This window comes from Anabrus simplex, chromosome 2, assembly GCF_040414725.1.
Source record: "Anabrus simplex isolate iqAnaSimp1 chromosome 2, ASM4041472v1, whole genome shotgun sequence".
Taxonomy (NCBI): Eukaryota; Metazoa; Arthropoda; class Insecta; order Orthoptera; family Tettigoniidae; genus Anabrus; species Anabrus simplex.
Genome location: NC_090266.1, coordinates 1,218,758,617 through 1,219,046,974, shown reverse-complemented (window position 1 = coordinate 1,219,046,974; position 288,358 = coordinate 1,218,758,617). Strand labels below are relative to the sequence as shown.

Genomic DNA, 288,358 nt, shown 5'->3' with positions numbered 1-288,358 from the left:
TACCCACATGAGGCTGACGTATTTGAACACCTTCAAATACCAATATAACTGGTCTGTTATTGGACATTATCAATTTTCCAGCTAACTCATTCCTGGTTGCCAGCATTTCGCCCCCGTTGCTAGGCTGGTCTTATCAGTTGGTACCTAGCACACCTACCAAGATGCTGGCTAGTGCATACCGTGGAGGCCACTGTGTAGGCTAATTGGAGCCACCGGCAGTGCCAATGCATTATGAGAGACTTTGTCTCATTACCAAAAATTGATGCCTGCTTGGCTATCAGATGATATAGATATTGATTCCCATAGGGAATCTGAAATATTTGTTCCAAATGAGTAAATTTATAATACCAATATAAATGGTCCGTTATTGGACATTATAAATTTTCCAGCTAACTCATTCCTGGTTGCCAGCATTTCGCCACCGTGAGCTAGGCTGGGCTCATCAGTTGGTACCTAGCATACCTACCAAGACACTGGCTAGTGCATACCGTGGAGGCCACTGCGTAGGCTAATTGTAGCCACACGGGGACGAAACGCTGGCAACCAGGAATGAGTTAGCTGGAAAATTTATAATGTCCAATAACAGACCATTTATATTGGTATTATAAATTTACTCATTCGGAACAAATATTTCAGATTCCCTATGGGAATCAACATCTATATCATCTGATAGCCAAGCAGGCATCAATTTTTGGTAATGAGACAAAGTCTCTCATAGTACATTGGCACTGCCGGTGGCTACAATTAGCCTACGCAGTGGCCTCCACGGCATTCTCGCATCGACTTCGCTATTGGGCATATCCAATCGCAGTTTCTCCTACTATTTTTGCTCGGCCGGGTTGCTCGTCAACTGTAATCAGCTCCCCCGCTGACCTCAAGAAGCAAGTGGCCGAACTCCTTACTGGATGTGTGTCATGTCCACCACAACCAATACAACGACTACCACGACCTCTGCCTTCACCCTTCAATGTCTCCCTCTCACAACTTTAACTTACTCCCATCCCTCCCCAGTAATGTCTTCATCTGTTCCCATTCTACCCACCTCTGAACGCCCCAGCCTTCTACGTATCCCACCTCGCTATTTTCAGGACCAGCGCATCACCGAAGCACCAGCCTCAACTGTCGCAACTGCCGCACAGCCAGCTTCATCACCGCCACCATCGCCTCAACCTACAATGTTTAGCTGCATCATTTGCGGCGTTGCCGCTACCATCACCGAAGGAGAAGTCTTACGTGAACTTCAAGCAACAGGCGTCCCAGCCCGGCGGGCGTTCCGCATCCTGAACTCGTCTGGTCCGACCACCGTAGTACACCTCCATATACCATCAGAAGACGCAGTCCACTGCCTCATCTCCAGTGGTGCACGCATCTACCGACGTCTTCATCCAGTGGAATTCTCTCGCTCCCCTCCTCACCCTTTCCCCAGACGTCTTTCCGTCGCTACACGCCCTCGCACCCGGCTAGCTCATCCTCCCTATCAACCTTGTCTCTACATACGCCCACCACTCCCCGCAACTCGTCCCTTCTTCCACCCTGCTCCACGTACAGATCTCCATCGACTCCTCACAACTTCCCTAAGTCACATCGCTGCAGCCCTCCAACTCCTCAACCCATTCTACCACCCTGGCACTCCCGTATAACACTACACACCCACTCTATCTCACATCTCCCTAGCCAAGAGACCCCACTATTCCTCCTCCATGACTTTGTAACATCGTTTTCCCATCATTCTCCTTCATCACACCTCACTCTCACTGCACATCTCCCAGCCCGAGAGAGCGTGTAACGCTTTGAGAGGCCTCCCCCGTCCTTCAGGCGGGGAATGTAAACTTATTTGACGATGCCTCCGTGGTATGCACTAGCCAGCATCTTGGTAGGTGTGCTAGGTACCAACTGATGAGCCCAGCCTAGCACATGGGGGCAAAACGCTGGCAACCAGGAATGAGTTAGCTGGATTATTTATGATGTCCAATACATCCAGTACCGCTGGACTGAGCAGTATGTGAAGTAAATCTACCGACAGGAGGCTGACATATTTGAACACCTTCAAATACAGCCGGACTGAGCAGTATGTGAAGTAAATCTACCGACAGGAGGCTAAAGTATTTGAACACCTTCAAATACTGCCGGACTGAGCAGTATGTGAAGTAAATCTACCGACAGGAGGCTGACATATTTGAACACCTTCAAATACCATCGGACTGAGCAGTATGTGAAGTAAATCTATCAACAGGAGGCTGACGTATTTGAACACCTTCAAATACCACCGGACTTAGCAGTATGTGAAGTACGTAGGTGGTTTGAAAAGTTCTCGGAATGTACTAGAATTAAGTATCTTACCTCAGTGGAACTGTAGACTAATGCATTTGGTCCAGCGATGTTCCAATGCCTTGATCCCATCTCGAAAATGAGATTCCTCCAGGCCTGCAAAATACCTCTCCAATTCGGCTGTCAGTTCTTCCCTTGTAGAAAATCTCCGTCCACCAAGGAAAATTTTCAGCTTGGGGAATAGATGATAGTCTGATGGTGCCAAATTAGGTGAATAAGGTGGATGTGGCAACAATTCGTACCCCAGTTCATGAAGTTTTGCCATGGCAATAACACTTGTGTGCGGCGGAGCGTTGTCCTGAAGAAAGATGACCTTTTTCCTTGCCAAACCAGGCCTTGTTTCGCGTATCTTTTCCTGTAGTTGGTCTAGGAGGTTTGCATAGTATTGCCTGTAATTGTTTGGCCAGTAGGAAGATAATCTGCCTTTTGCATCCCAGAAAACTGAGGCCATGATCTTTCCGGCCGAATGCACTGCCTTTGCTTTCTTTGGTAGTGGTGAATCAGCATGTTTCCACTGCTTTGACTGCTGTTTTGTCTCTGGGGTATAGTAGTGGACCCAAGTTTCATCTGTAGTCACAAACCACCACAAAAAATCTTGTTGGTTGCACTGAAAATGCGGCAGAATTTGTTCGGACATTTCCAATCTGGTGCGTTTATTGTCCAATGTCAAGAGCCGCGGCACCCATCTTGGGGATAATTTTTTCATACCCAATTCTTCGGTTAAAATATAATATACCCGTTCAGAAGACATCCCTACAGCTTCAGCAATCTCCCGCACTTTCAGTCGACGATCCTCCATGACCATTTTATGCACTTTTGAGATAAATTCTGGGGTCATAACACTTTTTGGCCGTCCACTACGCGGATCATCATCCAAGTTCTCGCGACCAAATTTAAACTCGCTGGTCCACTTGGCAACAGTTGAAAATGAAGGAGCAGAGTCCTCCAGTGTGTTCTGAAAGTCGGCATGAATTTCCTTTGCTTTCATACCTTTCTTTACAAAGTATTTAATCACTGCTCGAATCTCAGTTTTTTCCATTGTCACAAATCACTACGCGGGAATAACAACAAAGAGTCGTCACTACCACACTCCTGCAGCTAGAGCACTAACGCGCCACGTGTTCACTCAAAAAAAAGTATGTGTGATTATTGCGCAGGAACCTCATTGCTCTAGCACTGACATCTAGTGGTGATTCTGAGAACTTTTCAAACTGTCCTCGTAAATCTACCGACAGGAGGCTGACGTATTTGAACACCTTCAAATACTGCCGGACTGAGCAGTATGTGAAGTAAATCTACCGACAGGTGGTTGACGTATTTGAACATGTTCAAATACCATCGGACTGAGCAGTATGTGAAGTAAATCTACGGACTGGAGCCTAACGTATTTGAACACCTTCAAATACCGTCGGACTGAGCAGTATGCCAAGATGTGGAGATTGAATTCCAACTCAGCCAGGAGCACTCAATGAAAATTCACACTATTTAAAAACACAAATCGCCAACAAAGTATATCTCTTCATGGCAACCAGGTGAGTCTGGAAGAGAACCAAGTGCTAGGACCTCTCCCATTTTAATTCTTGTCATTGAATAGCTTGAGTAATAAGAAACTGTAATTATCACGTCTATACAGATGATAGACAAATCTAGACAACATGCTCATCCAAAAGACTGACGTACCGTAATAAATGCCACGAACAAAGACTTGAGATACCTACATTGTCCTGAACATTTTTTTGATTCTACGTAGATCACATATGGACCTAGGTGATTTTCATTGTACCTATTCCCTGCTGATATTGACTTTGAAGCTGCCTATTTGTTCTTGACTTTACTTGGGTGACAACCCAATATGTTTTCAAGGTTGGATAGATAATATCACTTCTCTTAAGCTTTTGTCGTCAGAATTGAAAGAGCAATTTGATTTTCAATTTCTCTTCACTAGAAAGCTGACACTGGGTCGTCTGGAAAATGTATTTGCCATTGTGATGGGCAAAGGTGGCAATAATGTCAATCCAGATGCATCCTGAGTCCACCCAACTGTCACTCCCATACAGCAAAATTGGTTGAAAACAGACTGGTGTAAAAATAGTTTACAGAATACTGTTGATTTCACTTGTTATCTATATATATAAAGTAGCTTGTCCTGACTGACTGACTGACTGACTGACTGATTCATCATCGCCGAGCCAAAACTACTGGACATAAAGAAATCAAATTTTGGGCATAGATTCATATTAAGATGTAGGTGCTCGCTAAGAGAGGATTTTTGGATATTCCGTCGCTAAGGGGGGTGAAAAGGGGGGTGAAATTTTAAAATGAGTGTGTCTATATCTCAAAACTTTAAAAGTTTACAGATGTGAAAATAGGTATTTAGAATCTCCTTTAAAAATAAGGAAACACGTATTTTTTTGTTTTCAGACAATCCCAATAGGAGGGGTGAAAAAGGGTGAAAAAGGGGTTGAATGCCTTAAATCCGGATACGCTACTTATATCTCAGAAACTGAAGATATTACAGACCTCAAAATTGGTACTTTTGATCGCTGTGAAAAATAAAGAAACACATATTTTTTTGTTTTTGGAAAATCCAATTAATGCGAGGGTGAAAGGGGGGGGTGAATTTTTAAAATGAGTGCATCTATATCTCAAAAGTTTTAAAGTTTAGAGATGTAAAAATTAGTATTTAGAATCTTCATTAAAAATAAAGGAACACGTATTTTTTTGTTTTCGGAAAATCCCAATAGGAGGGGTGAAGAGGGGTGAAAAATGGGTTGAATGCCTTTAAAGAGAATACATATATCTCTGAAACTGAAGATATTACAGACCTCAAAATTGGTACTTTTGATCGCTTTCAAAAATAAAGAAACACATATTTTTTTGTTTTTGGAAAATCCAATTAATGCGAGGGTGAAAAGGGGGGTGAATTTTTAAAATGAGTGCATCTATATCTCAAAAGTTTTAAAGTTTAGAGATGTAAAAATTGGTATTTAGAATCTTCATTAAAAATAAAGGAACACGTATTTTTTGTTTTCGGAAAATCCCAATAGGAGGGGTGAAAAGGGGTGAAAAATGGGTTGAATGCCTTTAAAGAGAATACATATATCTCAGAAACTGAAGATATTACAGAACTGAAAATTGGTACCTTTTGATCTCTTTTAAAAATAAAGAAACACGTATTTTTTTGTTTTTGGAAAATCCAAATAATGGGGGTGAAAAGGGGGGTGAATTTTTAAAATTAGTGTATCTATATCTCAAAAGGTTTAAAGTTTATAGATGTAAAATATGGTATTTAGAATCTCCTTTAAAAATAAAGAAACACTTTTTTTTGTTTTCGGAAAATCCCCGATAGGAAGGGTGGAAAAGGGTGAAAAAGAGGTTGAATGCCTTTAACGAGGCTACTTATATTTCAGCACCTGAAGATAATACAGACATGAAAATTGGTATTTGGGATCCACTTTAAAAATAAGGAAACACGTATATTTTCGTTTTTGAAAAATCCGGATAATGGGGGGTGAAAAGGGGGGTGAATTTTTAAAATGAATGTGTCTATATCTTAAAACTTTAAAAGTTTACAGATGTAAAAATTGGTATTTTGAATCTCCTTTAAAAGTAAAGGAATAAGTATTTTTTCGTTTTCTGTAAATCCCAATAGGAGGGGTGTAAAAGGGTGAATAATGGGTTGAATGCCTTTAATGAGGATACATATATCTCAGAAACTGAATATATTACAGAACTAAAAATTTGTGTATGGGATCTCCTTTAAATATAAAGAAACGCGTATTCTCGGAAAATCCAATGAAAGGGGGTGGGGAGAAAGAATTCTAAAATTAATTGACTTAATTGTATGAGAATACATACATCTAATAAAAACTAAAGTTGTTACGGACGTGAAAATTGGTATTTTGATCTCCTTTAAAAACAAAGCCCGTGGTGTAGGGGTAGCGTGCCTGCTTCTCACCCGGGGGCCCCGGGTTCGATTCCCGGCCAGGTCAGGGATTTTTACCTGGACCTGAGGGCTGTTTCGAGGTCCACTCAGCCTACGTGATTAGAATTGAGGAGCTATCTGACGGTGAGATAGCGGCCCCGGTCTAGAAAACCAAGAATAACGGCCGAGAGGATTCGTCGTGCTGACCCCACGACACCTCGTAATCTGCAGGCTTTCGGGCTGGGCAGCGGTCGCTTGGTAGGCCATGGCCCTTCAAGGGCTGTAGTGCCATGGGGTTTGGTTTGGTTTGGTTTAAAAACAAAGAAATACGCGGTTTTATGGGGGAAACCATCTTGGGGGGCGGGAGTGGAAAGGAGTTGTATTCCTTTCATGAGGACACATAAATAAAAAACTGAAGAAGTTAGAGTCGTGATAATTGCTATTTAAAAGATCCTTTACTATTAAAGAAACAAGTATTTTTTGCCGGAAAATTCACTTAAGGGGGGGGGGGAGAAGTGTGAATGGAAGTAAAAAAAGCGAATTATTTTTATGGGGATACTTATATCTCAAAACTCAAGGTAATAGACGTGAACATTGGGGTTTGGAATCTCCTTTAAACATAAAGAAACACTCCTTCTTTTAATTTTTTTTGGGGTGGGGGGTAAATAAACTTAACGGCGGTGGGGTGTAAAAGGAGGTGAGACCAATTGATTTTGCTGTTCATAATGTACTTATCAGGAGTCTCCGTTGCTCAGGCGGCAGCGCGCCGGCCTCTCACAGCTGGGTTCCGTGGTTCAAATCCCGGTCACTCCATGTGACATTTGTGCTGGACAAAACGGAGGCGGGACAGGTTTTTCTCGGGATACTTCGCTTTTCCCTGTCATCATTCATTCCAGCAACACTGTCCAATATTTCATTTCATTTGTCATTCATCGATCATTGCCCCAGAGGAGTGCTTCGGCAGCCGGCACAATTCCTACTGTCGCTGCTAGATCGTGCTTTATTCATTCCATTCCTGACCCTGTCGAATGACTGGAAACAGGCTGTATATTTTCGATGTACTTATTCTGATCATAAACCGATCTTTTTAATCTTTCCTGGGTTCGTTTTCAACAGCCAACTTTTCCTTCGGAGAACGTTCTTATATTACAGTAAATTCTCCTGGCATATGAATAAAAATTTTAACACATTTGAAATAAACGATAGGAATGAGATTGACCGTCCAATTGTTCACCTCTATAATAAGGTCAATAATGCACGGAAGTATGTCATTCGTATTGCCAGAAATCCCGCACACTTGCCTACGCGCGACATTGGTGCTGGTCACATTCTCAACAATAACAATGGCAGCAGATGTAATTTACCGCCAAGTAGCGGTCTTGCATCTTGCTGTGGGGTCCAGAACATCTATAATAATAATAATAATAATAATGTTCTGGACCGTCGTCAAATGTGCGGACCGCGGTGGAAACGGGTCCTGGACGGGTAATGACTAAGAATGCAGTCGGGCCGCGGGTTCAGTACCGCCAAGGCACCCAAGACGACACCACGCCGGATCTCCTGAAGGATTTGTTCCATACTAAAAATGCTTATAGGAAAAGATGGCAAAGATTTAGGGACCCAACTGATAGGGTGGAATACCTGGACCTGGCCTGGGAAGTGCGAAATCGATTGCTGGAAATAAAGATTGAAAAATGGGAGGAAACTTGCCATAATCTATTAGAAAACGAGTCAGATCGCGAATTTTGGCGGATTCTCGCAGAAAACGATTCAGATTGCGAATTTCGGCTGATTATATATCTAAAGCAACATTCAATTATAAATTTCAGTATAATACCGTAGCGAAGCACGGGTATCTTGCTAGTAATTATATAAAATAAGAGTTTTGTCTGTACATTGCTCAGATTTTGAAAAGAATGATATTTCTGTATCGGCCATATCCATAGTAACAAGGAAATGTACTTTTCACTTTTCCGTAATTTCTGTCTGTCTGTATGTATGTATTGTATGTATGTATGTATGTATGTATGTATGTATGTATGTATGTATGTATGTATGTACACGCATCACGAGGAAATGGCTGAAGAGAATTTAATGAAAATCGGTATGTGAAGTCGGGGGATGAGCCACTACAATCTAGGTTTTAAATCATTTTACTCACGCTGAGTGAAATGGTAGTTCAGGGGAAGGCCTAAAATTTAATTCTCAAATATTTATACTATTAGTGGTCCTATCGATAAATACTATATAACTAAAGTTATATAAAATTAAAACTAAAGTTATATAGAATTAAATTTCCGATCATTATGTCATACATTGTTACCGTACCGGCTATGGTAACACAGATATTAATTAATTTGTATTTTTATTGGCAAGTCCATATGAACGCCGAGCTACGAGAAAATGGGTTAACAGAATTTAATGAAAGTTGTTATATAGAGTCGGGGAATAAGAAACTACAGTCTATATAAACAATTTCAATCGCCCTGTATGAAATTGTAGTTTAGGGGAAGGCGCCTAAAATTTAATTTTTAAATACCTATGTTATTGGTCCTATCGAAAAGTACTACATAACAAAAGTTATAGAGAATACAGTTTCCGACCATTTATGTTCTATTCAGTTTTACCGTACCGACTATGATAAGAGTGGTATTTCAGAGTCGGAAGGAAACTAAATGTGAAGGCCTACAATATCGAAAGCGCATAACATTGATCAACAATAACATTACATTGACCATTGTGTGTGGTGATGTTCTTTGGCTCTTATGCTGCCTCTTAACTCCGATCGATGGGATTACTCCTGCGTACCGAGTATAACAGTCTGACTGAATATTGGCGGGAAATAGCCGGGGAGTTACAAAACTTTCTTCTTTAGCATTTCATTCCTCTGGTTCATACATTTTCTGATACTGCTGGTACGTAACTCACTGGTTCATCATAGTATTCCAGCTATTCGATCGCTACTCTGACGCACTGTTTTGAATGAGCAGTGTGCACTCTTAAGGCAGGCGCTTACGTAGTAGTAGTAGTAGTAGTAGTAGTAGTAGTACCTGTACCTGGTCTAGAATTACAATTGAGGCATATTTCAAATTATAGCACCACAATTCACTAAATAACACAAAATTCATCATGTAAAAGAGCTGTTTCTTAAAAAGAGCTTCTTCCTCTTCAGTTTTATTAAATTCTACATTCATTTTATATTTAAAAAATGGCTGTGAAGAGGGGGTTTCTCCTCTAGCTTGGAGGAAAAATTGCCTCCCAAGTCAGATAGATTTTTCCGCCGCCAGTGTAGTGAATTGAAATTTTCCGACTCATCGGGTACTCCTAGGAAACGGATAGTTTTTGCCCTGGGACTCTCCACTATTCGACCCCCCCCACCCGGTCGAAAAAAGACTAAGAGTGTTCACGGATCACGGCTGTCTGCGGCTTGGTCAGTCCAGTTCTGGAACTTTGGACTGTTAGATCGGCTGTGTAGTCCTGTTCGTTAAACGTGAGAAAAAGTGTGGTTTTTCATTTGATCGAATATTTCATGTGAAATCATTGGTTCTACTCGCACCATTCCTACTGACGTCATTGTAATGACCTATGTTCATTTCAGGTGGGAGAACCACTAAGACAGTCTTTCTGAGGATATAAAAAGGCGGGTGGAGAGCGAGTGTCTGCCATTATAATGCGATTCCCCAACCTGATTGTGAATGATGGTAGGCAAGCGGGCCCACCATTACAATGAAAAATCCCTAACCCAGTCTTCATAGGAGAGACGTTTGGTGATTTCTCCATCGCGTTTCTAGGGCAACGTTAAGAGCTATGCAATTTAATACAATCTTGCTCACATCGTGTACACTACCTAACCTATAATTCTGTATACAGTGTAGAATTCCGTAGCAAAGCACGGGTACATCAGCTAGTATTGTTATATTTGAGGACCATAGCTGGCTCCCTTACATCAACTTTTGTCTGGTTTACTTCTAATTTAAAAAATATTACATGTCAAGTAAAAATTTGCACATTTCCTGCTGGTTTATTTTTAACACTTATGGCGATGATGGGCTAGGAGTGAGAAGGAAGCGACCGTGGCCTTAACCCTTCAGTACAAGTTGCTTACAGGTGGTATAAGTGAAGAATATCAGGCTTATTTTTAAGAAATAGCAATGTTTCAGTAAAATGATATTTTTCTTATTGTTGAAGACATGCTTCCGAAATTTGTATTTATCATAGAAAAGGAGTTGCTTTACACATTCATAAATTCACACACTACGTTACATTAAAACTACAACATATTAAAAGAATATTAATTTCATGTATATCAAAATAAAAACTGAAAAGTCAAAATTGAGGTGAAGGAACACAATTGTCTGCAGCTACATGCTCTTAGTTTACTGTATCTTAGGCACCAGAGTTTCTAACTTAAATTTTGTATTTCAAAGTACAAATTTGCACATTTCATGCTGGTTTACTTTTAACACTTTTGATACCCTACACAGATACCATGAAGATCCTTCATACGCTCAGAACAGGCAGTTAGTGATCTTTTTACTGGGCCCTCATCCTTTTTTGATTTTTTTCAATAACCTGCCATCTAATTTCACCAAACGTTCCCCTTCCCTTGGTGGATGAAGCTTGGATAAGACATGCTTTATTAGTTTCTTCTCCTGAATCCATTCCTCAAAGTATTTTCTTTATAAACCAAGTAGGAATTCAGCACCATTTGTGCAAAGATTCATCCACTCCCCCCATTGAATTGTTATATTCGAGGACTATAGCTGGTTCCCTTACATCAACTTGCTGTTCTCGACGCCTCTTGACTGTTGTTGTAGCGTGTTCTGTGCAGGATGTAGAAAAATGTAGCACAGGATTTTTCCGCGATTTCTTTCTCGCGGTACCCAGCAATGTGAACCTCATTGCTCTTGCCCTACACCAAATTTCCCTTTCAGCCACTGCGGAATATATTTTCCGTTGCGTCTGAGGGTGCCTGTCGGGTGAGTGCCATTTTCAGATAGGTACTGGGCCAAAGGAATGCTAGTTAAAAATTAAAATGGTCAGTAAAAATGTGGTAACCTTTCTCGATATAGTTTCCCATAGTCAGTAATGGATGAACAACTGCACGTCCCAAGCCAAACTTCTTTGCCTACATCACTCTTTGCCCCTATGTAGCAAAAAAACCCCAGACAGTAATTGATAACAGAATCATAAATCATCCAAAACCTAATGCCCTACCTATGATGCTTATTAATGAGGTACACATCAGAGATGAGTGGCATTTCGTGCCCACTAACAATTCATGTACACTTACATGCTGATGAAGTCCAGAACAGTCTGCTAGCATGGTCATCTATTGGCTGAAATATTGCACATCGATCATATTTAGGGTGGCTATTGTCAGTAAGGTGGAAAAACGTCAGAATTAACTAAATCTATTGTGGGAAAACAAGGTACCGACCCAAGGAATCTGTCTTGAATTAGTCGACCAGTATGAAAGAATAGTTGGCCTCCTTGTAATATTTTTATTTCTGTGACTAAACAGGTGCAACAATTTCGACAATTGTTAGATCTGACAAATTTTTAAATATGTCGTTACAATTTTCTGTTTTTTAAATGTTTCCCTCACTTGACAGGCAAAGCATAGTAACTTGCAACAATTGTATGTCAGAGCTAGTAAGCTTCCTGTATTAAGCTCTAGATGGCTCATGATTGGATGCGATGCAGAGTCAATTACGTAAAAGTAAGCTGTAAAATTGAAGACTGTACTCTTACTAACTCGAGCAAAATGACAAGTAATTTTGGTAAAATTACAATATTAAACTTGATAAGAGAGAATAAGAATGTGCTTATTGGTAGATTTTCTACCGACATCAGCCGTGAGCAGAAAGTTAAAGCACAAAACCTTCTCAAGAGACTGGAAGTGTTTAAAGGATACAACTTGGACTATTGTAAGTCCAGCTAAATGGTTAGCATGCTGGCCTTTGGTGCAAGGGGGCCCGGGTTCGATTTCCGGCCAGGGTCGGGGATTTTAAACTTCGTTGGTTAATTCCGATGGTTCGGGTCTGGGTGTGTGTGCCGTCTTCATCATCAGAATTCATCATAGGTAGGGCATCATTCTCATAGATGCGCAGGTCACCTCTCAGACCTACACCAGGCCTCTCCACAGGCCACAAACTATGTTGGGTTCAATATATGCATCATCATAATAATAATAATTATTATTGTTCTTATTAATCCTGTAGTAAAACCATGAATATTATCAATAATAATAACAACCTAAAAAATAAAATTTGATTACAGGAACAAAGAGACAACAGAGCAAAAACTTGGAGTGCAGGAGGAAAGAAATGGGTTTACGATGAGGGTGATAACATTACTTTGGACATTATTGAAAAAGAATCACCTGCTCTGATTGGGTTATGAGTTCCTGCACCTTCTGGGTCAGATAATGTTTCAGTTTCATTCTGAGGATTAAAATGTATCTCATGAAAACATTCAAGAGTATGGAGACACTTCTGTTATTGAACCAACGTGTTAATTATCTGTGGATGTAACTGGTAGGCCTCCCTAAAAACCTTCAACGGGCATGGGTGTTAATATTGAGGAACAGGAAAGCAGCAACTACACAGAAGGAATTTCAGACAGTAAAAATGGAAAAAAATTACAATGAAAACCCTATTACTGCTAAAAGAGAAACGTATAAAATGGATTTAGAGTTACTCAGACTGGAGAAAGAATTTGCAGCTGATTTAGTGAATGTATATTCATCTACTGTTATTGACATTTCAACGTCTGTAAATATTCCAAATAACCCAGTGAGCAACGACATCCTTAATTTTGGTATGTACTTGAAAACATTGTTATTTTAAATAGTACAGAAAATGGAAACTGAGGTCCATATATTTAAACAAGTTGTAGGCCTATATTATAATTTGTATGATACTACTGTAGCCCTATATTGTGTTAAAAGTAAAAAATACTTCTAACAGGCGCCAGGAAATGCACTGTGCCATGCCTACCTGCTGCTACGTGAGGGAGCATCAGCAGTTTAGTTGGCAGCAGGGTGTCATATCTGTCACCCTCGCTCGCCGAGAAGCCAAGGTCAACAGGATAGCAGTACACGTGTGAGCTGTGGGCTGTCGAAATTGTCAGTGTGTATTACATTAAGCGAGCATTCAGATAGATTCACAGAAAATGTAAAACTAAGATTTCAGGCATGGTTTCCTAATTCAAAGTGTCCAAACCGGGATATCATTTGGGATTTCATTCATTCATTCATTCATTCATTCATTCATTCATTTATTTCAATTAATTCCAACGAGCCTGCAGGTTCATACATAGGAATTGTACAGGACATTACATACTGGCGGGCACTTACACATCAAAATATAGTTTGTGTATATAAGATAATTAGTAAATGGTTGAACATATAAACACATACAATATATAAAATATGTACATCATCAATATGAGGATTACAGAGAATTATTCTGACTGTTTTTACATTTACGTAACATGAAAGTTGCAAAAGTACAAGAATGGATTATGGAATATTTTCATTTACATAAGAGTTGCTGAAGTACAAGAATAGATTTCAGATTATTTACAATTACATAACACAAAAGTTGCAGACGTACAGGAATTGATTACAGAATATTTATAGTATATATACATAACATCAGCCTTACGGTCATCATACGTTGCAGATGTTTGAGAAGACGTGTCTATCCGGTATTTTCTTTGCGTTCCGAGGCTCGTTTTGTAGTTGAAAGCAATCGATATAACCCTTCAGTTGACTTGCTAAGCCTAACACTGCTGGGGATTTTCTGTCAGGGGTATTCTCCCTTAGCCTTTGGCAGTCCCCTACCTCACTGCAAGGCAGCAGCTGATGAATTTATGTGTCATTTCCTACACAAGGGTCTCATCAAACCTTCTAGGGGAAAACTCCTCCACCCGTAGCTGTTGGTCTTCCCCTAGTTTGTCGGGTTTGGTGTCGGCCGCCCAACCCTCGGCCAGACAGTCGCAGGTAGTACCGTCTACTGTCGGATACGGTATCAGGATCACTCCTGACCTGACATGTGGCTTCATAGAGTAATTAATGCAATATGGAAGGATAGGAAAGTCCCAGATGATTGGAAAAAGGGAATAATAATACCTCTCTTCAAAAAAGGAAGCCGGAAGAAATGTAGCAATTATAGAGGGATCACTTTATTGTCTCATGGTTTGAAAATATTTGAGAAAATACTTGAAAAAAGGCTAAGGAAAATAATAGAACCACAACTACAGGAAGAACAATATGGATTCAGAGAACACCGATCAACTACCGATCTCATATTTGCACTTAGAATACTGTTAGAAAAGCATTGGGAGAAGGGCAAAGACTTAACACTAGTGTTTTTGGATCTCGAAAAAGCATTTGATAGTGTTCCAAGGAAGACTATATGGGAATGTTTAAGAAAGAAGAATGTACCCAAAGGGCTTATCCAGAAAGTTAAAATGCTTTACGAAGACTGCTGCAGTTGCGTACAGATAGGAAACGGTAATTCTGATTGGTTCCAAACCACTAAAGGAGTGCAACAAGGCAGTACCCTTTCACCATTACTTTTTATCACTGTCATGGATGAAATCATGAAAGAAATTAAGCAGAAGAACAATATGGACATCAATGCATTTGCATTTGCAGATGATGTAGTAATTTGGGGAAATACAGAGAAGGAAGTCCAAGAGAGGCTGAACACCTGGAATGAACATTTGAAAGCACACGGATTAACAATAAATAAATCGAAAACTGTTACTATGTCTGTCAACAGGCAGAAGAAGAAAGGAAAAATAATGCTGGAAGGTACTCAGCTGGAAACAGTAGACCAATATAAATATCTTGGGTGCATCATTTCAAGTGATAACAGAATACAGCATGAGATTAACAACCGCATTCAAAAATCAGCTCAGTTTTACCATCAAGTTCGGAACCTCCTCTGGAACGAACAAGTTCCCTTAAGATCAAAGCAGATTCTATTCCAATCATACTTCACCCCCATAATAACATATGGCCTAGAAACCTGCACAACAACCCAACAAGTGGACAGCAAACTACAAGCTGCAGAAATGAAGTTCCTACGAACTATGGTACAGAAGACAAAAAGGGACAGGGTAAGGAATGAAAGAATAAGGGAGCAAGCTGGTGTGTACCCATCCCTGAATGAAAAAGTGACAAGGGCCCGTTTGAAATGGTTTGGCCATGTCAAACGAATGGACGATGGAAGGACAGCAAAACAATGGCTACACACAGTCGTGGCCGGAAAACGACCGGTAGGAAGACCTAGGAAGAGGTGGCTGGACCAAGTGAAAGAGGACATAGGAACAAGAGGAATCAGCTGGGATGTCGTCTTGAGAGAAGAGTGGTACATGGACAGACAGAAGTGGAGAGTCCTCGTAAACCACACCCGGGCAACTGGAGTGGAAAACTGATGATGATGATGATGACGATGATATACATAACACAGAGTTGCAGAGGTACAAGAACAGATTACAGAGTATTTACATTTACATAACATAAAAGTTGTAGAGGTACAAGAATAGTTCCGGACAGTTTGCAAGATTGTTTGGGAGAATGCCTTAAATGACATCTGATATTTTGATTTAAACAGCACTGTACCTTTCCCAAAAATAATGCTTGACTCTTTGTTTGAATTTTGCCAAAGTTGGTGCTGTTTTTATCTCCACAGGGATGTTATTAAATAACTGGATTGCAGAGAACTTCAAGCTGTTTATACCATATTTATAAGAGCAAACATTGTATAAGGCAAAGTCATTTGCATGCCTAGTACTATATGGATGGTAGTCAGAATTCAGAGTATATGTAGTGTTGTGTTGTATAAATTTATGTTTTATTTTATACATGAGTACAGCTGTATTGAATTCTGCACTCATGCTTAGGGGTGGTATTTTAGCACTTAGGTATAGATATTTTATTGGTGTTAAGTAGGGAAGATAAAGTATATTTCTAACAGCTCTATTTTGTACTACCATTAGCTCATTCAAGTCGGACTTCTTACAGCGCATCCAGATTACATTCAAATATTGTAGGTGACTATGAATTAAAGAGTAGTAGATGTGTTTTAGAAGATGTTGTGGGACAAAATAACTAAGTTTCTTTAAAATTCCTGCAACAGGTGTGATCTTTTTAGTAATGTATTCAACATGGTCTGTCCAGTTCAAGTTCCTATCAATCACCAACCCAAGATATTTGATAGTTCTAACTAGTTTTATTTCAGTATTCTGCATATATATTTTACTGTGTGGGATTTCATTCTGACCTTGTTTTGTCATTATCATATAATTAGTCTTTTGCACATTAATAGTTAATTTATTTGCTTGAGACCAAAAGCACAGAGTATTGAGGTCTTCCTGCATATCCTTAACAATGGAGTCTATATTACTACCAGTATAGAACAAGTTTGTGTCGTCGGCATACAGTGTGATACGTCCTTTCAAGCGGCAAGTTGCAATATCATTGATGTAGACTAGGAAGAGAATCGGCCCTAATACTGACCCCTGTGGAACGCCATGGGTTACCCTAATTGCTGAGCTCCTACAGTTATTCAGCACTACATACTGTTTTCTATCGGACAGATAATTATCAAACCACTTCAATGCAACACCACGAACTCCTGCTCTCTCTAATTTAGTTAACAGTCTTTCATGGTCTACTGTATCAAAGGCCTTCTTTAGATCTATAAACAACCCACCAGCAAAACTATTAAAATCTATTGACTCTTGCAGCATATTTATGAGATCTACGGTTGCTATTTCAGTGTTAGAGTTCTCACGAAAGCCATATTGTGCATTGTAAAAGAAATTATTTTTGTTTAAAAAAGTGAGAAGTCTCTTTTTAACAATAGTTTCTAATATTTTGGAGATTATGGAAAGAATACAGATAGGCCTGTAGTTACTAGGATTCCTCCCGTCCCCACCCTTGAAGACAGGAACTACTTTAGCTACTTTTAGCTCACTAGGTAATGTACCAGATGCCAAGGATTCGTTAATGATATCTGTTAGCATCCCACTTAAAGAATCCTGGAATTCTTTTAGAAAGTTGGCAGTTATACCATCCTGCCCACAGCTACTCTTGCTTTTTAGATTTGATATTATAGATCTTACTTCTGTTTCATCAGTTGGATATAGGTAAAATGAGTTCAAGTAAGTAGGAACTGCAAGTGTTTCAGTGCTCTGGGGAGGGATTGCTGTAGCCAGGGTTTTAGCAATATTTGTAAAATATAAATTTAATGATTCACATATTTCCTGACTGTCTGTAATTATCTTGTTATCTATTTCTAGAGATGTACAATTATCGCCTTTTGTTGTTTTTCTGTTATGTATGATTTCATTGATTATTTTCCACGTTTCCTTTGGGTTCTTGTTATGAATTCTAAATTTTTCAGAGTAATATTTGTTTTTTAAGCTCCTTTTTAGATTTGTCACATTATTTCGACACCTGCGATATTTGCATGTAAAATGTCACGTCGCTTAATAAGGCTGAGAAGTTCAGAAGATATCCATGGCAAGCTACCAGTTCTTTGTGTTTGATGACTTTGTGCTTTCTGTTTTTGTGTACCAAGCGGTAGCTGGTCAATAAAGGAATTATACATTATGTCAATTCTACTAGTAGTGTTGTTTATGACTTTTGTGTTATATTCAGTGATATTACTACTTTCAGGTCTATCATTATTTTGGTCTACATTAGTTGCTTTCAGCCTTTTCAGTTCAAGCGATTGTGATGGAGATTTAGAATTTGGCAAAAGAATATCAAATATTAATATATTATGGTCACTTATATAGCTACCAACATTTGATAAATAATAATATATTCCAGAATTATTTATAGACACATGATCTATTAAAGTGCTTGTGGTATCACATATTCGTGTTGGATATACATTATTGCATTGCTTGAAATCATAGCAAGAAAGCAGGTTCATGTATTTTCTTTTTAGTTGGTCACTAGTTAAGATATCAATATTCGTGTCACCCAAAAATAGCCATAAATTGTTAGTTGTTTTACTTAGAAAATTTTCGAGGGATGCTAGAATTGGTATGGCATTATTCCTATTTGGGTTATATCCTGCAATTAAATCAATACTTTTATATTTACTACTACTAAATTTATCCCTATAAATTTCAACCCATATCAAGCTATGATCAAGTTCACAATTCATTTTCACATTTGCTTTCCAACAGTGCGAAATGTAAATACCTAAGCCACCTCCAGCTTTGCCGTCTCTGTGTGAAAAGATGCTTCTATAATTTGGTATATTATAGTATTTCGCCTCCTCACTTTTTACCCAAGTTTCTGTCACAACCAATATATCTACCTGGCCTAAAATGTGCAACAGAATTTCTATTTCCTCAAGTTTGTTTCGGATACTCCTGCTGTTTAGGTACAAGAACCTAACCGCACTGTAAGATTTTGACGGGCCAGTAGAGCTGTTTCCGTCCAGGTGAGAAGCAACTGTATATGAACTGATGTTCTGTAAAACAAAATTATTTATGGAATCGTACTGTATTTCATAACAGCCTAATGGAAAAATGGAATATTTATTGTAACACTTAGGTACTGCCATTAACGAGTGTTGGTATGATATCTTGGCTGTGCCGTTACACTTGTGTCTTCGCTCTGCAACTTTTTAATATCATCAATGCTCCTAATTCGCACTGATCGATGGTTTTCAGTCCTTCTTACGTAGATTTTGCAGTCCCTTGTCCAAATATATTTATATCCATGTTGGCGTAGATCCCTGGCCATCTTGTGGAGATATTTATTCCCCGATGTCAGATGTTCGTTGATGTATACAGCTCGGTTAGCTGCTTGGATACCTAAATCTTTTGAGCTTAGTGTTGATTTATTCTTCCTTGCTGCGAGCAGCTGATCCTTTTTTAACCGGCTGCAAAATTTTACAAGGAGAGGAGGAGGGAGTTCCTGCTTCTTTTGGGGTATACGATGACACGCATCATTCTTCTTCTTCTTCTTTGTTTGTTCTTGGACTCTGCGCAGCGCACTACGTCCAGTCACTGGGTTGTTTTAAACTTCAACAATCAAAGTGTCTGTTACAAAAAGGGATAGATTTGAGGGTAGTGGGAAACGGAAGTACACACTAGTGTATTGGGAGAGGTTGTGTAGGAAAGAGACATGAGGAATAGTCGAGGCGTCTAATACTACAGATATGTACAACAGAACAAGTTGACATGTGTTAGGTTGCAGGGATTTAGCACGGGGACACAGGGTTCTACATCTTCACGCCAGTGTGATCTATCACGGCGATTTACTACTATAGACATACATGACCAGATCACAAATAAGGGAGGCAGGATCGTACAGATTAAATTAGGATATTACATGCGTGAAAAAAGTTAGTCAGTAACTCAGCTAAGCGAACTGTCGGATGGTATACTAAACAAGAAATAGTGAGAGGAAGTTGAAATCCGAGTGATAGTAAAGTGGAAATGAGATGTTGTTGCTGTCGGGGATATTTCTCACATTGAAACAAAATATGATTTATAGTGCCGACATAGTGACCACAATTACACAAGTTGTTTTCCTTAATCTTTAAACGATACAGATGTTCCGGTGTACAGGCATGATTCAAGCGAAGTCTGACTAGAGTAGTGATATGACGTCGAGTGTACTTGCCTTTTGCGAATCATGGTTTAATAGCAATGTTATTTTGAATATTGTAGAAATGTGTACCTTTAAATTGTGCAGATTGACGCCAATGTTCGTTCCACTTTTCTCGGAGAAATTTCTGACAAATTTTCCATACATCATTGTGTGGGAGTGCAATATGGTAGCGTAGTCCTTGTCCATCAGCTGCCTCATTGGCCAGTTTATCGGCCATGACATTGCCTGTTATGCCAGAATGTCCTGGCACCCATGTAAATAATACGGAACGATTGAGTATAGTTAGATCATACAATAGTTGTCGTAGATTTTCTATATACCAATTGTCCGCCTTTGTAGGATTTTCTAATGCTTGAAGAACACTGAGAGAATCTGTACAGATGAGGGCCTTTTGGATCGTAGAATGTTTAATATATATTAACACTTGACGAACTGCAAATATTTCAGCTGTGTAGATGGATGCGTATTGGGGTAAGATGAATTGTTTAGATAATTGCAGCATAGGGGAATAAAAAGCAGCTCCTACGTCGGATGTGTCTTGATGTTTTGATCCATCAGTATAAAATGGAATGTATTGATTATATTGATCTATAATAATTTTGAATGACTTAGTTGCTATCAGTCTGTTTAAATTCTCGGAGATACTGGAATCATCGAATTTTGTACGGATGATAGTAGGTAACTGTATAGTCGCAGGAAACATGATAGAGTACTTAGGGTGCGTTCTTGTTTGAACAACGTGAGGTCGTAGATATATAAACTGAACATAAGCCCACAGGAGTGCCGGATATTTGTGTTGTACTACAGGTCCATTTCCAAAATATTCAGATAATAACTGCAGCTTGGGAAGAATCGGATGATTATATCGGGCCATTTTCTTGAGAATATATTTAGTAGCTACATGTTTGCGTCGTAAATGTAACGGTGGTTCGGTAATTTCAGCTAGTAAAGCATTTGTAGGAGTCGAATTCATTGAACCTGTAATCAGTCGAGCAGCTTTGTACTGTACTTTGTCTAATCGGTGTTTTTGATCCAACGAAGCCATATCTATAAACTGACTACCATAGTCAAAAACAGACCTGATAATGTTTTTATATACAGTTAAAAGGGTAGCTGGGTCAGCTCCCCAGGTTCTGTTCGTTAAGGATCTTAATACATGGAGCTTTTGTTCCGTTTTGCGACAGATCTCTGCAATATGATTTTTCCACGATAGTTTATTATCAATCGTTACCCCTAGATACTTAACGGTTTCTTTGACGGAGATTTCCTGTTCACCGCATCTAATGGGAGACTTATCATATATACGTTTGTGGGTAAATATGAGAATTGAACTTTTTGCCGGTGCTATCTCTAAACCATTTTGTATCATCCACGTCTGCAGGAATTCTAAAGTCTTCTCTAGAGTAAGACGACATTCTTCTATGGTATTTTGAGTGCAGTAGATTACTATATCATCGGCATATTGCAGTATCCGAGCCGTTTTTACAATTTCCTTTTCAAGATCCGCAGTATACAACATATACATAATCGGACTTAAAATGTCCCCTTGTGGAAGCCCAACGGATACAGAGCGGCAATTGCTTTGATGAGCGATTTGAGGGAGACTTACACGTCGATACGTATATAATTGTCCTAAGATATTAAGCAACGTGGAAGGAAAATCCATAGTACTTAGTTTCTGGAGTAGGATGGGAATATGAACATTGTCATAAGCACCTTTAATATCTAAAAAGGCAGCCATAACGTGTTGTTTTCTGGATTTTGCTAACAATATATCGACTAATAAGATATTCAAAACATCTGTCGTGCTGCGGTCTTTGAGGAATGCAAACTGGTACTTCGGTAGTAAGTCATAATATTCTAGAGCCCACATTATTCTGTTGAGTAAGATCTTTTGAAACAGTTTCCGAATACAAGAACTTAGACAAATTCCTCTGTAACTAGTTGGATCATATTTCGGTTTACCAGGTTTCTTGATAGGTACTAATACGAAATAGTTCCACTCCATAGGTATAGTACCAAATTCCAAGATATAGTCAAATTTGTGAAGGAGGATATTCTTAGCTTGTGGCGGTAAACTTTTAAGCATATGATAGGATATATAATCCATTCCTGGGGAAGTGGTTTTCGTATGATATAAAGCAACATCGAATTCCGATGGGATTATTGGTCGCAGCAAGGTTTGAAATTTATGCGTAATACCAGTTATCGGATATTGGAGCTGAGGTACGACATAATCAGGAGTTAGAGTTTGATAAAATTGAAGGAGAGTCGTACTATCCCAGTCGTTATGGGGTGGATTATTGCGGTTGGAGTTGCATAAATTTCGAATTGCAGCCCAGACGTCTTGAAGAGGAGTTTGCCTATTTAATGAAGTTGTGAACATTTTCCAAGCCAATCGTCGTTTCTCATTGAATAATTTTTGGATCTGGGCGGCTATTTTCTTGTATTGAAGATAAGACGCCATTGTCCCGTCATGCCGGAATTTCCTTAAAGCATTTTTTCGACGCTGTACACATGCCGAACATTCTTCATCCCACCAACGAACGTGTGGGGAATATTGAGACGGGTATTTAATTTCAGGTGGATGGTACGTGTCTAAATACAGCGTGATAATATTTAGTAATGTCTGGTATTGATCATTATTTCCTGCGTTATCGACAATGGACAAGTTATCCTGAATATACCTTTGAAATAAGGAAGTATCCATATGTTTCATTTGTCGTACACTCTTCGGAAATTTATTTGGCTTTCGGAGCTCGGTCGATGTGATAGTAATAAAAATAGGAAAATGATCACTTTGGTGGGTATCATTCCCTGTTTGCCACAAAAGCTTATGAGCCAAATCAATAGTTGCAATAGTCAGATCGACAGCACTGGGATTAGTATTAGGCGCAGTGATCCGTGTAGGTGATCCATCATTCAAAATTGTAAGAGGGGATGTATTTATGATGTTCTCGATATCCCGGCCTTTTTTGCAGCAAGAAACACTTCCCCAAATTGGATTATGGGCATTGTAATCGCCCCCAATAATAGTGGACGTGTGGAATTGTGCGAAGAAATTCTTCCATTGGTCATATGTCGGTCTAATTTTAGGAGGGCAATATAAGGAAACGACGGTTAAATTATTGATAGTAATTGCGATTGTTTGAACATTGGGAATTTCATATTTGATCTCTCTGACTTGGAAATCGATACTATTTTTAATAAGGATACACACACCATTCGCAACATAACCATCTAAACGTATGACATTGAAACCAGTGACTCGGAAGTGATAGTTTCGTTTGAGCCATGTTTCACAAAGGATAACGATTTGTGGATCAAAAACTTGTATAATTTGAATTAACTCGTGTTTCTTGTTTAGAATACTCCGACAGTTCCACTGCAAAATTCTCATTTTTTGTGATGTGTTAATAGAGTAATAACTTCATCGTGTAAAACTTTAAGTAAATGACGCCACTGAACATCTTGTCCCATTTGATTCATAATGAAGTCAAATTTTTTCGATAATTCTTGAAATTTCCCCTCAGACTGAATGCGTACGTTAGAAGATTCACCCTTCTTAGAGACAGAAGCCTCAGGAACACCGTTCCCAAAACGGACTTGGTCTATACTAGTAGAACTATGAATTTGGGGTACATTCCCAGAGTTAGAAAGTAACTGAGATCTGATTGCCGGAATAGATTGTTGTTCCCGTGGAGGGTCCCTTAACAAATTCATGTAGTTACTTCTATCGAAACCTGGTCTACATGGTTTTCGGGGTGGGCTAGTTACAATAGCAGAAAACTTCCTTTTACGTGGGGTTAATGGTTCAGATGTACTAGAAGAAGGTACCAACGAGGGGAAATGTTGCGGTAATGTTAAAGGATTAAAATCCTGTTCCAAAGGAGCAAAATAATTTTTTACCTCCAAGAAGGACTTATTCTCAACACTCATGATCCGTTTAATTTCCTTCTGTCTCTGATGTTCGGTACACCTTTCATCCCCTGCCGGATGATTTCCGTCACAATGGATGCATTTCACCAATGTCTGTGTACACTCCTGGGTGTTATGAGATAATGCACATTTCCCGCAGCGAGGTTCCCTAGCTCTGCAATTTGTCGATGGATGGCCATATCTTTGGCATTTACGATAAATGAGAGGTGCAAAAATGAACGCTTGGACTTCCAGAATGACATTAAAGATAGAAACGGTCTTTGGTAGTTGTTGAGATTGAAAGATGACCTTTACCGTACCGGTAGGTATGTATTCGGTCTTACCCTCTTTGGACGATCTGCGATTCATTCTTTGAACCTTGATCACTGGGTATGGTGAATCAATGTACTGTAATAGTTCAGTCTCGGATATAGTTGTATCTACCCCCCGCACCAGACCAACTCTGTGGATATTGGAGGAAGGTACAAATGCCTTCAAGCGTTTCTCTTCAAGAATAGGGTTGGAAAGAAAATTATTGGCATCCTTTCGAGTGCTAAAAGTAATTTGAATTCGATTTCGGCCCTTTTTATGAATGGCTTTGATGTTGGGAATCTGCCGTTCATAAAAAAGTCTGCCTAAAGCCATAGGGTGTAGGTATCCTATTTTTTGTCAGGATCATCCGATTCGACATAGACAATATACGGCCCTATGTGCATGTCTGAATAAGTGTTGGGTTTATCATTGTGAGACACTGTATTATTATTAGTGTTAGGAGTTGTAACTCTGCCTCTATCCATAACGTCTTGATGAGGTAGATCTTTATCCACAATCATCCCTTCTAAAGAAACTTGTTCCAGGATTAGGTTTTCTTTCGATACCGGAATCGAATCTGGAGGTCTACCCAAACCACCACCTCCACTATCTAGAGACATCCCTTAAAACTATGCACTCTATTACTTATCTACAGGTAGCCAGTGACAGGACGTAGTCGCGTCACACACTCCGAACAGTTCAGCACCAGTCAAGAACAGCGAACACTATCAACGATCTGCTTCAGTTGAATGCTCGCACGACACTGCTGACACGCATCAATATCACTGTCGGTCACTTCGACACCGAGCGCATTGCCAAGTGCTTTCACAACTGCGACTGGATTCTCGTCACCAAGCTGAGGCAGTCCATGAATTTCTACGTTGTTCCTCCGGACGTACTGTTGGAGGTCTTGATTTTCCTCTCTAAGCTTAGAGACTTCTTCGTCTGCTATTGTCTTTTCCCTTTCGAGGACAGCAACCTTAGACTTCAATGCCGCTACTTCTGCCATAGCGTTTTTAAAGTCATCAGTTGATAAGTAAATTTCGTGTGACCGGCTCAGTTCACAATGTACCGGGAACAGGCAGGCCTACACTTTTAACAGACAAAAAACGATTGAACTTAATTATGTGCAATCCATCATGCAAGAAACTTTAGTGAAAGTCTTCAACAATATGTGTAGACGTGTTGAAGTCTGTCTTCGAACACAAGGACAACACTTCCAGCATCTGTTATGAATTGCTATGGTGAGGACAAAGTTTAATGTTTAATGTTTGTTGTTTGTTTTGTTTTGTTTTGGTACAAGCGGCAGCAGCCGTGTTGCCAACTTAACTGCTGCTGCCACCTCGCACAGCAGCACGTAGGCGCTGCGGAGAACATTTCCTGGCGCTGTGTATTTTCAGTTTGGTCATTTTATAGCATCGATAGAAACCAGTCATGGATAATTTAATTATAGGTACTACTGACTCGGGTCTCTATTACAAAGAGCACAAAAGGTCCTGGACCGGTTTCCATCAGTACTAAGAAATTACCTTCATTTCAACTCAACGTAAAAAATAAAACTCACGATATTGAACAGAATATTTTCTCTAACAATGGTACTCATATTAGTACTTGTGTATTCAAATTTAACCTATTACTACTCAAGAATTATTATGTATTTAATAATATTTATTTTAATATTTAGATAGAGCCTCCGTGGCTCAGGCAGCAGGACGCCAGCCTCTCACCACTGGATACCGTGGTTCAAATCCCAGTCACTCGATGTGAGATTTGTGCTGGACAAAGCGGAGGTGGGACAGGCTTTTCTGTGGATATTATGTTTTTCCCTGTCATCTTTCATTCCAGTAACACTCCCCTTTAACAGCTCATCTGTCAGACAGTATTCAGGAGAGTGGGTTCGAACCCCGCTGTCGGCAGCCCAGAAGATGGTTTTCCGTAGTTTCCCATTTTCACACCACGCAAATGCTGGGGCTGTATCTTAATTAAGGCCACGGCTGCTTCCTTCCCAGTCCTAGCCCTTTCCTGTCCCACCATCGCCATAAGACATATGTGTCGGTGCGACGTAAAGCCAATAGCAAAAAAAAGAAGCATCTGTCAGTCATTTATCATTGCCCCAGAGGAGTGCGACAAGCTTCAGCAGCCGGCATATTTCCTATCCTCGCTACTAGATGGAGGCTTCATTCATTGCATTCAGACCTGCTCAAATGACTGGAAATAGGCTGTGGATTTTAATTTCGTATTTTAATATTTAGTTATTTCTATAAAAGACCTAATATTACACTGTTATTCAGCAGATGAGACGCCCCTAAAAAAGCACTGCCCGGTTGTGGCCAATTTTTCCATTCCAAATGCAATGAGCAAAATTAAAACCACAGAAACAAAGTCTCACGACAGCTAAGAGACTGTATTAAGCCAGAAGAAAGAAGAATGGAAAGAATTTGATAATTGTGTAATATGTGATGAGACGGAGAACTACTACTATGGGAAATATAATTTTAAAGTTTTTATTTAACGCGTCTGAAGGATTTCATTTTTGTTTGTAACTTCAAGATGTATTGAACTGAAAATGAACATTGCAAGATACGAGAATTGCTTTGAGGTGATTTTTTTTGTATGAAATTTTTATGTAATTGATAATTTAATGTCAGCAAGTATGAGGAAAAGACACTTGGGACGTTTTAACTTGAAGAATTATTTGAAAATTAATTTTTGTAATTCTGTATGTCAAAATTGTAATCTGATGAAAATGTAAAGGTGCTTTATTTGTGAAACATCCTATACCGTATGTGCGGTTATTGCTGTCGAAATAGGTGTCGCAATAGGAAATCTCGAGAAGTTGCTATCTTAATATGACCATATATGGTCATGCAATTTCATTCGCTAGAATAACAAGATTTCCTATTGGCGAAAAGATAGGGAAGCTAGTGGAAATTGTTTCTTATTGGTTAATTGTGATCGGGCTATTTCCGGTCTTCTGCCGGCTTCGGAAAAATGATGCGTGTGCTCGGCGTCATTTAACATCCGACCGCCCTAGCGAGCGCGTGCGCTCGGGGCCTCCCCTCGGGGCCTCCCCTCGGGAACTCCAGTTTTTATTGGTAAGTGTTATTTCAATGTTATTCTTAATGTTTTCTGGTTTCGTTTGATTTGATTTAATTTAATTACTTTGGTATTTCGGTATTTCCTTGCTTAATGTCATTTTCAAAGTTTTAAATTTAACGTGTCCGAGTTTGCCCTAGGTTCCCGTTGTCGTAATTTCAGTTCTATCACTACTTGCGTTTTAAACTATACGTTATAATTTTACTTTCCGCAGCCCAGCACTCGCAACATTCAGCTGCGCGCTGTACGACTGTCGTTTGTTTGCACGCTCGGGTAGAATGTTGTCGAGAGGCGATCAGGGCTGTTCAACCTCTATACTTAGGAACTAATGAGTGGTACTTACTGTTGCTGGTGGTGATTATTGTTTAGGATTCTTGCCGTGGACAAGACCATTGGTCTAGACGGTTAGGATTCTTGCTGTGGACAAGACCATTGGTCTGGACAATTAGGATTCTTGCCGTGGACAAGACCATTGGTCTAGACGGTTAGGATTCTTGCCGTGGACAAGACCATTGGTCTGGACGGTTAGAAGCCGCGAAGCAGCGTTAGGCACCTAGTTTCGTGAGGAAACACGATTGGTGTGGACGTGCGGACGGGAAAAAGGGTATCCGCCTCTGCATTAACGCAAGTATTAAATTAAATTACTGCTGTAGTGTATTTCACATTGTTTTTTCTTTGTGCTTTTATTCAGCCGGGGTTGGTAACACAATGTACTTATCAGCATTGATGGCAATAACGTCACATTCCGTTCACGTTCACCATTGAGAATGCGAGTATTTACGCTAGCCATGGCCGATGGCGGCTGCTGCTCTTATTAGGTTATAAAAGTATAGTACCGCACGCGCACTTTTTAGTGTTAGATTTTTGTACTCGTTTGAGGAGTAAGAAGGGACCGGTAGTATTGCCAACTGAATGAAAATGAAATGTGAATTGAATCAAATACAGTAGAGACAATACGCGACACTTACGGATTTCGCCTTGCTAAAATGGGAGACAATTCGACGGTGGCGCTCCTAGTGACTTGACCTGAACAAATCGCACTAAATTCAAATATCAATGGAAATGTATATAAGGAAATGGATAAATAAATTACGTCTAGAAAGAAAGTGGTATTGAGATATCAACTTCGAAGTTGCTAAAGCAATTCTGGATAAATGAATGAAGAATTATTTAAAAGGTTATTATTCAAAGACTGAAATTAGACACATACACAAGATATGAAATGGGCTGCTGTGAAATGGCTTGATCTTTCATTTATGCGTTACTTTTTTAGTTTTAGCATTCCTGCCTGAACTTTTACGGTTGGATTTGTCTTTTTTCTCATTTATAAAACATTGTATGATCACATTAAGATACTTGTCAATAAAAATATCGCCACATTCTCTGCACACATGATGCAATGAATTAACATTTAAAAGCTGGACAATTTTCCTCTTAACATGAAGCCTACTAACAGAAAGAAAATGTATAAAATTCCTTCTTTCATCTGAGAAGAGGGATTAAAGAAAGAAAAGTATGAAAATGCTGTCGATAGTGATGCTTTGAGGAATATTTACGTACAATTAGAGTAAAAATGTAATATACCCTTGCCTGTATAGTCGAGGATTTTTAAAGTCGCTGGCCTGGAAATGATCTGAACAGATCTTATAATTCTTATATAAGCGTAACGTCCCTTCTTTCTTGTACACCTTATCCAAATCACTTCTGTGACATTTCAAAATCCACAGATCACACCTACAACAACATATCGGTATTGAAGGTTAACTGCTGCACTATACAATAAAATATGCGTATTACATTTTATGCTAGTTAAAATATGGGTCGAGCAGGTCAGAAGATTATGAAGTACTATAAACATCTCTGTCACTGGATGAATATGTATGCAAACACAATATTACTTACATGTTCTTGTCACGAAGGAACCTGAAGAACGACCGCGCATTTTTCTCTACTTCGTAATTACTGCAGCCAGACACAGCTCATACCTTTCCCCTCATGTTGAGAGGAGATATCAAGGATTGACACACGCTACTATTTAATTATGTCAACTCACTGAAAACGCATAAAAAACACCAAAAAATTCACACAAAAATACACGTGCTCTTATGAGAGAATCAGTACTGTTCAGGTCTATCCGCTAGAGTGAGTTCCAATAGCTGTCCCTCGATATCTCGCTTAGTGTCGCGTATTGTCTCTACTGTATTTGATTGAATCGATGATATGATCGATCGATATGAATTTTCTAAACCTTTATTATCTTACGGCAACAACTGTGTCACACACACAATATATAATACTATATAACATTTCCCGATGCGAATTCTATAGTTTGGCTTTGCTGTGTAAACAACAACAGTACGAGTTATTAAAGTGTACGCCAGATATCGCACAGCGATGATAAGCGATTCTTAGTTTGTGTTTCAAAGGTTGCCAATACGAATCTCGAAGATAACTGAAGTCGGCCGATTCAGCACTACGGTTCCTAGACATCGCAATGAACACATCTCTCCTCTACAAGGTATTCCAAGTAAGATTTGCATTACTTTAGCTTCCTTATAATGTTATAAACTCTGGTCTGCGGAAGGAAAAATTATACCAACTATACTTTGTAATGTAGCATCACCCTTCTATAGTTAAATCAAATTTTCTCTAAGTTACTTAAGTACGTCTTAATTCCGTGTCGTGGAACTGTATTTTGTTAAAGTCTTTTAAACACCCTTCTTTGGTGCATAAGTATCAGTTGCTATGTCATGATCTTATTTCTTGTAATATTGGTTTTGATTATGTTAATATGATGAGTTTCGAGGTGATGATTGTAAGTCTTTTCTCCCCCATAACGTCATACGTTTCCATGGACCTCATAGGGCTTCCAGCACCTTCCACTCTCCTCTCTTAGTTGTCATTTTTAGGCCTTTAAGTGTTCCCTTGTATTTAATTTAATATTGCGTATTGAAAGATACTCGCCACGTTTCCGTGTTCTGATGTGAATTCTCCGCCACTGCATCATTTTACTATTTCCTTATTCATATTATTAACTGTCTATGTTAGTTACTACTTATTTACTCACATTGAGTGTCAGTGTTACTATTTCTTTATTTACATTTTATGTCAACAGTATTATTATTATGATTATTATTATTATTATTATTATTATTATTATTATTATTATTATTATTATTATTATTATTATTATTATTATTATTGTGTACGCGGAGTCTTAAAACAACGCTACATTTTGTACCAAGACCGTAGGTTATGGAAGGATAAAAGGCTTACAATGATAATTCTCGGCTAACTTTTCTAAAACTTAATTTTAAATCTTAAGTTGAATATAGCTTGTTAGTGTTACGTGTGTATTCTTAATCCCTATTTCCTTTTTCATGATTCTTGCGCGAGTTCATCTCACCACGTGCTTTTCGTTCCGCGAGGGGCAGTTTTGTGTTGTTGTGTTTCACCTTGTAATTAACGGTTGGAGGAAATGGTGCGACACTATTTGTAACAAGTTTCTTTTGGGTTCCGTTAATTTTAATAAATTTTCTTTTGTGGCAAGATTTCGCTTGACCACGTGTTTTGTAGTAAAGTGATATCTTCACATTTCGTTTGCTGTGTTCGCGTTCCGAATGTCTTCTGTGATAAATCAACATGTTTGAATATTTCAAGTTTTCTTGGATACGTGTGTTTTGATCTTAACATTTGTGGGATTACTTGTTGCTTTAGGCTGTGTCATTAAATTGTGCTAAGTATTGTACTTCCTTGTCACACCGCATGCTTTAGGCTGTGTCATTAAATTGTGCTAAGTATTGTACTTCCTTGTCACACCGCATGTTATCTATTGAACAGCTGATGTGAGTATCTGTTAGAGATACCTGATTACTGACCTATACCTCGAGTCTGCGCGCGCATTTTCCATCTTATAAATTTACTCGTGTCGTAATCTTGTGTTTCTTCCAGACTACGTAAATTGTAGTGTGAATCAGGTGTGAATTGTCAGTAATCATTGTGTCCTGGTTAAATTTTAGCACGGAGTTTCCTTAGTTTTTCTATAATTTCTGTTTTGGTAAATTTTCGGCAACAATTTTGAGGTTAAGGTTCGTAATTTATCGTCTATTTCTTCGAGTATTTTCTGTTCATAAATCTCGTGTTTTGGCAAGGTATTTTCAAAATTTTGTTTCTTATCGCCTGGTGTATTTTATTTGGCAGTATTCCACGTGTGTGGTCTTTTGAACTTATTTTGGTGTGGTGTTTTAGCTCGGTATGTACTTAAGATTCCGGTCATGTTGTGTTGTTTTTGGTCTATTGCTGTGTCTGGGTTCGTTTCTGAGTAGGTATGGGACTATTTTGGGGACAGTTCCAGCCAGCTGCTAAATTTCGACGGTGTCCTAGTTTGTCTTGTGCTTCTCCATCGCGTGTCTGTTTCCTTGTCACGTATATTTATTTACCCGTGTGTTCCTATACTTCCTAGGAGGGTCTACGTTGACTGCGATAGTCTCGTAGGATGAATCGTGCTCACCATATTATTAGACCAGCCAGGCTGAGGCCCATTTTGGGCAAATTTGACGGGTTACGGATCTACACTTATGCTCGTGACATGTTTGAAACCTAGTGTGTCTGATATGAGATTCTTCTGTGATCTTTTGGCCCAGTATTAGGTGCCTAGATGGAAAATAAGACCCTTGTTATTGTATGAATGCTAGGAAGAATTTCTGCAAATGTTCATTTTGGTGTCCTAAAGGCCGGTCTCCACTGATTAACATTTAACACCAACATGTTAAATTTAACATGTTACCATTGACATGTATATTGTGTTTGTGTCGTCCAACTGACTTTGCATGTTAACTGAGAATGTTGAGGTTAACACTTTTAACATGTTGGCGTGTTTTCCGCTCCAAGTGGAAAACATGTCAAGTCAATTCGTTCTTCGTGAGATGTTGGCACAGCTTCGGCAACTTCCTTGCCGTTTCCATGTCAACAGATAGCCAAACGGCGCAAACGACGTGCTTCTCGTGAAGTAGGATTATAGTTACAACACTCCGCAACACCCATTCTCTTTGTTATAAGCTACAAATACAGTACCAGTACCGGTACGCGTACGCGTGTCGTTCGGTCTGCACTAGCCTATACTAAAATTTATAGTCAGAAATGGAGTGGAGCAAGATTCCTTTGGACTTAATTAATGATATAATAGAAAGGCCTTGTTTGCGTGATGTCTCATCAAAGGAATACAGAGATAAAGCGAAGAAAGCCGACAATTTCCAGGAACTCTATATTATAATTATTCCCGCGAGTGCATCGAAAAAAACCTAGCGTACCTCCGCTCCCAGTACAGTCGAGTATTGCAAAAAATCAGAAAAAGTCTGAAGTCGGGGGCGGGGGGCGGGAACGGACGAAGTTTATACCTACTTCATAGTGTCTTGCTTTTGAAGCAATGAGCAGGATGAGGGGAGGAAATGTGTCTAATAAAACTGCATTTGTAAATCATAACAAGAAGCAACAGTGGCAACAACAAAGGCCACATCTTTTTCATCTGAGTCCTTTGTCCTTGTTTGAAAATACTAGACACCACCAAAAATTTATTACCGCAAACTGATATGATGAACTACCTACATATAAACAAAGAAAGTTAAGTTTAACATGTTTATTAAGTGTGGACACAATGTTAAATGAAACAGTATTCAACATTTAACATGTTGATGGTGTCACCAGTTAACATTTAACAGTTTTAACATTTAACATGTTGTTGTTAAATGTTAATCAGTGGAGACCGGCCTTTACGCTGAGGTATAAATTGTTGTTAAATTCACAGTAGGTCTGCAGGTTGTCAAGATTTTCCTTTCTATTAATTTAAATTTGTCACTGGTGAAATTTTGAAGGTATCGCGATTTAGCTACGCCAGTCAGTTAATTTTCCTGCTTGTTTGTCTTGTTCGATTTTATCGATGTTAAAGATTTCTTGCATTACGGGTTCGTGTCTTCAAAATTTATGTACTCAATTTGCAGAAGTATGGGATTCTCTAGACTGGGTACGGTTCTAAATTTTTAGCTGTGTTGTATCTGTCCTACCATTTTTGTAAATAATTGTGTGTTTGTCTTGGGCGCCTTGGGAAGGCACATATGTGTGTGTATTGAGACTTAGGGCTTAAGGTGCTGAGAGGCCATTCCTCTCCTGAGAGTACGATATTGGCCCTAAGAGTCTCATTGTCGTGTGATAAGTTCAAGTGTACTTGAGGTCATGTATTGCCCTTTTCTATTGCGGGTACTACTTGATGTGTCATCGCTCGGGTGTTTTGTGTGTGTATGTGTACTGTGTTCTTGTGATGTGAGATGGAGTCAGTATTGAGGTCGTCCGTGCCTTTTACCATTGGTTGGTTATGCTGACTCAGGGATCGTTCCACTTGTTTTGGTGGTTTGATGTTCTCTGTGTGTATTTCGAAGGATAGATACGCTTGGTAGTCTTGTGTGTCGTGCGGTTATCTGGTAATCTCTGGTATGAAGGTTGTACTTGTGCCTTTATATTGATTATATCAGTGAGTTGGATTTCTGTATGCGCACTCTTTCATCGCTCTCGTTTTTCATTTTTGAGTTCCTGTTGGTAAAATAATTGATTTTGATTTGGTATTCCTGGCTTTATTGCGCCTTAATTTGACCGGTGTGACACATAATACGTAATGTGAGTTATTTGTGTTAAAATTTTATGAATATGACATGGTAAACGAATAGTGACTACTAACCTCAATTCATAAAAAATGGTTGCAAGCTAACGTAATGAAGTATTTCCCCCTGTTTTGAGTTCCCTTGCAACATTCTAAATTTTTCCTTTTATTTGTTTCGTTCTTTTTTCTTAATGTTGGGTGATTAAGAATTCACACGGTAACTTAATTTAGTAGTTATAAGGGATTTAGTTATAAATAAAATTTTTGTTTTTGGGGTAAACATCCGGCCGGATACATTGTCATTTTTATAGGTTATTTAAGAATATTAGTATTAGTTGTAATAAGCATGGTCGCTGTAACCATGTTAGGTATAATTTAATGTAATGTATTTTGGGCTAAGATTAGAATTTGATTCATATCCATAGTTAGGGATTTTGTAATGTTTTTGGTGGTAGGGTAAACTCTGGCAGATTTCCTTTTAGTTTTATTAAATTGTCCTAAATTCTGAAATTGCACTTGCCAAGGGGCTGGGGTATCCCAGAACTATGAGAGGAACCTCCCTAAGGAGGCTTGTTATTGTTACAAAAAACCCACCCGTGAAACTCAACTTTAAGTCGTCGATAGTTCAGGCCAGTGACCTTATTTCTTCAGTTCCAAGTTTCTGCTGCGTTTGTTTATGTTCCAGTAACTGCAATATCACGGACTCTGTTCAACCTGGGGTATCTGTTTGGAGCCTGCAACGCACCTATTGGCCACTAATATCTGATGGTGGAATGGGAAGGTGGTTCTGATGGCGGCAGTCTGCTGTGCTGCGCCAATAACATTCGCCTGTTTTGGGCCAGTTCACTAAGCTGGTGGGCTGCACTGAGGCTGTAGGAGAGCTATGGTTGGACTGCAATATGGATGGAGACGTTGGCAACGGCCGCAGTCAGCACCTTCGTTTGACAACGATACCAACGTTCTACTTGGTTTTGCCTGTATAGACGTTCCTGAAGAGAACGAAGATAAAAGTGTGTGGTGTGGTGCAATTGTGGCGTTGCGAAAATCTCCATTTAAGCCTCTCTTTTAATTTCATTTAAATTTGTTATTTAAAAAAAATTATTTTGTGTCGAGCGGAGCTCGACGTTGGGAGGGGGAGAATGTAATATGTGATGAGACGGAGAACTACTACTATGGGAAATATAATTTTAAATTTTTTATTTAACGCGTCTGAAGGATTTCATTTTTGTTTGTAACTTCAAGATGTATTGAACTAGAAATGAACATTGCAAGATACGAGAATTGCTTTGAACTGATTTTTTTTGTATAAAATTTTTATGTAATTGATAATTTGTCAGCAAGCATGAGGAAAAGACACTTGGGACGTTTTAACTTGAAGAATTATTTGAAAATTATTTTTCGTACTTCTGTATGTCAAAATTGTAATCTGATGAAAATGTAAAGGTGCTTTAGTTGTGAAACATCCTATACCGCATGTGCGGTTATTGCTGTCGAAATAGGTGTCGCAATAGGAAATCTCGAGAAGTTGCTATCTTAATATGACCATATATGGTCATGCAATTTCATTCGCTAGAATAACAAGATTTCCTATTGGCGAAAAGATAGGGAAGCTAGTGGAAATTGTTTCTTATTGGTTAATTGTGATCGGGCTATTTCCGGTCTTCTGCCGGCTTCGGAAAAATGATGCGTGTGCTCGGCGTCATTTAACATCCGACCGCCCTAGCGAGCGCGTGCGCTCGGGGCCTCCCCTCGGGGCCTCCCCTCGGGAACTCCAGTTTTTATTGGTAAGTGTTATTTCAATGTTATTCTTAATGTTTTCTGGTTTCGTTTGATTTTTTGGCTAGTTGTTTTACGTCGCACCGATACAGATAGGTCTTACTGTGACGATGGGAATCTATTGAAAACCATTTTCAGGGCTGCCGACAGTGGGGTTCGAACCTACTATCTCCCGAATACTGGATACTGGCCACACTTAAGCGACTGCAGCTATCGAGCTTGGTTTCGTTTGATTTAATTTAATTACTTTGGTATTTCGGTATTTCCTTGCTTAATTTCATTTTTAATGTTTTAAATTTAATGTGTCCAAGTTTGCCCTAGGTTCCCGTTGTCGTAATTTCAGTTCTATCACTACTTGCGTTTGAAACTAAACTTATACTTTGTAATGTAGCATCACCCTTCTATAGTTAAATCAAATTTTCTCGAAGTTACTTAAGTACGTCTTAATTCCGTGTCGTGGAACTGTATTTTGTTAAAGTCTTTTAAACACCCTTCATTGGTGCATAAGTATCAGTTGCTATGTCATGATCTTGTTTCTTGTGATATTGGTTTTGATTATGTTAATATGATGAGTTTCGAGGTGATGATTGTAAGTCTTTTCTCCCCCATAATGTCATACGTTCCCATGGACCTCATAGGGCTTCCAGCACTTTCCACTCTCCTCTCTTAGTTTTCATTTTTAGGCCTTTAAGTGTTCCCTAGTATTTAATTTAATATTGCATATTGAAAGATACTCGCCACGTTTCCGTGTTCTGATGTGAATTCTCTGCCACTGCGTCATTTTACTACCGTAAAATGGGGTGAATGGGAACGGTTTTATAGTATTTTCTGTCGCTGTTTTCTTGATTTAGATAATTTAATACATTTCTGCGTGTAGCGGTGTTGATAAGGTCAGATAGCTAGTTATGGTACATGAAATGAACAGATTGGTACTACAAGTTACGTGATATTGACTGAAAAATTAGTGTTCCCATTCACCCCAAATATGGGGTTAATAGGAACAGATACTTAAGTGTCCCGTCTAAACCTATTCTCCTCATACTGGGGTGAAAAGGAACACTGAAAACCTTTAAAAAATGTTATCTAAGATCTGAAAATGCATAAACAGTAAGAAATAATACAATAAGGTAATTGTCAACCTAAAACATGCTCCAAAAGGTTGCCATACGTGGAAATTTACATCGGATTTCAGGAGTCCCCTTCTAAAAAGATTAGGGTGGTTTACCACACCAACAACACCTGATTTATCAATTTCACAGACATTTTCATGTTCGGACCACTTAAAAATGTGTCTGCTCTTAACTTTAGTTGGCACATACAGTAGGCCTACTTCAGAAACGTTACTGTGAAGCATTCATAGTCAACACTGATGACTGTTTCAATGAAATAGGATTGCTTTGAAGAATTTGGGTGATTTGATTAATGATGTGGATGGAGAAGGAAAATCTACCATAACCCAGTCACCTTCCTCAATTCGTGCTTTCTTGTACACACGTCTCATCATTTTTTTTAACCGGATGTAGTTCTCAGTTGCAGTCCTGCCTTAGGTGCGATTTAGGGTTCTGATTCTGGCGTCCTTTGGTTGGGTTTGGCAACTTTCTTTTACTGACATGTTTATAAGTAGGAACTTCATTTTATTTTGAGATCTCCTTCTGCTGTTGCTAATAATCTGACAGATGTCCTTCTTGGCTATCATTTTCTAAGTCGTCAGCTTTCACACTCTGACCAGGAGTAATGTTTAGCTTTCTTTTTCTACTTTTTACTGTCGCACGACTGTTCCTCATATCACTGAGTACAGAAACAATGCAGTCATCAGTGATACCATTGTTTCCTTTATAATCGTCCACCTTTTCTTCTGCTGATGAACGGGGCAAGCGACTTAGAATACGGTCTCTGTTCTGTTTTGACACATTCACTGAGATAAAACATTTCGGTGACGATGAAGGAAACTGAGGGCAATGTCATGACCTGACATATTGCTTCTGAACCTCTTCACAGTGACTCCCACTCTATCAAGGTAAGTCTTAACAATACATCGGAGGTCGTTATGCATCAAATGGGTAACCAGAGGAGAACACGTCACCAGCTGATCAACCAAATGCTTTTCAGTATCTAAACAATGTCTGTCCAACTTTTGGCTTCATTTCTATTCTTCCTTCACTTTTATTATATTTCATACGTCTGTATAACACTGTTGTAGGAATGGCATACTTCTCTGAACATTTTCTGTATGATAATCCTCTTTTAATATCCTCTAATACAGCAGAAAGTGGTTCTGGTGGGACTTTCCTGTGGATTTTGCCCCTCTGATCGGGTTTATATTGCCTTGGCATCTTTCTTCATCAACTGGAATACAGATAAAATAAGGGATAGAATTACCGAACAGTACTTATATGAAGACTGCATTCACATTTAACCTCATTTTACACATCATCTATGTGTTCCCATTCACCCCATTTTTCAATGATTTTGTTCACTAATTGTGCATAGTGTTAACGTAGAAAAGTGTGGTTGTATGTCGTGGTAAAATTACATTTAATTGTATCAAAATATGGCATAGTTACTTATTCTAGACATTAAAAGCACTTACCTCCACGTGATTTTCTAATCCAGAAGAAGATTTTATGGCCTTTGATAGCTATAAAAAATTCAAGGTTTGCTTATTGCGCACTATTGTTGCTACAAGTTATTGTTATCATTTCAGAGCACATAGAAATAGTGGAAAATAAGGATAGGAAATATTTTGGGTGAAAAAATTCCACTGAACTGCTCTACATACGATGCAAACCTTCCATAAAATAAATTCCCTACTGTGTGTTCCCTTTCATCCCCATGTTCCTATTCACCCCATTTACGGTATTTCCTTATTCATATTATTAACTGTCTATGTTAGTTACTACTTATTTACTCACATTGAGTGTCAGTGTTACTATTTCTTTATTTACATTTTATGTCAACATTATTATTATTATGATTATTATTATTTCTTCATCTTCTTCTTCTTGCGTTAGGGCCTACTAGGGACCACGTTCCAATTTCAATTCTTCATCCTTTGTTGTTGTTCCTTCTTTTACTTCCAATATTCCTTCATTGTTTCACTATATTTCTTTTTTCTTTCGTCAGACCACTCTGTGCTGGTTTTCTTTGCCTCCCTCCCTTGGAATCCTTCCATCTTTAAAACTTTCTTCCTGAAAATTTATCTTTCTATTACTTCTTCTTCTCTGATGTTGTTTCTTTCCAAGTCTTTTTTGATCTCTTGAATCCAGGTGGTTGTTGACTTTTTCTTCCAAAGATATGTGATATTGGTTAGTCTATTATTGTCCATTCTGTAAATATGTCCAAAAAATAGCAGTCTCCTCTTCCATACTGATATAGATATGTTTCTATGTTCTGATAAATTTAGTTATTACTTCTTAATTTCCAAAATTCTGTAGTTTTTAGGGGGCCTAATATTTTTCTTATAATTCTTCTTTCTAGTACTTCCAATCTTTCAAGTTTATAATTGAGTCTAAGCATTCACTGGTATATAAGCATTCTGGTTTCACAACTGTGTTGTAATGCTTTTTAAAGATTTTTGGATAAACATCTTTTTGTTGCATGTATTTTTTGTTATACCACATGCTCTTTCTATTTTGGGTATCCTTGCCTCTGTAGCAGATTTTTCCAAACCATTTTCTTGGATTGTTTCCCCCAAATATTTGAATTGCTTTACCCTTTCGATTGAACCAACATCTGTTCCTAGCGATTTTGGAGCAATTTTTATATTCGTCATGAATTTTGTTTTCACTGCCGAAATTCTTAAGCCTGCCATGTTGGCTCTCTTTTCCAGAATATTTACTTGTATTGCTGCATTAGTCAGGCTTTCAGAGAATAAGGAAAAATCATCTGCAAATGCTAGGCAGTTTATTGCAACACCTTTGTTCTTTCTCCCCAGCATAAGTGATAATATATTATGGTGCTTCAGTTTTTCGTTCCAAATTCTCACAACTTTTTCCAAGATACAGTTGAAAAGGAGTGGAGATAAGCCATCACTTTGTCTGACACCTGTTTTTATTTTAAATGGTCACGATATCTCATCCAAAAATTAACTTTTGAGACTGTGTCTGTAAGGGTTTCACGGATTAGGTCTGCCAAACTCATGTATGGTTTTATCTAAGATTTCTCTATCAACAGAGTCAAAAGCTTTTTAAAACCAATGAATGTAATGACTATATTTTTCGAGTTCATTTGTCTGTTACGAATTACTGACTTCAAGTGAATATCTGTTCAGAGCAGGACCTGCCCTTTCTAAATCCAGCTTGATATTCACCCAGTTAACTGTCAAGTGTAGATTGTACTCTGTTGAGTAATATTGTTGTGAATATAAGCAACTGGTAGAAGAGAAATACCTCTATAGTTGTCGACATCTTGCTTGTTACCCTTGTTATGTAATGGGTGTATTAGAGCCACTTTCCATTCGTCTGGTATCTTTTCTGTTTTACAAATTTCTTCAAAAATTATTTGTAAATCTTGAATGATTTTTGGTTCTGACCATTTCAAAAGTTCAGCTGTTATAGAATCTTCCCCACTAGCTTTATTATATTCTAGAGATTTAATTGCATCTTTAATTTCTTCGACAGTTGGGGGCAAATCAGATTTTAGGTTCTCGTGAATCTCTGGAAATTTTAATTTGTGGCTTGGTTCTGGACAGTTCAGAATGTTTTCAAAGTGTTTTGCCAGTATTTCACAGTTTTCTGCTTTGTTAAGGCCAGTTTTACCATTTTCATCTTTGAAACAAATACTCGGAGCTTGATAGCCCTTCAAGTTATTCTTGAAAGTTTGATAGAAGTTTCATGAATTACTTCGTACGAAATTATCCTGTATTTCCAGTAGCTGTAATTTTTCATAGGATCTTTTGACACTCCTTATAATTCTTGCTGTTTCCTTCCTTTGTAGTTTAAATAACTCACAATGTTCATTCTTTCTAGAACATTTCCATATTCTCACTGTTTTCGTTCTTTCCGTTAGCGCTTCTTCGCAAATGCCATTCCACCAGACCTCCTTTTTTTGTTTTAGCTTACCCAAATATCTTTCTGGCTGCATAGTTAATTTGTTTTGACACTTGCCATTTACCACATTGAGTTATTTTATTTTCTTCCTGAAAATTCTTAATTGCTTCTTGGGAAATGTTGAGTTTATCTGTGTTTCTATTATATCCCTCAGTCTTTTGTCTGACTTTCTCCATTATTTTTAGCCCATGTGATAATAGGGTGATACCTCTATAATTTTCACATTTCTTCCTATTTCCTTTTTTGAACAATGGTACAATGCTTCCCTGTTGCCAATCTTCAGGTATCCTTTCATCCTTCGATATGGCATTGAGGGCTCGGTATAGCCACTATAGTCCACTGCTTCCTCCTGCCTTAATCATATCGGCATTGAATTAGTCTTTTCCACTTTCTTTACCTTGGGTCATTGCTTTCACTGCCCTTTCAAGTTCCAACCATGTTATCGTGTTCTCTTCTTTTTCTCGATCTATTATTTCCGTTTTCTTACCTTCTTCTTCCTCCGAGCAGGCATCCTCATTATAAAGTTTTTAAAAATATTTTTCCTATCACCTTCTGAAGACCCTTTTCGTCATGTACTATGGATCCATCTTCTCTCTCTAATGCCTTGATTTTTTCTTTTCAATTATATTACTCTGTATAATAGTTTCGGATTTCCCTCATCCATCTTGCTTAATTTTATTCATAAACTCTCCCCAACATTTCTCCTTTTCTTCCTTGATACTCATCTTTACTTGTAGTTTCAATCTTTTGTATTCCACATGCAACCATCTATCTTATTCTCATTCCTCTGATATGATTTTTGCTTTTCCTTATCCGTTTCTTTCTTCACCTTGTTCCTTTCTTTTATTTCTTTTTTTATTTTGTCTGTCCACCAAAGTGTCACCTTTCCCTTAACCTTTGCTTTTGTTTTCCCACATACCTTAATTGCTGCTTCAACAAATGTCTGTCTTAAATTGTCCCACTCTTCTTCTCCACTTCGTATTTCCATGTTTGGCAACTTCCTTTTTATACAATCTTGGAATGCCATTCTTTTTACTTCCTCCAATTCCCAAATCCTGATCTTTGGTTTCTTCTTCAGTACAATTTTAGGGAATTTTACTTGTTTTTATTTCACAATTAATAATCTATGATCACGTTCCATTCTTTTACTGGGGATTATCTTCGTATTCATGACGGATCTTCCCCATTCTCGGTCTGTTATTATAAAATCGATAAATGTTCCATACTGTCCATCCCAACTAAATCGGCTGATCTTATGGCTGTTCCTCTTCACAAACCATGTGTTCTTTATTATCAGGTTATTTCTGATAAAAACCAACAGTTTCTCTCCATCTTCATTTCTATCGCCATACCCATGTGGGCCCAGAACATTATCATATCCAATTCTATCAGTTCCCACATGAGCATTCAGATCTCTCATTATCATGATCCTATCTCCAACAACATGTGTTTCCAGTTCATTGAAGAACTCTTCTTTTTCTTCCACACTACATCCTGTCTGTGGAGCACACACCTGTACTATCTTCAGTAGTTCCTTGCTTACATGTATGTGCATTATTATAATTCTTTCATTTACATACTCACTTCAGCTATTGGTTCAACATTCTGATTCACTACAAATCCCACTCCATTTCTTTTCTCTTTACTGTTACCCATCCAGTACAAGGTGTGCCCCTTTCTTAGTTTCTTCATTCCTTTTCCTTTCCATTTTACTTCACTTAATCCCAGGATGTCGAGTTTTTGTCTTTCCATCAGGTCAATCAATTCATTTTCCTTCCCATTCATTGTTAAAATATTTATTGTTCTAAATCAGGTTTTGTTCTCTGATCTAATACTTGTCGTACTGTGCAATTGTAGCCAGAGACTTGTCGATTCCATTTCAGTTTTTAAACTTCCATCCGAGGCTTGTATTATAGTTGAAAGCAAGTACACTGACCTGCTAAGCCTAATGCATCTGAGGATTTCCTTTCGAGGTTTACTGCCTTAGCCTTTGAAGATCCCTCTTCTCCACAAGGCAGTGGTTTCCTCTTCAAATTTTCCTCAGAGAGGATGGGTTGCCTCATCTTCGCCATTCCGAAGGTCTCCTTCTCTGCCTAAAATGCTGTTAAGGTCTTAACCCGTAACCCTGGGCATGGGTTCCACGTTATAGCCCATGAGACTGGGTCCCTGCCTGAACTTAGCTCTCCTTCACACCGGCCTACTGATGTGGAGGATACTCACCCCCGCAACATGGATGCGCCAGACAAGAATTACTCGAGTGAAGGCTACAGGAGGTGACCCTATCTCCCTTAAGCCGGGTTAATGGTTGTGTAAGATGCCACACCAATGGCAGACAGTGGTCTGTATCATAAAAAAATCCCCTGAATCCTCTCACGTTCCTAACAGATTTCCTGAATTCAAAGTCAGTTAGGATATAGTGCATTATGGATCTGGTGCCCCTACCCTCCCATGTGTAATGGTGAATAGCCTTATGCTTGGAGAATGTGTTTGTAACTGCCAATCCCATACTAGCACAGAATTCGGGACTTACCTTAAATCACAATTCAGTTGTTGGATAAGTGAAGGAAATAATGTGGATACACTTTGGGCTAAATTTAAAGGAATAATTTGGGAAGGAGAGAAGAGATTTGTACCTGTTAAGAAGGTAAAATGACCTCAGACCCTGTTTATTACACAAGGGAAATAAGAAAATTAAAAAGAAAATGTAGAATAGTAAACAGGAGAATCAAAGAAGGTAGGGAGAATAGAGAAACTAGAAAACAACTAATGAGGGAACTGAATAGAGTGAAAAAGGAAGCAAAAGAGAATTATATGAATGGCATTCTTCAAGAGGGTAATGACCACAAAGGGAAATGGAAAAAGCTGTATTCATATATTAGGAATCAAAAAGGAAATGGAATCCAAATTCCTACAATGGTGGGAGAAGGGGGTGAACACTATTTAACAGATACTGAGAACTTTACAATGGCGAAAAATGAAAGTATCCTCCTATTCAATACATCATATTGAACCCTTTAGGTCCATATTGAGGGATACCTACCTTCCTTACCTATCAGCAAAGTTCATGAGATCTGTCTCTTGGGTCGTTTCGGGTTCTTCGTCACTTGCTGAGGTAAAGGTAGGGTTCATTAATTCTAATCTATCTACTGGAATGAAAGGTCTATTTAAAAGATCCCTATTTATTCAGGAAATTTCTGAAGTAATTTACTAGGTCAACGGTGTCATAGTCAATTGTGTCCACTGGACACCACAATCATTTTTACATAAATGTCAGAACACTGGTGTGAGACTTTAACGTAATTGCCTGATGGGCATTCTTACTAGAAACCATTGTCTCAATTATTAATCATTTAAGAAAGGAAAGTCTGGAAATCCTTAAATTCGGCTTCCATGTGAGACCACATGTACCATCGCAGTGATTCGTTATGGTCCAGCCCTCGTAACACGAACTCTGGACTCTGAGTATAATTAAGGCCGTCCAATCGGTGTGTGCCACACAGTGGTTCTACGGCATGGACCCTTAATTGAATCGATGTGACCTGCGTCTATGTCATGGACCGACATCTAATCTTTTAAGTTACTTTAAAGTCATTGTGGATGATGACCGCAAGGAAATGATGCTACGATGGCATATGGCCCTAATCTAAGTCACTGAGGTTGATGACCCCCTGACCATCCAAGTTTCTAGGCTGAAGGCTAAACACAATTAAGTTACATCGGTTTATGACCAAAGTTCCACTTTACTATCCCCAGCACATTCACTGCTCAATCAATCAAAGTTCAATAATTACAACAATAGCAATGCTCACAAACTTAGTGGCAGAAAAATCCATTTCCTTCGGATATGTCCCCTTAATCGTTACTTTATTTTATATTTCCCAGAAACAAACTAAAATTTCCAGAATGCATCTCCAAGTTATTCGCTTGATTAAAGTTATTTCAAAATGCGGTTTCACTGAATTTAATAATTAAATAAATTTAAATGATTAAACGAAATGTTAAAGATCAGTAAATTTTATCTCCGCGGACTCTGGTTTCTTCACAAATTTCTACGCAGCTGTGATGTGAGTTCAATATTGCGATGTTTATCTGGCTGGAAAAGAATTTTTACATAATTCATGTCCAGCTACATATATCCGATCTCGTGATATCATGCTTAAAAATCTAATCTAGTCCTAACCGTTATTAACACTTGGATATCATAATAATCTACGTACAAACCAAACAACTCGCCATATAATTACGATGTCATATCTCGTCATCACTGAATTTTGCACACCCCTCGCAGACAAACCGATCGTCACGACCATCGCTCTATATTTTGGACAACCCTGAAATTGGGTTACTCTGTTCCTTATACTCAAAGTTCGTGATTTCAAATGTTCACTACGTCCCCATTTATAGTATTTCACAATACTTATATCATTACCGGCTATGAATTTCAACTAAATCCAGCATTTTAACGTTTCCCCTGGCCGAGAATTACAGTACAATCTCAACTCCACTTCTTTCCCGCTATCATAGCCGAGGTCTCTCACCCCATGCTCGCTTGGCAGTTACATAAACCACCCGGTTCGTTCTACCTGACTGACTTCTCAAAATGCTCCCTTTAAACTCTGCCGACATGATTAAATAAATACGATATTCTAACCAACAAAATGCACAGATATGCTTCAAGATGCCCACACTAATTATACGCGTCGCCAATTATACCGCTATGGATTTCTATGAATTTCTTTCCATTCTCAACATTATAAAATATTCCTCGGATTATCATGTCCCGGCTTCAAATGACAGGACTCTAACCTGATTCGCACATCTCATCTCAACTCATATAAAACATTCCTCGGGCTTCCGTGTCCCGGCTTCAATGACAGGTCCAACCTGAATCACAAAACTAACCTCTGTTTCCCAGCTCCACAATTATCATCGACCAAGAACTGGAATAAAATCCCCACTAGAAATCCCAACGTCTAATATCGCACAATGCATTAATCATGAATAACTTCGCATAAATGATATCGTATTTAATAACTTGATTTTTACGAGAAATGACTGAAACATTCTACTAGATCTTTTATTGTCAGTCAGACACAGTTTAAAAATGGGCATTAAATAAAAACGTTTCTCTCCGTGACCAAATTCATCACCCTAGGTTCTCATCCAACAGCGCGCTTCCACTCGATTGAAAATGAGTGACCACGGATTATTATTATTAACGTCAAATTGCAGACAGAAGAATTTTACGTCGAATGAACATCTTAATTTGACATCACAAAATATAGGCAGTACACTCACACGGATGACGATCTACATTGGACGTGATATCACTTCGGAACCCTATTCAATAACTTTTTACAACATTTTACGGCACTCGCAAGACTTCAAAAATTTTTTTGCTTTTTGCTAGAGGCTTTACGTCGCACCGACACAGATAGGTCTTATGGCGACGATGGGATAGGAAAGGCCTAGGAGTTGGAAGGAAGCGGCCGTGGCCTTAATTAAGGTACAGCCCCAGCATTTGCCTGGTGTGAAAATGGGAAACCACGGAAAACCATCTTCAGGGCTGCCGATACTTCAAAAATTTATCCAAGTGGAAAATAAAACACATGACTCTTTTAGTCGTACTCTCACATTTACAAAACTTAGTAGGGTGACCACTGCGTCGTAAATCCCCATTCAAATACACTTTAAGAAATCACGAGACAGGATATAAGAGGTAGTAAGATGGAAAATCACCTACCTCATGTCTTCATGCCAGTATTCGTCTTAGGGCTCACCTGCGACCCTGGCATTTTATTTAGCCATTTTTACATTCATGGCTGTACATATCATTGTGTTTCTTCAGGTTTCCTGGAATAAAGCATAAAAAAAAAGAAAATACCCTTCACTCGTTTGCTTGAACGCACACGATGGACTACAATTATTTCCGCACACGAATTACTCAATCACATTAGAATTTATTCAGTACTTTGACCGTCCTATCTGTTACAATTATTTCACTCAAGAAAACTATCTCGTCATGGAGTCAAGACTTAGCCGCAATGGCTAAAATCTGCAGTTGAACTCAGTCTACTTTCGTTGGTTTGATTTCGCAGAGCAGCTCAACAATTTTTCGTCCGCTTTGTATCACAAATGCCGGAGAAGGAAACTTCGTCATGGCGTCCCTTCATATGTATAGCAGTTACCCCCTCTCTTCGGATCTCTCCCTTTGTCGCCAAGAAAATTTCTCTAAATATTCTGACTTACCTAAACTGTAATTTCAAGAGTTTTGAAAGTGACTACATGCTTGCTACATTTCTGGCGGTAGTGTTCATGGACATTTAAAAATTTTACGGGTTCGATTTGTGAGATGATTGACCTCCTTTGATAGGCACTATATTTTTTTTGACTTGGCGTGGTCACGCCATGTACACGCGCTTTGAAATAGTTCATAAAAATGACTTGAGATTCTTCCGCCGTCGACACGTGTGGTTGACGTCACGTACCCCAGAGTGTGGGACCGAAGGTAATCACCCCCTCGTCACGTGTCAAATCCATGCTATCAAGAATCCAACTTTTAGTTTAATTGTTACATTATGCATAATGTTCTTAGGGCACAAAGGTCATGGGTTCAATATATTCCGTCATTAGACGGAGTAAACAAGTTCAGACATGTTTCGGCTCGTTTGAGCCATATTCAGTGAAAAAATTAGGGGGGTTGGAATAATTTACATAATATGAGTTGAAAAAATGCTAAAAAACATAATGAAAGCGCAAATGAAAAAACAAACAAAAGAGAGCCTAGACGGAAACAAAATAGCACAAATATACAATATTTACATCAATATGCAGAGCAAAAAACAACTTATTGCAACAAAATTCAGTGAAACAGGAGTTAATTTGAAATAATAATTGATACTAAAAAACTGCGTTAACCTAAGAAACAAGGGAATGAGAAAACAAATGATGCAGATGGAAATGAATAATAGTAGCACATGGTGAGGTTGTGGACATCATAGTTTACAAATTATTAGTTTATAAAAACGACAAAACAGTTTTGAAATCACTGTCAAAATCCTAGTGGAAACCCATCACATCAAAATGGTCAGGAGGAGAGCGGGAGCAAACATTTTGAGAGAAACCAAGCCTGAATTAACCTGCAGGCGAAAAGCCTGTGATAAGGAGAAAAAACACCTTAAATTTAAGGCTTCAGAAATAGCAGCATTCTTAATATCTTCTCAATCTAGCGGTCCCTTTCTTCATTATTGTTTCATAATGTTGGCTGGTGTTTTGCCTTATTATAGAGGGGTCGGAAGGGCCGCATATAAAAAAATATGAGAAGCTGTGTTAGGTAGAAGACAGATGCATAGTAAATTGTAGTAATCTAGTGGAAACCGTCAATGAAGTTCTAATCTGTAATGGAAAAAATGAGGTTGTATGAGAAACATGGGTTGATAAGTAAAAAGTGTGGAATGGTTGTGAAGAAAGCTTAAACTTACGGTGTGCAGTAGGTGGTTGTCCTCTCTAGTGGCCTGGCTTTCTCAAAGTAATGGTCTCGTTCGCGTGATCGAGTCTATTGTTGGTTCGGCTGTGTCTGCTAGGATGGAAGGAGCGGAGGGGGAAGGGGAGGTACAGGGCTGGTTTGAGGGAGGGAGGGGTGTTGAGTTGGAGAGATGGAGGTGGGTTTGTTTCCTCAAACCAGCCCTGTACCTCCCCTTCCCCCTCCGCTCCTTCCATCCGAGCAGACACAGCCGAACCAACAATAGACTCGATCACGCGAACGAGACCGTTACTTTGAGAAAGCCAGGCCACTAGAGAGGACAACCACCTACTGCACACCGTAAGTTTAAGCTTTCTTCACAACCATTCCACACTTTTTACTTATCAACCCATGTTTCTCATACAACCTCATTTTTTCCATTACAGATTAGAACTTCATTGACGGTTTCCACTAGATTACTACAATTTACTATGCATCTGTCTTCTACCTAACACAGCTTCTCATATTTTTTTATATGCGGCCCTTCCGACCCCTCTATAATAAGGCAAAACACCAGCCAACATTATGAAACAATAATGAAGAAAGGGACCGCTAGATTGAGAAGATATTAAGAATGCTGCTATTTCTGAAGCCTTAAATTTAAGGTGTTTTTTCTCCTTATCACAGGCTTTTCGCCTGCAGGTTAATTCAGGCTTGGTTTCTCTCAAAATGTTTGCTCCCGCTCTCCTCCTGACCATTTTGATGTGATGGGTTTCCACTAGGATTTTGACAGTGATTTCAAAACTGTTTTGTCGTTTTTATAAACTAATAATTTGTAAACTATGAGGTCCACAACCTCACCATGTGCTACTATTATTCATTTCCATCTGCATCATTTGTTTTCTCATTCCCTTGTTTCTTAGGTTAACGCAGTTTTTTAGTATCAATTATTATTTCAAATTAACTCCTGTTTCACTGAATTTTGTTGCAATAAGTTGTTTTTTGCTCTGCATATTGATGTAAATATTGTATATTTGTGCTATTTTGTTTCCGTCTAGGCTCTCTTTTGTTTGTTTTTTCATTTGCGCTTTCATTATGTTTTTTAGCATTTTTTCAACTCATATTATGTAAATTATTCCAACCCCCCTAATTTTTTCACTGAAGATGGCTCAAACGAGCCGAAACATGTCTGAACTTGTTTACTCCGTCTAATGACGGAATATATGATGTATTGAATAGGAGGATACTTTCATTTTTCGCCATTGTAAAGTGAAAACCGTCAATACGGAATGATTCTAATATCTTGTAAAAGATACTGAGAAAGCAAACCTCTTTAGTAAGGAATTCCGAGATTCAGTAGAAGATTGTCAGGACTTGGACACCGTAACAGAAGATAGAGAGGGAGAGACACAGAGGGAAACAAGAAGCTTCTCATTCACAAATGAAGATATTTTCAGAGAAATCCAACTGCTTCAGCAAGGAAAAGCAGCAGGAAGTGATCAAATTAATGGGGAGGTATTAAAGACAATGGGGTGGTATATAGTGCCTTATTTAAAATTTCTCTTTGACTATGTCATAAATAATAGTGTGATACCAAAGGAATGGAAGGAATCTATAATAATACCAATTTATAAAGGAAAGGGTGATAAAAGGAAACCAGAGAACTACAGACCAATCAGCCTGACCAGTATAGTTTGTAAAATACTGGAGAGTTTAATATCAAAGTACATCAGAGGGATATGTGATGATAAAAATTGGTTCATGAGGAGCCAGTATGGATTTAGAAAGAAATTTTCTTGCGAGGCACAACTGGTGGGATTTCAGCAGGACATATCAGATCAGTTAGATTCAGGAGGCCAGTTAGATTGCATAGCCATAGATCTTTCCAAAGCCTTTGATAGAGTGGAACATGGAATATTATTAAAGAAATTGGAGGGAATAGGATTGGACGTAAGGGTTATACGTTGGATAAGAACATTTCTAAATTCAAGGGTTCAGAAAGTCAAAGTAGGAAATAATATATCACAGGAAGAGAAAGTCTGGAAGGGAATTGCACAGGGTAGTATAATCGGTCCGTTACTTTTCCTAATATACGCAAATGACTTAGGGAACAATATAACATCGAAAATAAGATTGTATGCAGATGACATAATTGTTTATAGGGAAATAAATAACATTGAGGATTGTTCAGAATTACAAAGGGACCTTGACAGTATCCAGGAATGGGTTGAAGAAAATAATATGAAGATTAATGGAGGCAAATCAACTGTTACAACATTTACAAACAGGAGCTTTAAAACTGAATTTGAATATACTTTGGATAAGGTAGTTATCCCAAAAGATGGCAAGTGCAAATACTTAGGTGTGAGATTTGAAAGTAATTTGCACTGGAAGGGTCATGTTGATGACGTTGTTGGGAAAGCATACAGATCGTTACATGTCATAATGAGGCTACTTAAAGGATGCAACAAAGAATTAAAAGAAAAATGTTACTTAAGTATGGTTCGTCCATTATTGGAATATGCAAACAGTGTTTGGGATCCTCACCAAGAATACCTAATAAAAGAACTAGATGGTGTGCAGAGGAAAGCAGCAAGGTTTGCAACAGGGGATTTCAGGAGAAAGGTTAGTGTATCAGAAATGTTAAAGGAACTTGGGTGGGAAACTTTAAGTAAGAGAAGGGAGAAAAGTAGACTTATAGGATTATATAGAGCCTATACAGGAGAAGCAGCATGGGGAGATATCCGTGAGAGGCTTCGGTTGGAAAATAATTATATTGGTAGAACTGACCACAAGTACAAAATTAGAAGGAATTTTAGCAGAAGCAATTGGGGTAAATTTTCTTTCATTGGGAAGGGCGTGAAGGAGTGGAACAGTTTACCAGGGGTAGTGTTTGATCCTTTTCCAAAATCTGTACAGATATTCAAGAAGAGAATAAACAACAACAGAGATAATAAATTAAATGTTAGAGGGCATTCGACCAGTGCAGGATATTGTAAATAATAAATGTGTGTGATTAAATTAATTCCATCCCCTGGTCTAAGGTGTTTGGACAGCCCAAGTAGGGGACTGCCTGTAGGGGTGAAGTACAGTGGGGACTTCGAGGGCCCTGGGACCGCTACGGTAGCTGTGAAGGCCCTTCAGGAACTCTGAAAAGTGGTGGCAAAAGGGGCTCTGGTTAAGACGCAGCAGGTCGTTATGCTACTTAGGTTCCAAAATGGGTAAAATATAAATATGTAAATAAATTCAATGTTAATTTTAATCTTATACCAGTTGTATAGTATTATTAGAAGTAATTTCACATACCGTACTGTATATGAGTTGAATATGTTTGTAAGATATTATAAGTAGAATTTTGTAAACAATATAAATTTATTAAGGATGATGTGTGTGTTTAATAGAAAAAACTATTAGCGTAAATTGTATAATATTGTATTCTAGGAAAATTTTCTTCGTCTCCTGTTAATTTAAAATTTAGTGCTTGACAATAATGTATTTTAGTGTACCATTTGCCACCGAGGTAGACACCTCATTTGCAAATAAAGAGATTTTGATTTGAAGTTGATCCTGACTATGGTGTCACTCAGTGCTTCATAATACTTGTCAACCTCCTCATCTTCACCCTCACATGGTAAATACACTGAGACTATTCTCCTCCTAATTCCTCCATCTGGCAAATCTACCCAATCATTCGCTTATTTGTGTACCTAACAGAAACTACGTTGCGTGCAGTATTATTCCTGATGAACAGTCCTACCCCAGACTCTGCCCTTCCATTTTATTTATTTTATTTTATTTTTTTTGCAAGTAGCTTTACGTCGCACCGACACAGATAGGTCTTATAGCGATGATGGGACAGGAAAGGGCTAGGAATGGGAAGGAAGCGGCCGTGGCCTTAATTAAGGTACAGCCTGGTGTGAAAATGGGAAACCACGGAAAACCATATTCAGGGCTGCCGACAGAGGGGTTCGAACCCGCTATCTCCCGAATACCCTTCCATTTTTAACACCTGTCGAGAATTTATAATCTCCTATCTCTTTCTAGTTATCTTCTCTTACCCAAATGTCCTTATGTTACATGACTTTGTAAAAAAGATATTTTGCAAATATTGTGTGCATAATATGAAAATGCTTTTTAGGTCTGTGAATTATATTTCCAGTCCACTGATACTGGGAGAATTATTTCAATATATGACCCTAAGAATGGAAGGTTATTAAAAGCACCCGTTGACAAACATCGTCTCAAGAAAGGTCGGTTACAAGTTCTACAGTATATGTGATTATAGTTGAATATCTACGTTAATAGCAGAATTTGAACTATCATAGGCCTAAGTGCTGTATATACAACAATATTATGTAATGTTCCATATCCTGAGATTATGAGTTATTTTGTTATCAATACTAACCAATTACATATAACTTTTTAAACTCAATAAGTGAGAAAATTCACATTATGCAGGGCATGTTGAGTAGTTTACTTCCTTGTATGCCTGATAATGGATGAAATTCCCCAAAAATCATAATTTGATTAAAGGCAGAAATCAACCAGTACCGTAGTTTTACTGTTCTGTATTGAACACCAAAAGCATCAATTTTTAATCCGCTTTTTAGATGCTAATCCACAAGTATTTTATAAGATTTTCTATACTGTCCATGTGTTTAACTTAACTGTCTTTGTACTTTGTTTATTTTGCTTTAAAAATGTATCCGTGTGTTTTATTTTTGATTTGAATGTCTCTGTACTCTTGTTTTAGCTTCTAGTTTTGAAGATGTTCCACACACTGAAACTACAAGTTGATTTATAGAATTAAGAAAGCAGGTTTTTATTCCACCTAGTTCAATACACTACTATTCAAAATGTATCTAATTAGTGTAACTTACATGTTTCAACCCTTTAGTGCAATAACATTTTAAAAATTTAAAAACTTAGTTGAGAAAAAACTCCTAGAGAACCACAGTTTTTCACTATAATCTTCTTTTGTGAAAGTTCTTGTTTTTCTCTTATTAAAATACATTGGACTGAGCTCGATAACTGCAGTCGCTTAAGTGCGGCCAGTATCCAGTATTAGGGAGATAGTGGGTTCAAACCCCACTGTCGGCAGCTCTGAAAATGGTTTTGCGTGGTTTCCCATTTTTACACCAGACAAATGCTAGGGCTGTACCTTAATTAAGGCCACGGCCTCTTCCTTCCCGTTCCTAGCTCTTTCCTGTCCCATTGTTGCCATAAGACCTATCTGTGTCAGTGTGACATAAAGCCAATTGTAAAAAAATTTTTTTTGAGTCATCAGTCCATAGACTGGTTTGTTGCAGCGCACCATGCCACCCTATCCTGTGCTAACCTTTTCATTTCTACGTAACTATTGCATCCTACATCTGTTCTAATCTGCTTGTCATATTCATACTTTGGTCTACCCCTACCGTTCTTACCACCTACACTTCCTTCAAAAACCAACTGAACAAGTCCTGGGTGTCTTAAGATGTGTCCTATCATTCTATCTCTTCTTCTCGTCAAATTTAGCCAAATCGATCTCCTCTCACCAATTCGATTCAGTATCTCTTCATTCGTGATCCGATCTATCCATCTCACCTTCAGCATCCTTCTGTAACACCACATTTCAAAAGCTTCTATACTCTTTCTTTCTGAGCTAGTTATCGTCCATGTTTCACTTCCATATAATGCCACGCTCCACAAGAAAGTCTTCAAAAACATCTTTCTAATTCCTATATCAATGTTTGAAGTGAGCAAATTTCTTTTCTTAAGAAAGCTCTTCCTTGCTTGTGCTAGTCTACATTTTATGTCCTCCTTACTTCTGCCATCATTAGTTATTTTACTACCCAAGTAACAATATTCATCTACTTCCTTTAAGACTTCACTTCCTAATCTAATATTTCCTGCATCACCTGCATTTGTTCAACTGCACTCCATTACTTTTGTTTTGGACTTATTTATTTTCATCTTGTACTTCTTACCCAAGACTTCGTCCATACCATGCAGCAGCTTCTCAAGATCTTCTGCAGTCTCAGATAAAATAACACTATCATCGGCAAATCTCAAGGTTTGGATTTCCTCTCCTTGGATAATGATCCCCTTTCCAAATTCCTCTTTGATTTCCTTTACTGCCTGTTCTATGTAAACACTGAAAAGGAGGGGGGACAAATTGCAGCCTTGCCTCACTCCTTTCTGGATTGCTGCTTCTTTTTCAAAGCCCTCGATTCTTATTACTGCAGATTGACTTTTATACAGATTGTAGATAATTATTCGTTCTCGGTATCTGATCCCTTTCACCTTCAGAATCATAAATAGCTTGGTCCAATCAACATTATCGAATGCCTTTTCTAGATCTACTAATGCCATGTACTTGGGCTTGTCCTTCTTGATTCCATCCTCTAAGATCAGACGTAAAGTCAGGATTGCTTCACGTGTTCCTACATTTCTTCTGAAGCCAAACTGATCTTCTCCCAACTCAGCTTCAACTTGTTTTTCCATTCTTATGTAAATAATACATGTTAAAATTTTGCAGGCATGTGATACTAAACTAATGGTGCAGTAGTTTTCACACCTGTCAGCACCGGCTTTCTTGGGAATAGGTATAACAACATTCTTCCGAAAATCGGATGGGACTTCTCCTGTCTCATACATCTTACACACTAAATGGAATAACCTTGCCATGCTGGTTTCTCCTAAGGCAGTCAGTAATTCAGAGCGAATGTCATCAATTCCAGGTGCCTTGTTCCTATTTAGGTCGCTCACAGCTTTGTCAAACTCTGACCTCAAAATTGGGTCTCCCATTTCATCAGCATTAACAGCCTCTTCTTGTTCCAGAACCAAATTATCTACATCTTTACCTTGATACAACTGTTGGATATGTTCCTGCCATCTTTCTGCTTTGTCTTCTTTGCCTAGAAGTGGCTTTCCATCTGAGCTCTTAATATTCATACACCTAGATTTCCTTTCTCCAAAGGTTTCCTTGATTTTCCTGTATGCAGCATCTACCTTTCCCAGGAACATACAACCTTCGACATCCTTGCACTTCTCCTTCACTAAAAGCCATACGCCATTTCATTTTTTTAAATTTCGAGACATAATGCCTATTCCCAAATGTGGATCCTCTGACCAGTAGTGCCTCTCACAAGGAAGTCTGTTGTACGCTGAATGTAGCAATATGTCAAAGAAAACTCAGAGATCATCAAGATCAAATGAGAAGTCAAAAGTATTCTTATATGAGGATTGATATGATAGTTTCTTTAACAATAAATTCAAACATATCACTACAATTTAAATCTTCTCCCCGATCTCAAATGGCGTGCAATTCTTCAATCTTTGTGTACTTGGGTGCACATTTTATGTATCTTGCAGTTTGGTTACATAGTTTTTGTTTTTTATTTTACTTTCAGGACTAGAGCAGGTCATTTCTGGTAAGTCAGTCTTTTCAGAAATAGTGAAATGTACTTCAACTGGTCCAGGAACATTGGTCACACTATATCTGTTGCATCACTAGGTGCTTCATCTTCATCAGTCAAGACTACAGCATCAAGAACTTCTTCTGGAATAATTTCTTTCAATACTACATCATAATTACTATACACCATATCTCTGAATGTAATCTGAAAAGAAAGAACTAACTAATGGACTTCACGTATTATCATTCTGATTTTCAGTTCGTTTAGTATTGCAAAACTATCTCCGTGAAATATTATGAAATTCAGTACTATATGACACATATTTTACGAGCTACTTACATGTTATCCTCTCCTCAAACAACACATGGTATACAGTTAACTTTCATTTCAAACAAGAAATCCTGTAGAAAGCAAATAATATATGCAGCAGATGCTTGCCTACAAGCAACATCATAAGCTATTATGCCACACGAAGATTTCCCTATGCTGATGTGAGGATAAATACAGTATATCGCTTATCTGTTAGCTCATATTGTCAGTATTAGAATTGTTTACAGCTGTGGTTTCTTTGTGTGACGTAATAATAAGAAACTTAAACGATATATTTACTGTATCACAGAAACTTGAGAGGGAAATGTAATAAATACATACACACATCATCATTAAGCAGTAGACCGTCATGCCTTTCAGCGTTCAGTCTGCAAGCCTCTGTGAATTTACTAAATGCTGTCAAAATCCTCTATTTGCAACTAGTGCTGTGGCCTCGTTTAGTCCTATACCTCTTAAACCGTTAGAAACCGAGTCTACCATCATCGTCTTGGTCTCCCTCTACTTCTCTTACTCTCCATAATAGAGTCCATTATTCTCCCAGGAAACCTATCCTCCTCCATTCGCCTCACATGACCCCACCACCGAAAACTTTATCTCCTCATTCCGAGTACCCTTCTGCCATTGTTCCCACCTGTTTGTACCAGCAATTATTCTCGCTTTCTTAACGCCTGTTACTCCTAACTTATAAATATGATATCCTGAGTTCACCCAGCTTTCACTCCCATAAAGCAAAGTTGGTCTGAAAACAGACCGATGTTAAGATGCTTTCGTTCGGGAGCTCACCTCCTCCTTACAGAACTGTCGATCGCAACTGCGAGCTCACTGCATTAGCTTTACTGCACCTTGATTCAATCTCACTATACTACCATCCTGGGAGAACACACAACCTAAATACTTGAAATTATCTACATGTTCAAGCTTGTATCATCAATGTGACATTCAATTTTCTTGGAATTCTTACCTACTGATATCAATTTAGTCTTCGAAAAGCTAATTTTCATATCATACACATTGCACCTAGTGACGACCCCATTGTAATAATAGCCTATATATGGTTCATTCATTACATCCCTGATCCGGCCAAAGATTGGAAAACAGGTTGTAGGTTTTCATTTTCACATACTGCACCTATTTTCTAGTTCCAAGATATCAGACTGCAGGCTTTCGGCACAATCTGCCATTAAAACCAAGTCATCAGCATAGGCCAGACTGCTTACTACATTTCCACCTAACCGAATCCCTCCCTGCCACTTTATACCTTTCGGCAAATGATCCATGTAAACTACGAACAACAAAGGTCTAAACCCTGTAAGTACCCTGAACCCAAGAACTCATTCTACCATCAACTCTCACTGCAGCCCAATTGTCAACATAAATGCCTGTGACTGATTTTAATAATCTAGCCTTAATTCCACATTATATTTGGGGACAAAACATGACGACCTCGCCTCGCACCACTACCCTCCAGTGGCAACCCGGTGTCTATTAGGGGCTAATAGGATTTAGTACGTCTGCCGTAGTCAGAGTTGCCAAAACGTCTACCTCATTAGCACCAAACGAGATAGAGCAGGAATAAAACCTGTTTATAGAATCTATTCGTCATTTCGATGTAAACTGAATTATTACTATTATCATTATTATAGGTCGGAAATTTAGACATCAAAAAGAAATGTTAATATTGTAATATCCAAACCCAAACCCCATGGCACTACAGCCCTTGAAGGGCCTTGGCCTACAAAGCGACTGCTGCTCATCCCGAAGGCCTGCAGATTACGAGGTGTCGTGTGGTCAGCACGACTAATCCTCTCGGCCGTTATTCTTGGCTTTCTAGACCGGGGCCGCTATCTCACTGTCAGATAGCTCCTCAATTCTAATCACGTAGGCTGAGTGAATCTCGAACCAGTCCTTAGGTCCAGGTAAAAATCCCTGACCTGGCCGGGAATCGAACCCAGGGCCTCTGGGTGATAGGCAGGCACGCTACCCCTACACCACGGGGCCGGCTAATATTGTAATATGGCGATCTAAATTAGGTTATGCGGTAACGAATGGTGATGCCTAAATACTAAAACGCGAACTTGAACGACCCATAAACTAGACTAGCTCAGTGATAGTGCGATGAGCTAGTAATCCGAAGTTGGCAGCTGCTGTGGGTTCAAATCCCACCAGCTGTTCTTGAAATTATTTCTGTAGTTTTCCATTTCACGTAAATACCGGAACATTATTAAGCTGAAATAGCCACATGAATAATAATAATAATAATAATAATAATGAAAAAATGAAATGTCGTTAGGCTTTTAGTGCCGGGATATCCTAGGACGGGTTGGCGTCGCCAGGTGCAGGTCTTTCTATTTGACTCCCGCAGGCGACCTGCGCGTCGTGATGAGGATGAAATGATGATGAAGACAACCAATTAAGGTTAAAATCCCCGACCCGGCCAGGAATCGAACCTGGGACCCTCTGAACCGAAGGCCAGCACGCTGACCGTTCAGCCAACGAGTCGGAAATAATAATAATAATAATAATAATAATAATAATAATAATAATAATAATAATAATAATGTAATTTCCTGCTGTTGTTACCATTATCATATAATTGTTTACAAAATGAATGTTCAAATTACCTACCTAATTTTATCCCACCAATAGGCTGCACGGTTTGTAATGTAAACAATTTTTAAAATGAAAATAATATTGTATTCATACTGAATGAAGAGAGAAATGAATTATTATTAACTATTCATAATTAGTATAATTAATGGCTCCTCCGTGGCCCAGACAGTCAAGGGAAATCAATACCATTTAAGGCGTTAATTCCCACTTTACGGTGTTTTGCAAACCATAAAAAGTTTCAAATAGGTTGGATTATTGTTATTTATTTACTTTATTATCTGTAAATATTTGCCGACCCCGTGGTGTAGGGATAGCGTGCTTGCCTCTCACCCGGAGGCCCCGGATTCGATTCCCGGCCAGGTCAGGGAATTTTAACTGGACCCGAGGGCTGGTTCGAGGTCCACTTGGCCTACGTGATTAGAACTGAGGAGATATCTGATGGTGAGATAGCGGCCCCGGTCTAGAAAGCCAAGAATAACGGCCGAGAGGATTCATTGTGCTGACCACACGACACCTCGTAATCTGCAGGCCTTCGGGTTGAGCACTGGTCGCTGGTAGGCCAAGGCCCTTCAAGGGCTGTAGTGCCATGGGGGGGGGGGGATTCCATAAATATTTGTAAAAGGAAAAAAAAATACATTAAATTTGACGTATAGGTCCCCAGAAAAGCTAGTTATTATTATTATTATTATTATTATTATTATTAACAAATACATCACAATTGGGAACAGGTGGCAATGGGCACTTACATTAGTGTGATGATAAAGTAAAGTTAAAATATAATTACGCTGCTACTACAAGAGTACAACAAGCAATTCTGTGGAAAGAAAATACTACTAGTTTAACATTTTAAATCCAGTATCATATATCGGTACATAAAGATTAACCATTAATCAATTAAATTTCTTCTTATTAAAATTTTACGTTAATCCTTGTAGTCGTCGTCTTCATCCCCAGAACCAGGAGAATCTGTTAGTTGTATACAAATCTTCTCATTGTCAAAAATGGACTGAATGTTCTCGTAGCTATTTTCTATTTTCTCCACGTGGCTGATGTAATTTCTCCACTTTTCAGGTTTCACGAGCATACAGGCTTCCTTTAGTGATTGAATAATTTCTTCCAATGGTTTCTTTCTTAGATTCTGTGATGTGGTCCTCCTTTTTATCTCCGCCTCAATGGGATCAAAATGCAGTGGTATGGCGGTATGCGCAGGACTGTGTTCATAACTGGCTGCCAATTGGTCTACAATATACTTCTTTTTTTCTTTCTCCAATAGGCGTGTTCTCCATAATAATTTCGAGGAGTACTTGTATTATACGAAAAGGAAGAGGGACAGGATTATTTTTAACGATAGTATATTGAAGGATTCTATCTTTTTTTCAGGATTGATTGGGTTTAGGGTTAAATACACGGCTGTGGTAGGAGGCATTATTCATAACTATTACAGATGGTCCTTCTAAGCGTCGTAGTATCTTCTCTTTACCGTAGTAACACAGATTCCTGTCGCTTCTGATGCTAAATTATTTAAATTTTTACCAGCTATAACACCGCCATTTCCTAAAACACGTCGTAAGAAATTTTTAATGTTCCTCACCAAATCACGATTTGTTTTCGTAATTTAACACCTCTGCCAATCACATTTTTGTCACTTTTAGTTGGAGTTCTTGGTGAAGGAGAATAATAATAATAATAATAATAATAATAATAATAATAATAATAATAATAATAATAAGGTCCAGACAGCTGATTTTATTCCGCTTCGTTACACCGTGATTCTTGATTTACCCACGGCCGGAAGAATACTGACATATTACTGCTCTTGCACTAGACTGATAAGTTATAAATATTACAAATATCTGTTATTTCTAATCTTACTATTAATAATCCTCACTAGGTCACTGCACTGCACTTGGCATGAATAAGGAGAGTGGTTTGGCAACCTCTCCATACCAAGCAAGGATCACATGGAGCTCATTAACTCAGCAGGGTGCAGGGAATCAACATCTACATCATTTACAGCTGGCTTCCACGTCGCTTCCAAGAACTGAGGTCGTCATGTTTTGTCCCCAACTATACCCCAGTATGGTGAAGATCTTTTCCATCGGTACCCTGTCATATGCTTTCTCTAGACCTACGAAACATCAACATAACTGTCCATTCCTATCATAGCATTTTCAATTACCTGACGCATACCAAAAATCTGATCCTGACAGCCTCTCTGTGGTCTGAAACCACACTGGTTTTCATCCAACTTCCTCTCAACCACTGATCGCACCCTCCCTTCCAAGATGCTAGTGAATACTTTGCCTGGTATACTAATCAGCGAGATACCTCGATAGTTGTTGCAATGCTTCCTGTTCCCTTGCTTATAGATAGGTGCAATTACTGCTTTTGTCCAATCTGAAGGTGCCTTACCAACACTCCATGCTAATCTTATTACTCTGTGAAGCCATTTCATCCCTGCCTTCCCAATAAACTTCACCATTTCAGGTCCAATTTCAGCTAATCCTGGTGATTTATGACTATGGAGTTTATTTACCACCTTTTCCACTTCCTCAAGCATAATTTCATCAACACCATTTTCCTCTTCCCCATGAGCTTGGCTGTTCGCGACACCACCAGGAAGATTCCCTTTTACGTTGAGAAGATTTTCAAAATATTCCCTCCACCTGTCCAGTGATTCCCTGGGATCTATTATGAGTTCACCTGAATTACCCAAAACACTGTTCATTTCCTTTTTCCCTCCCTTCCTAAGATTCTTTATTACTGTCCAGAAAGGTTTCTCTGCTGCTTCCAGGTTATTACCAAAATCTTCCCAAGACCTCTTTTTGGATTCATCAACCATATTTCTCACATAATTAATGCACTTTTTTTGTCGAAAAATACAGGCGAAAACTTCGGATGTGTAAATTATTCAAATAATTCAGATATTAAAAAAATTATTTACAATTCATTTACATTTAACAGATACATCAAATATAATACACAGACAATTATTTCAACTCATTTGCGGTTATCATTTGGCATAAAATACTGGCGTGAGATTTTTTCTGAAAAGTCAAATAGGTACATCAGGTAAATTGGTGGGTTTGAAGTACCGACACTGGAAAATATTCTTCCCGTTACGAGCTGACAATACAACCTGAAGTGAAATAAACATGAAGTAATAAACGTACAATTCATGTAAGTACATAATAATGACATACCAGAAAAAAAAAAGAAAACTGTCCAACACGAGAAGGGCCCAGCAACAAAGGAGGGACCATGCTAGATTTCCCTAAACTCTTTGTATCCAAGCTTGTATGAGTGACGTGTCCATCCGCCCTTTATCTTGGATATGAACGTGGAACCCTTGTAGAAATTTTACTATAGGCATTGTTTTTCTTTTTAGAACAACGCAAGGTGGAAGCTTTCTGCTATCACCTGTTACAGCAAGCATTGCAGTACATCATTTTTCGCTTCTGATAGTGCGTACAATAACACTCTATGTCCCTTTCTTATCGACTGTTCAATTTTGTGGCATATGGAAACGACTGGCGTCTGACCTGTGGTTCCTTTCTGGGAAAGCAAATATCCCTTCACTTTACGCTTCTCAATCACAAAGCGATGAAAACCAATTACTTTTCGGTTGAAATCATTCAGCATTTTTTTTGGCATGATGTTCTTTGTCAAAGAGAAAGTCCATTTCTCTTCAAAAAATTAATCATACAGTTGCTGCTAACCTTCAAACTGAGACACTGATTCCATGCGCAGCATATATTTCTCGTCCTTTAAAATACAGTATTTAGCGAGAAACGGCATATTCAACGTTGCGTATCGAAATAATATATTTCTGCAGATCCTCCTCTACCTGCGGAAACTTGCCGCTGTTTGGTCTGGGAAATGATTTGCGAGACTTGTTGATCGTTTGAAGTGCACTTGTCTGTTACTGCGGTAGTGCACGTTGCATTCGGACACTGAATACTAGTGGCCCGCTGCCCTAATCTCGTAGGTTTCGGCATTCGGCCCTATTCTCGTAGGATCACCGCAAGTTTATATGATGCAGTATTATTCGAATACTTACTCACTGTGGACTAACAAACAATTTTGAGATCACAGAAAACGCACATCCTGTATCCGAAACACTCGCAAAATATGTTTGTACCAGACTGGAATAGAGCATCACTAGTCACTTCAGTGCTGATTTTCTCACTGAACTAGAGTAGTGATATTCCCTACCAGCTGATAACAGCACGTTGCCCAGTATTTGGAATGCCTGGTTTCGCAGTAGTAGTTGATATCTTTATTTTGAAATGCATTCGGAGCTGCGTGATGGATGTTTGAAAAAGTGGGTGCGTCAAATACATGAACATTCTTTTTTCTCAAATTTGGACTCAAAAAATATTGGGATGCGTAAATTATGCGAGAAAATACAGTATTTGTTTCGCTCTGTTTCTTTCATCTCTGTGCAATTCCCTGCCCGCATCAGCCCTTGTTTGGAGCCATTTCTAATAAGCTTTCTTTTTACATTTACAAGCTGCTCTCACTTCATCATTCCACCAAGATGTTCGCTTTTTTCCATCTTTACACACAGTTGTTCCTAAGCATTCCTTTGCTGTTTCCACTAAAGCATCCCTGTATGCCACCCATTCTCTTTCTATATCCTGAACCTGCTTACTGTCCACTGTTCAGAACTTCTCACTAATCATATCCATGTACTTCTAATTTCTTGTCCTGGAGATTTTCTACAGATTTCACTTTCTCTATCCTAGGCCTAGAGATACTTAGTTCACTACAGATCAGATAGTGGTCTGTATCATCGAAAAATCCTGGAAAACCCGTGCATACCTAAGAGATTTCCTGAATTCGAAGTTGGTTAAAAAATAGTCTATTATGGATCTGGTACCCCTACCCTCCCATATGTATCGGTGAACCGCCTTATGCTTGAAGAATGCATTCGTAACTGCAAAATCCATACTAGCACAGAGATCCAGCAAACGTTTCCCATTCCTATTAGCTTCGATATCTTCCCCACATTTACCAAAAACACTCTTTCGTATCCTTCACTTCCATTTCCAACACTCGCATTGAAATCGCCCATTAGCACTATCCTATCCTTGCTGTTGATCCTCACTACAGTGTCACTCAATGCTTCATAAAACCTGTCAACTTCATCCTCATCTGCACCCTCACATGGTGAATACATTGAGACAATTCTCGTCCTAATTGCTCCAACTGCCAAATCTACCCACATCATTTGCTCATTTACGTGCCTAACAGAAACTATACTGCGTGTAGTATTCTTGATGAACAGCCCTACCCCACACTCTGCCCTTCCCTTTTTAACTTTTTTTTTTTCTATTTGCTTAACGTCGCACTGACACAGATAGGTCTTACGGCGACGATGGGATAGGAAAGGCCTAGAAATGGGAAGGAAGTGGCCATGGCCTTCACTAAGGTAACAGCCCCAGCATTTACCTTGTGTAAAAATGGGAAACCACGGAAAACCATCTTGAGGGCTGCTGACACTGGGGTTCGAACTCACTATCTCCCGGATGCAAGTTCACAGCTGCGCGCCGCTAACCGCACGGCCAACTCGCCTGGTCCCTTTTTAACAACCGTCAAGTACATTTTATAATCTCCTATCTCTTCTTTATTATCATTTACTCCTAGCACATCCAGATGCATCCTCTTAGCTGACTTAGCCAGTTCTACTTTCTTTCTTCCATAAGCCCCATTGATATTGATTGATAGCTCCCCATGTAATTCCATTTCGGTCGCCAAGTTGTTTCCAAGGAGTCCCTCGCCTGTCAAATGGGAGTGGGACTCCGTTACTCCCATAGGTCTGAGGCTTGTTTAAAATATTCTGAGCTCGGTAAATTTGTGAAGCAGGATGCTACCCTACTTACACATAGTCCAAGTGAGGATCTCTCTTGTAACGGCTCTAGCCGCCTGAGCACAAAGAGGGCCATGACTCAGAATACGTCCAAGATGCCTACTCCCATTCCGTAACAACTAGTATCCCGACTCTCAAGACCACTTATTAGGCCACTCAGCTGTTGCCCATGGTTCACGAACTAGGAGGTGACTACAGTAACCCACACCATGAACTATGGAAATGTAATTAGGAAAAATAATCATGTTCTATCTTACATGCTGCAGTCACTTGCACCGTACAACTGTGAATTAATAAAATATAAATTGCAGAAACCTTGTTAGTACGTTCCTCATTAACAAGTTTTCCCACTTAGCACGTCGTAAATTTGAAGTCCCGATTCTCATTGTATTATACCTATATAAAAATACCTCACTTATCGCGTCACAAATTTTCAGTATTACCGCTTAAAACGATCACATTTTTCCTAGTCCTGAAAATGTTAAATGTCATTCCTTGTGAAAGAAATGTGATTTCCAATTTGGGTAAGAGCCGTCGACACAGTTACGTGATTACGGGGAAAGGCCTACAATTCCTGAACTTCACACGATAAGTTGCACCTTCGGGGAGCAAGCCGTTAGCATCAGGAATGTTCAGTTTTGCTTGCCGATTAGCAACCAGATTGTTGAATAACACAGTGAGCCTATTTGTGCTTTTATTTCGCATTCCATTCACAAGTTAGAACTTTATTTTGCGTTGATTGGTACAGTGAAGTGTAGGGAATATTTGTCCCGTGATACGGTAGCCTATAGCTAGATTAGGATCATAATCATGTGAAATTGACTAGCGTGGTGCATATTTGTCTTGAGATAGCCTAGTTACAGATATGAAAAAAGTTGTGAAATTCCTTACTAATGAAGACAAAATTAAAACCTGTCAGAAAGTGGACTGGCGTCGGTATCTTAACCCGTTAACGCCGTGCGTGTCCATATGATCACGGCCTGCATTCCTTCATTTAGATTGCTCTCAGTGCTTTGTATAGCGCTGGAATTGATTGCCGACTGTGTAGATCAATTCAAGAAGCATGTGGCAACTGTGTGCGAGCATATTATTACGTGATACACATCGACTCATTGTTTCGGCGCACTTTCGTTTCGTGCCATTGTCACAGCAGCTGAATCATGATGGCACGCTTCAAGTAAGTTTGATATTTCACATATATTTATGTTTAGATTACATAACTAATATGCTTAACAAGTTTGGGAGTGATCTATGTTCACATTATGATGCAGTTAATTTACATATAACAGTAAATATTACTCCCGTAGGCACTTAAAACATTGTGTGATCGTATGATCACGCTAGGCGCTTGTGTTAACTATTCACCCTGTGCATGTATTTGATGGTGGACGTTATGCTACCCGTTACTAATACTGTTATACATCAATTTTCATTGAACAACTTTATTCAATTTACGTTCATCTATTCTACATTTAAATAAATTGCGACTTGTTAACATATATGCAGCTACAAAACCTTCTTTCCCTTTTTACAGGGACATTACGCTCCAAGAAGTATTAGATATTCTTGAATCGGACGAACCAACTGGAGAGGTTAACAGCATTTTTATTGAACCTCCGGAAGCTAATATTCACTCTGACGAAGATTCAGGAGATGAAGATCTTGGTGGTTTGGTTGATAACCTCACAGGTCGCCAGCTCTCAAGTAAGGCAGAAATTGTACTCGCTGGCAACGATCGTATAGGAGCCGCAGATGATGACCCCGTTTCAGCAGGAACAGATAGGATGGACCAGAATGTGTCGTACTACCGAGTAGGCATACGTGGAAAGAAATGGTGATGGTCGCTATTCACATGGCTCCTGGACGTATCCATTCACAATTCATGGTTTCTGCTAAGGAGGTCTGGATGTGATTTGTCACATCTAGAATTTCGTCGCCACATTGTGCAAACATATCTACATAAGTTCAAAATAACGCCAGTAGGAAGAGGCCGCTCTATCACCTCGAGATACAGTATCCAGCAGAGTAGCGTCACTGACGATGTACGACTTGACGCGATTGGGAACCTCGTAGCGCCCTGCAATCGACGGCACTGTGCTGGAAGGGAATGCTCCAGTAATGTTCGCACCGAGTGCACAAAATGTAATGTTGGACTCTGTGTTCCATGCTTTGTCCTATTTCATACAGTGTGAAGCATACAGTTCTTATATTTGTTCCTATTCGGTAATTTCTGTGAATTAGATAACTTGAATGTAATATATTACGAATATCTTGAGACTTTTATTGATCTATTTATGTATGTACATATTGTAATTAATGTATATTCTTCATAAATTATCATCTTTAGTTTATTTTAGTGTATTTTGTACATAATTTATCAATATCAATACATAAAATCTAAAATTACTAAAGAAATGCTATACAGAATGAAATGCTAACACATCCGCCTAGCGTGATTATGTGAACACGCCACCTAACGACGAAACCGTGAGAAGTATGAGCTTAATATTTTGTAGTTATGTTATACTATGGACCTGAAGTGATTTAGACGAATTTCAAAGAAAACGGACAAAAAAAATAATTTTGGCGTTAAAGGGTTAAAGCGCGCAGAGATAGCACATGTTGAACTCGCATCTTCGGGTTTCGACTTGATTGATGGAGTTGCTCGAGTTCAAAATGGCAGCTAAACACATTCCTCCCGATCGCACAGGGTCGAGTGTAACCTCCAATTCATTGTGTGTGACCAGAAAATAATGTTTAATATCCCACTGTTCCAAAATAAAAGGCTTCTACTAACATTTGGTTTAGAAAGAGTGTGATCTGCAATAATACTTTGATATTTTTTATCGGACCCATGTACATGTTGTTGTTTGTGGTTTTTCATACCTTTCAGTGCACTTGTTATTTTATAAGCCTCAGCAGAAAAGGTTTTCATATTTGTTCTCTTGTGTTTTTTCCACACCTTTTAATACTTTTCTCTCATCGTTAGAAATGGAAGATATAGTTTTCACTGTACCCGTGGATACACGACGTAAAATGCCCTCATGCATTTCCATATCCCTGTTAGAAAGTTTTTATTTGTATATTCAGTAGTACGTTTAACATGTTTTGTTTTGTTGTCCCCTGCAGAGACGTCTTAATGAAGTTTTACTGAAATATTAGGCAACATTGTCTGCAGATGATGATGATGATGATGATGATTGTTGATGACAAATACATTAATATAGTCTTCTGAGAATTCATGTGACTTGAGTGAAAAAAAGCAATACACCACAGGGCGTTAATGGGTTAAGGAAGGCATGAAATAAACTGGCTGCAGTTTTAACAAAGTAGGTTACAAATGGAAAGCTCAACATATTCCACGGGATATTTGAACAAAAAGATCTGACTGCCAGTTTTTTTATTAAACTGAATCTAACCTTAGAAATAATAGTGTATCTGGATTAAAAGTATTAACAGATGACACAACACTTTTAATATAAGTCATCAAAATAAATCACAACAGGGTAGTTTACATCTATTAAAAGAAAGGGTGTGCCTGTATCAAGGCTGTAACAAATTCCTTCTTCTAAAAGGGCACCAAAATTCATAACAGAGAGTGAAAATTAATTAATATGCATGTAGTAAGAGAAGCCTTTCCGTATAAGTCCAGACACTCCACAAATAGAATTTAATACAATTTAGAAACAAACATTCATTCTCATAGACGTAATCAAATTCCAATGGCGAGATTTTAATTTGCAATAAATACTCCTATCATGTATTATCCAAAACAAGCCTTGCAGAAACAAGCTTCACTTCGCTGCTCTCTTTGTGTACTGTTAGTACACCATCTCTGTTTCTATCACAATTTAACATTTAAAGGCAGGTATACTGACACAAACGTTGAACACTGTCTTTTGTAAAATAAACTGGAAGAATCAGGAGAACAGTGAAGGATCCCCAGAGGTCACTGATCCAAGTCTAAGTCATTTAGGCTGTCTTCCAAGTCGTCCAGGTCTTCTTCCGTAAACAGGTTTTCATTGATAGGAACAGCTGCCGCACTATCGTTCCCAACAACATTAACATGGGGCCCATCTTCTTCAACTCCATTTGCTAAAACAATAAAATACTATTGTTAAACAGGGAATTTTAGAGATTTATCAAAGAATAGCTCTAACTGATGTCAAATATGTTTTAAACTACTGAATATTAATGAATGAACTGTTACATAAATCAATCCTCTCCAGATACATTCCAGAATCATTCTTTCAAATATTTTGCTGCCTTGAGCCACAAGGAAATATAACTGATTATTCGGGGGCGAATTTCTACGACAAGTCATTTCTTCCTTAACAATGTATCATGTAGTCTTGTATTTTCAAGAAGTTTCCAAGCGTGATAATCAAAATTAAACAGGTTTTATTGGGCATATAAATGCATATTTAAGCTTTTTAAAGTTTTCTGGCATATTTTGAATAAAAGCTCATTATAGTGACATATTTTTGGTGATTTTCATTTGAATTTCATTTTTTGAAAAAAGATCTAGAAATTATTTTTCAGGATGGGCTGGAATGTACTTCTACCAAAGGACCATTGAAAAGTAGTGGACGCAATGTTTCTAGTAGGTAAGAGCTATTGTTTGCTGGTTGGGATAATTCCTGGAAACTGGGCTATTGTTTTCAAAGCAAAGGTCATCTGCACTTATTTGTCCAGGTTTCCAGGAATTTTCTCCAAGTTATTTAACTCTATTCAGGTACATTCCCGTCAGTGGCGAAGCTATTAGTTAATGAATGGGTAGGCAGGAAATCTTAAAGTTTCTTGTAGAGTAGTTCCAAAAGTCGAGTTTCCTTGGTTGTAAAATGGTGAATCACATGGTCCTTCAATAGCTCATCATTCATCAATTCCTTCACAGGCTCTTTCTTGATACAAATGGTTCTAAGACGGCTGAGTCTTTCATTGTTCATTGTATTACAAAATAATTTCTTTATCCTCTTCAGAGTATTCACACTTCTTTTAGAGGAAGCCGTGAACACAAGAAATGTTAATATTAAGCAAATCAATTTTGACACTTCAACATACACTGGTTCGAAATCCTTGAAAACCATATAATGTAAAAGCTTTTAAGGGGACAAATGTTTTTCTATAGGCTATCGGAAAAAATGTTTATCAATTCATTTTCCAGCATTTCTCTATTAAAAAAGGGTTATATGTTTATAAGAGTGTTCAATTTAATAGCAGGGAAGCTCTTTGTAAACTATGAAGTGAGTTGGATCCAACAATTTAACAAACTGAATGCTTTCAAAATTGTCAAACCGTATTTCCATTTGCATAAGTGTCAAGGACTTCACTGTTAAAATTTTGAGCATTTGGAATGTCCTGTCATCTAAACCTCACTATTTATTTTACGACATTTTTCAACGCAAGAGGATACCGTGTTTTCTGATCGCATGTCCTTGAGGATACCAGTGGTTTTCCTAATTTTAGTATTGCACAGAATTACATCAAATGTGGTTGTATGTTGCAGTAGAACAAGGAGATGGTCTGTATAAATAAATTCTCTATGGAGACAGTGCAAATAAATGAATTGGGCCTTCCTGAGTACGTTAAGCAACCCAATAGCAGAATTGTACGACTCAGTGTCCCAACCTTCATCATTCTGTGCAATTATCTTCAGAAACCTGTCTTAAATCATCATAGTGTGAAAATATTGTGTTGACTGCTCTAGAATGAAAGCTGTAACGAGTAGTGCATGCTTGTGGAAGTCTGAATCCTTTGGATTCCAGAAGATGAGCTCTCTCTGAGGATCTACTAAAAATGAATGAAACGCTGTCAGCTTATGAATGAAGAGCCTGACTGATTATATTGTTTTGGAGCAAAGGAGAAGAACGAAGTTTAATAATGGCGGGCATAACAGTGTAGAAATATTGCCCGTCGGCAAACTTGCTTAACGTAATGCTGAACACACCCCATGCTTTCCAGCAATTGTGGAGCACCCGTCATATGTTTGACATACGATTTTTTCAATTACTCCTCACTTTCACAGAATATTGACAATAAATTCCGATAAACCCCATGGAGTCTTATCAATCGAAACATCATGAAAGCCTATGAATCTTTCTATGGGATCCTGTTTTGAGCAGAACTGGAATATTACACCAACTTGAGATCTATTTGATACATCCAAGGTCTCATCCGCCTGAATACCAATGAAATCACAAGAATATAATACTGCTTTGATAGTCTCCTGGATTATGGTAGTTACAGAAACCATTCATTCTGCATTTCGCTTGATGTGCCTTTAAAGCCGACGTGCCGGGCTGAGGGGCTGAGTGGCTCAGATGGTTGAGGCACTGGTCTTCTGACAGCAACTTGACAGGTTCAATCCTGGCCAAGTCCGATGGTATTTGAAGGTGCTCAAATACGTCAGCGTCGTGTTGGTAGATTTACTGGAACCTGAATGTACTCCTGAGGGACTAAATTCTGGCACCCCGGCATCTCCGAACTATTATTGTTATTAAAAGCCTGATGTGGATTGGAGATGATCTTGAATGTACTGTTCCTGTTCCGAAAGAAGATCTAACAACTCTAGGTAACTGCTCCTGTTGATCGAGTCTTCGCCTTCAAAATGACCTTGATATCCAAGTTCCTGTTTCCCAAGAAAAAAACACAATATCAAGTTTCACAACAACAAGCTGATTTGGTTTTACAACTTCGTTATGTTTAACGGGTTGAATCCTTGCACCTTCAGATAAAGAACGTTCTATCCCCCGGCACCTCAGTAAACAGAATTTCTCTTCATTCTGAATATGTTTATTTCAATTTTGATGCTCCTCCGCTTTTCTAAGAACGTTTTTGTAACAATAATCCCATTTAAAGTCCATTCCTTTTTACCACCAAACAAAACACATGTAGACCCTATAACAAAACCATGAATATCGTGTTTACCAAGAAAATTGAAATTTTCTAGTTACTTTACTGTCAAAATAATATCTAAATTAGGCATACATGTTTCGACTTTGGCTTCACACTTCTCTTCGTAACAGTTTACATTTTAAAGAGTTCAAAAGACTTGTGAAGTTTCCGAAAGGGCCTGCTTCACTCATTATTTAAACGTGAGTTTCAACCAGAAGATGTCAGTCTTATTTTACACAACAGAAACCCAGAAAATGAACTGCTTGTTTCCATGTCTGAATTGTCACTAATATTGCCAATAATGCACTGATTGCCTAATAACTGGAAAGAATAGCATGCACACTTACACAATTAACAATACGTACAGTACTTCATTGTCGCCTTCGTGCTAGGAATTTCTACACACTCGAATAGCAGAAGAGGCATGCCTCAAAGGGCCATAGACTTAGTGGAGAGAGGGGCGCGGGTGGTAACCTAACTTTACTCCACCACCCCGCTCCAATCACCAAGCCGGCGAAACGCAAACAAAACAAAAAGTCCCGGGTGAATCAAGTTATTTGCTGCCTCCCTGTCAGAACAAGTAGTCCCGCTGTTACCATCTAGTGGGTGATCAGCAAAGCACATAGTCTGCTGTTAACCATGTAATACATATTAAATAGAGATTATTGTAGTTTTAGCACAACAACAACAGCAGATAAATCATGGCCAACGGATAAATTTGTTACGATATTTATGTAATTTAATCGTATTTCTTAGGGTAAGCATTGTCTCAAATGACTCCAAGTAGTTTCGCCACTGGTTCCCGTTGCGTAACGCGACGTTGAAGGAAGTTTTCCTCGCTACAACACGATACTCAGCGACAACAGGAGAGGATTCTCATTCAACAACCTTATGATGCATGTAGCCACAAATTGCAACAATCCTGATAATAGAGACTACATCAGGTATGAAAGCTTCATATTTTGCGTATAAACTGACTGAATATTAAACAATGAAATTAGCTTCCACAGTATAACCTTAATGAGTATAGTTGATTTTTAGGTTAAGGATTTTGAAGAATTAAAACTATTTTAACTCTACATTGCCTCTAGCAATCATAATATAAGTGTTTCTGTATGTAATGCAGATGCTGTTCATTAAGTCATATATTGAATTTTTAGGTCATATTTTTATGGTTTTTAGGGCATAAATGTATACATATTTCATACAATTTTAGGTCACAGAAATCTGCCTGCTACTGATTAGCATGCTAGATAAACATTTTACACAGACATATAACACTAGACTTGTTGTTGGTTGTTATGATTTCTGTAACCTACAAGTACAGTACCTGTACAAGAGCTGCTCGTATACGCTGAATGCTCTTATACTTGCCAGCTTCAAGTCTCACGGCTACTAATACTGCGATTTCAGTCACAGGACCTCCAACTTTTTGTGGAATTCGAACCATATATGCATGTAGTAAATTTGGATTGAATCAGTTAAAAATCACAAAATGATGCCCGCCATTTTGAAATATGGCGATGAAGAGGTTTGAAATTTTTTGGAAAATTCCATTCAGGATTAGCTGGTTTAAACCAGAATGGTTTAATCTGAGTTCTTTTAAATGAACTATCTTGATCTTTAACAACATGTAATTGTAAATAGTGCTAGAACTTGACTTATTTATGTTACAGTAAAATTAGCCCAATTAAATAATTCAATAATAATCATGATACATATCCTGGGAAATTCCTTTTGCAAATTGAAATTTCCACTCCAAATGCCGGAGCTGGCCGTGAAGCAAGGAGTTGGAGCAGTTAATGAAGTTTAGAGGCAGAGAGTACACATGTTACTTGTTGGGCTTAGGCTTTTCAGTGTTTTAAGCTCAACAATCCAAAAAAATGTAATACTGCCTGCCCTTTATTTGATAAAGTTCAAAAGGAATCAAGAAAATGTGTGAAGGTCAAATGCAAAAATGTGAAGTAAGGGACCAAGTCATCAGAATGAAAAATCATTTAGCAAACTAAGCATATGTGGAAACTGAAGACAGTGAAGGTGATGCAAGTAAGGTATTTAATGAATTTTCAATTATTGTTTTAGAATATACAAAAATAGTTTAAACAATCAAAATTCTTTTTTTTTGACTTCTTAGGTAATTTCCAGTAATGTTCTCTATAAATTTATACAAATATATTCAATAATAATGTTATCTCTTATATAATTTATAAACTAGAAAACTGAATAAATTGTTCATAAAAAAAAAAAAAAAAAAAGATTTAAACACAGAACACCACTACTATGCTTTATTGATGTCCACTCATCCCAGTGCCACGTTACCCTGGGGAATTTCTAGGGAGTTCGGTGACTTCAGTTGACATACTCAATTTAGTGATATGAATTAGGCAGTTTTGGGTCAAGCTCAGGAGTGTGTTAATTTTAAGAGTGGGGATATAATGCACAACATGCGTTAAGGCACATTTTGCACGTGTCCTCTGGTTCAGTTATAAGAATAAATAATAAATACATCACCACAAAGCCATCTGGGAAATATGGAATTAACGTGAACTTTATTTTAAAATTCAGATACCATTCCAACCACAACTTTGAGAGGCACACCTAGCCCTAGTACATCCACCAATACCGCTGCTAGTCCCACTACTGGTATTGCAGCATCATCTTCTAATGAGAGAAATTAAAATAAATCAGAACACTTTCAGGATAAGAAGAAAAAGACTCCAACATAATTGGATTCATATGTGGTTAGATCTACACCAATGCGGTAGCATGTAGTAGTCTTTGGATGAGTAAGTAGCTCGTTTCATATTCGTAATGAATACTGCTATTTGTAGGTGAACATCCTCAAATTTATGCAACTTATGGTAAGGTTACACCCCTCCAAATACAGTAAAACCTCGTTAATTTGAAGTCGCTGGGGCGCAAAAATCGGACTTCGAATGACGTGATTTCGAATTAACCGCCAACTCATAATTCAGAAATGCCAACCCTTGCGGCGTCACAAAATATTGTAAGACCCGTTACCGCATGCATTTAACCTTGATTCACAGTTTAAACCTTTCAAATGTCATGGTACAAAACAATTTCCAAAATGTATCCATCCAACAAGGTGCACTTACAGTATTCAAATAATGCACTTGGATAACCCAGTGGCAAACATAACCTCACACAATGAAAATTAAAAAGAAAAAAATGATTCAAAGATGAGGAGAAATTGGATTACTGTACTGTATGCATTTTAGATGCCTTGTACTTGCACGGAAAGTACCCGATGCCCTTAAAACATCGTGGTTTATCGAACTTTCCTATGACGAGGGGAGAAAGTCTCTCGTTTTCGTCTGCACAACAACACAGTACAGTGATTATCCTTGTACAATTTCTCACCATGGCACTTCTCCCGTAATTCAGAAATGCCAATTCTTGCCGTGTCACAATATATTCTAAGACCCATTAATACATGCAATCACCTTGACTCTTAGTTTAAATCTTTCAAATGCCATGGAAAACACTATTTCCAAAATGTATTCAACAAGGTGCATTTACATTATTCAAATAATGCACTTGGATAAAACACTGGCAAACATAACCTCACGCAATGAAAGAAAAAACGCAATTCAAAGATGAGGACAAATTATGCTGGCTCTCCTGTGCAAATGCTTTCTCTCTTGGATTACTGTACTGTTTGCATTTTTAGATGCGTTGTACTTGCACGGAAAATGTCCGACGCCTTTAAAACTTTGTGGCTTATAGAACATTCATATGACAAAGGAAGGAAGTCTATCGCTTCCATGTGTATTGCAGCAGTACAGTGACCCCTACCCTTGTACGATTTCCCGCCTGGCACTTCTCTCTCTTAAAAGCTTAAGTCTGTTTTGGCTCGGCATTAAAAAAAATGCAGTTCCATCAGCACTGATAATATTGTTCAGTGCGTACGAACACGCTTTTTCGCCAACTGTCGGCATCGCCAGTGTTCGCGGAATTATATTTCTCTGCACGCTGCCTGCTAAGTGATATTGTGGCGTTCCTTATAACTCTGAATACAAAAGAATTAAGATTTCTCTCGAACTTACCAAATATGAAGCACAGTGTAGACACACCAAAGTGAGTGAAAGTGCGGAAAGCTACCCCTGCACTTTCCGGAAGACATGTTCATTCACGATGCGGAGACATTTTGAATTTAAATTACTCTGTAAAATACTATTTTATTTAAATATAACGGCAGTTTCGAATTAAAAGCCTGAATTTCGGTAATGGGACCGACACTGTTCTTCGAATTACGAATTATCCGTATTTTGAATTAGACAATCTAAATAACATGCAAACCGTACCTCATGTTTCCAGGAACAAGAGCTTCTTCGAATTAGGCGAGATTTTGCATTATCGAGGTTCTACTGTAGACAGAAAATTAGTGGGCCTTTATTCAAAATTACACTGCAGTACAAGAAAAGTGGAATGCTAGAGGAAAAGTAATTGTGTGATTAAATACTAAGCTTAAGGTCTTTTCTATTAAAATATAAGAGTAATATAAGATGCTGCTGGGACATTCTGAAAGAGTACGTTGGTCTGATAACCACCCTAATGAAAATTTACAGATTTACAGGGGATTATTGCCATTATCACTTGCACATTTGTGTGCATCAGTGCTGTTCTTTGCATCATCTGTTAGGGAAACTGATTATGATTTTGAAGTTTGGAAACAATGAGACTTGTTTTGTTCATTATCTGACTCAGTTGTGAAGTAGTTTTGATGCCATTAATCTCAGCAGCCTCTGCAAAAGCTGTTGCATAGATCAAAGTTGCGGATGGTCTTGTTGCTTCGTGGAGAGACTTGGGGCATCAATTGGAAGCATTCACAGAGCTGTGAGACGCTTTAGAGAGACAAATTCCTACACGAGGATACCAGGATAAGGTCGTAGCAGAGCTACAACCAAGAGGGATGACCACTTTATAAGGCCACAACTATAGCGGGATGAGCATATGACCGCCGGCCAGGTTCAGAACCGACTCCCATCAATTGGAGGTGTGTGTGTGTGTGTATGTATGTGTGGACAGTTAGGCGACAATCAAGATGACCTGCCACAGAACCTTTGTTGACTCAGCAGCACCATGCTGCAAGACTTTACTTCACCCATTAACATGCCAAGCAAAATAATGTCTTGTTTACAGACGAGTCTAGGTTTACCCTATATTTTCCAGATAGATGGGAGAGAGTCAATATGCAAGAAAAAACTGAACCTGGTGTTCAATGAGCACGGCACCCTCAATGCTAACCGCTATGTGGAGGAAATTCTTAACGACAACATTGTGCCTATCAACGGGCAGAGAAAGGCCCACCTATTCAATAACATTAGCTTAATATAGTATCCTATATAATTGGTACTAGTTTCAATCCTACATACATTGGGCCATGTTCAGCCATGATCTATTTGGAAAACGCATATGTTTACATACAACCAATAATAAAGAAAATAATTTGGTATGTCTTAATTTAAAATCTAAAACATTGATGAAGTCTGACTACACATTTAAAATTGAAACCAAATGACACATCAAAACTGCTGCGGCTGGTGTTGAACCATGTCGTTGTTCTTATACCAACCAAATGTTCTTGAGTCCATCTGGGAGTTGGTATTCCAACATTTGATTTATAAATAATGTCTTGTTGAATAGCAACATGAGTAAATGGTTGAACACCAACCGCAGCAGTTTTGATGTGTCATGTTGTTGTTTGTCATGTTGTTGTTGTTTGAGTTATCAGTCCATAGACTGGTCTGATGCAGCTCTTCATGCCATCCTATCCTGTGCTAACACTTTCATTTCTGCATAAATGCTGCATCCTATATCTGCATATCATATTCATACCTTGGCCCCGTGGTGTAGGGGTAGCGTGCCTGCCTCTTACCCGGAGGCCCCGGGTTTGATTCCTGGCCAGGACATGGATTTTTACCTGGACCTGAGGGCTGGTTCGAGGTCCACTCAGCCTATGTGATTAGAATTGAGGAGCTATCTGACGGTGAGATAGCGGCCCTGGTCTCGCAAGCCAAGAATAACGGCCGAGAGGAATCGTCGTGCTGACCACACGACACCTCACAATCTGCAGGCCTTCGGGTTGAGCAGCGGTCGCTTCGCAGGCCAAGGCCCTTTAAGGGCTGTAGTGCCAAGGGGTTTGGTTTGGTTTGGTCTACCCCTACCGTTCTTACCCCCTACACTTCCCTCAAAAACCCACTACATAAGTCCTGGGTGTCTTAAGATTTGTCCTATCATTCTAACTCTTAATTTGTGATTCGATCTATCTATCTCACCTTCAGCATTCTTCTGTAACACCACATTTCAGAAGCTTCTATTCTCTTTCTTTCTGAGCGAGTTGTCATCCATGTTTCACTTCCATACAATGCCATGCCCCAAACTAAAGTCACCAAAAACATTTTTCTAATTCCTATATCAATGTTCGAGGTGAGCAAATTTATTTTCTTAAGAAGGGCCTTCCTTGCTCGTGCTAGTCTGCATTTTATGTCCTCCTTACTTCTGCCATCATTAGTTATTTTACTACCCAAGTAACAATATTCATCTACTTCCTTTAAGACTTCATTTCCTAATATAATATTTCCTGCATCACCTGCCTTCGTTCGACTGCACTCCATTACTTTTGTTTTGGACTTATTTTCATCTTGTACTCCTTCTCCAAGACTCCGTCCATACCAATCAGCTACTTCTCCAGATCTTCTGCACTCAGATAAAAGAACAATATCATTGGCAAATCTCAGGGTTTTGATTTCCTCTCTTTGGATTGTGATACCCTTTCCAAATTCTTCTTTGAATTCCTTTACTGAATGTTCTATATAAACGCTGAAAAGGAGGGGGGAACAAACTGCAGCCTTGCCTCACCCCTTTCTGTATTGCTACTTCTTTTTCATAGCCCTCGTTTCTTATCACTGCAGACTGATTTTTATATAGATTGTAGATAATTCCCTTTTCTTTGTATCTGATCCCAATCACCTTCAGAATCTCAAATAGCTTGGTCCAATCAACATTATTAAATGCCTTTTCTAGATCTACGAATGCCATGTATGTGGGCTTGCCCTTCTTAATTCGATCCTGTAAGAGCAGTCAGGGTTGCTACACATGTTCCTACATTTCCTCTGAAACCAATTTTTTCTTCTCCCAACTCATTTTCAACTTGTCTTGCCATTCTTCCGTAAATAATACGTGTTAGAATTCTGCAGGCATGAGATACTAAACTAATGGTGCGGTACTTTTCACACTTGTTAGCACCGGCTTTCTTGGGAATAGGTATAAAAACATTCTGCCGAAAATCGAATGATACTTCTCCTGTCTCATACATCTTGCACACTAAATGGAATAACCTCACCATGCTAATTTCTCCTAAAGCAGTCAGTAATACAGAGAGAACGTCATCAATTCCAGGTGCTTTGTTCCTATTTAGCTCTCTCAAAGCTCTGTCGAATTTTGACCTCAAAATTGGGTCACCCACTTCATCAGCATCAACAGCCACTTCCTGTTCCAGAACCATATCATCTACGTCCTTACCTTGATACAACTGTTGGATATGTTCCTGCCATCTTCCTGGCTCGTCTTCTTTCCCTAGAAGTGGTTTTCCATTAGAGCTCTTAATATTCATAGACCTAGTTTTCCTTTCTCCAAAGGTTTCCATGGTTTTCCTGTATGCAGCATCTACCTTTCCTAGGACCATACAACTTGCAACTTCCTTGTAGTTTTCCTTCAGCCATTCTTCCTTAACTGCCCTGCACTTCCTATTCACTTCATTCTTTAATCGCCCCATTTTTTCTGCCTTCTTCGTTTTTTGCATTCTTGTATTTTCGTTGTTTATCGATCAGGTCTACAGTTGAGCTTAACTGATATTTCAGAATATCGGTGACAGGTGTATCTGTGACACAAAAATATCTGAGACTTTTATCTGTGATTCAGTTACAGGAAGCACAAGCATATGATTATCGTCACGGGTCACGGTTAGAGATGAGCTTAAATGATATTTCAGAATATCTGTGACCGTTGTATCTGTGATACAAAAATATCTGTCTTTTATCTGTGATTCAGTCACAGGAAGCACGAGCATATGAATATCATCACAGTCACTCTTTGGTCGCAGGCGGCCAGTATAGAAATACTTCTAGTTGAAATGACGACAAAGTCGGGTATTTTTCAGTAGATTCGGGACATTAGAAGTAAGATTCTATTGGAATAAAATTTATTGTAGTCACCTATTCAATACAATTCACCGTTTGTGGTGATTAAATTCTAAGTGATTTGTTTACACTACATAGGTATATGTTTCGCCCTGCTTTTGGGCATCTTCAGCCTATTGTCAATCCAGACATGCCAACTTTCAAAAGTGAAAAATCAGGAGAAATTAGGCAGCGAATCGCGACGTATTACGACACATCACTGATGGCAGAATATGTACAAATTCATTATAATTCAATACATTAACAATTCTATTTGGCCTACATATATATTTTCCATCATTTACATGTGAATATTAAATACTGGACATACCTGAACTGTAGGAACATGTGACTTCTCATCCTTAAACATAGTGATCACATTACGACTAATTGTTGTTCTACACACCAGTAGCTGACTTAGCCCTCTTCAGAAACTCGGAACTAAATTTTTGCTCAAATCACTTGCTTTGCTGAAGTGATTTCAAGGTTAAAAGTTTCTCCAAAGTTTGTTCAGACAGCAAGGATCTGAACTGTGTTTTTGTCTTTGTGACTCTGCTAACACTCCTTTCACATTCTGCATTGCTATGTGGAATTGAGAAAATAGCAAGCATCACCTTAGAGAGTCTGTCATATTTAAGTACACCATCAGCTTCTTCCAATGCCCATTGAACATCAATTTTTCCTTTTGCCAGGTCTGTTTCATCGAGCTGAAAGTTACAGAACTGGGGGTGCAGAATATCAGTTTCTTTATCCAAATGTTCCGTTTCACTAGTCAAAATGTTCGGACACTTGTTAATGAAAAATCTAAGGCTAGAAAATGATGCCTTACTTATAGCAGAAATATTTGTAACTTCTGCATTAATTAAAACTTCATCTTTGAATGGAAATTTGTGTACCATGTAGTCACACGATGAAGAGAAACACTTTCTAACAGACTTAAAGAATATGCACTTTTCCTCAGACTTCAAGGTGTTCACTAAAACAAATGCAGAGTTCCCTATCATCAGATCACAATCATCCTTTTGATTTGCTGGAGTATAATAACCTACATCAAGGAGAGAGGAGCTTTTAATAACGTCTGGTTTCACAAACCTTGGCATCACATTCTTCAATAATTCCTCCAAAACTGACCTCAATAAGTGGATGTGCGGCATACTTGGCTGAAGAGCTACGTTTGGATTCTCAAAGATATCCATAGAACTTGAGAGAAATAGATTTATGTAAATTTGATGAGAGGAACATGAAAAGTCCTTCTTCACATGACAATGCATGGCTCTTAGTGTCATCAGTAGTTTCATTTTTTTTTAGTGAAACTGATGACTGGGTTTTCCTTTTAACTGAGGAGTGAGGTGAAATGTCATGACATACTTTCATATACATTTACGGGCAAGCACGCCGCACCCTTCTCGGCAGTAAGATTGATTAGGCGACAAGAGCAGCCTACGATGATTATGTTACCCCCCCTTCAAACATCCTGCCACACCATTTTTAATCCTACCATTACTGGAGCATTATCAGCACCAAGAGCTAGGCAGTTTTTTAATGGAATGCAGAATTCCCAAAAAGTTGAGAGCAAAAGATTGGCAATGTTAGTTCCCGTAGCACCCCCTTCTAAATTAGGCGCAGAGAGTAGACAACTCTGAATTTCATTGAGTTCAGGCCTAAAAAATGGTTACAGCCATGGAATATATTTTCAAGTCGCTTTTATTGCTACCATCAGTAGCAACAGAAAATGCATTCACCTGTAAATGTGATACAATATTCGCCCGCGTGATCGGCACAATTTACGGAACAAACATGAGTTTAGTTACTTGTAACATTAGAGGTGGGAAAAATAATATTCACAATTATAATTTGAAGTTTCAATAAAGCATACGGAAAAGGTTGTTGTTAACATAATGCGCAATAAATTAAGAAGTGGAATGTGATTACCTGTGTTGTGTCTCCGGGATACCAATTATTTACAGTACTTAATGTAGGTTTCAAAATAAAAAGACTAAAAATAATAAATTTATGAGCTTAATACAAAGATTCCTCCTGTATACAGGGCTATTCAGCAAAGCTGTCCACCTCAACTCGTGAATGGTTAAAGGTATTGACATTTTGTTTCCACTTTCAGTATTGGTACCAAAGGGCTAATAATCGGATTTAAAGTAAGTACTGTGTCACGACGTTAATATTTTCTGGGATCATGGTACTAACTTCACTTTTTTTTAACAGAACCACACTATTTTTTTACACATAATCTTAAATCTACAAACATTACAAATTCAGCATCATGATTGTTTTGAAATCGGACAAGTACTTCTCGAAAAAATATTATGTATTCTAACTTGCCTCAATTGCCTGATGACGACTAACCTGTTCGATTCATTCTGCGTATGCAACATGAGCTAGCTACTGATGAATAGAGATGCTAGACAGGTATTCTCTGTACTGTGCTCATAAATACACTATGACAAAACGTATGATTTAACACTTTTTTTTTGCTATTTTGCTTTACGTTGCACCAACACAGATATGTCTCATGGCGACGATGGTATGGGAAAGGCCTAGGAAGTGGAAGGAAGCGGCCGTGGCCTTAATTAAGGTACAGCCCCGGCATTTGCCAGGTATGAAAATGGGTAACCACGGAAAACCATCTTCAAGGCTGCCGACAGTGGGGCTTGAACCCACGATCTCCCGATTACTGGATTTAACACCTTTAATATCGCCGTAGGTAACTGATAAATGAAAAACGGATATAGATCTTGAGCTACAGCGGATAACATAGCCCAGTGAGCGTGATCCAAGTACACAAACGATATTTTATCACAGATACTTTCGTGACAGCATATCTGATATATGGGTGACAAAGTAACACGCTGTGATTTATCGACCATCTCTAATCAGGCCTAGTATCTCTTGAGTTATCCATTGATTTTTAGTTGATCTTTCCTTTCTTCCTAACATCTCTTCCGCAGTCCTGCTGACCTCATTCTTCATGAGTGTCCATTCTTCTTCTGTGTTTCCTTCAGTCTTTCCATTTAGTCCTTGAGCAACATGTTCCTTGAAACAATCCTTCAAACTCTTTTCTTTCAACTTGTCTAGATCCCACCTCACTGGATTCCTTCCCTTTTTCAATTTCTTCAACTTCAGACAGCATTTCATGACCAACAAGTTGTGATCAGAGTCCTCATCTGCTCCTGGGAAAGTTTTGCAAACCAACACCTGGTTTCTGAATCTCTGCCCAATCATAATGAAGTCTATTTGATACCTTCCAGCACCTCCAGGTCTCGTCCATGTGTATAGCCGTCATTTGTGGTGTTTGAATCAAGTATTAGCAAGGACTAAATTGTGATTGGTGCAGAATTCAACCAGCCTACTTCCTCTTTCGTTCCTTTGTCCCAATCCGAATTCTCCTACTGCATTACCTTCTCTTCCTTGGCCTACCACTGCATTCCAGTCATTTGATGATGATAATGCTTGTTGTTTAGATGGGCCTAACATCTAGGTCATAGGCCCCTAATGGTACAAAATGTAATGACAATTTAAAAGTTCAAAATCATCCACTGACCAGAATAAAAAATGTGATTAAGAATGAATGGATGGATATGAATTTAAAACAATGAGTGGATCCAACCCAGAAACTATCATGAACCAATAGTATTACTGACCAAGGGACTACTTCTAAAGCACAATCTTGAATCGAGGATGCTTGTTGTCTAAAGGGGTCCAAAATGCAGGTCAATGGCCCCTCATAATGGTACTTATCGCTAGTAAAGTAGAGCTATGGTATTTCTCAGTTGCGGTACTAATTAAAAGTAGCGTAGACTCACTGTGTTCCACACATTAGGGTACTACTCACGAGTATTGTACATCGCACAGGTAACTGAGACCTGTGGTGTTTCTCACATAATGGTGCCACACATACGCGACGCAAACCCATGGTGTTCTTCACCTAGGTGTACTAATCACAGGTGCCAGTATTCCCGTGGTGTTCCTCATATAGTGGGTACTAATCACAGGCAACATCCAGACCCGTGGTGTTTCTCACACTGGTACTAATCACGGGTACTGGAAACCCACTGTGAACCATACTCTGCTGCTACTAATCACAAACCTATTGTGTACCTAACACAGTGGTACTACTCGCAAGTAAAGGCGACCCATGGTGTTCCTCGCGTGATGGTACTAATCATAAGTAGTTTCATGGTTCTAACACAATCATCCCTTGGTTGCCCCTTTTAGTCGCCTCTTAAGACGGGCAGGGGATACCGTGGGTGTATTCTTCGTCTGCGTCCCCCACCCACAGGGAGTAGACAGAGAGGGAAAAAAAGAAGAAAAAAAGGGATCCGTCACTTCGAAAAATGAAGTAACGGACAAAGAAAGGCAAGGGCCACGAAATGCGTAAAAACTAGAATCCCCAAGCATCGAATGCTCTAAAACCGTTGGGGTCAGAAAAGAACAAGAGTTGACCAAGGGAGGTCGGACAGTATAGATGAAAGTGAGGTGCTTGGCACAAGTAAGTGGAAGCAATGTCAGGACTCACCTAAGGGCCCCGTGGTCGCCAAACCACGCTCCCATGTTAAGAGTCCCTGGGGCACCTTTCAGACGCATTTTTAGTTATTTGTGATCAGGCCCACTGTATCATAATTTTTTTTCCTCAATTGTGGAAGATAATAAAAAGATTTTCATGTCGTGAAATCCTGACAAACCGAGGTCTTTTCCTGGAAATCAGTACAGATAACCTTCTAATTATTCTGCTGACTGTTGCCTTTCTTACACATTGTAAGTTAGCAGAACTAGTTGAAAATTGCCTACAACTAGAACATTCTGCTTATTCATTTAACATAACCTCTCATAATAAATTCATACGACTAGCAGCTGCCTCTGTGGATCAGTTGTAGAGTGTTGGCCTCCAGATCCCAAGATAGCAGGTTCAAACTCGGCAGAGGCAGTCCGATTTTTGAAGGGTGGAAAAAAGTCCATTTGACACTCCAAACGTACAATGTCAGCATGTGACGCATTTGGTGTTCACCCGACAAAATTATTTAAATCTCAGCCATGGATGCCCAAGAGAGATTTGGTTTACTCAGTCTGCCATCTAGTGGACCTAGAGTAAAACGGAACATCAAAATTGACGAGCAGACATCCAGATGGTGTCAAACTGAAATGTCTGCACACGCTAGCTGAGGCCATACGATTATTATTACTAATAACACAACTAATTCGCATTTACCCATGGCATAATATCTTAAGCCATCAGCAATTGGATAAGAGGAATAGTTAGTCCTCTCTGATTTTCCATCATTAGTGCACCTTCGAACACCAGGAAGACGTCTAATACAGCTCGTTCATTGAATCTGTACCTAATTTTGAATTCAATATCCTTGTAGAACGTAATAAGGTTTTGCATGTCTCGTATTACTCGACGAGGAGTATGTGCGGCTTAGATAATCTCCTGGTTGTTTTCAGAAACTTCCACAAACTGGATTATGTTTAGAGTGTCCGCCATTGTATTATCCTCAACAGTCGACTTTGTGAAGTCAAAGTATGGGCCATTGGCGACGAACAAAAAGTCTATGCAGAGTCTCGACTATAAATGGGAAAATGGTGACTTTGATGGATACAAAGTCTACTTAGCCTCAAAGTCTTCTTCTTGAATACGACCCTAAGACTTTCCTTATTTCCGAACTATTGCTCCTGGATTGACTTAGCGGTACCATACAGTACCAGCCTAAAAATAGTACTTCCAGTTGTGGTATGGTGATGTAGTAGAATCATTTGGCAGTTGGGCAGTTGATCTAGAAGGGTTCAGTATATGGTACTTTCATCCAAATATCGTAAACTTTTAATTCTAGGTTAACCGGGGTTAATTAAGGCCAATGTCGCTTCCTCCACAACCCCCCTATTTTTCTTTTTATGCTAATGGCTTTACATCGCACTGACACAGATAGGTCTTATGGCGAAGATGGGAGAGGAAAGACCTAGTTGGAAGGAAGCGGCCGTGGCCTTAATTAAGGCACAGCCCCAGAATTTGCCTGGTGTGAAAATGGGAAACCACGGAAAACCATCTTCAGGGCTGCCGACAGTGAGATTCGAACCCACTATCTCCCGGATGCAAGCTCACAGCCATGCGCCGCTAACCGCACGGTCAACTCACCCAGTCCTCCACAGTCCTAGCCCTCTCTTATCCTGTATGGCGTGTCTGTGTCAATGCGGCATAAAATAAACAGCAAATAAAAAAGGAACATTTAAAAATTCTGGCTTCTGGGTTTTTCCAAAAGAAATCTGGTTTCTTGCTGACCCTGTTTAAATGGAACTATTTAAGTAAAAAGTTTAGTTTAAATGGATTAAAAATTCTAAATTTAGATGTATGTAAATAATCTAAAATGAGTTCTTTCTTACATGTCCACCATTTTGTATTGACACACTGAAGAGATGTCAAATGTTGTATACTTAATGCTCCCATCACTGACTAAAAAAGAACTGAATTAGGTTTGAATGGGTTAAAAATTTCAAAACATGGGTGTCTTAACCATTTCTGAAATACAGCATTAGAGAAAATGAGAAAGTATAAAATTTTAAAGTTCTTGGTATGTAACGGAATAATCCTTGGCTTTGACAATATGAAAGTGACTGAGGTATGAGTGATGTTAGTAATGCCATTCCTTCTGCAGCCAGTCCCTGCTATGAATGGTGTGAAAATATTGCACATAGGGTCAGTTGGTGCATGCCTTTCAGTGGGTCTGGCAGACTGATACGTAAAAGCAACTTCTGGCTCGGTGAGGAAAGCAATGGGAAACTACCTCACTCCTCATTCCCCTAGTACGTCTCTTCAGTGATGCATAGGCCATCTATGACAGCTGATGGCAGAGCTGTTGAGGATCCAACCAGCCTTAGGGCTGAAGACTGAACATACAACGGAATACTGTACAAAAGAAATACTTTTTCATACAATGTAAGAGAATTGGTATTGAAGACCCCAACTCAAAATACAATACTGTTCTCAATCCACAAAACACTAAAGCTGCCATGACGTCATTGTATGATAAGAGTGCCAGCAGTTCAGCGTTATTGATTGTTTCGGTTAAGACAGATTCAGGCAGGAGTCTAATTATTATTCATGAGCGACTGGTGTTTATTTATTTTTGCTAATTGCTTTACGTCGCACCGACACAGATAGGTCTTATGGCGACGATGGGACAGGGAAGGGCTAGGAGTGGGAAGGAAGTGGCTGTGGCCTTAATTAAGGTACAGCCCCAGCATTTGCCTGGTGTGAAAATGGGAAACCACGGAAAACCATTTTTAGGGCTGCCGACAGTGGGGTTCGAACCTACTATCTCCCGACTACTGGATACTGGCCGCACTTAAGCGACTGCAGCTATCGAGCTCAGTGACTGGTGTTTATTTGCCGCAACAGTGCCTTCTTGCAGTATTCACACCTGTACTAATACTAGTGGGAAAAATATTGGTTATTCTTCTATTCCAAACAAGGACATATTCTCAAATATATACAGGAAGTGGGCTTTGAGTGCAAAGTTAAAAAATGTATTTCCCTTCTCACATTCAGTAATCAGTGGCATACATTTCTAAAATGATTTTAATTAGTGAGATATGATGAAAAAAAGGCTTTTGGCAAATTGTTAAACATCCACGAGTGAAGGCTGATCCTATTCCATCAGAGTTTCTAGGTCTTCAGCCAAAAACTCTCAAAATTATCATCTTTCATACAGAAGAAATCTGTTTCACAACTATTAGATAAAATAGAAGATATGAAAATGAGCAGGCACGCTACCCATACACCATGGGGCCGGCTCCTGCGTTATTGCGCACGAAGTAAAATCCAAGACGACAACGCAGATTTTCACAGAATTATTCAGCTCACGGTCAGCCGAATTATTTACGATGTCTCAGTTGTCATCGCTAGACTGTTATCTTACTACTACGTCATAAGTGTCCGGGCACGGGATGAAAACTTTCACCCAAGCAGTCAAGATAATTAATGGTATTAAAGTCTTATTTTATAAACTCGTCAGTAATGTAATGTAAAATCATCAATAACTGGGAAGAAATATTCATCTAATTTCCGTATGTTTAAAAGAAATTGAAAAATGAATGTTTGTTACTGACGTCTCAGAACACGGTCAACTACAGTAGATCTACACCGCGCTAACTAGGGCGATGTATGAAGATGTCCGTGTTCCGGTTTGCAAGCTTTGCGCAAGCGCACTAGTGTGTCACAACCAACGAGCTCAGCTGATAACAAATTGCTGCATGCTTCCTTGCTGCCCAACAGTATTGGCTGCTCTGGAATGGACAGATCACAGATGCATTTATTTGTTTGTGACTGACGTGATTACTGTAGACATGTGTGCGTGAGAATTTAAGTTTTTAATTTGTGTTTGGGGTGTTTGTACAAATAATTTGTTGTAATAGTGAACAATTACGGAAAGTCATTTATATTGCAAAACATTAACGTGTGAAGCATTTATAAGCGATTATGGGTAAATATAGAAACTATTCTGCGGGCTTCAAGCTAAGCGTAATTGCCTTCGCTGAATAGCACAGGAACAGAGCTGCAGAAAGAAAATTTTCAGTGAGTGAAAAGTTGGTGCGTGACTGGCAGAAATTAAAAAAACAAGCTAAAAAGCACAAACCCTTCCAGACGCACATTTAGAGGTGGAAGTTTCCTATAATTGACGAAGAAGTGTTTACGTAGATCAATGAAAAATGTAGCAATGGCTGCAGTGTATCGTATGAAATATTACAAATTAAGGGACGGGAGGTAGTGCGCAAACACAACATAACAGTAACTCAGTTTAAGACAAGTCGTGGGTGGATTAAGGGGTTCATGCGACGACACAATCTGTCAGTGTGACGGAGAACAACACTAAGCCAAAAGTTGCCTCACCGGGCGAGTTGGCCGTGCGCGTAGAGGCGCGCGGCTGTGAGCTTGCATCCGGGAGATAGTAGGTTCGAATCCCACTATCGGCAGCCCTCAATATGGTTTTCCGTGGTTTCCCATTTTCACACCAGGCAAATGCTGGGGCTGTACCTTAATTAAGGCCATGGCCGCTTCCTTCCAACTCCTAGGCCTTTCCTATCCCATCGTCGCCATAAGACCTATCTGTGTCGGTGCGACGTAAAGCCCCTAGCAAAAAAAAAAAAAAAAAAAAAAAAAAAGTTGCCTGCTGATTACACGGACAAGATTGTAAATTTTCACCAATTTGTCATACGTTTGCGCAAGGAAACTTCGTACTTGCTTTCTCAAATCGGTAATGCTGATCAGACTCCAATCTTTCTTGATATGCCTCGCAACAGCACTATTGCGCTAAAAGGATCACGGAGTGTATTAATGAAAACCAGCGTAGTGAGAAGTTGTGATGCACGGCAATGTTAGCCATTACAGCTGACGGAAGAAAGTTGCCGCCTTACATCATTTTCAAGAGGAAAATGATGCCTAAGAATATACAGTTTCCCCGTGGAATTCATGTACGAGTGCAACCGAAGGGTTGGATGGACGTAGAACTCACGCTAGACTGGGTTAAAACTGTGTGGGATAGAAGACCCGGTGCACTACTAAAATAACCAGCTCTGCTTGTTTTAGATAGTTTCCGAGGTCACCTTGTGAACGAAGTGAAGCAACTTCTCAGTAAAAATAAGACACGACAGATAGTCATTCCTGGTGGCCTAACATCTGCTTTGCAGCCACTAGACGTATATATTAATAAACCCTTTAAAGACCACTTACGTCGATTTTACGAGTGGATGATGAGCGGCGATCAGCAATTGACGTCCGCTGGAAATGTCAGGCGTCCACCTTTGGACTTTTTATGCTCGTGGGTGATGAAGAGTTGGGATCTTATACCACCTGAAAAGGTGGAACTTATCGTCCTTTCTTTAATGTGAACCTGAACTAGTCTCCAAGAGCTTCAAAAGGACTGGGATTTCGAATACACTAGATGGATCCGAAGATGACGCCGCTTGGCAGAGAGACGAAGAATCTGATACTGGTATTAACAGTGGCGAAGATGGTGCATCAGATAGCGAAACCTGCGATAGCGACACAGAAGATTTGGAATAAATTGTGTACTGGTAAGTCCGTATTTTACAACAAAGCGATAATTTTTTGCAAGTGTAATATTTTAACTTTAATACTCAAATTAATTATAATTAACTTAATACGTTCATTTTTATTTTCAGGTTGGAAAAACGTTTGCTGAATTGTTGCAAATGATTATGAATTTTGTTTTAGACTATTAAAAACAGCACGATTTCAGAGATAATCGCAATCATAGCCACTAGAATGCTACCAACAGGGTTAGTAATATCGACTTTCAAGAAAGCCCGTACAATTCTGGTTCATAAAGGGGGTGACGTAAATGTTCCCAGTAACTGGTGTCCAATTACTATAGGCTCAGTTATTAGACGAGTCATAGAGAAAGTTCTTGATAAACAGTTTCGGCATTGTGTTTCATGACAATCAAAGGGGTTTCACCAATACACCTGGTACTTACATAAATACCTCAATTTTGGAAGCCGCTTTACAGCATTTCTCGACATTCGCAAAGCTTTTGATAACGTCGGACATGCACACCTCCAGAGTACACTGGAGTCGGTCGGAGTGCCCGAAAAACTGACGAGACTGATAATTGCTCTACAAGAGGGAAACATAACACAGATACAGACCGAAAACAGGGAACAACACCTATCGAAATTAATTGCGGTGTGCTTCAAGGCTCCCCTTTGTCACCGGCATTATTTAACATCGCTACCAATCATATTGTAGAAGAACTATCTGAAGATTCTTTAGCAAGGAATTACGGTTACTCGATTGCAAATGAGGAGCCTAACCTCACTATAATGCGTTTCGCCGACGATACGGTAATATTTGGGAAAAACACTGAATCTGCTGCCGAACTAGCCACGATCACCATAGAAAGATTTAAGTTAACTCGGCCTGGACATCAGCGCTTCAAAATCAGCTTGTCTTTCTATCAAGAAAGGTCAACTAACGGAAGAGAATATCATCATTAATGACGACTGTGAAAATAAATCACAGTGCAATGGAAGTGCGATTCGTTACTTAGGTGTGAATTTCATCAATGAACTTAAACTGGATCCACAAGCCGTACTTGACAAGACGCGAAACAAGATTGACACCCTTGTTAGCTCACCATTTCTGCAATCTGACCAGAAATTTTCAATTTTAAATAGTTCAATACCACCTACCCTTATTTACCCACTCCAAGTCACTCCCCTAAACAAGATACCTCAAACTTTTCTATCAGATGCAGATAAAATATTAAAGAGTGGAACTAAAGAATTACTACAACTACCAGCAAACGTTCCGGATCACATGGTGTACACCGAAAGGAAGTATAAAGGCCTCGGTTTATTTCGCGCCACTTGGGAAGCCAAACTGCAGCCTATTAACATCTGTAATAAATTATCGCTTGCAAATAACGGCTACATTAATGCAACTAGGAACTTGGAACAAGAACGTACAATTTGTTTGCAAGATCTAGGCATAGAAATGAATGATCGAGTTATGTCCAAAAATAGCCATCTTCCCAATGTAAGGAAGGTCCAACAGATACGAGACAGAGAAGTTCAGTCATGGACGAAGTTGCCGCACAAAGGAAAGGGTGTTGGACTCTTCCAGGAATACACGTCAGGGAACAAATGGATAAGAGATCACCGAGGCTTATCCTGTGCGGAATGGAGAGAGGCCATCAAGATGACAGCGAATGAGTGTGCCGTTTGCTCCGTGCCAGGAAGGTCCCAGGACAACACCCTCTGTCAGCATTGCCACAGAGAGCACGAAACTCTTGCCCATGTCCTGGGAGCCTGCCCTCACGGGGAGGCATTGAGAAATTCCCGCCATCATACAATACGACACATGATTGCGACCTCGCTGAGGGATCACGGTTTCACGGTGCACGAAGAGATCTCTGACCTAGCTACCAACGGGAGTAACAGGCGTATTGACATGATAGCCTTTCAACCAGCTAGCAAGCAAGGACTAATCTTAGATCCCACAATACGCTTCGAGTCACACGTTGGCCAGGCCAAAGAGGTGGACGCTGAAAAGAAGTCAATTTACCAGCCAACTGTAAACTACTATAAAGATAAATATCACCTAGACAATATTTCCGTCCATGGACTCATGATTGGAGCTCAAGGCACAATTCCTAAATTTCTTGTACAGCTATGGGATTCTCTTGGTCTCAGCCGGACAAGACTTCACGACATCGCTATCGCCGCAATACGAGGTTCAGTGACCATACTCCGCAATGATCTATATAACATCTGAAGAACAGTATTGCAAATTTATTCCTGAGCCTTGTGGTGATTTTTCTACCTGGCACACTAGCAAAGTCAACAGTAACTTAGAAGACAAAATACTGTGTAGTCGACATACTTTGTCCTTGTGGCAGCCTCTGCATGGGGGAAGTTGTAATAATAATAATAATAATAATAATAATAAAAATTATTTTGATGTATAAACGCGAGTATTACGTGCATCTTAAATTTGTATCAAATACAATTTAGTTATTAATAAATTTTTTGAGTAATACAAATACTGGTATTAAAAATTCTTCGTATAATTGTCGCACCCTATTATTTTGGAAATTCTAAGTTCCCATGGAGGGAATTAGATTCTTTTCCACCAATAGAGCATATCAAAAATCAGATCAAAAATTAGATGGATGGCTTTTCCGGCGTTTGCTCTATTAACCAGCGTTTCGTCTTAGGTCTGACACTAGACTCTTCAGAGTGGGATGTGTCAGACCCTACCCACTGACGCTGGGGTGTATGCAGGTGAACTTATCAGAAGCTTATTTATGAAGCACAGTCTGATAACTGCGCAAACGCCGGAAAAGCCATCCATCTAATTTTTGATCTGATTTTTGATATGCTCTATTGGTGGAAAAGAATCTAATTCCCTCCATGGGAACTTAGAATTTCCATTTGGAATTGCTAGGCGGGCATTAATTCCATTGTGGAGTTTTATCTCCCGTATGCAGTTATCAGACTGTGCTTCATAAATAAGCTTCTGATAAGTTCACCTGCATACACCCCAGCGTCAGTGGGTAGGGTCTGACACATCCCACTCTGAAGAGTCTAGTGTCAGACCTAAGACGAAACGCTGGTTAATAGAGCAAACGCCGGAAAAGCCATCCATCTAATTTTTGACCCTATTATTTTTTCGAAAATTTTGGTATAAAAAGTGTGACGATTATGCCGGGAAATACGGTATACCCTCATGAACCTCAGTAGACCTAAAACTTCATTGTCGTTCAGAGGTGTGTGATGCAAGCCGGCATGGAAAAACATGTTTGTGAAACACGACTCCAGGAGATATGCCAAAAACTACCGGTGAAAATTTTCCTGTCTGATGGACACACAGATGAATACGATGAATAAGAAGTTTCCAACGTGAGTTTGACATGTGGCACTTCACAAAATTGTTGATGAAAACCTTAACAGGTATAGCAAAGATTCAACGATACATGAATGGAAAAGTCCATTCATCTGGTGGTCCTCAGTGTCATGTGATGTAAGGTTATGGTACAAGTTGGGTTAGTCTGAAGTAACGAGGATGGGTACATGTGACAGACGATACCAAATCATCTGCCAAGCAGTAACCAATGGTAGAAATACCACTAAATGAAGCCACATTAAATTACAGCAGTAAACTAGACAGTAGCTTAGGCAGTACAAGCTATACTATCGCCAATATTTAGTAAGTATACTGGGCTTTCCCATGAGGGATCCGAGGATGGTAGGGGGAAAAAAAAGTTAATATGAATTAGCAAATTAATCTGGCAGAAAAGTGTACTTTAAGGAAATATTACCATAAAATATAAATTCTTTGATATAAAGGTTAGAGAACAATATTGACTATAATATAGTATTTTAAAAAGATGAAAATTACAGTCATTACAAAGACCAGAGAACACAAACAGAGCCAATACAGAAGGGAACAATGATTAACTTAGATATCCTTACAATATAAAGGTTAATACTCTATGCAAGTTAAATTTAAAAAATAAACAGGATAACAATAATTAAAAAATTGTTCACACAGAAAAAGAAATTACCCTCATAATATTGCCAATAGATTTTCCTTTAACTCCTAGATTTACAATCATCAATAGGAATGAATAAATAAATTACCACAAAGCCAATAAAAAAGAAAATTACACCCCTAATGAAAAATCGCTGTTGACATTGAAGCCATGACACTATGTATTCTAATGCAGCCAACTTACAAATAATAAATGAAGTTTCAAGTTGACGAAATATATAAGAATTACTTATTCATTGAAACACTGATTGCGCAGTGAGCATGACGGGTACACAGTTAAAAAAAAAAGGTAATGCATCTAAGAGAGTCCACAATGAAATCCCGAGGAAAACAGTGGAAGATCAGGAAACTACCCCATTAGAAAATATTGGCAAACCTAAGGTAGTGAAGCAACTGAATAAAATAAGATTAGACTGAGATTAGACTGAAGAATCAGCTTCAAAAGGTAGATTAAAAGAGGCCTTTCCCCCTACCAACACCAATCGCCACATAGATAGATTTCTCTCGGACTAGGACGGTATCGCAGACACCAGACCGAATAACCTCACAGAATTTGTGACGTATATGTAGGGGTAAGAACATTCAAGGGAGAACAAGTACAGAAGATAGAATGGAGATAGAGTAGCAGATACGTAAATGTATAACCAAATGGTGGCGGAACTACTTCTAAACCATGCATGGAATATCCATACTGTGCACATGGAGCTAAAGGCCAATTTAGGATTGAACTTGATGGATGAAGCTCTACGCATAAACCGGCTTCGGTGGTGGGGTCATGTGAGGCGAATGGAGGAGGATAGGTTACCTAGGAGAATAAAGGACTCTGTTATGGAGGGTAAGAGAAGTAGAGGGAGACCAAGACGACTATGGCTAGACTCATTTTCTAACGATTTAAAGATAAAAGATATAAAACTAAATGAGGCCACAGCACCTGTTGCAAATAGAGGATTGTGGCGATGTTTAGTAAATGTTCAGAGGCTTGCAGACAGAACGCTGAAAGGCATAACAGTCTATAATGATAATGTATGTATGTACACTGTAAGTGAATTTAAAAAAAAAAAAAACATTTTAAAAGATTATTATGCTCTACAAGAGATAATTTAGTGATTAAAGATTTCTGAAAGATCTGGGTGTTACGAATAATTTTCTACAGACTGCCAGTCTGGAATGTTTTCATAATGAGTAGGGATTGGAAGTTCTTGCCCTAAAAGATGTATAAATATGTATTCATTTATGACCTAAAAAGTACCTAAATATACAACACAATATGCATCATCAATTTGAACTTACTTCTATAAAATCAAATTATCTGTAACTTATATAGTTATTCTATGAATTTTGAAGTGCCAGCCTCACTATTGCAGTTAACAACTAGGGAGTGACGGATGCTTTCCATCTGTTGTCCCTCAACAAGTCATCGCATGAAGTGACAAAAGCTGCCAACTGTTCCGTTGGTGTTGCCTTCCAGAACATCTACAATATCAAGCAGTACATTATACCTAGGATTTCTGGAGAGAATAACAGAGCGCAGCCTCAAGCCATGATCCCCAGTGCGTTAAAATAGGTTGTGGTGGTAAGGCAGTATCACGTGCTTTGTTCTGAATATCTGAACCTTTGATGGAGCTTTAAAAATATTTTCTTAACAGACGACACTAACTTGTCCACTAATGGATAGCCTCTGCTATGCAACGAAGACATGTTAAGGGGATTACCGTGAGGAGTACATCAGGCCAGTTACTGTTGTGTTGTTTGTGACCTCTAGCTGTCCTACATTTAAGAAGATATGGGGTGTTTGGCTTTTCTTTACTACAGGCTCCAACTACTAGATTTGTTATGAAACGACCTTCAAAGCCCGTTGTTTCGTCAACGTATTGATTTCTTAAAGAACTCTGAATACTGGACATTACTTTCTAGTAACACTGGCTGACATAAGTTTTGCATAAAGTGGTTTCATCTGGTATGTTCATTGGTGTATTTGTGAAGGAAATTTCTGAGTGTTTGATTGTTGAGTTGCTGTTAGAAAGGCCTGACAGAGGTCTGAAGAAAACTGTGTTAGCCTACTTCCGAAACACTACAAAGTTGTTTTTGCATAGCAGAATTTGTATTACATTTCCTAGCAACTGAGTCCTTATATTTGGATGTGTTGGTATGGTGCAATACTACCTACTTTCTTCTCGCATGCCTTATAACATAGTATTTTAGAATCTGTAGAAATAAACTGAGAAGAAAACTGATCTTGGTAGTCTTTAAGCCTACCTGCACTACTTCATTTAGTTTTCGGCATGATGTACACTATGTGAATATTAAACAACAATGTAAAAACACTTAACACTGAGTTGCATTCCACAGCTCAGCACTGTTGAGATGACTGGGCTAAAGAATATATCCAACCAGCTGATACTGATTTGATATGTGAAGCCCTCACACTGTGATTCCCAACAGTGTTGTTGTGAACTCTCATAAAAGGAAGCCGCTGCTCAGCCATGGAAAAATAGCTAAATTCCTACACCAACAATGATAAATCAATTTTTTTGCAGCTAATTTCCTACACAAGCAGTATTGAATTTTCAATTTCTTGTAGCTAAACAATAAATCAAAACAGCTTAGTTTAGTGTAAAATAGCAAGATTGGCAACACTGATTCCAAAGCGTGTGCGAGGAAACGCAGGGAATGCTTCGCGTATCAAGCATCGTTGGTGAGTCGTGCTTCCCTGCTTGCTATCCTGCTGTTCCTTTTTTTTTTTTTACTGGTTGTTTTTACGGCGCACCGACACAGATAGGTCTTACGGCGACGATACCCGCTGTTCCTTGCTGAAGCATATTTCCCAGTCCTTCATACTGTGCAACTAAATGAACAACATGCAAAAAAGATTCCACATATTACGGAAAAGAAGTGAAAGAACAACAACACACTACAACTACTCCTTACCCATGTAAAACTGAAGCCGGAACTTAACTGATAAATGCGGCCAGTACATAGTGAATTTCACAGTTGGTAAGCTACTTCCAGATGAACCCTGCAAACCTCATCTTCTTGCATGCAAAGTGCTGGAGAAAACTAACAATAGCACAATAACCAGGCGAGTTGGCCCTGCAGTTAGGGGCATGTAGCTGTGAGCTTGCATCCGGGAGATAGTGGGTTCGAATCCCACTGTTGGCAGTCCTAAAGAAGGTTTTCCGTGGTTTCTCATTTTCATACCAGGCAAATGCTGGGGCTGCCACAGCCACTTCCTTTCCACTCCTAGGCCTTTCCTATCTGTGTCAGTGCAACATAAAGCAAATTGTAAAAATTGTAAAAATTGTTAAAATTGTTAAAATAGTACAATAACAAGATTTGTAAATGATTCTCTGCGACTACTGTGGCCAAATAAAATTGAAAATAATTGTTGCAAGGTGCTTGTAATGGTCACAGATGCAGCTCCTGATATGTTGAAGGCAGCAAAAGCCCTACAAGTATTTCATCCCAACCTAATACACTTCTGTGCCAGTGAATAAATTTTGTCCCATCACTTCAGCTGCTTAGTACACAGATTGCACTGTATTGCGGAAGAAATACAATGCAATTTCCAGCTGTGAACATAATTGCAAGTGGAAAAAAGGTGTTTCTAAAATCAGCAGCCCTGTTATGCCACCGGAACCAGTCCTAACTGGTGGGGAACACGGTTATCTGCAGTTTCATTTTATCAGGAGAATTTCAATCAAGTAAAATAAGTTGTTATAAAACTTGAAGATGACAGTTTATATGTCTGTGAAGTAAAAGTGGTATTTGAAAGTAATTCTGCCTATCAAGATGTGAATTTCATCCATGCAGATTTTTCTTCACTTCTGGAAACCACTCAGAGCTTAGAATCTACTGGTGCACTCCTCCATGCCTCACTTAAGCTCATTCAGAAAGCAACTTCTATGAATTCTGTTCCAGGTGAAATTGGACAGGAAATTAAATGCAGGTTAGAGGAGGTGATAAATTTGAACCCAGGACTACAGAAGCTTCAAACAATTAGTCACTACTTGAGTGGAATTAGTATTTCCTTGCTAGATGGATGTTCGAAAACTTTGGTGCCAGTGTATAAATTTTGTCCCATCACTTCAGTTGATGTAGAAAGGCCATTCTTGGCCTATAAACTTATTTTGACAGACAATAGATATAATTTGTCTCCAGAAAACATTGAAAAACTTGCAGTTATGCTTCTTTTGGCAGTGAATGATACATGTATGAAGTGAGTGAATAAAACTGGCTTATTCTTAAGTGCATATTTTTCAACATTTAATGCATTTCCCCCCTACTTTTTAGTGTATAATTGCATGCATATTTTAATTGTTTTTAGTGCATAAAGATCCGGTTCTTACTCATAACAAATGCACCAGCTATGTACATCACTCAAGGCTTAACAGAAAGAGAAGATGCACAAAATCTCGGGTAAAATCCAAGGTAAAACTCAGTAAAGGGGAAGATGAAGAAAGATATTCCTCATGCTTCAAACTGGAAGTCTAGTGTGGCAGTTACATGATCTCTTATCACCAAGTGACATCACCACCACACAACTCCAAACATTCATGGGTACGTAAGACGAGAACTATTTCTGTTGGACTTTCACCACTGTATTTGTAGAATTACTTCAATTCTAAAGCACGCATGCAACATCCATTTATGGGGAACTGGAAAGAAATTCACATCCTATGCGCATGGCAACCAGATTGGAGACCATAAATGGATTAAGAGAGAAACTGAGTTGAGTGCTAGTATAAGTATAGGAAGTTTGGTGGAATTCAGGTAAATGGTTCCTAAGTTATTTGGGGAAACAGACACACACAAACAAAGAAAAAGATCTCACATATCGACTTTTTCATTTGTTCGGGATGGGAAAGTAAACCAAAACAGATTCTCATACACTGACTGACAGAGCAAATGCAACACCAAGAAGGAGTGGTTCGAAAGGGATGAAAGTTGGGGAAAAAACAGAGACGGCACGGATGAATAATTTATGTTTATTTCAAACCGATATGCAGGTTACACAATGCGCACGGCATCGACTCAGTAGGATGTAGGACCACCGCGAGCGGCGATGCACGCAGAAACACGTCGAGGTACAGAGTCAATAAGAGTGCGGATGGTGTCCTGAGGGATGGTTCTCCATTCTCTGTCAACCATTTGCCACAGTTGGTCGTCCGTACGAAGCTGGGGCAGAGTTTGCAAACGGCGTCCAATGAGATCCCACACATGTTCGATTGGTGAGAGATCCGGAGAGTACGCTGGCCACGGAAGCATCTGTACACCTCGTAGAGCCTGTTGGGAGATGCGAGCAGTGTGTGGGCGGGCATTATCCTGCTGAAACAGAGCATTGGGCAGCCCCTGAAGGTACGGGAGTGCCACCGGCCGCAGCACCTGCTGCACGTAGCGGTGGGCATTTAACGTGCCTTGAATACGCACTAGAGGTGACGTGGAATCATACACAATAGCGCCCCAAACCATGATGCCGCGTTGTCTAGCTGTAGGGCGCTCCACAGTTACTGCCGGATTTGACCTTTCTCCACGCCGACGCCACACTCGTCTGCGGTGACTATCACTGACAGAACAGAAGCGTGACTCATCGGAGAACACGACGTTTCGCCATTCCCTCATCCAAGTCGCTCTAGCCCGGCACCATGCCAGGCGTGCACGTCTATGCTGTGGAGTCAATGGTAGTCTTCTGAGCGGACGCCGGGAGTGCAGGCCTCCTTCAACCAATCGACGGGAAATTGTACTGGTCGATATTGGAACAGCCAGGGTGTCTTGCACATGCTGAAGAATGGCGGTTGACGTGGCGTGCGGGGCTGCCACCGCTTGGCGGGGATGCGCCGATCCTCGCGTGCTGACGTCACTCGGGCTGCGCCTGGACCCCTCGCACGTGCCACATGTCCCTGCGCCAACCATCTTCGCCACAGGCGCTGCACCGTGGACACATCCCTATGGGTATCGGCTGCGATTTGACGAAGCGACCAACCTGCCCTTCTCAGCCCGATCACCATACCCCTCGTGAAGTCGTCTGTCTGCTGGAAATGCCTCCGTTGACAGCGGCCTGGCATTCTTAGCTATACACGTGTCCTGTGGCACACGACAACACGTTCTACAATGACTGTCGGCTGAGAAATCACGGTACGAAGTGGGCCATTCGCCAACGCCGTGTCCCATTTATCGTTCGCTACGTGCGCAGCACAGCGGCGCATTTCACATCATGAGCATACCTCAGTGACGTCAGTCTACCCTGCAATTGGCATAAAGTTCTGACCACTCCTTCTTGGTGTTGCATTTGCTCTGTCAGTCAGTGTATTTACCAATAAAAGTTCTTACCTATTTGATCTTTTCCCTTCGTGCTTATACCCTTAACATTTTCTGAAAATTTCTTTCAATTTTTTCTTTCAATTAATTTACTGGATGACTCACTTTTATACCAATGATATGGATGTTTCAGAATTTCAGCAATAAATGGCACATTTGATTCTATGTCCATTTGCACAAGAAAAACAAATACAATACCTTTGGTCGGTTGCTGCTAGTATAGTTCAGTTCAAAGTTGGAAACATGGTGGGGAGCTGTCCCTTTCAAATTTAAAAGTTCTTAGTGTAGCGTGCTCAATTCAGTTACATGATCTGTTAAGACATGACAGCAAACAAACTACACGTGCAGTCCGTTTTGTATTCCAGGCCTTGCCCGACAAATTTATGACTGTCAATAAATGTTTAAGGAAACTGTTACTCGTATTGATCATCATCCATTGTAACACCATTAATCCTCAAGTATGATCAACATCTCTTGTATGCCTTTTCAAGAAACTACTAACATAATTTCGATATGGCATGAGGTCTATATCAAATTTAGCAGCGCAGCATAAAACTTCTCACACAGTTCACATGCTTTTAAATCTTCCTCATCTTAGGTCTGACTAAACCTACTTCTGCTTTCCGACCGAATCCGAAATATCCAAACTCACTCAAAGGGCATTCTTGAGAGATTCCCAGGCTTGATGGAAGTGCAGTGCAAGATAAAGTCAGATAAACTATAACCCTACTTTCTACAATAATTTAGAAAATTTCCAGTTTTTATTTAGGATATATGAAGTCCACTTTACCAATGTCCCTCCCGAACAATTAAACAAAAACCAAGCCCAATGGTGCAACAGTCAAGGGACATGGCCTACCAAGTGACCACTGCTCAGACCGAAGGGCTGCAGATTACAAGGCGTAGCGTGCTCGGCAAAATTAATCCTCTCGGCCGTTATTCTTGGCTTTCTAGAGTGGGCCTAGCAACTCAAACTTACCATGAATACCCACTTCTCCATTGACATTCTTGAGCCTGTCGTTAGCAGCCTGAGTACCTGTGCCATCTACTTCTTGAGCTTCTTCATCCAGGGTATCTAACTGGATTTCCCTGTACTGAAAAAATACCACTAACATTATCCATTTATTTATTACACTTTCATAAAAATAAGAAATGCATAACAACTGATTTATGCTCTGCAAACGCTAATAACACCTGATCAACAGACAGACTTGTTCATGATTATTCATAACAGTAACTATAAATTTCTTTTTCAACATAAATGTTTTCAAATCAGCCATCATTATGTCCTCCTTCATCTATAACAAACTAACATACTGTTATTTACTACTTCACCCAATTGCCTACTGCCAGAAAAGATTTATGACGGTTGATCCACACAAAAATGAAGATTTCTTACCAATAAATTTGTACAGAAATAATAATAAAAATAATAATAATAATTAATTGCACAGAAGAGGCACATGAAATTTTATGGACACAGCAAGAATGGATGACTCTCGACTGACCAAAAAAAAAAAATCTTTTTCATCATTAACGGAAGCCGACAAACCAAATTACGCTGGTTGGTAGACACCCAAAGCGACCTTGCAGAAATTAATATCATACCTGCCAACTTTCAGAAATCAAAAATAGGAAGATTTTTGATTCTTGGATTTTATTGCATATAATGTGCCACGATCCCGATGAAAAAAAGGCCTACAGTTACAAGGCAAATTGATAATTAAATTTAAAATCCCAAACTAAGAAAACATAAAAAATGGTTACAAGAAAATGTAACAAACATGAAACAAAATGCATAATAGTTTCTTTTATTAGACTGTAACAGGAACGGATATTCGAGTTTATAGGTATCTCTCAACACTTGGAAATAACTTTTGTTATGTTTTGTGGCCATAATGTGAAAGAGAAAATACCAGGAACTCTCACGACACAGCTCTCTGAAATACATTCAACTCATTCAAATTATTAACTAAGAATGAATACAAATGCACCGAAATACGTGAAACTACCACAAACAAAACAGATCATACATTATTACCATACAATTTCAACAGGGGGAAAAGCACAGAACTGCAAGAAAAATCACTTGGCCTACAACTCCAACGAAACTACCCACAGGAACGATGTTAACAGCGTGCGTACAAGGAACGCAATCTTTCGTCTCGATTAACGGAGTTGCTAGCGCACGCTAGCCTCTCTCGCTTGTAGGATGATTGCCGTCCCAAATTCCCAGCTTTAAAACACACATGACGCTGTAGTGAGTGACACGATACACGAAAACGACAGATGATACACTTGCCAAATAAACACACTTGAAAATGAGGTTGCGTAAATTACACAAGCACACAATAATTTATCCTAAGGGAAGAGTATTGACCGTAGCGAGGTTATATTGGTCAAAAATAGGAAGAACTGAAAATAAATCTGAAAATCGGAAGACGAGTTAGAAAACCGGAAAGTTTCCGAGTAAATCGGAAGGGTTGGCAGGTATGTAATATTGACCCCACTGGCATCTACACGGACCACATTCAGACAGAAAATCAATTCATGTAAGTTCACATCCAAGAACCCAACAGCCAGGAACTTGAAACTGGGAACTCAGAGAGAACACAAGCCCACAGTGAAAGGATGAGAAGTTTTGGGAAGAAAAGAAGAACAAGAAGTCCAGTGCTAAATAATGGGTCTACATGCTCCTTAGAGGGCAAAACGCATTATATAATAATAATAATAATAATAATAATAATAATAATAATAATAATAATAATAATAATAATAATAATAATAATAATAATAATAATAATAATCCTGCTGCTGAGGGGAACCTAACTCTGGTAGGGCTGGTCTCAGTACCCAATGTGGCCTGTGGACCAATAGGTAGCCCTACTCGAGGGGACAGCCTCTCTCCAGGGGACATATGTATTTAGGGTAAATAGCGAATTTGCATTCTGGTGATTATTTTCTCAGTTAATTTTGTAGCCTGTGTTTATGATTAGTGATGGGTAGAATTGAATATAATGCATTCGAGGACTCTGGAGAATGGACACTTGCATTCAAAATCATATTCTGGAATACAAAATAACCTTTCAATTCGGGAAGGCCTAATGATAACACTGGCCTGCAATGATTTCCCGGTTTTGCTGAAAATAGGTGATTCGTCTTCCTGCTGCCCTATTACCATGTAATTTTGCACATTCCATAACTTTTAATTTGAATGCTAAGTTGTAAAGAACTGACAATGTGTACAGAAAATTATCACTACCGTAACTTTCCGCTACTGGAACTTGCTATTGATTTTCAAAATGAAAGATTTTCTTTCTACCGTTCCTTGAAAGTTACCTGTAATGATAGTCAAGGTCGCAGCTCTTTGTGTTTGCCCGATATGATAAGCACATTCCTGTCAGACAAATGCAGGCATACCATAGCCGCTGCTCTTTCGTAACTACAGTAATAAAAGGGGTCAACTGCTCAGAGAATTGTAAGAAATGTATACTCAGTGTCTAAGTATGATAGACCTACGCACCGTAAGATGCAGTCTTACTTTAGGCAGCATTTTTTTTTTTTTTTGGTAACAAATACCTAATCTTATGGTCAAAAAATATGGCACGTAGTCTGTTTTATGTTGTACAAGGTTTTCCTTCTATTTTACAGTGCTGTTTATAAAGTAAAAAGTTACTTTTATGACATTAGTTTTGTATACTCTGGCACCGAATTCAGTGTGTTGAAATTATTTGTTATCACCTATAACATCTCAGACCTCAATGAAAAGTTTATTTTGCTGGCAACTCATTTACATCACCTATCAAATAATTTTGTACAGATTTTTAGTGAAATGTGATCAAAATCATATCAAAGGAAATGATGAGGGTACAGTGAAAAATCCTTACCTGATATGGAAAAGTGCAAAGCAGATTTGAACTTGGCACACCTAAGTTAGGTAAGATCATTTACTGAACCTTTTACCAGAGGAAAAAAAGTATTATTTTGTGGGCTAGTGATAATTTATGCAGTACAAAAACTTACAACATAGTCCGACTAGTTGACTGAACGGTCAGCATAGTATTGGCCTTCGGTTCAGAGGGTCCTGGGACCGATACCCGGCTGGGTCGGGGATTTTATTCGCTTCTGATTAATTCTTCTGGCTCGGGGACTGGGTGTATGTGTCCGTCCTAACACTCTCCTCATCATATTCAGACAACATATCACACTACAAACTACCATAGAAATACGAGGACGGTTTGAAAAGTTCTCGGAATCACCGCTAGATGTCAGTGCTAGAGCAACGAGGTTTCCGCGCAATAATCACACATCCTTTGTGAGTGAACACGTGGCGCGTCAGTGCTCTAGCTGCAGGAGTGTGGTAGTGACGACTCCTTGATGTTGTTCCCGCGTAGTGATTTGAGACAATGGAAAAAAACTGAGATTCGAGCAGTGATTAAATACTTTGTAAAGAAAGGTATGAAAGCAAAGGAAATTCATGACGACTTTCAGAACACACTGGAGGACTCTGCTCCTTCATTTTCAACAGTTGCCAAGTGGACCAGCGAGTTTAAATTTGGTCTGGAGAGCTTGGATGATGATCCACGTAGTGGACGGCCAAAAAGTGTTACGACCCCAGAATTTATCGCAAAAGTGCACAAAATGGTCATGGAGGATCGTCGACTGAAAGTGCGGGAGATTGCTGAAGCTGTAGGGATGTCTTCTGAATGGATATATTATATTTTAACCAAAGAATTGGGTACGAAAAAATTATCCGCAAGAGGGGTGCCGCGGCTCTTGACATTGGACAATAAACGCATCAAATTGGAAATGTCCGAACAAAGTCTGGCCCGTTTTCAGTGCAACCAACAAGATTTTTTGCGCCGGTTTGTGACTACAGATGAAACTTGGGTCCACTACTGTACCCCACAGACAAAACAGCAGTCAAAGCAGTGGAAACATGTTGATTCACCACCACCAAAGAAAGCAAAGGCAGTGCGTTCGGCCGGAAAGGTCATGGCCTCAGTTTTCTGGGATGCAAAAGGCATTCTGCTGATAGATTATCTTCCTACTGGCCAAACAATTACGGGGAAATACTCTGCAAACCTCCTAGACCAACTACAGGAAAAGATACGCGAAACAAGGCCTGGTTTGGTAAGGAAAATGGTCATCTTTCATCAGGACAACGCTCCGCCACACACAAGTGTTATTGCCATGGCAAAACTTCATGAACTGGGGTTCAAATTGTTGCCACATCCACCTTATTAATCTGATTTGGCACCATCAGACTTTCATCTATTCCCCAAGCTGAAAATTTTCCTCGGTGGACGGAGATTTTCTACAAGGGAAGAACTGACAGCCGAATTGGAGAGGTATTTTGCGGGCCTGGAGGAATCTCATTTACGAGATGGGATCAAGGCATTGGAACATCGCTGGACCAAATGTATTAGTCTACAGGGAGACTATGTTGAAAAATAAAAGCAGTTCCACCGAGGTAAGATACTTAATTCTAGTACATTCCAAGAACATTTCAAACCACTTACGTACGCAATAGTGATTACACCCTTTCATATATGATTGGCGTCAGGAAGGGCATCCGGCCGTAAAACAGGGCCAAATCCACATGTGCGATGCAGTTTGCACCCGCGACCCCACAGGTGTGGGAAAAAGCGGTAGCAAAGAAGATGAAGAACTTACAACATACACCAGTGACCAATAACATGGGTTGATTTAGAAAGGAGAGGTGTGTGGGGTGGGTGGGAATTTCACCATCATATTGTGTGCTTTTGTATCAGATGTCCTTTATTTTCTTCTTTCTCTCTTCCTACTGACCGCAGGTTCGTCTTTCTTCTCCTCCCAGAATTTTTTCATCCTTGAATTTTGTTTTATTTAATTAGATTAGAGAACTGTAAAACTAGTTGTGGTTGATTGTTGCTTGGTTTAGTGTTATTTAGTAGCATATTTTTCAACTAACTTGGCTCGTCAAAATAACTGGTCCGGAAGAAGTTTTCACAGGAGAGTGACATTGTTTCCATGGTAAACCTGAATTTAAAGTATCAAGATTTTTAATTTGTGTATTGTATGCACAGGTGGGAACAAAGGCAGGAGGGTACTCGGCATGAGGAGATAGGCTAATTTAGGAATGAATTCGATAGATGAAAGGTTACCTAGGAGAATAATGGACTCTGTTATGAAGTGTAAGAGAAGTAGAGGGAGACCAAGATGATGATGGTTACACTCAGTTTCTAATGATTTAAAGATAAGAGGTATAGAACTAAATGAGGCGACAGCACTTGTTGCAAATAGCGGATTGTGGCGACGTTTAGTAAATTCACAGAGGCTTGCGACTGAACGATGAAAGGCATAACGGTCTATAATGATAATGTATGTATGTATGTATGTATGTATGTATGTATGTATGTATGTATGCAAGAGTTTTTGTAAGATTATGATTAATGTATACATATTTCACTATTTTATTTAGCGAAATTATGGTTTTGATACATTACTGGATTTTCCAATTTCCCGTAGCATACACTTTTCTTTTCGTGGTCCCTCCAAAAATGGTGAATTGAGGTTCCACTATATTTAATGAAGAGTATGTGAAGATAGTTGGAAATAAAAATAATGTCCAGGTGGAGGAACTGACTAATACTAGGAAATTATTGAAATTTACATATGATAACAAAGACAAAAGATACAAATGATGAAGGCTAGAAAAGCAGCTTCGGGTTGATAAGATTTCTAAGGCTATATTAAAAGTAATGGGTTTGGGTATTGTGCCATATCTGAAATACTTATTTGATTACTATTTGCATGAAGGAACAATACTAAATGAATGGAGAATTGCAATAGTAGCCCCAATATACATGAGAAAGGGTGATAAACATGAATTAGATAATTATAAATCAGTCAGCTTGACATGTGCTGCATGTAAGCTCTGGGAAAGCATTCTTTCTGATTATATTACAAACGTTATGTTCTGAGACGTCAGTAGAGAGATGGCGTGGAATGACATTAGAAAACTAATAAGCTTGAGTGGGGCTTTTAAAAATGGGAAAGATCAGGTCAAATTGGGGCAAATATTCATTTATACGATGAGGAGTATGGGATTGGAATAATTTGCAAAGGGAAATATTTGATAAATTTCCAAGTTCTTTGAAAAGATTTAAGAAAAGACTAGATACAGAATACAGAATCTACCACCTGGGTGAGTCTTAAATGCAGACCACCGAACTGATTTTCCAAGGCAGGCAGCATGAAAGCATTCAAACTGTGTTCATATTCTTCTGCATTTACAGTGCCATGCCACTTCACTGTTGGCATTTTCCATACCCACATGCCCCCATCAGACTGCCACAATTTATAATGCAATTCATCACTCCAGTTATTGTTTCCACTGTTCCGGTGTCCAATGACATCGCTCTTTACACCACGCCAGGCAATGCTTTTTAATAAAAGAGGAAATATTTTGTTTGTGGGCAGTTGCTCAACCAATTCCAAATGCCCAGTCATGGGACTGGCTGAACTTTGCATAGAACTCTCATATTACCGGTGATTCTTTGTTCAGACAACCAACAAATTTCTTTCACGATCCTCTTTAATGTTCGCTGGTTCCTGGATGTTCCCGACCAAATCGTGGTAGTGCTATGGTTGAATCTTCATGTTTCTACTTCACATTTACATCACTGACAGTCAATTTAGGTACATTCGTAAGGTTAGAAATGTCCCTTACAAATTATATTCTGTGATGTTTGCAGCAAAGATGTGATTTTTTTTAATTTCCCCTGAGGAGTTACCATTAGTTTAGCAAAAAAACAACATTATTTCAATTGATAAATCTTTGTTCAAATATGTTAAATAGAAACTGCCTAAGATGTATTTATAGGACTTCTTTTCCTTTTGGGAGCCTATGTTTAGGGCCTATCTTTTCCATACTTCAGAACCTACTTAGGCACCTAAAATAAACATTTTAGCACCTAAAAATCTGAGGTCTAATTATCAGACTTATTTGTCCCCCTTCTTAAGAACTGGCATTATTCCCTTTGCCCAGTCTTCTGGCACATGTTTCTGCTTCCATATTCACTTTAACAATCTGTATACTCAATGTAATCCAACACGTCCAGGAGCCTTATCATTTCCACACTTATTTCATCCATCCCTGGTGCCCTCCCCATTTTCATTTTATGGACTGCTAATTCCACCTCTGACCTGGTTAATTCATCCTCTACTGTTGAGTCATCAAAACACCAGGCATCACAACATCAGGTCATCCATAGCACAGATGCTCTGTGAGAGAGGATTTCAAGTGCATGAGGAAGTCCATGGCATTGGAGTAAATGGCAGCACATGATCGCAATTAAAGGGAAGAAAGGATATATATTAGACCCCAAAGTAAGATCTGAAACACACTCCGACTAACCAGATGAAGTGGACCAAGAAAAGAAGTCGATCTACCTGCCTAAGTGCCGAGCTGGACGACATAGAAGTGAGGGGTCTAGAGAGGAACAATCCCTAGGAAGATAGAGCTGATGAAGACCTTCAACATCAGTACCAAGGAGTTCATCGACTGGGGTCTGAACGGTCTCTTTTGATACTCAGACACCACTTATATTCGCCAGACTGAGACATAATTTACTTATTTTTTTACTTTTCAATGAAATTGTTTTTGAGTATTCTTTGTCTCGGGCAGCCTCCGAGTGCAGAAAGAGTTTGGAAAAAAAAAAATACAGTCACCTCTGCACAATTTCTCGCATTCAGCAGTTTATTAAATTGCTCCTTTCATCTTCTCTTTATTTCTTCTGGATGTGTTATCAACTTTCCTCTTTCATCAGCTTTGTATAAACTCTTTCTTTCCTATTACTCTGTATTATTCCATACATCATTCTTTTACTGCCAGCTCCATCTGTTTGTCTTTTGTGTAAATTCTTCCCAACATTTTTTCTCTTACCAATTTCTCACATGTCCTTTTATTGTCAAGATATATCCTTTTGCTTTCTTCTTTCTATTTCTATTCCATTCTAGTCATGCTTTCTTCTTTTCTTTCACTGCTTCTCTCATCTTTTTATTCCACCAAGGTGTCCTTTTCTTCCTTTCACTCTCATCGATGTTCTACCACTAGCATTCTCTGCCCCACTTACAAATGCCCTTTTGAAGTTGGACCATTCATCTTCCGCATCTCCTACTTCAGTCACTGGAATTTGTTGTTTCAGTCTCTCCAGAAATTTTTCCAGTACATTCTTATCTTTTAATTTTCACACTTTTATTTTACTATCTGTTATCTCCTTTAATTTTTCCATTTTCCCCACTTTCATTTTTTCTATCACAAATCGAATACTTCTCCCGGTAAAGCTGTTACATCCATCAACTGTCTGCAATTTATCCTTTCCTGCTGTTTTTCTTCCAAAACCATGTGTTACCCACAATCATTCTATTCCTCCCACTCGTTTCTCTCCTTCTTTATTCCTTTTCCCATATCCATACGGTCAGATTATTTCTTCCTTTCCTTGTCTTTCGTTTCCCACCTGTGTATTTAAGTCTCCCATTATAATCACTTCCACATCAGTTATCTACTTTTCTAGTTTTTCCAGGAATTCCTCCATATTCTCCTCTTTGTTCCCTGCCTGTGGTGGATACACTTGTATGAAGTAATTCACTTCGTTCCTCATTAGTCTAATTTTCATTATCCTGTCGCTGATGTTCTATACTCCTAGAGCTGTTTTGAAATTATCAGGTCCACTCCATTTCTCGCCTCACCACTCCAGTAAAGTGTATATCCTTTCCTCATTCTCTTCTTTCCTTTCCTCATCCATTTAACTTTATTCAACCCCATCATTTCTGTACCCTCTTTCTCCAGCAAATACACCACTACTTCTGCTTTTCCTGTCAGGGTCATATTTTTCTTAACATATGGAAATCATTTATTTATTTTTACATGTATTTTATAGAAAATACTAATATTTTGTCAGTCCTCCCTTGTTTTTAAAAAAAATCACACCTTGTACCCTGCATGGCATACTTTCGATACATTTCAGTGATTTTTCCTTCAGTATCAAATTTTGATACCACTGCCATAAAGGATTTCCCTGTAACCCCAGCAAGGGGTTTGCACAAGGTACTATCAGCTGGACCATGGTTTCTTACAGAGGTTTTGCTGCCTTTTGACAGGCGAGCCTAGGTTTCCAAAACACTGCATCCAAACACATATTTCAATACCTACAACAAATAAACCGAAAATGTCACCACATTTAACACAAATTTCCCAAGGTTATATTAAAAGATTCCTCTAGGCCAAATCATGTATACAGAAATCAGCAGATCTAACTCTCTGATTTCAAATGGCTGCCTTTGGAGCATGTTTCCACTTTGTGATATTCCAGTGAGGCTTGCCAGTCTCTGACAGAAGCTCACTGAACTTCTGACATCTTAGAACCAGAATTAGAAGATAGCTACTATTAAAACTTGAAAATGTGGTCACCCTCAATGCCCAAACCCAAATCCCGTACTATATTGAGTGTGTACAGTAACTAATTTGATTTGTTACTAGCCCAAGTCAAGGCTTGGAAATAGAGGCCTCACCCACACATGCTAGAGAGGCACGCATGATTCCTCCACATGAGTGATACGGTGGTTCATGTGAAGTGGGGCTGGTAATTGAGGTGAAGGCTCACTGCGGGGTGCTGGAACCAACGCATCACTTTGCTCTACGTAGCCTGGATGAGCCGCGGGTTGGGAAAGGGGCGATCCCAACCTAGGGGGAAAGTCGTAGCTGTGAACTCAGTCATGATAATGCCAGGTGGAGACCACGTGCGTAGGCCTACTGAAGGGGGAACAAAACTGGCTAGGTTCGGGCCGGGGCGGACCGCTGGATGGACGACTGAGGGGCGTGGTCTCTGCTATGGAGAGCCTGTATTGCGAGATGTCTGGCTGTATGCTTCACCATGGATGGTGAGAACGAAGCTCAGGACCCCAGAATGGGCAAAAACTCTATGATTGATTGAAATATGGATGTTTATAAAGAACAAATTTCAAAAACTTCGACATCAAGGGAAGCCAAGGAAGTTCCAGTAGAGCAGATCTGGGAGCAAGCCCAAGATGAAAAAATAGAGACAGAAGTCCCAATTGGACAGGCTGTCACAGACTCAAAACAAGAAATGGCAACATAAGCTCCAGTAGAGCAGACTGCTGTCAGAATCACACAGCACGATACCAAACTTCTAACACAAGACTGGAGAGTGCCGAATGTCACGTCAATCAACAAAACAGGAAGGACAGTCGTTTTAGGCCTTGGTGAAAGAGACTTTGAAGAGCTCAAAAAGAGAAGCCTTAAGGCTAAGCTCAGACTTGGGCAGATCAAATTTCAAGTTATCAGGGGAAAAACGAAACCCAATGTTGATAAAGTTGGAGCTGAAGGTCCTTCAGGCCAATCTTCAGCACAAAAAAGCAGCTGTGGCCAATTTCGCCAGGAAGTTCAAGTCCGAGGCTATTGACGTGACCCTTGTTCAAGAGCCATGGGTAGTCAAGGGCAGAGTAGCAGGACTGGCAGAATCTGGAGGTAAGCTGATGTATGATACAACATCGGAAATACCCAGAACATATCTTCTTGTGAACAGGAAATTAAAATGTCTTATGTTGCAGGAACACTGTTCACGGGACTTAACCGTGGCCAACATTAAACTTGGAAATTGGGAGGGACCCAGAAAAATAACAATAGGCTCTGCATACCTCCATCTGACTCAACTAATCTGCCCCCCCCCCATCAGAAGAAGTTGAGAACCTAATTTGCAACGCAAAGAGGAAAGGTGAACACATAGTCCTTGGAGTAGATGCAAATTCACACCACACGGCATGGGGCAAAACGAACTACAATGCAAGAGGTGAGTCTTTACTAGAGTTTATTATTGGAACTGAGTTGACGATACTAAACCTAGGAAACAAGCCTATATTTATAAATATAAATTGTAGGGAGGTAATAGACATTACACTAAGCACTACACATAATGCAAACTTTATTAAAGACCGGAATGTGCTGGAGGAACCATCGTTGGCAGCACATCCAATTTACAATAGATGAGAGGCCATGAGGGACTGAGAGGTACAGGGACCCAAAATGAACTAATTGGGACAGATACAGAGAAGTTCAAGGGAAGGCTGTACAAAAAATTCCAACTAACGGGAGAGGACAGAAAGAATTGGATGAGGCAGTGGAACTATTAGAAGAGGCCATTATAGACCCATTCCATGAAAACTGTCTTCTCAAAGAAAAGAAAAACACCAAAAAGTAAGGTGCTGGAACAACAAATGAAAAAAAAGTTTAGGATGTTGTATAGAATATCATCTAGAAATGGTATGTGGGACGTATATCATAGGTAGAGCCCGGATTTCCATGCACTATCAAATCTCAAAAAATGCATGCATTCATGCACTATCATATGGCAAAACATGCACAATAAACTGGAAAATATGCACCATCAAAATTCAGTTCATTTTGAAACATTGTACAGAAACTACCCTAATTTCTCCAAATTGTCTTGATTTAAGCCCACCCGTTTATCTGTCAGCACATTCTTAAACACAGAAAATGATCTTTTCACATCACAGGAAGTGATAGATGCATACTTCAATGAAGACATTTGGACAAAATGAGGTCAAATTGTACATCTTTTGCATTTTCACCACAATACGTCTTCTATAAGCTTGACGAATTCAAAATCAGGATTTGAACTAATTAATTTGTTCAACTTATCTCTAGCTGTGGCAGCTACTTCTCCATGCGATGATTGCAGACACATTTGAATGTCCTCAATAACTGGTAACGACTGTCTGCTGCGATAACAAAGATGTGTGACGAGTCAGAGTTCCGGGTAGGATATTCCAGGATAACAACGGTAGAGGGTTCAATGAAACCCAGAGTTTGTAAGCTGTTATCCCAGTAACGCGGCGCCACAGAAGTGCGATACAAGTTTTCTTTTGTTCGTCTAACAGACGAAAAATGAGCCGTCAATGAGAAATGCACAATTTACGGTTAACAATGTACAACTGTAAAACTGGGACACCTTATTCCTAAGAATTAGATATCGACGTGGGGACTGCCCAAATACGTCATTATTTACTCAAGCAACAGATAAGAAAGTGTTTGGTTAATTGGATTACAGGACTTGTACCGTATGTAGGCTACTAACTTTGATTGTCACATAGGATGCCAGGAATACATTCTCTCCATCTCTCAGTAATAGACATACTATAGCCTATAACATGGAAAAATTATCCCAAATTCTGCACACTAACATTCAGAAATGGCACTATCATGCATGTTAACAATTTATAAGCGTCAAAGTGAGAATAAAAGTAATATTATACAATATTAAACATCCAAATATTCGTTATTAAATCCAAAATCTTCCAAATATGCATTATGCATGAATTTTCTCCTAACATGGCCAAAACATGCAAACATGCACGGAAAAAGGACGGATATTTGGAATTGTTAAGCCGTAAAACGAATATTTGCAAAGTTTGAGAAGTGTAGCTAGCTTATTGAAAAACATGCATTTGCATGGAAATCCGGGCTCTAATCATAGGAAACTCACTGAGTATAACCTAGAGATACGGAAAGCAAAAAGAAAATCTTGGAGACTGTTCTGTGAGAAAGTGGAATCACACACTGAAACAGCAAGGCTTCAGAAAGTTCTGAAAGCAACCCATATAAAACAAGTGGAGACACTGGGGAAAAGAGATGGGTCATTTACTCAGGCGGGGAGGGACACGCTGGAGATACTAATAGCGTGTCACTTTCCTGAGGCTGAGGAGATGACAGAAGAAGAAACGGTTGGAAGAGAGACCGGAGCTCAAAGAGCAGACTGGAAATATGCCAACAGAATAATAAAACATAACCATGTGAAATGGGCAATCGACACGTTTCATCCGGGGCCAGATGAGATACTTCCGATACTCCTACAGGAAGGACGGGATATACTCGTCAATGCCCTGAAGGACCTTTTCAGAGCTAGTCTAGCTTAAGGTACGTGCCAAAATCATGGTCTGAAGCTAAAGCAGTATTCATACCTAAGCCTGGAAGGGCAAACTATGCCCAAGCCAAAGCATACAGACCATTATGTGTAACCTCCTTCATGCTAAAAGCAACGGAGAAAATTCTGGATAAACATATCAGAAGAACGGTACAACTGAACTCAATGTTACATGAAAATCAGTTTGCATACAGACCTGGCAGATCCATAGAGCGAGCACTCCACCAGTTGGTTTGTAAACTAAAGGAAAGCCTAGAATATAAAGAAATTGCACTGGCGGCATTTCTAGATATAAAAGGAGCCTTCAGCAATACAACCTATGACTCTATGATCAAATCATTGGAAAAGAGCAAGGTGAGTAAAATCGTCGTCAAATGGATTAAATCCATGTTCGACGGAAGGAAGATAAAAGCAACCCTCTTTGAAGAAACGCTGATGGTTAGCGCCACCCAAGGCTGTGCTCAGGGAGGAGTTCTTTCTCCTCTGCTATGGAACCTCGTGGTGAACAAAATCATAGCTATGCTCAATGAACAAGGTTTTTATACACAAGGATACGCAGATGACCTAGTGATTGTGGTATGAGGTAAGGTGATGAGTGTTATCCAGGACCTCATGCAAAGATCACTTAACCTTGTGGAGAAGTGGTGTCGGGAAGAACAACTATCAGTCAACCTGAACAAGATAACTCTGGTCCCTTTTACAAGGAGGAGGAAATTAGAGAGACACAGATAACAGAAGCTCTTTGGGCAAGATATATGGAAGAACAGGCACTGCACCTAGGTGTAGTGTTAGATAAAAATCTAACCTGGAATCCACATACAGAAAGGAATATAATCCGGGCCAAGAACTTGCTGTATGCATGTAAAAGAGCTGTTGCGAAGACATGGGGCCTAAGACCATCAATGGTAATGTGGATATATACAATGATCATTAGACCATTGATGGCCTATGCTGCAATCATCTGGTGGCAGAAAGTAAGCAAAGGAAAAGTCACTAGTAGATTGGATAGCCTACAGAGAATGGCACGCATAGCCATATCTGAGGCCATGAGAACTACACCGACGGAAGCCTTGTATACTTTTTTTTTTTTTTTTTTTTGCTAGTTGCTTTACGTTGCACCGACACAGATAGGTCTTATGGCGACGATGGGACAGGAAAGGGCTAGGAGTGGGAAGGAAGCGGCCGTGGCCTTAATTAAGGTACAGCCCCAGCATTTGCCTGGTGTGAAAATGGGAAACCACGGAAAACCATCTTCAGGGCTGCCGACAGTGGGGTTCGAACCTACTATCTCCCGAATACTGGATACTGGCCACACTTAAGCGACTGCAGCTATCGAGCTCGGTCTTAAATACTTTACTAGACCTCCCATCACTATGCAATTCCATAAAGGTAAGGTAAGGTAAGGTAAGGTAAGGGTGTATTCTGCCCGAAGGCAAGACCGAACCTCTGCACAGGTGTGCCTGAGCCGGAGTATACGTACGGTAGGGTGGCCAGTTCCTTTCCGCTCCTCCATTCCCTTACCCCCCCACCAACAGTGCATGGCAGCCCATCCAAATCTTGACCACGCCCAATGGTGCTTAACTTCAGAGATCTCACAGGATCCGGTGTTTCAACACGGCTACAGCCGTTGATAATTTCATAAAAGGACAGGCTAGAATGAGTTTATATAGATTGGCACAATCAGAGTGCTGGAATGTACAAAGACTTAATCTAGGACACTGTAAAATTAACAGAGTAATAACAGACGAAGTTCTACACATGCCTTCCGATTATACGATACCAAAGTACAACTTTGAAAATCCGTTTCAGACCCAGATAAAAAAAAGACTGGGATATCAACAAATGGAGTACTGAAAAAGAAGATATAGTGTGGTGGACTGATGGCTCAAAGACTGGGGAGGGCACAGGAGGAGGGATCAACCTGAGACATCAATCCAGATGACCCTGGGCAAACATACTACAGTCTTTCAAGCGGAAGTGATAGCTATCACAACATGTATTGAAGAAAATCTGAAAATGACTATAGGAATAAGAACATTTTCATTTTTATGGAGAGCCAAGCAACCATTAAGGCACTAGAAGCAGTCCAGATAACATCCAGAATTGTCTGGTATTGCCATTCACTTCTCCTGAAACTCTCAAAGTACAACATTGTCAAAATAATATGGGCACCAGGGCATGCAGGTATAGGAGGAAATGAAAAGGCAGATAAACTGGCCAGGAAAGGGGCAGAAACACATTTTGTAGGCCCAGAACCTGTATGCAGGATTTTCTATGGACAAGCCCAACATTACATAGGAAAATGGGTACAAAAGATATAAATGGAGAACTGGAAAAATACTCCAGGATACAGGCTTGCAAAGGAACTGATAAAAGGACCAAACAAGAAGCATATTAAAGAACTGTTGAAACTCAGCAGAGAAAATATAAGATGGGTAGTAGGACTGTTGACAGGACACTGCCATCTGAAAAAACACCTACATAGAATTGGAGTAATAAGAGACAATATATGTAAGAAATTCAAAGAAGCAGAAGAATCAGCTGAACACACAATGTTAGGCACTGGGTAGAATCAAACTCTCCACTCTAGGACTACCAGCTGAAGAGAGAGGAAAAATTCAAGAAGACCCAATAAGAACAACCTGCAGCTTTGTGAAGGGAGCAGGTATATCTGGGTGGGAATGAAGGAAAACATGGTAGCAAATGATCTTAGAGGTCGACGCTAAATAAGAACTAATATTTAGAGGCCCCATGAAGAAAAGGAGAAGAAGAACAACTAATTTGATGTTCAATAGTTGTCTGTGAAGCTTTACTATCAAGACAATTCTATAAATTTAGTCACGTTCTGCTGGAGGATAGTTAAGTAGAAAATTCACCATGGAGTTGGTTAACACGCTCTATAAGAGAGCAAGTGTTCAAGCACAGTTTTACTTTAAGAGAATCTATCCATGGTCATTGTGTGTGACTGTTGTTACCACAGCAGATAGGTATTGCAATATTTGTTTTTGTCTTAAGTTGTACTTCCTTGAATTCACGATTTGTTAGTCGCTGGATGTATCGCATATTAACAACTGCAAAAACTAGAACTACATTCAGTAGTTGTGGGATGCTAAATTACAATCTCACATATTACCTAACATTATAAAAAAAGGAACAAAAAAGAAGCAAATCAAGTCATATCTTTCCATTCCATTACTTATTTTAACCCTCTGGGGTCCTTTTCTTCTCCTGTGCTCCTGCACTTTTACCACCTGTATTCGTATTTGTCTTCTCTTTTGCTATATTTTTTCAAGGTTTCTTTTCACATCAAGAGGATGAAGCTGTTGGATTGATGAGGAGAGATCCCGTCTCCCTCCTATCATCTATACTATTCAACTAAGCAAGCCACAGTTAATAAAAACACATTCTATTCTTACCTCCACAGTATTGTAATCCTCATCATCTTGCAATTTGTAAGAATCAAAGGCTTCATCTCCATCTTCAAACTGATCTTCAGCAGCCAAATTGGGATTGAAGTAGAACATATCTCGTCCAGACAACTGTTAAAAAGAGAACAATAATCTCAATTACTTCACAAAAACAAATAATGATAATTTTATACATACATACATACATTATCATTATAGACTGTTATGCCTTTCAGCGTTCAGTCTGCAAGCCTCTGCGAATTTACTAAACGTCGCCACAATCCTCGATTAGCAACTAGCGTTGTGGCCTCATTTAGTTCTATACCTCTTATCTTTAAATCGTTAGAAACCGAGTCTAACCATCGTCGTCTTGGTCTGCCTCTACTTTTCTCACCCTCCATACCAGAGTCCATTATTCTCCTAGGTAACCTATCCTCCTCCATTCACCTCACATGACCCCACCACCGAAGCCGGTTTATGCGTACAGCTTCATCCATCGAGTTCATCCATAAATTAGCCTTTATCTCCTCATTCCGAGTACCCTTCTGCCATTGTTCCCACCTGTTTGTACCAGCAATCATTCTTGCTACTTTCATGTCTGTTACTTCTAACTTATTCATAAGTCCACCCAGCTTTCGCTCCCATAAAGCAAAGTTGGTCTGAAAACAGATCGATGTTAAGATGCTTTCGTTCGGGAGCTGACCTCCTTCTTACAGAATACTGTCGATCGCAACTGCGAGCTCACTGCATTAGCTTTACTGCACCTTGATTCAATCTCACTTACTATATTACCATCCTGGGAGAACAAACAACCTAAATACTTGAAATTATCGACCTGTTCTAGCTTTGTATCACCAATCTGACATTCAATTCTGTTGAATTTCTTACCTACTGACATCAATTTAGTCTTCGAGAGGCTAATTTTCATACCATACTCATTGCACCTATTTTCAAGTTCCAAGATATTAGACTGTAGGCTTTCGGCACAATCTGCCATTATGACCAAGTCGTCAGCATAGGCCAGACTCCTTATTACATTTCCACCTAACTGAATCCCTCCCTGCCATTTTATACTTTTCAGCAGATGATCCATGTAAACTATGAACAGCAAAGGTGAACGATTACAGCCTTGTCTAACCCCTGTAAGTACCCTGAACCAAGAACTCATTCTACCATCAATTCTCACTGAAGCCCAATTGTCAACATAAATACCTTTGATTGATTTTAATAATCTACCTTTAATTCCATAGACCCCAGTATGGCGAACATCTTACAAAAAAAAGGTATCAAGAGAAAGAGTACGACAAAATATCACAAGAAAAAGGTGCCCAAGTTGAGAGGTTAATTGCCCAAGGCTGCAGTGAGGGTTGTGTGGTTCAGTGTGGTTACAGGGGTCAAACCCGTTCATTATTTACTGACACTGGAAACATTGTCAACCTCTGCAGTGTAACGGTTGATATAGATGTTGATTGCCATAGGGAACCTGAAATATTTGTCCCGAATGAGTAAATTTATGTATGTTAGGTCATCGGCCCAGAGGCTGGTTGGATCCTCGAATAGCACCACCAAAGGTTATCCGGTCATAAGGAAACCGCAAAAACCAATGGCAGCACCAAAATTAGGCGTACTAGGCAAGACGAGGAGTGAGGTAGTTTGCCATTGCTTTCCTCACTGGGTCAGAAACTGCTATTGCAGCACGACTGACCCTATGAGCAACACCTTTCGTAACACTCAGATGCACTAGTCGTGCTCTGAATGTCATTACTCAGCACCACCCATACTCCAGCAGCTTCCATATTGTCACAGCCATGGATGAGACTGGGACTTCGGTGGAAGCTACACTTTACTCTGGCCTGTGCCAAGAGATGGATACAAAAGTACTATAACTATCATGAAATGGCAGCAGGCAAGAGTAAATTTATAATACCAATATAAATGGTCCGTTATTGGACATTATATTTTCCAGCTAATCCCATTCTTGGTTGCCAGCGTTTTGCCCCAGTGGGCCCATGTAAACCTGTACGGTTTGAGGCTCTGTGTACAGAAACACCTACTACTTGTGCTAATTTTGTGAGTGATTTTTTCAGTGACTGTTCAATTTTACAACTTAAAAACATTATCCTTTGTTCCGTATTGACTCTGAATTTTAAAATTGTAACTGTTGGGGAGATCCACCAAATCATACACCATTACAATCAGTCTTACTGATCAATTATACTCACAAAAAAATACAGTACATATTTCAGGTCCTAAGAGCCATCTTCAGCTGTTAAACAGCCTAAATTAAAATAGCCATAGATAAGACATTGTCTACATGATGGTGTGCACAAACATAATAAACATTTATAACAAGGTTTAACACAGGAAAACACTGTAGAAAGGACACTAGGAAAGTTTTGCAATACACAAAAATGGTTGTCAGGACACCCGTTATGGTGAGGGATGAAAAGAGGGGTGAAAACCGGTCTAGAAGACAGCAAGGCGCGACCTTCACACCAGTTGTTACCAAGCAGTGGGATATTTTTTTTTTGCTAGGGGCTTTACGTTGCACCGACACAGATAGGTCTTATGGCGATGATGGGATAGGAAAGGCCTAGGAGTTGGAAGGAAGCGGCCGTGGCCTTAATTATTAAAGTACAGCCCCAGCATTTGCCTGGTGTGAAAATGGAAAACCATTTTCAGGGCTGCAGATAGTGGGATTCGAACCTACTATCTCCCGGATGCAAGCTCACAGCCGCGCGCCTCTACACGCACGGCCAACTCGAGCAGTGGGATTGAAAGCAAGTTAAGATGTCAGTGTGGTCTAAAGGTGAATATCGCGCAATTATCCGCTACAATTTTGCTCGTGGATTAACTGTTCACCAGTGCCTGGAGGAAATGACTCCTGAGCAGGGGAAAGACTGTCCACATCGGAAAACAATTTTCCGCTGGTACAAAGAGTTCCAGAGGGGAAATTTTAGGGTTGAAGATGATCCTCGTTCTTTGCGACCATCTGAATCAGTGATTGAGGAAAATATTGAAGCTGTGAGGAAAATGTTGCAGCAAGAGAGGCAGTTGACATATCGGCAGGTAGAAGAGACCCTCCACATCCCTGCACCAACTATTCATTTAATTCTACACGACCAACTCCATGGTAGAAAGGTTTGTTCCCTTTGGGTTTTGGGTGCCCAATTCACTTTCAGAGGAACAAAGGGCACATCGAGTGAAATGGTGCCGAAAAATGCTAAAACAGTTTGAAAATGGGACTTCGCATAACGTCAATAGCATCGTTACAGGTGACGTAACTTGGCTTTATTATTACGATGTCCCAACAAAATCCCAGAACAAGGTGTGGCTGTTTGAAGATGAGGGTATTCCTGTGACTGTGCGAAAGTCAAGGTCAGTGAAGAAAAGGACGATTAGAGTATTCTTCACTAAATGGGGCATCCTGACTTGGGTTGTGCTAGAAACAGAAAGGACAGTTACTGCGAAGTGGTACAGCGAGACTTGTCTGCCTCAGGTCATCCATGCTCTCAAGCAGCTCCGTCCACAGTCACGGCTCAACACTTGGCTCTTGATTCACAACAATGCTCCAGCACATCTTGCTAATGTAACAATGGATTTTCTTGCCAGATCAGGGTTGACTGTGCTTGATGACCCTCCACACAGGCCTGATCCTGCCCTATGTGACTTCGCACTCTTCCCAGAAGTGAAGATGAAGCTGAAAGGGCGGCGTTTTTCATCCGAGGAGCTTCTGGCGGCATGGGATCAAGAGTGTGAAAATGTAATTGAAGAAAAGTGGCAGAGTTGGTTCAGTGACTGATTTCAACATGTGGAGAAGTGTATTGAGTGTGGTGAAAATTATTTTGAGAAAGTCTAAAGCGTTCACTCACATTGCAAAACTTTCCTAGTGTCCTTTGTATGTATCAAGTACATTCAACTTGAATCTTAAAATAAGTCCACAGTCCAAATTCAAATCGAAATTACAACAGTCCCATTTTAAAAATCCTTCTTAAAGATAAAACACGTGTCTCTCCTGCAATGTTCTGCTGTCGGGACACGCTAATGGAAGAGGGAAAGACTCCTCAAGGTTGAATCCTATAGTTGTATTGAATTGTACAGAACTTTTTCATTTGTAATAAACTTTTTTTTTTGCTAGTTGTTTTACGTCGCACCGACACAGATAGGTCTTACGGCGACGATGGGACAGGAAAGGGCTAGGAGTGGGATGGAAGCGGCCGTGACCTTAATTAAGGTACAGCCCCAGCATTTGCCTGGTGTGAAAATGGGAAATCACGGAAAACCATTTTCAGGGCTGCCGACAGTGGGGTTCGAACCTACTATCTCCCGAATACTGGATACTGGCCGCACTTAAGCGACTGCAGCTATTGAGCTCGGTTTGTAATAAACTAGTACAAACATGTTGCTTTAGAGCTGACTCCCTTTCTAAGTAACCACTTATTTTCACAAGGTTAGTGTAATCTGTCTCAGGAATGAACTCATCTTTGATTTTTGACAATAAATCATGGACAGGGGCCAATATATTTATCATGTTTTTGAGCTCTGAATATTTTTATTTATTTCAAATCATGTTTGTAATTTTTTCTTTTCATATTTTTCATATTGTAACAAATTTACATTAAATATGGTTACATTAGTGTTGTAACGCCTAGATCATTACAGACCATTCAACTATTGTACCAAGTATAACTGAATTTGTGTTATTCTTGCTATTTAATATAATTTATATGTATGTAAATATTTATAGGGTTTTTCTTTCATATAGGTTTCTCATAATTAGGGCTCGGATGTTTAAGACCTAAAAATAACCCAAATAAGCAAGCAAATATTACCTAAAAATTGACAAAATATGACTTAAAAATTACAAAGTATGAACCGAAAATGATTAATCCAAATATGACCATTTTGAAATAAATTATAAATCAAAACGGCATTTCCTTTGATACATATTGTTAACTAAATTCTTTATTCTTTCATATTAATTTTCTGAATATAATGTACATGTTTGGCAGTTATTCACAGTCTATTGCCCTTGATTCACTTATCAATCATTTGTGAATACAAACCTATAACTTACTAAGTAGGTTAAGATAATCAGATCACACAACATATTAGAAGTAAAAACATGTTTGCACCCTACACTGGTGGTTTGAAACTGGAGAAAAATAGAAATCAATGTACTTTTTTAAAAATATTTTGGAACGTTTAAACCCAGATTTCATTAATATTATTCAAATGCGTTAAAATGTAAATTGAGCACCACGAAACGAATTAAATAGATGTCTTTCAATACATTATGGTAGAAAAACGTGTATTGCAATCTGGGCCTAAGGCTAAAATGTTAAACAAAGCAAAAGTGCAGGATTTCACAAACGCTGCAAGTTCAGTAGTCAGTGAAAGGAGGTTGAGGTTCTATTATCTGAACAAAGAAAGTGAGCGATTACCTGAAGTAATTAGCTCACTGCTGGGATGGGTTTTTCTCGATTATTTCTCTCTACCTGGGAGACAGGTTTGTTGCGTTCAGCGGGTGGAGTAAAAGGTGGAGCGAGGTCTATGACCTTCATTCTATACAAAGGGTATTCCACTTGTATTAACTGCAGATGTGATACCAAGAAGCAGTTTTGTGAACACTAGTTCGCATTCAGTGAGTTGAAGGTGATTTTGCACAGCTACAGCTGTCGTCAAACCGCCGAAATATGACGTTTCTACGAAAATAACTCAAGTTATGACCTTATGACAAAAAATACCCAAAATATGCATTTATATGACAAATAAAAATGACTTAATTGTTATTATAATCACCTGATATGCACCAAAATCCAACCAGGCAAGAAAATACAAAGAAAAAATATGACTTTTCCTAAACATCCAAGCCCTACTCATAATCATTACATTATGTTGTATTATAGTAGTTGATAACAAGAGCTGAACTATCTTTCTTAGGGTAGAGTCTTATGACACGAAGTGTATACTTGACTTGCAACTATTTCCTCAAACGGTTATTTCAATTGGTTGAAGGACACAGGCCCAAACAAAGGAAAAATTCTCTGAAATCTACGTCAGGTGACCTGGTATCTCAATGACAATTTCCAAAATTGAGCTTGGTTATTTGAAGATGTCACCAACCATGAACTGTAGGTAGTGGTGGGAGATTTCACCCTATCTGAGATTATTCCATGAGGCACTGAAGAAAGAAGAGGGGTCAGAACTACGATGTATTTGGAACACGTGACAGACGACCAAGTGGGAGTGATTTTCACCCAAATATACAAATTCAAGCACTCGCTTGTCAATCATTCAAGCATTCACTCTCAATCACTTAGCACTTGTCATATGGATTCACTTTCTGCGACTGCAGTCAGTATTTCTAGTCCAGAATGGACAGACAGACTTTTAAATTGAGCCTTGCTAAGTCTTGTTCCATGTATAGTTAGATTTTGATATGTACTTGGATCAATGCCCACCACAATAGTGCAGGTCTGTATGCCCACCAGCTCAGCAGATGAGGAAATCGAAAGAATATCTGAAGAGATAGAAGATTTAATACAATATGTAAAAGGTGACGAGAATCTCATTGCGATGGGAGACTGGAATGCAGTGGTAGGCCAAGGAAGAGAAACTAATACAGTAGGAGAATTCAAATGGGCCAAAGGAACGAAAGAGGAAGTCGGCTGGTTGAATTCTGCACTGATCATAATTTGGTTCTTGCCAATACTTGGTTCAAAAACCACAAACGACGGCTGCATGCGTGGACGAGACCTGGAGACACTGGAAGGTATTAAATAGACTTCATTATGATTAGGCAGATATTAGGAAACCAGGTGTTGGATTGTAAAACTTTCCCAGGAGCAGAGGTGGATTCTGACCACAACTTGTTGGTCATGAAATGCCATCTGAAGTTGAAGAAATTGAAGAAAGGAAAGAATGCAAAAAGATGGGATCTAGACAAGTTAAAAGAAGAGAGTGTGAGGGATTGTTTCAAGGAACATGTTGCACAAGGACTAAATGAAGAGGCTGAAGGAAACACAATAGAGGACGAGTGAATAGTCATGAAAAATGAAGTCGGTAGTGCTGCTAAAGAAATGTTAGGAAGGAAGAAAAGATCAACTAAGAATCAGTGGATAACTCAGGAGATACTAGACCAGATTGATGAACGAAGAAAATACAAGAATGCTAGAAAAGATGAGGGCAGAAAAGAATACAGGCGATTAAAGAATAAAGTGGATAGAAAGTGCAAGGTAGCTAAGGAGGAATGGCTGAAGGAGAAGTGCAAGGATGTTGAAGGTTGTATGGTGCTAGGAAAGGTAGTTGCTGCATACAGGAAAATCAGGGAAACCTTTGGAGAAAGGAAATCTAGGTGTATGAATATTAAGAGCTCAGATGGAAAGCCACTTCTAGGGAAAGAAGACAAAGCACAAAGATGGCAGGAACATGTCCAATAGTTGTATCAAGGTAAACATGTAGATAATTTGGTTCTGGAACAAGAAGTGGCTGTTGATGCTGATGAAATGGGAGACCCAATTTTGAGGTCAGAGTTTGACAGAGCTGTGAGAGACCTAAATAGGAACAAAGCACCTGGAATTGATGACATTCCCTCTGAATTACTGACTGTCTTAGGAGAAACCAGCATGGCAATGTTCTTCCATTTAGTGTGTAGATGTACAAGACAGGAAAAGTGCCATCCGATTTTCGGCAGAATGTTGCTATACCTATTCCGAAGAAAGCCGGTGCTGACAAGTGTGAAAACTACCGCACCATTAGTTTAGTATCTCATGCCTGCAAAATTTTAACGCGTATTATTTACAGAAGACTGGAAAGACAAACTGATGCTGAGTTGGGAGATCAATAATTTGGCTTCAGAAGAAATGTAGGAACGTGTGAAGCAATCCTGACTTAATGTTTGATCTTAGAGGATCGAATTAAGAAGTGTAGCCCACGTACATGGCGTTTGTAGATCAAGAAAAGGGATTTGATAATGTTGAATGGACCAAGCTATTTGAGATTCTGAACGTGATTGGGATCAGATACCGAGAACGAAGAATTATCTACAATCTGTATAAAAATCAGTCTGCAGTGATAAGAATTGGGGGCTTTGAAAAAGAAGCAGCTATCCAGAAAGGAGTGAGGCAAGGCTGCAGTTTGTCCCCCCCCCCCATTTCAATGTTTACATAGAACAGGCAGTAACAGAAATCAAAGAGGAATTTGGAAAGGGAATCACAATGCCAGGAGAGGAAATCAAAACCTTGAGATTAGCCGATGATATTGTTATTTTATCTGAGGCTGCAGAAGATCTCGAGAAGTTGCTGAATGGTATGGATGAAGTCTTGGGTAAGGAGTACAAGATGAAAATAAATAAGTTCAAAACAAAAGTAACGGAGTGCAGTCAAACAAAGGCAGGTGATGCAGGTAATATTAGATAGGAATTGAAGTCTTAAAGGAAGTAGATGAATATTGTTACTTGGGTAGTAAAATAACTAACGATGGCAGAAGTAAGGAGGACATAAAATGCAGACTAGCACAAGCAACGAAGAGCTTTCTTAAGAAAAGAAATTTACTCAATTCAAACACTGATATAGGAATTAGAACGATGTTTCTGAAGACTTTCATCTGGAGCGTGGCATTGTATGGAAGTGAAACGTGGATGATAACTAGCTCAGAAAGAAAGAGAATAGAAGCTTTTGAAATGTGGTGTTACAGAAGAATGCTGAAGGTGAGATGGATAGATCAAATCTCAAATTAAGAGATACTGAATCGAATTGGAGAGAGGTGATTGATTTGGCTAAATTTGACGAGAAGAAGAGATAGAATGATAGGACACATCTTAAGACACCCAGGACTTGATCAGTTGATTTTTAAAGGAAATGTAGGCACTAAGAAGGGTAAGGGTAGACCAAGGTATGAATATGACAAGCAGATTAGAGCAGACTTAGGGTGCAATAGTTACGTAGAAATGAAAAGGGTGGCACAGAGGACTGATGACTCAAACAACAACTTGGATGAGTTCCATAACTTAGAAAAATTTCTATCTGGTGTTCTCTCCTTAAAAAAGAACCCACGGTGTTTTATATGAGATCAGGGCTGATATTCTAGCTATAAACATTGGCATAATAGGAAGTGATAAGGTTAGCCAAGACATCATTCAATTTGTGATTGATGCACGCATGAGGCAGGGTTGGTACCAAGCTGGCCTAATGACCCACGCTACTACAGATGACCACGAGGGATCCACAACCACAGAAGAAGTCCAGATGAGAGAAGCTACATCTGGTGAGCCATTGAGTAACCTGATGCAAGTCTGTGTATGATTGAATTTCTTAATCATGTTTTATTTTCAAACTTAAACATTTTTTTGTTCTTTTTAAATTAATTCAGATCATATTAATTCTCCTGGTTTCCTCTCAAGAAAGTAGTTAACGATTAGTGTCCCATCACCCCAACCCTCGGAAATTAAAGAGCCGGTCTTTCTAATTATACATTTTGTCTCTGAGCCTTCTGCTCTGGACTGGTGCCCATTCTCTATAGAAATACGAGGTCATACAAACTCAGACTGGGAAACCAAGGGTATTGCATTAATTAAAACTTTCTTACTCGTCACAATAAGCGTGCAAGTGTGTGGCGAGCCTTTTGGGCTTATGTGAGAAAAGAAATGTGATTGGTAAATTAGAGTTTCTATTGCACTATCATTGAGAGAATCAAGCTATCGTGATGCCATTGTAGGAATGAGCGGGAAAATAAAGTGTGAAACACATCTCTGCTACTCTCCAAAACAAGTGTTCGTATTCCATCCAGTTATGGTCAGTGTTGTCATCTGGCAGCAGTATGCATAACTATAATGTTATCATTCATGTTTACCAGAAAAGACATGGACGTATTTCCAGCATGCGATGATTTATTAGTTAAGAAAACCAAGCTTAAGCGCTGCTCAGCCACCGTATGTGGCAGTAAATGAGCAATACTTGGGCACCGTGTTCAATGTGTTAACAGAAACAAGAATGATCTAGTTATAATTATTAATTTATTTACTACTACTTTAGAACTAAGGAAGTTCATACTTTACAATTACCCTAATCAATTATTATTATTTGTCTCAGACCAATTAATACCAATATAAATGGTCCGTTATTGGACATTACCAATTTTCCAGCTAACTCATCCCTGGTTGCCAGCGTTTTGCCCCCATGTGCTAGGTTGGGCTCATCAGTTGGTACCTAGCACACCCACCAAGACGCATGGCTAGTGCATACCGTGGAGGCCACTGCGTAGGCTGCTTGGAGCCACCGGCAGTGCCAATGCAATCAGATATCTGATGGCCAAGCAGGCATCAATTTTTGGTAATGAGACAAAATCTCTCATAGTGCATTAATTAATTAACACACTAGAAGGTAAATATCGCTGCCCGATTCTCTTTTTTTAAATGGCTCATCACTGCTGCCAACTTGACTAGTTACATATTAAAATCACCAGACATAACCGTAACAAACTAACCTCAATGTAAGCATCGGTAAAGAACGTTCCCTTAGCCCGGTAAATGATAAAAAGTTAAGATGAAATAAATCAAGATATTCATAATTAAGTCGGTTTCCACGCTCAACAAGGAATTAAGGAAATACATGCACTTTCTCACTCAAATTAAAGTTACATATTTCTACCTTTATTTTGATATATGCATTACTATAACCATATTCTTGAAAAGAGGGGTGTCTTAAACGATGCAATTTATCTAATGAGTCCTTGCAGTGTGATTTTCAAAAGTTCCAGAAATTACTTAATGCCTTTCCTTTCTTTTGCATGAAGATTTTTTTGTCTCTACAATAACCAGTAGAGATATTATTGGACATATCTTCAAGCTTATCTAGTAAACATATAGGAGCACTAATGTGCCAGGCTACGTGAACGGAAATTAGGTCAGCTTGCAAGCTCACTGCGGAATTGAGAATGGTAATGTTGTTAGTTCAATGGTTTTCTATGGTTTTCATAGTCGCCGAGGTGCCAGGATTTTGTCCCGCAAGAGTTCTTTTACGTACCAGTAGATCTACAGGCATGAGACTGGCGTATATGAGCACCTTCAAATACCGGTGGACTCGAACCCACCAACCTGAGCTAGTGATACATTTTCTCCTTCAATCGCTTAAATTAATTTTAAAAATTTCCTGCCTTTATTTTGACGTACACATTACTATAACCGTATTCTTAAAGGGAGGGAGGGGAGGGGGGGGAGAGATCTAGATTGTATAATTCATTGCATTTTACATAAGTTCAAGAACTTACCACATAGGCCCTATCTGTCTTTCCTTTTGCTTGGATGTTGTTTTCTTCTTCTTCTTTCTTCAATAAGCAGCAGGGGACGGGAGGCATTTTAAACATATTTTTAGCTTGCAAGTTGGTGTATCTCAAGCTTACTGCATTAGAGAAACGCAGGAAATGTACATGGGCACTAATGAGTCAAACAACATTACCAGATTTTTATATGTATATTGGCTTTAATCACACTGATTGAATACAGGTTGTAAGGCAAGAATGGGATAGGAAAGAGGGCTAGGACTTAAATGAAAGGAAACAACCCTTGCCTTAATAAAGGTACAGCCACGGCATTAGCCCAAAGTGAAAATGAGAGAACAAAAAGAAAACTTCAGATCTGCTAACTGTGGGGTTCGAATCCACCATCTTCCGAAAGCAAGCTCAGAGCAATGTGATCGAACTGCACAGCCAATTCACTCAGTTTCTTGTGACGCGTAATACCACATGGGCTTACTCTCTCCCTAATTACACAGTTTGGACTTCTACCATAGGGCAACCCACTTACCTGTATATGGATCTTCAGTTGTTCATCATCATTTCCCCTTATCGAGCGCATGCCGGGTTGGGATACTTATGGCACTTCTCCATCTTCCTCTTTCCTTCCATAATTCCTCTTCTATGATCTTGTCCCACTCTAAATTTAGTTTTCTCATGCCGCTCTTCAATGATTCAGTCCACCTTGTTCTAGGTCTTCCTCTTGCTCTCTTGCCCTCGCACTTTGCCTCCAGCATCAGTTTTGGAATTCTATCCTCCTCCATCTTCTTCACATGACCAAACCACCTTAGTTTATTCTTTTCAATTCTCTCATTTAGCTTTCCTATCCCAACTTCCTTCTTAACATCTTCATTTCTCACTCTGTTTTTCCATCTCTTTCCTATCATACTTCTTAGGAATTTCTTCTCACTGGCTTGAATTCTACTTTCTTGCCTGCTCGTCAAAGTCCAAGTCTCAGCTGCATAAGTCAGTATGGGTACATAGTACATTTTGTACATTATCTCTTTACTTTTCCTTGGTAGTTCTTTATCCAAACAAGTTTTCTTACACTTCAGTACCCTCCTGAGAATCTCCATGTCCACCCTAGCATTTTGCATTGATTCACTTCCTCGGTATTTAGAGCTGTCCACAATTTCCAGACTCTGACTTCCAATTTTCACAGTGCCCTTTCCTTGCCTCGACATCATCAGTCTTGCTTTTATCTGTACTGATTTTCAAGTCATACTTCTCAATTCTTTTGTTCAGTACATTTAGTTGTTGTTGCACTTCTTTAATGTTCTTTCCCCAGATCACATCATTTTAATAAAAGATACTTCCCTAGTCCGTTGTCTGATTGGTGCAGGTATAACAAATATATTTGGAAATAAATTCTTTTTTATTTACATCATAAGGAAGTCATATTGTCACAGTAATAACAATATGCAATGAAATAAATGAATCCAAAGAGATAAGCATTATGTATACATTAAATATTACTTTATTTACATTTTTAAAAACAACAACAAAAGTATGCAATAAAGAAATAAATATTATTAACAACATCAAGAGCCATTCCATGGTTAATGAATTACAAAGCAGGGGGTATGAATAAACAAACATAATAAACATGAGTACTAGTATTTAAAGAGCAAAAGCAAAGTCATCTCCGTGCAAGCCACGAAGGCCATTGGAAGGGTGGAAGGTGAAGGCTTCCACTATCCATAACGTTGGCACTTTGTAGGGTAGAGTGGTTAGCTCTGCATTCAGCATGAGCATTGAAACTTGCTCACTGACTTGAAGCTCGCTGACCCCAAGTTCTTCCAGCCAGGTGACATTGATTTGTTAATAAGCGCAGAACATTTCTTTTAATTATTGAAAGTTGGTCGCAGAACTCGATCACCAGATTATCCTATTTTTCAAAAACCTGAACTAGGATGGATTATTGCTAAACATTACCATCAGAGGGAAGAGAAATGCCTTACATTAATCACATGTTTCTTGAAGTCGGAGGACAGGTCAGACACCCAGCTACAGCGGTTCTGGGAAATAGAAGAGCTTATGTCCCCAGTCATGACAAGAGAAGAGTAGAGCCACAGAAAGGCATTTTACAGAGAATACAACTTGGGATGCTACAGGCAGATTTATAGTTTGCTTACCTCTCAAGCAGAAACCTGAGGTTCTGGGAAACTTCTTCAATCATGCCATGTCAAGACTAACTAGAACGGTGTTTCAGTAGGCAGCTCTCACTTAAGCACGAGTACTGTAACTTTCTTCATGAGTACGAGGCCATAGGGCATATGGTTACGGTCAGGGAATGAAGATGGAAGCTACTATCTACCCCATCAACCAGTTTTTAAGCTTAGTAGCTCAACTATCAAAATGAGGGTTGTATATGATGTATCTGCTAAAACTTCTAACAATATTTCATTGAATGGTTGGAGCGACAATACAACAGGATCTTTACTCTATTATTCTAATTGCCTCCGCTGCAAGTCATGGTTCATTCGGATTATCTGGAGGGAATCACGTAGGGACACCCTGTCACTATGAACTGACAACTGTAACATATGGTACAGGAGCAGCACACTTCCTAGCTACCAGATGCCTGCAGCAACGTGCTGAAGATGAAGAATCGAGGTTCCCCAGAGCAGCACAAGTTGTTCGCACAGATATTTTTGATGACCTAGTAAGCGGCTGTGACAATATATAGGATGCTCTTCAGTTGCAATCTGAAATTATTAATTTACTAGAGAGAGGAGGATTTCACCTCAGGAAATGGTGTGCAAACCACCCAGCATTACTGGAAGCAGTTTCAGAAGAGGACAGGAAAACCCAGCTCTCTTTATGTCTTAATGAAGGCACTAGCGTGAAATCTTTAGGCCTATTATGACATCCAGTAACTGATAATTTTCTCATTTGTGGCAATCTGTATTCAGACAGCCCCTATCATGAGGATATTCATGTAACTAAATGAAAGGTCTTATCTGTCATCGCACCAATATTTGATCCACTTGGGTTAGTCAGTCCAATGGTAATTTCTTATAAGATTTTTATGCAGAAATTTTGGTTAGTCAATCTGAACCGGGACGACAGACTCCCATCTCAACTAGTCAGAGAATGAGAAGAACTTCACTTTCAGCTGCAGGCAGTAAGAGAATTTTATATTGAGCGGTTAGTCGCATGTAAGGAACCCCCTGTTGATGTACAAATTCATGGTTTTTCTGATGCTTCCGATTTAGCTCATGGAGCTTGTCTTTATGTACGGTCTGTTGACAAAAGGGGACAGGCCTGTGTCAGATTATTATGATCTAAATCCAGAGTAGCAACAGTGAAGAAACTGACACTACCAAGACTTGAACTGTGTGGAGCTCTACTACTTGCCCGACTAATCCGCAAGACCTTTTCAGTTTTGTCTCTCCCAGTCGGCAAGCTGTACCTGTGGACGGACTCCACCATTGTCTTAGCCTGGATCGCATCTCCTGCTACACGCTGGAAACAATTTGTGGCCAACAGAGTCTCTTCAATTCAAGAACACTCTCATAAGGCAGAATGGAGACATGTTCTTACCCGTTGCAATCCAGCAGATTTAATATCCAGAGGTGTTGCTCCAGGACAACTATGAGGTATGAACCTGTGGTGGCACGGACCATCTTGGTTAACTGAGACCATGAATCATGGCCAGAACACAATCTCGTCCCATGAAGAAGAGGAACTACCTGAGTCACGAAGTGCACTTCCTGTAGTCATGTTGATATGTACCAATTGGGATGAATTTATGCTGAAGTACTCGTCACTGTTCCGATTGACTCGAGTTACTGCATATTGTTGGAGATTCATTCACAATAATGCCAATCCTCAAGACAAGAGGTTAGGGATATTAAGTACACAAGAGCTGCAGATGGCCTTGCACTCCTGTATCAAAATTGCACAACAAGTGTGTTATGCTCAAGAGATAGCCAATCTCAACTCTAAATGCTGTATCTCAAGCAAGAGTAAAATTGCAGATTTACATACTTTCTTAGATGATAAGGGAATGCAAAGGGTAGGAGGAAGACTTGTAAATTCAAATCTACTTTATGATACTAAGCACTATCTTATCCTTCCTTCCCAGCATGCCCTCGCAAACCTTGTTGTGATGGCAGAACACATTAGCCTTTAGCATGCAGGTGCTAAATTAGTAATTGCATCATTAAAAGAAAGATTCTGGATTTGCATGGCCAGGGCAGTTGTTCAAATAGTCATCCAGGCGTCAACAGCTGAACAGCTGATGGGACAGCTCTCTGTGATCAGAGTGCAAGAGAGTCACCCATTTCTTAATTTAAGAGCTGGTTATGCTGGTCCTTTCTTTGTCAAGAGGGGAAACATAAGAAGCAGACAGACAACGAAAAGTCACATTGCACTGTTCATCTGCCTGGCTATCAAGGTTCTTCTTCTGGAGGTGGTGAGTGACCTCTCTACTGATGCCTTCATGGCAGCCATGAAGAGATTCATAGCTAGACATGGAAAATGCTCCATCATCTATAGTGATAATGGCACCAACTTCACTGGAGCCAACAGAAGAAGCAGCATCTGCAAAAACTATTCCTTTCAACCAGTTTTTGTGAAGAGATGAGGACTTCATTAGCGATGGAAGGCATCACATGGCACTTTATACCTCCCAGCTCTCCACACTTTGGCAGACATTGGGAAGCAGCTGTCAAGTCCATGAAATACCACTTGAGAAAAGTTGCAGGTAATGTGCTACTGAATTTTGAGGAGCTATGTACCCTTACTGCACAGATAGAAGCATATCTTAATTCTTGCTCCTTATCTGCCTTATCCTATGACCCTAATGACCTTAATTATTTATCACTTGCTCACTTCCTAATTGGTACCCCCCTTACAACCATTCCTGAGCCTGACATTACTGACCTGCCCATCAACAGATTGTCTCAATGGCAGTGTATCCAGTCAATGTAGCAGCAGTTGTGGAAGAGGTGTGTGCTGATTGCCTGAATTCACTGCAGCAGAGGAAGAAATGCACCTGTTCCAAGAAGAATCTAGCTATTGGAACAGTTGTTCTTCTGAAGGAGGACAACCTTCCTCCTCTTTGTTGGAAGTTGGCTGTGTGGAGACTGTTCACCCTGGGAAGGATGGACTCGTACAAGTGTCTACCATTAGAACAAACAGTGGTCTTTATAAATTACCTGTTAAGAAGTTAATTCCATTACCTGTTTAACACTAAACAAGATCGTTGTGGCTAACACTGTAATGTGTGTGTTTCATGTGAATATTTGTTTCTTTTGTTCATTTCAGAGTGTATAATTATGGTGTGATATTTGTGACTTGAATTGAGAACTCTACAGTGTGTGTGAATAGTTCCATTTCTTCTTAATTTCATAATCAGTGTTCTTCCCAGAACCTTTATAATGTGTGCACCGCCCTGCCATTTTTACAGACCGCCTGGCTAACATAATCTAGACAGATGCTAGTTATATAATACAGTCCTTGCCATGCATAAATAAACACCCTGTATTAATACATATTTGAGTCGTTGGGTGCTCCAAATTAAAACGTATATACTGTAAAACAGTTAAAACTGTTTAATTAATAAACTGCATTATTGTCAGCAAAATTGCATCAATTGCATTGGAGTTTAAACATTTAGCTTGACTATCACGTACTGTTGTGCTCGAGCGGTGTACGGATTAGCGTGCAACTGCACGAGATCACTCAATTCCGCATGATGTTACAAACGTGTATGGCACTCCACAGCAATCGAGTGGCAAGCCCCGGAGTTACATGATTACGAATAAGCAGTAGAGTAGAACACCAGTTCAAAATACTCCTGGGCCAATGATCTTAGATGTTATGCCCCTTTAAACAACAAGCATCATCAAAACACTCTTATGTCTTGTTGGTGATGATAACAGAATTTTGCAGTTAATGTTTACCTGCCTTACATCATTGTCAATGCCCTGAGGGGGATAGATTGAGATTTTATCATATTCATTTTTTACGTAGAATTTCCTGCCCGGCTACACATTCCTGCCACCCGGCTGATGAAAATTTCTGGGGAGATCATTGATAATGCATAATATGGATGAGGACACAGTCAAACTATTTAGTACCTACCTTCTGTTAACAGTGTTGTAAATATTTTCGTTGCTTGTGTTTCCATGTTGCTTATGTTTATATGTGCATTTTTTTTAATGATAAACTTATTTTGGTTACTAAACCTCTGCCAGTGCCCGTGTGGTGCTTGAATTGAACGGAACTATCATGAGAGCATGTCAGGCAATTTAATTCTGTTGAATCATGGTGATTCAACGGTGGGGAGCATGTTCCAGCCTAGCAATAGCTAGTCAACCTAGTTGCTTGCTACCACTTTAGGACAGATAGCAGCACCCTTCAGTGCATATCCATTTTGAAGGACCCACCCGGAAGCGGTGTGGATGAAAGGGGATGAGCGACAGTTATGCTTAATATGTAATGTAATAAATTTTGATCAGAGCACATAGGCAGGACCAGATACCAAGAATATCCAGTGTCTTTCAAAGTTTAACTATATATCCTTTCTCTCTCTCTTTCTTTTTTTTAAGTTTGATGGCTGAAGATGTTCTGCAATGAGAATGAAACGTGTACCATGATTTAATGTTATTTTGAAAGGAATGAAGTTAATTTCTATTGTAAAGGTGGAAATCTCCTATAAGTACCATGACACGTGTGATGAGACCCAGACTCATTACACCTAGACTGTAGAACAAGCACAAAACAGCTACGTTTAGAAAAAATGTAGTATTTTCCTATCATTTTTGAATGTAAGTTTGTTTTATCCAAAAGGACAGGGCAGTTAGAAAAGTATTATTTCCTGGCAAAGTTGAAAAACCCTAATCTCATGGAATGGCCCTCACAGTGGTACAACTAACTCCTCAGTTTCTTCCTCTTCTTCCCCTTCTGATTCACTGCTTCCATGATGAATGACTAGTTCTTCCACTTCAGGAACTCCTCTCATCTCGTTATAGAACTCAACATCTTCTTGGCATGTTTCACTTCATTTCTCCATATCTCTGCTTTCACCTGTAGGATACATTTAAGTATCACAACCTGACAAGTATCTGATAAACTCCACTTGCCTATATCCAATAAATAACATTTCCACTTGGCCTACCTGTTTAAGAGATTATTTCTACACAGCTCTACTTCGTCGAATCCATTGCCAGGCCTTGAAGCAACTGTTTTGTTATAATATTGCTTTACCATAGACCATACTAACTTGATTGCATTGAAAAGTAAGTGATATAGAGGAAGTCATAGGACAGTTCGGCCTTCATTGCATAGTATCTCATCAACAATATACCCGGCTAAAATAAAAAAAAACCCAGAGGAATGTTGTTATGCCTACATAAAAGTAAACAACAATACCTAAATTTATGTGTAGATGCTACTATACCTCTTTAAGTGACTTCAATGCATAAGACACAACCTCTGAAGCTCACCTTTTGTTGCATTTTCTAGGAGACACCCCATTCTGCCTCACTCATGACTATAAATTAAAGGAAAAATTGAAATTAAATTCTGTAACATCATTAAATATCATTCAGTAGAAGAAAATATTCAATCTAGTATAGTTACCACTAATTGATCCTTCCTCCATTTCGTTGTCAGTTGATGCGCCACAATCTTACAGTGATATGATGCATTATCCATCACAATAACACAAGGTCCTATATTTCTTAATCCTACGATTGTGTTTCCACCCACATCTGAGATTTCTCACTGTTCATAGCAACATGATAATCTTGATTTCTCTTCAAATTTGTGGCAAATATCAAATCAGCACCTGCAAGAATTTTGAGTTTTAGCATGAAGTTATTTCTTCTAAAAATAAGTATTCCCTAAAAAGATGAGACCACATTCTTCAGGGATATTATTAGACAAAAATGGTTATTTCTGTTGAATGACTGAAAAATGTGTCTGATTTTAAGTGAAAAAACTAGCCTACAATGCAGCAGTCACCTGACGAAGTCAATGAATTACTACTTACACTACTCTATGGTAAAATTTGCCATAAATGTACTTCCACTAGTATATCTAGACTAGGAGTCCCATGATCACTTGTATTAATGATATAACTATAAACACTAATTTTAATACCTTAGAACAATGGTTCATGTTTGTGGGTTACTGTAGTCACGTCCTAGTTCGTGAACCATGGGCAACGGCTGAGTGGCCTAGTAAGTGGTCCTGAGAGTCGGGATACCAGTTGCTATGGAATGGGAGTGGGCATCTCGGACATATTCTGAGTCATGGCCCTCCTTGTGCTCAGGCGGCTAGGACTATACAATCCACCGGTGGTCCATAACCCGTTAGAGGAGAGAGCCTCACTTGGACTATGTGCAAGTAAAGCAGCATCCTGCTTCATGAATCGACCGAGCTCAGAACATTTTAAGCAAGCCTCGGACCTATGGGAGTAACGGAGTCCCACTCCCATTTGACAGGCGAGGGACTCCTTGCAAACAACTTGGCGAACGAAATGGAATTCGATGGGGAGCTATCAATATTAATGGGGCTTATGGAAGAAAGAAAGTAGAACTGGCTGAGTCAGCAAAGAGGATGCATCTGGATGTGCTAGGAGTAAGTGATATTCGGGTAAGGGCAGATAACGAGGAAGAGATAGGAGATTATAAAGTGTACTTGACGGGTGTTAGAAAGGGAAGGGCAGAGTCTGGGGTAGGGCTCTTTATCGGGAATACAATTGCACGCAACACAGTTTCTGTTAGGCACGTAAATGAGCGAATGATGTGGGTAGATTTGTCAGTTGGAGGAATTAGGACTAGAATTGTGTCCGTGTAATCACCATGTGAGGGTGCAGATGAGGATGAAGTTGACAAGTTTTATGAAGCATTGAGTGACATCGTAGTCAGGGTCAACAGCAAGGATAGAATAGTGCTAATGGGTGATTTCAATGCGAGAGTTGGGAATAGAACTGAAGGATACGAAAGGGTGATTGGTAAATGTGGGGAAGATATGGAAGCTAATGGGAATGGGAAGCGTTTGCTGGACTTCTGTGCTAGTATGTGTTTAGCTGTTACGAATACATTCTTCAAGCATAAGGCTATTCACCGCTACACATGGGAGGCTAGGGGTACCAGATCCATAATAGGAAATCCGGAAATCTGTTAGGAATGTACGAGTTTTCTGGGGATTATTCGAAGATACAGACCACTATCTGATCTGTAGTGAACTAAGTATCTCTAGGCCTAGGGTAGGGAAAGTGAAATCTGTCTGCAAACGAATAAGGGTAGAAAATCTCCAGGATGAGGAAATTAGACAGAAGTACATGGATATAATTAGTAAGAAGATTTGAACAGTAGACAGTAAGCCGATTCAGGATATAGAAAGTGAATGGGAGGCATACAGGGATGCTGTAGTAGAAACAGAAGGGGAATGCCTAGGAACAACTGTGTGTAAAGATTGGAAAAGGCGAACATCTTGGTGGAATGATGAAGTGAGAGCAGCTTGTAAACGTAAAAAGAAGGCTTATCAGAAATGGCTCCAAACAAGGGCCGAGGCAGACAGGGATTTGTACGTACATGAAAGAAACGGGGCAAAACAGTTGTTGAATCCAAAAATAAGTCATGGGAAGATTTTGGTAATAACCTGGAGAGGCTAGGTCAAGCAGCAGGGAAACCTTTCTGGACAGTAATAAAAAATCTTAGGAAGGGAGGGAAAAAAGGAAATGAACAGTGTTTTGAGTAATTCAGGTGAACACATAATAGATCCCAGGGAATCACTGGAGAGGTGGAGGGAATATTTTGAACATCTTCTCAATGTAAAAGGAAATCATCCTTGTGGTGTTGCAAACAGCCAAGCTCATGGGGAGGAGGAAAATGATGTTGGTGAAATTACACTTGAGGAATTGGAAAGGATGGTAAATAAACTCCATTGTCATAAGGCAGCAGGAATAGATGAAATTAGACCTGAAATGGTGAAGTATAGTGGGAAGGCAGGGATGAAATGGCTTCATAGAGTAGTAAAATTAGCATGGAAAGTTGGTAAGGTACCTTCAGATTGGACAAAAGCAGTAATTGCACCTATCTATAAGCAAGGGAACAGGAAGGATTGCAACAACTATCAAGGTATCTCATTGATTAGTATACCAGGCAAAGTATTCACTGGCATCTTGGAAGGGAGGGTGCGATCAGTCGTTGAAAGGAAGTTGGATGAAAACCAGTGTGGTTTCAGACCACAGAGAGGCTGTCAGGATCAGATTTTCAGTATGCGCCAGGTAATTGAAAAATGCTATGGGAGGAATAGGCAGTTGTGTTTATGTTTCGTAGATCTAGAGAAAGCATATGACAGGGTACCGAGGGAAAAGATGTTCGCCATACTGGGGGACTATGGAATTAAAGGCAGATTATTAAAAGCAATCAAAGGTATTTATTATGACAATTGGGCTTCAGTGAGAATTGATGGCAGAATGAGTTCTTGGTTCAGGGTACTTACAGGGGGTTAGACAAGGCTGTAATCTTTCACCTTTGCTGTTTGTAGTTTACATGGATCATCTACTGAAAGGTATAAAATGGCAGGGAGGGATTCAATTAGGTGGAAATGTAGTAAGCAGTCTGGCCTATGCTGACGACTTGGTCTTAATGGCAGGTTGTGCCGAAAGCCTACAGTCTAATATCGTGGAACTTGAAAATAGGTGCAATGAGTATGGTATGAAAATTAGCCTCTCGAAGACTAAATTGATGTCAGTAGGTAAGAAATTCAACAGAATTGAATGTCAGATTGGTGATACAAAGGTAGAACAGGTCGATAATTTCAAGTATTTAGGTTGTGTGTTTTCCCAGGATGGTAATATAGTAAGTGAGGTTGAATCATGGTGCCGTAAAGCTAATGCAGTGAGCTCGCAGTTGCGATCAGCAGTATTCTGTAAGAAGGAAGTCAGCTCCCAGACGAAACTATCTTTACATCGGTCTGTTTTCAGACCAACTTTGCTTTATGGGAGCGAAAGCTGGGTGGACTCAGGACATCTTATTCATAAGTTAGAAGTAACAGACATGAAAGTAGCAAGAATGATTGCTGGTACAAACAGGTGGGAACAATGGCAGGAGGGTACTCGGAATGAGGAAATAAAGGCTAATATAGGAATGAACTCAATGGATGAAGCTGTACGCATAAACCAGCTTCGGTGGTGGGGTCATGTGAGGCGAATAGAGGAGGATAGGTTACCTAGGAGAATAATGGACTCTGCTATGGAGGGTAAGAGAAGTAGAGGTAGACCAAGACGACGATGGTTAGACTCGGTTTCTAACGATTTAAAGATAAGAGGTATAGAACTAAATGAGGCCACAACACTAGTTGCAAATCGAAGATTGTGGCGACGTTTAATAAATTCACAGAGGCTTGCAGACTGAACGCTGAAAGGCATAACAGTCTATAATGATAATGTATGTATGTATGTATGTATGTATGTATGTAGGTAGAACAAATTAACTGCTACAAACGCTGAACCTATACCAAGCACTAAGAAATAACAAGGTTACTAAGTGTCCAACAGTCAGCTATACAATGATTCTGGTGGAGATTGTCAACAAACCTAATAAATAGGCCTACAGTACAAGTAATTTGCTGATAACAATATCCAGTAATACTACATGAAAATATGCTGGAGAAGTTTTAATTGAAGTGCACCTCTAAAGAGAATACCTACAGGTCTTTTTAATTACCAACAGACCCCTTAACAGTGGAGAAGTCAAAGTCAAGAATCAGTGATAGACCCCAGTGAAGCAGTAAGTTAAAATGCTACTTCCTATATCGTGCCAGTCGATTTCAATCAATCAATCAATCAATCAATCAATCAATCAATCAATCAATCAATCAATCAATCAATCAATCAATCAAATCAAATCAAATCAAATCAATCACCACTGATCTGCATTTAGGACAGTCACCCAGTTGGCAGATGTTACTTAAGTCTTTTTATATGGGCTATCCATCTTTTTAGTGTGGTGGAAACTCACATGGTGATCATTCCTAATTCATGTGTTATAATTGTGGACCTCACTGTTATTTATACGCAATGTTTTGTTGTGCATGATAAACAGGATAGAAATCTGAAATGAAACCACGCTGTAATAATACACATGAGCAAATATATTACATACACATATGCTGTAGGTCAATAAGAATACACAAAGGCTAGGTCTGCAAACTGCATCAAAGTTGAGACAAGAGATGTTTAGGCTAGGTTAGGATCATAACCAAATACTTTTCCATTTCAATCGATTCTCACTGTCAGAAACTTATCATAGAAACAAGATTAAAATTAACACTTACCCCAATTAATTGTGAAACTCTTGTCATATGGTCCATATCACTACGAGTGATAACTTCATCATCATCTTCCTTTTTCAATACCTCGTACCAATGTCTGAATTGATTTTTGTAAACAAGGCAACGCTGCTTTCCTTTTTGGAGGAGTTCTTGATGATTTTTCTTGTTTCCTAGACATCCTAATTGAATTCTATACGTAAGTATTGGACGAAATAAGACAAAATTAATAAAATTCTGCGTTCGTCATTTCACACAAACTACGTTATTAAATGCATTATTCGAACATGCCACAATTCTACTTATCTGGTATTAGCCAAACAGATTTACAATTCCACAGAAAAATGAAATATGCTTTAATTATACCCGTAAATGTACGACTAGTGACTTTAACAATACAGCAGTGGCAATACGTATAGTGCGCAAACTTTTTCTTGAGCCCTGAACTCCATAGTGCTCAATGGGAACTAGGGCTCAAGAAAAAGTTCGCGTATTATAATTCTGGCAATTCGCGAAATAAATTATGACTGTATAGTGCCAACGTGCCAGATTAAAAGTAACTGCAAGACGTCACATCGGCAAGTAGGGTTCCTAAACTCTATGGTTAACAACACGGAATCGAACCCAACAGCATTAACAAGGGGAGAAAGAGTAAAGTTGAACCCTTGTTGTGCTCAGGGGTATAGTTGCATAAAGCTGCACGGAACATAATGGAACAGTCGGAACACTGAAATTCGCACCCAATAATCACGTTTAAAGGCTGCTTTTAGGTTAAGATCTTTTCAGTCAATATGAAATACATATAATACGGTTACAATGGCAGTACAGGTGTTTAAAAGTTAACTCAGGGCCGGTTCGACCATCTGCTGGTAAAGTGGCTGGCAGCTGCCCGGGAGGTAAACTATCTGGGGGTGTTAATCAGCTGGTACTTTGGCTTGTGTGCAACCACCTCCGCACAAGCGCTAGGTAGCTACCCGGAGCTACACAGTGATATATGGAGTTGGCTAGACTAATTTTCAGCAACTTCTCGCTTTCAAGTGTGGTGCTATCTATCATTAGATGTATGAAGCTCATTTCGATTGTCTTATTTTCCTGTGCTTGCATCTGCTGGTTATCACCAAAAAGCCTAATAAGGGGAGTCTTAAGAGTTATGGACAACAATTTATGTCAAGCTTTCGTGATTTTAATTTATGAGCTTCAAAAAAATACCTAATTGGGATTAAACTCTCAAGATTACATTTTCTTACGCCAGTTATAACCTGTCATGTAAGGCAGCATTTTCGGAAAGTATTCTCGTAGTAGATTGGTCAAGTTGCTCGCTCCGTAATAGAAAGTATGCAGGTTTTCTTTGTCTTTCTAATTTCTTTCTTCTTACTTTAATCTGCTTACCCTCCAGGGTTGGTTTTTCCCACGGACTCAGTGAGGGATCCGACCTCTACAGCCTCAAGGGCAGTGTCCTGGAGCATGAGACATTGGGTCGGGGGACCAGTACCATGCCCAGGCAGCCTCACCTGCTATGCTGAACAGGGGCCTTGTGGGGGGATGGGAAGATTGGAAGGGATGGACAAGGAAGAGGGAAGGAAGCGGCCGTGGCCTTAAGTTAGGTACCATTCCGGCATTTTTGTCTGGAGGAGAAGTGGGAAACCACAGAAAACCACTTCCAGGATGGCTGAGGAGGGAATCGAACCCCCCTCTACTCAATTGACCTCCCGAGGCTGAGTGGACCCCGTTCCAGTCCTCGTACCACTTTTCAAATTTCGTGGTAGAGCCGGGAATCGTTCCCTGCCGTCGTTCTTAACTCTCTTTTACGTGCTTCCACATACGTATACACCCCCCCCCCCCCCCCTCCTTATGGACTTATCGGTCGGCTTTGAGCATTCCATCTGCAGGCTTCTGTGAATTGATTAAGTATCTCCATGATCCTCTATTTGCAACTAGCTCTGTGACCTTGTTTACTTCCACATTCTTCCATTTATTGATAGTGCATTTCATTCTAATGTTTAACTTTATGAAGATAAAGTTGGAAGGTACTGTAAATGTAAAGAACTAATTGGGGTAAATATCCATTCACAGGAAGAGGAATTTGGGAATGGAATATTTTTCAATTTCTTTGAAATCATTTACGAGAAGACTATGTAAACAACTGATGGAGAATCTGCTACCTGGGCGACAGTCCTATATGCTACATTAATCATACCATCACTTACCATAAGCAGCACATATATAAAGCATTTTCCTAGTAGACATAATATTATGATTAAACATATTATTAACAAAAGAACGTATGAAAAGAGGCATACAGATTAGTACAACGCTAATAATGAAAAAAAAAATCGCCCTAATGGAGACTCGAACCTGCATACCTCATATTATGAAGACAGCGCGATAGCCATTACGCTACGAGAACACTTGGGGTAATTAGGATGCATACACTACAGTAATTTATACCCGGTGTCTGAAAACTGAAAAAGTAGAAAATTAAAGCCCACTTGAAATGATTTCCAAATAGGTTTTGATTTTATATCCTTTTAGAGTTTCTTTGCAAAAGCATGACATATACAATGTGTTCCCTACGCTACCGATGCAAGAGGCTGATGTGACCGTTGCAACTCAAGGGAAGCATTAATGTTCAAAATCCTGCAATACAATATCGATCACTGTTACGGTATCATGCTTTTTTCAGTATACTAAGCTAATTTAAGCTGTATGTCACCAGAAATACAGCTAATAATGTTCATCTCTCAAAACTTGCCCAGCAGGTCAAGTCTAATCAGGCCCTCGAAGTGGCCGATAAATTACGCCCTGGGTAACTACGATTTATGCTGCCGATAGCGCTACCTGGGAGGGGTCAAACGGAAACATCCTTTCACGCAGAGGGCAAGTTACACGCTACTTTACCAGTATGTGGTAAAATATCCAAGGATATTTTCACGAGTTGAATGTATCGGCCTGAACTGCGAGTAATTAGGGGCAGGATAAAACTTCACAACATGTGAAAAAGCAGTCGGAACTCTGAAATACGCAACCAAAAAGATCATGTCTAAATGTTGATTTTAGGATATGTTTTCATTCATTCTGACATACACCCGTATAGATTACACGGACAGTAGATGTGTTTACAAAGTTCACAATATTATTTTCACCAATTAAAAATATACTTCCACAATTGAAGAAACATTCGCCAGTACTCTATTAACGTACACAATATACAAGCGGAACACGAAAATAAAAATTAACCCATACAAGCAAAATACAAAAATAAGAATAAAAAACTATATACTATACAAGAACACAAAAAAAATATTAAATGAAACTACTGACAAATGTTAATCTACTTATAAGATTACTAATTAATTTATTATTTAACCACCTATTCAATACATTTGGGTCTTATATAATTAGGATCTTGTCCTTAATACATTATAAAAATATGAGACATGTTTCACCTTTCATAGAAGGCATCTTCAGTCATTGTATCACCTCGAGATTAACAGCCACCTGATTTAAAGTTAAAATATAATTATTAAGATTTAACATTTACACACTTGAAAATAGGGGCAGTTGAAAAGAAAAGTTGGATAACAATTTTGGTTTTATCTTGAATAACAACATATCAGCTGTTAGCTGTAAATAATTGATGGTTGTGTCAAAAGTACATAGCACAATCCTTTATAGTAGTAGTCTATCTTGACGTTTTTATAATATTACAATTTTTCAAAATGTTTAGGAAATACATTCCAACGATATGGAATGGGTTAATTAAGACCTTATTCAGAAAATGTCATTAAAGTTGTAAAACCATCTGGTTAAAGTCTTTGGTTCGAGAGACTAAGATCTGTGATTACTGACTTGTACATATCTAATTGATGATTTGGCATTTGACGTAGTCCATTACGAAGAGATCAAATGTTGAAGTATGACAACAACTTGATTCGAGTATCTTGAATTAAAATAGGCCATCATTAATCTTGTTAAAGAAGTAAAGTTGTAAGTAGCACAGCTTGATGATGTTGGTAGGTATTGAATACCAGTGTGTTGGTCAAAACGGACATCTAACTTGTGGTGGATAATAGATGATGCCAAGCCTGTGTAGACTGTCCCTTAGACTGCTAAGATGTTACCTATTCATGTCATTCGACCATTGAAGAGGATTCTCTAGCCTATGCAGAAGAGGCATATTTAAATACTTGTCCATCTGTATGATACTTGCTGCTTTTTAAGTGTAGTCCAATAACACTCAACACGGATAGGTAACATCTTAGCGGTCTAAGGGACAGTCTACACAGGCTTGGCATCTCCTATTATCCACCATAAGTTAGATATCCCTTTTGACCAACACGCTAGTATTCAATACCTACCAACACCATCAAGCTGTGCTACTTACAACTTTACGTCTTTAACAAGATTAATGATGGCCTATTTTATTTCAAGATACTCAAATCAAGTCATCCGACTTTAACATTTGATCTCATCGTAATGGACTAACCTCGAGGTGATACGACTGAAGATGCCTTCTATCGAAACATGTCTCATATTTTTATAATGCAATTAGGACAACATCGTAATTATATAAGACCTAAATGTATTGAATAGGTGGTTAAATAATAAATTTAGTAATCTTATAAGTAGAGCCCGGATTTCCATGCAAATGCATATTTTTAAATAAGCTGGTCACAATTCTCAAAATTTGCAAATATTCGTTTTATGGCTTAACAATTCCAAATAACGTTCCTTTTCCCTGCATGTTTGCATGTTTTAGCCTTTTTAAGAGAAAATTCATGCATAATGCATATTTTGAAGATTTTGATTTTAACAGCGAATATTTGAACGTTTATGACCATTTTTCAACGTTATACAGTATGCCTATTACTGAGAGACGGAGAGAATATATTCCTGGCATCTTATCTGATAATCAAGGCTGGTACTGTACATACGTTAGAGGTCCAATAATCCAATTAACCAAACACTTTCTTATCTGTTGCTTGAGTAAACATTGACGTAAGCCTGAAGGCCCCATGTCGAACTCTGTAATTCATGGGAATAACGTGTCCCAGTTATAAAGTGTTATAAAATGAACTATAAATTGTGCATTACTCATTGACGGCTCATTTTTTCGTCTATGTTACACGAACAAAACAAAATTTGTATCGTACTTCTGTGATGCCACGTTACTGAGCTAGCAGCTTACAAACCTTGGTTTTGCACTTAACCCTCTTCCGCTGTTATCCTGGATTTTCCTGCCCGGAACTCTCACTCGTCACTTTGTTATTGCAGGCAATCATTACCAGTTATTGAGGACACTCAAGTGTGTCTGCCATCATTGCAGAGAGCATCTGCGGCAGCCAGATGGAAGTTGAACAGAGTGATCCGTTCAAATCCTGATTTTGAATTCGTCAAGCTTATAAATGATGCATTGTGGTGAAAATGCAGAAGACGTACAATTTCACCTCATTTTGTCCCAAAAGTCTTCATTTAGGTAGGCACCTGTCACCTCTTGTGATGTAGAAAGATAATTTTCTGTGCTTAAGAATGTGCTGACAGATAAACGGACGAGTTTAAATCAAGACAATTTGGAGAAATAAGTTGTACAATGTTTCAAAAGGAACTGAATCTTGATAGTGCATATTTTCCAGTTTATCGTGCATGTTTTGCCATATGATAGTGCATGAATGCATGCGTATTTTGAGATTTGATAGTGCATGGAAATCTGGGCTCTACTTATAAGTATAGCAATCCTCAATACGGAACTACAATGATATTTATTATTTGCAAGAAAAAACGTTAATCTTCCAATACTACACTAAATGGCCCTGAAAAAAGTTCACGGCATGTTTGCAGTCATGAACATGATTTTAGAAATTCCGTCACTTTTTAGACACATACACGGTTTTCTGTGATGGTCTGTCCCTGCTTTGAGAACACTTGTCGCCATAATGCAAAGTATCTTCTTCATTAAGTCGTAGAGGGCTGGCCGGGTATCTTTGTTGTCATTCCACCATTGAAGGCAATTCTCTAGCCTATGCAGAAGAGGAATATTTAAATACTTTTCCATTTGTATGATACTTGCTGCTTTTGCATTAACAGTTGGTGCTTGAACGAGTTCAACAGCTGCATCAAAGTTCTTCCATAGTATACTCGAAGATGATATTGTAGACCCAAATGCCCGATTCTCATTTGATGAATGCTCTTGTGTTCCATCTGATGTGTTACCAGCTGTCTGTTGGTGTGTAGTGCCAATAATGGTAGCAGCGTAATAAATAAGTTTTTCCTTTATTTTTTTAAGTTTACTTTCACCCTTCATAAAACCATATGTCTTAAACCTTTGGTCTAAAAGTGTTGCTTCCCACACTATATTTATATTGCAGTACTTGTTGCAAAATTTACTTGTCAGTTCTTCCCACATCATGCCAAGGAGTCGAGAAATGGTCAGACTATCGTATTCCATCTCTCGCAGCTGTTGGTAATGAGTTCCTTCTCATCAATCTTTGAAAGGGTAACGTGCTTCTCAGCGGTGACTTCCCTCATCATTTCATGTAAGCATTGTAGAATTTAGCCCTTTGCCCTCGAATATTTTCCTAGCCATAATGTCTCCCAACTTGTAATTATTTCAGTCAGATTTTTCCATACTGGGAGATGTATTATGAAACACTTATTTACAACAACTCTGTACAGGTTCAAAGTGCAAAAATATTGTGCACAAAGACATAAGAAAGACTCCGATAGAATTTTCCCCCTATTTTCATCGGAATTTCTGGAGGGAGTGATACAGTCCTGGGTGAAATTCCGGTTGTTTCTCACAGGTTTTGCAGAAGTGAACCGTTTCTCGCCTCTCCAATGCAACTTTCCTATTGCTGCAAACCGTGCAGTCGTTCTACTGTGACTTTCTTCCATGAACACCATATAGACCACTTCTGAAGTGGAGTGTTTCTCTGAATGTTTAGTTTCGAGGAACTGTTAGTCACATTCGTAATGTAGGTTAGTATCTGGTCCGTAAAAAATAATTGCCAGTACTGTAATTCTGCAACAGGCCATGGCTTACAAATCCACTTACTGACCTAAAGGGGAATTTAGACAGGCCTACGTCACCTGTAGTACACAATCTCCAAGCAGCATTAGAATTTTGGACATGCCGGTGAGGCCAGAGTCGCGGCAACACATTATCATCTCCCCCAACATTACACGCATCGCTGTCATTATTATCACGCAGATCACTTTCTAAAACATCACTTTCATCACTTGCCTCGAAAAGTTCATCACTTTCAATTGTCACTATCCGTAAATTCAGTCGAAATTTTCACCAAAATTTCATCCTCCGTCAAGGCGGGCGCCGCCATTTTCCCGCAATTGCTTTCCATTGACCATAGACATCACCAAGGAAACAGAGTTATATTGTCATCATATCCTAAAAGAAGTTGTCTGAAATTTGTTCTCACAGTGCCCAGAAGATAGCAGCACTCATTGAATAATAAATAGAAGTCTTAATGTACACCACAAAATAGTTACGTGATGCAAAACCGTGTGTTGACCAAAGCTCGCCACACAAGTGTTAGCGCTGAATTGCGGCTGTCGACCTGTTGGCGACACGTGAGCGGAAAGTGTTAAACTGATTTCTTGATTATGTACCAGTCTTCATTCTTTAAAACTTCCACAGAATTATTGGTCATTATTGCAAGAGTACTTTGCAGTGGTTCCTTGGTCTGAATGACTCTATTCAACATCTCGTATATCGAGTTCCACCATGTTGGACAGTCCTGTTTTAGAGTCATGACAGGATAGCCCATCCTTTGAGTGCTGTAAAATTTCTCCAAAGTTTGTGGGATCCTTTGTAAAAATTCAACAATGCATTTTACCTTCTCCCTCATTGGTTTTATTTCTTCAGGTTTGATTGTGCTACAAGATTCGAACTATGCGCGAAACACGGAACGTGCCACCAGTCGCATTTCTGAACTGCACTAATCATATTTGAAGCATTATCTGTTGTGCTTTTAGGTTAAGATTTTGTCCTGAAGACCCCATTATATTACAACTTTGAGTTCTTTGGCAATGTTGCCTGCTGTGTGTCTTCCTACAAATTTCGAGCAGGACAGAAGCATTGAAGAGAGTGTGCCATCCCTTTTATATATGAAATGAGTGGTAACTGCTATATAGGGTGTTTCCGTAAGAGCGTGCAAAAATTTAACCGGACATAGAGGATGCTCCACTGAACAATTTGAGGTAGGGAACCTGGGGTTGGAAAAGCCAGCTTAAGGAGATAATAGGAAAACAATAACATTACTGTCTACTTTTTTTACATTAGTTACAGTTAACTGCAAATACCATCACTGACACAATGAATGTACCATTCGCACTGTATCTTACAAAATGTGCTGAAACTGACGGCCATCAACCTCAATGCAAGCACGACATCGGCAAACAATATTCTGACGAACCCTGACAATTATCCCAGGTGGGTTTCGAATCACATCACAAGCAGCTACAATTCTGGCAACTAATTCTATCTCTGTATCCACTGGGGTCTCATACACAAGTGAATTTAGATATCCCCATAGGAAATAATCAAGGCATACCTGCCAACTTTCAAGAAGAGAAATCCAGAAGATCCTTAAGCGGAAATTTTTTAACAACATGCGCATGCGTAACAGTTTTGAGACATAATGAAAAAGGATAGCAAGGGAGGGGGCGGGAGATTATAAACAATACTAATACAAGTCAAATACAGTAGAACCTCCATGCTTCGTTCCTGATACTGTCGTTTTCCAGTATTCATCGCTGAATTTATTCGGTCCCAAAAATGTTCCATGTTAAATTTCCCCGCATTGATTGATCGTACATACGAAAAATATACGCAAAAGTTTTTTTGAATTTAGAGGGACTGTCCAATACTCTTAGCACATAATAGCGGCAACCTGTTACGCAAGAATGTACGAGATTCAGAGTTGCTAGTCTTGAACAAGGATCTTGTAGGCTGGAGTGCTGTGCACAGGTTATTCACGCGCACGAGCATCCTGGTACCAACGTTTCTCCTCGGCCCACTAACCGACCCCTAGAAGTATTCTTGTTTACAAGAATTAAAACGTAGACAGCGTAAAACCATTTTCTGTGTTGGTATAGGCTGGCTAGGGCTGACAACTTCGTTGAAAAAAAGAGAAAATAGCGCAGTCAGTGCGCCAGATACGTTTTAATTAGTCACAGGGTGATGAATGGCGTCGTACCTTGTGGAGTGTGTGGGATGCTAGAGGCCTGTTGCCCGCTTTGTTGCCCTCTGCCCAATAGTCTTCTTACAAGCCAGACCTAATTAAGCCAGACCAATAATCTTTTCTCATAGCCTAGCCTTGTAACTAGTTCCTAAGTTGGCAGCATCGCACAAGCCGCTGTGACATCGTTTGAAACGCGGCGCATTGAATTTCTAACCTCTGTGACATTGTCTGAGCTGAGCTGCGGGAGCCGCACCGTGTTGGGCATCATTCGCAAAGGGTATACGGAATCTTTTCCTAAATACAGGTTATCGCCGAAATATCCACGTATATCTTTAATTTGCAATAAAAGAACTGAAAGGTTTTTCATTATTACGAAACGTGTAAAGAAATGTGAAACGAAACAGCGTAAAAGTCACGCTTTCTATTTTCATCTCATACGCCTATATCATGGTTGCAATATTTTGATACCAGTATTAGCTAAATGGTTAGCACATGTTGGCATTTGGTTCAAGGGGTCTCGATTGGGTCGAGGATTTTAACTTTCCTTGGTTAATTCCAACAGTTCGGGGGCTGTCTTTTTGCCGAATTAAACTTTATAATTCATCTTAGGTAGGGCCGCATTTTCATATGCGCATAGATCGCCTATCACGCGATAACTCGAAAGACCTGCACCCGGCTCCGGAGGCCACGCGCCATTGTTTTTATAATATATTTACGTAACGAAAAAGTCTCAATACAGTACCCGCATTTTATTATTTTGCTTTCCCTCTATTTTTTATGTTGCCCGCATTTATAGTTTCCCACATCCATCGTCATTTTCCCTGAAAAACAATGCATGGAGGTTTTACTGTATATGTTGTGATCACCCCTGAAATTAAATACTTACACAAAGTTACATCTTGATGTGTGCTCATCTGTTTTCACTAAACACTGGGAACACTTTCCATGATCGTACGAAACAAGGAAATAAAGCAGGATACCCTCCCGAAAAGACTGATAATATAGTTTCTTAGCTGAACTCATTACGAACACCACTAAAAATACTAAATCACCGAGCTCGATAGCTGCAGTCGCTTAAGTGCGGCCAGTATCCAGTATTTGGGAGATAGTAGGTTTGAACCCCACTGTCGGCAGCCCTGAAAATGGTTTTCCGTGGTTTCCCATTTTCACACCAGGCAAATGCCGGGGCTGTATTAATTAAGGCCATGGCCGCTACCTTCCCACTCCTAGCCCTTCCTTGTCCCATCGTCGCCATAAGACCTATCTGTGTCGGTGCGACGTAAAGCAAAAAATAAAAAAAATAATAATAATAAAAAAATACTAAATTGCTTAGAAATACGTCACACAATTCCACAAGTTTCAGAACTACTGCCAGTGTTACACACGCACACAAAGCATTTCAGCTGCTACGAAGCACGACGTAGTTACTAAAGTTTTTTTTAAATAAATTCACAGCCTGCTACTTTTCACGGATTTTTCTTCAAAATCGCAGCCTGCTACTTGTTTGGGAACACCTCACTAAATGCAGTAGCAGTTGAGGTAGAACAGGTGACAAAAGCATGGTGATAATCGATAATGTGATTATCGATACATTTTCCGGTAGAATTTCTAACACTGCAACTTGTATTACCAGCTACTATCGAAAGTCAAACAAATGCGATTTGACCAAAGAAAGTGAAACCAAGCGTGGATATTCAAAATCCGTACAATAACGTTGTTCATCCGTGCAACTGTAAAACACACTCAAAACCCGTACATTTTACGGAAAATACCGGAATACTTGGCAGGTATGTCAAGGGGGATTCAGATCAGGTGACCTCGCAGGCCACGGAATAGGACCTCCTCTTCCAATCCAGCGACAAGGAAATACAGCATTAAGATGGTTGCAGACATCCACACCGAAGTGAGGTGGTCATGTTGTATCCACATCCTCGCACGAACAGCCAAGGGTATGTCCTCCAACAACTCAGGTAGAATTCTTTGCAAGAACCTCAAGTACAGGTGGCCATTCAGACTGCCAGGTAAAGGATATGGCCCAATGAGTTTGTTGCCTACAATGCTGGCCCAGATATTCACAGCAAAACATACTTGATGGTGCGACTACTAGAACGTGAGTGTTTTCCACAGCTCACACATGGCTATTCCTGCTGTTCGAAATACCATCACGATCAAATGAGGCCTTGTCAGTAAACAGCACAATTTGGAGGAAACCTGGTCACTCTATCTATTGTTGAAGCAACCACTGACACAATGCGACCCTTAGTGCAAAGTCAGTCACAAGCACAGCATGGACACGTTGTGGGTGATATGGGTGTAATTGTTGTTCGTTGAGTACTCGCCACACGCTAGTATGTGCAGCGCCTAATTCACGTGCAATACGACCAGTACTTGTAGTGGGGTCCACTGCAGCATGTTCCAGCACCTCCTCTTTAAAATTGGGTGTGCGAGTTGTCCTCGTGTTGCCAGGTCCCTCTCGTTTTTTTTTCTTTCTAACGAACCAGTCTCCCATATTCGTCGATCGAGAGAAACAAACAATTGTCGTGACGGATGATGCAAATCGTTCCCTGTACACCCTTTCAGCAGCGAGAGCATTGCAACGTGCTTCCCCATATACAAGGTGCATGTCAGCGAGTTCTGCAAAACTGTACCGGTACTACTCCATCGTACTGTGCCGTACTTCTCTGAATAGCACTGAGTAATGAATGAGTCTGTCAATGATTCATAGCATGTTCTGTAAATACGATACAACAGAGCCACCTTATGGAAAGGTAAAATAAACAAAACGTGCATCATAACTTCCTAGTAATCAGGCTCATCCTCCTTGCAGGAAATAAAGAATGTACATGTAAATAAACAGCACAGTATGTGTAAACTTGTACGCATATTAGTTGTAAATAAGCAGGAAAACAGTAATGCAAGACAAAGCAGTAGACAAGTTTACTTCCATATCTCCCTTAGTCGTCTTCTCCAACCCCAGGTTCCCTACCTCAAATTGTTCAGTGGAGCATTCTCTACGTCCTATTAAATTTTTGCACGCTCTTATGGAATCACCCTGTATAGTTTTCATTTTTCAGTGAAGTCCACCCATCTGTTGTGAGGGCTACATATGAAGCATTTTCTGACATGTTAGCCTAGACATCTTGCAATGTTATATCACAGAGTTGGTGGCGTGAACGCTACTGATCCACGAAATATCACTGTAATATTTGTCACAATGTGAAAGGTTATCATTGATTTACTCAAATAAAGTCTCAAATCCCAGGTAGATTAAGAAATACCGTCGTTACTAGCAAGAAATATGAATACGTACTTACGAGCTGTAAACAGGAGTCCATCATGTTGCATATCGCTGCTCGCGCCGTCTTTTGTTTGTTTCTTGAGGTCCAGGGCTGGCACCGATGAATGGAAGTGCCATGTCTGTGAATTCTTATTATCTTTGTGCATTTGTCTAGCGCGGACAGTTCAAAAAGCAAAATGGAGGTGAACAACATTAAGAATGTTATCGCTTTTTTTGACGACGAAAATCACCATGTAATAAGGAAATTACAAGACCTAAATCTCGTGCCGAAGCAACCGGAAAATAGCATGATCCCTGGACCAACAGATATATTACTTTATTAAAGGAACAGCACTATTAGACAATTGACAGTTGAAGTGACACGACACCAAAGCATTACCGTGAGCAAAGACATGACACACGAAAGTGTTGTGTTACACATAAACAAAAAAAGGAAGCCCTGCGACGCAGAAAAAATTGTATATAGCTGTAAGGCAGTAAAGTATGTATTCTGTAAAATTAAATATTTCCATAATTTCTTAATCTACCTGGGATTTTAGACTTTATTTGAGTAAATCAATGATTACCTTTCATATGTGACAAATATTACAGTGATATTTCGTGGATCAGTAGCGTTCACGTCACCCACAGAGTTTATTCAAGAGACTATTCAAAAGTGTTTTACGGCTTCGGAGATTATCGTTAGGGTTCACCATTGATAAAAAAATCTGAAACTTGAGGAAAGGTAAAAGATCTTTTGCAATCCATTTCAACAACTGCTTGTTAAGTTCCTTTTTCTTAGTTGTTGACATAGGCCTGGATGAATAGGCTTGTGTTCTATTTTGTTTCAATCTTTGTACCTTCCCTCTGCTTAATGTGCTTAACTCAAGTGCATGATCAGACGTACTACTACTAGTAGTGTTGGTGGTAGATGATGAAACAGCTTCCATTAGTGACACAGGAAGATAGTTTTGTCCAGTTTTTACTTGAACAGATGTGGCAGGCACAGGACTTGAAGCTTCAGTTGTTGCCTTTTCACATTCTGACTCACGATGCACCTATACGAACCTACTTTGATAAATGTCTGTTGTGGGATGTTTAAGTTTGCAATGTCTCGTCATTGTGCTGGTTGAAGATCCCCTTGCAGATGAAATAGGAACATAAATTGCATTTCACTCTGCCTGGTTTTATTCCAGTAAAAAATGTCAGAAACAGGACTCCAGGGCGACATTATGCAAAGTTTACTGTCTTTTGTATGGCATTTATTACTAGGCTTCAATGAAAACACTCACAGAACAGTTGAAAACAAAACAGAACACATTACGGTATTTGCATGTACCGAAGGCCAGTGGTCAGTGCAATGGAACTCACAGAACAAAGAGGATATGACAGAACATGGAACACTCCAGCATGTGGCAGCACACTGCTGGTATCGAGTCAGCTGGTGCAAGGGCATTGCATAGTGGCGCTTCTGCCGGGGTAGCGAGTCACTGTCTCGGTCTCGCTTGAGAATGTTTCGGAACAACTGACACTCGGTGTTCTGGAACAGCGGAACACAACTGTGCACTGGCACATTGTGCCGAAGCAGGCACATAGCGCCCAACCCTACAATGAACAGAGGCATCCATGTTTACCTTAGGTGGATCTAGCTGTATATCTGGCCGCAGAACTAGCCACGAGGTACCTCACTCACCCCACTGATGAGCAAGAGGATGCTTAGAACTTTCTAGATAATCAAATACATGAGTTTTAAGCTGTAGTTTAGACACTACAATGAGATTCCACAAGTTGAATTTTAAATACCAAAATAAATATTTAATGAGTGACAGAAGTGAGTACTTAACAATTTAAATTATGCAGCATACAGTTCACAAGAGCTTGTCTTCAATGTAGTTGCAAATTAATTGGGTAGGAAAATAACAAAACATGACAATAGTTGAACTTACTCCATTGTGATGTCCTGCTTTGAAATCTGACCTCTTTTTTTCTTCTGCCTTTTGAGCTGCATCCTTCTTTTCCTTCAATTTACGCTTTTTCCAAGCATTGAACGTTTCAAGAGTAATTTTTGTTTGGTTAGGTCCAAGAGCAGCTCTTTCTTTTTCAATTAAATCCTCCAGAGAAATTTCTTCTTTCTTCTCCTCACTGACATTCTTCTTGAGTACAAAACCTGGAGGTAACGCATGTCGATAGATACAACTGGTACCATTTGGACAACTCCAAAACCACCCGTACTTACTCTTTTCTAGAGCTTCAAGAAAATATTTACAAATCTGAAAAGACAGTAAAATAGAATTAAATTAATATGATGCTGCATGTAAGTGCAACTAAAAAGAAAACATTCCAAAAGGAACAATGGAAATCAATGGCCAGAAGTATCACCCATGCTTTCCTGATACAAAATTCAACTGCAAGTTTTCAGAGATTTTTCAATGTTTGCTGCAATTTTCCTTTACAATATTATCAACATTCTGATACAAGATTTTTCCTAAAATTCATTAAGAAAAAATAAATATATTCTATTCCAACAACATATGGGTGGATCAGAGGAAGGGGTAACATTATCTTTATCTGGGAGAAAGGAACCACAGAAAGCAGAAAGAGATGAAGATTTATGAATTAGGAGGTTCTTACACAATAATGAGTAACATTTATACTATATAAATAATTTACATTATAAACATGTTATTTCATACTTTTGAGAAAGTCTAATAATGTGAGGAGTTTTAAATGACAGCAAAATTTTGTTTCAGTTCATTTCTCTAAAGAGCCTCCGTGGCTCAGACGGCAGCGCGTCGGCCTCTCACCGCTGGATACCGTGGTTCAAATCCCGGTCACTCCATGTGAGATTTGTGCTGGACAAAGCGGAGGCGGGACAGGTTTTTCTCCGGGTAGTCCGGTTTTCCCTATTATCTTTCATTCCAGCAACACTCTACATTCTCATTTCATAGCATCTATCAGTCATTAATAAATCACTTTGGGAGTGGCGACCCCATCGTACTAATAGCCTATATATAATTCATTCATTACATCTCTGACCCGGTCAAAGACTGGAAAACAGGTTGTAGGTTTTCAGTTTTATTTCTCTAAAAGATGAAACCAGTCTCCCATGGAGTAAAGAAGTTGCTATATTATTTTCGGAATTTTTGAACAATACAATAGTCATTCCCTCGTACTTGCTGAGGGAGTGATATATCTGACTACCCACATCATTCTAATGGCAGCATTGGGGTTACGATCATGACAATAATATCATTCCAGATGTATTTGGAGTTGTAATGAGAAAACACACGGAACAACGGAATATGAAACCACTGATCTCCCATGTTCATGGGATTTTACCATCTTTGCTATCGTGGTCAGTACTGGCCCGTGTTTTATGAACATTTCCTTGAACTGCTAAGAGAAAAGCCTCCACATAATCTAATAACTTGCAAGCATGAAGAGAAGAATGGGAGTATAGTATTGCTTCCTCTTATTGTTATTACATGCAAACTGAGCAGCAATGAGAGTTTATGGCAGAATGGTTTCTGTACCCATGCAAAATTTGTTCTTTTTACCAAACCTGTATTGCGTGTGTGACAATTCCTGTTCAGCAATAGAGGTTACATGAAGAGAGAGCTGATGAAGTACAACAATGGAGGAGAAAAAGAATTACAAATCTGATCAGTAAAACTTGCTCGAAGCAGAACTTGAATAAAGAGGAAATTTGTCCACTTTGGAATTTTTCTTGGTCCCTGTGAAGCTTATGATGCTATGATGTTCTTATTTGTGTATAATGTGGAATCTCCTCAATGCGGAAATGGAAACATATAATGAAACAATTCTTTAAAATCTACTTGAACAATGCGGAAAATATTAGGAACTGATGAAGTCCTACATAAAATATTTGTGTATTTCTGGTGCTGGTATGATCAATGTAATAGTTTGGACATCCCTGTCATCTGTGCACCTATCATTCTATTTCTTCAGAACAGATCATCAACGAATATAAGGAAGCAGGTGTACTGCCAAACAGTTGGCTACGGTATTTGTAAAAGCGATGACAAACTGAACATCACGGCTAAATCTTATGTGACACTATCTCTAAACAAAAAAGCTAAAATAATTGAAATTCAAGTGTGGAAAAACACACATTCACAACATGTTTAAAAATGAAAAAATAATAATAAATGAGTAGATTCAAGGGAATGGTCAAATGAAAAGAAAAGTTAAGATTACTGGTAACAAGGAAATTACCGACGTAATGTGGGAGTTTTTCACCCCTGCCCGTACTCATATTCAGTCCGATGCTACAATGCGGGCTCTTGCTGTAGTCAGATTTCTTGGAAATTATGAATTCAAAGTGGGATAGCTGGACAGTTTCAAGAAGAGGCACAATATTGCCTGGAATCAAGTTTGTGGGGAATCTAAGGATGTGTATGAAAGTGCAGTGGATGGTTGGAAATCAAAACTGCTAGGTTTGATTTCAGAATATGAATACAGAAACATTTTCTATGTGAACAGAACAGGATTGTTCTTTTGGTTATTACCAACAAGGTTGCTTGCTGTTAAGGGACAAAAGTGTGTCGGGGTAAAATGTCTATGACTTACGGTGTTACTGTGTGGGAATATGGAGGGAGAATTGGAAAAACCTCCCATGATAAAGAAGGCAGTGAAACAGAGATGTTTCAAGAATCTGAAAATTAATAGCCTTCCAGTAGTTTGGCGAAACAATAACAGTGCTTTGATAGAAGAGTGAGAGGTTGTTAAAATGGCAGATGAAGTGGAAGAACGTGTAGAAGAAGGGAATTGGAAAGAGAAGTTAAGGGAAAGAAACCAGTTGAAAGACCGAGAAGAAGGTGGATGGATCAGATCTGGAACGACATTAGAGAAGCTGGATTGGATGTGGCGGAAGTAATGGAGCAGGAAAAGTGGAAGGAGAGAAAGGAGTGGAGAAGGCTTGTTAACCACACCCGGGTGACTGGAGTGGGACATTGATGATGATGATGATGATGATGATGATGATGATGACTTTCAACCACATACAACGGCCTTGGAAATAATAGACGAATTAGGACAACTAATCACTCAGAGCAAACAAGACAACCCCCTAATCATAGCAGGAGACTTAAACTGTAGGTTGGATGTACACAACTACAAAACTAGTAATGGAAAAATTACAAGAAGATGGCCTTCTCCTATCAAATAACAGCAACATACCAAATGGAATAAGTGTGATAGATGTTGCACTCATAAAAGAACAAATAAAAGGAGGATAACCCCTATCTGCTCAGCAAATCACACACCAATAAGAAAACATATCCCTATGAAAATAAAAATTCACGGAGATTGGCGAGCACAAAAAGCCTATTATCAAGAATAATTGACACTGGAAAAATAGAAGGAGAGTCGACCATATAAGAAAAATAGAAACGCTAACTGAAGAATCAAGACTAGAAGAAGCGACACAAACACTTGAGGAATTGCTAATACAAGCCGTAACCCCAAGAAGGGACCGAAAGGTGAAACAATGGTTCGATCAGGAATGCTACCTGCTAAGAAAAGAAGCACTGAAGGCCCTGCATGAACTAAAAACGAACAAGAAGAACCTCACACTCTATCAGGTATATAACAGAAAAAGAAGTCTCTATAAAATGCTCATGCGAGAAAAGAAAAGGATATACTGGGAGGAAGAAGGTAAAAGAATCACGGAAGAAGCAAAGAAAGACCCATATATCGCTCTACGTCCCAGGAAACAAGCGCAGACACATTATATAAACATGGAAGAATGGATGACACGCTTTAGCAATATACTCAACAAAGGAAGAAATAACAAACATCCCAGAAAATAATCGAAGTACCAATACACTAACGCCAACAGAATGGACTCCAATGACAACAAATGAAGTCCAAAACATCATCTAAAGCACAAAGAAAAAAAGCCGCAGGAACAAACAACATATACAGTGAGTACATAAAAGACACTGCTCATCTCCTACTGCCTACATGGACAAACTTATACAATAAATGCATTGAGACGGCCTCAATACCCGAGAGATGGAGACATTCAACTATTAAAGTACTCTATAAAGCCAATGGCGACCCATATGACACAAACACTTACAAAAGCACTGCTCTGGAGTACATACCGTTCAAGATATTCACAAAAACAATCATAGTGAGAGTCAGAGAAGAAATGGATAAGTATCTACCAGAAAATCAATTTGGATTCAGGAAAGGAAAATCATCTATTAACGCCATACAATTACTACTCAATAAAGAAGGGAAAAGTTTTATGCAGTGTTTATAGACTTCACAAAAGCATTCAACCTCATATGTCGGTAACTTGTGACTCAGAAGCTGGAAGAAACCCTAAACAGAAACAATGTGTGAACCGAAACTATAAAAACGATACTACAATGGAACAAAATAAGAATCTCTGAGAATATATCATTCTCAGAACTGATACTTCAAATGAACGGAGTATTACAGGGTGACCCAATTAACCCGTTACTTTTCATCCTGGCAGCAGCAGAAATAATGAGAATAACCCATAAGGAAAACGTAGTATCGTACGCCTATGCCAATGATATATTGATCGGATCAAAGGACAAAAAAACTACAAAACGCGATAGAAGATATGGAGGAATGGTGCTACAAACACAAGTTTGAAATTAATACATTAAAAAAAAATGATGGTATTTAGGCAAGGAGGAAAAATCCTAGCAATGGCAGAAATCTTCATAAAGAGGCAGAAAGTAGCCAGAGTAAACGACTTCAAGTACCTTGGCATTACTCTGCAAATAAGTACCACATGCTTTACAAAGCAAGTAACAGAGAAAGCAACACAGGCAGTGCGGGCGATGCACGAAATCAACTACATCAGAATACTCAGCCTAGAGATGGCGATGCCACTATTTAGATAAAAAATCATGCCTATACTAACATATGGGATAGAAATCATCCTCTCTAGAACAAGTAAAAGCTCTATACATAAAAAGAGTGATCGGAGTATCCAAGACAACAAGATCAACGGGAATCCTTCCTCACTGAAGACTTCAGAACACACCTGACCCTACCCAACACCAGAGCATCAGAAAATCTCCTAGCAACACTCAACAAAAAAACAGAAAACATTCCTTCAGAATTCTTTGGAACTGGGGCCATGATAGACCGGACATGGACAACATCCAGCTTCGAGATGAGGCAAGTGTTCACAAGACTGGTAGTACATGGTATCCACCATCTAATTCATACCAACACCTCATAACATGAACTGACAGAGACAATGTAAGTGCAAACTATGTGTGAACGTTACCACGAAGAACTCTGCATCAAAAGAACAAAAACAATTAAAGAATATACAAATCAAGGTGCAAGCGCACGGGTACATTGTATATAAACGTTTTTTCCTCTCTTTCTGTATGGCTATTTGGCTGCAATAAATATATTATTGATAGAAGAGTGCCTGAATGGATTAAACACAAAAATGAAATAGGAAAACAAAAAGGTTATTCTTTTCCTTGACAATGCCACCTGCCACCCAAACACAACATTCTCAAACTAGAAACTGTTCTGGTTCCCACCTAATACAAGTGTCTTACTGCCAATGGATAGGGGTATCATTTTCACATTGAAATCATACTATAGGCACTTTTTAACACATTTGATCACGTATCTGGAAACTGCTGACAGCTCTTACACCATGGCAAGATCTGTTCCAGTTCTAGAAGCAGTGAACTGGATTGGACTGGCTGTAAAGCAAATGAAGGCAGAAACTGTGACAAAGTGTTTCATCACAATGTGGTTTAGAGAGAGTGATAATACAGACGATGGAACGAATGAAGCGCTTGAAAATGTATCGGCAATATCCGACTTTCGTCAAGCAAGAAACGTTCCCTGTGAAGAAAAGAACTTTACTCGAAGTGATAAACAACGTATGACACCTCACAATTTCGAATCAGCTACAGCCCTTCCAGCAGTGAAAAATGCCAAGAAAGAGGAGGAGATGGAAGAACGAGACAAGCAAGATGATGAAGATCAAAACAAGATTCGAACCCACGAACAGACCCTACAGTGTATTTGTGATGCAAAGCAATTTGCCATTACATCTAACTCTTCCAAACTATTTTGACTAATATACTCAGCTCAGGACTGCGTTCAGAAAAAAGAGGAAACAAGATTCTTTGTTTGATCTGTGGAAGACAGCTTAGTGTTGTGGAGTACTGTATCAGTGTTGTGACTGAACCAAGTTTAAGGAGTATATATCCAGTGTTGTGATAGTTTTTATCTAACTGTATGTAATAATTAAAAAAATTAGTATAATGCAGTACTACGGACATCAGTCTGGATAGTCGAGCAGATACAGGTAAGCTATAAATAATATTTTAAAATACTCTATACTGTATAATGTTTTTCGAAGTGGTGGTACGTGACTGGTGCTTTAGGGAGGGGGGGGGGAATGTTTGCTGTCATGCGAAATCTTATCTAAACCCGAAAAGAATTTTGGTCCCTTGCGATTCCCCTTTGGGCAAGTTTTACAGTACTATATAGCACGAGAAAGCAGGAAGGCAAAAAGAAGTAAAAAAAATATCATTGGATCACACTCTAAATAGAATAATGAGAGAAAGAATGTACACTAACAACTCACAATATCAGTAGGAGGCATTTTCCGTTCAGCTTCACCATGTTTCTTTTCAACAACTTGCTTCAGCTTCTCTTCATCCCAATTTTCCATTGTTTCTTGAGAATCATCTCTCATATCAAAGTACATACTTCTTTTCTCTGCTTTTCTTTCCAAAGTCAGGTCATGAGAAAATTTGCACTTGTCACCCTTCCCACATTGTCCTTGCTTGAAAAAAGCACAGAGTACAGACTTGGGGTCGGTTCCTGAAACACACACACTTAAGTAAATATTCTACATAAAATGAAAATCATGAGACAATAAAAAGCAGGTCTTATTGGACTACAGTCTTCAAGGAGTTTACAGAAAGAAGATTGATGTCCAGCTCAGAAATTTTATCTGAAAGATTTCATCTTTAAGCAGACAAGAACGTTAAGTTTCTATGGGTCAACCACCAGAGTAACACGGTGTTTTGACCTCTTCAGACCTTCAGTATCATACCTATGAAGCATACTTATTATACGGATGCCACGTTTCTGATGATGTTCCAGTTCTGTGATAACACACTCAAATTAGGAAAAATATTGTTGTTGAGTCATCAGTCCACAGACTGGTTTGATTCAGCTCTCCATGCCACCCTATCCTGTGCTAAACTTTTCATTTCTACACAACTGCTGCATCCTACATCTACTCTAATCTGCCTGTCATATTCATACCTTGGTCTACCCCTACCGTTCTTACCACCTACAAAACCAAATGCACAAGTCCTGGGTGTCTTAAGACGTATCCTATCATTCTATCTCTTCTTCTGGTCAGATTTAGCCAAATTGATCTCCTCTCCCAAATTCGATTTAGCATCTCTTCATTCGTGATTCGATCTATACATCTCACCTTCAGCATTCTTCTGTAACACCACATTTCGAAAGCTTCTATTCTCTTTCTTTCTGAGCGAGTTATCGTCCATGTTTCACTTCCATACAATGCCACACTCTAAACAAAAGTCTCCAAAAACATTTTACTAATTCCTATATCAATGTTCGAGGTGAGCAAATTTCTTTTCATAAAGAAAGGCCTTCCTTGCTCATGCTAGTCTGCATTTTATGTCCTCCTTACTTCTGCCATCATTACTACCCAAGTAACAATATTCATCTACTTCCTTTAAGACCTCATTTCCTAATCTAATATTTCCTACATCACCTGACTTCATTCGACCAAACTCCATTACTTTTCCTTTGGACTTAATTTTAATTTTATACTCCAAACCCAAGACTCCGCAATTTCTCTAGATCTTTTGCAGTCTCAGATAAAATAACAATATCGTCAGGAAATCTCAGGGTTTTGATTTTCTCTCCTTGGATTTTGATTTCCTCCCCAAATTCCTCTTTGATTTCCTTTACTGCCTATTCTATATAAACGCTGAAATATTAATAAATAGTAAATGATTAAGTTGGCACTGTAACCTGAAATAATCATCTGTAAAATAGAACTTGATGTTTTAATTTTGGAGATGAGGAGATTTAGTGGGAATATCTCTGTGATAATCAATTAAAGCCAATAAACGAGATACAGTCTGGCTCCATGGCTAAATGGTTAGCGTGCTGGCCTTTGGTCACAGGGGTCCCAGATTCGATTCCTGGCAGGGTCGGGAATTTTAACCATCATTGGTTAATTTCGCTGGCACGGGGGCTGGGTGTATGTGCCGTCTTCATCATCATTTCACCCTCATCATGACACACAGGTTGCCCACGGGAGTCAAATCAAAGGACCTGCACCTGGCGAGCCGAACATGTCCTTGAACACTCCCAGCACTAAAAGCCATACGCCATTTCATTTCAACGAGATACAAATCCAACAATAACATTTGATATCATTAATACTTCAGTAAAAATGCCCCTATTCACCTGTTAGTTTCTTTTTAGAATACAGTGGAATCTCTGTTAGCAAGTTTTCCAACTTTTTTTTTTTTCAGTTACTTCGTGCATATCCCACCCTAGATTTTTTGATGATTTTACAATGGCTGTAAAAAACATTTTTTTTAGATAATCATGGAAGTAAAACATTAACACTAGTTTTTCTTGGCTCTTTTACCACAATTTAACAACTGTGTGATAAATTTCCATGCAAGGGTGTAAACAAAGAGATGCACTGAACTTCACACTTTTCTTTCCTCTTACAGCCAGTTTTTCAGTCCTGGAACACTACACATTCTCTAGTGGGTCCCTCACTGGTGGTAGGTGATTTGATGACTGTCATCTGAAGACTGCCAAACTGCTCCAGCATCTGGTGGATGAGGTTCAGCCTGAATTCCTTTTTGACCCACTCAGCGTCTTCATCATTAAGCAAGCACTCCTAACAGTAAAGACCAGAATATAGAAGAAAAGCCTGTTGTACCATTTTATATACTTTTTCCAGACTCAAAGTTGAGCTGTTCATGCTGTTCATGTAGACTACCAGAGTCTCTTTATCATATCTGTTTATAGCAACCATTTCACTGTCAAGCACTGCTGACAGTGTATTCACTTCCCTGTCACACAAAAGAACAAACAGCATGTTGCCTGTGTGATGAATTTCTGTTTACCCTTTCTTGAGCTGCTTCTCAATGGGTAGTGGCAGGTGCTGCCTATTTTTTTCATAGTTCCACACACATCTGTGCCCCTTTCGTGAAGTTTCTCATAAAGGGAAAGAGACATGTTGTCAATGAAAAGCTTATGGCCTTCGTAATAATAAAAAAAAGTAAGAAGCATATTAGTGTCATTACAATCCTCCCCAAAATTCAAATCTAATGTATTAATTCTTCAAAGTCAATTTCCATTTTCTTTGCTATGTATGTGATAAAATTTGGAATACAACCAGTTTCACATTCAGCTAACTCACACATCACACTTTTCTATGGTATGTATTGGAGAAATGAAAGACAACCTTTGAAAAGCACGAAAGTTTGAAATGGCACTACCATGTGACTGGATTACATTACAGTTGTTGAAGTCTATCTCCAGGTGTCATTGGGTGGCAATATCATGCCCTCTACCTATATTCAGAAAGCATGGAAATACCTCAAGTTTGTCAGAAACCCACCAACTTACCTTATGAAATAGGCAAATTAAAACAGTAACTGTGAAAAATCTATGGAATGCAACCATTTCTTGAGTTGCTATTGGCCAGTTGTGAAGAAGACAATTTTCAAATACATCAGACACAGCTTGCATCATGTGTGGTCACAGGACTGCAACATTCCATGAAAACAATTAAACTGCCCAGTTTGAAATGCCGGATGCGACTCGACTGCTCTACGCTTGACAGGAGGCTTTGCAACAGCTAACCTAGTGGCTTATGCCATACAATATGTAATAACTAGAGCCCGGAAGTTCAGGCATTTATTTTTGCTATAATAGGCAAGCAAGAAATAGGCAGTAAAAGGCATTTATAGTGACAAAAATGGGCACTAAAATAATGACGATGCTTTAATGTAAGCTATGTAATACACATCTCCATCATATTTTCGTACTTAATCTTACACCCCCCTGTGGCTGAGCATCCCCTGTTCTGTCGTAAGTGGGAGTGTTCCCTTAAATGAGTCTCCTCGCTCTGGAATCTTGTTCTTTTCCGACCCTGACGAGGCCTCGGGAGTCTTACATTTTAACACCCTTCGTGGGCCTTCCCTTTCTTTGGCCGATACCTTCACTTTTTGAAGTATAGGATCTCCTCCATTTGCCTTCTCATTAGTGTTATCAGTGGACGGTTACCAAGTTGTTCTTCCTCTCAATACAATAATCATAACCACCACCTAATTTTATGTAGCAAGGACGTGACCTGGCAACCCTCATATCATTTATGTAAATGTTATTTTTTTATCTATTGAGATGAAATGAACTTTTTCTTTATTATTAATACAATACATTGGAAATTAAATTTCTTTCCATTGGTTTTAACACATAAATAACAAAGTATCCACAACTTAAATAGGCAAAAAAGGCAAAATAATAAGTGGTCCTACCGTTCCCAAACATACTGTACTAGGAAAAGTCAAAGGAAAAGGGGCATGAGACTTAACTAAGGGGTGTTGAGTTCTTATGAGCAGGTACAGAGAATGGTATTCGCAGTGTGAAGTAATAGATGGTACTTCAAAATATCAAGTTTAATCAACTTGTAAACAGAATGAATAATTCCTCTATTATTTCGAATTTGAAAATAAAAAAGTTAAACTTAAATCTCTTCTGTTGAATTTAATGTTGCCTGACTCCAAAATATCATAAATTTTCAATGAATGTTTGTAATAAATGAAATTAAAAATTAATAATTCCTTTCATCAAGTTCATGTCTTGAGAAATAATGCAAAATATTATGTGAAAAATATAACTTCACTTTGAGAATGAATAATCATATAGTCTCTCTAAAATGTTATCATTTCAAAATTTCTAGTCTCTTTATAAAGTTAACACCTGAGAATGTAAAAGAACGTAAAGTTAATCTTCTTGCAAAGTCTAGTGTTGTGCTCTAATTTATAAGTACTGTCCAACACTTGGAAATATTATGTGTATTATGCGACTTCCAATCACTAATGATAGTTCATCGAAAATGAAGAAATCACTGTCTTAACGTTCAATCTTTGAGAAAAAGTTGATTCTGTTGTAAGATTGTTGGTAAAGGCACTTATATCACCTGATTAGTCTTGAAAATGGAACTGGAAAATGCAGTTCAGTGAACAGCATTTGGAACTCCTTTGCAACCGATGACGTGATGTCCACCATAGTACCACGTTAAGTCCCATGTCGACTTGAACATCGGGTTGATACGATGAAAAAGGCATTCTGTCAGGGTTTCTGGTGTCGCTAATAGATTTCGCGAACACAAGAAAGTTCAACTGAAGGTGTGGGTAACGAGTTTCAAATTGGCACGATTTTACTAAGTGCAATTTTAAAATGTTAAGTCACTAGCAGAAAGTAATTATTGCTTGACTAATTGGAAGCACAGTTCGAAACACAGTTTATCATACATAGTTTATACTATTCACACATGTAATTCAAAGTTTGTTCAATGTATAACAAATGTTTGGATTCTAATTGAATTACTACCATGCTATGAAGTGTAAAATGTAGTTCACTCACAACACAAGTCTGGTTTAGTTCAAACTGTCCTAAATATTCGTCGCACATGAATTAAACGGATATTATGGATCATTTCCACTGAATGAAGTTAGTATTCAGCTAAATTGTCATAAAATAGCCTTAATGTTCACTCAGTTATTCACTATAACAGTTCAAAGTAAATCACAGAGTGTTAGCACAAGACTAAGTTAAATGAAGCTGTTCACTTTCTAGCACAAAAAAATACTTTGTAAATTGCAGAAATATTATAGGTTCTGAAATAGCACCGTAAACGGTTTAAGTTAGTCTCAAAGCACTGGAAATTTTCCAAATTCCACAATACTATACAATTTTTACAAGTACGATGAAGATTGTATTGAAGATATTACGCGACAAAATTACCGAGTTTGACTCTTGCAGACCCAGACGTGGAGACCAGCATGACAGTCTGTCAGCTGTGAGTTGCAAGTTGTAACTGAATACGCACTGGCGGACCCTGTCCTTTTATATGGATTGTCGAGGTCAACTCTTTCTCCTCGTGAAAAATGCTTCCTTTGTAGCTGAATAACTTGAAAATCCCTGGACCAATTTTCATGAAATTATAGCATGTTGACATTTAGATAATGAGCTACACGAAGATATGTCGTTTTTCAATATCTCAAAGGGTTTAGAAGTTAATAAAATCGTTCTGGTATATTCTAGAGAGTCAGGTGAAGTTCAAGTGATAGTTACGCCGTCAGCATACTTGCAGCTGGTGACTATCTCGCTCGTTGCTCGCAGCTCTGTGCCATACTGTTACCTCGTACACTGGGGGATGACCATTGCTCACGTCCGCAGGATTGTACCTATTGATTGCTCTGCACATGTCCCCCGGGTGGTGCTAAGCGAGCAACAGCGACATAAGGTGATTGAACTGAACGACATAATGTATCAAACTTTTGGAAATAACGGTTCTTTTCAGAACCACTCAACAATAGACATTGGACCTTCAGTCCGTATTTTCCAACTAAATATTGAAGGCTTAAGTCTTGCCAAGTGTGAATATCTTAGAAAACAGCTGAATAACCTCGACATTGATATCGTCAACATTCAGGAGAGACACACAACAGATGAACAGGACTTTGATAGAAGAGGACGAATATTAGGCTATACCTTTGTCGACGCTATCCACCATCAGTAGTATGGAATTGCCACCTATGCCAAATCCAGTCTTACAGGAGTTCGGGTTGTTCAAAGGATCTCATTTTCTTTACAGTAATACAGGTTAATAACGTAATAGTTGTTAACGTGTATAAGCCTCCTAGCATTTTGCCAATCTTCAGCCATCCCTGCATTTACACTGGTGATTTTAACAGCCATCATACTAACTGGCGATATGATACAGTTGATGAAGATGGTGAGGCATTAATTCAGTGGGCTGAAATATCCGATTTGCACCTAGTTTTTGATGCGAAAGACAAGGGCACTTTCAATTCTGCTCGCTGGAGAAGAGACTACAACCCCGACCTAACATTTGTGTCCAAGGATTGCTTTGATCAACCTCTCAGTATTACACGTACAATATTGTTGAGTTTTCCAAACAGCCAGCATCGACCAGTCCTGTTGGAAGTAGGTATGAAGATACCCCTGGTGACCTCAGTACCTTTACCCAGGTGGAATTTTAATTGTGCAAACTGGGATAAATTCTCTAAAGATCTTGATCAGAGGCTGTGTGATACAAATCTAGAACCAACTGATTGTAACTATGATGACTTCGTCAGCTCAGTCATTTCAGCTGCCAAATCAAACATTCTGAGAGGTTTCAGAAAATATTATGTGCCCGGTTGGAATCCAGAAAGTGATGCCCTGTATGAAGAATATCAAACAACAGGCAGCCATGAAGTAGGTTCACAGCTTCTACGGTCATTAGACAAGAATAGGAAAGAAAAGTGGGAAGCAACAGTGAAAGATATGGACTTTGCAAAATCGAGCAGAAAAGCTTGGAGAGTCTTAAATCGACTTACTGGAAAACATTATTCTAAAAAGCAGTGCACTAACTTGAGCCCAGATGCCATTGCAAATAGAATGGTTGAAGTCATCCAAGCCAAGAGAGGTAAATGCCATATGAAAACTGTGAAACGTAAGCTCACCGAGCTCAAACATGGAACAAAGAAGAATGAGGAACTGTCTAGACCATTCTCTATTCAGGAAGTTGAAGCTGCTATCAAAATGCTGAAAACCGGTAAGGCTGCTGGCCCTGATAATATCTTCAACGAATTCCTTTGAAATATGGGTCCACATAACATAAAGTGGATCACTTCTCTTTTTACTTACATCCTTCAGACTAACAACCTGCCGAAGCAGTTCAAACGGTCAAAGGTGATCGCCCTTCTTAAACCTGGAAAGTTGGAGCAGAGACCTGAAAACTACCGCCCAACAGCACTTCTCAGTTGCACTTATAAACTCTTGGAGTGAGTCCTCCTCACTAGAATAGCACCACTCATTGACGCTGTAATTCCCCCAGAGCAAGCGGGTTTCAGAAGAACTGCACTGATCAAGTTTTGTCTCTTACCATTCACAAAGTGCATATGATACTGTCTGGCGACATGGACTAATTCTTAAAGTGCTGGAAGTAATTCCCTGCTTGGAAATTGCAAACCTAACTTCCAACATGCTCTGTGAGAGAGAGTTTGTGGTATGCCTAGGTGATTCTAAAAGTTGCAAAAGAAAATTAAAGAACGGTCTGCCACAGGGATCACTATTGGCCCCAGTTCTCTTCAACCTCTACATCCATGACTTACCACCAACCACAGCTACTAAGTTCATCTATACAGACGACATTGCACTGGTAGCTCAAAGCAGAAATTTTGAGGATGGAGAAGGCATTCTGTCAGCAGACTTGGTCAAAATGGCAACATTCTTCAAGTCTTGGCGTTTGATCCCAAGTGCTTCTAAGACCGAGGTTTCATGTTTTCATCTCAGCAACCGACTCGCAAACTATGAGCCATCTGTCTTATTCCTTGGTGAAAAACTAAAGTACAACCCGTTCCCGAAATATCTAGGAGTCACACTGGACAGAACTCCGAGCTACAAAGAACATCTCACCAAGCTCTCTCACAAAATCGCTACAAGGAATAACATCCTGCACAAGCTTTGTGGCAGTTCCTGGGGAGCCTCGGCTGACTGCTTACGATTAACGGGTATCAGTCTTGTCTACTCTGCAGCGGAATACTGTACCCCGGTATGGCTGGAAGGTGCACATGTGCATCAAGTGGATACTAAGCTGAATGATACCATGCGCTGCATAACTGGTACTGTAAAGTCAACACCTCGCCACTGGTTACCAGTACTTAGTCCCACCCCACCTGAGGAGAAAGGAAGCTCTGCTGAGAGAAGCAAAGAAGATCTGGTCATCTCCCTCATTACCAGTTCACCAGGAATTTTGTTACCCATCGCCACGACGACTTCGATCTAGGAGACCAGCAAATATACTCGCCGGCCAACTCTTGATGGATAATTTTAATCTAAACAAGAGCTGGCAGGATGAGTGGTAAATTTCAACATCTGGAACAAATGTTCATGACCTACATCCAACCCAGAAAATTAAGGGATTCGACCTCCCAAGAAAACTATGGTGTCGCCTCAACAGACTGAGAACTGGGCATGGACGCTGCAATTTCTTACGCCATAAGTGGGGTTGGATGTCCAATGTGCGAATGCAGTGAAGAGGAGCAGACCATGGACCATGTCATCCTGCGCTGCCCTCTTCATGCCTACTCCGGAAGTCCCAGCGACCTGTTTCATCTTTCAGAAAGTGCTGTAGAGTGGCTGAAACACTTGGACCTGGACTTATAAATGTGTAGTTATAATCACCATACGATTAAATAAAAAACCTTGTACACTCTACACATACGTTCGAGTCGTCCCGTTGCAAATATTCATGTAACTAAAACTATGTTCCAGGCCATATGCATTTCCTGGTACAGTATGGAAACATGTTTGTCTCTTTGTTACACTTCGATGTATACATCCATATTAAAAAAGGCAGTTTTCCTAACTACTGGGCTCTAGTACCCTCCCCCCCCCCCACACAATGGTCTGTCACTCCCCAGAACCATGGCAGACCAATGGTTTTGTCCACACAGCAAGGAATTAATTAATGAATTAATTCAAGTTTTGTCCACTCTAAAACATAGAATGCGCTGCCATGCTGCGGCAGAGACATGTTGCATCTCTAATCCTTCGCATGAAGGATACAGAAGCTTTACGTATCATGGAAATGTCAGATGATTCTAAGAATGCTACATCTGTTGTGATACATGATTTTTCCAAATATTGGTATATTTTTGAGAGGACCCAGTAATCCTCAATACTGCTTTTCTTTACATGGTCCATCAGCATGTCCCATTTCCACCAGGACAGTCCTGTTATTTTACACTGTCCCATCCATTTTCCATTTTAACCAGTTTTCAACGTTCTGATAGCAGATAGCAATGTAGATTTTAATGACCTCTTATATATGTAAATTCATTGGGAAGTGCGCAGCAATGAGATGGTCTCAAGCTCAGCCCTTTCTCTTTATTTCAGTGACTTTCTTTTTAGATTTGTTGATTACTTTTTGAGTTATGAGTTGCAGAGATTTAATTTTCAATTTAATAGTACTACTGGCTACTGAGAAATACTGGTTTTTAACTTAATTTATAGTGCTGAAGGTAGGTATACCCTCTTAAGTGATTACTGTAATTTAATGCTGTGTAAAATTATAATATATACAATAATAAAATTATAAATTCTATGACAACTAAAATGTTGACATATCTTGTAATGTTTAACTACACATAACCCCATACTAGTTAGTAGTTTGTAGCTGCAATTACAATTTTTAAAAATTAAAATAAATTGTTTAAGTTGTATTCATGGTACCAGGTTGAATATGTTATGAGAACAGGTGTCCCATTCTGAACCTTCAGAAATACGGTCACCCTGCCCATCACCACGGTTACAGCCATAAACACTATCAATAATCACTAACTATCGTCCTGTTGCAATGTTATCATCAGTAGCAAAACTATTCAAGTTTACATTATGTAAACAACATCGTTTTCAATGTAAAATCACAAGTCAGAGTGTCAGTACGGCTTCATGTCCTGAAGGCCACAGTTACCAAATCGGTACATTTTTGACATGCTATTTCTAAGAAGTTAGATGAGGGCATTCAGGCAGATGTAATACACATGCATTTTCAGAATGTGTTTCGAAAGTAGATCATGATCAGCTTTTAAGTAAATTAAATTGAAAAGGTTCTTCTGAGCCACTTCTCCCCTTTTTCTGTGCATACTTAAGAAGCAGAGCACAGTACGTCACTTTTAGAAAAAATACAATTAAAAGTCCTCTTCCATCTCAGGAATTGCACAAGTTTAAAATCTTGGATCAATTCTATTTTTATCCTTTACTGATGGCCTACCAGATTGGGTACGATATTCCACTCCTTAATTCATGCAGATTATCTGAAATTATACGGGTGAATTTCAACAACAGAGGACTGTCACCTTCCAAAGCGTGATATACATAACATCAGTGAATGGAGCTTCTTCTTCTTCTTCTTCTTCTTCTTCTTTTACTACTGCATTTCCCACACCTGTGGGGTCGCACATGTAGATTTGGCCCTGTTTTACGACCGGATGCCCTTCCTGATACTAACCCGATATGGAGGGATGTAATTACTATTGCGTGTTTCTGTGGTGGTTGGTAGTGTGGTATGTTGTCTGAATATGAAGAGGAGAGTGTTGGGACGGACACAAACACCCAGTCCCCGAGTCAGAAGAATTAATCAGAAGCGATTAAAATCCTCGACCCGGCCGGGAATCGTACCCAGGACCCTCTGAACAGACCATTCAGCCAGTGCGTCGGACATCAGTGAATGGAGCATTAGGAACAAATTAAAATTCAATATTTCTAAGGATGTAATTTTTCTCAAGAGCCTTTCACTTACTCAATGCTAGAACTTTAAGAAAGACATAGAATACAATGACCTTGGTATATTATTTGATGGCAAGTTAACATTCCAAAGTCAGGCTGACAGAACAGCTAACAGTGCTTATAAAATGCTATGATTTGTCATGCGTTATATAAAATCATTTATGGAATACCAACAATTAGTACACTCTGCAATATGTTAGTATTCTCTAGACTCGAACACGCTGTTATATCCCTTTCAGACCTGAAAGAAAACTGGCGGTGTGAATTTTTGTTTGTACGTCAAAAACTGATTAAAATGCTCTTAAATACATATATTTTTAGTTTATTCTACAAAATAAAAATTAACATCTGAGAAAAAGCACCCACACAATTGTGCATGTCAGGACTTAATTCACTACTTACAAAAAAGAAAAATTACCTCAATGCATGTGAATATACATATGTACATGATCAAATGTTCTATTTTACAGTGGGGAACAATTTAAAATAATTAAATCTTCGTTCAAACACAAGTAAATATTACATTGTCTACACTGAGGATGAGTTTTACTTTTACTGCCCTTTTGGCAGCAGCACCTTGTCGTCAGATCTGAAAGAAAACTGGAGGTGTGAATTTTCGTTCGTACATCAAAAACTTACTAAAATGCTCTCAAATACATGTTTTCATAATTTATTTTACAAAATGAGAACTTTCAACTAAAAACAGAATCCATACAATTGTGCGTGTCAGGACTTAATTCACTACTTACAAAAAATAAAAAATTCAGCTCAGTACATGTGAATATACACAAGTACATGATCAAATGTTCTATTTTACCGCGTGGAACAATGTATTTTAAACAATTAAAATCTTATATATCACATTTCTCACGTAGAGTACGAGTCCTGCTTTCACAGTCCTTTTGGTGGCAGCACCTAGCACTCTTGCATGCATTGTCTGTAGGGAAACTTAGCCCGCACACTTGTGCGTATCAACATTCAAAACCTCATGGTATTACGTACGATGTTGTAAGTTCACAATTTACGTTCGCTAAACAATTTACACACTTCATTGACTTCTTCTTCTTCTTCTTTTTCTACCGCTTATCCCACACCTGTGGGGTCGCGGGTGCGAACTGTGTCGCACATGTGGATTTGGCCCTGTTTTACGGCCGGATGCCCTTCCTGACGCCAACCCTATATGAAGGGATGTAATCACTATTGCGTGTTTCTGTGGTGGTTGGTAGTGTAGTTACACACTTCATTGACTATAGTCTGATATTCGGTAGAGCTTCTAGATTAATATGAATGCAATAAATAAATAAATAAATAAATAAATACTTATTTTAGGCATTACTGCTTCCCGCCATCTTGCCGATGAACTGTATATTTAAACTCTTCTTCCTGCCCCCTGGTGGTCAAGTGCTAAATAAAAACAACTGAAGTACATGCTACGTGTCCTGCACAAGCACTGCAGTCCGGTCTAGCGCCAAGAAAACGTTAAATAAGCTCAGACATAAATAAAATACGAACCCGCACAATTGTGCGTACACGGTCTGAAAGGGATAGGGAACCCATGTAACAACAAAGGTATCGAGAGTAACATTTCCTGAAATTTGAGGAAATATGCTGAATTCCCTTTGAATGTGGGCTAAGAGGTACTGCTCACCCAAGCCCATTTCAAATCTCTCTGATCATGTAGAGATGTGATCTTGCCCAAGTGAGGATGCTTGTGTATCCCAATGAAGTACGGTAGCCAAGTCATAGGTCCAACCATATTGGATGGGTATCTGTCGAGACACCAGACTAACAAAGGGCTAATTTAAAGTGGGGTAGCAGTATTTCGTAAATTGCAAGAGTGGCAGTCTGGATGATTGAATGACATGGCCTTGTAATAATATGTAATGCGGCTTAGCTGTATTGATACTGCCACATGGCTGAAAGTAACAGGAAACTACAGCTGTAACTATCTCCCAAGGACATGCAGCTCTCTCTGTATGAATGCTGTACGGATGATGGCTTTCACTCGGGTAAAAACAGCCCCCCATTCGGATCTCCAGGTGGGGACTAAACAAGAGGATGCAACCATCAGGACCATCTGTGTGTCGGAGCATGGAATGTTGTGGCAGGTTAGAGAATATGAAAAGGGAAATGGATAGACTAAAGTTAGATGCAGTTGATATAAGTGAAGTATCTGGGCAGAAGAGCAAGATCTTTGCTCAGGTGACAACAAAATTATCAACACAAAATCAAAGAGGGGAAAAGCACGAGCTGGTTTAAACATGAATAAGAAAACAGGGCAGCAGTAAGCTCCTATGACCAGCATAATGAACAGATTGTCAAGATAGGCACCAAGCCAATGCCCACTATGATAACGCAAGTCTATATGCATTCCTTTTTTTTTTTTTACAATGTTTTACGTTGCACAGAGATAGGTCTTATGGCGATGATGGGATAGGAAAGGGATAGGAGTGGTAAGGAAGTGATCATGACCTTAATTAAAGTACAGCCCCAGATAAGAAAGGGATAGGAGTGGTAAGGAAGTGAGTGATCATGGCCTTAATTAAAGTACAGCCTCAGCATCTGCGTGGTGAAATCCACCTCTCCCAAATGCAAGCTGATGGCTACGTGACCCAAACTGCGCAGCCATTTGCTCGGTATATGCATTCTAGTTCGTTGGATGATGAAGAAATCGAAAGAATATATGAAGAGAGAGATTTAATACAATAAGTAAAAGGAGATAAGAATCTAATTATATAATGGGAGACTGGAATGCAGTGGTAGGCCAAGGAAAAGAAGGTGATATGGTAGGAGAATTTGGACTTGGACAAAGGAATGAAAGTGGAAGTTCGCTGGCAGAAGTCTGCACCAATCAAACAAGCAATAGCTGTATACGTGGACAAGACCTGAAGACTATGAAGGTATCAGACTTCATTAACATCGAAGCTTTCACGGCCCGTACTTGTAGACATGATATGGGCTTTTGGGCTTACGCCATGTCAAGAAAACTTTGCTCTGCGTCTTCTGAAGAAAATCTCGACTGTTCGCGAAGAAGACTTCTCTAATAATGAAAGTCTGAATTTGGAAGTTAGTAATAGAAGTGCAAGTGGTACGTTTGTCCGTCACCAGATGGCTCACCAAACACAGTACAGTGCTAGCATTTGAAGCGGAAGCTGACAGCACCATCAGAATCGGTCTGGAAGGGGGGGCATAACAGGTGTACATATGAAGGTATGACAATAGTGAAAGGACATAAATCCTTAAGGGCTGGCAACCACGTATTACTTAACTGATAACCAGTGCAGCTCTCTTCCCTGACTGTCAGGGAAGCAGGTAACAGGAAAAATAAATGCATTGATCCATCATGAGGATGTAATCAAAATTATTTCCAATTCTCTAAATCTGCATTATTTCATTGCACAACTTTTATTATTATTATCAAGGGCTTTTTGCCATTTCCTAGGTAGCTTCAAAATACAAGTTTCCCAAAACGTTGCAGGTTTTTGTTGGATCAACTGTTCAATGGCCCTTCTGCAGTCCTCCAATGAAACAATGCATTTACCATTCAGAAAATTCTGGAGATAGAAACAGACACCACATGTCGCAATGAGAGGTAAGCCTCATATAACCTATGCCATCTAACTAACACGCTCTTTCCTTCAATTCATGAACTAAATTTTATCTAATTTTATTCAGGTTAACTTCATGGACACTGCAATTGCAAATTTTATACCAGACACAATGTATCCATTTTAACCCCTCAGCGTCGCAGCCATTTAAATAGCTTCCTACCCCACGGCCGGATGAGATTTCGACTACGCGCGACTGAAATACACTGATTCATTTAAAACGTTACTGCAAGTATAAGAGTAGCCCAATTTTCACGAAATTTGGAATTCCTTATGACAGAACTATGTACATGCAGATAATTACATAACTGTTTCACATTTCCTTAGTAATTTAGTTCCGTGTGATAGAGTTCGAAGCACTCTTTGAGACAGGGACTCAAGTACACTCCTGGCAGCAGTACACTGACGTCTTCTTTTCGCCGTGTTTTGAACACTGGACACAATGTGTCTGAGGTTTGGATTTCCAACTCTTGGGTGCAATTTCCTGATAAAATATATTTCCTGCAACCTTGGAACTGTATTATCTGATGCGCGCCGGCCTTGAATATTTCGTTCCCCTCCCGAGCGAGCGTATTTTGTAAACAAACCTTTCACCAGCTGAACCCAATAAGGTAATTGCTCAATATTTGTCTCGGTGACCTGTGTGAGTATTATTAGAGAATTTAGCAATCAGAATTCACCGTTGAAAACTTCTCTTACACAAAATTTCCAAGTACTGTTTCCTCCTCATCGTCACTCTCGTCATTTACCACTGCTACATCATCTATTTCATTATCACTGCTGCTTATACTGTCACTACTACTTCCGACTAAACTTTCATCTGAATTATACAATATTTCAAGCACGTTACTGTCAGTCATACCACGGCTGAGCACCGCGCGTCACACGGACTGATGAAGCTGCAGCGAGACCGAAAGCAACAGGACGAATCTGAATGAGGGGAATAACATTTATGATGAATCAAACCAACTCGATACATATTTCAGATAAAAGGTCGAGGGAACGTCTTTCAAACGAGATATATACCATGAACAACTGGTTCTCGTATCGTATGACAGAAAGCAGCACTAACTGATGCCTACACAGAGCGCTCGTGGAGAGTTACGAAAATATTACAAGCTGAGAAATAAAGACAAATAAAATAAATAAATCGCACTCCCAATGTACAAATAGAGCAAAGAACATCACACGAAAAGGCAAACTTCTCAGATCATATTTTTCTTTATTTTATTCTGTGGGAAAGAATGAAGCAAACTGACTTAAAAAAAAGCAAGAGATTAGTGCTCAGACTTATTTGACAAATAATTATCCTTGAAAAAAACAACTACATTGTAACAATTTTTCAATTCTTATTTACAACACTGATAAACCCGAAAATGTCTTCTTGGAAACAAAACAATTTGCATATCAGTAACTCCAAAACTCTTCGCGCTATAGCCGTAGATGTGAAACCATGTATGGGTCTATACCACGTATAGAGGTCGGCGCTGAGGGGTTAACCACATCTTTATATGCAGTCCTGACAGTGTCCAACAACATTTCAGCATGATTTTAACAAGCACTACAAGAGCATTTCATTTTATTACGTTGATTGATGTTGAAACACCATCTAGCAGTTCTGCATCAGCTGGTGGTTGTTTACAGCGGCGTTCAGTGACTTGCATACGGCTAACACCACTCAAGTAAATTTGGTGATTGACTACAGGATCAACATTTACCAGTTCCTGGTTTACAATTGAAATTGCAATGATTAGCAGTGATGGAACTAACAGTTCTGTGAATATTAGTGCGTGAAAGAGTCTCGAGGTATACTCAAGATGCTTAGAGCCTAGTTTATTCTCATTATTCCATCCCAGTTTGTAATGTCAATTGTATATATTTGTTAATTTTTTTAATGTCAATTGTGTGTATGTACATTTGTTTAGTTATTAGATGTTTTATATTAAGGCTGAAGATGGCCAGCCCAGGCCCGAAACTAGTCCCTAGTTAATGTAAAGCAATAATGCATATTATAGTATTGAAAGGTGGACCATTACAACATTAATTTAATGATTATATTGTGATTACAGTTCAATACGGATCAGAACCATGAAGTTTATATCCTTTGATTAGACCTATTTGTGTCGGTGTATGCAAAAAAAGAGGCAATGTGCAGAAGAAAATGCCTTTCAAATCCCACCAAATGCTAAGCAATAGTTTTCTGAAATGGTGATTGGGTTTTGCTACTGGGTTCTTCTCCGAAAAAAAGGGAAGATGTGTCCCAGGTGGTTTCCTGGTGTAAAATATATTTTTACGAATTATAAATTATTACGGTATTATAAGTTAGTTTGAAATAAAATCTATTTGGTCCCATAATCTATTTTTTCAATAAAGGTTTTGATTTTGTATATTTTAGAGCACAGTATGTTATTTCTCCTCTGTGCCATGTCCCCATGCCTGTTGGTGTTATAATAAGAAGAAGCACCTGAAAAATTAATCAATCACTTCAAGAACATTTGTATTATTTTATAAATAAGACTTTTTGCAATGAATATGCCTGTCTCCAAGTGAAGTCTCACCTCTGTGAAAAATGAAACAACTTCAATAATACTCCCACACACAGCACTGTAAGAATCCTAGCTTCATCGGACTCAACTATAGGGAGCTACCTTGGCAGATGACTGAAGCCAAGTCGGGCATGCGCTTTTCTAGGTACTGTTTTAAGTGTATGAAAGTGCCGTTGGAGATTTAGTAATTGGACTTCCCCACCTCCAAAGCATGCTCCTGAAGGAAACGTTTTATGACTAATAATTTGACTATACTACAAATTATAATCATAACTAATCCACAATCTAACACCAAAAGTGAGATTTCCTAACCTCAGAGGACTTCAAGTAGTTTGACAAAGAAGAGAAAAATCTCACCTTCGTTACTCTTATCCTTGAGTGCTATTCACGCAGGTGAGAACATGTTACATGTTGTAATGCAGTAGTCTACTTCATAATATAACGTTGTATGGATTTCTCCTTAGTACACACAGTCTAAAAGGTCTTCTAAATAATGACACTGGAAAGTATCTTTTCCCAAAATTAAGCTTTATTTTTACAGTAATAAAATGGCTAAGAACAAAAAAACAAAATATTCAAGAAAGACTAAAGCTTAAAAATATTCACAAATAAAAAGGAGGGATGGTTCATGGTGTGGGTTACTGTAGTCATATCCTAGTTCGTGAACCATGGGCAACGGCTGAGTGGCCTAGTAAGTGGTCCTGAGAGTCGGGATACCAGTTGCTACGGAATGGGAGTGGGCATCTCGGACATATTCTGAGTCATGGCCCTCCTTGTACTCAGACGGCTAAGACTATACAATTCACCGGTGGTCCATAACCCGTTAGAGGAGAGATCCTCACTTGGACTATGTGCAAGTAGGGTAGCATCCTGCTTCATGAATTTACCGAGCTCAGAACATTTTAAGCAGACCTCGGACCTATTGGAGTAAAGGAGTCCCACTCCCATTTGAAAGGCGAGGGACTCCTTGAAAACAACTTGGCGAATGAAATGGAATTCGATGCGGAGCTATCAATATTAATGGGGCTTATGGAAGAAAGAAAGTAGAACTGGCTGAGTCAGCAAAGAGGATACATTTGGATGTGCTAGGAGTAAGTGATATTTCGGTAAGAGGAGATAACGAGGAAGAGATAGATTATAAAGTGTATTTGACGGGTGTTAGAAAGGGAAGGGCAGAGTCTGGGGTAGGGCTCTTTAACAGGAATACTACTGCACGCAACATAGTTTCTGTTAGGCACGTAAATGAGCGAATGATGTGGGTAGATTTGTCAGTTGGAGGAATTAGGACTAGAATTGTCTCCGTGTATTCACCATGTGAGGGTGCAAATGAGGATGAAGTTGACAAGTTTTATAGAGCATTGAGTGACATCGTGGTCAGGGTCAACAGCAAGGATAGAATAGTGCTAATGGGCGATTTCAATGCGAGAGTTGGGAATAGAACTGACGGATACGAAAGGGTGATTGGTAAATGTGGGGAAGATATGGAAGCTAATGGGAATGGGAAGCGTTTGCTGGACTTCTGTGCTAGTATGTGTTTAGCTGTTACGAATACATTCTTCAAGCATAAGGCTATTCACCGCTACACATGGGAGGCTAGGGGTACCAGATCCATAATAGGAAATCCGGAAATCTGTTAGGAATGTACGAGTTTTCTGGGGATTATTCGAAGATACAGACCACTATCTGATCTGTAGTGAACTAAGTATCTCTAGGCCTAGGGTAGGGAAAGTGAAATCTGTCTGCAAACGAATAAGGGTAGAAAATCTCCAGGATGAGGAAATTAGACAGAAGTACATGGATATAATTAGTGAGAAGATTTGAACAGTAGACAGTAAGCCGATTCAGGATATAGAAAGTGAATGGGAGGCATACAGGGATGCTGTAGTAGAAACAGAAGGGGAATGCCTAGGAACAACTGTGTGTAAAGATTGGAAAAGGCGAACATCTTGGTGGAATGATGAAGTGAGAGCAGCTTGTAAATGTAAAAAGAAGGCTTATCAGAAATGGCTCCAAATAAGGGCCGAGGCAGACAGGGATTTGTACGTAGATGAAAGAAACAGGGCAAAACAGTTGTTGAATCCAAAAATAAGTCATGGGAAGATTTTGGTAATAACCTGGAGAGGCTAGGTCAAGCAGCAGGGAAACCTTTCTGGACAGTAATAAAAAATCTTAGGAAGGGAGGGAAAAAAGGAAATGAACAGTGTTTTGAGTAATTCAGGTGAACACATAATAGATCCCAGGGAATCACTGGAGAGGTGGAGGGAATATTTTGAACATCTTCTCAATGTAAAAGGAAATCATCCTTGTGGTGTTGCAAACAGCCAAGCTCATGGGGAGGAGGAAAATGATGTTGGTGAAATTACACTTGAGGAATTGGAAAGGATGGTAAATAAACTCCATTGTCATAAGGCAGCAGGAATAGATGAAATTAGACCTGAAATGGTGAAGTATAGTGGGAAGGCAGGGATGAAATGGCTTCATAGAGTAGTAAAATTAGCATGGAAAGTTGGTAAGGTACCTTCAGATTGGACAAAAGCAGTAATTGCACCTATCTATAAGCAAGGGAACAGGAAGGATTGCAACAACTATCAAGGTATCTCATTGATTAGTATACCAGGCAAAGTATTCACTGGCATCTTGGAAGGGAGGGTGCGATCAGTCGTTGAGAGGAAGTTGGATGAAAACCAGTGTGGTTTCAGACCACAGAGAGGCTGACAGGATCAGATTTTCAGTATGCACCAGGTAACTGAAGAATGCTACGAGAGGAATAGGCAGTTGTGTTTATGTTTCGTAGATTTAGAGAAAGCATATGACAGGGTACCGAGGGAAAAGATGTTCGCTATACTTGGGGACTACGGAATTAAAGGTAGATTATTCAAATTAATCAAAGGTATTTATGCTGACAATTGGGCTTCAGTGAGAATTGATGGTAGAAAGAGTTCTTGGTTCAAGGTAGTTACAGGGGTTAGACAAGGCTGTAATCTTTCACCTTTGCTGTTCGTAGTTTACATGGATCATCTGCTGAAAGGTATAAAATGGCAGGGAGGGATTCAGTTAGGTGGAAATGTAGTAAGCAGTCTGGCCTATGCTGACGACTTGGTCTTACTGGCAGATTGTGCCGAAAGCCTGCAGTCTGATATCTTGGAACTTGAAAATAGGTGCAATGAGTATGGTATGAAAATTAGCCTCTCGAAGACTACGTAAGTGGTTTGAAAAGTTCTCGGCATGTACTAGAATTAAGTATCTTACCTCAGTGGAAATGCTTTTATTTTTCAACATAGTCTCCCTGTAGACTAATACATTTGGTCCAGCGATGTTCCAATGCCTAGATCCCATCTCAAAAAGGAGATTCTTCCAGGCCTGCAAAATACCTGTCCAATTCAGCTGTCAATTCTTCCCTTGTAGAAAATCTCCGTCCACCGAGGAAAATTTTCAGCTTGGGGAATAGATGAAAATCTGATGGTGCCAAATCAGGTGAATAAGGTGGATGTGTTAACAATTCGTACCCCAGTTCATGAAGTTTTGCCATGGCAATAACACTTGTATGCGGCGAAGCGTTGTCCTGATGAGAGATGACCATTTTCCTTGCCAAACCAGGCCTTGTTTCGCGTATCTTTTCCTGTAGTTGGTCTAGGAGGTTTGCACAGTATTGCCCCGTAATTGTTTGGCCATTAGGAAGATAATCTATCAGCAGAATGGCTTTTGCATCCCAGAAAACTGAGGCCATGACCTTTCTGGCTGAACGCACTGCCTTTGCTATCTTTGGTGGTGGTGAATCAGCATGTTTCCACTGCTTTGACTGCTGTTTTGTCTCTGGGGTATAGTAGTGAACCCAAGTTTCATCTGTAGTCACAAACCGGCGCAAAATATCTTGTTGGTTGCACTGAAAACGGGCCAGACTTTGTTCGGACATTTCCAATCTGGTGGGTTTATTGTCCAATGTCAAGATCCACGGCACCCATCTTGTGGATAATTTTTTCATACCCAATTCTTTGGTTAAAATATAATATACCCATTCAGAAGACATCCCTACAGCTTCAGCAATCTCCCGTACTTTCAGCCGACGATCCTCCATGACCATTTTATGCACTTTTGCGATAAATTCTGGGGTCATAATACTTTTTGGCCGTCCACTACGCGGATCATCATCCAAGCTCTCCCGACCAAATTTAATATCGCTGGTCCACTTGGCAACAGTTGAAAATGAAGGAGCAGATTCCCCCAGTGTGTTCTGAAAGTCGGCATGAATTTCCTTTGCTTTCACACCTTTCTTTACAAAGTATTTAATCACTGCTCGAATCTCAGCTTTTTCCATTGTCACAAATCACTACGCGGGAACAACAACAAAGAGTCGTCACTACCACACTCCTGCAGGTAGAGCACTGATGCGCCACGTGTTCACTCACAAAGGATGTGTGATTATTGTGCGGGAACCTCGTTGCTCTAGCACTGATATCTAGCGGTGATTCCGAGAACTTTTCATACTGTCCTCGTAAATTGAGGTCAGTAGGTAAGAAATTCAACAGAATTGAATGTCAGATTGGTGATACAAAGCTAGAACAGGTCGATAATTTCAAGTATTTAGGTTGTGTGTTCTCCCAGGATGGTAATATAGTAAGTGAGATTGAATCAAGGTGTCGTAAAGCTAATGCAGTGAGCTCGCAGTTGCGATCAACAGTATTCTGTAAGACAGAAGTCAGCTCCCAGACGAAACTATCTTTAGGTCGGTCTGTTTTCAGACCAACTTTGCTTTACGGGAGTGAAAGCTTGGTGGACTCAGGATATCTTATTCATAATTTAGAAGTAACAGACATGAAAGTAGCAAGAATGATTGCTGGTACAAAAGGTGGGTACAATGGCAGGAGGGTATTCGGAATGAGGAGATAAAGGCTAATTTAGGAATGAACTCGATGGACGAAGCTGTACGCATAAACCGGCTTTGGTGGTGGGGTCATGTGAGGCAAATGGAGGAGGATAGGTTACCTAGGAGAATAATAGACTCTGTTATAGAGGGTAAGAGAAGTAGAGGTAGACCAAGACAACAATGGTTAGACTCAGTTTCTAACGATTTAAAGATAAGAGGTATAGAACTAAATGAGGCCAGAACACCAGTTGCAAATCGAGGATCGTGGCAACGTTTAGCAAATTCACAGACTGAACGCTGAAAGGCATAACAGTCTATAATGATTATGTATGTATGTAAAAAGGAGGGTTCAGTGCAAAATCAAAGGGAATCAATAAAGAATGATCCCATCAGACATGAGGAAGCTAAAGGGAACAAGCAAGAAAAATAAACACTGGAATAGAACCAATTTTTGGGTGGTTAGGCTGTGTGCATTTTGCAGAGTTTCGCCCAGATGTGCCATTTGGGCTCCAGCTGCAATGGCACGCCCCTCGAGGACTCTGCTTAGCAGAAGAAAAATAAAACTTATATGGGACATCGAGTCAACGTGAGGAGAGAGGGAGATTAGAAAAGACTGGCGAGGAAGAGGTAGATGTTATGAATCGAAAACAAGGAGTGAGAAAATTATGGAATGCTACAGGAACTGCCATCACCTAGTCCCAACCTGGTCCAAGTGGAAAGAACAAAGTCTGTAATAACAGGCTAGTCCTTGGAATAAAGAAACTGCAGAAACAGGACTGAACTAAAAAGTAAAATTCTGTAGAAGTACCAATGTATTTGGTATACTTGACCAGGCACTGTTGAACTGTCATGGCCAGTACATGTTCAGTAATGACTTTAACAACTGTGAAAATGTAATCTAAACCTGTCCAGTCCTTTTTAAGAAGTGTGCAAACTGGATTTATTTTTACCTTTTCAGCAACTGATTTTGTATTGCTAACCATAATGTCAACATTTATTATTTTCATACTTTAAGGTAAAATAAATAAGTTTTGATAATACTGATTTTAAGGAGAAAAGGTTTTATTTTTACTCTCTAATATGGTAATAAATGATATTCTTTCCTTTTATAATATCTGAAGGCATTTACTGCAGAAAATTTAACCCTCATTCTCACAGATACTCCACTCACTTCAGTGAATATACAATTTTCAAAAGTAGTTACCGGTATATAAAAAACTGTACTGATCGGTGATTAGGACCAGTACTTTAGTAGTATTCCACATAATGAAATGTAACATAAAATACAATATCAGTTGAAAGGGAACATATTTTAAATTTTTAAAACTTCTAACAAAATCTGCTCTCTTATGGAGAATGACGCAACTGTGAGTGTAGGTTCACCTTTTCTTCGCCATGACATTTTCCTTACAGTGTTGTCATATATGATCCACTTCTCATCAAATGTCACCAGGCTTTTAGAAATGGATCCTGGTCATTTTGCCATACTAAGGAGTCACAAATGGACACGTGCTGTACCAAATTCTGTTCAGTGAGTTCATGTGGCACGGAAACAGTGCAGCGAAGTATGTAATCAAGCCTTTTCAGACGCTTCCTCAAATTACGGGGTGATATAAGGCGTGATCAAAAAGTTTCCATTCGAGCGTGTTGCCGCAACAGACGTGGAATGTAACGCGACTCCGACGCGGGTATATAAGCACGGACATGTAGGCAAAGGGATTAGTGTGGCAGTCATGTCAAGGTGCATGCGTTATACGTGGCCATGTGAACTATGACGTTATTACCAAATGCATCCAAACAGGACCAAGGTGCAGTTATTCTGTTTTTGACTGCCGAAGGACAAACACCGGTGAACATCCATTGGAGAAAGAAGACTGTGTATTGGGCAGTATGTCTGTTGAAAACCACCGTTGTGGAACGGTGCACCAAGTTGCGTACGAGTCGGGTTTCATCACAAGACGCCGGCCGATCTGGGAGGCCAGCCTCATCCATTACGTCAACTCAAGTGGGAGACATTTGAGCACCCACCCTATAGTCGTGATCTCTCCCCACGCGATAATTACGCCTTTGGTTCCCCCAAAAAGGCCTCGAAGGATCGACGCTTCACGCACCAGGACACAGTGTTTTACCGCACGGGGATCTTCAACCTGGTGCATCGGGGAGACGAGTGCCTCAATGTTCACGGCTATTTTGCCAGATTGGCATCCCGATTCAGGACTGTACGGCCATCAAACGGAAACGTTTTGATTGCCCCTTATATATTCAGCACTTGAGCTATTTCCCCTGCTGTCTTCCTTGATTATTTCTTTGTAACATGGGTCTTCATGTACGAGGTTTGTCCTTTAAGGATCAAATTCCAGATCAAAACTCAGAAAACCACTTCTGGCATATTTGATCGGTTACCAAATCTTCCTCTGAGTTTGTGGAGCATTTTTGCCCTTGTGATAATAAAAAAACATAAGGTGTCTGAAATGCTCATTTAAACTTTCCATGTAAACAAACTGATAGTAAGGTCACACCGAGCCATGTAGAGCATGTTGTGGCCTCCACACAACAAATAGGAACATGTGAATTACGTCTCAATTAGAGGATTGAATTAACAAGGAGAAGCATGCGTAAATCTAGAAAAGGCATTTGATAATGTTGATTACACAAAGCTACTCGGGATTCTGAAGATGATGATCAGATACTGAGAAAGAAGAATTATCTACAACCTGTACAAAATTCATTCTGCAGTGATAATTGAAGGCTTTGAAGGTTGCTATTTGTCCCCTCTCCTTTTCGAGGTTGATACAGAACAGCCAGTAAAGGTAATAGAAAAGGTATTTGGAAAGGGAAAGAGAGGAAATCATAACTCTGAGATCTGCCAATGATATTATTTTATTTGACTCTGCAGAAGATCTGGAGAAATTGCTGAATGGTATGGACAGAGCCTTGAGGAAAGAGGACAAGATGAAAATAAATAAATCTAAAACAAAAATAATGGGATGCAGTTGAATGAAGTCTGCTGATCAGATCCTCTGAAACATAAAAAATCTCACGTGTGCAAAGCAAGGCGCAGAGGTTCTGTGCACCGAGCAGACTTGGACCAGCGTTTTATCTCCGGACAATTCGGCTAAGCTCAGCTAAACTCTGCTAAGATGTTGGAGTGCTGCAGAGCAAGTGAGGAAGACAGTTGGACCAAGCGAAAGAGAGAGAGAGAGCACTATTGCACAAAATCGAGGAGTGGGGTCTGCACTCTGGTTGACCTTGCACCTTGCGCTGCGCAATGCACTAATGCATGCACCCTGAGAGGCCCTATAGTAGATGAATATTGTTACTTGGGTGTAGAATGATGGCAGAAGTAAGGAAGACATAAAAAGCAGTCTAGCAGAAGCAAGGAAGGCCTTTGGTAAGAAAAGAAATGTGTTCACTTCGAACACTGGTATAAGAATCAGAAAGATGTTTTTGAAAACTTTCTTCTGGGGCACGGCACTGTACAGAAATGAAGCATAACTAGCTCAGAAAGGAAGAAAACAGAAGCTTTTGAAGTGTGGTGTTACAGAAGAACAATGGTGAGATGGATAGATTGAATCATGAATGAAGAGAGACTGAATCAAATTGGTGAGAGAACTATCATCAGATCGTCTCAAACAACCAACAAGGCTAGCCACCTCTCTGTCGACGTTAGGGTTTTCAACACGTGCTACATTGCGAATTCTCCCACACCTAGCGCTTTATTGAACACCCTCTTTGTTGAATCTACACTAGACAGCTCACGACTACAATCCATCACAAAGATTATTCTAGAAGGAGACATAACACTTCTATTCTGATGCTTCAAGCGCCATTTGAACTTTCACGCAGCCACTTGGAGTTAACAACTCTACTGTAATTCTACGTACCTGATTCTCAACAACGTTCGAAGATTTATTTTTCGATATTTTAATTAATCCACGCTTCATTAATATCAAATAATTTGTATAATCCAAATGTATGTCAGATCATTATGACTATATTTTGTCCTACAAATAACCAACTTGTACTTACTTTTTTCGACAAACACTAGTATTCACTCAATGTACATTATAATACTATGACAAGTTCATTATTGAATTTTAGTTGCATTTAAGCATCACTTTCTTCACAGACTAGATTTTTATGACTGTTTTATCTTGTTTAAAGCATGTATTATACTTTGATGAGGAACCCAGTTCAGGGCCCTGACTTAGCTTTAGATTAAGTATGGCTGTAGATGCTTATAAAGCCTAAGCGAAACATGTCCCATTTTAACATATATGTAATATTTGTATCTTAAAATTAAAGATTGCAAAGTATTGGAATGGTGGCCTTTTAATAAATTTGTTTGAAACTTTTACATTCTGTACTCCAATATGGCTATCATATTGAGACGCATAACATGAGAGTGTGATTACCAATGTTTAGCCCACATTTTATAGGGCCTTCCCCATTCAGGGTGGGCAGCGGTGATCCTAAATAGGCCTGCCCAAACACAGATGCAGGACCGAATTCCTGAGTAGTCATGGGATCTGAGAAAGACGAACATCACACATCTGCTGCCAATGTGCAGGTCCGAACTAGAGGTTTCCAGTTTCACCCAAAAACCTACCTTCACCATCCTTATCCCAACACCGTTGGACTTGAGTTGAAGAGCGAGACAGCAGGAAAAAGTGCCACAAGCGGGATTTTGTTTTAAGTGCATCGCAGCTTGCAAGGAAGTGACCCACACACTATGATCTCGGAACTATACCCTGCGGCACAAATGGTTCTAATACCATGACTGCAACGGACTGCCACAGACTCAAAATACCATTGAGTTGCGTCTTCACAGCCAGTCCGTCTGGCATGACCTCATCCGTCTCCACGACCGATGAGAACCACAAAAAGGAGGTTCCTCCGTCTGTTTTGCCGTTGGACCAAAGACACAGATGATGGGTTCCAATGTCATTTCCTACACTGAGGGGACCATCACCCCACCCAAAGGGGCTCATCCGCCCGAAGCCGTTGGCCCCTATGGGGGATCGAGTTATTTACCGCCGCTCGACATTCAGTGTTAGCTGTTTTTTTTCAGCTGGTTGCCAAGCCAGCTAACCCTCCTCCTTTCCCATTCCAAACTTGGGACCGGACAATGGTGGAGTTACACTTATCATTAATATAAAATAAAATCAATTCCCTCTCATCTACATCAGTCCATGTTTTAATTTCCTTTTCTGAGACATTGGGAATTGGCTGCACTTCGAGAAAATATTTGTCTCCTCTGAAATCTGTTAAAACATATCCATCACGAAGAGGGAAATGTAAACTCCGTAGACTATTTATTGAGGTAAATTTCCTTCCAAATGCCAAATCATGATTTATAAAAATGATGTTTTTGTGGTTTAAAACTGGTGCAATTTACTCACACTCTACCCGAGTGTTAACTTCCAAGTTAACTCTGGCATGGTAGCAAAGAGGTAAACATGATGTTTTCATCTGTCCCAGTCTTAATGCTCATTCACATTTTCCCATCCCACTTAAGATGTTCAAATTTTTATAGCACAGTTTGACTAGACATTATTTTCCTTATAATCGACGACAATGTCCAACATTTTTAGTAGCTCGCGTCTTGTACAGAGTAAAATTCTTCCACAGTTTGTTCTGTCCTTGACCAAGAAGTAAAAGTAATGCCTTTTCTTCCTCTCTCTCTCCATCATTAGTGCAGCTTGTGTGTGTTGTATTTCATTCAGTGTCTTAGTAACAGAGTTTACAATGTGTGCTTCTAAATATGGAGTCAAGTGTGTGGAAATTGAAGATTTCTCCTTCTACACTGAACATCATATTAAGCAAGACAAAAGAAATGGAACATGCATGCAAAGAAGGAGCAAGTGGTGAAAGAAAAGAAGTGTGTCAGGGTTGGTTTTCCAAGGTGGAAAGGTTGTTACTGATGTGGATTAAACAAGACCATGCATCTAATTCCATTCTATGGAACCACGGTTCATGTAGTACAGCAGCTGCAAGCTTCCAATGGTTGGACTGAGAGATTTAAGTACAGGTATAATGTAGTGTATAGATGTGTGTGGGGCAAAACTGCTAACGAGAACAGAGAGACAACAGAAACACTCTTTCCACCTGACAAAACCTTGCCTTGGTGGGAAGTCATGTGAAGAGAGACTAACAGTCATATTGTAAATGAAAATGAAAGTGGAACAGGAAAGTTAGTTACTAGGGAAAGCAAACAGTGGACATTTCCATGAAAGTACACTCCAAATCTGAAAGACTGGGTAACAGCCATGGTATGTGAGCAATATTTACTGGTGCTGAATGCCCAGATTGGTGCTAAAAGCTTGAAAATCCTTTTGTCTGTTCACCAGTATGGTATATCCAACCGACACGCCATATGTTCGGAATTGCACAGATCATCTGCAGCCTCTCGATCAGGGCATCATACGATGTATTAAATAAAACTATACATACAATCTTGTTCAAAGGCATTCCACATTTTGGGCATGATGCACTTCAGAAAAACTGCTTGGGATTCAGTTCCTGAAAGCATGATAAGGAGCTTCAGCCATCTTGTTGGCAGTGATACCAAACCCGCAAGTGAGAACAGGTGATGGGTCACTCACGAATGAACTGACCCTTTATAACAATTTATAACTGTTAGGTTCTGAAACTAACTTTGAGCAAATAAATTTATAAACTACCTGAAAGAGAAAACCTCACACCACAGTAAATGCAAGGAATGCCTATTTTTTGTACATATGTGCACATCTTGCAGTCTTAGAGAGTGGGTGTATATTCAATGTCATTATGTATTTTGCTACTAGAATATCTGTGCAAATATTTGTCTTGCTATTTTACATAAAACAGCACCTTTCAATTAGTAATGTTGGTAACAGTGCATATACTGTTGGAAGAGAGCTATTTATTCTATTCCAAGAATCAAGTGACTTTACCATCTGGAGATAAGTTTTTTAAGGTTCAACCTTTTCAATACAAATTACAAGTTGTATAAGATATTATTTACAATATTTATTTAATAATAATTTTAAAAATTACATTTTCACTTTGACAACATTTGAATAACAAGTGTCTTAACGGACTGACAAGTTATAGCCAAAGATTCAAATGCCACCGTAAATATGACGTGATGATTTGAGTAAAGAGAGAGATTTATTAAAGAAATAAATCATTTGTCCTCCAATAAGGGTGACCATTTGGATCCAGAATACAGTTTCAATTTCAATGGAGTTTAAAAATATCAAGAAATGAAGATTTAATCGTTGAAGCTGTTATCTTCTTTTTTCCCAGGGTTAGTGGGGGAGAAATGTCAATCACGTTTTCAGGTACAGATGGAAGTGAATGATTTGCAGAGAGTCCCTCAGTATCTGTATTACTATTTTTTCTAACTCCCAGAATGGAACTTTCAAGTTTTGTAGGAAGTTCGATGTCTGACTCTTGCTCCGAATAGCAGGCCTCGGACAATCCACCGATCGATAGGTATTTTATACTTAGATGAAAGGTAAGGCAAGCATGGAATATACATAGCTTGCTTATCTAGGTCCACATCCCGAGCCTGATCCAGGTCCCTTTCAAAGCGAATGGTGGGATCTAAGACCATCGCTTTCATGTCCCCTCTGTTGATGGCTACGATGTCCACCCTCGGATTAGAGTCATCAGTAGAGATGCAGTGAACCTCCTTGTGCACCTCCCATCCACGCTGTCTCAAGCCTTGAGCAATAGACGATCTGACACGGTGGTGGCGGTGGTTGCGCATTAGTTCAGTGCTCCGGCAGAATCCCAGCACATGTCCAAGGGTTTCTGTCTCATTGCAGCCATTTTGGCGGCAACGGGTTGTGTTGAATGACCTACCGGGAACCGACCTGACTGCGGTGAGGTTGCATGTCATCTTCACTGCATTCATGTATTCAGAGGAGGACAGAGGTGATTTATGAGTCATCCAGGAGTTTGCTTTCGGGCAGTCTGAATATAACACTACTCCTTTTCCTTTATGTGGTAACTGACACCATGACTGAAAGGATCGATTTCTCATAATTTCGTGCAGTTTCCTTCCGTCAATCTTTGGGGGGAGACTTTCCTTTTTTATGTCAAGCCTGTGGAGTGCCATATCTTGTTCTTCAGGTAACTTCCTTACGCATGGTAGCGAACGTCCTGAACATGGAGTAAGCGATTATAAATATTGTAATGCTGTATATTTGCTTCCCATTCTGCGCAAATTATTGCCATCCCTCTGACCTTTCTGGCACTATACAGCATCGAATTTGGAGTATCATCAGGCAGCATCATTATTCCTTTTACAGAACTTCTTATAATTTTGTCCAGATCTTTAAGAAAAGTTTTGATAGTTGTCAGAGGGGCACATTTTAGAGGATAGATCAAACCCGGCCAAACAAACTCGTTAATAATCTTTATCTTTTGCTCTGGTTTTAGAAGTTTTGTTTTTATCAAATTATTTAAGTCAGAAGTTATTGTGCTTATTAGTTTATGTCTGTCAAGAGAGATTTCATTGTTGAAGTCAATTCCTAAATACTTGATTCGTTCATTGTTTGTTTTTATCGATGGGATTATTGATCCTTCGACTGTAGTGACGTTTCCTTCAGTTAATTTTCCTTTCTTCAGGATTATAGATTTGCTTTTAAGAGGATGGATACGTAAACCAATTTCTGCAAAGCTGCTTTCAGCCAAATTTAACAAGGTAGTAGCATCATTTTCGGTTTTGCTGAGTATGACTAGGTCATCTGCGAAAGCAATGGAGGATAACGGCGGTAGGTCATCTGATAAAATATAGCCATAACGCTGGGATATGTCATGCTCAGTGAGATTTTGTATTACAGTATTGATTGCTAAATTGAACAGCAGTGGTGAGATAAGGGACCCTTGAGCTACGCCACACTTAATTTCGATGGGTTTTGATTTCTTATGATCAGCTTCCACTTGAACAGTGTTCTTTGTAAGAAATGCTTCAATTAACCTACATAAGTTAGGAGAAATTTCAGATTGTCGAAGAGATCGTTTGATATGTTCATGTCCAATAGAGTCAAATGCTTTTGTGACATCTAAAAAAATGACACAACAATCCTTTTTGTTGCGTTTCGCATCCTGGAAGCAACCATTCACGAGGGAAGCGTTGACATGAGTACCAGTTAATGGCACGAAGCAACGCTGGTGAGGACTTAGTGTGAAATATGAACGCAATCTCATATCTAGTACTCGTTCAGTTATTCTCCTAATCACCAAATATATGCTTATATGTCTCCATTCTTTAATATCATTTATGTCTCCACCCTTATGTATTAAAATTGTTCTGGCCATTTTGAGTTTTGAAGGTACGTAGGAGAAATGAAGCATCGTGTTGATGAGTAACGTCAGAAATTTAGTAGCTCTGAGGTGCCATATTACACGAACTGTAATATTATCTGGGCCTGGTGAGGTGTCAACTTTAATGTTGTATAATGCCTTATGGACATCATCTACTGATATATTAATATCAGCAGGTAAGTCAGTCTTTTTTTTCCATAAGAGATAGAGGAGAATTGTTATTTTCGGTACCAAAAGTCTTTTCAAAATGATCCGAAATCATAGTTATTGGGATTTTACAAGAATGGGCCTTATTAGTTTTGTCCAAAATTGTGCGAGCAATTTTCCGCCTCTGATTATAGAAATGATATTGGGCTACCTCGTAGGCATAACGCTCTCTGTTCTTCTCTCGTTGCCTTTTAGACCTCCGCTCATATTTACGATTATTTTGTAAATTTCTACTTTTGTAATATCTAACAGCAGGATGTTGCGGGCCAGGTAATTCATTAACCTGATCTGCAAAGAACTGTATAACCTCAGAAGTAAAAGATTCCAGCTGATTAGCATCACCATTTTGCATGATGTTTGAAATCCTATCCTCCCAAATCTTCATAGGATTACTATTTTCAGTTTCATGATCAGCAACCAATGGGGTGTCTTCTGTCGACTGTACGTTTTCTAACAACGACTTACAACATTTATTACAGATAGGGCATGGAATTTCGTCACCAGATTGTGAATCAACGTTAGGCATTTTAATTCAGTATGTTATTTTTACGTGGTAGGTGATGAATATTACTTTGTTTCTCATAGAGTTACTACGGTAGATACCAGAGCCAGTAAGTATTCTTAGCGCTGGGTCAATGGTAGTTTGAAAATATAAGATGGTAGTGCGTTATAACTTCCAAGATTTGGTGTCGTTTAAGTTAGTCTGCCTCGAGAAGAACAACGTGCAAGCAATGCCAATCAATAAAATAAAGATGGCTGTTGTCTTTAGCACTAAATTAGCTTCACAATTAAATGAAGAATCTACTAGCAGGAAGATCGCACAAGACGGACAACACTACTATTTACGTAGAACATATTCTTGCATCCTAATTTTGATTAAATGACATTACGGAAGTCATAATTTTCGTGATCGGCATTAGTAAAAACCACCACCGGGCGTGTATCACTATGTGTAATCGGAGGTCACTTCCCCTACCGAATAATTGTTGAAATCCTGACACTGAAAGGGCCTTTCCTCGTTATGAAGAAGCGTGTGGGTGCGAAATTACTACTAAGTTGACGAGACGTCTTATTGCACTCCGTGCAGGGGTTTGGCTTTACTCCAGTATGTACAGCTGCGTGTTATCGGAGGCTATCCCTAACTTCAAACGTTTTATTGCATTTTTAACAGTAGGATAGCCTTGCACCAGTATGCATCATGGTGTGACGGGCTTTGACCGGACGTTTATTTGCATTACTGACACTGAAATGATGTCTCCCTATTATGAGCAAACAGGAGTTTTTGTAGGTTACCTCGCTGGGTAGACGTTTTATTGCATTTCCAGCGCTGGAATAGCATTAATCCAGTATGTATAACAGCGTGTGCTCGCAGTTTACTGTTAGTTGTAAAAGCCTTGTATTCTTGCAGCAGGTTGGACTGTCTTTAGTATGATGCATCATGTGTTTTCGGAGGCTAGGTAACATTGTTACAATCCTGGCACTGTGAGGACCTGTCGCCCTTATGAACAGACTGGAGGGTTTGGAGCTGAAATCCTTCGGTAAAAGTTTTACTGCGTTCCGTACACTGGAATTACCTTAATCCCGTATGAAAAATTTCGTGTCTTTGTAGCGTCTCCTTTCTGTAAATCGCCATATTGCATTTTTTACAGTGGAACAGCCTCTCTCCAGTATGCACGTTGGCGGAGTTTACCCTTGCTAGTAAACACTTTATTGCATTCGACACACCGGGACGGTTTCTCTCCAGAATGTGTACACTTTCGTGTTTGTTGACTAACCTGGACCCTTGGATAAGAGTACACAAAAGAATTCTTCGTATTCTTGACTAAAGAATCTCCAAGTATGACGGGACGAAATTTAAACTTGACCTCCTTCGATCTACTCTGTTTATTAGGACTCGCTCACGTGTAATCACCTGTTAGTGTCATGTTATTATTTTTATTGGCCTTGTCTACATCATAACTTGCTCTATTTACACTTGCACATTTCCCCACTCTATCTGTATACCGGTACTACCGTTTTTAATCATGACTTAACAAATTTCATTACAGCGTACTTCGAGTCTGAATGGCTTGCGACAACCCTCGCATTGATGTACCAGACCTCTGGTCCACATGAGTTTCGTTGTTTAGGTGGTTGATTTGCTAGTCGTTTTTCAAACAAGTTAGAGACTCCACAGTGCTTGGTACCCCGAATAAAGTCTTGTCCATTCCCTAATACAAGAATATCCACTAAATAAAGTGCTGCCACACAAATTAATCGTAGAATAATTAAGTAAATAAGTAAATATATTCTTCTTCCAATATGCGAAATAATTGCCTTGTCGTTCGTGGTGGTACTAGTCCAACATTGGCTTAGATGTCACATTACACCAGTCGTAGTCAGTAAGTTACGTATCGTCGTACGGAAAGATTGCATGACTTACAACAACTCTCGCATTAACGTACCAGACCTCTGGTCGACATGGGTTTCGTTGTTCAGGTGGTTGATTTGCAACCCGTTCTTCAAAAGTTTAGAAACTCCACATTGCTTGGGACCCCTGCATAAGGTCCTGTATGTTCTGTAATACAAGAATACCCACGAAAAAGAATGTCACACGAATTTATCATAGAATAATTAAGGAAATATTTAGTCAGCCCATTAACTCTTATTCTACTTCGCGAAATAATTGCCTTGTCATTCATGTTGCCGCTACTCCAAAACTAGCTTGGATTTCAAACGCTGCTACGTTACACTGGTCTTAATCAGTAAGTTACGTATCATCTTATGGAAAGTTGGCACTCACTTCACCAAACAGTCAAAAACCATCTTGCGAATTCGCGGTATTTCGTCCATAAACAACGAACAAACGGGAGCGCTCCGTGCCTCGTATCTTACTCGACTGCCATAACCAGTGAACTGAACTGAATTGAACATAAACGGATCAATACAAACAGTGTATCAAGTGATTGCTATAAGTTTATTATTATTTTATTTAGCACACAGTGTAAATAAGCATTTCAAAAGACTTTTACACGTTGATTACATGTCAAAACTTTCAATTAATCTTTTATTGTTAAAAAACTATGTATGTATTACTGTGTCACAACGTCAATTTTAATTATCATGTCCTTTCTCAATTGTGTGATTAATGTATTTAACTGCTGATGATGACATTTAAATGTCAAAACGGGACCAGTATTAAATAAATGTTGTAAATAATATCTTATACAACTCGTAATTTGTATTGAAATGGTGAACCTTTAACTTCTCTCTGTGATCTCAGTTCAATACGGAAACAAAAATGAAGTTTATATCTTTGAATTTACCATCTGGTGCATGAAACACAAACTAACTTGCACTATCTCATTCAAAATTTAACAAGAGTGGAGAGCCAGCTGCCTCCACCCTCTGGGAGCTCGGGCGGCTCAAGAACGAATGAACGGACAACTCTGAACGAATTCCTTGGAAATTTTTTTTTTTCTTTCTTTTAGAATAGTACATTTTCCTGCATATGACGTTTAAATTTTTAAGTTCATTCAAAAATGTCCTAAGGAGATTCCACAGTATACGTGTCAACCATCCACAGGACACTCAGATATGACGAAAGGTTATGAAAATCAAACTGGAGAGATAGAAAATGCAATTACATTTCCACCCTAAGACTATGGTTGTTCTTCACATTCCAATAACTAGAATGTAATTTAGAGGTCAATTCCAATAGCTCCGAAGAACTAAAAGAGGATCAAGGGTCGTGCCAAGCTGAGAAAGCATGAATCCTGTGAGAAATTCCAGGAAGATGGCAAGAATGAACATACGAGAAGAGCACAGGGAGAATGGTGCTTGTGAAATCCATCCATCCATCCGTCCGTCCATCATCTAAAGGCTAAGCGTTGTCGCTGCAGCCACATCCCACGTTCTACAGCAGTCCTTTTCATCGTGACATAAGAAGCAAAACCCAGCTGAATGATTATGTTCCTAAGATATGAGAGACGTGGTCTTCCTCTCGACTTCTTCCCTAGGATCTTTCCTTCCAAGACATTCTAGAGAAAGGTGTCATGTCGTAGGACGTGTCCAAGAAATTTAGCTTTCCTTTGCTCTACTGAATAAATTAAGGTCCGTTTCTCATTAACTTCAAGATTTGGATATTAGTCCTTTTTTCTGTCCAACTCATCCCTGTCAGTGTTCGCCAGAACCATATTTCAGCAGCTTCTAGTGTTGATTGTGTTTCTTTTCCCGAAGTCCAGGTCACACAACCGTAAGTTAGCACACTCCAATTAAAGGTTTTAACAAATTTCTTCCTGGTTTCAATTCCTACATGCTTATTTAACAACAGATTTTTCTTGTTTTAAAACACTTGCTTTGCCATAGCAATTCTTCTTCTGACTTCTGTCAGGTACTGATTATCATTGGTAATAACACTACCCAGATAACAAAATTCCTTAATCTGATCTATTTTTTCACAGCCTAATTTAATGTTTGTTTTCAATTCAGTCTTCTTCTTTTGAACGACCATCATTTTCGTTTTCTTTGTGTTTATTTTTAACCTGAACTTCTCTAATGTGTTGTTTAGTATACCAAGCATCCTAGTCATTTTGTGCTCTGAATCAGCTATCAATGCAATATCATCTGCAAAGCGAATACTATGAATTTGTTTACCATTAAAGTTTATCCCTTTGGTTTTTTCTTTTACTGTTCTAATAGCAAATTCTATGAAAATATTAAACAGATAAGGTGATAAGGGACAGCCTTGCTGCATTCCTCTTCTTATTCTTGCTTCTCTTGTCATTCCATTGATGTTTATTTCTGTGCTTCGGGCTCTATACAGGTTAAAAAGCAAACAACTGTCCTTCCAATCACGACCCAACGTTCTCAGAGTTTGAAACAATAACTTCCAGTCAACCTTGTCGAATGCTTTCTCTAAATTATAATATCTTCTCAAACTGATAACTGCCTAAGAAATTAATAATAATCCCAAGTTAATAAAGACACATCTAGAATAAATAAATAGCCATCAAGTTATGAACACAAAACAAACAAACAAACAACAAGCTTATCGACATCTTGCCCAGATAATGGACTGCCATATGGTCTTCAGCCCAACTGTTTGATCAAGCACGAATTAACTTTATAAATTCAATTTAAAACCAGTCTGGTTATTTGATAATTAATGTCATCTGTTAGAGAGAGTCAGTATTTCATCATCATATTATGATTAATATTTGCTCTCCCTGAATACAATAGTAAATTGACTGAATAATGTTGCTCAGGGTTAAAGGATCAAATCCCAGAACTGTAGGTTGGCTTAAATTCATGAGGCCAGTATTGGTGGATTTACTAGAATGTTAAGAAATCATCATCAGTGTCTCTTAAGATCAAGAGGAATTGTTATTATCATTATCAACAATGATACATTTGCCCAGTGTTGCCAACTCATAAATATTTTCTCCGCTAAATTTTAGTTCAAAATCTGCTACATTCCGCTAACTTTCAAACTGAAAAAAGTAGCATATACCAGCTCCTTTAATGAAAGAGTAACTCAAAACTCACCAGTTTCAGAACAGGAGTTCATCATGTGCTATGCCCCGCACTGCCGTATATGCTCTGAAGCAGATGTGCTGGGTTGAGGTCCTGTGGTCTCATATGAAGCCACATGGTACTATTTTTTTTTCAAAATATATGCTGGCAGTTCACAGCAGCAAAGCAGATATGGAAATATTCAAATCTATTTTGAAAGTTATTTTCACTTTCATTACTGTTTTCATTGTTTTTGAAAGAAATAATGTGAAACAATTTCCCATTTATATTGCACTGCGAACAGATACACCGTTCGTGTTTGGGATCACTGGGAAGCTCAAGCAACTAGCCTTTTAAAGTTTAGTTAATTAATCACTCTTTACGGAATATCTGACTACTTTTTAACCTTTTCTTTTGACATATTGACGTACCGTACCAAAAAGAACACAATATTAAAAGGAACACGTTATCAAACACGACACTACCCGGCTCATCAAGAGTATAGTAACGATTGTAACAAATTCTGACCGAGGCCGTGGGCCAGAGCTGGTCTAGAAAACTAGTGGTAGTCTGCAGCATAAGTTCAATACAACGGGAATAAGTAGACTATTATGCCGTAGTAAGTTCTATATTATTTTCTTTTCCTGATGATGAAAGCCGATATTGTAACCGCTGAAAATCGCTAAAAAAGTTTGAAAATCCGTCAAAAAATCCGCCGTCCGCTAAATGGAAAATTTTTCCGCTGTTCCATTTAAAAATCCACCAAATTTGGTGGAAAATCTGCTGAGTTGGCAACACTGCATTTGCCACACCAACCAATGGGGGGCAGGGGTTACAAGTCTCCTCAATAACATATTTACCACACCACACAATCAGGAGGCATGTATAAGTACTAACGTATCATTCTTCATAACTGTTGAATCAAATTATCAAGTAGATAAGAAAATTAAGAGTGATATTAGAACTTTTCTTAATAATCACTAATAAGATTAAATGAACTAGTATAATAATAATAAACTATTTTCACATGCTTTTTTAAAAATGAGAATCTAATTGATTTTCATTTTAGTAGCTATCAACTTGCCTTTCTCTATTTTCTGAGTTGCAACTGGTCTGAACAGCAGATTCATTTCCTTCTGCTCTTTGAGCTTCTTCTCCTTTTCCAATTTCTTGAGATCATCAGGTTTCTTTCCAGCGGCAGGACCACTATTTTTGACTTGATTCTGTACTTGCTGTATGAATCGCTGTTGTTTGGCACCTTTCTTGTTCTTCAGACCAAATGTTTTGTCCTGCAAAAGAAATTACCCTAAGTACTGCCATTGTTAATAACTGAAATAATTTATTCTAGTGGACACAGAAAGCATAACAACTCATTTCTGAATAAGAAATGTCTTGTTTCATCCTCTCGATTTCATTCCAATCAGTACTTCATCAAAATAGAACCTTTATTTTCAATGTGTTTGTAATGCATAGCAGTAGTTCTGAACATGTGTCATTATATTGTAATATGCAAAACTATGTTGGGTGTTGTTGTGTCTACACGAACGAATACAAAACAAAGATGAAACACTCTCGTTAGATAGATAGTCCCTTGTACCACTCTCAACATTCTCAACAGTGCAATGAACATCAAAATAAAGCAACAGCTATCAAATTATAATATTGCTTCTAGAGTTCTTTGGCTCCATTAATATTAAATAAGTTTGTCATATTAACTCTTGTTTCCAGATGATGATTCAATCACCACAGATCTGCATTTAAATTCCCTATCAGTTGCTTACCCAGTGTTTTCTCAAACAATTTCAAAGAAGATGGAGATTTTTACTGAAGTTCTCCCTTCATAAATTATTAAAATACCCAATTCCACTTCCAATAAATTAACATTTGCCCCAATTCGTCCTCTTGAATTCCAACATCATCTTCATATTATGATCTTTCCTACTTTTAGAAACTCCATTCAAGCTTATTTGTCTACTAATGTCATTCCACACCACCTCTCTGCTGATAGCTTGGAACATAACACTTAGTCGAGCTGTTCATCTCCTTACTCCCAAGACTTCCTAGCCCGAAGTTTGCTACATTTTATTTAACACTACTGTTTTATCAAAAATCACCCAGAATTAATCGTATTGCTTACCTTCGGATCATTTCCGGTTCTCGAATTGTGTAATCCTGGAACCATACTCTAATCACGGTCTTACCAGTGACTTATATGCCCTCTCCTTTACATCCTTAACTTGACAATGAACAGTAAACAATTTTCACATGCTCTTTTAAAAGTGATATTTCAATTTTCGTAGCTTATATGAAAATAACAATATTCGGTGCCTCACATAAGTTTAAGGACGTGAATGAAAAATTAATGCTCAGAGTATGCAAATTGTTTTTGGTCTCTTCAAAAAGGTTTTAGAGAAAATTATACCTTTTGCTCTAAAAATACACAGTGCATTGCGTGAAAAATTAATATTTCCAATCAAATCGAACTAAGAAAAAATACAGAGCTACAGGTTTTAAAAAATCACATTTTTGAGCTCTGTCATGGGGTGATGAAATATTAAACATGTTTGCATTAGGTTTACAGACATGACAACTAAACGTGGTTTCTAGTGATGTTCTTAAACATTTGCAAGGCACTGTATGAGCAATGAATCTAAATGGTTGATGTATAACATACAGCCGGGACGTACTTGTTGATTCTCATATTTTAATGAAACTATTGAGTTTCTTTTTGCTAGTGCTTTAACTTCACATGAACACAATGAAGGTTTACCGTGACACAAGGATCCGATAGGGATTGTAGTGATCGTGACCTTAATTAAGATATAGCCCCAGCATTTGCCTGGTATGAAAATAGGAATCCACGGAAAACTATCTTCAGGACTGCCGACGGTGGGATTCAAACCCACCATCTCCCGAATGCAAGTCCAAGCTCACAGTTATGCAACCCTAACTGCTTGGCCAACTCGCTTGGTACCATGGTACAAATTATTAAATCTGAACAAAGTGAAGCTTTGCTTGATATGCTTATTTTAGAAATTCATTGATATTTCTTAAATTTTATTACTTAAGAACATTGTTAGAAAAAGGATGTTGATAGTGAAGTGTGGAACAAGGAAGCTATGGAAAAGACATCAGTGTGTGCAATGCTTTTCTCTCTCTTTGGTTAGATTACTATGTAATGGAGATTGTTCGTATAATTTTAGCTGCTTACTTAGCATAATATGAAATTAGAGGTGCCATTCTAGCGAATAATCTTGCTTTCTTCACTTACTCAACATTTTGGCAACTGCGACAGGACTATATAAATGACGGAACGAAATGAAGTACTGAAGCACGAACGCAAAAAATAATGTTACTTTCCAGGGTAAATAATGACCTTGAGCAAAAACCTGATGAACAAGCATCGAGAGACAATCTTATAGAAGTGTTCAATATTATGGATGATAAAACTGAAAGGTTTTTCATCATCAATAAGATTTGCAAGTGATGCCAAAGCAGAAGATGACGCAAAGAAATTTGATGCTGTCGATGGGTACCAGCATACAGTAGCGGTGATTAGGAGGGAGGGGGGGCAAGGTAGTCAAATACTACATGACATTTTAATTGTGTAATCACTCCGAAGTTCTATTTAATTGTAATACATCTCTAATTAGCTCTATTGTATAGTACTATTATTACCGCACTAAAGTCGCCAGACTCAACCTTTATGTCTCTATCGATATTCACTCCGAGGGCATAAAAAACTTACAATTTTGTAGATTTTTTTTTTTTTTTTTTTTCAATTTTGATGCCTCCTCCCATTATAGCCACAGACCCAGGTACTTTTTGTTGCCTATACATTTTTGCCCCCCCCCCACACTTCTAAATCCCAATCGCCGCTACTGCCAGGATAAAGGGATAATGTTTAAGAGCAGGAATGAGAATAATAGGACGATTCTCACAATGTAGCAAATAGTGAATGAAGCCGATCTGAACACAAGAGAAAACTGCAGATGACCAGAGCTGGAACTTGACACGTTTATGACGGGAAATTCGTCAAGATGCAACATCAGGATCCTAAGCCCAGGAGCTCTTTGACAGTATTCCACCCTCTGCAGTGAATTATGTTAAGGCTATGGATGCTAGAGATGAACTCTTAATTTCAATCAATGGTCAGTGTCAAATGGAAAGCATTTTGGCCTCAAAATTCTATTAAAACTTGCAAAACAAATGGGCTGCTATGTGGTTATGTTATCCCAACCGCTCAATGCGTTGCACTCCATTCATATGATAACTAGTCTGTGGACCCAATATTGCACATGAAAAAATTCATCTGAAATTAAACCCTTGAGAATATGCATACACTTTGTAGTCTACAGTGTACTTCACAACCTACAGGAAGTATATGAAAACAGCTTCACGCAGTGAACTATCAGTTTCCTATTTCTCATACCTCTTCACAGTCTACCTTAACAAACAAGAGGGATGTAATATTTTCCATAGCAAGGTCACCAGCATCTGTACGAAAGAAGTATAGAAATTTGAGCAAATATTTATTTAGTGTAGTCCTACCAATACAGTCATATTTTATAATAGAATGAATTATATCTATCTTATATTCTTGTTCATCAATTCCCGAATGGCATGACTGCCTATTACAAACTGCCCTCTCATCACTTTCCAACTTGGAGTAATGCTGATTGTTATTCGACACTTCAAAATCCTTTCACTTTGTTTACTTTTCCCTTTCTTATGCATTTCTGACTCCCTGCAGAGTTTATCACATGGATCTCTTCATTCCTACTTAATACGAACATTTCAGTATATACACACAATTTTTCTTGTAGCATCAAATACATAGAACCCCTCACTGTAATTATTATAGCGTCCGCCATGCCAATTTGGGCAGGATTATGATGTAATCCACCATGGCCCGTCCATTCCACTTCCACTGGTTTTTTTTTTGCCAGGGGCTTTACGTCGCACCGACACAGATAGGTCTTATGGCGACGATGGGATAGGAAAGGCCTAGGAGTTGGAAGGAAGCGGCCGTGGCCTTAATTAAGGTACAGCCCCAGCATTTGCCTGGTGTGAACACTTCCACTGTACCATTCATGAACCTGTCTAGTGCAAGGCCAGCCATCAGCATGGCAAATTACAGGAATAAGTGTATATTTTGTATATTTAATGTTTGTAAATATTTAATTGCAATCTGTTTCACATTATACATGTTTGACCGTCTCATACTTCATCCGTGTGATTTGAATTCAGTCCTATGAAGTCCATTAACAAGAGATATCGAAGTAATGATGTATAGAACACCTAGTTTCAAATGGTATTCGATCACAAAGCTCCTGCGTAACTAACTTGGCTATCCTCCTCCATTATGCTACGTCTCTCATCCACGCGGGCTCTCAACTTGATGTATGCTATATCGACATCGCGAAGCTCTTCGATACCGTGGATCACACACTTCTTACACACAAACTTTCTGAGCGGTTTAACGTGCATGGGAGACGCCTAGCTCTAATTAATAGCTTTCTGAGCAAAAGACTACAGCGTGTGGTCCTTGATGGATGCAGTTCTTCACCCACCTCCACCCTCCCTGGTGTCCCGCAGGGTAGTATCTTAGGTCCCCTTCTTTTTGCCCTGTTTATTGATGACCTTATCGATACTGTTTCCCGCAAGTCATGTGAAATCCTTCTCTTCGCAGATGATTGTAAAATCTTCAAGCAGATTGATTCTCCCACAGATACAATCCAATTGCAAAATGCACTTGATTCACTGTCAGGTTCGTGTACTACATGGCGTCTTAAACCTCATCCCTCCAAGTGTTCCACCATTTCGTTCACACTTCGTAAATTCCCTGTCCTACAAGAATATCACCTACTGAACCAACCGATTTCACTTGTTGACAATCAAAAAGACTTAGGAGTGCATTTTGACAGTAAATTTTTTTTGTCTCGCACATAAACAGGGTTGCCTCACGTGCTATGTCACTCCTTGGTTTTCTGACATCACAAATGTAAATGCCCTCAGAGCATTCTATGTTTCCTGTATCTTACCTATTGCTGAATACGCCTCTCCAGTCTGGTCCATTTCTGCTTCTTCAAATCTCAGCCAACTTGACCGTGTACAATCCTTTTTCTGTGCTATCATCAGAGCCAGGGTCCCTGCATGTCGCAACTTAAGCACTATCCAAATGCTGGGGAAACTGAAACTCAAGACTCTTTTCTACTCGGAGGAAAGTAGCCGACCTAAACTTACATACTTACTTACTTATCCGGCGCTACAGCCCGTTGTGAGCCTTGGCCTCTTCTACGATAGTCCACCATCTACTTCAATCCTGAGCGGCTGCTCTCCATGGGCGGATGTTCATTGCCCTCAGGTCAACTTCAACTTCATCGCTCCATCTATTACGGGGCCTTCCTTGTCGCTGTCTTTTATCTACTCGGGATTTAACTACTTTTCTTGGCATTCGATCTTCCTCCATTCTTTCCACATAGCCAAGCCATCGCAATCTCTGTGCCTTAATAAATCTAACTATATCCTCCTGGTCTAATATGTTTTGTATTTCAGTAATCGTCCTTATCCTTCAACCATTCTGGTCTTGAATTGGATATTCGTCTAATAATCTTTCTTTCAAATATTTTTAATTTATTTGCATCATCAACTAAAAGGTTCCAGGCTTCTGAGCCATACGTCACTACAGGTCTAATAAGGATCTTACATATTTTGAATTTTGTAGATTTAGACGATAGACGGCATTTAAATAATGTAAGATTTGCATAATAGGCCCTGTTTCCAGCTATTATTCTGGTGTCATATGAGTTGCGCCGAGTAAAATTTGCGCCGTGTTAAAATCAGTAAAATTTGCGCCGTGGTCATTAATCATTCCAGGAACTAGAGGTCTTGTTTCGGAATACCACAGGGAATGAAACAACGCTGATAGAATCAACATTTGCGATGGAAAACTGTAAATTTCAGTTATTGTTAAGATTTAAAAAGCTTCTTCATGGCGCTGATGGAACGTAGGCTTCCCATCACTGCTCCAGGGGTTAAATCTACGATCACTTTAGATAGTGTTTATGCTGGACAGAGCTGGCGTTCAAAACATTATTTCTTATTTCTTCAATTTATATCAGCATCACTGTTTGAAACAATTTCATTTGCCATTTATTAATCTTTAATACCCAGGGGAATGCAACAGGCCTTGCCAGGGCACACAATTTCCTTTCTTTGGCAGTAGCTATGGTTCATTCTTGAGCCCTATCACTTCATAACGGGTGCATGTCAGGGAAACGTAGCGTGAGACAGTTTTTTCTGTTTTCACTGGTCATTCTTTATTCAACAAATTCGCTACATTTCATTTGCCATACATTAATCTTTGTCCTCAAAAGCACGTCAGATCTTGCAATCGGCAGTATTTTCTTTCTTTAGCGGTATTTCATTCTTCATTCATTCTAGTCCTGACCCTGTCAGTTAGCTACAAACAGGTTGTGGATATTCTTCATAAGACTGAAAGACTGATTCCATGTTTCCACATTTGGTTTGTAAATTAAGTCAACTACGTAGTTATACACATTTCACCCACTGATATAAATACGATGCAGGTTTTCTAAATGTGCAAAAAACCAACATTGATAGAGCGAGTACCGAGCTCGATAGCTGCAGTCGCTTAAGTGCGGCCAGTATCCAGTATTTGGGAGATAGGTTCGAACCCCATTGTCGGCAGCCCTGAAAATGGTTTTCCGTGGTTTCCCATTTTCACACAAGGCAAATGCTGGGGCTGTACCTTAATTAAGGCCACAGCCGCTTCCTTCCCACTCCCAGCCCTTTCCTGTCCCATCGTCGCCGTAAGACCTATCTGTTGATACAGATGTTGATTCCCATTAGACCTATCTGTGTCGGTGCGACGTAAAACAACTAGCAAAAAAAGATAGAGTGAATAATATTTTTTATTTATTAATTTCAAAATCTCAGTACTACAGATATTCACAGACATTCCTTGAACTTGGAAATAACCCCCTGCGGTGCAACGCAAGTAGCAGATGCTTAAGACAGCTGTCAAACCACTTCTACTCCCGGCGGGGAATCTCCACGGCGCAAATTTTACTCGGCAGAACTCACAAAGAACCATTATTCTACGATGTATCTCCTCGCTTATTCTATTATTGTTTGTCTATTTTTTTTTTTGCTAGTTGCTTTATGTCGCACCGACACAGATAGGTCTTATGGCGACGGCGGGACAGGAAAGGGCTAGGAGTGGGAAGGAAGCGGCCGTGGCCTTAATTAAGCTACAACCTCAGCATTTGCCTGGTGTGAAAATGGGAAACCACGGAAAACCACTTTCAGGGCTGCCGACAGTGGGGTTCGAACCTACTATATCCCGAATACTGGATACTGGCCGCACTTAAGCGACTGCAGCTATCGAGCTCGGTATATTGTTTGTCAACATGGTTCCCAAATACTCAAAACTTCGTACATTCTCAAAATTATGCCCATTTATTGACAGATTATTTTGACTTCTTCTGCCCTCTATAACAGTCACATGCATATACTTAGATTTACTGTCATTCACCTCCAATCTCATCCGTTTTCCTGCTTCCTCCATTTCAAGAAACATTTCCTTCAAATATCTATCATTCCTGGCCATTAACACTATATCATCTGCATATGCGCAAATTTGTTTAGATTAGCCAACCTAAAGCTGCTATACAAAGCAGCTAATGGTCTATTTAGGTCTCCAGATTTAGTTTCCTTATTCCCCCTCCACGTCTCATCCCGTAGTACCAGAATGAAGACCCTATTCCATATTCCTTACTCCCGGCTTTCTCTCACCCAAAGGTCCCTTTCTGTACGTATTCCAGCATTGTTTAATACCTTATCTATCAACAAGAACCTAGACATCTTCGTAACGTTTCCTTCCTTCTGTCATGATATTTCTAATATAACTTAATTTTCCTTCTTATTCTTTCCTGTTTTGCTCCTGTATTTACTGTCAATGTATTTTCCTTTCTTAATGTCGTTGTTTATGTAAATATGTATTATATATGATTGTACAGTTTTTATTGTGTATATTTGTGTCCTTTGTAAATATTTCTATATCTTTCATTTTAGATTAATATCTATTGTACATTGCTAGGATCTTTGTAATTCAGCGTTATGCTGTTGCTGATCCTGAATAAATAAATAAATAAATAAATAAATAAATAAATAAATAAATAAATAAATATATAAATAAATAGATTTAAAAAACATTTTGGACCATTACGGGAGTGAATGGTAGTAATTTCAACGCCTCTTGTTCGCAGCATAATGCATTCTTGTTTGCGGCATCACTCTTCAAGGGACAGTACTTGTGAAGTGATGCGGCATCTCAACTCTCATTGAGGAGTGATGAAGCAATGTTTGTACAACAATTTTTTTTGTGCTAGTTGCTTTACGTCGCACCGACACGGATAGGTCTTATGGCGACGATGGGACAGTAAATAGCTAGGAAGCGGCCGTGGCCTTAATTAAGATACGGCCCCAGCACTTGCCTGGTGTGAAAATGGGAAACCACGGAAAACCATTTTCAGGGCTGCTGATAGAGGGGTTCAAACCTACTATCTCCCGAATACTGGATACTGGCCGCACTTAAGCGACTGCAGCTATCGAGCTTGGTGTACAACAAATTGCAGCAGCAGGCAGCATATGGATAATGCATATAAAACAGGTCAGCTCAAAGCCTTTCCTTTTTTTTGATAACCTTCCTATCCCAGTTGTGTCATGGATCAAAGTCAAATAAGTAAGCTCACTAGGGAGCATGGAAGCATAACGGGTAGAATCACAAGAATTAAAAACTACGTTGATGCATTCAGTAAGGAAACCAACGGTACTTTGCATGAACTGAAGGTTATGTTTGATGCAGTAATAGAGCTCGAATCAAAGTATGGTGCAGTTCAAACTGAACTCGAAGTACAAGACACTGATTCAGATCATACAGTAGATAGGGAAGAAGTAGAAACAACCTTGTATTCATTATGGGCAAAAATTCAAGAGTTATTGACTCCTGATCAAAGCAATACTCCACTAACTTCAAGGACTAATAGTCTCAATGAGGACACTAATATTAAATTACCAGCTATCAAACTCCTTACAATCAGTGGGAATTATGAAGATTGGATTCCATTTGCAGATAATTATAAATTGCTTGTACACAACGATAGCCTAGGTATAATTCAAAGGTTTCATTATCTTCACAGCTCAGTTCAAGGCAGTGCTAAGTCACTAATACAACATCTGCCAACTACAGAAAGCAATTACAATGTAGCTTGGGAATTGCTTTGCAGTAGATTTGAAAATAAGAAAATTATAGCCTCAAAGTATGTCAAAAACATATTGAATATTAAGCCTGTGCAAGCTGAATCTGCCAGTGAATTATCCTTAGATCAGCCTTTAGAAGAAATCATTTTAACACAGCATCTACTCGATAGAATTGACACTGTCACCAGGAGAGGTTGGGTATTAGAGACACAAGTCCAACGGAAATTCCTTCACATCAAAAGTTACTCAAATTCTTAGAACAGAAATGTATGGCACTTGAAAACATTCATTTTTTTTTTTGCTATGGGCTTTACGTCGCAACCGACACAGATAGATCTTATGGCGACGATGGGATGGGAAAGGCCTAGGAGTTGGAAGGAAGCGGCCGTGGCCTTAATTAAGGTACAGCCCCAGCATTTGCCTGGTGTGAAAATGGGAAACCACGGAAAACCATTTTCAGGGCTGCCGATAGTGGGATTCGAACCTACTATCTCCCGGATGCAAGCTCACAGCCGCGCGCCTCTACGCGCACGGCCAACTCGCCCGGTTGAAAACATTCAAACCAACATCAAGGTTCAATGCAAATATCAAGCTGGTAACACCACTATAGCTAGGAACAAGATACCAGCTTATTCTCATTTAGCATGTGTTAAAGCCCAATGTGCATGTTGCAAACAAGGGCATAAACCAGGATTGTTTGCATGTCCAAGATTTCAAGAATTAAGCCCTCAACAAAGATCTCAATTTGTGTGAGAAAACTGCCTTTGTTTCAATTGCCTAAGCCAGGACACAAAGTCAAGCAATGTACATCGAGCAAATGTCACAATTCATTACTGCATGAGGACACACATCACAGACTGTGCATACAGCGAGAAAGCCACGCAGTAATAATTTCAACAAGCCCTATGTGGCAGTCAAACACAATCACAGAAGACAAACTCATGTTAAAACACAACAGCCCGGGCATTAGCAATTCACCATCGACAATGAAACAAACAACCGCAACAACATTCAAAGCCATAATAAACCGTTTGTACTTAAAATCACGGGACAAATGCAACTCGATTACAGATCATCATGGGGCATCCTAAGCAACATCACACTAGCGGATCCACATTTTTATCATCCAGGAAATGTTGATTTGTTAACTGGGGCAGAATTATTCTACAACATCCTGAAGGCAGAACAGAAGCTCTCCACTACTACAGAACACATACATAGGATGAGTAGTTTTAGGTAACTGTTGGCAGCAGAATCCTGTTAGCAACAATACAGTAAGTTTATTTCTCATCAAAACAGAAGAAAATCCTGACCATCAGCTGAGCAAATTTTGGGAAATTGGACACTAAACCACATGCAACACTTCAAGGACACAACCACAAGGAATAGTGACGGCAGATTCACGGCGAGACATCCACTCCAGGAGAATCGTCAAACATTAGGAAAATCATAAGAAAAAACTAGGCAAAGATTTCAACTATTAGAGAACAAATTTCGTAGACAGCCTAAACTACATGAAGAGTATATACGGTTCATGACAGTGTTCAAACCAGACAGGACCACAACTCTTGTCTCTGATGGTTCTACAGGGGTTTTACTGAATAACAGACTGAACCTATAATCAGTTACACTTTGATTCAGAATACACCAGATGGCATTTACAGCTGACATCACGAAGATGTACAGACAAATCAGAATGCGTAAGGAGGACGCAAGACTTTAGTAACAATCAAGGGCACACTGCGAACATCCAAATTCACGGTTTTAGTGATGCATCAGAGGGAGACTACGAAGCCTGTGTCTACGTTCATTCAATAAACCATCGTGGTGAGATTCATATAAGATTGCTTCTTTCAAAATCCAGAGTCGCTCCAGTTAATAAGATAACACTTCCTCAATAAGAACTTTTTGCTGCAACCTTATTAGCATGTCCAATGAAAAAAACAATTACTGTGCTTAACTTAGATATTGAGGAAATCTATCTTTGGACAGATTCACAAATTGTACTTTCATGGTTAGCAGCCCCAGTGTCTCAATGGAAGACATTTGTAGCCAACAGAGTAGTTAGCATTAACAGTTAACAGAAACTGAATAATGGCATCATGTTCAGTCACAACACAACCCTGCCGACTTAAGGTGTCAGTGCACAAAATTTACAATCTTCTTTGCTTCATTTGTTGAATCATCCACAAGTATTCAGCACTAGCAAAACTCCACAGAGTTGTTGCTTTGGTGGTTATCAAAATCATCTTCTGAATGGCCTCGATCAGAGTACGATAAAGAAACATCACCAACAGTATTAGAGCAGAGACAAGGGAAAGCTGTTCTTGTAATCAATCAGCATGACAGCATCATCTACAAGTATTCAGCACTAGCGAAACTCCAGAGTTGTTGCTTACTACTATGGATTTGTTCACAATGCCAAGAAACCTAAAATCAAGAAGACAGGACTACTCACAGTTCATGCACTACAAAATTCACTAGAAACTTGCATTCGATTAGCAGAGAACGAAGCCTTCGGTGAGAACATTGCGAAACTCAGAACTCACGGAGCTCTTCCAAAGGAGAGTCAGATAAGAAATCTGTGCCCTTTCTTATGTAATGGCATATATTTAGAGATAGATTAGCAAACACATCACTTCCCATTCTCAACCAAACATCGAATCATGTTACCACCCAAGCATCATATCACAGAGCTTATCATTCAACATGCACATCTGGAACAAGCTCATGCAGGACCCAAGTTATTACTCTCCCCACTTCGTGAACAGCATTGGATTCCAAATGGCAGAAGCACAATAAGACACCAGATTCATGAGTGTGTAAGATGTTACAGATTAAAGGGAATCACTATGCAGCAAATGATGGCTGACTATCCTAAACCTACAGTTCAACCAGCGCCCACTTTCAAAATTCGTAGCATTGATTACGGTGGCCCAATTCTTTTGCATCCTATGAACAATAGAAGTATGATGAGAATTAACTCATACATCGCACTATTTATTTTGCAACAAAGTCAATCCGTACTGAAATAGTGAGTTATTTCACAAGTGAATCATTTTTAGCTGCACTTCTGCTGCTGTATTTCAAGAAGAGGAAAACCAAAAGATATCTACAGTGATAATGGAAGAACATTTGTGGGAACCAATAAGCAGCTTCAGGACCTTCACAAATTCATGACTTTTCCAAGGTTTCAAGACAATATCACTAATGATATGGCTACCAAAGGAATCAAAATGGCATTTCATAACACCACACTCTCCTCACTTTGGAAGCATTTGGGAAGCTGATATTAAATCTGTGAAATACCACCTTTGTCGCGTAACTGGCAATTGCATTCTGACATTTGAGGAGATGTATAAGGTACTAACTCAGATTGAAGCTTCCTTAAACTCCAGACCAATTACAAGCCTTTCTTCTGATTCATCCGACCCCACAGTATTAACCCCCAGGTCACTTTTTTGTTGGTAACAATTTAAGTGCAATTCCTGATCCCTACCTAACATTAGATACTTGTAACAAACTGAACCTGTGGGAAAGAACTCAACAATTAGTACAACCAACTCACTCAACTTCAACAAAGGCCCAAATGGACCAGCAACCAGATCAACCTCCAAAGTGGAACTGTAGTTGCCATCAAGGATGACAACTTGTAACCTTTAAAATGGAAACTAGCAGTTATGAAAGAAATGCATCCAGGAGCTGATGGATTGGTTTGTGTAGCAACTGTAAGGGCATCACATGCAGAATGCACAAAATCCATAGTGAAACTCAGCCTACTTCCAGTGGAATGATGTTTTTAAACTTAAACATTTAGAGTTTCTGTGTGTTTCTTCCTGTCTCTTTTGTTTTTTTTAAATTGATGTACTTGATTTCAGTGACTATGTCAAGACAATATCCTAACAAGTGTACATTTACAGATGTAAATTAACGAGTTTAATCCATATTAACAGGGTGATCATTCCTTGGTGCAATATAGCACATTCTATATGAATTTCGAGCTAGTTTCCTATGCATTTGTGTGGGTTTTGATCATTTACCATGTGACTTAACTTGTTATGGGTTCAAGTGTAATTTAAATTGAACTTCTTATGTTTGGTAATTAGCATTCTGTTGTATGATACATTATATATTTATTTCATTTTGATTGAAATTCAATCAACAGGATGGGAGAATGTTCAGTGCTCATATGTTTATTATGTGTACATTCTTGTCTGACAATGTGAGTTTGTTGTAACACTCTAGTTCATCACCAGGTGGCAGGAAGTGTAATGTTATAAAATGAAATCAGTGTGCAGCTGATACTTGCCACTTTTTTTTGCTAGTTGTTTCACGTCGCAGCGACACAGATAGGTCTTATGGCGACGATGGGACAGGGAAGGGCTAGGAGTGGGAAGGAAGCGGCCGTGGCCTTAATTAAGGTATAGCCCCAGCATTTGCCTGGTGTGAAAATGGGAAACCACGGAAAACCATTTTCAGGGCTGCCGACAGTGGGGTTCGAACCTACTATCTCCCGAATACTGGACACTACTTGCCACTTTGGCTTGGGAATTCCTGTTTCAATCGTAGACGTGAACAGCAAGTGATATTCATTTCAATATTCAAAGTCTGGCATGCCATCAGCATTGCACATTACAGGAATAAGTGAATATTTTGAATATTCTAGTGTTTGTAAATATTTAATTGCAATCTGTTTGAAATTAAACATGTTTGACCATTTCATGTCCGTGCGATTTGAATTCGGTCCTATGAAGTCCATTGACAAGAGACATGAAAGCAATTAAATTTAGAGGACCTAGTTTCAAGAGCTATTCAATCACAAAAATATTAGGTCTTATATAAAGGTAGCAGATGACTCCGAGCCAGTTCAGTTTTGAGCTCAGTCAGTGAATGATTGCCAGCGAACGTGATGGAAAAGTGCAGCTGAGGACAGTGCTGTGAAGTGTGTGAACTGCTGCGACTGTCGGATTAGCATGCTACAGTGTGGACTGACGGCGAAGGCGAAACAGTGCAGCTGTGTGACGTGGGACCTTGAAAAACGAAGACTATCTTGTGTGTGCATGTAAGACTGAGTTTTTGCACATGCTATTTGAATACAATATACTGCCCTAGGGTACAAGTGTGTGTGTATGGGAACAGTGCAACACAACTGTTTAGCTTGCAAGAATAGTCCGTAGTACTAGCACAAATGAGCAGAGCGCTATGAGTGTAACTGTGTTAATGTGTAGAATAAGCAACCAGTCACATATTACTTATCTACTACCCCGCCAACTCGTCAGAATAGAGATTGACTGGTAGTAGTAGTTTCGCAGTTAGTAATTTCTAGTGAATAGGAAAATGGATATGGATACCCAACAGTTCCATGATGATGATGATGATGCTTGTTGCTTAAAGGGGCCTAACATCTAGGTCATTGGGCCCTAATGGTACGAAATGGGACAAAATGAAATGACAAATTAAAGCCCAAAAACATCCACTGACCACAATTCAAAATGTGAGGACGAAGAATGAATGGATGGATATGAATTTAAAATAATCAGTGGAACTGACCCACAGTGCCTCACATGAACAGAAGCTGGCGTAGAACAATAGTATTACTGACCAAGGGACTGGTTCTATAGCATGATACTGAATCTATGATACTTGCAGTTGAAAGGGGTCCAAAATCCAAGTCAGCGGTCCCTCACAATGGTACTTATCGCTACGAAAGTATAACCATGGTATTTGTCATGTTGCGGTACTAATCAAGAGTAATATAGACTCGCGGTATTCCACACATTATGGTACTACTCACAGGTAATGAAATTCGCACATGTATTACAGACCTACGCTGTTTCGCACATTGCGGCACCATTTACAGGCAATGCAAACCTATGGTGTTCATCACATAAGGGTACTAACCACAGGGATCCGTACTATACCGTGGTATTCCTCATATAGTGGGTACTAATCACAGGCAAGCCAGAACCATGGGTTCAGTCACCCCATGCTGTCGCTGCTACCACTCACAGGTACTGTAAAAGCCGTCGCGCTTACGTTTGCTACTAATCACAAACCTATTTGGTACCCAACACAGTGGTACTATGCGCAAGTAAAAGCGACCCATGGTGTTCCCCGCATGGTGGTACTAATCCCAAGTAGTTTCATGGTTCTAATTTGATCATCCCTTGGTCGCCCCTTTTAGTCGCCTCTTACGAAAGGCATGGGATACCGTGGGTGAATTCTTTGTTTGCGCCCCCCACCCACAGGGGTTTTGTGTGTTTGGTCCATGAGAGATATTTTATTTACCTCAAGTGCGCCGGCAAGCCGGTTCGGATCCCTCTATCCGCCACCTGGGACGCGCCACGTGGGAGTATCACCTCTCCCCCTACTACGCCAGCGTAGTAGGTTCGTGGCCCAACAGTTCCAGGCTCTTCTTCTGAGTAAGTTCAGTGAACATAGATCTAATCAAGATCAACTTAAAAGTGAACTCACATCTAGTCAAGATGCACTCAAAAGCAAAATCAAATCCAGCCAGCGCCAACTTGAAAGTAGAATCCCAAGTGAACTAAAATTAAGCCAAGACGAAATGAAGTGCGAACTGAAACTGGAATTAAATGAACTTAAGGGTGAGCAATTTAAATTAGAAAGGACATGCACTTTCTCAAAACAAAATTAAAAGAGTGACATTAAACAGGACATTCTTGACCTGTTTAAAGAAATACTTCAGGTTATGGAGTTAGGAATTCGAGACCTGAAGGAGAAAGTGAGTGCCCTGTGAACAAGATAGATGGCCATGGAGACTCGTGCTAGGACCACCAGCAGTGACGGCGCCTCGAGTGTCACGAAGGTAAAGCCTACACGCTTCGACGGAACTACTTCTAGGGAGGAACTTCCAGACCCAATTAGGGACCGTTTAGGGGCACAACGGTTGTACATCAGAGGAAAAGGCTGTATACCTAATTGCCAGACTTCATGAACAAGCAGCAGAGGTGTTACACATTCTCCAGCCAGGCCCACCTATGAGGAGATTGTGGGAGTGCTGGGGACCTGTCCCATAACAGGACAGCGACGAACGCCACCACCGAGACGAGTATTCAGGAACGCATAAGGGCCGACTAGGAAAAGAGGTCAACGGTGCCGTCACCACCATCCTCTCGCTTCACATTAAATGGGGTCACCGAGTGGAATGACGACAGCTTGACCGCCGGCAAATGGCTCAGAGACAAACAATGCCGGGTCACAAAATACATGGAGGCGGCATTAACCATTGCCAGGACAGACATCGCCGAGGGACAAGCAGAGAGGGAGCCCAATTGCTCCTACGCATTGCGACCAGCTTCAGGAGAAACCATCCCTGTCCTGAAGGACTGCATGGACAGTAATTTTCATATTGAGAATCGTATTGATGGACATGACTTTATTCACAAAAATAGAAGTTTAAATCCATCTAATCAATACATTAATTTGAGGTAATTAGAATTAGCTCATTCAAAGTTTTTCATCTTAACACTGATTTGATTAGTGTAATGATCATCTTCAGCTAACAAATCAGTTAACAAGAATCAACCAAAAATTGGGACATTGGTATCTAAAATCATGACAGTGAATTGTCCATTTAAAGAAGTCAAAAGGGACTGTGAAAGTCCTATAACAGAAGGATATAATGAGCAAGAAAATATGTACAATGATTCTAAAGTTACGACTATAGTCCATAATATTATGTTAGCATAAAATATATATTATATAAAATATATTATATAATATTATATAATCATAGAGAAAGAACACCGGAAGAACCCTGTAGATGTAACAGCCATGCCTGAAGAAGCCTTTGGTGGAGATCATAGAGTTGTGATAGGAAAACAAAGTTGGAAAGATTGAAAAACCCCAATTAAGAAGAGAGAAAAGAATTAAAGTATGGAAGTTGAAGGAGAAAAGCATACAAGAAGAATTTCAAAGGGAAATAATACCCTTGGTACCCAGGACAGAGGTGGGGAATGTTGAAGAGGAATGGAAAAGATTTAAGGAAGCACTGGTTGGATGTGCAAAAAAGGTGTGTGGTAGAACATCAGGAAATGTGAAAGACAAAGAAACACACTGGTGGAATGATAGGGTAAAGATTAAAGTGAAGGAAAAGAAAATGGCACGGAAAGCATTGAAAACATCTAAGACTGAAGAAAGTAGAAGAAAATATGTGGAGGCAAAGAATTTGGCCAAGAAAGTAGTGGAGGAAGAAAAGAGGAAAAGCTGGGCCTTATTCACACAGACATTGAGAGATGATACGCAGGGCAGCAAGAAATTGCTGTATAGTATCTTAAGAAACAAAAAGAGAGATCAAGTAAACACCAGATTTGTGAACGATGAAGGTGGCATAATTTTAACAAAGCCAGAAGAAATAAAAAATAGATGGAGAGAGTATTTTCAGAAGCTGCTGAACATAAGAACAGATGACAGTCATTCAATGGACGACCAGGAAAGGCAATTAGTTGACGAAGAAATGGATAAAGAAATTACAATGAATGAAATTGAAATGGCAGTAAGAAAGATGAAGAATGGAAAAACTGCTGGAATAGATGAAATTTCAGTGGAGATGATAAAGGCAGCTAGAGCTGTAGGCCTGCAGTAGACATATCGGGTTCTCAGGAATGTCTGGGAGAATAAGGAGGTCCCTGAGGATTGGCAAAAAGGAATAATCATCCCAATTTTCAAGAAAGGTGATAAGAAAGTTTTGAAGAACTACAGGGGAATTACTCTAATATCCCATGTTGCTAAGATAATGGAAAGGATACTGGAAAGTAGAATAAGGTTGAGGGTTGAGAAGCAGATACAGGAAAATCAGTTTGGTTTCAGAAGTGGAAGGTCAACAATAGAGCCCATTTTCATTATGAGACAACTAATGGAAAAGCATTGGGAGTACGGGAATGATATGGTGATGACATTCATTGATATTGAAAAGGCATATGACAGTGTCCCTAGGATGAAAGTTTGGGACAGTCTGGTGCAAAAAGGAATTGGACAGGGATTAATAAAAATGATCATGGCATTGTATAAGGAATGTTGTAGTTGCGTGCAAACACAAGATAGCAGGACAAGTTGGTTCAAAATAACTAGTGGGCTGAGACAGGGAAGTGTTCTATCACCAATCCTGTTTACATTAGTCATGGATGACATCATGAGAACAGCAAAAGCAGCATATGGAGGAAGAGAAATGAACATGATGTTATTTGCAGATGATATTGTGATTTGGGGAGAAGACGACAGGAAGCTTCAAGAACAGTTGAATGTGGTGAATGGGAAGATTGAAGAATGTGGATTGAAAATAAGTGTAGAAAAGAGTAAAACTCTTGTAATGACTAGAGGGGAGAAAGAAGGGAAAGGTCAGATTAGACTTGCAGACAAGCCCCTGGAAGTAGTGGAAACGTTTAAATACCTGGGGAGTGAATTAATGGAGAATGCTCGACTGGATGCTGAGATTAGTAAAAGGATTCAAGCTGGAAGTTGTTTCTATCATAGTGTAAGAAACATGTTATGGGACAAAGATGTGCCAATGGAAGCAAAGGATACTATGTACAAGATGTATTACGTACCCATAACAACTTACGGAGCGGAAACTTGGACAATGACAAAGAAGGATGAGAGTCGAATACAGGCAGCCGAAATGAAATTCTTGAGGAGTATGATACAGAAGAGTAGAAGAGACAAAATAGGGAATGAGAAAATCCGGGAAGAAATTGGAGTGGAAAAAATGAATGACAGAATAGAGAAGAGCCGACTAAGATGGTTGGGGCACATAAAGCGAATGAGCGACGAAAGAATGCCAAAAAAGGTGATGGAAATGCAAATCCAAGGAAGGAGAGGCCGTGGACGATCACGATTGAGATGGAAGGATACCATCCAACGCAGCATTATAGAAAGAAACCTGGACTGGGGCACAGTGTTGGAGGAGGAGTGGTGGAAAGACCGAAGAAAGTGGAGAGGAACCATATTTGCCCCTACCCGGCTACAGCTGGATAAAGGGAAATGATGATGATGATGAGCATAAAATCTTGATGTCTAATTAAAGCAAAGTGACAACCACACTTCAACTTAAAATAATCCACTGAACACCTAGACTGTTTACAATTGAAAGTATAAAATGTGCCCAGGCACGTAAGATTTGTGTGTCTGACTGACACTATTTTGTTCTACAATGCTTCTGTGTATAGCTGAAACCTTCCATTTATATCCAAGGTTGTAATGACGTCCAAATAAATGCTGAATGAGGAAAGTTAAGTCTTAAAGGGATATCCTAGTTGTTGGGTGGAAACATAGCCATATCGATCAACCCGCTGAACGATGTATGTGATAGGATATCTAAAAAGAGACAAAATGACCGTGACTTAGAAAAGCTGATAGATGGATTCAGAAAAAGAAAAAACCAAGTGTAACTGGCTTATCCCTTGATGTTACAGTAGGAGTGCAGTAGTTTAACAGCTTGTAATGTTGTGAGAGCTTGGTGGAGATTTTGGCTCAAGGTGATGGGAGAAAGTGTTGGGGTGAGGGAATTATTGAATCTGTAAGATGCGTGTGAGCGATCACTAATGTGATGCTTGTTGAATTTCTAATCATAATATTTGGTGATGATGGGAATTTTAGACTCAAAAAGGATATTGTTATTTTCGGATATTTCATTAATATTAAAGGTAGGATTAATAAACGGGTCAAGAGATTTGAAGCAAGGAGGTGGCCTTTCTGATTGAAGCTAATTATGCCTAAATCCTGTTGAATATTGGTGAAATGATGATTAAAATCTTTGACATGTTGATCTACAGTGGAAAAATTATATAACGTTTTATTGCACTGACGTGTTTGAGATAGCGTACATTAAAATTCCTCTTGGTCTGACCTACATAGGTGGTTTTGCAGTCACGAGTATTTTCATATATGTATGCCTGAACATCCAAATTTGTTGGATGTATTTATGGAATTGGAATTATGGGAAAAAACAGAAACTGTTGTTAATGGTTCTAAATGCTACATGAAAGTTATATTTCTTTAAAGGATTAGTAATGTAATGAATACTATTGTTATTGAAAGTAAAAGTGGCATACTTTTGTTTAGGGTTTGATTCTCTGATGAGATTGGATTTAGATTTGTTGTTGTTTGAGTCATCAGTCCATAGACTGGTTTGATGCAGCTCTCCATACCACCCTATCCTGCGCTAACCTTTTCATTTCTACGTAACTATTCCATCCTACATCTGCTTGTCATATTCATACCTTGGTCTACCCCTACCGTTCCTAACACCTACACTTCCTTCAAAAACCAACTGAACAAGTCCTGGGTGTCTTAAGATGTGTCCTATCATTCTATCTCTTCTTCTCGTCAAATTTAGCCAAATCGATCTCCTCTCACCAATTCGATTCAGTATCTCTTCATTCGTGATTCGATCTATCCATCTCACCTTCAGCATTCTTCTGTAACACCACATTTCAAAAGCTTCTATTCTCTTTCTTTCTGAGCTAGTTATCGTCCATGTTTCACTTCCATACAATGCCACGCTCCACACGAAAGTCTTCAAAAACATCTTTCTAATTCCGATATCAATGTTTGAAGTGAGCAAATTTCTTTTCTTAAGAAAGCTCTTCCTTGCTTGTGCTAGTCTGCATTTTATGTCCTCCTTACTTCTGCCATCGTTAGTTATTTTACTACCCAAGTAACAATATTCATCTACTTCCTGTAAGACTTAATTTCCTAATCTAATATTTCCTACATCACCTGCCTTCGTTTGACTGCACTCCATTACTTTTGTTTTGGACTTATTTATTTTCATCTTGTACTCCTTACCCAAGACTTCATCCATACCATTCAGCAACTTCGAGATCTTCTGCAGTCTCAGATAAAATAACAATACCATTGGCAAATCTCAAGGTTTTGATTTCCTCTCCTTGGACTGTGATTCCCTTTCCAAATTTCTCTTTGATTTCCTTTACTGCCTGTTCTATGTAAACATTGAAAAGGAGAGGGGACAAACTGCAGCCTTGCCTCACTCCTTTCTGGATTGCTGCTTCTTTTTCAAAGCCCTAGATTCTTATCACTGCAGACTGATTTTTATACAGATTGTAGATAATTCTTCGTTCTCGGTATCTGATCCGTATCATCTTCAGAATTATAAATGAGGAGCATCGTTTCAAATCGTATTAAGTGCACAGATTGTATTTTTACAGGATGTTAAAAAAAAGTCTTATTTCCTAACCAAACAAGACATGTCAAAATTCTAAATGGCAAAATCTAGGTATTGAGGTTATGTTCCCAAATCAGTAATGATTCAAATCATTTCCCAATACATGAAGGCGTCATTCTAATTATAAAGGTTTACTTAATACGTTTTGAACCAATTCACTGAACAAAATACGTTTTGATACAACCTCTTATTCACATAATACAATTTGAAACGTTCATTTGATTCCAAAGATTTTTATTGACTTTATTGTAAGCTACAGCGCATCATTTACAGTAAATTAAGTTATCATTAACACATTGTTAATGCTATATGGATGTTTACAGTCTTCCTCATGTAAACAGTCACAGTCGTCATCATTACTCGGCCTACCAGTATCTGACGTTGAACCGATGTTTAGTGCTGAAACATAAAATTGTAAACTGTCAAACTCCTTCCAAAACTGGCTTTCAGCAGGTTCTCGACATGTGACACGTGACACACATCGAAGTCAAATTCTGAGATTAACAGAGCCCATCGCATCAATTTAGATTTTGAGCCACAGACCGAGTTCAACCATTTGAGAGTGGCATTATCGGTGTAGAACTGGAACTTCTTTCTCTCCAAGTAACCTCTGAATTAGCCCATGGCCCACACCACGGCTAAGGCTTCCTTCTCAGCAGTGCAGTAGCGGTGTTCCGTGGGTGATACCTTTCTGCCGGCAATTCGATGATGTCCCTTCCGCCGTCACTCCTCTCCTGGAATAACACTGCTCCTAAGCCGGAGTTGCTTGAGTCTGTCTGCAGGCATGTCTTCCGTTGAGGGTCGGGATGGGCTAGACGGGGAGCATTGCACATCATAGCCTTAATGTTTTTTTGTTTTTTTTTGCTATTTGCTGTACGTCGCACCGACACAGATAGGTCTTATGGAGACGATGGGTGAGGAAAGGCCTAGGAATTGGAAGGAAGCGGCCGTGGCCTTAATTAAGGTACAGCCCCAGCATTTGCCTGGTGAAAATGGGAAACCACAGAAAACCATCTTCAGGGCTACCGACAGTGGGGCTCGAACCCACTATCTCCCGATTACTGGATACTGGCCGCATTTAAGCGACTGCAGCTATCGAGCTCGGTCCGTAATGTTTTGAAATGCTGTCTCTTCCTTGCTCATCCATCGGAACGGGTGCTTATTATGGAACAGATCGGTGAGTGGTATTGCCTTCTCTTCAAAGTGCGGCACAAAGCTGCTATACCATCCACACATGCCAAGGAATTGACGTACTTGTCGCTTGGTCCACGGGCGTTCAGCTTCTTCGATAGCTCGATTCTTCTCTGGTTGCCTTTCTAAGCCTACAGATGTTAGGACATGGCCGTAATTAAGGTACTGCCCCAGAATTTGCCTGGTGTGAAAATGGGAAACCACGAAAAACCATCCTCAGGGCTGCCGACAGTGGGATTTGAACCCACTTCTCCCGGACGCAAGCTCACAGCCGCGCGTCCCTAACCGCACGGCAAACTCACCTGGTAACCAAGATATTCTATGCGGGACTGGGCGAAGTGGCACTTCTCCAGTTGGCAAGTCAGTCCATGAATCTTCAGTTGTTCCAGCACTTTCCTCAGATGTACAAGGTGTTCCTGAAAATTCTTGCTGTGAATTAAAATATTACAGACTATCCACTTCATATCCGTATCGATAATGTAATCCAATTAATTAATGAAGAAAAGGTTCCACCTAATCGATACTTTCTCTTTTATTTAGCTTTAGGCTATATAAAAAGACATTAAAAATAATCACAGAACATGTTTCGAATGCAATGCATTCATCATCAGCTGTTTACAATTGGCTTAGGTAAAAATAGCTTAAGGAAGATATCGTGATTTACATTAAACATAAAAACATTAAAAAGCAGATGTTAGTAGAACGCATGTAGGTGGGAGGGGGTGGGGGGGTTGGAAAGGAGAGGGTGCATTGAAGGCGGTTGTTACTAGGACACTAAACTTAATATTAAAAAACACTTGTTGGGCTAAAAAGACTTAGGTTTAGGTTCACTATAAATCTTGTGAGTTCTTTCAATAAAAGCACTTGCTACTGAAAACTTGTAGAATCTTTGGTAAAATGCTCCTGTTGAGTTGTACCACAGTACACCGCTACAACACAAGGTCGAAGACAGCTGAAACAAACCTACTCCCGCAGCACGGGAAGTAAAGTAAACAAACAGGACAAGGGTAAGTTCATATTTCCATACCTTCTAGCACTAATAGCCTCCCTAGCCATTACGTTTCTAGACGACCAAAACTAATTAACGTAATCTTTTTATGCCGGTTACAGGTCGTAATACAGACGATCCAATTTTTAACAAGTCTTTTAAACACCATACAGCAGACTTCATTCATCAACAAGCCACACCTTTCCACCTAATTAGAGACAAGTGACAGGAAGAAAACCAAACACTGTTTTAAGAAGACAAACATTTTACAAACAACTCAACAGGAGCATTTTACCAAATATTCTACAAGTTTTCAGTAGCAAGTGCTTTTATTGAAGAACTCACAAGATTTATAGTGAACCTAAGTCTTTTTAGCCCAATAAGTGTTTTTTAATATTAAGTTTAGTGTCCTAGTAACAACCGCCTTCAATGCACCCTCCCCTTTCCAACCCCCCCACCCCCTCCCACCTACATGCGTTCTACTAACATCTGCTTTTTAACGTTTTTATGTTTAATGTAAATCACGATATCTTCCTTAAGCTATTTTTACCTAAGCCAATTATAAACAGCTGATGATGAATGCAATGCATTTGAAACATGTTCTGTGATTATTTTTAATGTCTTTTTATATCGCCTAAAGCTAAATAAAAGAGAAAGTATCGATTAGGTGGAACCTTTTCTTCATTAATTCATTGGATGTGAATTAAAATGTTGTTGAGATACACTTGGAAAAAATCTCCAACATATCCTGATGATACCTTTTCCATCAGTCGCATGAAGGTGGCAGGAGCATTCTTCAATCCAAAAGGCATTACCGTAAACTGGTACAATCCTCTTGGTGTCATGAAGGCAGTCAGTGGTCTAAAACTTTCCTCGACCTCCACTTGCCAGTATCCGGAGTTGAGATCCAACGTGCTGAAAATCCTAGACCCACTTACTTGTTTCAGCGAGTCTTTCAGGTCAGGCATGGGGTAGGCATAACCAACGGTCTTCTCGTTCAACCTGCGGAAGTCCACACACAGTCGATAATCCCCATTCTTCTTTTTCGGTAGGACGATAGGTGAAACCGAACAGGATGTAGAAGGTTTAGTGAGACTTTGCCCTTCCATCTCTTGAATCTTCTGGATGATGAAACTGCGCTTATCCGGGTTGACTGGATATGGATGTTGCTTGATGGGTGAAGAAGCGCTGCATTGAATCGTGTGCGTTACCGTGGTAGTCCGTCCTATTTTATTGGTGATGACTTCCGGAACGTCCTTTAAGGTGCGTCTCAGCGCCTCTTCACTCAGTCGAATATGCGGTTAACTGGATATCTCAGTGGTCTACGTCGACTTCCGTATTCTTGCGAATCCGGAGATTTCCATCGTGCCAGGGGACCCTCAGACGTCTGTCTTTTCCCAAAAAGACTTCATGAGCTGCATAGTCTAGGATCACCTTGTATTCCACCAGAAAGTCATAACCTAATATGATGTCAGGTATCAGGTTCTGAATCACTGCAACATCAATTACAATAGGCATGTTTATGCATTTAGCGGTTAGGTTAGTTTGTCCTGGAATGGAATAGGTTACCCAATCCCCTGCTCCCACTACCCTTCCGAGATGGTGAGACTTAATAGGTGGTAGTAATCTGGCAAAAGTCCTGCTGACAAGTGAATGGCTTGCTTGGCTGTCGAGTATGGCTGAAAAATTTGCGCTACCTATCCTTAAGATGATAGCTGGGCGGGGTTGGCCTGTTATACTCACAATCTGACCAATCCCTCTCCTACTTGACCACGGTTGCTTGTCTGTCATGTCTTGAGGCGCATTCATATTCCCAGTCCCATCCCCCATTGATCCAGAATGGGCCGGACCTAGTTTTCGACGTCAAGGGTCGGCACTTGAGCTTCCACACTAGTAACACTTCCTAACTGCACTGGTCTCTCCCGTGGCTTTGCTTTTGTGTTCCTCCTTCAGCTGGGCAATGATTCTGCGTAGATCATCAAAGGATCTCGGTTGTGATACTTTCACTAGGGGTCAAATCTTATCGTGGAGTAGGTCTGTGATGTCTGGTAAGATCTCGTTTTCGCTTCCATCCGGGTGCGGACGCTTGAAGAGTTGGTATTTCTGAAGGACAAAGGCATTAGCTCTCATGCCAGTGGGTTATGCCTCAGTCAGTAGCTTCCTTTTCACGGAGCTCTTCACCTCTTCGGAATTAAACCTAGCAAGGAATTCCCTCTTGAAGTCCGTCCAGTTTAAATTTTTCAAGTTATTCCACCAAGTAGCGACTTGCCCCTTCAATCGCGGTGTGATGAGTTGCACGAAGATGTCCTCTGGTAGATTAGTCCTTCCTAATAGACTGACCGATCCCTTGACGAAGCTAGTCGGGTTCTCTTCCAGTCGCCCGTGGTATTCCGGAAGGCTCTCTATAATCACTTTCGGGTCTAGGTGTCCTGAATTGATGGTTAGGTTTGAGGGGGTTAGAGCTGTGGCAGTACGCCCTGCTTGAGTTAATCTATCTTCTACTGCATGACGGATGCTTTCCCTTATAATATGCACATCTCCCTTGATGGTAAAAAAAACTGGTTTTCTAACCTTCCTTCAACCGCAGAAATATGGTTCCCAAAATGTCCCTCGACGGCAGAGATACAGCTTTCAAAATTTCCCTCAACGGTAGAAATTCTCCCCTCAACCTGTTGTTTTATGGCTGAAACCTGGATTTCCACCTCCTCCATGAGGTTCGACATATCCCCTTCCAGCTGGCTTACCCTACTATCGATCTGTTCAACATGTCCCAGTTTTGACCTGATGTCTGATATCTGCTGTGTTAATCGATCGGTGACCTCCCTAATTTGCGATGAAATTTTTGTTTCTAGGCTCTGTTCAACTTTGTAAACCCGCGTGTACACTTGTGATATTTGTCCAGTTAAGACTGTATTAGCTTGGGGAATTTTGTCGGAAATTTTGACATTTACTTTCGAAATTTGGTCTGCAATATGTTCTGTTAGGCCCTAATTTATGTCTGAAATTTTGTGATTGAGAGCCCGCATCATGTTTGTTAACTTAGAACACATTTTTGTTACATTTACCTCTTTTTCTGTCTCCGAATCTTCGTCGACTTCGATGAACAACTTTTTGGGATCTTCTCCTTTTTCAAAGAGATCTTCCCGTAACTGCGTCTGTAGAGATTTCTTCTTCCTATTCGCTGGGAGATTTCTCTTGGTGAGTTCGTCTTTGAGTTGTTTCACCGACATGTTTTCTAGTGTCACTTGCATTTTGATCTATTTCGCACTACACTCGTATTCACTTGTAAATTCTTACGTCCTCGTCACGGTCGCCAGTTGATGTATCCATAAAGATGCACACAAAATGCTGTCAGTTGGTACACTTATTTATTTAGAACTATTTATCTAGACATTAAACACGCATATAACCTAATTAACTGCCGTCACAACAAAACACCATATCAACAAACCACCATTTGTAACAACTGCCTGTCACGGAGCACATGGAGATTACAATCTTGAAACAGATGACTGCTTACAAGCATGTTGTCCACAACGCGAGGTCACAAGTACAATTCCTGTTAAACCATAACTCCACTAAGCAGTAACTCGTCTCTACCATCAAGGCCACCTCCTTATATATGTGCTTGGCCAGGCTTCGAGAAAGATATGCCATAACAGACCTTCTTGTAAATTATAGAGTGCTTAAAGGCCAGATATAATGTGAAGAATATTCTCCATAGTTCTCGTCCCACCCAGTGCCATTCTGGATGTTACAGTGTGTTTCACAATACTGTAGTGGATTACAAATTATATATACAGGTAATAATAAATTATATACTATTAATTACAGGTTCTCATATTAACTGAACTCATATAAATGTATATATATACAGTACATGTTTCATAACATAACCTCACAAACTATGGGATCATCCAACTACGTAAATAATAATATTAATAATCATAACTGTAAAAAAAAATATTAATAATAATAATAATAATAATAATAATAATAATAATAATAATACGAGGACGGTTTGAAAAGTTCTCGGAATCACCGCTAGATGTCAGTGCTAGAGCAACGAGGTTCCAGTGCAATAATCACACATCCTTTTTGAGTGAACAGGAGCTGCAGGAGTGTGGTAGTGACGACTCTTTGTTGTTGTTCCCACGTATTAATTTGTGACAATGGAAAAAACTGAGATTCGACCAGTGATTAAATACTTTGTAAAGAAAGGTATGAAAGCAAAGGAAATTCATGCCGACTTTCAGAACACACTGGGGGACTCTGCTCCTTCATTTTCAACTGTTGCCAAGTGGACCAGCAAGTTTAAACTTGGTCGGGAGAGCTTGGATGATGATCCGCGTAGTGGATGGCCAAAAAGTGTTACGACCCCAGAATTTATCGCAGAAGTGCATAAAATGGTCATGGAGGACCGTCGACTGAAAGTGCGGGAGATTGCTGAAGCTGTAGGGATGTCTTCTGAACGGGTATATTATATTTTAACCGAAGAATTGGGTATGGAAAAATTATCCGCAAGATAGGTGCCGCGGCTCTTGACATTGGACAATAAACGCACCAGATTGGAAATGTCCGAACAAAGTCTGGCCCGTTTTCAGTGCAACCAACAAGATTTTTTGCACCGGTTTGTGACTACAGATGAAACTTGGGTCCACTACTATACCCCAGAGACAAAACAGCAATCAAAGCAGTGGAAACATGCTGCTGCATGCCGGTACAAAATATTGAACTTGATGTTGAGGGAGCAGAGGATATCCAGCGGGACCAAGCTTGGGATGCATGAACCACTCACGTGCGTAGTGCCACTGGACGATGACGACGCACAGACCCTGGAAGCAGACAGTCTGAATAAGCTCTGGAAGATTATATCCGACTCCTGGCAGGTTCTGGAGGCAGGACAGCTCAGGGAGCTTAAGGAACTAATCCATGAGTTCTGGAACATCTTCACTGCTACCGGATGTGACTACAGAAGGATGGACAAGGTGAACCATTGGATTAATACTGGCGATGACGCCCCAATCCAGCAGCCACCCCGTAGGGTACCCCTGGCGAAGAAGACAGAGAACGACCAGATGCTGGATGACATGAAGCAGATGGGAGTCATCAAGGAGTCAAATAGCCTGTGGAGCTCCATATCTGTGTTGATTACTGCAAATTGAACGACATCACAAAGGAGGACTGTTTCTCATTACCTTGGATAGATGACACCCTGGACATGTTATCTGGAGCCCAGTGGTTTTCGACTTTGGATCTGAAGTCTGGGTAATGGCAAGTTGCGCTCCATCCGGAAGACAAAGAGAAGACTGCCTTCTCAACCAGCCAGGTGCTGTACCACCAGTTCATTGTGATGCTTATCGGCAACTGCAACACGCTGGTGACCTTCGAGCAACCAATGGAATCTGTACTGAGGGGGGCTAGCTCACGATGCTTGCCTCGTGTATATGGACGACATCGTTATTGTGGAACACCCGTTCTGGGAGCACTTTCAGAACCTGTGGAGTGTGTTCCAGAGACTCTGTGGGGCCCACCTGAAGTTAAATCCCAGAAAATGCCAGCTGTTCCAAGAGGAGGTGCGCTACCTAGGCCACACATCATCGGAGGGAGTAGCTGGCAGCTGTCAGTAACTGGCCGGGGCCGAAGGACAAGCGTGAGCTCAGAAGTTTCCTCAGCCTTTGGACGTACTACTGCAGATATATAACTGGCTATGCAGACATCTCAAAGCCTCTCACATAGTTCACTGAGTAGAAGAGGCCTTTCCAATAATCAAGGGAGGAAGAGGCTGAAGTAGTCCTTATGTACGGCACCTACCCTAGGATACCTCAAGCCTGGGGAGAAGTTCATCGTAGACACAGACACCAGAGACGTGGGAACTGATGGGGTGCTGTCGCAAGAGCAAGATAGGAGAAGATGCCTGCTTCAGCAAGACATTGTCAAAAGTTGAGCAAAATTACTGCATGACGTGTCAGGAATTGCTGGCCATCATGAAGACTTTGGAGCACTTCTACATATATTTGTATTGGCAGCCTTTCCATATGCACACTGACTACTCCGTATTGACCTGGCTCCTAAGCTTCAGCTACCTGGAAGGACAGGCAGCTTGCTGGATATAATGCCTTCAGGAGTACAACTTCACCACCGAGTACCAAAAAGGAAGGAAGCACTGCAACTTCAATGCTCTAACTAGAAGACCATGCCCCGAGAAAAGTGCACACTGCCAGAAAGTGGAGAGACAGGCGGACATCGTGGACGTCCACGCTGCGAGGGCCACTGCTGCTGAAATATGGGATCGAGCCGCCCTGAGAAGGATGCAGCTGAATGACGATGACATCAGGCAGATCCTGCTGGAAGTCTAGTCGGGGCAGCGGCCGGAATGGAAGGACATCGCTGAACGTGGTCTAACCTAAAAAGGCATACTGGGCCCAGCGGTCATCTCTCAAGGTTACATGCGTGTGGGACTATACTAACAGAAAGAAGCTGATTGCCCAGCAGGTAATTCCCACAAGCATGAGAAAAGAAGTGCTGACTGAGTTGCATGCGGGCACCACATGGGATTGAATAAGATGCTAGATCGGGCCTGATACCGTTACTGGGCGCACCTGAGAAACAGGCTTTGTTCATAGTACAGTGAGAAACTGTTGCCAACTATCAGACGCATGCGCACATTCCAATTCGTGTTCGTAGTAGCGATCATCAGAGTTGCTGACTACTAGTGTGTTGTTCGTACAAGCTTTTCAAACTGTTGGAGAGCATCAAGCAAACCGTTGGAACAGTTTCTGATCCTGGACGAAAACTCTTTCAGTCAGCGAGTCAGGATATGCGCGCGCATACCCCAGTGCCATCTGTTAGTTTTATAACTGACCCGAGAATTACTTCACGGCCGTGATTAGATCATAACACATCTTCCTGTCAGCTGTGAAGTTAATTGATGTGTTGAATCCTGTGTGTCTGAAGTAATTTAAGAACACTAAATAATGTCTGATATTGAGTCCATTGATTCAGATGAGGTTTTTAGCCAGTCGAGCTCAAGTGATGATGATTTAGAGCTGCTTTTGGAAGTAAGAGACAGCCCAAAAACGAAGGATATTGTGAGTATACGATTCCGCACTATAATAATAAGGACTTCGTTGAACATTTTCGAGTCAGCAGAGAAGTAGCAGAAAACATAGCAGAACGTTTCTCACTATCGCCGTATTATCATCACCAAGTAGGTGAATATGGGAAAATGTCCGCACTCAAGTTTGTTTTGGTGTTCCTATGGTTTGCTGGTCATGAATCTGCTGGATTTCGGGATGTTTCAGACCGATTGAATTTAACCATTAGTAGCCTACAAAAGATTTCCAAAGGATGACGTACTTTCTAAGTAATTTGTCTCTGGAAATAATCAGATGACCTACAGCTTAAGAGAAACGTGAAATTCAGGCTTATTTCCAAGCAAATTGTTTTCCAGGCGTAATTGGGGTTATAGATGGAACCCATGGTACTTACAGTGATCCCCATGAAGTACTTTCACCCCATCAACACAGTACTTAATACTGAGAGAATTTTTACACTTGGTGACATTCATTACCTTACTTTTCACCCTGTTTACCATCTGACCATTGTCTGCTGTCCATGTGGATACGAGAAATAAAGACCAATTGATAATAATACCAGTCAGAACAAAATACAAATTGACGGAGCCAAGATGTCTTCCAAATTGATAAGTGTACAATCGCTCCCCAGAAAAAGGCATGAGCGCATGGTACTATACAAGTTCCTCACAGTCACAACTTTCTCAGAAACAAGTGAACCTATAGATAAGAATTTTGTTGCAATTATCCAAACCATTTGTATGTATATGGAAGATGAGCTATATTTTGAAAATAATCGAAATGAAATTTGGTAGAATATTAAAAGGGAGGAACAAGGAATACCATACATTCATTTTTTGAGCGGATTTACATCTTGGTAATGACATGATTTTTCTTAATGATTCCAATAAATGTTGGTAACTTTTTTCAGTAATTTTTTTTCAAAGCACAGCCTTCTTTTCTCCTCTGTTTCATTATTGTAGCTTGAAATACTTACTAAAATTCTAAAAATTGTTGAAAATTTCTGAGAAAATGTTTGAAAATTTTTGAATGAGATTTTTACATTTTTCTACTGTATAAAGTTTAGCCTGGTAAGCCATCTTACTTAAGCAGAGTAGAACATTTCATTAGAAATAATAATCACCTACATCAAAATACACCCACATGTATGAATATAATGTGCAGTCCTGTTACATACAATATATGAATGTAAAAAGTAGTAAAATTAAAAATATAATAATAAAATAAAAACATGTGTACACCATTTTATTACGATAATGAATTTTTTTGTCCTTTTGCACTTGCAAATTCTGTCTCACTCATTTAAGCTAAATCTTGAGTGCACTGTCTTTCCATTTTCGTTATTTCATTTCTTTCTTGAATTAGTCTATTTCTAGCCTTTCTTTCTTCCAAAATCCCTTTCTGCACTTCTAGTTTCTCTTCTTCTATTTTCAATCTCTTGGCGTAGCCTTAATTACGGTACAGCCCCAGCATGTGCCTGGTGTGAAAGTGGAAAACCACGGAAAACCATCTTCAGGGCTGCCGACATTGGGGTTCGAACCCACTATCTCCCGAATACTGGATACTGGCCGCACTTAAGCAACTGCAGCTATCGAGCTCGGTCTTGTAGGAATCAAGCAATAACTTGGTGGTGTTATTACTCCACTTCACACTCTGTGAAACATTTTCATCCAGATTTATCTCATGTGCTTCTACACACTGATTAACTGCAGGGCTCTCTGCTCCATGGAATACCAGGAAGTTGCTCAAGTAACCTACAAAATAAGTAAAATTACATAAATATAAGCCCACTTCTGTATTTATGTCTAAGCATATATATTTCAGACATTCAAACTAGTACTATTTAATCATTTACGTTATCTTACCGTGTTCATCCATTTCAAAGCTTGAAGTTCAGAATAAAATCCGAATGAATTCGTTCAGTTCACAGAGTACGTAACACAATCAACACCTAGGCAATACAACACGTGGACCAAAACAGCTGATGTCTCCAACCACCACTTCCGTTCGTAGAGGAAATCAGCTCGTCACGTTTCAAACGTGTTGCCAACCGCGCATGCGCATATGTTCAATAAGTCGAACTATCACGGATTCGCTCTGCGAACAAACTAACAATGTCAAGAGGATGTGCCAGTTGTGTGACACCTGTGTGGCAAGCCGAGGCCTATGTACCAGGAGTACAGGCCAGATGATGCAGTACAATGTTAGAGCCCCTTCCCCGAATCTGATGCCGGGAACCGTTACCTACTCCTGGCCATGGACTATTTCACAAAGTGGCCGGTGATCTATGCCATCCCTAACCAAGGGGCATCGGCAGTAGCCAAAGTCTTGGTCAAGAACTATTTCTGCTGCTTTGGTGTAACAAGGGAACTGAACAGCGACCAAGGTAGGAACTTTGAGTTAAGGCTGATGCAAGAGGTTCTGCAGCGCTTGGAAGTGTGGAAGACCCGTATGATGTCTGCCAACACTCAAGGTGGAGCATTTTGTCATCAAGGAGCATCTCAAGAAGGTGGTTTCAGAGGGACTGGGATGAGCGGGTCCCGTTCTTCTTGATCGCCTATCGAGTGTCCAGCCATGAGAAGACGGGCATGACACCTGGTCAATATGGTCTTCGGAAGGGAGCTCTGTTTGCAATGCAATCTAATGTTCAGTCGGCACCGGACCAGGAGCAGCCAGCAATGGACTATGTGTGGGAGTTGATGGATCGGCTCAACGATATCCACGATTATGTTGGACATTATCTGAGGATAGCCAGCGACCGAATTGAAGCCTCCAACAACAGATTTCCAGGAAGGCGACCGAGTGTGGCTACACCATCCGGTGCAGACAAAAGGGAAGTTACCGAAGTTTTGGTCACAATGGGAAGGGCCAAATAGAGGTGCGAGTAACATTTCCCACACAGCACACCTTTCACCCGCCACCCACAGCGGTATCACCTTACCAAACACTTAACAACCACCAATAACAATAAGCCACATGATAATGTGACCGCCACTTCCGTATCAGAGTAGATTCATTGTCGACTCTATTTCAGCTAGGCCTTTGCAGTCAGTTCAAAGACAGTGAATGAATAGTGGTTAGCCCGATTCACAATACACTGATACAAGTATCACCATAACCATGGATATGAGGCTTATTAGCAGTGGTAAAAGGAGACCTCATGGAAGTGATTTATCGAGTCCTAGCCCTTCTTCGAAAATATTCAGTCCTAATAAAGAAGAGATTCAATTTTAATTAAAGTACATTATTCTTCCGCTTCTACTTCTGCTCCCACCGGCAACATTAATTCTACACCAGCATTCTTTTGAATAATCAGGAACAACCTCAATGCATTCGTCGTCTGGAGATTTTAGCTAACGACAGTTTGAAGCCTGTGAAACTTAAGACACACTGCAGAAAAAACATCCAGACTGTGTAAGCAAATCTATAATTTTTTAAGCGTCACGAGCAACAACTAAAAGGAAATGTCAGATTCCTTGGAAAACATGTAACAGTTCCTAAAAAAGCACTAAGAACATCCTTTGAGGTATCCTATTTACTTGAAAAATCCAAATTACCACATATTATTGGTGAGAAATTACTTCCTGCAGCCGTTAAAATGTGCGCAATCATGTCCGAGTCGATACCGCTGTCAGATGATACAGTGGCTTGTCGTATTGATACAAAAGCCTCTGACGTGAAACATCAATTGCTACCACATCTTCATGACAGGCCAAAATTTTCCCTGCAACGTGATGACAATATTGATATTGTAAATAGTGCCCAGCTTCTTGTTTTTAAATACGGTCATGAAAATGCAATGCATGAGGATTTTATATTTTGTAAAGCTATGGAAGGGAGAACTACAGGCAAAAATATTTTCTCTCTTGTGAATTCCTTTTTTCTTTTTTTGACAACAATCTGTCATGGACAAATTGTGTTGGTATAGTACCGATGAGGCAGTGAGATTTACAGGAACTAAAAAGAGATTCAGAGCTAGAGGGAGTGCTGTTCCTAATTCTGTAAAATTCACACACTGCATGATACACAGGGAGGCATTGGCTTCAAAAGTATTACAACCAGAAGTCAACAAAGTGCTGAACGATGCAGTCAGTGTAGTAAATTTTGTGAAAGCAAGAGCTTTAAACAGTTGGCTTTTTTCCACTATTTGCGAGAAATGGGATCTACACAAAATTCGCTTCTATTGCACATGGAGGTACATTGGTTGTCTGGTAGTTGAGTCCTTCGTTGTGTTGTGTTGTGGAGCCAAAGAATGAACTTCGTCTTTTCTTAATGGACACCAGTCCCACACTAGCAGATCTGTTTCTGGATGAAAAATAGCTTCTAATAATGGGCTACCTGGCCGATGTATTTGAGAAACCGAATGATCTTAACATTTCACTTCAAGGACAAAATAGTAATATTGTCTTTCTAAGCAAAAATGTGCTTGTGTTTAAGAGAAAAATTAACCTTTGGATAACCCAGGTGGACAAAGGTAACTGTGAGATATTTTCTTGTCTGGGAGAATTCCTAGAGGAAAATGAGTTAGATTTTAGTAAAATTAGTGGAATTGCCGTAGCACATCTCGAAAAGCTTCGTCAAAAATTCGGGGATAAATTCCTAAAACCTTCAGCTAAGTATGACTGGATTTGCAGTCTGTTTGATACGAACGTAACAGCCCACTGTCAACAGTAGAACACGACAGAACGCTTCAAAATGAATTTGTGTCGAAGTCTCTTGAAAATTGTTGGGTGCAGATTTGGAATGAATATCCCTATTTATCAAGAAAAGACATGGGCATGTTATTACCCTTTGTTTCAACTTTGTGTCAACATTTTCCGCAATGGCAACCATCAGTACGAAGCATCAGTCTTGACTGCAGCTGGAAGGAGATCTGCAGGTTGCTGCTTCAAATATCCAACCAAGACTGAATCTACTTTCATTACGAATTCAAACTCACCCACATCACTAACTCCTGTGTCAGAGAATTACCGAATTCTGAACCACGTACCTTTTTATTCTTTTTTTTTGGGTGAATAATTTAAACATAACATTTTCACAAATCCACAGTTAAATCATAGGGTATAGAAGGAAAAGCAAGGGCTCTTCTCAGTTTTTTAGTGGGAAGAAGAAGCAGAACACCTAGGGATGCTGATACTGTGATGATGTGATGTGATGCTTGTAGTTTAAAGGGGCCTAACATCGAGGTCATCGGCCCCTAATGGTACGAAATGAAATGGCAACAAAAAATTCAAAATCATCCACTGACCAAAATAAGAAAATGTCATGAAGAATGAATGGATGGACATGAACCCAAAAAACAATAAACAAACAGTGGATCAGACGCAAAAAAAGATCATAAATAATAGTATTACTGACCAAGGGACCACTTATAAAGCATAATCCTGAATCGAGGATGCTTGATGTCTAAAGGGGTCCAAAATCCATGTCTAAGGCCCCACAGAATGGTACATGTTGCGAGTAAAGTAGAACCATGGTATTTGTCATGTTGGGGTACGAATCAAAAGTAGCAAAGGCTCACGGTGTTCCACACAAGATGGTACCACTCACAAGTACTGTACTTCGTACAGGTACGCAGACCTATGGTGTTTCTCACACAATGGTGCCACTCATAGCCAACGCAAACCGATGAGGTTCCTCACCTAGGTGTACTAGTCATGGGTGCCGGTATTCCCGTGGTGTTCCCCACATAGTGGGTACTAATCACAGGCAACGCAGACCCACGGTGTCGCTCATATAGTGGTACAACTCACAGGCAACACCCAGACCCGCGGTGTTGCTAACATGGGTACGACGCACGGGTACTGGAAACCCACAGACCAGCCTCTTTGCTGCTACTAATCGCAAACCTATTTCGTACCTAATATAGTGGTACTACTCGCAAGTACAGGCAACCCATGGTGTTCCCCGCATGATGGTACGAATCAAAAGTAGTTTCATGGTTCTAATTCAATCATCCCTTGGTCGCCCCTTTTAGTCGCATCTTACGACAGGCAGGGGATACCGTGGGTGTATTATTCGCCTGCATCCCCCACCCACAGGGGGTAAAGAGAGAGAGAAAAGAAGAAGAAAGAAGGGATCCGTCACTTCGAAAGATGAAGTAACGGACAAAGAAAGGCAAGGGCCACGAAGGGCGTGAAAACAAAAGACTCGCTAGGCCTCGAATGCTCTAATTCCGTCGGGTCGGTAAAGAACAAGAGTTGACCAAGGGAGGTCGGACAGGATAGACGAAAGTGAGGAGCCGGGCACAAGTAAGTGGAAGCAATGCCAAGACTCAGCTAAGGGCCCCGTGGTTGCCAATCCACACTCCCAAGTTGAGAGCCCCTTGGGCCCCTTTTAGTCGCCTCTTACGTCAGGCAGGGGATACCGTGGGTGTATTCTTCATCTGCGTCCCCCACCCACAGGGGATAGTGTGTTTGGTCCGCGAGAGGTACTTTATTTCCCACAAGTCCGCCGGCAAGCCGGTTAGGACCCCCCTAACCGCCATCTGGGACGCGCCATGTGGGAGTATCACCTCTCCCCCTGCTATGCCAGTGTAGTAGGTTCGTGGGATGCTGATATTTGATGAGGTAAAAATGAGAGAAGAAATTCGCTTTAACTCGGATTTATTACAAGTGATGAAAATGAACTACAGAGATAAGAACATTTTCATATTTACAGATAGCCAAGCAGTCATTAAGGCACTTGAAGCTGTCCGAGTTATATCCAAAATTGTTTGGTACTCTCATACACTTCTCCTCAAGCTCTCAAGAGTACAAATGTTGTTGAAATAATATGGGTACCTGGGCATGCGGGCATAAAAGGTAATGAAAAAGCAGATAAACTGGCAAGAAACGGATCAGAAACACCTTTTGTGGGCCCAGAACCAGTATGTGGGATCTCTTATAGACAAGCCCGACTTTACATAGGTAAATGGGTACAGAAGAAACAAATAGAAAACCGGAAAAATGCTCCAGGATGCAAGCTTGCGAAAGAACTAATAAAGAGCCCGAACAAGAAGCATACTAAGGAACTGCTGGAACTCAGCAGAGAAAATATAAGATGGATAGTAGGACTGCTGACTGGACACTGCCATTTTAAAAAGCACCTACATAGAACTGGAGTAATAAGAGACAATGTATGTAGGAAATGTAACGATGCGGAAGAATCAGCTGAATGTGAGGCGCTGGAAAGAACCAGAATCTCCACACTGGGATTACCTGGTGAAGAGAGAAGAAACATCCGAGAAGACCCAATAAGGAGGACCTGCAACTTTGTGAAGGGAGCAGGTATTACTAGGTGGGGATGAAAGAAAACACATGGTAGCAAAAGCTTCGAGGTCGACGCTAAAAGGAACTTTTTAAAGAGACTCCATGAATAAAGGAAAAAGAAGATTACAACTCAACGGTTTTGATTGTTCCCTTTCTGACCGACTACCCATAGCAATATACGCTAGCCAGAACGGTACCCCTGGTGATATAATAACTGCAACTGGATCAGAACAATTTTCAAGTGTTATGCTATTTTTATTATATATATTGACAATTATTTGTAGATTTTTAAGCATTTTTAGATCTTACGGCCGATGATGGCCTAATATTAATAGGCCGAAACTAGTACAAGATTAAAATAAATTGAAGTACTAATTTTATATTGTATTTATTAGGTGGATTACCTCATTTGTCTACAATAATTATATTGCCATCAATACGCAACATGAAAATTATGGACTTTTATACATGGTAGCTAGTTGAACAAAAAGTTATGGAAATGCTTAGGAATATCCGGCAACATAAAGAATCTAAGGTGTTCCATTTCTAATCCAGCTGACTGTAGCATAAAACTGTGGGCATTTTCAGACGTGCCACAAGTGTATAAGAAATAATTTCCATGATAAAGTACAGGTTAAATACAATTTTTCACAATTTACTTTATGTTGCACAACACAGATACCCCGTAGGTCTTATGGTGATGATGGGATAGGAAAGGGCTAGGAGTGGGAAGGAAGCAGCCGTGGCCTTAATTAAGGTACAGCCGCCATCTGCCTGTACGAAAATAGGGAACTACGGAAAACTATTTTCAGGGCTACCGACCTGTTAGCTACGTGACCCAAATCGCACAGCCACTTGCTCAGTCACTGAAATACTGTTTGAAATTCTACCCATATATTAGTCCCAGTACAGCACTTCAGCAACGAAGACATTGTCCGCCTTATTCAGTGGACCCAAAATCATAATCTTCAGTTAAATATTTACAAGACCCAGCTATTGGCTATAACAAGTTACTAAATTCTGTGAGTTTAAATTCTCTCCTGCCAGTAAACATCCCCTACAGTAATACAGTCCACAACGACAGAACTTTGTCCTGGTCAGAGCACACAGCAGCTGTGCTAGGAAAAAGACAACTTCATTGATGCATCCCTTTTAAGTGTAATATTCACTATACCCCTCCCAATATGCTAGTCACTTATCAAAGCTCTAATATTTCCAATCATCACTATGGGTAAGCTGTGTACAATGATTTACCTATCTGATACATCGAATGTAAAATTGCACAGGGTTCAGAATGTCTGTGTTTGTGACATTTTGGATGTTAGATGTGATGAACAACTTCAGTACCTAATACTTCAAGAATGGGGGCAGCTCTCCATTGTGCTACTTATGCATAAAATATTGTACATGTTACCTCTATAGTTACAAGTATTGATTACGTTGACCTTAATTGACATTTTATTTTGTAACTGTTAACTGTCAATACGGATCACATTCCAATTAATAAACACCATCCATGATACAAATAACCAATACACAAAATCTGCACTTCAGATTCCCAGGCATCATACTGTACTGTAAAACAAAATAAATCTTTCCTTTGCATAGCATCACAGCTCTTCAACAGTTTTAATATTCACTGATTTATGAGTTCTGCCAACCTGTCAAAAATTTCAACAACCTGCTTCCTGGACGAATACAATAAAAGGCGTTAATTAATGAAGAATTAATTTGCACAGTATGTTCGTTAAATCATCTCATTTTCCATAAACCATTGTTGTTGTTATTTTTTAAAATCTTAGTAATTTCACTTCCCTGTAAATAGATTCCTTTCTTTTGGCAGCATTTCAGATAAGTAGACTAAGGCCCAGTTTCTTCAACAAATGTTAAGTGTTAACACTGCTGTTAAGGAGACTTAACACATAATTTAACAAAATGGTCGTCTTATCAAGAATTGTTTTTTTTTTTGCTAGTTGCTTTACGTTGCACAACACAGATAGGTCTTATGGGGACGACAAGAATTGTTAACTCAAACAAATTGTTAATACTTGTCATCAAGGTGGTGCAAATAGAGCCATGAAATAAGTATAGTAGCATAATATACTGTATATCTGGCTTGGACATTATAATACCAATTAGCAGGTCTATAACCTTTCATGTCACCTCATTCAGATCAAAAATCTACTAACCCTTTCCACTCAGGAGTTGGGTATAGCTCAACAGTATTTTTTTTTTCTTTTCCAATTTGTTTTACACTGCACTGACACAGATAGGGCTTATGGTGACTATGGGATAGAAAATCGCTAAGAGTAGGAAGGAAGTGGCCATGGTCTTAATTGAGGTACAGCCCCAACATTTGTCTGGTATGAAAATGGGAAACCACGGAAAACCAGGACTCTCGACAGTGGGGTTCGAACCCACTATCTAGTATGCTTTATCTCATTCCACTAACATGCCGGCATTGTCCATTTCAGCAATTATGTATCTTCTGCATGGTGTAGGAGTGACATTAGTGTAAAATCCACAGCTTACTGAGTAGAGCCATTTTATGAGGAAGCATAGAGGTAAATATCACTATCTTAGGACTCATAAAACTTCCCATGCTTTTTTTTAACTTCCATGACAACTCACACTTACTGCTGCTGTGGTAGTGCAGACAAAAGTATGGCCACCCCCCCCCCCCCACTTTTTTTTTTTTTTGAAAAGTGAGGGTAGTGTTAGTGGAAGTGATGATGTAGTTGAACTAGAAGGATTATTCTCAACTTTTACACATTTAAAACATCTAAATCAGACTCATTTCATTTATGCCCATGAAAAAAGAAACGGTAAGGACTGCGCTGTGTGTAGCAACAGAAAAGTCAAGAAACGGAAATGAGAAACTGTCTGTGGTTGTAAAAATGTTCTTACATTCCAAGATTTCATGTTAATGTTGTGAAAAATACCACAAAACGAAGAAATGCAAGTGAGCTGAATTCCGCAAAATGTATAGGGCCGATTGCAGAAACGATGACTAGTTTTAAGCCTTAGACATTGTCTACCTAAACAACGTCTAAATCAAGCATGACCTTCCATTGCATAAACATTGTTCAGTCGATGTTTAACTAGACATCGCTTAAAGTTTCAATTTTGGTTTGAAAGTGGAGACAGAAGTATCTTTCATGCAACTCTTTGCTTGTCGCAACCAATGAAATTCGTCAGTGCACGCGCCGAACGCAAGTCAGCTGTTTGTCTTCCTACACATTACTCAAATATGGCTGAGCATGACTTGCCAACATATAAGAGTATCGCTTTCGGTGGAAATTAAATCTCACAATATTATCGACACTAAAGCGACACTCCACCGTACGGGGAAGTGTAGCTTTGATTATAGCGTTGTTACAGCGAGTGTAATCTACTCATAAATATGGTAGTTTCGACGAAGGGAAGATGAAGCAACAGTAATGTGTAACCAAGTTTATTGTACAGATCATATAGATGTAGCTTGCATTCTGGAGATCGTAGGTTCGAAATGAATCAGCAGCAGCCGTGAAAATTGTTTTCTGTAGTTTCCCTATTTTTACACCAGGCAAATACTAGGGCTGTTATTATGGCCATGGCTCTTCTTCCCCAGTCCTCTTTAAACAATAATCACCACCACTTGCCTTTTCCTATCTGATTCCATTGTGGAGATTTATCTGTCGTATGCAGGTATCAGACTGTGCCTCTTATAAGGGCTTCTGATAAGTTCACCTGCATACACCTCAGCATCAGTGTGTAGGGTCTGACACATCCCACTCTGATGAGTCTAGTGTCAGACCTTAAGACGAAATGCTGGTTAACAGAGCAAATGCCTGAAAAGCCTTACATCTAATATGTTTTTGACATGCTCTATTGGTGAAAAATATCTAATTCCCTCCATGGGAATTTAGAATTTTCCATCCTATCTGATAGTTGCCAAAAACTTATACGATTATATATATAAAAAACCCATACAATCTACTCGTTAGTTTTCACTATTATGTGTGTTTACTTAGCAGTAAATATAAGTGAATCCCTCCCGGTTGATGTATGCGACAGCCTTCTGACGATCGGGACACGTAATTCTGATATGTACCGTATGTAGTCGAAATGACCTATAATTCCATGGAAATTACCCCATGTATATAATAAAATATATCGGTTACCAAGAATTGTATTCAAGTTGACAGTTACAGGACTGTCACTTTGTCAGTTAAGAAACAAATCTCGAAAAGCGAAACCTTATTTTAAGATCTATCTCCCTGTGCATGTCAAACAAATTGCAGCGATTTAGCAGCAGGCGACCCACAGAGGGGCCGTCGGACTAACCTTTCTTCCCAGAACTGTCTCAACATAATACAAATTACATATTTCATGGTACATAACCTCTTATTGTGATTCACTCCTCTCATTTGAGGTTAAACAGTGCTCTCGGCAGTGTTTAAACATGACCGGTTGAACATCGGTTTTAGACAGTGTCTAAGTGATAATGTCTCTGCAATGCGGCACCCATACTTAGGCATTGTTTAACCGTAAACATCGTCTAAATACCGTTTCTGCAATCGGCCCATAATATTCATCTATACAAATATATAAAGAGGTAAAGTTTGTTTGTATGTAATGGCTAATCTCAGGAACTACTGGACCGATTCTAAAAATTATTTTACTAATGTAAATATTCATTATTGCTGAGGGACATGGGCTGTATTTTATTTTCAAAACAATTCGAAGGGGTGAGGGCATGGGAGGAGATATAAAAATACTAGGCTATTATAGGCGAAATATCGTATGTGTCATACAAGGACAAGACAAAGCTCAATTTATGCCCCTTGACGCAAAGAACAAAACTCTGCTGTAAGCCCTATGGGCCCGAAAACCATGTTTTAAGGCCCTAAAACCAACCGTTATGGAGATACTGGCACCACACTACCCCTGCTCTAGGAATCAGATAAAGAAATGAACTGCCATAATCATGGCAACGTCAGGTCCATGATTTTACAGCAGCGAGATTATCCACGATATATCACAAAAACCTAACATGTACAGACATGAAAACTGGTATTTAAAATCTCCCTTAAAATTAAAAGAACACAATTTTTTTTTCAGAAAATGGGGGTGGGGGGTGAAAAGAAGTGAGGAAGGATTTGAATTATTTATATGAGGATAAATATATCTCAGAAACTGAAGATGTCACAGATGTTAAAATTGGTACTTGAAATCTCTTGAAAATAAATGCACACTTTTTTTTGAAAATCCACTTAAGGGGGTGAAATAATAAAAAAGCAGGTGAATTTTTAAAATGAGTGTGTTCTTCTTCTACCACTTTTCCCACACCTGTAGGGTCGTGGGTGCGAACTGTGTCGCAAATGTGGATTTGACTCTGTTTTACAGCTGGATGCCCTTCCTGATGCCTGATGTAATTACTATTGTGTGTTCCTGTTGTGGTTGGTAAAGTGGTGTGTTGAGTGAATATGAAGAGGAGAGTGTTGGGACAAACACAAACAACCTGTCCCCAAGCCAGAAAAATTAATCACACGCGATTTAATTCCCCGACTCAGCCCGGAATCGAACCCGGAACCATGTGAACCGAAGACGTCAACACTAAACACTCAGCCAAGGAGTGTGGCAGTTTTCGAAATGAGTATATCTAGAGTATATCTCATTAACTTAACATGTTACTGACATGAAAATTGGGATTGTAATCTCCATTAAAAATAAACATGTAATTTTTATTTTCGGAAAATCAACTTAAGCTGGAGATCGAAAATAAGTGAAGAAGGGGTTGAATTCTCTTTATGAGGATACTTATATCTCAAAAACTAAAATGTTACAGGCGTGAAAAGTGGTATTTGGAATCTCTCTTAGAAATAAAGAAACCCTTTCTTTTTTCGACTTAAAAGAGGGCTGTTCCTCACATGTAGAGTTCCATGTCGCATGTTCCAGATTTGGCTCTGCCAGTAGCTTGGTTATCATAGCCCCAAAAGGCAATGCCACAAATGTGGTTTACAAAGAGTTTCTGGGGTAAAGGAAATGCAAATTTTAGGCGAGTTTTTATATTTTAGGGATTTTCAGATAATGTCTTAGTGCAGTACCAAGGAACAATGAATTTTTATCAACTTAGGACATCCTCGCGAGCAAAGCCGTGGGTAACAGCTAGTATTTCATATAATTTCCCCTGTAAGTATGTACCGAGGGATGCCCACACGTGTTAATGGAGCCAAGCTCTGGTTTCTAGGACACGAGTGAGTTCGAACCCCAAGTTCTGGTTCTCAGGACATGAGTGAGTTCGAACCCCACTATCAGCTGTCCTGAAAATGGTTTTCTGTGGTTTCTCATTTTCACTTCCAAGCAAATGCTTACAGGCTACAAGCAGTTCATTCCATATCCTTCCCCAATTAAATTCATCATCCTTCATTTCATCTTCATTAGCTCATCAACTGAGGTTGCACTTTATCCCCAACTCCATATCAGGAAACTGGACTAAGGGGTAGACATAACTTACATACCCCTGTATATATGTCCCTTTTTTATTTTAGAAGTGTTCAGCCTCAGAATGAAATGAACGAGTAGATGGTAGGTAACAGCTGAAAATTATCTGAGTTAGGGTTAATATACAGGGTTATTCAAAAAGAAGGAACAGATTTCAAACATTTATTTCTTCCAAACTACAAAAGATAGAAACACGATTCCAACGTTCCTGGAAAGAGAAAGAGTTCAATTTTCACTTTTGTAAGGTTTCAATATGAGCACCATGTGTTACATGACAAATATCAAAACAGTGGCTCATTTCTTGCCACACATGAATCAGGTGGTCTCTAGTTATCGAATTCACAGCTTCAACAATTCGATGTTGCAAACTTTCAAGAGCATCAGGCATAGGGTGTGGTCTTTTACGTAACCCCACAGATAAAAATCACAAGGACTGAGGTCTGGAGACCTGGGAGGCCAAAGGCGATGAAGGTTATCTTCTGCTCCTCCTCTTCCAATCCAACGTTCTGGGATGGTTTCATTTAGGTAACGTTGAACGTACTGAGAGAAATGAGGCAGGGCACCATCTTGCATGAAGATAAAGTCATAGGAATCATCTTCCATTTGAGGAAATAACCAGTTCTGAAGCATGTCTAGATAGGTTAGTCTTGTCACAGTTTTCTCCATGAAGAAGAAATGTCCATAAACTTCCTTTACATATATGGCACAGAAGACGTTCACCTTTGGCGAATCTCTTTCATTTTCAATAACTGCCATAGGATTTTCACTTGCCCAAATTCGAAAGTTATGCCGATTAACTTTACAGGAAAGGTGAAGAGTGCATTCATCTGAAAAAATTAATCGTTCAAAAAATTGCCTTCTTCCATATCATCTAGCATGCTAATGTAAAAGTCGTACCTTTTGTTGTAGTCGTCTGGATGCAATTTCTGCAGTAACTGCAGTTGGTATGCCTTCAGGTGCAGACAGTGTTTCAGAACTCGCCATACCTTTGGTTGAGGAATGTTAAGTTCCTTGCTTCCTCGTGTTGTGGATTTCTTTGGGCTCCTTTCGTTAACCGCACAAATACGTTCGTCATTTTCATTCGATGTGCATGTACGTCCCGTGCTTTTCCCGTTGCAGATGCAACCATCTTCTACAAACTTTTGATGCCACTGGTAAATCTGCTTATGCCGAGGCATTAAACTGATGGCGAAAAGCACGTTGAACTCAAATGATGGATCCTAGTTTTGCTAATTGCAGCACACAAAATGCTTTTTCCTGTCGTGTTGCCATTTGCTTACACTCCAACTGACAAGCACCACCGCGCCGCGAGCAATGCAGCCTGGCACGACAAGCAGCAGCGCCAATGTGGCCAGGATTGGAACTTGCAACAGTGGCGCTTCTACATGGATTGTTCAAATTTTAAACCTTTGTCTGTCCAGGAACGTTGGAATTGTGGTTCCACCTTTTGCAGTCTGGAAGAAACGAATGTCTGAAATCTGTTCCTTCTTTTTGAATAAACCTGTATTCATACATTTTAACATAAATGTCGTGGATTATTTCTAAAATATTGTCTCACATTTTACACAAGAAAAACTTTAAAAAGTGACTTTAATCTATACATAGTCTGTTGTTAATTTTAAGACCTCATCAAAAAAATTCTAGCAACATATGAACTGGTACTATGTACAATAATGCCACAAAATGTATTGGAATTAACCTTGTTACTTTTTCATCAAACTACCTGAAGAACAATGACTTTTTACACACTTCAGAGTCTGAGTAAGTTAACAGGGGTGTACAAATTGCAAAATGTTCCAAAATTTGTAACAAACATTTACATCCGACCATAGCACTTTTACAAAGTCTCTGCAAATACACATTATTAGCAAAGTCATAATGGGGGACATTGTCAAGGTTGTAGATTTTCGGAGAAGACTGCTGGACACTTCATGAACAGGCAAGTCCCTTCAAACGTACATTTCATATTCAAGGAATAGATCAGCCAAATGGAGTACCTGTAGCCATTGTTGGAGTAGTGAAAAGAACTGTCAATAACCAGGCGATAACAATGATTATGAGAAATTACCTACAGGCTACTGCCTTTATCTGATTACAATAGTAAATGAATTCCTTAGCTGGGAGTTCTTTCACTCACTTTTAACTGGCCATCTTTACCTGAAGACCATTATAAGAGAGTACAATGAGAAAGGTTCCTTGAAAAGGATGGATGCTAAAAAGAATAAAAATTACGTTATTGGCTTTATGTCCCACTAACTGCTTTGTTACAGTTTTTGGAGACGCCAAGATGCCGGAATTTAATCCTGCAGGAGTTCTTTTACGTGCTAGTAAATCTACTGAGATGCTATAAAGAAGTAGGCCTAATTTCTTCATTGCTGGAATTTTTCTCTAATTCCTCCTCACAACAAAATTGTCCATGATTTTCAGTTTGCATTGGATAAAATGGAATGTAATTTCCATCAGGCTGGTGAGAATATAGGGTCAGGGAGGAATATAAAGTAAGTTAACTTTTCGCTGTAATTCAGTTAGCGGTGATATACCGAGCTTAATTCAGTTTACTACATTTCAAACCTCAGTTATGCAAAGCATATTATTTTGTAACTTTTTATTTGTTTACCTAGTAACATTTTCAAAGTTACAAATATAGTAAGCTATCCATAATGAGGGACACTGTAGACGTTGTAGATTTTTTTCCCCTGACCCTTCATATAGGCTATCATATGATCAATATCCAAAATAGTATTTTTCTTATCACACTACTTTTTAAAATATCCTTGATATAACAAATCATTCAGATATTGAATTTACCAATTTTGATGGTAGCCAATGCATTACCATGCATTCGTAATACAGGGTCTTTTATTTAGCTGGCTCCACAGCACCACTCAGAGCAATATATCTCTCGGCAAATGAGTCACCCGGCTATCGCCTTCAGTGCGTGTTCCCCTGACACACGGAGCAAGCCATAAAAAGACCCTGAATAAAATCAATGAACAGATACACTGTATATGCAAATGTCTGAGCAACGATGATTCAGTCCTACAATGCAACCAGAATAGTTTCCTGAGGGATGAGTAACTCAACACAGCAGTAACACAAGTATGAGAGAGAGTCTTAAAATGAGGTTAGGGACTAGTTAAAGAACATAAGTTGTAAAAATGACTCTGAGCAAGCCTAAATTCTTTGTTACTGAATGAATTGGTGAGAACTGAAGGCAACTAAGTGACATTTAAGAAAAGTCTATTTATTATGGATATAGGGGTTTTATATGCAGCTATATCAACTAGCAATGAAAGGAACTTACTGCCATCACGGGAAATGCGAAGAACCAATAGTCACTGCTACAGAGCTGGTGGTGAAAGGAAATATCTACAGCAGTTATTTCCTTTCAATACTATCTAGTGCTCGTTGCCACTCTCCATCCCCCGTTCCTGGTGTGGCAATGTTGAATGCTTACAATGGCTTGTCAGATTAGATTGTTGGTATAGCATTATTTTCCTGTGGTTTAAACTATTCATACTGTTGAAAGTATTTTTAAACATCAGTGCAGTGAAGTGTGATGCACATCTTTCTTTAATCTAGGTGAAGTAAAATTGCCAATATGATGGATGTGCCTAAAACAGAAGATGATCTTGTAGTAGAACTTGGGAAAGGAAAGAAGAGACAATGTATGCCTGAAACACGGAAATGCAATGTCCACAAGAGTGGTATTTTGAAACGGAAAGCCTACACTACCAACAGGGAAACAAATAGAAGCAACGGGAATTACAGTTCCTGTATGTGACTGCAAGCTTCGCAAATGTTCCACCAAATTTTCAGAATGTGATCAGATTGACATTTTCACAGCATTTCATCTTCTCGGAAGCAAAGATGAGCAAGATCTTTATTCGCAACGGCTAATGGACGATTTGATGTTAAGCGTTGTTGTGGCAGTAAACAAACTTATAGATTTACGGTAACATATTTAAACTTTGTTTTTTTGCTAGTGGTTTTACGTCGCACCGACACAGATAGGTCTCATGGCGATGATGGGATAGGAAAGGCCTAGGAGTTGGAAGGAAGCGGCCGTGGCCTTAATTAAGGTACAGCCCGAGCATTTGCCTGGTGTGAATATAGGAAACCACGGAAAACCATCTTCAGGGCTGCTGAAAGTGGGATTCGAACTCACTATCTCCCAGATGCAAGCTTACAGCCGCGCGCCCCTAACCGCACGGCCAAGTCGCATGGTACTACTTCTTTAACCCATGCCTCTCTCTTCCAGCTTCCTCCTTATTATGTCATATGCAGGAAATCAGATCATAAAAATTATTATAAAATCACCAAAATACTAATGGAGTAATTCCTATTTATTACATGCCATGCTACTGTATTCATGAAGCCCATACACAAGTTCACACTGTATCTCTTACTACCACTGTATATGTATGATACAGATTGTGACTTTGCGGTATTCAATACATCACCAGCAGTTGCGTTACGATTTCACTACGGCTCACCACCACACCTGCATGAACGATAACCTGCATAAGGTTCAACAGAGCTTTGACAGCTGATACCATTCTTTTATTTACTTGAAGAGCAACAAAATCTGGATATCCCAGAATATTCGTACCACGAGAACTAAACGGTGCTCAGGAAAGTATGAAGGAAGGGTACCACGTTAACAGATAGTAAATACTGTCACATCCATGAACCTACAACTGAACCTAACCACATTTTTTTGCCCACGGTAGGTGCCTTACTCACCTCTATGACCTTCTCTTTCTTCTTCTCAACAGTCTTTTTACTTGGTTGGGCGGGTTTTGGTTTCGGTGGCATTTTCGGGACGAAACTATAATAATAATAATAATAATAGGACCGGTAATAAAATAAGGAAGAAATTCACATTACTTTCACACACACACACTCGCCTGACACGAATACTCTCATAATCAAGGAGTGCATGGCAGAGCAAGGACTCCTTTTAGGCCAAAGAGAATATTTAAAGCTTCTTCTTCTTCTTCTTCTTCTTTGTTTGTTCTTGGACTCTGCGCAGCGCACTACGTCCAGTCACTGGGTTGTTTTAAACTTCACCAATCAAAGTGTCTGTTACAAAAAGGGATAGATTTGAGGGTAGTGGGAAACGGAAGTACACACTAGTGTATTGGGAGAGGTTGTGTAGGAAAGAGACATGAGGAATAGTCGAGGCGTCTAATACTACAGATATGTACAACAGAACAAGTTGACATGTGTTAGGTTGCAGGGATTTAGCACGGGGACACAGGGTTCTACATCTTCACGCCAGTGTGATCTATCACGGCGATTTACTACTATAGACATACATGACCAGATCACAAATAAGGGAGGCAGGATCGTACAGATTAAATTAGGATATTACATGCGTGAAAAAAGTTAGTCAGTAACTCAGCTAAGCGAACTGTCGGATGGTATACTAAACAAGAAATAGTGAGAGGAAGTTGAAATCCGAGTGATAGTAAAGTGGAAATGAGATGTTGTTGCTGTCGGGGATATTTCTCACATTGAAACAAAATATGATTTATAGTGCCGACATAGTGACCACAATTACACAAGTTGTTTTCCTTAATCTTTAAACGATACAGATGTTCCGGTGTACAGGCATGATTCAAGCGAAGTCTGACTAGAGTAGTGATATGACGTCGAGTGTACTTGCCTTTTGCGAACCATGGTTTAATAGCAATGTTATTTTGAATATTGTAGAAATGTGTACCTTTAAATTGTGCAGATTGACGCCAATGTTCGTTCCACTTTTCTCGGAGAAATTTCTGACAAATTTTCCATACATCATTGTGTGGGAGTGCAATATGGTAGCGTAGTCCTTGTCCATCAGCTGCCTCATTGGCCAGTTTATCGGCCATGACATTGCCTGTTATGCCAGAATGTCCTGGCACCCATGTAAATAATACGGAACGATTGAGTATAGTTAGATCATACAATAGTTGTCGTAGATTTTCTATATACCAATTGTCCGCCTTTGTAGGATTTTCTAATGCTTGAAGAACACTGAGAGAATCTGTACAGATGAGGGCCTTTTGGATCGTAGAATGTTTAATATATATTAACACTTGACGAACTGCAAATATTTCAGCTGTGTAGATGGATGCGTATTGGGGTAAGATGAATTGTTTAGATAATTGCAGCATAGGGGAATAAAAAGCAGCGCCTACGTCGGATGTGTCTTGATGTTTTGATCCATCAGTATAAAATGGAATGTATTGATTATATTGATCTATAATAATTTTGAATGACTTAGTTGCTATCAGTCTGTTTAAATTCTCGGAGATACTGGAATCATCGAATTTTGTACGGATGATAGTAGGTAACTGTATAGTCGCAGGAAACATGATAGAGTACTTAGGGTGCGTTCTTGTTTGAACAACGTGAGGTCGTAGATATATAAACTGAACATAAGCCCACAGGAGTGCCGGATATTTGTGTTGTACTACAGGTCCATTTCCAAAATATTCAGATAATAACTGCAGCTTGGGAAGAATCGGATGATTATATCGGGCCATTTTCTTGAGAATATATTTAGTAGCTACATGTTTGCGTCGTAAATGTAACGGTGGTTCGGTAATTTCAGCTAGTAAAGCATTTGTAGGAGTCGAATTCATTGAACCTGTAATCAGTCGAGCAGCTTTGTACTGTACTTTGTCTAATCGCTGTTTTTGATCCAACGAAGCCATATCTATAAACTGACTATCATAGTCAAAAACAGACCTGATAATGTTTTTATATACAGTTAAAAGGGTAGCTGGGTCAGCTCCCCAGGTTCTGTTCGTTAAGGATCTTAATACATGGAGCTTTTGTTCCGTTTTGCGACAGATCTCTGCAATATGATTTTTCCACGATAGTTTATTATCAATCGTTACCCCTAGATACTTAACGGTTTCCTTGACGGAGATTTCCTGTTCACCGCATCTAATGGGAGACTTATCATAGATACGTTTGTGGGTAAATATGAGAATTGAACTTTTTGCCGGTGCTATCTCTAAACCATTTTGTATCATCCACGTCTGCAGGAATTCTAAAGTCTTCTCTAGAGTAAGACGACATTCTTCTATGGTATTTTGAGTGCAGTAGATTACTATATCATCGGCATATTGCAGTATCCGAGCCGTTTTTACAATTTCCTTTTCAAGATCCGCAGTATACAACATATACATAATCGGACTTAAAATGTCCCCTTGTGGAAGCCCAACGGATACAGAGCGGCAATTGCTTTGATGAGCGATTTGAGGGAGACTTACACGTCGATACGTATATAATTGTCCTAAGATATTAAGCAACGTGGAAGGAAAATCCATAGTACTTAGTTTCTGGAGTAGGATGGGAATATGAACATTGTCATAAGCACCTTTAATATCTAAAAATGCAGCCATAACGTGTTGTTTTCTGGATTGTGCTAACAATATATCGACTAATAAGATATTCAAAGCATCTGTCGTGCTGCGGTCTTTGAGGAATGCAAACTGGTACTTCGGTAGTAAGTCATAATATTCTAGAGCCCACATTATTCTGTTGAGTAAGATCTTTTGAAACAGTTTCCGAATACAAGAACTTAGACAAATTCCTCTGTAACTAGTTGGATCATATTTCGGTTTACCAGGTTTCTTGATAGGTACTAATACGAAATAGTTCCACGCCATTGGTATAGTACCAAATTCCAAGATATAGTCAAATTTGTGAAGGAGGATATTCTTAGCTTGTGGCGGTAAACTTTTAAGCATATGATAGGATATATAATCCATTCCTGGGGAAGTGGTTTTCGTATGATATAAAGCAACATCGAATTCCGATGGGATTATTGGTCGCAGCAAGGTTTGAAATTTATGCGTAATACCAGTTATCGGATATTGGAGCTGAGGTACGACATAATCAGGAGTTAGAGTTTGATAAAATTGAAGGAGAGTCGTACTATCCCAGTCGTTATGGGGTGGATTATTGCGGTTGGAGTTGCATAAATTTCGAATTGCAGCCCAGACGTCTTGAAGAGGAGTTTGCCTATTTAATGAAGTTGTGAACATTTTCCAAGCCAATCGTCGTTTCTCATTGAATAATTTTTGGATCTGGGCGGCTATTTTCTTGTATTGAAGATAAGACGCCATTGTCCCGTCATGCCGGAATTTCCTTAAAGCATTTTTTCGACGCTGTACACATGCCGAACATTCTTCATCCCACCAACGAACGTGTGGGGAATATTGAGACGGGTATTTAATTTCAGGTGGATGGTACGTGTCTAAATACAGCGTGATAATATTTAGTAATGTCTGGTATTGATCATTATTTCCTGCGTTATCGACAATGGACAAGTTATCCTGAATATACCTTTGAAATAAGGAAGTATCCATATGTTTCATTTGTCGTACACTCTTCGGAAATTTATTTGGCTTTCGGAGCTCGGTCGATGTGATAGTAATAAAAATAGGAAAATGATCACTTTGGTGGGTATCATTCCCTGTTTGCCACAAAAGCTTATGAGCCAAATCAATAGTTGCAATAGTCAGATCGACAGCACTGGGATTAGTATTAGGCGCAGTGATCCGTGTAGGTGATCCATCATTCAAAATTGTAAGAGGGGATTTATTTATGATGTTCTCGATATCCCGGCCTTTTTTGCAGCAAGAAACACTTCCCCAAATTGGATTATGGGCATTGTAATCGCCCCCAATAATAGTGGACGTGTGGAATTGTGCGAAGAAATTCTTCCATTGGTCATATGTCGGTCTAATTTTAGGAGGGCAATATAAGGAAACGACGGTTAAATTATTGATAGTAATTGCGATTGTTTGAACATTGGGAATTTCATATTTGATCTCTCTGACTTGGAAATCGATACTATTTTTAATAAGGATACACACACCATTCGCAACATAACCATCTAAACGTATGACATTGAAACCAGTGACTCGGAAGTGATAGTTTCGTTTGAGCCATGTTTCACAAAGGATAACGATTTGTGGATCAAAAACTTGTATAATTTGAATTAACTCGTGTTTCTTGTTTAGAATACTCCGACAGTTCCACTGCAAAATTCTCATTTTTTGTGATGTGTTAATAGAGTAATAACTTCATCGTGTAAAACTTTAAGTAAATGACGCCACTGAACATCTTGTCCCATTTGATTCATAATGAAGTCAAATTTTTTCGATAATTCTTGAAATTTCCCCTCAGACTGAATGCGTACGTTAGAAGATTCACCCTTCTTAGAGACAGAAGCCTCAGGAACACCGTTCCCAGAACGGACTTGGTCTGTACTAGTAGAACTATGAATGTGGGGTACATTCCCAGAGTTAGAAAGTAACTGAGATCTGATTGCCGGAATAGATTGTTGTTCCCGTGGAGGGTCCCTTAACAAATTCATGTAGTTACTTCTATCGAAACCTGGTCGACATGGTTTTCGGGGTGGGCTAGTTACAATAGCAGAAAACTTCCTTTTACGTGGGGTTAATGGTTCAGATGTACTAGAAGAAGGTACCAACGAGGGGAAATGTTGCGGTAATGTTAAAGGATTAAAATCCTGTTCCAAAGGAGCAAAATAATTTTTTACCTCCAAGAAGGACTTATTCTCAACACTCATGATCCGTTTAATTTCCTTCTGTCTCTGATGTTCGGTACACCTTTCATCCCCTGCCGGATGATTTCCGTCACAATGGATGCATTTCACCAATGTCTGTGTACACTCCTGGGTGTTATGAGATAATGCACATTTCCCGCAGCGAGGTTCCCTAGCTCTGCAATTTGTCGATGGATGGCCATATCTTTGGCATTTACGACAAATGAGAGGTGCAAAAATGAACGCTTGGACTTCCAGAATGACATTAAAGATAGAAACGGTCTTTGGTAGTTGTTACGATTGAAAGATGACCTTTACCATACCGGTAGGTATGTATTCGGTCTTACCCTCTTTGGACGATCTGCGATTCATTCTTTGAACCTTGATCACTGGGTATGGTGAATCAATGTACTGTAATAGTTCAGTCTCGGATATAGTTGTATCTACCCCCCGCACCAGACCAACTCTGTGGATATTGGAGGAAGGGACAAATGCCTTCAAGCGTTTCTCTTCAAGAATAGGGTTGGAAAGAAAATTATTGGCATCCTTTCGAGTGCTAAAAGTAATTTGAATTCGATTTCGGCCCTTTTTATGAATGGCTTTGATGTTGGGAATCTGCCGTTCATAAAAAAGTCTGCCTAAAGCCATAGGGTGTAGGTATCCTATTTTTTTGTCAGGATCATCCGATTCGACATAGACAATATACGGCCCTATGTGCATGTCTGAATAAGTGTTGGGTTTATCATTGTGAGACACTGTATTAGTATTAGTGTTAGGAGTTGTAACTCTGCCTCTATCCATAACGTCTTGATTAGGTAGATCTTTATCCACAATCATCCCTTCTAAAGAAACTTGTTCCAGGATTAGGTTTTCTTTCGATACCGGAATCGAATCCGGAGGTCTACCCAAACCACCACCTCCACTATCTAGAGACATCCCTTAAAACTATGCACTCTATTACTTATCTACAGGTAGCCAGTGACAGGACGTAGTCGCGTCACACACTCCGAACAGTTCAGCACCAGTCAAGAACAGCGAACACTATCAACGATCTGCTTCAGTTGAATGCTCGCACGACACTGTGAATATTTAAAGCTATCTTCTTCTTCTGCTGCTTGATCTTATTCTTCCTCTACTTCATGAAATGTATTGGGCTCCCTGTGTGTTTTGCCCAGTCAATATTCTCTTTTTTTCCTTTTTTTTTGCTATGGGCTTTACGTCGCACCGACACAGATAGGTCTTATGGCGACGATGGGATAGGAAAGGCCGAGGAGTTGGAAGGAAGCGGCCGTGGCCTTAATTAAGGTACAGCCCCAGCATTTGCCTGATGTGAAAATGGAAAACCACGGGAAACCATCTTCAGGGCTGCCGATAGTGGGATTCGAACCTACTATCTCCCGGATGCAAGCTCACAGCCGCGCGCCTCTACGCGCACGGCCAACTCGCCCGGTAGTCAATATTCTTGTGAGAGTTATAAAACACCGTATGAATATGTGTATAAATATAAATAAATAAACAGATGGGAGCACTGCGTTATACCGTTGCCTACGAGATATACAAGGTCGGGAAATAGCTACTAGTTTGTCGCTGAAAAAGCGGCCCGACCGTGTTCACGGTTTGGCCGCTAGATGTCAGGTTTCCGTTCTGTTCTTGGCAGACTTTAACATTGTGATGTGCGGAGTAATTGTGATGCTATGTTGATTTTGTGCAATTTATTGTGAATATTGTTTCTGTCGGTGAGTGTCTGTGAGGTTGAGAAGAAGGTGCACTGTTGTGTACCTCTCTATGTATTTCGGATGACACTAAAAAAGCATGAAAATTGACGTTCCATAGTTTTCCTTCCGAGTGCGGTTTAAGGGAGAAATGGAAGCAAAATATTTCTAGGCAAGGTGATATAGTAGGATCTCTTTATTTTAGGTACCTAGCAATTCTCATAAAACAGATTTCAGTGTAAGCACATCAATCAAACTTTCTTCTGTTTTCATTGTGTATCCTGTTCTCAAACAGGAAAATGTCAAACGCAGGAAGCGTCCAGCTCCCAAAAATGATGTATTGCCATCAAAAATTTTTTTTTGCTAGTGGCTTTACGTCGCACCGACACAGATAAGTCTTATGGCGACGATGGGATAGGAAAAGCCTAGGAGTGGGAAGAAAGCGGCCGTGGCCTTAATTAAGGTACAGCCCCAGCATTTGCCTGGTGTGAAAATTGGAAACCACGGAAAACCATCTTCAGGGCTGCCGACAGTGGGATTCAAATCCACTATCTCCCGGATGCAAGCTCACAGCCGCGCGCCCCTAACCGCACGGCCAACTCGCCCGGTTCTTCAAAATTTATAAAAGTTCGATTCAGATAACGATGAACATATCATATCTTCATACATCAGCCACAAACGAAAAGGGAGTACAAGTCTCGTTTCTATATCAAAGAAAGTCTACGAGTATCTCTGTTTTTAAAAAAAACACGGATGAGAAAATTAAATACCAGATTACAGAAAAGCATCTGTAAATTGAGAAGTAGGATACGGGTAATGAAATCAGAAAAAAAAAGATATCTGAACTTGACCAAAAAAAGCAAAATCAAATTGAAAAGCATGCTAAAATGGGTCATTTAGGAGCTTTATTCCTGTTAGAAAGAATTTAATTTTCTTCTTCTTTCTTCGTCCGTTTACCCTCCAGGGTCTTTTTTTCCGTCGGACTCAGCGAGGGATCCCACCTCTACCGCCTCAAGGGTAGGGTCATGGAGCACCAGACATCGGGTCGGGGGATACAGCTGGGGAGAATGACCACTACCTCGCCCAGGCAGCCTCACCTGCTATGCTGAACAGGGGCCTTGTGGAGGGATGGGAAGATTGGAAAGGACAGGCAGGGAAGAGGAAAGGAAGCGGCCGTGGCCTTAAGTTAGGTACTATCCCGGCATTTGCCTGGAGGAGAAGTAGGAAACCACGGAAAAACACTTCCAGGATGGTTGAGCTGGGAATCGAACCCACCTCTACCTAGTTGACCCGTTCCAGCCCTCGTACCACTTTTCAAATTTCGTGGCAGGGCCGGGAATCGAAACCGGACCTCCGGGAGTGACCACTACACCACAGAGGCGAACACAAATTTAATTTTACGGGAAGAAAAGAGAGAAATACGAGTAAACGCCGCTAAATATAGCGTAACGGGCATAACATCGCTCACCAAACAGCGGCTTCACTACGAATGTCAAAATATCATATGTGCGGAGGAAAAGATTGGATCGCTGATAATTGGTGAAAGGGCGATTAAACCGAAAGTTATTTATGACCGCAATCTCGATCCGCTTATCGGATATTCTGAGGCACAATTAAAGGAATCGGTAAGAAGTGACAAACTCGCTATCAGATTTCTCTACTTCTTTCGTGAATTACTTATTTCGTTTAAGCATATTGTAAGAAATATGTTGTAGAAAATAAGTCAAACAATTGCTCTTGATCTATCTTTGATCTCATATCTGTTTGCTGCCTTCTGAAATTACTAGTTTTAATGAATTTTTTTAGTTTTTCATATTCGAACGTGTTGTAATGAGCGGGCGAGACAATAGTAAAGAGAACTCTAGCGGCGCTTGTCGGAAGTATTTCGAGGACAAGTTTAGTGTGCTGTATATCCCGGCCTTGTGTATCTCGTAGGCAACGGTTATACACACGAAATATGACACAGGGGTTTGGAGAAAAGGGTGCGCATTATAGACCTGATTAACTCATAAAACAGTAACTGTATCTTTTGCAAGGGATGTTAGGAAGGTAGAAAAGATCAACTAAGAATCAGTGTATAAGTCAGGAGATACTAGACCAGATTGATGAACGACGATAATACAAGAATGCTAGAAATGAAGACGGCAGAAAAGAATATAGGCGATTAAAGAATCAAGTGGATAGAAAGTGCAAGGCAGCTAATGAAGAACGGCTGAAGGAGAAGTGCAAGGATGTCGAAGGTTGTATAGTCCTGGAGAAGGTGGATGCTGCATACAGGCAAATCAAGGTAACCTCTTTGATAAAGGAAATCAAGGTATGAATATTAAGTGTTCAGATGGAAAGCCACTTCTAGCGAAATAAGTCAAAACAGGAAGGTGGCAGGTTCTGGAACAAGAAGAGGCTGTTGATGCTGATGAAATGGGATACCCAATTTCGAGGTCAGAGTTTGACACAGCTCCGAGTGACCTAAATAGGAACAAGGCACCTGCAATTGATGACATACTGACTGCCCTAGGAGAAACCAGTATGGCAAGGTTATTCCATTTAGTGTGTAAGATGTATGAGACAGGAGAAGTCCCATCCGATTTTCGGCAGAATGTTGTTATACCTATTCCCAAGAAAGCCGATGTTGACAGGTGTGAAAACGAACGCAATCATTAGTTTAGTATCTCATGTCTGCAAAATTTTAACACGTATTATTTACAGAAGAATGGAAAAACAAACTGAAGCTGAGTTGTGAGAAGATCAATTTGGCTTCATAAGAAATGTAGGAACACGTGAAGCAATCCTGACTTTACGTCTCATCTTAGAGGATCGAATCAAGAAGGACAAGCCCACGTACATGGCACTCGTAGATGTAGAAAAGGCATTCGATAACGTAGTTTGGACCAAGCTATTTAAGAATCTGAAGGTGATTGTGATCAGATACCGTGAACGAAGAATGATCTGCAATCTGTATAAAAATCAGTCTGCAGTGATAAGAATCTAGGGCTTTGAAAAAGAAGCACCAATCCAGAAAGGAGTGAGGCAAGGCTGCAGTTTCCCCCCATCCTTTTCAATATTTACATAGAACAGGCAGTAAAAGAAATCAAAGAAGAATTGGGAAAGGGAGAGGAAATCAAAACCTTGAGATTTGCCGGTGATATTGTTATTTTATCTGAGACTGAAGAAGATCTCGAGAAGCTGCTGAATGTTATGGACGAAGTCTTGAGTAAGGAGTACAAGATGAAAATAAATAAGTCCAAAACAAAAGTAATGGAGTGCAGTCGAACGAAGGCAGGTGATGCAAGAAATATTAGATTAGGAAATGAAGTCTTAAAGGAAGTAGATGAATATTGTTACTCGGGTAGTAAAATAACTAACGATGGCAGAAGTAAGGAGAAAATAAAATTCAGACTAGCACAAGCAAGGAAGGTCTTCCTTTTGAGAAGAAATTTGCTCACTTCAAACATTGATATGGGAATTAGAAAGATGTTTTTGAAGACTTTCGTGTGGAGCGTGGCATTGTATGGAAGCGAAACATGGATAATAACTAGCTCAGAAAGAAGGAGAATAGAAGCTTTTGAAATGTGGTGTTACAGAAAAATGCTGAAGGTGAGATGGATAGATCGAATCACTAATGAAGAGATACTGAATGGAATTGGTGAGAGGAGATCGATTTGACTAAATTTGACGAGAAGAAGAGATAGAATGATAGGACACATCTTAAGACACCCAGGACTTGTTCAGTTGGTTTCTGAAGGAAGTGTAGGTGGTAAGAACGGTAGAGGTAGACCAAGATATGAATATGACAAGCTGATTAGAGCAGATGTAGGATGCAATAGTTACGTAGAAATGAAAAGTTTAGCACATGATGTGGTGGCATGGAAGGCTGCATCAAACCAGTCTATGAACTGATGACTCAAACAACATGCAAGGGATAAGGGTCACAGAGGAGGTCTTAAGCACCACTGACAAAATAGAAGAATAACTGATAATTGATAAACAGGTTGATCAGGTTGTATACACGAAGGAAGCCAGGAGCATACCGACAAAAGACAAAGGAAAGAGTAATATGATATCGAGTTATAAAGTGAGGTTGGAGTCATCAAGGAAAGTGGTAAATATTGAAATTGCAGTCGGTGTCAGATTATAGAGTAAACAAGAAATACTGGTAGGCAATGAAAATTTGTGCTGGACAAGGCGGTGTAAAAAACGTCGGCGAGCTGAACGATATAAAGGACATTACAAGATAAAGATATGATTGGCATCTCCATCGGGGTTACCACATTCACAAAAGGCGTGAGTTGTCATCTGACATCGATCTTTATATAGCGGAGAAAGGGCATGATTAAATCTTATACGGATGATAGTAGTAATATGTCGTCTGGAGTACTGGCCTGTTATGAATCACAGTTGTAGAGGAATAAGAGTTTGCAGTTGGTAGTACGGTCTACCTTTGTACTTGGCAGTATCATGCCATTCTGATTGCCATTCACAGCGAGCTTTGTTTATGATATGTATAAAATAATCAGTGGGGGGAATTGCTATAGTAGAGGCGGGAAGCGGAAGACGTGCTGCTTGCTTTGCATAAGTATCTGCTCGCTCATTTCCAAAAATTCCCATATGCGCTGGCACCCATGCGAAAGTGAGACATACGTTAGAGTGATCGAGTGTACCGTATAAATGAGATGTTTTACGTTATGTAGGTGCCAATTGAATGAGAAGGAGGTGGAGGAGAGTTATTGTAATACACTCATAGAATCGGTGTAGATGGTTGCTTTCGCATAATTGTGTTGTGTAACATAAAGGAGAGCTTGGCGTACGGCAAAAAGTTCAGCAGAATAAATGGAGAAGTAATTGGGTAATCTAAATTTTTGGGCAAACTGAGGTTGAACAGCAAAAAAGGCCGCTCCAACGCGAGTCGATGACTTAGAGCCATAGGTGTATACATCGACAGTACTTTTAAAGGGAGAGACACGTAATTTTTTTTTGTGAAGCTGTGCCTGTGTGCAGTGCTGATTTGCAACGCGGCAATAGTTAGAGGCAGTAGGGAGAATAATATAAGGGATCCTTCGCCGTCCAATGGTTTTCCTACACCGTAACTAAGCCACGCAGGGCATTCTCTATTAAAACAGTGTTCTGACCAGGTGGACAGAAGAAATTCCGAAAGGTATCACTTCAGGGCGAGCTCATCGTCAGCCGTACTGTACTTCCTCAGACGACCGTAACACCACTCTTCGTTATGCATCGCTATTCACCTTACATGTACAGCAACGACCACGACAGTCACCACCACTACCACCACCGCCACCACCACTGACTTCAGTCAAACAGCCGCAGCAGCTTACCACTCGGCCGTAATGTATAGTTTTGCCGCTCCTGACTTCCAGGCCAGATTTCTTCCCACGACACCAGCTTCGCTCGGGACAACACTACAGTTCACTTCCAGTTTAGGAGGTTTTCTCCACAGTCTGCTACGGAGGAAGAACAAGCCCCATGACGCGTTACTCTGGACCCGAAACCTGCACCATCGACAGACATTACAAATGCGCATCCGCAGTTCACGGACGCCATCAATCAGCCCATTTCTGCCAATTCTTCATCCACCATCAGTACCCCCTCTCCATTCGGACTTTCATCCGTATCCGGCACAAGACGTCCTGTCATTTATTCCCGTTTGCTCCATCGTACCCACCCCCCAGGAACGCATTCATTTCTACTCTCCAACCCTGCCCCCGAGTTCCAGTCTCCCAACGCAATTTTCTCCACCCTGCTCAGAGTTAATATGCGCTGTGAGGATATAGCGGACATCAACTGGAGTCAACAATTAAGTTAATGGGGACACCGCGGCCACTCAACTCACCACCGCAATAGGAGCTCACCAACTTGGATCAAATACCCCTTTTCAACTCCTCTCTCCTCAACCCATCAAAACTCCCCCGTCCATACCACACTACCGCCTTCTCAGCTGTGTAATACGAGGTGTTGACCCCTCTATTACAGAAGTAACAATAATCTCCGAACTTCACGCGGAAGGCATCCCAGTCAAGAAGACATACAGAATCAAGAACTCCACGGGTCCCACCTATATGGTAAGAATTGTTCTGCCATCGCCCGAAGATGTCGACCGTATTTTGGCCAGCGGGGTCTCTATACATAGACACCACCATAAAGTGGAACCATCTCGTGCCCCACAACCACAAGCCATCCGGTATGAGCGCTGTCTCATCTTCAATAATCATACCATCATTCGGTGTACCGCCAAGACTCCTAAATGTGAACATTGCAATCAAGATCCCTCTACACCAGGTGTCCCAACACGCATCAACCCCGCAATGCATACCTGTGGGGGTGATCACGCAGTGTATTCCCGCCGCTGCCGTCGCCGCCCTGCACCACCTCGAAATCAACCAGAACTCATAGCCCCTATCAGAACCATTGATCCACCTACGTCACCCAGCAGTTCCCTTTCACAAATACCTACAGTAGAGGATCTAATTCGTTTTGTCACCATTTCATTACTAAATATCCATCCCCACAACCGTCCCTTAGTTCTCACTCACTTACAAGCCACAGCAAACCAAACATTCATTCTTCACTTTTTCCCACCAATTCCGGCCTAAATTCGCACTTCAACTTTGCTCCCTTATAAACCCTTGTCTGAACACATTCCCAGCCCCTCAGCTCCTGCAACCACATCATAGCATAGCATCCTCTCCACTATTTGAATCAATGAATGGACTTACATCCTGTCAAATGTAGTCTTTTGAGTGCACCACGGATATAATGTCACTCTTCACACATTGGCCCCTCTGTCTTCAGAAGAGATCACCATGGCGGAGGAATCAACGGAAAAATTTCTAATCAGTACTGTGTTAAAATTTAGACCTTCATACATGACTGTAAAGATAAAACTCATTATGTTAATTTCCCACGTACTGTCAAACTGTAGACCGTATTTATATATCAATGTACATGCCAAACACAAACAATATGCCATCCCCCATATACTATAATAAAGTTATCCCGCTTTCACTACCCCGGAAATTACAATACCATTCCCTCCACCTCACCTATCCATCACTCCTTCCATACCACACCATCTCTCATGGCCAGAGAGAGAGGGTGTTGCCCTCTAGGTGGCCCGTCCCACCCCTTCAGGGTGGATAATGAAATACTTTGATAGATAGATAATATAAGGACGATGAATGAAACATTCATAAGAAAAGGAGTAATACGGGCAAAAGAGCATCACGATTTTTTGAAGACGTTGATGGAGAAGAGCGGAAAGTTCGGACAAGAGTTGTAATTTTGGCATGAGGGGAGTAGCGATGATGGCAAATTTCTTGAAGAGGTATATTATTGTTAATATAAGTCGTCGTATTTTTAGAGGGGGATTGCCAGCTTCCACGAGTAATGCGTTAGTGGGTGTTGTGGGAAGAGCACCGAGACAGATGCAGAGAGCGCTGAATTATATCTTATTTAGATGCGCTAAATTAGTATTAGAAGGCATATCTAAGACATGGGCACCATAGTCCATATAGGAACGGAGGGTGGAATTATATAAAGAGCGGTCGCCGGGTCCGCTCCCCAAGTTCTGCGTGTAATAGTTCGCAAGTCATTTAAATGAGAAGTAGCTTTATTACGTAAATGTTTAATATAGTGAGTCCAGGTTAGTTTATGGTCTAAATGTAGTCCAAGGTATTTATAATGGGTTACAGATAGGGATAGAATATGTATCGAATAGAAGAGGTTTTCGGTCATATGTACGGCGATGGGTAAAGATCATCGTTGTGCATTTGGATGTTGCAAGCTGAAGGCCATGGGAATCCAACCACGAGTTAGCCTCACTCATAATTTGCGACATTCGCTCGCGCATTGTATCGAAATTAGTGTGAGATAGGTAAAGAACGATATCGTCTGCATACGCTATTATGCGGGCGGAGCGCGTAATTAACCTGTCAAAATCGCTCATGTAAAGAGCAAAAAGTATCCCGCTGAAAATGCCCCCTTGCGGCAAGCCATTTGACGTCTGCCGACTAGAAATAGGATGTTGAGACTATTTTATTATAAGATTACGGTATATAAATAATTGCTGTAAGAGGGAAATAAAACCAGATGGGAAATTACGTGCAGAAAGATTATATCATAACATATGTAACGGAATAGAGTCATGTGCTCCTTGAATATCAAGAAACATATTTATGGTACTGTGGCGACGTGCATTGGCCAATATTAGGTCGAGTACAAAGGTGTTTATAGCATCTTGAGTGCTACGGCCCTTAAGAAACGCAAATTGATTTTTTTGGCACCAGGTTATAATATTCTAGCACTCAGAGAAATGTCTGTAGTAGTATTTTAAGAAATGTTTTCCTCATAAACGAACTGAGAACAACCCAACGGTAACTGTGAAAATGATACGTTATTTGGTTTAAGGATTGGCACAAGAAAGAAGTCATTCCACTGATATGGTACTTTAAGTGTAGATTATATGTTATTATAGAAGTTAAGAATCACTGGCTTAGCTGTGGGAGGCAACAACTACAGCATACTGCAAGTAATATAATCAGGACCTGGTGATGACTGAGAGGATGTAGGCATAACTGATTCGAATTCATAGAATGTAATGGATTGTAATAACACAGAAGAATAACGATTGGAATCGTCTTGTGAAAAAGTACTTGCAGGGACGACATAGTCCGGAGTGAGAGAATGAAGAAACTGCTCAAGCTCATCAGTCATGATTATCGCACTTGCGGCATGTTGAGAAGCACGAGTCAGTGTTCGAACAGCATTCCAGAGTTGCGTAACCGGTGTGTATGTTGTGAGTGATGAAATAAAGATCCTCGACGCTTCCCGTCGCTTGGCATTAAAAACTCGGCGGGAATAAGCAATATGATATTTTAAAGTGAAATAGTTTTGAGGCGATAAGTTTTTTCGATAAAGGCGAAATAATCTTTTACGTTTCTGTATAATGTTGTGGTACTCATCATCCCACCAACGCAGACGATAATGTTGCCGTGGTTGAGAAGTTTGAACGACTTTAATAGGGTGACATATATCGATATAGCAAAAGACGATCTGCAGAAGCGAATCATATGTTAACATGTTAGAAGGCATAAAAGAAAGTTGAGTCGTGATAAAGTGGCGGAAGGTTTTCGCGTCAAAGTTCTTGGGTACGATGCGCAAAGGTATCACCGAGATATCACTATAAAATTTGTCACAAATGGAAGATAAGAATTGTTTTTACACATATCAAGTGAAAAATCCCTGGAAAATTAAGAAATATTTCATTTTTGGAGTATATTATGTATGCGTACTTTACCACTTTACAAGTACATTTGGTGTTACGCTCACAGGTATCACCGACATATCACTATAAAATTTGTCACAAATGGAAGATAAGAATTGCTTTTACACATATCAAGTGAAAAATCCCTGGAAAATTAAGAAATATTTCATTTTTGGAGTATATTGTGTATGCGTACCTTACCACTTTACAAGTACATTTGGTGTTACGCTCACAGTGACACACGTATGTCTTTTGTCTCACACGTTGAACAATTTCGTGTGTAATGTCTTTGTTCGCTGAAGTTCTTTGATCACGAGTTGTCGACTAGTGCTGTAATTTTCACGGTACTGCTGTAAAAAGAAAAAAAATGACATCATTTCGTGAATTGTATCGGGATATGCAAAATTTAATAGGCGACAAAAAACTATGGCCAATGTACATAAGAAAAATTCTGTGGACTAGTGAACTAAAATACAGAGACAGATTACCGATCACAGTGTTTTTTTGGAAATGGCTGTCCTATGGACTTTTTCATAGAGTTTCTCAAAGGATGTAGAATAAAGAGTAACGTCCTAACTCCTAAAAAAAATTCGAAATTTATAGGAATCTGGAAATGGTTAGAGAAATGTGTTGAAGAAAAAAGGATGGATATTTTGCGGAAAAGAACATATTATGACATATCGTTAGGACGAGTTGTGGACTTGTGCCCTAACTGATTCATTAAGTTATTTATTGGTCCAGGGATCATGCTACTTTCGTTCGAAAAAAATAAAAAAATATTTATTGGTCCAGGGATCATGTTATATTTCTTTCAACAAAAATAAATTTTTGTGGTACTTACGATATCTCTCTGTAATCTGCTGCACCAAGTTGTTGAAAGCGTCCTTAGTGGTTTTCCCGTAGATATCCAGCCACATGAACTGGTCAATGTGCTCTGGGAGCAGTTTGGAGTTCATTACCCCCATGTTTCTAGCATAACGTTTTAGTCGTGCCCAGTAGCCTTCAACTTGGTTGGTGCAGGTACCAGTGATAGGATCCACGAAATTTCGGCTGTGATTAACGGTTTTGTGTATGAACGGTGAACCCCCCCCCCAAAGTAGACAATTTTGAATAACCCCGCCAACAGTCAGTCCATAATTCAGTGCCAGGTAGAACATGTTCCAAAATAATATCAGTCAATGTTTTAGATTTTCTGTTATCTACGTAAATAATCATTCCCCTTTTTTGTGTGTGTCATAAAGGCCGAAAATCCATTTGTGCTGAACTACTCTTCCAACATTATATTTTCTTTTCGCAATGACACTTTCATCTAATTGAACTACAGTACCTACACCACCGAACTGAAAGTAATCTTTATCATTGATCAATTTCCACGAACAAATGTCGCGGAAATATCTATGCTGCTGCAGTACACAGGCCCTCCTCATGTTTAGAATATTTGCACTCGCTAAAACGCGTGTTTTCGACGCCCATAACCACATTAAAGTAAAGACAGTTTTCAACTCTAATTTGGAATTGATGAAGAATGTGCCTTTTCTTAGGCTTCTGAAATTCTTGCACCTTCTGCATCTGAAAATAAATCCTAGTAATCCACTCCTCTCTTTCCTCACCAAAGTGCAGTTTCCTCTACAGTTGGTGCTCACACATCTCCCTTCCTTCGGCAATAGCTTAAGGTCTTGTAATTTAACAATAACCTGTTCATTTGCCTCATCGAAAAATGAAATAACGTCGTAAATACTGTTCACCTCCATTTTGCTTTTTGAACAACCCGCTCTACTCTTAATGCACAAAGATAATGAGAATCCACAGACATAGCACTCGCATTCCTCGGTGCTAGCCCTGGACCTCAAGAAAAGAACAAAAGACGGCATCAGCAGCGGAATACGACATAAACCAGTCCTGTCTACAAGCCTTAAGTATGTTTTCATATTTTTCAAATAACGACGGTATTTCTTAATTTGCCAGGGATTTTTCACTTCATATGTGTAAAAGCAATTGTTATGTTCCATTTGTGACAAATTTTATAGTGATATCTCGGTGATACCTTTGCGCACCATACCCAAGTTCTTAAGCGATCGTACAGTACAAATATATCTGGTGTCAAGCAGAGACGGGTTCGGTCTACTGAGGCCGTACGTAATAGTGATGGGAAAGTGATCGCTTGTAAAGGTATCCACCAGGTTGTGAGTGGTGCCATAGAACTACGACATAGAGTAAGATCCACCGCGCTGGGAGGGGAGCTGGGGGAGTCAATCTTGTAGGAGAACCATCGTTGAGTATTATGAGATTATGTTGATATGACGCTTCTAAGAGGTGGGTACCTTTTGACAAGTCAGAATCACTAACCCCACAATGTATGATGACAGTTTAGATATCCGAGGATGATGCTCTTTGAGGCATGATCAAATTGAGCGAAATAGTTCGACCCTTGTTCTTCTGAAAGATAAATATCCTGTGGCATTGGGTACTGATAATATATATTTCGCGATAAAGTATACCGATACTGAAGGTGGAAGGAAGTTGAGTAGTAATGTGTGATGGTTGATATGACATGTTATTTTGAATGAGGAGTGCCACTCCATCGAATCCTCGCCCATCATATTGTTCAGTATTATAACCTGGAACAGAAAATGATGACTCGGCAAAAACCCTGTGTCTTGTAAAGCTATAATCTGAGGATAAGTAATTTTTATTCATGTTGTTTAGTTAGGTTGCTCCTGGCGTTCAATTGCGTGAGACTGATCATAAAAAGAAAACATAGTACATATACTGTCATTTAGCATGTGGAGAGCATGAGGTACTTGAAGATTATCTGCCAGAATTTGGGTTAGTTGTGCAAGTTTATTGGTAATCTCATGTCGTAGATGTATACGTTGGCGTTGGATATTGTCTAACAACGGTGGGTGTGACACACTTCCGGATACAGGACGAGCTCCTAAAGCGAGTGGTACAGATGGGGCGGTTGAATGGGAAGTGGATGGCAATGAAACGGACTGAGAAACTGGTGCTGGAGGGGCACGGGTGAGATATAAATAACCATCTCGGTCATATCCTGGTACAGGTACATCCCGAGGTTGATGAGTAACAATGTAAGTGAATTTGCGTTTTCTTGGTTGTTCGGCAGGCATAGGAGATGTAGCCTGAGGTAGAGGGGGAAATTATTGCTGATGCCGATCAGGAGAATAACTTGGGGGATGAAGCTTAGACAAGGCTTCATTAAAGGAGATATTCTCAGTGCTCATGATTTTCTTAATTTGGAGCTGGTGTTGTTGTTCGGGACAGGAGGCAGAACCAGTCAGATGGGGACGTTGACAGTGGACGCATTTAAAGAATGTTTCTAGACAGTCTTCAGTAGAATGGGAGAGTGAGCAGCGACCACATCTGGTAGTATTTGCCCGACAATTCTTGTCTCTGTGATCATACCTTTGGCGCTTGCGGCAAAGAATAGGAACAAAAATAGACGGTTCAACCTCCATATAAACACTGTATAGGAAAACATGTTGAGGTAGCGCCTGACCACGAAATACTACTTTAATGGAGCCCGTGGGTAGTTATTCTGTACTACCTTGTTGTGTGACTCGACGGTTAAAGCGTTTAACAAATTTGACTGGGATCGTGGATTTTAAGTTTGTAAGAATCTCAGATCCAGTAAGTGTTTTTTCAGCATCACGGATGATACCCACACGCATAATATTTGAGCTGGGTATAAATGCTTTAACTTGAAGAATAGTGAGAAGAGGATTAGTTAAGAAAGTACTGGCTTGCACTGCATATGAGAATTCAATCTTAAGGCGATTACGTCCTTTGCGAGTAATGGACTTCGCACTTAAATTAATTTCATGAAATTTGCGCCCCAAAGCCACCGGGTGGAAATGACTGATATTTTGTGAATTGATAGATTCCACATATACAATATATAGTCCATAGTGAATACTGGGATACGTTTCAGTTACAACAGGAGGAGTAGAATCAGAGCGGGGTGGATCAGTAGATCTTTCCATATTTTGAAAAGAATAATTGGATAATTGAGCGGAATCAATTAGTGAGTTATCATCTTCCATACGGAGTTCTATGTCCCGTTCATTCTGTAGCTGTGACGGATCAGGTGATTTGTCACCCCCACTATGCTCTGCCATATCACATGCACTACACGAATAGTTAAAAGATAGTAATACACTATGTAGCACACACTGCACTATACTACACTGGACCGTACGTTACTCGCAACCGCACACGCTATACAAGGCAACCGTTCATGTCCACTGCCAAGCAGCACCCTTTTAGGCTATCTGAATAAAGTACGAAAAACTATTCTACTCCGTCATTTTGCCGCCATATGGCACTAGTGTACTACACGGAATACAATGAGATTGTTTTCAAGACATGTAGTACGTGACTAGGCCTAGGTTATTAACAGTAAAATTATGAATAAGAATATGGATGATGCCAAGAGTGCCGTTTTTAATATTTGTCCAAACAAATATAAAATTAATATGATCACTTTAAAATAAAAATTGAGAAAACGAGATGGAAGAGCTGGTGGTAATAAACAGAGCTTTGTCAAAGGTACGGTAGAGATCTTTTACACACTGTTTGTGCGAAAGTATTTTAAATAATAAATGCCGTAAATACTGGTACTAAAATTATCTATGAATGTTTGTTCTTTTTAGATTGCGGGCTTATATGAAAATGGGAATACATCTGAAAACGGAGACACCAGCAGAAAATAGGATTACCAGTATAATTCCAAGTGATATGAACTAGAAAGATTTATCAATCTCATTTCTGCCTCATGTGAAGTTATTACATATTCACTTGGTGGACTCCTTCGTGTTCAGAAAATCCGAGATAGATAGTGAAGAATTACAAGTCATTATTAATGAAAGCTTCATTAAAATCATTAAGTGTGTGTTTGAGAGTGATAGGGTAGTTGTACTGTCGTCTGTGATATCACAATTCACCAAAACAAACAGTACACTGTTAAATTGATACTAGACCGCTGTGGTTCTGGTATTCTAGCAGCAAGTTGAGAGTGTGTAGCAGGTGTTGGACCCAAAGCCTGTTGTAAGCATATTGCTGTCCTTTGTTATACCCTTGAATACTTCAGCAAAACTGGTTTGATAAAATGTTCAGAAACACGAACTGACGTTTATCAAACATTTCGCCAGCCTGCACGAAAAAGGAAAGTACATGGAAGTCCCGTAAAAGTGACAAATTTGCCCATAGCAACAGGTTCACGGTTATGTTTTGAACCAAGACCAGCCAAACTCAGAAACGAGGAATGTTATGAGCAATATGTAATACATTTCATTGAGAATTCAGAAATGAAAATGTCTTATTTGTCATCACTTGCAAAGACAAATGTTAACATCTTGTCTGTTGCACATGATCATATTTTTTGGAACAGGCACAAACTCAATTTTTTAAAATCTGAGTTAGGGTCTGTCTCTGAGGATTCCATAAAAGATATAGAAAGGGAAACAAGAGGGCAATCCTGATCTGCACTATGGTACAAGGAAAGGAGGTACAGGCTAACTGCAAGTTAGAATTAGAATGGGATTATTTTCAAGATTACGTCAATGATAAAATTGCACACCTACTTGTAGATAAACAGAACAACTTAGTTGACAAAAGTAATACACTTAGGCGCAATAGTAAGGGAACCGAGGCTTATTCTCCCTCGTCTACGAATTATAATAACCGGGCCCATTCAATCATCTCCGTATTTCAGAAGCCTGTGATCAATCTTTCAAAGACCCATTTTGATAAGTCGGAAATAAGAATTATGGAGAAAGGCCTCAAATTCAATTGGCTCGTTCATTTCAAACTCAACGACGCAATCACGATCACGGCGGAAGCTGAAAATGAAGTACAAAAGTTACCGATCGAAAAACCAAACGGAGACTGGATGTAATATAAAGAAAAAACTTTCTAATTTAATAAGTAACAACAACCAAATAATAGGTTCATTGAAATATGAAATTAAGAAGAATGATTTGATTTTGACTAATGCGGACAAGACGAATGCTACGGTCATTATGAGTAAAGCATCATACATACAGAAAACCGAAACATTTTACAGAGAATTCATTCAAAATTAAAAAAAAAGACACGACCTGTGTTATTCAGAGAAACTTAAAGCAACTTCTTAAACGATCTTTCATCCTCAATGAAAGGGAGTCTCAAGAACTTATTAATATGATTCCGGGTATCGCGACGGCCAGGCCACTACTAAAGGTGCATAAAGAGAATATACCTAAAAGGCCTATCGCCAATTTCAGAAATAGCCCTATATACAAGACGTCAAGGTTTATACACATTTTTAATAACATTATAGATTTGAGGGTAATAAGTCTATTCAGAATTCCAAAGAATTTTGTGATCGTACCAAAGATTTAAACTTGCAATCGGACCAGAAGATTTATTCGTTAGATGTCAAAAACATGTTCCCTTATATTCCGGTATCAAAAAGCGATAAATCTTGTAACGAGCAATCAACTCAAATGCAGTAATTTAAGCAGGCAAGAAGTAGCGGATTTTATTAACATCTTGGAGTTCGTCGCCGCTAATAATTATTTCACCATTAGTGGTCAGATTAATAAACAGGAAGGTCTTCGGAAAATTATGCTGGAAATTTACATAGATTTTCTGGAAAATAATAAAATCAACTACATTAAAGGAATAATAATTTGGTTGAGATACGCAGACGACACATCCACAATAATTTATCACAGAATTACTAATGGACATGAGGTATTTGAACAATTAAAAGATATGGATTCACAGATTAAATTTTCTTTCGAAAGTGAGAATAATAAGGCGTTAATTTTTCTTGATATTATAGTCACTAATTACTCCAAAAATCTTAGATATAAAATATTTTTTGCTACGGGCTTTACGTCGCACCGACACAGATAGGTTTTATGGCGACGATGGGATAGGAAAAGCCTAGGAGTTGGAAGGAAGCGGCCGTGGCCTTAATTAAGGTACACCCCCAGTGTACGAAATTAGACAAGATTCCATGTACCCATTAGCAGATAAGAGGGCATCCTTTTATAGTATGATTCATAGGGCTTATAATACACCCATGTCAGAAGTAGATCGAAAAATGACTTGGATACTATTTATTTAATAGCTAAAAGTAACGGGTTCCACAGGCAATTTGTGGACAAAATTATTAGCAAAGTCGAGAACAAATCGTTTTCGATATTAACTAAACATACTAAAAAGCAGGAAGATAGTTACGGCCTTTTCACCTCCAGTCATAGTAATATCTATGAAATTAAGAATGTTTTCAAGAAACTTAGTATGAAACTTTCTTTCAAGACAACCAACAACAACGCTCGTATTTTTTATAATCAACACACTCTTAATAACTTCAATAACAAATTTCAGAAATCAAGAGTTTACAAATTAAAGTGCCACCAATGTTCCGCCAGTTACATCGGACAGACAGGCCACAATTTTAGTATAAGGTATAAGGAACATGTTAATGCGTCGAAATACGGCAGATTCTCGGCAATGGGTTCTCACATCATACCAATCGTACATTCACGAACATAAAACAAGACCTTTAAATTCTCCAATTAAGTAAGAAAGGGAATCTATTGAATATGTTTGAAAACATATTTATAAATACTGTTCAAAAATGCAACCAGATTTATAATCTGAATGAAATATCGGAAAAAATAAGTATAGTTTTCGAAGGGATCATCAAAAAATTCTTTACACGAAGGCGCGTAAGTAATGCATTACCTCATACCTCCCTCCTTACACCAAACTCCCCACAAACATCCCTCCAAGTCAGTCCTCAACGGCCTTCGGGGACTGCATTCAGTTAGCTTCAACACTTGATGTGAGTTTTTTGACACTTCTTTATTACTGCATTAACCTTTTACAATAAACATGTATAATGCATACAAAAACTCTAACTGAAATTCATTGTCCTGGTTCTTTAATGCTAAACAAAATTATGTCAAACAGTGATCACATTTTAACTCTGGTGGTTTTTGTTGCTTCCTTAAGTAGTCCCTGTCACATTAACACCTTATACTGATCTAATAATTACAATATTCAAACACTGTTACACCATGAATTAAAACTGATATGATAATGAACCAAAACCTGTTGACATCTTCTGAATGCACTTATATGTCCATCTTTCCATCCATATGCATTGCTGAAACGATCGTATGTTCAGTTTTCTTGGTTTTCGTCAGTGTTCCATAATGAAGTGAATGTTGCTGCAGTGAGCCAGAGAACTGCGTTATTGACCGTGGCCGGGAGGACTGCATATTCTATGTTGATAAGTCGGTATTCTAAGATGGGATGTGGAGTCATGTGAAGTATGTTGCATAATTTTGCGAAAGACCACATCCATACGTTCGCACTTACACAAGACTTAACACGATGTATTAATGTATCTCTTTGTTGACAATGTTCACTGATATTGGAGTCAGACAGTCCATGTCGGAATAACTTATCCTTTGTTGGTATAGTTTCATTTATTGTTAAATATAAAGTTGTTTTCCACTGAAGAGGTATCCATTTATTGGCAATATTATTCCACATTATTTTCAAGTGTCGAGAAGTATGCTTTGCCTGTACTGTAGTTGGTTTAATATTCCGATTTATTTTACGGTTATAGATGCATTTTGTTGTTACATCTGAAGGATCTATTGAAGTTCATGGAAGGTTATCTATAAAGCTCAAAACTCGTTTGAAATGCAGTGGCAAATTATGATGGGAAGTTAGAAAGGCCACACTTCGGATCGTATTATTCAGAAACGCTTTAGCATAATCATCATCGGTCAGCACTCACAATTAATAATATTTCGCGCGACAAGTGCAGTGCATTTAATAATAATAAAGTTATTTGCTTTACGTCCCACTAACTACTCTTTTAAGGTTTTCGGAGACGCCGAGGTGCCGGAATTTAGTCCCGCAGGAGTTCTTTTACGTGCCAGTAAATCTACCGACGTGAGGCTGAAGTATTTGAGCACCTTCAAATACCACAGGACTGAGCCAGGATCTAACCTGCCAAGTTGGTGTCAGAAGGCCAGCGCCTCAACCGTCTGAGCCACTGAGCTGGGCGCAGTGCTTTTAGCTTCTGCAGAAACTAGTCCTAACCCTCCACACTTAATGCTTTGGTACAATTGTGTTCTGGCTATTTTGTAGTGGTGTCCTCTCCATAGGTAATACCCTATAAGTACTGTAGATCGATTTTCTTGAATATTTTAGGTAGTGGAGGTGGAAATCTGCGCTACGTACCACAGTTTACTTAGCGCAAAGGTGTTAAATGCCCAGACTTTTTGACATATATTGAGGTTTCTAAGGTGTTGAGAAAATAGGACAGAGCGAACTGTATTGAGCAATTTTCTCTAGTTGTCATCTATCTTTTGAGTCATATTCGCAGAAAATGTTATTCCGAGGATTTTAAGTGTTTCGACAGAGGGAATCCATTGATCTTGTGTCGGCTATGGCCCAAATGGTAATATGGCAGATTTAAGTGGATTAATTTTTTGATCCAGAATGATGTTGATATTCGTCTGTGACCAATCTTAAGTCCTCGAGCTGTTTGGGCTGTGTCACGATAACAGTGATGTCGTCCGCATAGACGTGCGCTTGTAAGGACGTTGCACCTAGTTGCATTCCTGGAAGCTTCAAAGTTAATTTTCTAATGAATGATTGCACGTTGATGGCGAAGAGGATTGCAGATAGGGAACAACCTTTTCTAATCGATCTGTGAGTGTGGATTGGTTTGGAGAAAAACCATTGATTTGTAGTCCGGATGTTGCATTGTTGTATAAGTTTCGTAGTGTTGTGATTATCCTGTTGGGGAAAGCAAATCTTCTTAGGATATATCATAGATAAGAATGTCTAACGCGGTCAAGAGCTTGTTGAAAGTCTATACTGACGAGTGCGGCAGAGCTGTTGGGTTGAGAGGACATGTGCAGCACAAAGTTACGTAGAATTGGGAGGCCATGTATGATGGAGTTATTCAACACATTATGTATCTCGGAACCAAAGATATTAGTTAAGGTGAGTCGTAAGCGTCTGGCAAGAATTTTTGCAAACAAATTGTAATCTGTATTAATTCGTGTCAGTGGACGGTAATCCGACAAGTATTCGGCTGATTTAATCTTAGGTACTAACACCATTATTCCTTCAGCGAAATTGTTCGTCTGTTCTTCACTTGTGAATATGTCTTGGAAAAGTAACAGTAAGTCGTCCTTTATGTCTTCCCGATAGGATTTGTAAAATTCGAAAGAAAGACCATCAGGGCCGGGTGATTTTTTACAACATGTGTCGTTGATAGCTTGTAACAGTTCATCTTGGTGTATGTCCCTCTCTAGTTGCTGGGCGTCATCTATTGACAGTTGTTTCTTTATAGGTTGTAAAAGGACTTGGACTGTTGAGCTTTGTTGAGGCGAGTCCTGAGCAAAAGCTAATTCAAAATGATTGGTTGCCATTTGAATAATATTGTCAGTGCCTGTAATGGACCCCCCCCCCCCGTGGTTTGTAGCTTTGAGATAAAGTTCTTCCGAATTTTACCCTTCTCTTTGGCAATGCGGTATGACAACGACCTTTCGTCTTCGTTTAAGGAATATGTACGTGTGCGTGCCTGTACATTCTGTATATCTTGTTCTTTGATATGGCACATTATATGTTTAATTTCTGTTAATTTATGCTGTACATCATGCCCGTGCCTGTCGCCCACGACTGTAGTCATGTAAGGCTTGTTCGTAGAATTGCTGAGTGTGTCTTCGTTCCAGAGCTTTATGAAAATTCAAATTTCGGAAGAAACGTCGTATGGCAGGTTTAGCCGTGTGAATCCACCAGTGGAGATGTGAGAAGTAATGCCGTTTCCTGTCAACTATTCGTTCACAAATCGTGTGAAAATTTTCTGTAGCTTCTGGAGTTTATAAAAGGTTATTGTTCAACTTTCAATATCCTCTTCCTATCACTGGGACATGCGTGTCAACACGTAATGGAAAGAGTATTGTGTGATGGTCAGAGAAATGGACTGGGACGACGGATATTCTGTGTGTAATTATGGACATTGCATGAGAGAGATAAACTCTGTCTAGTATAGATGCTGAACTGTGGCGGAAAAATGTGAATTCAACATAATTCCTGTGTTTCAATTCCCAAGCATCTCTTAAACGGCCCTGCTGGACTAGTTCTGAGAGCGCTACCGAGTTGTTAATGTTGGGTCCGGTATGATTCTTCGGGTGGAAGGCGCAGTTGAAATCACCTGCAAGTATAATGTTGGTTCCCCGCGTGAGATGAATGTGGAGGTCTTCGAGAAAAAATTTTCTCGTTCTAATCTGTTTTGCTCTCCTGGTGGACTATATATATTAAAGAGTACAAAGTTTTCATAACGAACGGAGAGCACTCTACCGTTTGGATGTGCAACAAAATCATGAATATCAAGACCAGGTCTATACACAATAGCTGTTCCTCGAGTATCCTCTCCTAAGTTAACATAGTATTCGTATGGGCTTAATACATCCAAATTGTAGGTACACACTTCTTGGAGAAATAAAATATCAATGTCATTGTCTCTAATATACTTCTTAATGAGTGCCCACTTCTAGATGCTCAAAATGCCATTGATGTTTGCCGTAGCAATTTTACGCAGAATCATCTCTGGAAAGTAGGTGTCACGTGTGCTCTGTGCATGGGTAAGGTCGGGATGAAGTGGTGAACCGGTCGTGTTGGAGTGCTGGTGCTTAAACACAATGGCCAGGAGACTAAAAAGCGTGAACAAGCGGCAGATCCGAAACATAGTGTGAACTTGATAAGTTGAAAGCAGATTATTCTGGAAATTGGCAACTATTAGCTGTATTCAATTCTTCAATAACCGACCTTCTTCTTACGCTGCAATTCTTGCGTGTCCTTGGACGAATGGCTTTTGGTGGAACTAGATTTCTTTCGATTCCCTGAAGTTGGGTTTCCTTTATACAACTACGGGTCTTCAGGACCAACTTGTTGCGATTGGCATTTACGTGTTTTGGTTGTTAGAGAGCTATCGGAATCTTCTGATGGATCAGCTTATGCATTGACCGTGTGGTGTTAGCTTCCTCCACCAATTCAATTTTCCTGTGTGTGACGTGCTCTTTACTTAATTGGGCAGTATTTTCAATATTAAGGGGACTATCTTGTATTGTGGACTGATCTGCTTTCATTTGTGTATCTGTTTGCACTGTAACATCCATATGTTGGTCTGTAGTGTGTTGTGTTACGTGGCTTGGAGCCGGCTCTGATGTGGTGTACGTGTGCATATCATCTGTTGATATATGAACAGCTCTTACGCTCTCAGGGTCAAGTTGATCCCCAGCAAGTAAGGTGTTTGCAACAGATTGCGGTTGGGAGTCCAGTGTGGCGAGGTCATCTGTGTTAGACCTGTTTACGAGTGGAGGAAAGGCTCCACTCGTCAATTGTAAGTCAGATTGGGGAGTGGTTGCTGTTGTTGTGGGTACATAGGAACGGAATGGTGTGACAAGTGATGTCGGCTGTCTCAAAACAATGCTCGCGGGGTTGCATATACAGTAGCACAGGCCCCTGTACCCCTCTATGGTTACGAAGGATGGAATTTGCTATTTTAACTGAATTTTTATTTGTCGGATACCATTGGGAACTGGTAGACGGTAGAGATGAGACCACGATTCATCATAAATGTCTTTAATATTACCGTATTCCGCGAAATAATTCTTGACTTATTTCGTTCGGCAATTCCGGAGAAATATTAAACAGACGAATTCTAGTCACCTCAAATCCAGCTGCTTCAATAACTACCGGTATTGTCTTTCCACTAATAAGTTTGAGTGTGCAACCTGTTTCAAATTTACACTATGTGACCAAAAATATCCGAACACCTGGCTGAACATGACGTACAAGTTCGTGGCGCCCGTGATCGGTAATGCTGGAATTCAATATGTTGTTGGCCCACCATTAGCCTTGATAACAGCTTCCACTCTCGCAGGCATACGTTCAATCAGGTGCTGGAAGTTTGCTTGGGGAATGGCAGCCCATTCTTCACGGAGCGCTGCACTGAGAAGAGGCAGCGATGTAGGTCGTTGAGGCCTGGCACGAAGTCGGCGTTCCAAAATATTCTAAGGGTGTTCTATAGGATTCAGGTCGGAACTCTGTGAAGGCCAGTCCATTACAGGGATGTTCATGTCGTGTAATCACTCCGCCACAGGCCGTGCATGATGAACAGGTGCTCGAACGTGTTGAAAGATGCAATCGCCATCCGCGAAGTGCTCTTCAACAGTGAGAAGCAAGACGGTGCTTAAAACATCAATGTAGGCCTGTGCTGTGATAGTGCCACACGAAACAACAAAGGGTGCAAGCCCTCTCCATGAAAAGCACGACCACACCTGACACCACCGCCTCCGAATTTTACTGTTGGCACTACACACGCTGGCAGATGGCGTTCACCGGGCACGCCATATCCACACCCTGCCATCGGATCGCCACATTGTGTACCGCGATTCGTCACTCCACACAACTCTTTTCCACTGCTCAATCGTCCAATGTTTACACTCCTTACACCAAGCGAGGCGTCGTTTGGGATTGACCTGTGTGATGTGTGGCTTATGGGCAGCCGCTCGACCATGAATTCCAAGTTCTCTCCCCTCCCGTCGAACTGTCATAGTACTTGGAGTGGATCCTGATGCAGTTTGGAATTCCTGTGTGATGGTCTGGCTTGATGCCTGCCTATTACACTTGACGACCCTCTTCAAGTATCGGCGGTCTCTGTCAGTCAACAGACGAGGTCGGCCTGTACGCTTTCGTGATGTACGTTTCCCTTCACGTTTTCACTTCACTATCACATCAGAAACAGTGGACTTAGGGATGATTATTAGTGTGGAAATCTCACGTACACACTTCTGACACAAGTGACACCCAATCAACTGACCACGTTCGAAGCCCATGAGTTCCGCGTATGGCCCCATTCTGCTCTCTCACGATGTCGAATGACTACTGAGGTCGTTGATATGGTGTACTTGGCAGTAGGTGGCAGCACAATGCACCTAAGACGAAAAACGTATGTTTTTGGGGTGTCCGGTTACTTTTTATTACATAGTATATGTAATATTCTCTCCATAATGGTTGCTGAAATTACATTTATAAAAATTGCATTAGCCGGGGCATTCAGTTGGAGAGCTGCTAGCTGGTCGATGTTTACTTGCAGTGTTTCTGAAACCCAGGTGTGTATTTCGGCTGCTGTTGGTCTTGTATAACTCCACTGGAAACTGCATTTCATTGTGTTCTTACGAATGCTTTGCAGTATTACTTTCACACGGGACACTTAACTAAATCAAAAACTTACTGGTAAAAGTGCAGTGATCACTGCGGTGTTCTTGTTGTATGTAAGACAAAACTTGCACGTCTAACTCACTCCGCTCTCTGCGGACAACTGTGAGTTGGACGGCACAGGACGGGCAAGGAGGTGAGTGACCAGATGGGCGCACAGTTTACATTGAACTTTTTCACTGGTTCATTTTTTTTTTTTCGTTTTTAGGTCCATAGAGAACCAAGTTCAACTTGTGCCATTCAACATAAGTTCACCTTCTTCAACTCATCACAAGAAGCTATTTTATCGTGACATCAGCATTATATTATTGTATGTACACATTCAAGAATATGCACATCATGTTCACAATGTCAGGATAATTTTATATTTAATTCGCGTAGCCACTCATGTTGTTTTATATCTGTGTAATTTGACGCATGTAAGGACATTTTAATCTGTGCAATAACTGGACTTCAGGGTTCACATCGTGTTCATGTTGTCCTATTTTGAAATTCAAGATTGACAAGACGTTAATACGCCGCTTCACAAGATTCGCAGACTTTTTATTCACTAGTTTTAATGTGTTCTTATCATGTTTCCAGTGATTTAATTTGTGACAGAAGATGTCCCATAAGATGACGAAACATGTATCACCAATATAGTTTAGTGTAGTGTAAAGATGATTACAGTATTGTAAAGGTGGAATTATAAATTTAAATTTTCACAAGTTGATAACTGAAAGTTATTTTGATAGAATCTCTCACTCTCTCGTATTTCGTATAATTCCAGGTGGAACATAGGGTCTCGACGAAATTTCTCCAGCCTGTTCTATCTGGCGCCAATGCTTTCACCTCCCTCCATGTCTTGTTAACTCCAGCAATCTCCTTGTCTATGGTTCTCTTCCAGGTAATCCTCGGTCTGCCTTGCCTGCGACTGCCTTGTGGATTCCAACTCAGTGCCTGCCTTGTGATATTTTCTTGTGGTCTTCTCGGGGTGTGCCCAATCCATCTCCACTTTCTTCTCATTATCTGTTCCTGTCATGGGCGCCCGCAAGGGGGGGCAAGGGGGGGCGCTTGCCCCCCCTCCTGGAATTTTAAAAAGTTGATGTTCAATTGTTTAATATCATACCAGATTATTTCATAAACTGAACTTACTGACAGTCATTTAGCATATGTTATATTCGCAAATTTCTGTAAACAATTTAATGTTGCTGACGTTACATTGGTATTTATATTCAAGAAAATTGTTAGTGTGCCCTCCCTTGGAAAAGATCCTTCGGGCGCCCATGGTTCCTGTATGGCACTTTGACTTGTGGCCTCCCAAAGGTCTTTGTTTGAAATGGTTTTTGGCCACCATATTCTCATAATGTACCTCAAACACCGATTTATAAAAGTCTGTAACCTTGTGGTAATGTTTTTGGTCACTTTCCACGTCTCACTTCCATACAGTAACACAGATTTAACATTTGATTTGAATATCCTTAGCTTCGTTTTTATACGAATGTGAGGGTATCTCCATATTGGTCGTAACTGTGCAAAAGCTCCTTCGGCTTTATTTATACGACTCACCACATCTCTAAAAGCACCTCCATCCTGGCTTACCATGCTTCCTAAGTAGCAAAATTCCTCTACTCTTTCTATATCAATTTCATCTAGAGTCAAGCTACAATTGTTACGATGGTTTATGCGCATTTCTTTAGTCTTTTTGTTATTAATCTTTAAGCCAACTTCTTTAGCTTCTATTTTTAAGTCATTCAGTTTGACTTCCATGTCCCGAAAACATTCTGCAAGAAGACAGAGATCATCCGCATAATCCAGTTCTTCCAATCGGTTATTTAATCCCCACTGAATGCCACTCTTTCTATTCGTTGCCTCTCTCAGCATACAATTCAGTGTCATGATAAACAAGATTGGCGACAGTAGACATCCTTGTCTTACTCCAGATTTTACAGCAAAAGCTTCAGACAGCTTCCCTTTATGTTCTACTTGACAAGTATATCCATCATACATTGTCTGTGTAAGACTTTTCCATAGCCTTCCACATTTTCCTCCGGTTGACAGGGTCAAAGGCCTTCTCAAAATCAATGAAAAGTATATACAGAGATGTCTGATACTCAGCAAATTGTTCAATGATTAGCCTTAGTGTGTTAATCTGATCCACAGTAGACCGACCTTCTCTGAAACCTGCCTGTTCTTGACGTAGTCTCCTGTCAACGTCTATGCTTATTCTGTTCAGTATGACTCTTGACATCACTTTCCCCATATGAGAGCAACGTTATTTACCTCCAGTTATTGCAATCTGAGAGGTCACCCTTCTTCCGTGTCTTGATGAGGACACCCATCTTCCACTCCTCAGGAAAGTGTTCTTCGTTCCAAATTAGTGTTAGAAGTGGCTCCATGATTTCCGCTGTTAAATCTGGATCTACCTTTAGGGCTTCTGGGATAATGTTATTTACACCTGGTGCTTTGCCACTCTTCATTTTTGCACTGCTTGTGCAATCTCTTGTCGTGTTGGTGGTTCTACCGATATGTCTGGATCCTCCAAAATGGTTTCAACTTCTTCAATTCTCCATTCCTCACCAAGATTATTACATCCATGAAGTGATGTCTCCATCTTTCCAATTGTTGTGTCTCAGTTGTCAAGGCTACTCTGTTTGCATCTCTGAATGGTTTCTGCCCTGAAAAGTTCCTCCTAGAAAGCTTTCTAGTAATGGCATATACTTCTTTGCTGTTGCCGATTCTTGCTGCTTCTTCTGCTTGTGTTGCCAGTTGGTCTGTAAACACTTGTTTATCCCTCCTCACTTTCTTCTTAACCTCCTTGTTGGCCTCCCTGTATTTTTCCATTGCTACTGCTTTCTGGTTTCTTGTTCTACTAGAGTTGACAAGTGCCTTACACTCTCTTTGCTTTTGGATTGATTCGCAAGTGTCATCCGATATCCATTCTTTCCTCCCTGGCTCTCTGTAGCACACTATCTCTTCACATGTGCCATGAAAGAGTTCGTTGACTGTGTTCCATTTGGTATTTACATCTTCATCTGGTTGTTCGGCGAGGGCTTCAGACCTGTTTTTCAAATGTATCTTAAATTCATTTTGAACTTCAAGTTTTCCAAATTTCCCGGAGTTGAAACGTTTCATTCGTACTGCTGCCTGTTTTACTGGTGCTGCCGCCTTCAGTCTAATAAGAGCAATCATAAGGTGATTTTCGCTGCCTACATCTGCTTCACGTATATTCCTCACATCCAAGAGTGAATGTCTCCATCTTTTACTTATTGCCAAGTGATCAATTTGTTTTTCTGTCCGGAGATCATGTGACACCCATGAGATCTTGTGGCAGTTCTTATGTGGAAACAATGATCCACCTATAACCAATCCAAAATGACTGCATAGGTCTATGAATCTCTGGCCATTATTATTTTCTTTCCCTATTCCGTGTCTACCCATGATGCTTTCTCTCCCTTCATTTTCATTACCTTTTTTTGCATTTAGATCTCTTCCATCAATATCACAATGTCTTTTTTCTTTATCCCTGCCAGTGTTGATGTCAGTCTATCATAAAACTCCTCCTTCTCTTCCTCTTCTGCTACCTCTGTTTGCGCATAACACTGTAGTATGGTCACAGGTCTAACTTTGGTTCTTATTCGTACAGTAATTATCCTGTGTGATATAGGGGTCCATTCCATTATGCTATTTTTTGCTTTCTTTGTGAGTAAAACACCCACTCCACTTGAGTGCTGATCATTTTCTTCTCTTCCAGAGTAAATGAGGACACCTCCCTCTTCCGTCCTCACCTCTCCGTAGCCTGTCCATCTTGTTTCACTCAACCCAAGTATCTCCAGTTTATATATTTTCATTTCTGACATTACTTCCCTCAGTCTGCCAGTTTCATACATCGTTTTCACATTCCAGAATCCGATTCGTGTCCTGTATTTCATTGTAAAAGTCGTCTCCATAAAATCCGGCAGGTATAAATTTCGTCTGCTTTCTGTAATAAGTTTAATTCATGTGTGCGAGTTATTAGCCCGCAACACTCTAAGTCCAGTGGAGGGGCTGCTTCCTGTCTGCGCTAGAACGAAGGATATTTCTGTAGGGAATATCTCCCTTAGCCTTTAAAGATCCTTCTTTACCACAAGGCAGTGGTTTCTTCTTTATTTATCCCTAAGGAGAAGGGTTGCCCCATCCGCCAGTTTCGCCGTACCAAAGGACTCCTTCTCCGCCGTTGTTGCCGTTGAGGTCTTCACCAGAGCTCCGTTAGCCGTCACTTTTCAATGTTCCTGTAGGGCCTTCACAGCTACCGTAACGGTCATGGGGCACACACAGTCCCCACTGTACATCACCCCTACAGGCAATCACCTACTTCATGCCGTTGTCCACCTCCCACGACGTGGACGAGGGGTTGGCCTTGTGGTAGGCTTTTGATAGAATATGCCACACTAAAGATGCCAAAACCTTGGCCCATATAATAATCGCAGCTAGCCAGTACCAAAATAAATTTATGAAGTCTGGTTTTGATAAGGAATGTCTGGCAAGGAGGAGGTATGAAGACATTACCAACTATAGTGTATCCAAGTGTGGGTTGTTTATTCATCGCACCAAAAACTATCTAGCAACAAGTTGTGTTGGACTCACTGGGAATGACAGAGTGCTGGAACTGAAAGGTGTGCCAAGCCATGAATATGACAATGTGTCTGCCAGTAATGCACCTTATTTAATAGAGGACAAAGGTGGCATACATTTAAAGAAGTCACACAACTATTATTTTCAAGTGCAAGGACAGTTGTTTATCACTGATAGAGAGTTCTGTAGTTTTGTTTTCTACACAGCTGTTGATATGGTAATAATAAACATTGAGAGGATTGAGGAATTTATTCAAGAAGTACCACAGCTGGGGAAATTTTACTATGAGTACTTTATTCCAGCTTTAATTGAGAACTAAGTCCATGGGGCTTTGGAATAAATGAACAAGTAAGTTTGTTGTTAAGTTATATCATACTTTCAGCAAATGTTCACTTGTCACAAAATATAGTCTACCTACCACGTTTTGCTTTAGTAGACCTAATTTTATTGTAAATATATACATACTAGCTATTACATGATTGATTCCCTGAAATTACACAACATATAGCATACAAAAATAAATCCTTACTGACAGAGGAACTTTGCTTATGTGAAGCTTTATTTGTAGAATTGAGTGTGTTTTCCCTAAACCTATAGCCCTTTGAATGTGTATTCTTTTGGAAGCAATTCTCCTTGTCATGGTATTTTCTGTGATGGAGAACTGCCTTTTTCCTTTCAAGAAGGGTGGCATATTTACACTTACTCCCTTTGAGCAAAGTAGGTCTTGAATATGACATCCTCGGTCAACCAACACTGAGTCATCTTCTTCCAGCACGTCAGTAGAATTATATTTTATAAACAACTGCCTCTCTAAAACTGATCCACCATACGCATCTCATATAAAACACACAAATCCTGATGGATTTATTCCAATCAGTACCTTCACAGTGTTACAGTTTTTGTACATAGAAAATGTTTCCTGTTGGGCACTAGAGCACTTAGGCTTCATGATTGGAATTTCAGCACAGTCTAAAATTACACTTGTGTTAGAATATTGCTTCTTAAATTCCATAGAGGAGTTTTCCCTCACAGTCTTCTGATCAACCCAAATATTTAATTCTTTGAACTGGCAATACTATACATAAAATTATTCCATACAGAAATTTTTTGTTAATGGCTTTACGTCGCACCGACACAGATAGGTCTTATGGCGACTATGGGATAGGAAAAGGCTAGGAGTTGGAAGGAAGCGACCGTGGCCTTAATTAAGGCACAGCCCCAGCATTTGCCTGGTGCCCGGTACAGATAAAATATTAGCCCTACTGTTTTTTCATTTAAACCAAAATCATATGCAAAGTCGCTTGTTTGTTTTGGCAATTCTCAATTTCATCATTCTTAAAAAGAAACAGTATTCTGGTGAAATTGGAAATACCTGCAGACATAAATCTATCCCTTCCCAAGGCTTGAAACACTAAATTAAAAAGAGCTCTGTTGTCAAAACCTGCAAAGAATTGCACTGCATCAGATATTATTACAAGTATTTCAATGTCAAGTACACTCTCACTGTCTTTGGTTTGGTATGCAACATCCCTAACTAAGTTACCATTTGATAATGAAAGGTTCATATTTTCGTCAACACTAGATGACTGACACACTTCAGATGCTGCTATAGGTGTGTCATTGGTGTCCTGTAACACAGCTGTGTCTTGCCTTGTTATCAATCAATCAATCAATCAATCAATCAATCAATCAATCAATCAATCAATCAATCAATCAATCAATCAATCAATCAATCAATCAATCAATCAATCAATCAATCAATCAATCAATCAATCAATCAATCAATCAATCAATCAATCAATCAATCAATCAATCAATCAATCAATCAATCAATCAATCAATCAATCAATCAATCAATCAATCAATCAATCAATCAATCAATCAATCAATCAATCAATCAATCAATCAATCAATCAATCAATCAATCAATCAATCAATCAATCAATCAATCAATCAATCAATCAATCAATCAATCAATCAATCAATCAATCAATCAATCAATCAATCAATCAATCAATCAATCAATCAATCAATCAATCAATCAATCAATCAATCAATCAATCAATCAATCAATCAATCAATCAATCAATCAATCAATCAATCAATCAATCAATCAATCAATCAATCAATCAATCAATCAATCAATCAATCAATCAATCAATCAATCAATCAATCAATCAATCAATCAATCAATCAATCAATCAATCAATCAATCAATCAATCAATCAATCAATCAATCAATCAATCAATCAATCAATCAATCAATCAATCAATCAATCAATCAATCAGAATGATCTGCATTTAGGGCAGTCGCCCAGGAGGCGGATTCCCTATCTGTTGTTTTCCTAGCCTTTTCTTAAATGATCTCAAAGAAATTGGAAATTTATTGAACATCTCCCTTGGTAAGTTATTCCAATCCCTAACTCCCCTTCCTATAAACGAATATTTGCCCCAGTTTGTCCTCTTGATATGCAACTTTATCTATATATTGTGATCTTTCCTGCTTTTAAAGAAACCAGTCAAACTTATTCGTCTACTGATGTCCTCCCACGCTATCTCTCCACTTACAGCTCGTAACATGCCACTCAATCGAGCAGCTCGTCTCCTTTCTCCCAAGTCTTCCCAGCCCAAACTTTGCAACATTTTTGTAACGCTACTCTTTTGTCGGAAATCGCCCAGAACAAATCGAGCTGCTTTTCTTTGATTTTTTTTCCAGTTCTTGAATCAAGTAATCCTGGTGAGGGTCCCATACACTGGAGCCATACTCTAGTTGGGGTCTCACCAGAGACTTATATGCATCCTTAATACAACCCCTAAATACCCTCATAACCATGAGCAGAGATATGTACCCTTTGTTAACAATCATATTTATGTGATAACCCCAATGAAGGTCTTTTCTTATATTAACACCTATGTACTTACAATGATCCCCAAAACGGAATTTTCACTCCATCAATGCAGTAATTAAAACTGAGAGGACTTTTCCTATTTGTGAAACTCAACTCACAACCTGACTTTTAACCCCGTTTATCATCATACCATTGCCCACCGTCCATCTCACAACACTACCGATGTCACCCTGCAGTTGCTCACAATCTTGTAACTTATTTATTACTCTGTACAAAATAACATCATCCGCAAACAGCCTTATCTCTGATTCTACTTCTTTAAACACATCATTGATATATATAAGAAAATATGAAGGACCAATAATACTGCCTTGAGTAATTCCCCTCTTAATTATTACAGGGTCAGTTAAAGCTTCGCCTACTCTAATTCTCTGAGTTCTATTTTCTAGAAATATAGCAACCCATTCAGTCACTCTTTTTTCTAGTCCAATAGCACTCATTTTTGCCTGTAGTCTTCCATGATCTACCCTATCAAATGCCTTAGATAGGTGAATCGCAATACAGCCCATTTGGCCTCCTGAATCCAGGATATCTGCTATATCTTGCTGAAATCCTACAAGCTGAGCTTCAGTGGAATAACCTTTCCTAAACCCAAACTGCCTTCTGTCAAACCAGTTATTAATTTCGCAAATATGTCTAATATATGAGAAAGAATGCTTTCCCAAAGCTTACATGCAATGCATGTCAAACTGACTGGCCTGTAATTTTCAGCTTTATGTCTATCACCTTTTCCATTACACACAGCGGCTACTATAACAACTCTCCATTCATTTGGTATAGCTCCTTTAACCAAACAATAATCAAATAAGTATTTCAGATATGGTACTATATCCCAACCCATTGCCTTTAGTATATCCCCAGAAATCTTATCAATTACAGCTGCTTTTCTAGTTTTCAACTTTTGTATCTTACTATAAATGTCATTGTTATCATAGGTAAATTTTAATACTTCTTTAGTGTTACTCACCTCCCCTATCTGGACATTATCCTTGTAACTAACAATCTTTACATACTGCTGACTGTTTACTTCTGCCTTTTGAACATCCTCGCATGCACACTCCCCTTGTTCATTCATGATTCCTGGAATGCCCTTCGTTGAACCTGTTTCTGCCTTAAAGTACCTATATATACACTTCCATTTTTCACAAAAATTTGTATGACCACCAATTATGCTTGCCATCATGTTATCCTTAGCTGACTTCTTTGCTAGAATCAATTTCCTAGTAAGTTCCTTCAATTTCTCCTTACTTCCATAACCATTTCTAACTCACTTTCTTTCCAACCTGCACCTCCTTCTTAGTCTCTTTACTTCTCTGTTATAATATAGTGCATTCTTACCATTCCTTACCAACTTTAAATGTACAAACCTATTTTCACATTCCTCAACAATTCCTTTAAAACCACCCCAGAGTCTGTTTACATATTTATTTACCATTTT

At 39.5% G+C, this 288,358-nt stretch overlaps 1 protein-coding gene across 1 annotated transcript; it reads right to left on the bottom strand.

Moving 5' to 3' along the window:
• Positions 1–67,698: 67,698 nt before the first annotated feature.
• Positions 67,699–249,480, bottom strand: LOC136863415 (zinc finger CCCH domain-containing protein 15 homolog). The gene is made up of 7 exons (XM_067139825.2): positions 249,280–249,480; positions 200,114–200,318; positions 161,979–162,217; positions 155,296–155,619; positions 117,296–117,418; positions 100,853–100,967; positions 67,699–68,478 (listed from the first exon to the last, which is right to left on the bottom strand). The coding sequence occupies exons 1-7, from the start codon at positions 249,349–249,351 to the stop codon at positions 68,333–68,335; spliced, it is 1,224 nt and encodes a 407-aa protein (XP_066995926.1). The 5' UTR covers positions 249,352–249,480; the 3' UTR covers positions 67,699–68,332.
• Positions 249,481–288,358: the final 38,878 nt, after the last annotated feature.

Bases quoted from the DNA above. Each gene is read 5' to 3' on its own strand.
- LOC136863415 (XM_067139825.2), bottom strand. From the start codon at position 249,351: ATGCCACCGAAACCAAAACCCGCCCAACCAAGTAAAAAGACTGTTGAG. The intron at 155,620-161,978 runs GTGAGTTGTTAG...CTGTCTTTTCAG, and splicing joins AAATGCCTCCTACTGATATT to ATTTGTAAATATTTTCTTGA. The intron at 100,968-117,295 runs GTAAGAATAGAA...GTATTTTTTCAG, and splicing joins AGGATTACAATACTGTGGAG to TACAGGGAAATCCAGTTAGA.